This window comes from Ruditapes philippinarum, unplaced genomic scaffold, assembly GCF_026571515.1.
Source record: "Ruditapes philippinarum isolate M1 unplaced genomic scaffold, ASM2657151v2 ctg3551_1_1_1_1, whole genome shotgun sequence".
Taxonomy (NCBI): Eukaryota; Metazoa; Mollusca; class Bivalvia; order Venerida; family Veneridae; genus Ruditapes; species Ruditapes philippinarum.
This window is the reverse complement of record NW_026856213.1, coordinates 1-238,780: the sequence shown is the minus strand read 5'-3', so window position 1 is coordinate 238,780 and position 238,780 is coordinate 1. Positions and strand designations below refer to the sequence as shown.

Below are 238,780 nucleotides of genomic sequence, written 5' to 3'. Positions count from 1 at the left end.
AGCTAAACGTAAAATCGTTTTTAACTGAAATACGTTTATAAGTTAGAATAGTGAGTATTGTTAAATGGGCTAGGCTGCCAACTTCACGAACATGTATTGATAACTGTGAAATTGTGTTAAATATGATTAAATGTTTAACTATAACAGTATCACCCAAAAACTCTTATGTTTATAAAAAATGTTAACTCACGCCTTTGTAAAAATGTTTTTATTTATAGTCAGCTTTGGTATTCTAGATACAGTGACTGAAGTTATATTAATTGTATACAACGTATTGCATTGGTGATTTTAATTAGGACGGGAATGAGATCTGATTAAGACATTCCAAACTTTGACGCTATGTATTTCTTTCACTGGAAGAAGAACAAATCACCATAACGTGTAAAAATATTGACACTCATGTAACTTCTTATGAAAACAAATTGTTCTCAGTGTGTAAAGAGAATAGCCTACGGAACCGAGTGATTGTAATTTGTTTAATTCTAAGTATAGAAGGAATAGACACTTGTAAAGCACAGTTAACTATTTAATAACAGTCTTTATCACACACCCGTGCCGATTTTGCGACTCCGTAAATATGGTATTGCACGGCCGTGCATATATTTTGACGTGACGTCATAAGCGTTCTACAAACAAAGTATAAAGACGCGCTAAATGTTAGCGTTATACTATAGGCGCGTCAATGAAAAATGACTCTTATTTCACTTTAAACGGTCTTTATTTTTGGTATGTGATAAATAGAATATTAAATTCGTGTAAGTTCATTACTGAATTTATTGCCCTCGTTGAATAAAATAATATTATGCTCGCCTGAGGCTCGCATAATATAATTTTATTCAGCTCGTGCAATAAATTTAGTGTTGAACTTACACTCATTCAATATCCTCTATTTGCGAACAATTATTCTTTAAATGACGTTTGTTTTTTGGTCATGAAACCTGCCAATTTCTTTTTAAATTATCTATTATTATTCAAATCATAACTTTTTTAAATCTGAAAAACAACAGAAAACAATATGGAATAAATGACAGACTATTTTTATTTAATTTCTTGAAAACGAAAAGTATATTTATGATAAACCTTTTCATAGGCCTGTGTTTGGCGAAACAAATATTGATAGCTGTATAAATTCTTTTTTGAATAAAATATTAAATGTTTTTATTTCAAGTGCTTTTGGCGAATATTAACTACAACTGGGTCTTTTTAAATTCTACTTGTTAAATGTTTAGAAAACATCCAAGTTAAATGACGACTGTACCAATGGTACACCAGGTTTCCTGAATCAATATAAAACGAGCTTTTAATGTAAAAAAATTAGAAGGTACTTAATTTTTTTAATGTTTGATATATGGTGATTAGTTATTATTGTGTGTAGTTAGTTATTTGTGTAACTTTTATGTAAACTGTATGTCTTGGCCATATTTAGTATGTGTAAATGGTCAAAGGCATTTATAATGCCAATTTGCCAATAAATGAAATGAAACTAATTGATTTTGAAAAATCATTTGATACTGTAATATAAGAGATTCACTGGATTAAATTGATTGAAAACTGTGTCAACTGTAAACTAAATATGTTAAAATCATTTTATTCTCCAGTATTGTCTTTTGTTAAATTTGATTCTTCATCTAATTTCTCTGGTAACTTGGAGGTAGGTTTTGGTCACACGTTGTTCTGTTGAAGGAACTCTAAGATGAAAAGCTAACGGATAACACAATCTTCTCGCATATTTTGATAAAGTTAAAATCGATATTTTAATATTGACTCCAAGATATGATTGGAAAGGTTTGTGTATATAGGTATTTGAATAATATAAAAACTTGGTCAAATTCTAGCAAGGGGCGATCCTTCGAGAGCAAGGAAAAACATAAATAGGGGATGAGAATTGCAGACTCGGTTTGATTCAAATTGCTCATGAGAGATAATATCTTTAATGCCGATGGATAGTCCTTTCTTGGTATCTGTTTGAGTCTTTGATAAAGGCATAGCTAAGAGAACTTCTTTATCTTATCATCATATGAATGCCTTTGGGATCTATATTATCTCGAAAAAGTAGGCTAACCTTCTTTGAAAGAATGAACTTTTCAAATGAAAGTGCACATAGAATGTCACTTTCGGACCCATATTCAGCAATCACAATATTTGTTTTAATATCAATTTTATTGTAACATTAATACCTTATACATAAATAGCGTTCATTTAAACATATACAATTTTTGTAAAAATAAAAATTATCCTATTTTTGTCACATCCAAGCCATTGGTTAGCGCTTCCTTTGACAGTTCGACTTCTATTTGAAAATCAACCTCTGCCCCTCTCGCCCAAGGTGCCAGTTCGCTGTTTCCAAATATACCGTACATTATTGCTGCAAACACGGCGACACCCGAGGCTATATAAAATACTATCCTCCATTCTTCACTAGAACCCTGAAACCAAATAACATGTTCATGATAATTATATTTCTCATTTGACATTTCTCTTGTTAATGCTCATTTAACTGTAAGTTTGTTACTTCATTACAATTTATATTTGTAGAAACATTACCTTTAACTACATACTGATAACGTTTAGGCCTTAGATTTTATGTAAAAAGACTGGAAAAGGGGGAAGCATTCATTAACGTTAATTTCTCATAAATAGACATAAAGAAATGTTCAAATATTAAGTAGTTTACTTACAGATTTAGTAATTTCTCCAACCGCAATAGGTGCGATTATCCCAGGAATTGTTGCAATAGTGTTTGATACAGAGAATATAAGAGACGAATACCTAAAAAAGTATGTAATAGAAATATAAAATAAATTGATTAAAATGTCTGAGAAGTATTTAACAAAACAATTACTTATATCGTCGCCTTAGTGCAGTAACGGCTTAACAACTATTTTGATAGCAGTTAACCCTGTACTGCACGCAACTGATGATATAAAACCAAATTAATATAGAAGAAATAATACAGAAACTAGTTTGACTGTATAATGTGTCGGTTGCATCGGGTAAACACATCAAACAAGACTTGAAACCATTGCAGATTTTTATAAAAAAAAAATTCTCCCGACTTGCCATCTAGAAGTTGTGAAGCAACTAACACACAGTTAAATATCTTGTTTTCTATTGACAAACTGATGTCCTCGTCTTCACAAGTGGTATCAAAACAAAAATTAGAACAAAGCTCAGCAAGGAAATGCGGCCTACACCGAACGCTGACAAGTCATTGTTTTCTAATTCGACCTCCCGGAGTAAATGAAATTTCACAAATTAATGTAAGAATCAATTACCTTGGAGCAATGTCTATTATATTTGGAAGGTGTCCTCCTGATATTCCGATTGCTTCGAAGAACGTGCATAGACAAATGCACGTGATCGCCACATATCTATATTCACATGTCAAATATCCCGGGATAAAAATAAATACCGCAATGCCCATATAACCTGGAAGTATTATTAAAACAGGCAACAGTAGAATTTTTAAAAGGAAGGAACAGGAAAATAAGGTCATATTTTGACCGTTTAAGTATATGATTACATGTAGCTTGCTAAGATAAACATATCGTCTTTGTTTATGTATGATAAAACATGTTTATAAAGTTAAGGTATCCAATTCATCAATATATGTCTGATACCTTCTGCAAATCTCGCCACTTACCGCAAGTTTAATTATTAAATGGTGAGTTATGGAAAGTATCGATTTTACCGAGTGATTACGAATGTTTCGTGGATTTCTAATCTAAATCATATTATCGAAATATACGGCTATTACTTGTAATTTGAAAGACCTTTCTTATTGTAGTAATTGAAGTATTTTTCCACGAGCGGGCGAGATCTGCTCCTACTCCAGCAACCGCTATTCCAATCATGTAACTAAGGTAGGGTAAGCAAGAGAAAAGTCCATTCTGAAACAAAACAGTGAAAAGGGTATATTGAAAAAAGATATAGAGGATATTTGTTTGTTTGTAGGATTAAATTTTATTTCATCGAGTGAACTTTAAATACAGTATTCTCGCGAGTGGCGTGACCACGAGTGAGAATACTGTTTTTAAAGTTCACGAGATGAGATATAAAATTACATCTTACACAACAAAAAAACACTTTTTCTTTTTATTCTATGCTTAAAACAAGTTTAAATGAAATTCAATATTAACTTTAATATTAAAATCTGTTTTCCCAATTGAGAGCCTCGAAAATGTCGAATTGCTCATGAAATATAAGAAGTCTTGAGCTGAAAAATAAGTTCACGATCAACGTTAAATGCAATGATATTTTTTATTTTATTCAAAAAATATGAATGATTGCTTGTTTTAATAATAAAAACAAACAATTCTAATAGAAGAAAAGGTCACAACATCCGACCTTATTTCCGTTACTTACGGTAAATTTATATTAGACCAGACTTTGTGTAATGTAAGCGGTCGCCATTTTTAAAATTGTGCATTTCACGGGAGGAAAACAATTGTGTTTGATTCAGAGGGATATCATTTGGATTTGTCAGTCATACATCGTTTTAAAATAAAGAAGTCTTATATGGGGATTGTTACAGACAATAAGTAATTGTTGACAGATGTGTTAACATTCAAAAAGCGGCTTGGAATTTGGAAAACATGGAATCGTTGAAAGGCTGTCTTACGAACGCTGGGCTGTTTACTTATTCTTCGGGCTGATGACTGTCATTGCTTTTCAAGTTTTCATATTGCATTAGGCAGTTATTGCTCGTAGGATACTTAAATATGCCCTAATGTCATAAAGAACAGTTTTTGCATGTGGAAGGAAGTGTAATTTTCAGACTGTAAAAAATGAAACAAAAAATTTAGAGAGAAAATAGTTGATGACTGGTAATTTGAATGAACTGTAAGTTTTTTTTCTTATTATAACTTTTGAAATTTATATTATTTATCAATTTCAGCTTTGCTTTTCTTCAAACAGCCCTGACAATGTCAGCAAAAATAAAATTGAGGTACCACATGGGGAAAATTTCTAAAAAGTAGTCTCGTCATTGAAAAGTGTGAAATTATATTTTGATAATTTTCTCTGTGAAATTATCATATACAATTTTCACAGATAAATCAGTAATCCACTCAAAAGCATAGAATAAAAAGAGGCAATCGACTTTTACACTTTCTTATTATGATAATAACAAAAACACCAAAAATGCAAGCAAAATTACCAAATTACATGCACGAATTACTTACTTCATTTGAAAGAATGGCACAGGTTTCCAACAAGTAATACTTTGAAGGTATGGTTTCTTTCATAGGAATAATGCTGGTTTTAAAATAGCTCAAAATAAATAGATACGACTCAGCTATTTTGATTTAAAATAGTTACAATACAAGTTGCAAAAACTATGTCCCCTTTGGAATACGCTGTTACAAATGATAAGGAAACGTGTCTTGAACTTTTTTAAAACTGCGAGCAACCTATCTACCAGATGTGTTATGAACTATTCGATTATTTCTTAAAATAATACAATGTGTTTTGATAACACAAATTCTTAAGCCGATCAAGCCCCATAGAGCAAACAATTTTGAAATAATGACAGTACCGAGTAGAAGTAAAACGTCTAAATAGAGTACTTACGCTTTCTATATCAAATTTGAGCACTTCTTTAAGAAACAATGGAAGACACGTGACAAGAAGATAGAAAGTCCATGTATCACACAAGTGACATAAAAACACTATATGCACGGGTAGGTAGCTGCATATATTTTTCCATGGTACTTTGATTTTCTGAAGAAGACAATGTAGAGCATGGATGGAAAAGACTTTTATAATATTTTTTTTTAAATATTTAGACCCGTACTTTTTTAGATGCTATACATGTTTCGTTTATTTTGAAGTTATATTTTTATGTAAAAGTTTAAAAAGGGCAACAGGTATAAGAAAAAAATGATTAAAACCTTTATAACATTAAAATGAGGCTGTTTTCCATTTAAAAATGTTTTCAAATCACCACCTTTTGTTGCTTTACTTAGTTATATTTAAAATAAACTTTCTTTCATTAACTTATGACAATAATTCATTTTGTAATACTAGTGATGAACAAATGCATGCTAGTGCTCATGAGCTAGTGCAGTTTCCCGTTTGTGACATGAGTTCAATTTCTCTCGAAAAGTCTTTCAAAAAGCTCATATTTACACTAAGCATGCTTAAAGCTAACAGAAATATTTCATATCTGTTTTTAAAACTTCATAGATACTTACATTTTTCCTGTTAACAGTGTTTTGGTCTTGTGAAATGTGTTTTAAGATTAGATTTCTTTCTTCAGCCGATATTCTCGGGTGCTCTTTTGGCGTGTTATATATCACATACCACCAACAGCAAACAAATACCAACGTTACAGCACCTGTAAAAGGCATCTACACTTAACAAAAGTTCTAACCAGATAAAGTACTACATGAATTTTAATCTTTTTCTATATTATTTGTTTGTGCCTACTTACATAAGATGTCACTTAAGGTGTCAATAGCATAGTTTTTTTAAATTTTGGCAGAAACATGTGATAAGCTTTAATAGTACTCAGACTATCATATCTGATGCAGCGAAAAAACAAAATATATTATTAGCAAATTAATAATTATATTGAATCAAAGAGTGTTAAGGGTTACCATTACTGCTGAATACCTATAAGTCAAATTTATCAGAGTGTTTGTTTGTTTGTAATTAATTGTTTTACTCAGCATGAAAACAATCATATGGTTAGCTTTTATGGTGAAACTCAGTGCCTCCATTCATATATCAGGCACAAACGGACCTGAGTAGGCCACCGACGTTGCTGCGATAGCTTTCATTGAATGAACAAAGTCCCTTCATCGACAAGTGTGAGTGGGCAAGTTATCTAAAATATTTATTTTAGCCTAAATGTGATACCAGATCAAAAAATATAAAATTATGATTCCCTGTTAAGTTGTATGTTTAAACTCCAAATCCTCTTTAAAAAAAATGCACATGCATAATTATTATATTTCAGGAATTCAAACAACTTTACAACAAACAAAAAATAAGCGACTCCGTGCTAGAATGCTAGTTTTACCTTGTATATAAAATATGGATGCCCATCCGTTGTCAAAGCCGTAAACACAAAGAAGTCCGGAGGTCGAATAACCTATGATAGCTCCAAGGTTCTGTCCTTAATATAGTAAATATTATTTCAAATCTAACACAAATCTATGAAAGTTTATCATGTATCAAAATTTGAAGTTTATAACCAATTTTTATATAAAAAAATATTTATATCAAAAGGAGAAAATTGAGTGCACAGCAGTTTACTATTGACAAAGTTGATACAGTGAAACGGTGCTATATTTGAAAAAGCGTGAAACTGTATACCGGCATGACAGGATGCTAAGACTGATTTTATCATAATACATTTATATGGCAGTATAAAGGAATGATATAATTGTTTAATAATGCAATAAGTAAACCCAGACAAAATAGCTAATCAACGAGCATGCTCTAGTTGTATCCCCGAAAGACAATGCGGTTACTTAAGTGCGGGTAACTAATCATATAAATATCAGCACACTCCAGTTAACGCACTGTTTGGGTATAACACGATTTCCTCTAGCATATTTTAAATACAAAGGTTTCCAAACTATGATACAACAATGAATGTTTAATTGAATACTACTAACTGGTATCATAAAACTGTCAATGATAATATTGGTAATAAGACATTGGCATAATGTTACAATTGCAAGAAATGAGTGTGACAAGGTGATCATATTACGAGCGTTGGAATGAAATAATGGGCTAAAACATGATCGTGTGGTTAAATCGTGATATGCTGCTACATGTAAAAAAACATAGAGGAATAGTTTAACTGGAGCTTGTCCTTTGATATTTTTAAAGTTAGCCTAATATCATATCATTGTAAACAAATTGGTCTTGTGTAGGAAATTACGTTATTATATTTATTATAATATAATATTGAACGCTAAAAATTATGTTTTGGACTTACCAAACCAACACATTCCAAGAAACCGACTTCTTTCTGTTTGAAGAGCCCAGGTTCCAACTAACCCGTAAATACTTGGAGCCACTGATCCCTTTTAAATAATATATATTTCGTATCAAATGATGATGTACAGTTTGTGATGTGTTAGATACTTGTAAGCATCAAGGGTGTGCAACAAAATTACTTTTTATTCATACTTAAACAAAAGTAATTTTTATTTAAGCAGCAACAAGTATATAACTTAAATCATACAAATCAATATTTACAGATATACTGTCATCTAGGTCTGTATGCTAGGCATTGCATCTGTCTATCTTTCAAAGCTGTATGTTACAAGGATGCAATGATATGAACAAAGCATAAGAAAATGTTAAGCTATGCAGGGAGAAGTATGAAGGATGATATCGTTTTCTTTAAAGAAACATCGTCAAATATTTGAAAGACTTGAAAGACATCTTCACCTAAAAGGAAAACTATCACATTATAGAATGTAGATATTTGTAATGAAGTCCACAGTGCTAGACTCATCACAAAATCCTAAAGTGCCTATAAACTTTGAAGACATGTTTGTGAAATAACGTGTTTTAAGCTGTATTTGCCGAGGGCGTGAAGAAAGATATATCATTTTTAAATTTCGTTTTTACATCATAGACATACGATTTTAAGTCGATTGCTTTGATGTAAAACCATGCCTTAAATAATCATTGATACTATAATAGTGTAGAACTGACAGTTCTAGGGCAGCTTGTCACATGCTGTTGACACCGCCTGCAATAGTGACTTGCCTTGTATTGAAAGGAAGAGGGACAGATATCATTCCACAAAAGGCTATTTTTATACTGCTAAAAGTTTGAAAAAAAGCATCTGCTGAATGTTTGTGAGCACCATATAGTTGCGCTTGTCAGAAATCATCTTTGCATTTTTTACCGCGTTTCTTTCAAAAATGACTATGTATGATTTTTATGCATAAGCATATATGTTTGGTATGTATTTTGAATTCCTCCTCGATTAAAGAAATGGTATAAGAAGTTTACAAAGAATATATTACATACCAAACACAATCCAAGCACCGCTCTTGCAGCAACAACCAGATAAACACTGGTTCTTGCAAATGTTGGCATAACTAATGTTATCGCAGACGACAGTATCATAGTGATGCAAACCACGTGCTTCCCGCCAAATCTCGACACAAGCCATCCAGCTGGGATTTGAATCAAGAGATATCCATAATAAAAGCTGGATAAAACCAGAGACTGTGTTTTCTTGCTCCAAGTAAATTCTGCTTGCTACAATAGATATTACAAATATGAAATATTAAAGCGAGCATCATGAGCGTTGCTAATGGGAAACTTAAATTAGGTATGAAAGTATCGAGTTGGTTTAGACAAGTATGCAAGTAAAGTTTTTGAAAAGTAATAGAAACAGCATCGAGCACGATGCTATCTGATTTGTATGATGGGGCATAACATGCTCTCTTTGTATCCCAGACAGACAACGCCGTAATTGGAGTACGGTTAACTAATACCTGCACTCCAGTTGAAGCACTGTGCATGTGTTGGTATAAAATTCAACTCATATTTTCAATAGAAAGGTCTCCAAACTATGATACAAGCACGTTTAGTGAACGTTACATTAAGAAGTTCATAGTTTACAATCTTTACCATGAAGTTTTTAAACGCCCTTCTAATATCAGCTGTTGCCTAGAAGGCTTCTGATATAAGCTAAAGATAAATTTTAGTACAAAACTGCAGTTTTATCTCGCATTTATATAAAATGTGATGAGTTTCATAAATATTTTAAACCTTCTAATACCTACTTACTTCTTGGTATAATGAACTTGACTTTGAAATTTTATCACATGACCCGGCTGATTCTAATGTCAAGGTCAGATTGTTTTCAATAACCTGATATTTAGCTGAAATGTTATGCTTTTGTAATATCTTTTCCGTTGTTTCATTTGGGTTTCTTTTGAAAGAGGACGTTGTGTTACTTGTTATAATGGTGTCTTCGAGTAGTATGACGTCACTGTTTGATTTTACCATGCACACGATCGCAAGATTCATACTTGAGTTCAGCATGAAGGACATTAAACCTAACCATACTCCCATAAAGGCCAGGTCCAGCGCTGAAAGGAAAACAAGTCCAAGAAGGTTGTTTTTGTGGAAGTGTGAAATCTTTCCCGTTTGTAAAAATAATATTGTTTCTGTAATACAAAGAAATATGATAATTTTTGTATACAAAATTTAAATCTTAAATAATTTTCAATAAGAAATTTTCTTAATAAATATTTCATTTGTAGTACTTGTCAACATGATTTGTTTGTTTGTTTTGAGTTTTACGTTTGGGTTCCAGCTTAACTGGTGAAGGAAGACCTCAGGTGTCCTTCCGTGCATTATTTCAGGCACGAACGGGCACCTGAGTAGAACCACCGACGTTCCGTAAGCTAGCTGGATAGCTTCCTCACATGAAAGAATCCAAAGTCCCTGTCGGGATTCGAACCCACAGCGGTGAGGGGCAAGTGATTTGAAGTCAACGACCTTAACCACTCGGCCACGGACGCCCCTTGTCAACATGAATAACTGTTAAAATGTCTTTATTCACTCGTTTATTATCTAAATGATCTATTTTTTCATTGTTTAAATGTCAAAATGTTCTCATGTTCTCATGTGCTTGTGTAACTTTCTATATGTCAACAATATTTCAATTAATTCTTTAAATGTCTAAATTTCAGAACTTGCTCATACATTTTATGTAAAAATGTATGAGATTCAGCCATACGTATGTAAATAACTCACCTTGACCCTTCACGCCATCATTATATCTAATCTCATCTGACAACAAACCAACTTCTATCTTTTCTCTATTCATTCTAGACGTGTCGTCATTGATTTACATTGGACGAAAGATATGTTATAGATACTGAAAACAAAAAGCTTAAAAATTGGTGGTAACAATTAAAATTTAGACATCCAATTTCTTGTTGAATTCAATTTTTATTGTAGAAGTGTAAACAATAAAAACTAATCTGAAATATAGCATATACTCGTATAGAGGATATTCAAGTTTTTTCTATAAATACATGATTTATTTCCATCGAGTGGTATGAAAATAAATATTTCATGAGTGGCGGTAGCCACGAGTGAAATATGGTAATTTTCATGCCACAAGATGAAAATAAATCATGTGTTTTTAGAAAAAACTTGAATTTTCTGTTTATTATATACATTTTTCTCTTTCTGGACATTAAAATTTGAAAGACTTTCCCTTAAATTTTGAGTACTGGCAGAATTTAAAAGAAAGTAGTCCGGCAAGACACCAGTGAAAATACGGAAAATATGTTTCACTGCAGTGAAAAATAAATTTTTACAGTGAAAATACGGAAAATGAAAATACGCATTTTATTTCATCAATATTTCTCAATATTTCATTTAAAAGTATATAATAAATGATTATATGTTGATGTTATATGAATACGGTCCTCAATGAAATAGGCTTCTTGTCGTTGCCATAAACTTCAACATAGATATGTAAAATTATACGTACTGATTTCACTACTTTCTGTAGACTAATTGTGTATAAATTCTCCTAACGTAGTAATTTACATATATAATGTATTCATGTTATGAATTGCTATGCAAATGAAGAAATAAAACATGTATGTGTTATGTGTTCCTTACTGTAAAATGCAAGACAGCTTAATTTAAGAAACATTGTTCTCGAAATATACCGACTTGAATTTGTTAATGGAATGCACATAATTATGATCTATAGATAACAAAAAGATCGCTATGTTACTGGATATTTCTTCACGACTTCAGTGCACTACCTAAATAATACATCTTTCCAGACTTACAAAAACTCAGTAATATATACGAGATATAATTAGCTAAAAAATGTAGCTCGCATAACATTGACGTGGTATTCCTAGCCTGATGACTTACCGCTCTATGAATTACTAAATGAATCAAATAACTTATTTAAACATTTGTAAGCATGTACGCGCATACCATTTTCTTTCCTTAAAATTTAAAACTAAAAACGTTAAACAAAATTTGATCACAAATAGTTTGTTTTTTTTTTTATAAAATCCATGTTATGCCATGCGACTTATAAACATTAAAAAAAATTCTTGTAAAAGATTTAAATACATTTTGTTTTTTTGTTAACAAATATAACAAAGCCTGCTATATATTTTATGATGGTGACACAATATTTGTCGTCAGACAAACAGGATGCGTGTGTGTTTGTGTGCGTGCGTGCGTGTGTGTGTGTGTGTGTGTGTGTGTGCGTGTGTGTGTGTGTGCGTGTGTGTGAATTTTCTAAACAAAATTCATGTAAGTAGGAAATGTCTAAGAAATAAAAATCTACTTACAAATTAAAACGCCATCCTATCTGTAGTTCAGTTATTTATTTATGAATTAAAGTTACTGAATTTTTAGCTTATTGTAGCTTACATGGTTTTACAATTAAACGAGTAAAAAAAGATAAACATTTTGAATAAACATATAGCTAAATGGTAAATATATCACTGTCTTTAAAATCACAGATATGCATACAGTCTATATTAATCTCCATGTTATAATTTATTTTACAAATTTTAAAATAAAGGTAAAGTGCGCTTGTTAAGATAGTGAATTATTATTACTATAGTTGATATCTTGTTAGCGTACAAAAACTCTTACGATAGGATTAAAAATAATAGAGGTAGTTCAACTTAAAATAAATTAATTGTTGAGGCTGAGTAACCTCAGTGATAAAGATGTTAAGTTCGTTCACCATAAAGACCATTGTATTCACAATATGAATACATGAGGGTCAACGAAAACAACAAAACAACTCATAAACTCTGTTGAATTGAACCCAGTGAAAGACGACTGTGACAATTTCTACCTCCCATGCACCGCACCAAAGCCCCTGCGTGCACATAATTCAAAAATTGTAAAATTCAGAGCTCGTAAGCACTTCTTAAAAATCTTCCTACATCAGAAGGTATCTTTTTCAACTTTTACCAAGCGGAATATCTTAAATGGTCTCGTCTGTCCTTTAATTTGGAGAAGATTCTAGACCAATATTTAGGGAAAAGTTCAACATATTTACTGACAGAACAGCGAACAAAGCAAATCATGTTTGGACGGCACTAATTAATGTGCCAGCAGATCTTGGTCTGCGCATGTCGCAAGTGTAAATTCAAGCGCCGCCGTCTTATAAAGTATAAGACGGCGGCCATTGCTACTTCAATACAATATATGATAAAAAAAACTCAAGGCTTAAACGCTAAATATAGCTAAATATAGCTTATATCTTACCGAATAATAATTATTTAAATACTGTAGAAATAATCCATACATAAAATTATATAGTCCTTCAGGATATAAAATAATTTATAAATTTTCTGATGTAAATATAGCCTACATGTCATGTCACGATTGAATAATGAGCTTTTAGATTAAAATAAACGAACCATGATTCAAATCATGTACGACAGAACAGGCAAGAAAAACTAAATATTTTATGACAAAAATGTTTATATTTATTAATTTTGCACGTACGACTGTTCAAGTTTATGTTGTCATCTAAGTGCAATAACGGTCTAACTAGTAGGTGTTAAACCGTTATTGCACACTGTCTACCAGCAAAATAGAAATCATAAAAATTGAGTGAAATAACTCTGTTTATGTTCAATCTAGATCAATAATTGTGAGTGATTCTATGTATTGTATAAATCTTAGTTTGAAGGCACATTATACCTAAAAAAATCCATATTTTCTTTTTATTCTTAAGAAATGCAAAAAATGTATTTGGTCATGTTTTAATAATGGAATAAGAGCATGGTAAATATTCAACAACTAAAAAATGTAACGCTGAACATAAGTGACGTCTCGTTAAGGTAGCAAAATGTAAACAAAGTAGTATATTGACTTCCATACAAAATACTAACCGCTACATATAACATTTGCAAGTAGAGAAAAAAAACAAAAAAGTTTATGTTTATGGCAAATGAGTTTTTTTGTTTGTTTTTTGTTTTTGTTATTTTTTAAACTTTGACAAGATACCAAAGATAGAAAGTTTTTAGAAATAAAAAATATTGCATTTCCAAGACATAATGGGCCTTTAAAAGTGGATTTACATATAACTCTTAAAATGTGTGACATCATGATTAAAAAATGTTACACTTAGTACTATATACATGTACACCTCTATTAATCTGTAATTATCATATGTATGTACATATGACTTATTTGTCTTAATTTGGTTAAAACTGCCCTAAACTGAATTCTTTATCGTTTTAATCAGTAAACATAAAGTCAATAGCAAATACTTAAAAATTCTTTTTAAATAAATAAGTCATTATTGGTAGCTTCTGGTTTAAAATATAATCTCATTTAACCTATTAATAAATAAATTCTATAATAATTATTATCATTTAAATAATAAATCTCATAGTGTTAAATTTATAAAATCTTGTGTTATACTTTCTTAATAAGAGTAAATTAAAGGTAGCGTCCAAACACCACCATCCTAGCCACTGGTTGTCAATTAGATTTAGGGTAAAGTGCCGTTTAAAGATATCTATATGATCATGTGTTGCCCGTATAATAATTTGGTCGTTTATATAAGTCTATTAAGAGCACCACTGAGTGTTGGGCTCACTCAGCTTAAACCACTATTAATAAACCGGCACTATTATTACACTACTAACAAATAGCCATGTATATCTTTAAAACTGTGAAAAAGTCTCATCGAAAACGTACTTGGCCAATTAAAAAAGTGTACTCGGAAGATGTATACTTGGGCAGACTTGTAGATAGTTTTAAGATGTTAGATTGAGTTATTTTCTGACCTCCGAGATTAGCCAGATACATTGTTATTGTCATTTTAATAAATTCAACGTTTTTTTTTTAAATTATTTTGAAAAGAAAATCTGAATGTAATTCACTATTTTGTGTATCGGTTTTCCATGCAGTGTTCGCGTGAAATGCACATCGTTTACGCCGGAGGTCACATTTAAAGCAGCATGCTTCAAGATTCATGCAAAGTTTCATGAAAAAAAAAAGATTTATTTGCAAGTAAAAACCTGTGAATTGAACAAAATATCAATTGCAAACAACACTTACAATCCAATTAAATTACCAAACAATATGTCAAAATAAGCAAAAATAGCCCTTACTGTCTTAGTAACGCAGTAGAAATATGGTGATAAATACTGCAAAACAGCCTTAATCGCACATAACACGTAAATTAATACATTTGTACTTGAATCTTTAATATTTTTACTTTCTTAAAGTCTAGTTTATTTTGCTCTAGTTAAATTTCTTCATCTGTAGGCATGCAGCTTTAAGTTACATGAGTACGTCTGCGAAAAACAATCCATATAAAATATTTTCACTCTTGACTTGAAAACTCGCGACCAAATAAAAAGTAACGGTAATGCAATTTTAATATTCATGATATTATTGTAAGCTTATATTCATACGTCATAAATTCAAATAACACATTTCTAAATCATTCTAAACAGTTGGTTTAAACATATTTATTCCCAGTACATACAAATATACAACAAACAAAATATTTTTTTACAAAATAGAGAAAGACGAGTATTTTAGAATTCTTCTAATTTGGCGAACACTATGGCTTGTACGGAAGCGACCTGGTGCCAATTGAACATGTTCTTTAAAAAAAGATCACTCCTTGTAGAACTTTTTAACTCCTTCGTAGGAGATAACAAAAAGCCGAATTAGTCCTTATTAGTCCTTTTAAACTTCTACGTAGGAAATAAAAAGCTTAATTATTACTCCTACGTAGGACTTAATAACTCCTACGTAGGACTTTAAACTCCTAGGTAGGACTTTATTAGTGCTACGTAGGACTTTCTACGCAGGAGTTATTTAGCCCTACGTAGGAGTTTAAAACTCTTAATAAGTTTTTTTTATCTCCTACGTAGGAGTTATCATTTTTTATAGAACAAGTTAAGTTGGCACCACGACGCTTCCATAGGTTTGTCTTAAATAAATAAATAGTTAGAATATACTAGAAATTATATTCTTAACAGTTGAAAAGGTCATAAATTTTAAAGCTCGAAAGATTTACGTCAGTGAAGCAAAGAAAAACTCTTGTAAATGACATGTAAACAACAAACCTTGAAGTGAAAAATCACGGAAGGTAACGCGCATATTTAATATAATACTGCCGCCACATTTGACTTTATCTTTAAATTAATATGTTTTTGAATATACAAAACATAAACGTTTAAAGTTTAGTATACGGATACATTTAGTTTAAATCAATATCATGCATATTCTTTACCGACCTCGTTTGCGGCATGCACAAAGATATATCGACCCGGCGATTTGCAAATATCTCCTTAGAGTTGTCGTCCGTGTGTTACACAGATATAATTATGTATATAATCAAAGGGCTGCAAGCTCTCTTGTATTTTCTCATTTTTGCAATCTAAATCGTACTGTATATTTTTATATACTATAATTCATCTTACAGGGCACCGAGATGCAGCGACTGTGCTTAGATTTTTTACCATAACAGTTTGAGTTTGATACATTAGGAATTTTGCATGACTAGGTTGCATCAAATAATCATTTATGTCCATTTTTTATGACAGCCACACTTTATCGTGGCTACTTCCTTAAAAAAGACACTTAAAAAAGTTGCCCTAAACGAGCGCGTTAGCCGCTGCACCACGGGGAAGTTATACGAAGAAAACCTGAATAAAATCAAATAATTCTAAATTTGGAATTTCCATTTCGGGTTTGTAATACTTATTAATTTCGAGGAATTTTGTGCACGATAAACTTGTTGTTTAACATTGATTGAAAATCTTCTCGCCAAAACAGTCCGACATGTATATATTCCACTACTCGACAGTTAGATTTATTTGTGTAATACAATCTGAAGTATTCGGTAATCGACATCGCTAAAAATAGCATTTTCATAGAATAAAATGATATTCATCCGCGTAATTTGTGATTGTGCATTTTTGACAATTCTATAAGCCAACGCTACTTTTAAACTTTGAATGCGTTGTAATTTGTTGGATACTTGTAACAAAATAAAAAAAAAATCTTTCTTTACTTCGCTTCGCTAGTTTAAAGCTGTTTTGAGAACTACTTGTTGTTAGGTTTGTCTAGAAATTCTGTGTCAGAGATTAAATGTCAGCATTGTATTTCCTGATCTGCGATCAGAAAATACAAAAATGCACATAGTACCAGCAGTTCTTCTTTAATCACAAATTTACCTTGTATGTATGTAATCTATAATTAATTAGTCTTCATCCGTCTGTTAAAAAGGCATTAAAAGCAGCTTTCGCTGTCGATCACGGACCCGGACATGTCAGCAGGCATGGCCTTAAATAGTATATTTTGAAACACAGAAGTGGAATAATTTACCTCCGTGTAATTACCACAGAATATTAGTCAAAGAAAGGAATTTTGAGCCAGCCGAGAATAGATCACTGTGCAGCGGAAGAAGATTAGTCCTGGGAAGGTTTTTGTGCCAGCAAAAGGCACCGCCATTCAAGCCAACTATTCCTTCCAGAGACTCGTGCACCCTAGCACCCCTCGTCTTAGTCTCTGTCACATGAAATGGCGAGTCCCCACACCTTCAGTCAGGACATCAGCAGCTTACTCATACAGTCGTGCTACTTTAAACGAAACCCTGATATGTATAAAGTAAGCGACACATTGCTGTGGATCTTCAATCATCTATCGATGTCCTTTGCCTTCTCCTTCACGTGCTATTACCCAGGAGAGAAGGCAATTTTACCTCTTTTACTAGCTGCATGCATCCAGATGAGCAAAAATATTTCAAGAAAATCAAACTTGAGAAAAATGTAGTAATAAGATTAAAAAAAGAAAAGTGATTCAAGATTGAAGCAAAATTTACAGGTTATATGCGATTAATGACTGAGTTTCCAGTCCTTATCACAATATTTTCAATGCGTGACTAACACAGTATAGCTATTTTTGCATATTTCATCTATTTTGATAATTTACGTGAATTGTAAGTGGCGTTTGCAATATGTAAATGACTCTCTTAATTCACTTCACAATAATCAGCATTTAAATTCTTTTTAAAACTTTTTCAAAATTTGGAGGTATGCTGTTTTGATATAGTCCTTCGGATGGTGGGGATGGTGTTGGTAGTTTTTAATCAGGATCACGACAGTTTGCCATATTGATTCACCAGAGCACAGTTCATCGCATCGTTCCTGGGCAGGCTGTCAAGCAGTTGACCAGTATTAGTCGCAAGGTACTCAAAAACTTCTGTTAATGCCAGAGCAGAGGTACAGTGCGAATGAGCGTAGAAAGGATTTCATGATCAATCACAACGAAAGTGACCTGCGCCGCCCGGGAATCGAACCCGGGTCGCCCGATTCACTGTCCAACGCTCTACCTATTGAGCTAACCGGACGGCTTAATAGTCATACTGGATCAGCCCAGAGTCATTTAAATAGAAAGACCCTGATTAGCGTGGTTATTTACAATTGTCAATCGCATGATGACAAAAGGAAAGTTATGGTGCAGAAGAAGAGACTGTGATATTCAGCAATAAAAAAAGTATTTTTTACAGCCACGATAGTTGTTTTTTTAATGTTAGATAACTTTATATTAAATCACTTTTGTTTTTGAACAGATAATTTTGATATTTTACCACTAGCAGAGACACGTTTATGTAGTAAAGAGGTTTTTTAGATACTGAGGGGCTTAACCATAGAAATGATAAAAAATGACCGAATTATCGGTTTTCCTAAGTTAAGTTTAGTGTAAATGAAATTTCTATATTAGATAAAAACTAAGAAGGTATTTTTATTAATATATAACACGAGTATTCAGATAATATTAATATGTCATGTGTATGTTAAATGCCACCTGAAAATTCGTCTAGGGCATATGATGTTCATATTCATTTGACAACAACAATGTATCTATGTCTTCAAATCAAGCACTGCCTTTTATTATCACTTAATAATTCTTAAGCAATTAAACTCAATTTTGACATGTCAACCTAATAGTTTGTTTACTTATTGATTATTTTTTTAAAGCTACATGCCTCCAATTAAGCCAAAATATTTTAAGAACATCGTTCTGAACATTTGTAAAATGTAATAAAAGTAAGATATTTTGAACTGAACAAAATATATTAATTTACATACAACGCTTACAAAACCACGTAAATCAAAATATACAAAAGCAGCCATTACTGTGTTAGTTACTCTGTGTTAAATACCACATTCAGTCATTAATCGCAGTGCACATTACATAATTACTTGAATCTTGAATCTTTTTACATTCCTTAAAATCTGAATACATTTTTTTAAGTTTTATCTTAAAATATTTTGATTAATCTGGAAGCATAAAGAAAAGCAAAACTATTAAAAATACAAGAAATAATATTCATGTTAAGGTCTATTTTTTCATATTCTGGCCCATTTTATGGTAGATTTTAAGTGCCGTTTGCAATGTGATAATTACTTTCATTGTTCACATTGACAATATTCTACTTTCTAATTCAATTTGATGTAGCTTTTTCATGAAAATAAGCATGTATCAGGAGGTATGCTGAAATAGATATGTAGATGTACATGTACTATGTATAAATAAGGGAGGTAAATCGGCAGTGTGTAAACACTGTGATGAAATGTGTTGTGGATTTATCTCCCTTAGTGACACTTTTCATACAGAAAAGGAAAAATAAGTGCCGGAAAAAGTAACATATAAATAAAACAAAAAACACAGTACATGAGTTAGCTTATTTAATTATTTTCATACCCCGGTTTCTCTTATGATCATCAGGGAAAATATATATTCATGTTTGATATGGTATTTATGTATATGAATTGATGTGATAATGAATAGGATCTAAACAAATGTCAACAACGGTTTAACAAAATGTTCATTTTTATTGTTTGCGTTGGTTTTACTTACTCAGAAGCTTCATATTGTGTCGACAGGGAAAGTGTTTTTACTTTTGCCTCAGATACGAAATTCAGCCCCTCGTTCAAACACAGTACAAACAGAAAGCCTCGTATTCCGATCTACTCTCTATTACTTATTTAAACCGTCTTTACGGACAAAAGGGTACAAAAAGATACACGTTGTTAACGATAAACAAGAGAAAGTGGCAACGCATACACCTGACATGGAAAGAAAGTAACGCGGCGGTAATCTCCAGTTGCTATTTCCGTTCATGCTTTGTCCTAGATTAAACCAAATGGAAAAACACCAAGTAATAAACAAGCACTTCAAGTTAAAAAATGAAAAACATGATCAACAAGCAAGGGCGGTATTCAAATAACGCATCAGCTCAACACAATCCAGCAACACAAGACCACCGAGAAGGAGCCCAGCAGGACACTTAAAAAACCTGTCGCCATGTTGAACAAATACGCTGTAAAATAAACTTGTCCGAGAAAATCGTCCACTATCCGCTAGAAGTCTTCTTTAACAATATGGCTATTTAACAGTTAAAAGATCCCTACAATAAGATATCGTAATCAAAACGTTGATGCGTTGAAAATCCAGCCGTGAGATATTTAGCCTGACTTAAATGGTTATTGATTTGCAAATCAACGAAGACCTATATCCATTTCCATTGTTTCAAATGGGTTTATTTCATTACATTTCTGTAATTACAGTACCTAAACATTAATTTGATGAATTGATTTTCCTTGGTCGATATGGTTAAAATATAGAACAGCACAGTTTCTTGCCTGTGTGCGTGTTTTGTGCTATCATTATTAAAGTTACTTAAAACCTTTTCATTACTAATACATTCAGTTGATTCCAAAAGCTTTTTCATTGTATACATGTAAAAATGTGTTCCAGACAACTACTTTGTATTTCCGTGTTTTCGGTTATGGGTGCTATCAGTTCGCTAACTACCATGTAAACGTGTTGATTGATCGGTATTCACGAGAACAACTTCGTGAATACAAAAAAAGTCTCGCTTATATCCAGTTTCTAAATCCTTTTAAAATGAAGTGAAGATAATAGTTCTCACTAAAAAATCCTCTTGGATTGCTCTTGATTTGTCCTTTAAACAAAGAAAAAATGTGTTACAGAAAACATTTGCCACGTCTCTGTCCCACAACCTCGCCCCTATTGCTTTTCCTGTAAAACTTACCGAGAAGGTTTACATAAATGTTCATATAAACTGTTGACACGCTCAAAAAGAGTTGGGTTTTTTTGTACAGTCACATATCAAACCTTTCTAAAAATCAGTCAATAAAAAATCCATCACGAATATACATACATGAACAAAGACACATGTACACAATGTTAAATGTTTAAAACAATACACATTCCTGCGAACTAGTATTGAAACGGAACCCCATTTCATTCAACTTCATTTAAAAACAAGGCTATCTCGTCCATCGATCTTTTTTTGTACAGAAATGTCTGTGCCATGTCTGCTTGGAATATACCGAGCACATATTGCATTCCTTGCCTTGTAAAATATCTACAAATAAATCGGTTTATAAACGCTGCTTGTGCTACATTTTTTCTTTACGCAAGTATGAAATAAAATCAAATTATGGCGCACAAACGTACGTTATACAAGATCGGAGAATAAATAAAATCTCAAAGAACGCTGCAATTGTTTTTTTATCATTATTTCCATTTTATGTATATGAGGAATAAAACGATAAACGATAACATATTAGAACAATTTATCAATTCTGAGATTTTTACAAAATGTAAGCGCTATAAAGCAACAAGGAATGAATAAAAACAAATATCAAAAATTATATCTGTCTGTTTGTGTGTATACTTTCAAATCAGTCTCACGAACTCCATCCTTTTGTTGAACTTGTATGTATAGATAATAGACTAACAAATTTTTAATACAATGTTGTTGTATAAATAAGTGAGATTACTTAACTTCTCTTTATGCATGTGTGCTATAAAACATATAATCAAAACAAATATTTCATTAAAATAAGCATGTTCCTAACGAAATTATTATTTTCAAGCATAGGAAGATCGATTTACTATGTTACCATATGTAATAATAGTTTATTTGTAAGCAAAAATGTTTTTCACCTCAGTGGAGTCCTTTTAAAACCTTACATTTGTGAACACATAATAGCGTAGGAATACATTTCACGAGAAACGGCTCATTTGCATATTGTTAGGATCTATGATAAATATGTCTAATGAGTAATCAAATTTACAAAAAATGACAAAAACTGCATGTTAATATAAAAACTTCTGGGATTGCATGAGTGCGGTGACTAACCTTTCAGAAATTCGTGTTGATAATCAAGGTTCATTTAAAAAGATTTAGATTAAATGTTTTAAAATATCTACAAAATAGTCTGATATGGATAAAAATAAATAAAACTTTTAATAGACTTCTTGATATTAATAAAAATTTATGAAAACAAAAATATCTAAAACGTTATGATATAAAATATGATAATGATTCCAATACCTTTATTACAAAACATATGCTATAGTTTAAATATCATTAAACATATTAAAAATTCTGGCGTATATTTTAGAATGTTGATGCATTTTATAGTTTATAGGTGAATGTTGAATGTACAATGTACGTATCATAAGTTATACAAGTTCCTGACGGAAGCTAAAGCCTTGGGCCATAATAATCTCATTCAGGTCATATGAACCGCGTCACAACAAAACCAACATAATGGGTTTGCACCAGCATGGATCCAGACCAGCTGCGCATCCGCGCAGTCTGATGTTCGCTGAAAGACCCTATAACAAGTAAAGAAACTGAAGCGAACAGCATGGATCCTAATCAGTCTGCGCAGATGCGCAGGCTGATCTGGATCCATGCTGGTCGTAAACCCATTATGTTGGTTTTGTCATTATTTCTTATATCCGTCAGAGCATGTATGACGAATTCACAATATCGTTATTCGCTGACGGTCAATACCGAATGATATTAACCTGAAAAAACTGTTCAAAAATTGTTCAGCAACATGATAACAAATTAATTATGGCGTATATTTGACGGCATGTTCATAGGAGACAAAAGTTGGGGGGATTTTCTTATAAACAATTTAAGTCATTATGGATTTGTTATAATGGTTGCTGAACAAGTTTTGAACAACTTCACCAGGTTTGTATCTCTATTTTAACCGTCAGTCGCAACGCAGGGAAATTGGTAGTAATACAAAAATTGAGAACGTTGAATGAAGGATATTGTAATTGTATTGTTAACAGGAAGACATCTTGATATATATTAATTTCTTAATATAAATGCGTGTTTATAATGAATAGTATTGATAGTTTTTTTTATATAAATAGGAAAATGAATTTTGATACAATTTGGTAATCTTTAAGGATTTTTATTGTATTCGGAGAATCTTGATACATTTTGACTCACGCAATGGAATGTATATTGAAGTGATTTAATATAAATTGTGGTCAGTGTTGTCTTAATAAGGTCTTTTCTTATTTTTTTTGCAAGGGACATATTCACTGTTTTAAACCATGTTTTACCAAGGTAAGTTATCGAGATCGACATTTCCTCCGCAGAGTATCACACCGACATTCTCCAGGTCTGAACTCATTTCCCGGAGCCTTGTCGACATAGCAGCAGCAATCGCTGCACCTGATGCACCTTCAATAACAACCTGAAAGTAAAAATAAATGGTAAAAAGCCTTACATTCTTCAAAAATCAAAACTTGGAAACATTTAATTATAAGACAGTAATACAAAAGAAAGAGTTATATTAAATGAGCGGTATTGTCTCCCGGATCCTTTCTTGAGTCACCGGTATGTAGCAAATTAGACGTGGGTTGCCTAGCTGATAAAAGATTTTGGTCCGTTATTAATATAATAGCTTTCAGGAATTTCTCATCCAGTAGCATGTGCCTGATTTATTTAATTTTATCAATATCATGAATTAACTTTGTTAACATTTAGAAGAATAATTGCTTCAGAACTGAAGAAGATTAAGAGTAAATTACAAACTTCCCTGAGTTTGACACCTTTTAATTATTAAAACATCATTTTCAGATTATTAATTTTGGCGCTCTTTAAGCTTTCTTTTTAATTAAACTTTGCAGTTGTCTTAGATGGAAACAAATAAAAAGTGCATTATAAGGAATGATTTATTTAGTTAAAACAGCATACGCAAAAAGAAAACACAAAAGGAATACCTTCATTCTCTCAAAGACAAACTTCATTCCCTTGATTATATCATCATTTGTCTGTAAAAAATAATTATTTATGATTTAAGAACATGATACATTCAAGGAAACAAATTCTTAAGTTATCAGCAATATGTATTTACATGTCAAATTATATTTGATAACAATATATTATGATATTTGTTTCAGATAATTTAAAAAAAATGAAATTAAGCATTACTTCTTTAAATAATAACTTTCTCTCATATTTGAAAGGCAATGTTAGTAATAAGATCATAATTCAAATAACAAATCGATTTTATTTATATTTTTGTTTCATGAAAAAGGCAGATTTAATCTTTCTTCATTTCCATTTGATTTGGGTGTAGGGATTTCTTCTTCATACTAGAAGTATTGAATATACACACGGTGATGTTCTGTGCTAGACAAGATTATTCTGTATACATGGTATAGATACAACAGAATCGCACAGAGACATACGCACAACAGTGTCAAACTAAAGTTTGCACAAAAAATACCTAAGCATAGGTATAACAAAAGTAGAATTATTGACCCTCGCTTTTACGTTGACGTTGATGTCGGTTTTTTTAAAAATGTTATGCTAAATTATACCCATGTTTTAATATATATTCACTATCATAATATGTCACCCTTACGGTGGGGCAGTAAATATCAAATTTCATTTTTTGCAAAGTTTAGCCTTTTTTACTTTGAATTTATTTAATAACCTTTAAAATCAAGATAAACATTTTATAAAGAGAAATATCAAAGGTATTCACAATAAACCTTGAATACTTGTTTAATATAAAATTTGAAATTCATTTTCTAAGGGTCAGATAGTCCTGAAAGACAAGTTTTTGCGGAAGATAATAATGAAGGCCATTTTCCTTATTTCTGTTTAAATAAACAAGTAAAAAAGTTGATTTTTTCATAGCAATTCACTTAAAGGAACATGTATATACTACATCTGCGTTTTTGCAAAATTATGCTCCATTTCCTTTTTTTTTTTTTTTTTGCTTTTAGTAACTTTTCAGCACTGTAGATGGTGCACAGACAGGTGTTTTATTTATTATAAATATTTATATTGCTTTTATTATTATCAACTGTATTTGTTGTGGTTAACTTATTTAGATATTTTCTGGTAAACAAAAATAAGACAAAAGATCACATCTTCATAATCATAAATGTAATATATTGCAAGACTATCAAACCAACACCGGTGTGCTCTAGTGATAAGTTTTCAAAAGGGAAATTAGACATTACATCCTCATCCATACATGATGGCAAGCGAGTTAATCGTACCACTGACCTTCCGTTACACTTACTTCTTTAGCAACTTATTGAATTTATTTCCGTTATTCCAGTGAACGTTTTAACCAATGTTCAGAGGAGTAACCTTCTGTCCCTTTACTGGATACTTTCCTCACATTAGATAATAGTACAAAATACAAATCTTTAAGACAGGTGCTTTAAAAACCACACGCCTTCGGAATAATCATCATGGCTTCAAACTGTTAGAGAATTTACCGCTGTGAAGACCTCTTTCTCGGCAAGACCAAGTATGATCGGCCAGGTCAAGTGTCCAAGTTGTTGTATTTTTATCCCTTCGGCAAGAGTGTTCACAAAACACGGAGGATTGGGCCAGAGCCTCGTACCTAATTGTGAATAAACTTAACTACATTGTATATGGTTAAAATCTTTGCGTAAAAATCACCAAGAAAGACTAACGTTTACGGATCGCACTTCCAATAATATCATGTTTTAAAATATTTAAATCTGTTGGATATTTAAGATTACTGAAAAATGTATTTGGACATCAGAACTATAATTACGCTCATTAGACGTGCAGTGTTAGATAAAGTTTATTTATTTCTGGGTGTATCTAATCTATAGTTTTAAGAAAATGACAATCAAGATAATAACGAAACTTGGCTTAATATAAATATTCAATGGTCTTTCGTTAAAGAGCTTTCAATGCAAGGCACAGAGAAAGATAGTGACGTCGTTGCTTTATGTTATGAAATATTCTTAGTGCATTACCTGCTCTCAAACATTTTTCGAGTTCTTTTCCATCTGGTTCGACAACAAAAACTGTTAAAGAAATTAAACTGACATTAGGCATATAATTGTTTAATTAAATATATATTTATAACAGAAGTGAGAATTTTAAGCCACTATAAACAATGTTTTATTTACCACTACTGTGATCAGTACGTGTACAGATGTTCATTATAAGAAGTTGGATATTTGAAAACCTTCGAAAGAAATGAAAATATCATCAAACAGCTGAGAATAGCAGACAAAATTATAACATTACTGATACGAGGTACGTCAACATCACGATGCCTTTATCACATGACTTTTTATGATGTGGGGTGAGATAGCAGAAAACCAATAGTCAAATTGGTCAAGTATTTATTTTCATAAAATGCCTCTTTAAAACTTCATCATTTATATGGGATTATGTGTAGAGCCAGCTCAATCAAGTGAGTTATTCATAAAATTGTTTACAAGTGAAGCAGTCTGAATATATGATTATCTAAACAAGTTGTTTCACTTTACTGAGTGGAAAAAATACTGTTTTCTGACACAAATAAATAAAAACAAAACATTTTAAAGTGACCTTATGCCCACCAAATTGTAAATAGTAAGACTACAGATAAAAATCAAAATAATTTTACCTTTAGTGATAATTATTTTCAACAAGATATTTTGCTTTACAAAATTTTATCAATAGCACGCTTGATACATGGACATTTTTATAAATATCATTTGTTATGTATAAGTGATTTCAAATGATAAAAAGAGTGGGACAGTCTTTTTACATGTAGGTCATTTTGATACATTTTACATTATCAATTATTGGTCAATCACAATTAAAAAGTCAACCTTTAAAATAGCTAATTCCGCTCAACCAACAACGACAAATGAGCATTATGTCACTTTAAGTATAGGTTATTGACTTGAATGAGCAGGCTTTTCAATTTAACTTATTATAATCAATGCATTTTTAAGAAAGAAATTAAATAAAATCTTAACACGACCGACTTTTTTTATCGGTTTCGGCGCATGCAGATCATAAAATGTCAAGTGGTATAGGCACCGTGAACGTTAACTATTAAAACAGCTGCCATGCTGCACTTGACAAATGCTTTAAAAAGTTTAATTCATCGAAAGAAAATACATGAACTTCTTCATTTCTTAATTTGATAATGATAATAATGACAATCATATATGAAGAACTTATGTTGTCCGATGTGGTTGTTGTTATTTACAATGCTGATAATGGTGATGATTACTTTTAATGCTTGGTTTAATAGCCTTGGCTGCGATCGCGATGCCAGCGGTCATGCCACCTTTACTAGCCGGTATGAGAATAGCATCAAGATTAGGAACGTCTTCTAAAAACTCTAATGCGATACTCCCCTGAAATATAAAGTATCAAAAAGCAGTAAGTTGTTTTTAAATAATAAAAAAGAAATCCCTGGAAGGGGATTTAGTTCAAAATTGTAAAAAGAGATCTTGAATCTTGCATTTGTTGACATATATCATATTATTTTTTAAAAAAAAACTCGTCAAAAATATATTATAAAGCTTACCATGGGATAGCTTTACAATAATTTATTGAACTCGTTTGATAAACAAAATTACATATATCTAATTAATATGGTAACACATGTAATATACATTATATACAGAAAGAAAAGATTTTCAAACGTATTACGCACACAGTAAATTCATGAAATTGAAATCGCGAATTCGTGAAGTTGCAATCGTGAAATCGTGAAGTTGCAATCGAGAATTCACGATGTTAAGATTGTGAACTCACGAAGATGAAATTGGGAATTCATGAAGTTGAAATGTCCCTTAACCGTCAACTCGTAGTTATATCATGATTTCAGACCCGAGATGATGGGTACAAAAAACTAACCGGAAGTACTAAATTATTGACGCTACAAGTAGCTCGAGGTTTTATTAAAAGATAATCACCGGAAATTGTCAAATTATGAAATTTTAACGAGAAATATGTTTGGGAAATGAAATATACAAAATAATAGTATCAATGTCAATGGATTACCAGATGAATAAGATGAATAACCGTTCATGAAACATACCGGTATTCAATTTGATTACTTTTAAGGTACATGTACACAATAATATTATGCTTCCACTGCAGTTTATTCATTCTTTAATTTAAATTAGACATATTCTGTAAGAATTTCACAGATTTTACTATTTTTTGTGATTGAAATATTTTACTCAAGGATGAGCGTAATGAGCATAGTATATCTTTTACTATTCATCACTCACCTGTCCTGCAATGATGTCATAATGATCTGCTGATGGAATGATTTCGTAGTTATTTTCTTCCGCAAAGCGCTTGGACGTTTCTTCCCTGTATTGTACATGGTACATATATTGTCCAAAAATTACACACATTAACGTATTTATCTATATATTAGAAAATACATCAACAGGTTACTTATATAAAATAAAAGTTTTTTTTTCAATAATGTAAATATTATCCTGCTTATCCCCCTTCCTTATCTTTTTTAATATGTTCAGTACAAATACATCTTATGTATGTTTATCTTTAATGCTTTTCCATAACATTTGATAAATATATTGCACCAATAATATTTAGAAAAATATCCCAGGAAACCTCGAAGTTAGCGTCGGTTCGCACAGGATGACATCTGCTCCATAACTTTTAATTGCACGTATTTTGACGACTGGTGTATCCTTTGGTGTAACTATAGTGCATTTCAGTCCCCGCATTTTTGCCACCCAGGCTAATGCTAGGCCATGATTACCACTACTATCCGCAGTCTATAATGATTCAAGATAAAAATTGTTTAACAAAACGGTATATTTTATTATTTACTCATAAAATTGAATGTAAAAATATTGATGGTTAAAAATACATATTTTCATATTCGCATTTTCCCAGTAACAAAATTAATTTTCAATACAGTGAAACATATTTTATGGAATTGTACTGCTATAATTCCGGATTACTTTCTTTTAAACTGATAGATGAATGATGAATATTGTTTTCATGATAAAAAATGATCTTTTATCTATAAACACGGGACTTTTAGTTTTACTGGTGGTGGGAAAATTATCATATTTATTTCCATACCACTCGATGAAAATACATTCCGTATGAATAGAAATGGAAAAAGAAAAATTGAATATCATCTCTATATATTAATATAATTAAAACAATGATGTTACTCTAATGGCAAAAGAAATGTAAAAAAGGTTAGTAATTAAATTAATACTCAGTTTCAGTAAATTGAAAAGACTGGTCAAATTTCGAATATGCTAAGAATATTGGTGTAAATCTATATAACTTTTGCTTAAAACTTTACCTCTTAATATACAATGCAATATGCACTTGACTTACCACGCCTTTAATTTGGTCCTTTGATCCCTCTAACTTAAATATCTAAAAAGCAAATAATATCATACTGAGATCAAACATTGGCGTATTAACCCTGGAGTCAGTCGTTAAAGTATGAAAGCAAAGATCAACAAGGCAGAGCGACGTTCATAGAATACAGATTCCAACAGATTTCGCCATAGAGAGGTATCGCAACGAGCAAAACAATTAGAGGACATACAGCATGGGACATTAAATGGGCGTATCAATAATGATAAGGAAATCCATAGATTCCTGAACGATGTGATTGTTAAAATGGTTGGAAAAGGTAATTAAATAAATTGAGTCGGGCAAGAAAATAAAAAATTTGAAATTGAAAAATACAGAAGGCAGATGAAGGAATGGATATACCATGGACGATAAACTTAATGAAATAGAGAAAAAACAAATGTTTTTTTTACAAAACAGGCCATACTCAATACAATACTGCAGAGACCGCACAAAGACCAACAAAAAATCTCTTTAATTGTTTTTAAAAAAGATGTTGCTCGTCTTCTAGTAAAGATGTTATGAAAATGACATTTTGTTAAGCAAATGATACGGTTAAAACCAACAAAATAATGGACAACTAATCCCATATGACTTCTGAATCAGTAGAGAGAGACAAAATTAATGACCATAAGTCTAAATACCACGTAGAAAAGAGATTGGACCAACAACCAAACAAAAACCTATAAAGACCGCATATAGACCAACAACGATCTTTTAAATTGTTAAATTAAAGGTGCATTGTGTTGTTTATCTTGAAGAAAATTGACCAACTGACTTGTTATAGACTTTCAGTTCTTTGTCATAAAACTAAAGTAGAATCAACACACAGCGAATGTCACTTTCCTTACTTGATCTTCACTTTTATATTCTAAATGTTAGCCGTTTACCATTAATAATGCAATATGCATGTATATCAATAACATTGTTTTGATACTGATATATATAAGTGATTAAAGAATACCGAAGCATTTTCATGTATTAAACTTTACAGATGGTACAACCTATCTTATAAATTTTGATGTATTCAAATCTTGTTTTGTCATAAAGTGTTTAAAATGGATTCATTTAACTATACAAGGTAAAACTGATATTTACTATTGTTGAATAGACATGAATTTTTTACATTAAATGAATAAATAAAATGAAACTTACAGCATTCAGGGCTCCTCTAACTTTGAAACTACCAGTCTTCTGTAGGTTTTCCGCTTTGAAATAAAACTTTTTTCCCGCCCCATATTCTCGGTCAAAAGTCTCAGAAGTCAGTACAGGCGTGCGGTGGATATGTGGACGAATGCGGTTGTGTGCATCTATTATATCCTTTATGGTCACCGGGAAAGTGTCAACTGGCATACTGGCAAATAGATAAACAATCAAATGTGTGCCACTATTACAAACAAACATTTCTTTGATATACTAGACTAAAAAACATATATATTACAAAATTAAAGAGAGAAATGTATCTTAACCGTCAAACAATGGAAATGGTCCTCACAAAGATGGTGTGAGGATACTGCTACCTAATTCTGCTTCTGTTTTGCTTATTGGTTCGCCCAACTATAAATTCTGTATCCTAAAATGACTGAATAACCCTCCTTGTATCAATTTGCTTCGTTTTTTACATTTGAAAATTATCGTCCAAGTCTAAGAAATCTAACTTAAAAAGAGAAAGTATTTCAGAGATATGCGAAGTTACAATAAGTGAATAAAAATGTTGTTGTTCTGTGCAAACTATGGTCAAACTTAACCTAAGTACTTATATATTTTTACAGTGAACTCGCGTAGAAATATCCTATGTCAAACAATGAGCGACTCGCCTAAAATGTGTTATTATCAAAGTAACGGACGACAGGCCGCCGTCTAAAAGGACTTGGTTTGAGCGACTTTTAGTTCTGTTGAAGAATGTGAATGACTCGTAACCATAAAGAGTTTTAGAGGCAACGAGCAACTCGCGCAGAAGAATGTTAGCACAACAGAGTGTAAAACAACAACAACTCCAGTATCGACGTGTAGTTTCATTGTATTCTTCCAACTCGCATAGAAAATTAATATTTGATGCAATAACAACAACACAAAAAGACTGAAAGTTGATAAAAAAAAACTTAAGCACCAAAAATGCCTCAACAACACATATACAGTATACAGCTTCATATCAGCAATCACGACAGTATCAAACTTCATTGAAATCTGAAAATGGTATGTTCATTTAACAAGTTTTTGACTAATACTATAGAGGCAACATGTTTTAAAATGCACCATAAAATCATATAATATATAAGCATTATCTAACATCAAAGAGCATATTATATAATCTTTATCAAACATAAGTAATCAAATAATGATTGTCTAGTATGATAAGTTTCATTTCAACTGTTTTATTACTATTTTTCTATAGTGTACAATAAATTATATTATTGTAGAATTGGTATAAACTATAAAGTTCTCTCAGTACTCTAAGTTATTTTTGCTTGCAAATAACACTAATTTCTATGGAAACCAATGAATATGGCAATTATTAATTCTATCAACTGTATAACTGTCTATAATTCAAATTTTTAAACTTTTGACAACTTTGTTAAGAAACTGTTAATTCTATCAGTCTTTGGTAGCTATGCCTAACAAAATAAAAAATGTCACAATACAGTTTTCATGGAACACAAAAGATACATATGAAAATACTATGCACTACTTGTAAAGTAAAATCAAATACAAAATTTAAAAACATTATTTGTCTATCAACCTCTTTCAAGTCTCTATAACTTTTATAGTATTGTTTTTTTTTTCAAATAGTCTGGTAGATGTCTTTCCATACAGAATTCTGTCACTGAAAGAAAATAGTGTTTCTCTATTTTTGATTTTACCCATCTTCAAAACTTGAATTTAAATTTTTCACTTTGGTAAATAGTGTAACACTCATTTAAAAAGATGAATTATTGTACTTTATTTTAATAAAAAAGTAATACATTGTATTTTATCATATTAAGATTTATTATGCCTTCCACTTGTATTTAAAATGATTTGAGGTATTTTATGACCTCCACTTGTATTTAAAATGATTTGAGGTATTATTATGACCTCCACTAAATTAAATACTTATGAACACAATTATATCAGTCTACTCCTGCACTTCCAGTGGGCACAATCTACTTATTGGACGCGTTATTTCTTTACCATTCATAAGAACGTCTGCAACACGTACACGTCCATCTTGACCGTGATGAACACGAATAATTCGACCCAATGGCCAACGTCCCCTTGGTGTATCTGGTTGAACAACAATAACAACATCATTTGGTTGTAAATCTCTTTGTACACTGAACCATAGTTTACGAGATGATAACGTAGCTAGCCATTCCTTTAGCCGAAGATGCCAGAAATGGCGTACACATTCCTGCAAACGTCTCCAGCGTTTTCGGGGATCAAACTTGGTGTAGTCTACAGATTCAGGAGCAAACTCCCCACATATTTGTCCAAAAAGGAAATGATTTGAAGTCAGTGGTACAATGTCCGATGGGTTAGCGGACTGATACGTAAGCGGTCTTGAGTTAATCAACGACTCTGCTCCAATGAAAGCTGTCATTAGTTCTTCATCACGTATGTCTGCACTATGAAGAATTGAAAAAAATGCTCGTTTAACTGCTTTGATCATGATTTCATGAGCCCCAACACAATATTGTGCACCAGGTGGATTAAAATCCCACTGAATTTCGTTATCAACCGTCCTACGTTTAATTTCAGAATGATCTAACGCACTAACCAACTCTTTTAATTCTTTAATTTCCCCTTCAATGTTAGTACCATTGTCAGATCTCATTGTTACAGGTAGTCCACGACGACTAACATATCGATAAAAAGCATTGAGAAATGAACTTGTATCAAGTTTATAAGCCATTTCAAGGTGAACAGCTCTTGTCGCAAGGCAGGTGAATAAACATAAATAACGTTTTTCTCTAACTTTTCCACGTCCTTGAATTGTTTTGAAAGGTCCATCATAGTCGACTGCTGTATTTGCAAATGCTCTCATTGGCATACCTATTCTAGCTGCTGGTAATGGTGACATAATTTGTTCGGCAGGTTTCGCTTTATTAATCCTACATATTGTACATTTCTTTTCAATTTCTGAAATTACTTCTCTTGCAGCAATTATCCAGTATTGAGTAGACAATAATGAAAGTGCGTAATAAGTTACACTATGTTTACCTTTCGCATGGTAACATTTTACGATTAATTCTGTCACAAAGCTATTTCTCGGTAGTAATATTGGATAACGACAATCATATGACACAAATTCAGCAAACATTAGTCTTCCTTCACATCTCAATATACTTTCAATGTCAATTTTAGGATTCAGTTTGATCAGTTTACTTTTATTTGAAATTGCTTTCTTATTCGATTAACATTTGTAGTCATCTTTGAAAATTGTTTTTTTGACAGTTGATTAGTATCGCAACTTCAGGATCGTGTACTTCAGATACATCCAGTTCACCAGAATTTCTATCAGACTTCATGCGTTTGCAGTTTTCAATAAAACGTTTTACCCAAGCATATACATGAACCAATTTGCTCCAATTTGAATAGTTTTTTGGATGCAGTCTGAAATTTTCATTAACAGTGTCATGAAATTGATGTTTTGTAAGAAAATTTGAAATTCAAGTTTATTCAACTGAGATTTCTTAATTTCAGAGTCATTACTTGTAATCTGTTCAGCATTTACAGTAGGCTATTTTGATTCATCTTCTAGCAGAAATTCTGGTCCATTCCACCACATATCATTATCTTTCAAAGCTTTCACTGAACTTCCACGACTAACGATATCAGCAAGGTTGTCGATACCATTCACATGACGCCACTGAACTGGTTTTGTTTAACCAACCCTATTTGCTGCAAAAGGTTTGAACAATAAGCTCCTATTCTTCTCCTATCCAGTGTTATACATTCATGCTATCTATCCATAATGTACAATTCTCTATGTTTATATTTAGTGCAGTACAAACAGCTACAGTTAATTTCATACACAGTACTGCAGCTAAAAGTTCAAGTCTTGGAATGCTAACAGTTTTCACAGGAGCTACTTTACTTTTGGACGCAACAAATCTCATCAATATGTCCTGATTTTTTTTTCACAACGTGCATATACAACTGCTTCATAGGATTTCTCGGAAGCATCTCCAAAAGCATGTAAAGTCAGATTCTTCACAGATGAGTATGACACAGGACTTATACATCTTGGAACTCTAAAGCACTCTAATTCATCTAGCTCATCATACCAACTTCTTAAAGATAGAGCAATTTCTGTGGGAACAAGTTCATCCCATTCTATTCCAGCTACCCACTTGCATCAAAGTTTTTGCTCTTATTATGTATGGCGCAATGAATCCATGGGGATCAAAAATTGAAGCTATTTTCTTTAATATAATTCTTTTGGTTAATTTCATATCACTTTCATCTGTTTTTTTTTTCAAGTTAAATGTGAAACAGTCTACATTTACTGTTGGTAGTTCATTTTTATGTAATTCAACTTTTGAAGCTCTATTTTCAGCTGGAATATTATTTACCACTTCAGGTGAATTTGACAACCATTTAAAAGCAAACATGTTAGCTTTTGACCATAGTTCAGATAGTTGATGATATAGCTCTATCCCATCTTCAGGTGTAGCAACAGAATCCATGTTGTCATCCATGTATGTTGACTTCAGGATTACTTCTGAAGCTCGAGGAAATTCATTCCTACACAATTCTGCGTTTTTTCGAGCCACTAACTGTGCTAGAAAAGGCGATGTGTTTACGCCGAACACCAGTGAATTAAATTGATAGCAAATTGGCTCGTCTAATTCCGACGAAACCTGTGATAAGGGCGACCTTTTGGGCAAAGTCCCACTCTCATATACATTTCTTCTATGTCACAGATAAAACCGACTTGTTCTTTGCGAAATCTTAACAGTACATTGAACAGTTCATATTGAAGTTTTGGTCCAGGATTTATGGCATCATTTAAACAAATATTGTTATATTTTGCTGCGGTTCTAACTTTTGTAGTTCAAGATCCATTTTTGTCATAGGAAAGTGTGGCAAGTACCAAGCAGAATATTCATTGTTTATTTCATTATTGCTGATTTTGGAAATGTACCCTTTTTCCAAATATTTTTGTATGGTGATTTCATATTCAATTTTTACAGTTTCATTCTTAGCTAACTTCTTTTCCGTATTTTTCAATCATTTCAAGGCAGCTTCATAATTACACACATCATCAAGTTCAGTTTTTCTCCCATTCCTAGGAATGGACACTTGGTATTTTACTGACTCCTCCAATTTTAATGCACTTTCCACAAATTTCATGATTTTATCATCTTCTGAGGTATATGGATTTTCATTTGTAGGGACCTTTTCTAATTCCTAAAATCTCTCAATAGTTTTCTCTAGTTTCATGTTATTTTGAAAATATGTATTGTATGTTGAATCATTCTGACTTTCAATAATTCCGACACAGGTCCAGCCTAGTGGAGTTAATCTGGCGACTGGTTCTCCCGGTTCTCCAACTATTTCATGCAAGGCGCAATGCAGGTTAGCATAATCTATTCCAATTTGACCATTTACACTTTCTAACAAGAAATTTACTGGAGTAGTTTCAATTTGTTCGTGCTGTCCATTCATTACATTTACTGTCATTGTATGTGAATAACTATAACAAGTCTAACCCTAGTTCCGCAGCTACATCAGAGTTTATGTATGTCTTCGAACTCCCATCATCGAGAAGAGCATTTACTGTCAGTTTTTTATCCTTGTGTTTAACAACAACAGGTACTGTTCTAAGCGCAACTTTTACATTTGTTGGCGTATTTTGATGATAATTTCTGTTTGAGTTTTGTGGAAAGGATCTTGGTTGTTCAGCTGTGGAAGTAAATTTTCAATTTTTTCACTATGTAACAATCTATTATGGTTTTTCTTACAGTCATTGATACCACATTGCTTCCTCTTATTACACTTATTTCCAGCATAACTACTTCCTTGGCATCTAAAACACAAGTTTAATTGCTTAGCCTTTTCCCATCTTTGTTCTGGAGACAACTATTTGAATTTAGAACAATGATAGATTTCATGATCTCTGGATGAACACATTTTACATACTGGAGAGTATTTTCCATTTGCTTGATTTGGTCTGTTATCTTGAAAATGCGTATAAATGTTTGATTTTTTCTTATTTGGAGTTGTACTTTTATCTTCCAGACCATTTCTAGTTTCATGAGCAATTGTCATGAATTCAGACTCTTTGTTAATCCATGCACTTAATTCTTTAACTGATTCTTTTTGTCCTTTTTCAAATAAATGACGTTGATACCTGATTATCATACTTTCAGGTAATTTCTTCAATAACTGCTGGTACATATACCCTGATTGCATACATGTATCTTCAATGTCATTTTCTCGTATATTGATGATAGCAATATCCAACAAATCAGCAAATGTTTCGACTAAACTAGAATTTTCACTTCTTATGGTTGGAAATTTCATCAAGGAATTTACTAATTAATCTTTTCTTTCCTCCATATTTTCTGTCCAACCTTTCTTTTCCCTAACATAGGCGATGACAGTGTGTCAAAGCCCCCTTGAATTGCTTCTAAAGCTTCACCTTTTAAATATTGTCTCATTTGCAGAAATTTGTATTCTCCACTAGACTCAGTACTGTCTATACATGCAGTGAGTTTTCAAGTCATTATCCAATTGTTTTTTAGTACCTTTTGTCTTGTCCGATCTTTTTCATCCTCAGATGATTCACTTTCTGAACTTGAAGATTCATCCTTTTTACTAATAACTTTATGATACTGATTGACAATTTCACTGTAAGACTCTTCTATAGTGTCTATTTCTTTCATGGTTAAGGACATTTCTTTTGTTTTCTCTTGATTCTTATACTCATTTAAACTATTTACAACTTCATCCATTTCACTTTCAACAGCATCCAATAACTCTTTTTCCATATCTCTTATCTCTTTTATTGACATGTCTTTGTCTGTAATACAATCCTTTAATTTATTCCTGGTTCTAGTGAATTTAGTTTTATTCCTTGCTTTCCTCATTTTTAATTCCATAATAGTTGATTCTTGAGCATGGGACAATTCACCGTCTGTTCCGTCGTCTTTTTTAGCCATGATTTATGTTTTTCACAATGGATCTAATGTTTACACGTGATAAATGTTCATTTGGTTCTTGGTACGAAAATACAAAATACAGAATACAAAGTCTGATTTTTTCGTTATTACTCGCATTTCAGTAAAGTACATCTATTTCCACCTATATACACTTGTTCTAACCTCGCTCTGCTACCATTTTGTTAACTATAAACTATAATAACGATAAAATAAACGACTACTTGTCTATTTTCTTCTTTATTTTTATTTTACGAATTGTATACATAACGTACAATGTGCGCAGCAGTCCGGATAATACCCAAATCACACAATGAGCGGAAACTACAGAAAAGAATGAACGAAAAGAATTTACCGAAAGAGCATTATATAAACCAGAACGGGCCTTTGTTTTAAGTTAAATTTGAAATACAATTATCTTCAGCTCAACGAAAGAATACATTTCTCTTGTACTCATAAACTTTTTAAACAATTGATGTAATCTCAATTATAAACCATAAGTTTAGAATAGTCTGTTTGATAAATAACCGATGCAATGGTGAATTTATATAATTAACATGAACATTTCTGCATCAGAACTCCTAAATTAGACGTCGCGAATGCAAAATCTATTGGGAATATTCTCTTTTTATTCTCATACTTAAATGCTTTTATAAAGGTGATTTCAAGTTATTGTCAGTCGGAAAGAGTAAGTTTAGTATAATCTAAAGCGTAAAGTACATAAAATGTGATTTAATATTTGATATTTATAACAGATATAAAAGAAAATAAAGCAGAACTAACAATTCAATGATCCAAAAGTGCATACTAAAGTTATCTGCTTAAAATGTCATTAGAGGACTCTTTCAATAAAACATCAGGGTAAGATAAAATTTTATTACCCATGTATTACATATTATTACACAATTGGTTCTATACACTTCCTTTGATTATGTGGATAGGCAAGTTGGTTAGTGTTCAACAGATGAACACATGACCGGTTGTTTTCTTTCAACAAGTTTACAATGTCATTCAACCGTGACGTTTTATAGTATGACGTCATTAATAATCTTAAAATTATGATAACGGTTATTTTAAAACTTTAACATGTACCTATCTTGTCAATATTTGGAATAAGTTCGTGAAGTGAGAAATAGGGAGGCGTGCATTTTCCTACATGTTGAGCATGTGTTACGATAAGCTGGACAAGAGTGTTATTCGCTACCTATCTAGGAAATTTTCTTAACATTTCAAGATTTTGTGAAATTCCTAAAAAAATTAAGTGGCTTTTAAATTTTCTGTTTGGCATCATAATCAAATCGGATAAAGGATTAAATCGGGTGAGGTGAAAACTAATTACATGTTCATAAACATGCAGTATCACATGTTCTGACAATTTGCATCGCTTCTACAGAGTAGTGTCGACGCGTAGAGGGATCACTTCTCCGTCGTCTGTCTGTCTGTCCATCCGTCATAAAACTTGTCCTTGAATACAAAACATGCTTTGCCCCTGTTAATGATATTTTGTGTCTCCTGCTACACTGCAGCTGCCTGATGCAATGGGCTATATTGAGGCGACACATGTCATCACTGATCACTCTTGTTTCTGACTGATAATTTATTTCAATTCAATATGTTGTATCTCTCTTTATTTTTTAAATGAACTATTTCAAGAAGAATTAAGTACACCTCTTTTCTTGTTTATCGATATATTTCCACATCTTTTACATCAGTGATCTCAATATTTTTCAAGGATCGCAAGGAGAATTCCTTAAAAATCATCTTTTCCATATCTCTTTATGACAATCAATTTTTTGCTTTTGTTAAAAGCTAAAAAAAAAGCTATTTTATATAATTTTATGCTTAATTGTCTTCATCTAACTTGAAATAATTTATGAACTTCTACTACATTTCTATGGAGGGCGATGATCTTTTACCCTACACAAATTGCCCATGCGCGAGAAAATACTACATTTGGTCGATTTTCCATAGAAACGAACAGCGTCGTAAATAGGTCTGTATAATTACAAATTAGAAATAATTGCATCAATTATACTTTTTTACTTGCGGTTTCTAAAAAAATAATAATTAGTACATAAAATATGTGGCTTTTAATTATTTGTTTATATATAAAATATTACTAAATTCAAATTGACACGATTTACAATATAGTGACACAAGGCAGTCTGTAGGAGGGCTTTATCTCTTGCTGCAGTACTTTTTTTAACCTTTGACCGATCTTTAAATATGACCGTGACCTTTGTAAATAGAACTAGGTTTTGAGCTATGCGCATCATCTTATAATGGTAAGTAGTTATGCCAAGTTTTTTCATAAACTCCCAGTAAATTAATATTTATGGATCTGAAACAAAGTATGGATTATTTTCTATTTGACATTTTAGTGCGAATTTGACATTGTGACAGCGACCTGATTGTTGCACTCTGTACATCGATTTATAATGGTGATCATTTGCATCAATGTATTTAAAAGACTATTCAGTAGTTGAAACCTTGCGGTGCGGACAACAAAAATTGAAGGGAATTTATATTTGACCTTGACCTTTCGGTGTGTAACCAGGATTTTGCGTTCGATTATGGTGATTATTTGTACCAAGTAATTTTAGAACTTTTCAGCAGTTTAGAAGTTATTGCGCTGTTTTGAATTTAGAACACTCTGATTGAAGTTAAGCGATTTCATTGTCAAAATTTAAAAATGAGTTACCAATAGTATAGAGTCTGGTTTGAACCTGGTATGAGCCTGATAAAAGTTTTCATGCTAGCCTGTCTTTATACTGGTTAAAAAATTAAACAACTGAGATTTGTTTCAAAGTTTAAGAGTTTAAACTATGTTTTATAATACATGTACATTGTATAATCACTCCATTATATGACTAAAGAAAGAAAAGTATTTCAACAAAACCTTTAGATAACATTATATACTATTATGTAAAACCAGCATTTTTTACATAAATGACCCAGTAATAAATGTATTTTATTTCAATTTACGGTGTACCATTTCAAAACGTCAGAGAATGTTATAATTTAATCATTAATGTATGGTGTAAAAAATGAATATATAGTATTTCAGTGTTTTCTATTTGTACTGTCCACGTTTTTAGCTTAATCCTCAATAAAAATTGAATCCACAGGGCATGTCTTACATATGCAACAAAGATTTTAAGGCACTTTTGGTGTTCTGAAAAATAAGATGTTGGGGAAATAAACATTTTCCAGGTGTATTAAAACCACACGGACTCGAATAATTTCATGTGTGCACAAATCTAATTTAAAAATTTTAATTACACAATATACAATATGAGAAACATCTAGAGAGTGGTGTGGTCTTTGCCTTTCAAAGATGACGGACAAAAAGACTGAAAACGTAATATTAAGTTAAATAATGTTATTGTAATAGTTTGGAAAACTGTAAACCATTATTTGTTTTTATGTAATGTAAATATGTTATTTCCGTCATGGTAACTTTGTGATTAACATGTATTTGTATTTGCCAATTAACAAAATAATTTTTTTATTTGACTTGACTAGTAAAACACATTATGATTATAAAATATTAAATTATTCGGTTTACGATCTCATTCCAAACGCTGTATGAGCCAAACCATGACAAAACCAAGTTCGTTTGTGACCAGAATGGATCCAGGACAGCCTGCGCACATGCGCAGTCTGACCATGATCCATGTTGTTCGCTTTAAACACTCTATTACAGGTAAAGAAACTGATAGCGTATAGCATGGATCCTGATCAGACTGCGCAGATGCATGACAAAACCAACATAGTGTTTTGTGACACTGATCCAGACAGCTGACTGCGCATCTGACCAGGATCCATTGTCGTCAGACTCATAAAAATAGAAACTTATGCGACAATGGATCTGATCAGACTGCAGATGCGAGTGTGTCCATGCTGTATAACGCCTATTGTTGTCAGGCATGTCTACTTTACTTCTACAGTTAATCGAGCTAGTTATATGAATGACGGATTGTAATACAGGTCGCTAGTTCGACTCGGATGCCGACATTTCCTGTACTGACCGGGACATCAGTCTTGCAAAATGAATGCTATACAAACCGCATTGTTTAACATTGTTATTGTTTGGTCAGATATGACAAGTGTGATAATTATTTTATCTCTAAATTATACGTTTGAATAAAGAGATTCTGAAAAACGAATTAAAAATAATTTTAACTAGCGATTCCGAGCCATAAGGTTCGACTTCGCTAAATGAAGCATCTGGACATTTCACTCGTGGCTATCAACACTGATATATTTTTTTCCATACCACTCGATACAAATAAATCTTGTATTCATAGAAATAAAAACTTGAATATCCTCTTTATGAATTTTTTGTTCAAGGTTTAATCTTTCCTATTATGATATGACAGATGTCGCAAAATATGAATTATTAATACGTGACACATTTCAATGAAATGTAAAAGGAGTTTGTTTGCAATCTAATTTTCGGCTGCTGCACAAAACATTTTATTCATGAAACACAATTTCTCTGTTATTCAGTTTTTGAGGGAGAGAAAAAATCCCTTTTAATCATAATTATAAAATTTTGAATATTTTGGTTTACGATAAACAGTTCAAATTCCAATTAAATTAATTCATATGTTAGAAACACATTTGCATTTTTATTGCATTTGTATTAAAACACTATAAACTTCCATTTGCCAGCAAGGCTTAATAGGGATTGCATTGAATTTTTTATACATAGGTAGCTGGCCCGATCCTCGGACGAGCCGAATTATCTCCATGACCATCGAGTCGTTTGTGTCTCACCGCTGATTCAGACTTCACCGCTGATTCAGACTTCACTGCTGATTCACACCAGCGCTGATTCAGACACAACCGCTGATTCAGACACCACCGCTGATTCAGACACAACCGCTGATTCAGACACAACCGCTGATTCAGACACAACCGCTGATTCAGACACAACCGCTGATTCAGACACCACCGCTGATTCAGACACCACCGCTGATTCAGACACAGCCACTGATTCAGACACCAACGCTGATTCAAACACAACCACTGATTCAGACACTTCACTGATTCAGACACCACCGCTGATTCAAACACAACCGCTGATTCAGACACTCCACTGATTCAGACACCACCGCTGATTCAGACACCACCGCTGATTCAGACACCACCGCTGATTCAGACACAACCGCTGATTCAGACACCACCGCTGATTCAGGCACCACCGCTGATTCAGGCACCAACGCTGATTCTGACACCACCGCTGATTCAGACACTAACGGTGATTCTTACACCAAATAAAATTAGTAGTGTTTCACTTACGGAGAAATAAATAATGACTGGCTAGTAATTCAGGAAAGCACATTAAGTAGACTGACTAAATAGCTGTTGAAATTGACTTATAAAAATATAAACAAACAAATAAATTTGTAGAAAAGAAACAAGTGTAAAGGTGTTGTTATGTTTCAAAAGTGTCCCTTGATAAAATAACAATGATAGATACATGCATTGAAATTAAAATTTACCTTACCTGAAAACGGAAAAAAATATTCCTAAAGATTTCTTAATAAACCTTTTTGAAATAACAAGGTATTCTCAAATAAATACACTTTTTGTAAAAATATCTAAACGTTTAAATCAAAATTTTACCATAAAACCATAAGTGCAATATGATCCGTCAATTTCCTTTTTTAATACACTTATATATGTAAATATCTATATATATAATCAGCATAACGTTTATGTTGTGAACTATATATCATTTATATAAATTTATATATATATTTATATATATATTCAAGTAAATATAAATCTATAATATATATCTATTATATTGATAATTTCCCTTGTGTGTTTAAAATGATATTACTATTACATAGGAACGTTTGTGACACCACCGCAGTGCATCCTTTAAACACTTTTCAAACAAAATAACTTAGCACCTGCTTACGATAATGATTGTTGTGCCGTGTACAATAAATGTTTATTAATTTACAAAAATATCATAAAAATGATTTGTATTGATAATAAGGAGTATTTTATTGTTAGTGAAATATTGTGTGGAAAGTATCTATAAACTATATAGACTAAGGATAACAGGCCGTTTGAATTGTATAAATTGTAGTACATGTAGTTTGAATTCAGAAACACAAAATATGGATACATTTCAAAGTCTGCCTTAAATCTGAGGTCTGAAGTACCTTAAAGTAATTTATCATTAACTTACAAATAGCCCCATCACAAATGTAACATCTGTAACAATAAGTTGCAGGACACATTTGTAAGTTTAACTTTCCATTCCTCAAGTGTTGTACTATAAATTTGTAAAGTGTGTAGCTCAGACAGATTCTTTGGTTTGCTTGTACCTGTTTCGATCACAAAAAAGTGACACTGATATAATAATGACCCCTTTTTTATTATACTTGCAAAAGTTGTCCCAACCCCTTCTTTATTATATTTACAAAAGTTGTCCCAAAATGTCGTAGACAACATTATTTTCCATTGAACCTGAAGTTATTCCTTTGTAAATTTAACTCTAAAAGGACGTTATTAAGAAAAGCCCTCCCCTTTGCAGACGACATCCCAAAAGTAGCCAATTATTACAAAGAATATATTACATGTTCATCAGCCAGATCGATATAAAATTATCATTTTAATGTAGATATTAAGAAATAGTAACGTTTTAATTACGAAAAAAGCTGAAAAAAGGACGCCCATTTTTTTAACCAAGGAAGGCAAGTCTGTATTGCATATTCGATTGCAGTAGGTTGTTTCCCATATTCAAAGTTTTAAGTAAAGAGGCATCTTACAATAAAGAAAAATAAGTATCAAGAAAATGAAATAGACAACTTTTTTGTTTTTTCTCTATGTCGCTTCTATACTTCATGTATACCTATATTGCTATATATTTTGTTTTAAGATGCCAAAAAAGTACACTGCAAATGACCTGATGAAAGCTATTTCGGCAGTTAAAATGAAGCAACACTATTTTCTGACCACGTCAAAATTCCGAACATTAGAACCAAAAAGGGCCTAGAGAAACAGCTAACAAAAGAAGAGACAGATGAGCTGGTGAATTATGTACTTTACATGTCTGGACAATGTTTTCCTCTCACATGAAAGATGGTGCTGGAAATGAACAGATGCTTATGTTTGTTATTTCAAACTTACAGGCAATAATATATTCCAAAAAAGGAATTGACAAAATATTCCCTCATAATACAGGTCAAAACAATTCTTTCACTTTAAAATTGAACGTTGCAAGTCTCTCTCTCACAGGCACGCACCGCACGCACGCACACACACATGCACGCGCACGCACGCGCACGCACACGCACGCGCACACACACACATACATACATACATACATACATACATACATACATACATACATACATACATACATACGTACCCACAACTTGCATTCTGGAAGCCGGAAAGTCGGGACAGATGCAGAATGTAAAACAAAAAGTTTTAGATGATTTTTGTTATATTTTGAATTGACATCTTAAAAACACAAGTCATTAGCAAGCCATCTTATGTGTGTTGAGAGATGAAAAATGTGTCAAGAGACAGTACAATCGTAAAAGAACATATTTGCAATTTGCGCTATGCTTTAATTCAAAAACTGTAAATGTGAAATATATTTGATCCCTAGTATATTCACATGTGTCACATTTTTTTTTATTTGTCAAAGTTCACGTTATGTATGTTACTGTAAAGTATCAGACGTACGAAAAATAAATCCGACTGACTGATTTTTGAAACTGTTTAAAAATCTAAATTGCAAAATAACTTGTCTTTTATAAGTACTAATGACATAAATGAAGATAAATGTTATGGACAGGTAATAATAAAATTTAAAAAATCTTTTTTTACGTTCCGTTTCTTCAAGCTTAAAGTAACAAATAAAGGTTTTCTAACACGCCCTACACTACAATATATCAAACACATAGGGGCAAGCGCAATATTATATGATAATAGTTTGAAAATTAAAAAAAACATATCTTGTAGATCATATAAATATCTTCGAAACTATGTCATTATGTCATACTAATTATGATTTATATTTGTTAAATTTGAAGGTTTTATGTTCAGTTCAGTTCAGTCCAGTTTATTCAGCAAATCGGCATATTAACATGCCTTTGGCCAGTTTAACATTTTGCAAAGCGAAGAATATGGCCAAGACAACATAAACATATAAACAGTACATAATACAGACGCTTATATTAGCGCATCTTTACGCTTTATTTGTATAACGCAAATCACTCCACGTCAAAACATATTCATGGCCGTGCAATACTATATGTACAGAGTCGCAAAAACAGCACGGTATGTGATAAATAAGAATAAGTAGTAATAGAAAGCATATTTTCCGTATTTTCAGGTATGTCCGTCCGTCTGATAGCAATATAATATTCGCTCTTTTGAACCGATGAAAGGACATTGAAACTGCTTGGCAAAAATGTTACAATAATGGCACGATGTGTAGGTCAAAGTCAAGGTAAGACTTAATCATTATGTATGAACCTCAAAATTTTGCGTCCGCTCTTTTTAACCGAAAGATGGATATAAAAAACTATTCAGCAGAAATGTTACTTACAATGAGATAATGTGCCGAAAACAGGTTTCTACTTCGGCAGATCGAAATTGAACCTGTCATTGGGGAAGGCTGGGGTCATTTGATTAATATATACTAATATGGGTAAACACATTTAAGATGTGAAGCTTTGTGTGCCGTTTTGTACGATATTGGTCACCTTTAAGAGATTATTTACACATGATTTTATACATGAGAAACTACATTGCCCATAGCTTAGATATTTCGCAAGCAACATTGCCTTGTGGACGTTTACAAAATTGATATTAATAATGTCATTGTGTCTATATTGGCCCCTTCTAAGGGTCCCTTAGTTAAAGGCATATATTAAACATTACCTTAAAGTCTAATGTGTGTATCTAAATACCCAAAGGTTGAATATTAAGCATGAAGCATTGCCGTGTGGACATCAACAAAACTATTTTAAATCATGCTCCTTGAGTCGATATTGGCCCCGCCCTAGGGTCACTTAATTAAGTTAAAATTATATACGAAATAACATTCTAAGTCTTATTGTCAGATATTGCAATACCCAGAACTTAGATATTTGGCATAGAGCATTACTCAGTTGACCTCTAGAAAGGTTTCAGGAAAAATTCGCCTAGGGTCAATTGGTATGAATAAATATAAAATCATTTGTGTGTGGGGGATGGGGGGCGTTGTCATGAATTGGTTTCTCCCTTAAACAAAATATCGAAACACATATTTATTCGGACTTACACACGTACACGTATTGCCCTATCTATGCGGTTCCTGTTCATCATTTATTAAGTACGAACATTTACACTTTTTTTGTTGAATGAACGAACGATTAATTTCAATAATATTTACATGGCAGACTAAGTGTCACTGAAACATTTCAAAACATAAATCAAGATAGACCTTGAGATTCGTTCTGAACTCATTGAAGTTGTAATCTTGAATTAATGAAGTTGAAATTGTGAATTTGTGAATTCTGTACACTAAAATTGTGAATTCTTGGGCCCGAGAATTCAAGAACCCTGAATCACAGACAACATGCACTCGTAAATTATTATTTGAAACTTTAATTTTCTGATCAACTCAACATTCAGCTTTCAGAGTTAACTGATATCATAAAATAAGTGGTTTAATTTTATTAATATAACATGTCACAACTTCGGAATGAATTATGAGATATACAAACGTGAATGGTCTTACACTTCAATATACAAAATTAAATGTCATATTTCAAAAGAGTGCACAAACTTTATTCCAAAAGATTTATTACTCCCACGAGTTTGAACCTTAAAATAGTGTACGTCTTTACATAAACCTTTTATCCGTTAATATAAAACTTTTTCTTTGGCGACATGACTACCTCCTTCACGACAGAACTGTCTCGCAGAATAAATATCGAATAAAGTTTTAGTTCTGATTTTGATTTTCATTGCATTGTTGATGTAACATCTACTTCAAACATATTCGTATTTGATCTTGATTGCTATTTAAATGGGAGGGAGAATAAGACAATAGCATTAGTTTTATGACGAAACAGTCTATTTCGACGCTTAATTCGCTAAATGGTTAACGTCACCACCACCACTTCAGCCAAAGAATAAATTCACTAGTTTTACGTTCCCTTGTAGCTTTAATTAAAATTACGGGAAAAAGCATTCTTCTATTTTGATATTCTATGCAGAATTTACAAAAATAAACAAAAAACAACATTCATTAAGACAACAGTTTAACTCTAAAAGAGGTAGCTCTGTTATTGGGTTAATACTTTCAAGTCGTTGTTTAATGGAATAAATTTCAATTATTTGACTGGAGATATAAACAAAGAAATCTCAAAAAAAAAAAAAAAAAAAAATTCTTATTGCAATTTCATTCAACAGATAATTTTTATACCCGATAACACATTTTATAAATAAGGATTTCTCGTTCTTTCACTGAAATCTTACAACAAAAATAAACAATTTCTTAAAATACTTTTAAATGAAATATTGATGAAATAAAATTCATTTTTTCATTTTCCGTATTTTCACTGTAAAATTTATTTTTCACTGCAGTAAAGCATATTTTCCGTATTTTCACTGGTGTCTTGTCGGACTTCTTTCTACATATTTAGCCAATACACAAAATTTAAGGGGAAGCCTTTCAAGTTGTAGAAAATAGAAAAAAAGGTATATTATAAACAGAAAATTCAAGATTTTTCTATAAAAACAGGATTCATTTTCATCTTGTGATTGAAAATTATAATATTTCACTCATAGCTACTGCCACTCATGACCTATATATTTTCGTACCACACGATGAAAATAAATCCTGTATTTATAGAAGAAAACTTGAGTTTCCTCTATTTATTACATATATGTACATATAAATGAAATATTGATGGAATAAAATGTGTTCTTTTTTATTTTCCGTATTTTCACTGTAAAAATTAATTTTCAATGCAGTGAAACATATTTTCGTATTTTCACTGGTGTCTTCTCGGACTAATTTCTTCTAGATTCAGTCAATACACAAAATTTAGGGAAATTCATTAATATTGTAATGTCTAAAATGTGATAAAATGTATATAATTAACAGAAAACTCAAGTATTGTCAATATAAATACAAAATTTATCCTCATCTTGAGGTATGAAATTTAATTTTTCACTCGTGGTTACCGCAACTCATGAACTATTTACTTTCTTACCTCTCGATGAAAATTAATCCTGTATATAAAAAAGAAATGAAACCCAATAGTAGAAAGATTGTTTTGAGCCATTGTTGTAGTTAAATTGAAAGATTAGTTAACAATAAAAACACATTTTTCTTTCAAGTTTTGTTTTAAATTATTATTATATAAATGTAATATTCAATATTCTTACTTTGAAACTTTATCCATAACGTCCTTTTCCTTTATAAGGCACTTATTTTGTCTACTTAAAGGATTGGTAATTTAAATTGAATCTACAATATTGAGTTTCTATTATATAATGGCTTTATATTCAAAGTGATATTATGTTAAGAAACGATCCTATACTACTTCGTAGTATTTTAAACGCATTCACCAAACAAAATGACTTGACAAAACATAAAGTCAATCAATGCATGACGTTTTTAAATATGAAGCATAATAGGCATTATACGAAATATCGTGTTTTATTAATGCAGTTTATTAGAGGGGAGACAACCCTGGTATGTAATAAAGTTTTCATATTTATACTATTCATCTCCCTTTACAAGTCAGGTGTTTTCTGAAAGGTAATAGTTTTTATGTGTTTGGGTCGTCAGACAAAACATTATTTATTTTATTATAAGTTTCCATTTTCCGACTTAATTACAAGTTTTGTTTAAGTATGTTACTGTGATGATGGTCAATCTATTGTTTACAAGTATTTATTATGAAACAAAATGGATGCTTATAATAATAATAATTTTGTTTTCAAATTTATTAATTTGTAACTTTAATATCCCTTTAATGTGTTGTAAATTACTACAATTAAAAATACATATTCTTCATATTAATATAAACTACTTTCTTGTAAATTACTACAATTTATAAAATATGTATTCTTCACATTAATATAAAGCTACTTTGTTGTAAATTACTACAGTTCATGAACTATGTATTCTTCATATTAATATAAACTCCTTTTTTTGTAAATTAGTACAATTTATATAATATGTATTCTTTATATTCATATAAACTACTTTGTTGTAAACTACTACAATTTATAAAATATGTATTCTTCATATTAATATAAACTACTTTTTTGTAAATTACTACAAGTTATAAATTATGTATTCTTCATATTAATATAAAGATTGCCTCCTTCTCACGTAGATATTTATTTGAATCATTACTGATCAAACAAAAAAAAAAGCTTTGAAATTTTAGAATATTCACCTCTTTGAAATTTCTGTGACAGTGAGGCCTTCTTGTCTGGCTCATTTAAGGACTGAATCCGTAAAAGTGCATAAGATTCCTACCTTCAGTCTCTTAATTAATATGAATATATTTTATCAGTGGAAACAATTTAATTGAAGATCAAATTTGTTTGGAGTGTGCATTTGATGGTCCGCCTGCATCATGTTGTATTTGAAAAAAACATGATGAGGTATAAATATTGGGTCTTTGACTTTTTCAGTGTATAAAAGTAATGCAAAATTAGTGACTGTCACATGGTCACTGTTTCACAAAAGTACACATTGATACACTTGGGAGGCAGGGCTGATTTATTCAATTGGAAATGATTTATGGTGGTCTATGCACAAGCTGGAGAAAAACGAAATCTAAAAATTTGAACATTAGATATCTCATTAATTGGTTTGTAAAATGTAAAAATAATAATAAGGAAAATCTAATGAAATAAAATCATAATAAAAATAATAGTCTAGAAATAAATAGTAAATAATTAGAAATAATTAGAATAATTAGAATGAATAAATAAATAAATAAAATTTTTGCATTGCCTAGAATTAACAGCTTTTGTTTTTTTCTCGTCCTTCCTGCCAAATGTTTACTATACATTGTAGAAGAAATTGCATTGTCATAAAAGAATAATATATTTAAGTATTTAAGGTACATGTATATTAAATGATGTCATTGATAAATATAAAACATTATAATAAAAAAATGATAATAGATTAATATTCAGTTGGTCTTATTCCGTAACAAAATTAATAAAGTGTAACATGTGTCTGAGAGCAAAAACATAAATTCAGGAAAAAAATTTATATATTGAATTTTTCAAATTTTCCTTGCATAAAAAATCTGATTTAAAGCAATTAAGGGATACTATCACCATGACAAACCTTTGTAGCGATATCCTTTTCAACTAAATTAGAAAACATTAATAGAAAATTAAACTAAAGAAAGAAAAATAAAACAAGAAAACTGATGATGATTATAATAATAATAAAAAATATTTAATTATAACATATCTCAGAATAGTAAATTAATAATTGTAGAAATAAATAAATGAATGAATAAATAAGGAAAAATAGATAAACAAATAAAAAATAAATAAAAGTTTTTATATATAAATAAATAAAGAAAAATAATTGCAAAGTAATATTTACAAGTTATAAAAATTATAATTAGAAAAAAAAATAAGACAGAAAAAATAAAACATTATCAGCATGAGTCCTTGGCCAGATTTATTTTTGTCTATGGTTTGCATTTGATGTTTTTAACGTGGGATGAATGGTTCCCACTATTTTCCAAGCCTGCGTGCTTTACCGATTTCATACTTTCCTTTATGACGGGACTCTTGTGCCTCTTGATTAACTCGTTTCTTGGCCATTTGTCAGCACGTTGTCTCTTTTTCAAAATATAATTTTAATTGATTATATCTGAATTAACATATTAAGCTTCCAATATCCAGAGCAATTTATGTCACTTCCGACTGTCCGCAGTAAAATCAGCCATATAGGCTTTAGTCATGTAATATTACATTTTATGTACATGTAATTGTCAATCTTATACTACATGTATTTCCAATTGTCTTAAATATTTAATGTTCTAATACAGCCATAGACAGACAAAATACTGCCAAACTTAATTTGCCTCAGTTAAACATTATCAACCAAAGAAAGAGTTGTTTTTTATTGTTCCCTCTGCTAATAATCTGTATTAAATCAATATCACACATTTTCTATTTAAGCATATTTCCTCATTGATTTTCTATATTTCAAGTTTTATACGTATAAATGTTGATTAACTATTAAATTACTATAGTCGCTCTACCAGTGTACATAGGATGGTGAAAAGATAGCAGATTTGCAATATCTCTGCGTGTTCAAAAATATAATCCATCAGTAAATATTACTTTTTATCCAGTAAGTTGATTTACTTATGTACAAACTGGAACTTTACAATTTAAATATGTTGCATGGAAAAGTACACCAAGCATGTGTAGTGTGTACTAAATTCTTTGATGTCTTTCGTCTCGAATCATCCAAATGATTGTTAAGTTTAACTTCCGGTCTGTCTGCTGGCGCGCCGTCCATCGCAATTTGGTCTGTCCTATCGCACAATATTATTCCTTACATAAATGCGTCTCTTCTTTTCTTTTAAATTGCTTAGCATGCATTTCAACGAAAAGAAAAACCCAGCTAAATTTTGAAGTCTGAAACCTTATTCTAGTGTTATAGAGGGTATGATAAAATTACAAGAGTTGCTTAATATGTAATGCAATATTCAGTATATTTTCTTATTTAGCTCGTGATTCTTGTGTTTTAAATCTGTGCTATGCTACATCGTGTGTGTAATATACAGATTAGGAATTTTTTTCGCATTTAAAATTCCATACATGAGTAACTTCATGTATGATATGGCTGGTAAACACTCAGTTGAAAGCGCTCATATACGGGCTTACATATTAACTCGAGCGAAAATAATATCTGCTATAATTGATTAATTGTTTAAATTGATTTTTACAATATTTATTACATCAATGAAGTATCTCATTCAATTGTTTCGAGATGGATGCATACCTGAGTCAATTAAAGATGCCTGTAAGTTAGTTGAAACGCTCCATTCTTATTGATCTATAAAGTCAAGCTTATCATTAACATAGATGCCAGACTTTCACTTACCTGCAAGAATATCAAAAGGGTCAACCCATACGATTCTGAAGAATCACTCAGTTTAGGCAAATATCTCACAGATGGATACCTCATTTGCTGTATTTCTAAATATGACAGACGCCGTATTTCTTATATTGTGACTGGTGATGAAAGATGGTTTTACTATTTTACGTTAGTTCTAAGATTTGAGCCATGAATATATTAGTCGACCATACATTGCCAAGGGATTGACAAGTGTCGAAAAAGATGTGTACGTTATTCTTTTCAATACGAGAATCAGTGAAACTGTTGTGCTAGAGGCTGTAGTGTCACACATAAGTAGTCTAGATATGTTGTGTAATGAAAAATTGAAAAAACATTTAAAACGAATAAAGTTTGTCCTTCGACTGAAATTAATTTTCTGTATTTTTTGCATGACTACGCGCACAAAGGAACTAATATAATTGGACATCCTCCGTATTCTCCAGACTTGGCACCTTGTGACCTGTACCTCTTTCCTCTCATTCCTAGACTAAACAAACATCTTGCATGTCATACTAATGAGCAAAAATGGACTTGGTTTTGACCACTTTGCAGCAATTAAAGGGTAATCCTAAGGAGGTCTATGTTTAAGCATTTAAAAATTAGAATTTAAAAGTCTTAACGTTTGTACTGCAGGAGGAGAGTATTTCAAAAGGTTGAAATAGAAAATTGTAAAATATTTGCTCTGTTGTTAAATTATTGACCATATTGCATTACATATTGACCCAACCTCGCTAAGTTTTGTTTTCCCATATGTGAAGTACAAAATATGTCTTTCAATACAAAAAAGACATTCATTATATGCAGTTATTACATGTTCGTGAAAATAAATATTGTTCAGTTATTTTTATGTTTCGTAGGAATAATTATTGTCAAATGTTAAAATCAAATTATCAACAGGCCGGCTTTGATGACCTGTCTCCTTTTGGACAAAAAAGAAGTAAAATAAATCATTTTTAAGATTTATTGTTAATACATAATCAGTTCGTTGTTTAAACACATACTTATATATAGGTAAATTAGGAACATAATGTTTAAGTTATAACCATGGTAACCAGAAACCTGACCGCTTCTTTGGGTTTGCCCGTTTGTCTCGGGGAGGCAGTGGGCAAGGTACCATTCTTTGACGATAAAATTCAACTCTTTGAAGCATGCTTTCCACTCGTTCTGGAAACTTTTGGCCAAATTATGTCTTTCAACTGGGTCTTTTACTATATCAAATAACCAGACAGGCTTTTCTTTAGTTCCGTTGCTACCTAAAATGATAATTTCAAGCCATTCAAATGTGTAATAATAGCTAACTATCATAATAGAGTTGAATTAATTTTTTTTGTTTACCACCTAATTGCTCATAAAATTTAAATTTGAATACTATAAAGACTGTATGAATAGTAATGGTATTATATGTAAGAAATGGAATGCAAATGTCAATAACATCTGGATTGTGCTTCATTATCTAACAAAGACTCTGTTTTTGGATGTTTGTTTTGATTAATATCTTATCATTCGAGTCAAATGTAGCTTGTCTCTAACATTTATGGGTATACAGTCACTTTCACAAAGGAATGGTTACTGCAAGTAGGACACACAACCAGCAACTTCTACAATTCACCTGATTCTCTGACTTGGAATCGCTTTGTCGTTTTTGTTCGAGTTTTGCTATAGTGACAGTAGGTTATAAGCTCCTGTCTTCAAATGTAAACTATAACGGAGGAGTCACGTGAAGTAATGCTGATCTTCCAAGTTGGTCGTTACTCTCAAATATAAATTGTCAGCGTTACTTCACATCTAATACAATTGGGCTATCAACCTTTACTTATATGAAAATATCCTCAAAAGAAATACCGCTGTGCAAGGTGTCCCGTTTGTGCCATCGTATCTTTGCATCGCTGACCTCTGATAAACCTAAAACGTCGGCGCGACGAAACGATAAGCTGAAGCGACGTGGTCGCCTATTCGGGGGAACGATGGCTCAAACAGAACACAAAAGTTTTGTTATCAAATTTACCTATTTTACTAGTTATAAGTTTCCATCGCCCAATCCTGATTGCTGTTCGTACTGTCGAATTAAATATGTTATCATATTTGTCAACAACTTTCTCTTTATTAATTGGCTTGATGTCAATGAGGATTTCTGAACGGGGTGTTCCCTCCAGTCCACTGATAATTGAAAAGAAGTGTATTTAAGTTTCTCAACTAATACATAAGTACATATAAGCTCAAATAAAGGAGATCAATAGTTAGAAAAACATGTTTTTATATGAAAATCCATGCAAATTCGGGTTCCCCTAATTATGCAATTACACGTTAACTTTTTTTTTAATTTTGATTTTGATTTATTTGCAAACTCGAAGATTTCTTTAAGAAGCAAATGATTTTTTTTAATTTTGTTTTCATTTTATTCCTTAATCATCTGGGAACGAAAGTCATCAGCCTTTGCTACAGTATAGAGCCAAGCCAGCCTGTGTATACAAATAACATAAAGATTATTTCATTTAAGTAGCTGTTTTTCATTTTAGTTTTTAATACAAAATACTCTTTAACTCCAAATGAACTGTTCCAAATTCACAGAAAAACAATCGTTATACACAAATTACACTAAGGCTTAGTTGAGTTATTGATGTACACTAAGTAAATAAAATAAATATTTATTCCCTATTTTTTGTAGCGCTCGTTATGAAGTGTTATTATCACATTGTTGACTTAAAAATAAAAACTCACTTAATTGATTTCCATTGGTCGAATCCATCTAAAGGTTTAGTAACATTTAAATTTCCTCCAGCTAGATTTATAAGTGTTGGAAACCAGTCTGTCACATGCATAAGTTCCTTGGAAACAGAGCCCTTGACCTTGTCATTCAGCAACACACTAGTCACAAAGCCAGCAGCACGTATACCCCCTTCCCACAATGATCCTGTCCCACCTTTCAACGGGTAATTGCTACTCCCTTCATTTAATTGGCCTCCATTATCTAAAATATTACAAATTATCTTTATTAGAAGATATCATTAGTCTAAGATTAATTTGTATTGAACCTGAATAATGATAATTTATATGTTCTTTTAAAACTATATGTTACATCTATTTAGATGAGAGTTTACAGAGCCCAAACAAATCTATTTGCTGTTTCATTGAATATAAACATTAAAACATAAATTTTTATTTAACATAAAATTGTAAACATACAATTTATAGTCAAATCATATTCTGTATCGTGTAAAGTGTTACAAGTTACAATTAGCCGAGAAGTATTGTTAACCAGTATGAACAAATGTTATATGATATATGTAACAGAGTTTGCATAAGAAATACTTATAAATGTAAGAAACAAATGTAACTTAAACAAAGAAGAAAAAAAATATTTGTTAACGTTGCCGAGAAGTATTGTTGACAAATATAAACAAAGGTCACGGCATAATTACATAAAAAATACTTATGCATGTACACAGTAGAACGAGAATTCTACGTGTTCACGTGCCGAGGATTATTGGTGACAAGTATAAACATAAATACACTTAAATATGTAAGAAGCTAAGTAGAAAGATATTTGTTAACGTTATATCATATCGATATCCACAAATCAAACGGCAATAATAATATTTCTAAGATGACATAACCGTTGTATATGTACTAATCATTTATTGTCGTAGTGATCTCCCATTTACTTGTAAATCATAAGAAAAAAGTATGTTATCGGATATTAAAATCTTAAGTTATGTCCTCTCTTTAAATGCGTAATACAGATAACTTGCCAGATTATTAATTGTTTTGATATTTGTGCTTGTCATTAGTGTTTCGAATTTCTGCATTGAAGGCCATCTACAAAAATATGGTTTAAAAAACTTTCTACGTAAATTGTTATATTTCGGGCATATTAATAAGAAATGATATTCTGTCTCTACTAAATTTAATGAACAATTTCGACATTTTCTGTTTTCTCTTGGAATATTATCGTGCCTTCCTTTTTGTATTTCGAGATTATGAGCTGATAGTCTAAATTTGGTTAAAATAATCCTACGGCTATCTTTGTTTATAACGCTTAAATACTTTTCGCACTGAAATTCGTGTTTAAAATGACTGTAAGACGAAAGTCTGTTAGAGTTATTAATACTTGAATACCAATTTTGTTTGTAGATATCTAAAATTCTTTGCTTTATGACACATACATTTATATTTAAATTATCTTGTTGTAGCCAAAAGTAAGACATTCCTATTTGGTTCAATATATTTTTTATTTGATAAGCCCAGTTTTTTTCTCTGTATGATAGCTCATTATCTGCATCTTCTTTTAGCATGTTATACATTTTCTTAAGAATTGAGTTATCAGGTGACTTAAGTATTTTAATCCAGTATTTGAACATTATGATTTTACGGTATATTGCCATTGGATATCTCCCCATTTCTCCACATAATGCATCTAGATTTGTTGATTTACGAACACAAAGGATCTTTCGAATAAATTTACAATGTACAAGTTCTATATTTTTACAATCATAGTATCCAAACACTTCTGCGCTATAATTTAAGACGGATCCAACTAGTGTATCAAACAGTTTACATTTATCTTGAATCTTTAGATCAAGTTGGTTAAATACTGTAAAAAGGTTATGCATAGAAAATGATGAATGTTGAGCAAGATGCTTTTGTGTCCGATTCCAATGTCCATTTTTAAAGAAATAAACGCCTAAATATTTAAAGCTTTTAACAATTTCTAAAGTCTGACCATTGAAAATAAAGTTAAACGTTGAATGTCTACCTTGTTCAAATATCATTATTTTAGTTTTAGATGTGTTAACTTTTAGATTCCATGTTTGGCATTATAAATTCAAATCATTTAACATTGATTGTAATGCATTGGGTGTCTTGGCAAAAAGAGCTGTATCATCAGCAAAAAGTAGCATACATAATTTTAATTCATGAACGGTGAAAATTCCATCAATGTTACTATTAATGTTATGAATTATGTCATTAACGAAGAATAAAAATAAAAGACTTGAACTTGGGTCACCTTGTTTTGCACCTATTTGAGGTGAAGTTTGGTGATATCTCTTTTTTAAACCTTACCGCTGATTTTACCCTGCTGTACATGCTTTCAATTGCTTTTACAAATTTTGAACTAACATTTTCCTGGATTAGATTTTGAAAGATAAACGAACGTTGTAATTTATCAAAGCATTTTTTCAAAGTCTACAAAGGCTACGTATAATTTATTTTTATCAGAAAGAGTTTTTACTATTATTGAGTGAAGTATAAATATGCAATCTGTAGTTGATTTTCCTTTTTGGAATCCGTATTGATTATCTATTATAGTTTTATGTTTTATAGTCCATGATGTTAGGCGATTAAGTAATACCCTTGAATATATTTTAGCAATAATGTTTATCAAAGTTATACCCCTATAATTTTTGGCATCTTCCGGGTCACCTCCCTTATGTATAGGAACAATAATTCCTGATCCCCACTCACTGGGATATTCTCCGGTATGAAATATCCTGTTAAAAAGTCTTAGAATAAAATCAGACGTTTCATTAAAAGAAATTTTATATATTTCCGATATAAGTGTATCTATTCCACTACTTTTATTATTGTTTTGTGAAAATACTGCTTTATGTAATTCTGACATATTAATTTCTTTATCTAAATCTTCATCTATAATATTTTGATTATAAGATGTATTTCCAGTTGTTGTCTCTGTGCTATACAGTGTTTTAAAATGCTCATATAGATCTTGTGTTGTTAAAGTTTCAGCCCTTCTTGTATTTTCAGTGTACTGACTTCTAATCTTATTCCAGAATTTACGTGGTTGAGATTTACTCATTTCATTTAAGTTTTGCCTCTCATTAAAGTTATATTTTTTCTTTTGGGTTCGTTTAATTTTGTTATAATTATTTTTATAGTTTATATATAGATTACGAAGGTTATCATTGTCTTTGTTTTTTACAAAAGCATTTCTTGCTTTTTTGAATTCAGCTCTAGCAGTGTAACAGTCAGCATTGAACCATGGTTTTTTCTTTAATACTTTATTTATAGATACAGTTCGTGTTGTTCGTGTTTGTCCGAAAATATCATTTGAACAATCGCTTAAAATCTTAATAAAAGATTGTGATATAGTATCAATATTTTCGTTTTGGTTAATTTCATTAGTTAGCTCTAATATATCTACTCTTTTTGAGTTTAAGCATTCTATAAATTGTGAAATTTTTGTATTGTCAAATTTCAAAAACGTTTCTTTGTGTATTTCAATCGGCGGTGAAGCGTGATTTTACATGGTAGACTAAAACAGAGTCCGCTATGATCGGAAAACTCGTTAGGTGGGGTAATACAAAAATGTGAAACAAGTTCAAAATCATCAATATGCAACAATAAATATTCAAGCGTTGACGATCCGTTAATCGAATGATAAGTATACTCTCCTATACCTAGATCATTGTGTAATCGAGAATTACCAATAATATATGAGGTAGACAGGCAAAAATCAATCAAGCGTTTACCCATATATATAAAAACCCTTAAGGCAGACAATGCTGTTAGATATAAAATGTATAATACCATACCGGTTGTGAAAATAAGCACAGTGTTATCCCACATTCCACTTTGCTTTAAAGACTCGACAACACTTCCAATACCCTCATCAATACATGATACTTGTCCTTTCAAATAAACAAAAACAAACTCATTTAATGTATAAATTTGTAACACATAAATGATGTTGTTATTTAAAGTAATATTTAAACTAATACACAGATGTTGATGTTATATAAAGTAATATTCAAAGTGATATTACTATTGGTACATTGTGCATGAAATTACGTACTCCTAAAATTCGATTTTGTATAAATTAAAGTTCGTTAGTATTTAGGTGCGGCGCGATGTTTGACTTTTTATAAACATTTGTTTTATTTGACCGATTATCTTAAGTGAATGTGTTGCGATTCATTTTGAAATTATTCAATCCTACTGGACAAACCAATTGAAGAAACAGAATCTCTAAAGAACTAAATGCAAATTACTGCCCATGCCCCCTAGCACCGACTTATGCAAAACTCAACATTTAAATATGAAAATAGTATTTTTTTTTTAATTTAGAAACATCTGCAGATGCGTTTATACGGCGATTATCACGGAACCTTCAATGAGACACTACCGAACCATTCCAGGAATAGCATGCATGTGCCGTAAACGAGAAAAAAAAATGAGCGGAACTGAACAAAAGAATTTTGAAATGGGATTAGAGGTTATAAAGACTGCATAAGACATCAGAAGACAAATATAAAAAGCAGGCAACATGTTGTAAGGGTGATTCATCAATATTCATTTAGGAAAAGATCGAACAGAAGGAACTAAAACACGCACACACAACAATAATGTCTTGCTGAGCGATCCTCAATGATTCAAACACTAATGAGCCTAATGTAGTTTATTTTCATATACAAACAAGTGACAGTATTTGAATTAATTTTTATAGATTAGTTTTGTACATACTGACTCACAGATTTAAAGGAAAAAGAACAACATGTAATATCCATGTTGAAAGGCACGTGCTAAATAAGCCGATTGCATTTCTTCTCAAGGCATTGTAAATGGTGTATTTTGTACGAATGCATTCTTTGTTGATTTCCTTTTACAATTCTGCTTTAGAAGGCACTAGGAGCTGTGAACGGTAGCTAACAATTACCACTACGGTTTATGAACCGTCTCAGTCAAATTGGCCTTCAACAAGTTCAATTTTACCGTGTTGGACTATATCTATTGGACTATATTCTGTTTTTCTCTATTTTAACGCGCCATGGAGAAATATAGAAGTCCTACTTAAGGTATAACTTAAGAGCTGATGTAAAAGTTAAGAGCTGATGTAAGCTTGAAAATTATAACATAAGTTGTCAATCGCACGACACTTGTGTAAGTAATATCTGACTGGAACCAATAAGAGCGCTGTAAAGATGCAATAAATTCAAGTGTAACATTGAAGGTTTCATGATGACTACAATATGAACATATCTGCAGATGTTTTAAAATTTAAAATTTTACCAGTTCATGTTAAATGTTGTGTTCTGTTTAAGTCGGTAATAGGGGACGCGAACGGTAAATATGAAAATAGTAAAATTTCTAATTTAGAAACATCTGCAGATGCGTTTATACGGCGATTATCACGGAACCTTCAATGAGACACTTTGATACCATTCCAGGAAAAGCATGCATGTGCCATAAACGAGAAAACAATGAGCGGAACTGAACAAAAACAGAATTTTTGAAATGGGGTTAGACGTTATGAAGACTGCATAAGACACCAGAAGACAAATATAATCAATGTGCTGCAGCACTGAATGCGACGGACATGCAACCGGAGAGACATTAAGGCTTTTTAAAAAAAAAAAAAAAAAAAAAAACACAAAAGATATAACAGAGAAAATTTGTTCCATACAAGTTCGAGATTTGTAGAGCAATAAATTTTATGTGCCCCGATCTGATATAATTCAGATTTTCTACTTTCAAGCAGAACAAGTCCAAATTTTTAAATACAGAATGAAATTTATGCCGAAAAACTCTGGTCAAACTTGTAAATCAGTGTCCTTATTGATTTATTCCAAGAAATGATATGTAAATAGAAAAAAAACTGTCAACGAAATATTTCTAAAATAAAACCATGCAAATAAACTTCAATCATAATACATAACAGATGTGAGAATGTTAATTAGAATTGCTTTGTGTTATATCATAGTGGGCATATAGACAATAAAATATAAGTCATTTGTATTTTTATTTTTATTTCTCTTGGATATGTCTCATTAAAGATATTTTTGGTTAAAATCATCAGCAATTTATGGTGTATTTTTTTAGATTTTTTTTTCATTTACGTCACTTAAGCACCACAGTGTTTAGTTGTCCCTTTCAATTTCACACTAAATTCCATTTTCAACTTGTTTGCTTCTTACAATTGTTTAGAATTTCTTAAAGTATTGCATGTAAACATAGGAAGTATCCGCTCGTTTATTACATGTATAATGTGTACTCGTCCGAAAGTGCAGAATCTATTTTTAGGATAGTGTTATCTTCTTGCCGAACATATCGATCAGGTTAACTCATATCGTGACCTAGAAAACTATGTAAACAAAACACAAGAATCGGAAGTAGAACTGATATTATAACTTCCTTCAATAAAGATTACCATGAAAGACTACATGGTGGTAAAGTGTTGAAAAATTCCCTTGTTACGTGCAATTTCAAAAACAGATATTTATCATACTAACCATTGTACTGTAGTCAAATTTATTAATAACTGCTGGATATTCAGCTAAACCCGCGGTATGAGTCACGAAAAGAGTTCTTCTTTTATTAATGCGCGAGTTATTCTAAAGTCACGAAAAACTTTTGATCTGTTAATAAAAATGTTTTGTTTAATGGGGAAATATTTATTTCCTGCTCATAATTTCTATGAATTATTAAGCTTACTCCTTAATTATAGCATAATTTGCTGTCCTACTTTTTCGACAGCGGTAAATCGTTTCAGCAGTTATTTGCATAATTGCGCAATAATACTACGGTGCTACAACGTTTTTATTAATTAAATACGTTTATATTTTAACTTGGATAACTTAATTTTAAATTGAAAAGGCTAAATATTGAAGTTTTTAAGATATCCCGACGAAGTATGGGAGTTTCGTAGGATCAAATTCACGTACTATTTCGTGGGCTGTTATTCGGTTGAGGACACATTGCGCGATTGTAGCCGACGAAATCCCATGTGTAGATGACATAGCTCTAAACGCGCCTGAGGGCGCGTCCGTCGCAAAAAGCAGGCAACATATGTTCTAAGGGTGTCCTGCAATAAATTCAAGTACAACTAAGCTTCAATTTTCAGTTTATTTTTCTAAGGTTGATCATGTTAACCTTCTTGCAATGAAATAGAGAAAAACAGAATTCCTTAGGAAAGCCAAAAACGTTAAAATTTAATATGTTTCAGGCTCGGCATGATAAGCTTGTCAATGGACGGTAGTGGAAGTTATAGGATACCGTTCACGTCCCCTAGCACCGACTTAAACAGAACACAACATTTAACATGAAACATCCGCAGATATGTTCATATGGTAGTCATCATGGAACCTTCAATGTTACACTTTAGTGTCATTCAATGAAAAGCGGTTTTCATTCGTTTTGTTCCAGATAAGTGCAAGAGATGACAACTAAAGACAACTAAAACACATGCATTTTATTATCGATATTTAATTCGACAAGTTTTACTAGTAATTAGAAAATTTAGATGTCTGATTTTAACTTTCCTGCATGTTTTCTGCGTTTTAGGCTTGTAGAATTGTCGTACAGGTCAACATATTGATCAGGCACCTGAATTGGTCCGTGAACAGCTTGATACGAGAGATAAACAAATAATGGTTGCAAAGATAGATATATTATGCAATGAGCTATATGTGGTTTTCAGGTACAAAAACCTCTAACCAATAAAACAGTTTATTATTACAGTTTATTCAGAAAAATATCCAAAACCGATCACACTAAAGTGTGTCATTAAATTGTGTATACCTACAAGCTCATACTAGAGTGGGTCTGCAAGTGAACACAGTAGCTACAATAAATACTTTATACAGATAATTTTTACACTAGATATAACATATATTAAAATAAATACTACAAGATATACTACAGATAGATACAGACTGCTTAGTCAAAACAGACTGAAAGAAATACAAAAGGTTACTAAAAAAGATTACAAAAGCCACGACAAATTACTTAATAAAGATTACAGGAAACAATACAGACAACCAATTCAATCGTTGCGACACATAACGCAATACAAAGTATAATAGTTACGACAGATAATATAATAATAAATAGGTCGAGTATGGTTAGAATAATTAACAAAACTTATACATTATACTTCTCTCTTTAGATTTACAAGTTCATTATCTTTATATTCATTTCAACAAAGTAAAGTTTTAGCACGATTTAAAACAAAAATTATCTTAAAATTAAACTTTATAAAAATTTTCTTTTTTTAAACGTAATAATAGTTAAAATAATTTTGGTTTTATTTAATAAATGTAATCCAAAAAAAAATTTTTTATTAAAGAAAATGCAAGTAAGTGCAAAAATCAAACCCACTTATGAGACCCGAGCAGACCCAAGGTCCCAGCCGTCTGATTCATGATCTGTACTGTTCGCTATTCAGTGGATACATATTTCAAAACTTTCCCTAAAAAAGATAAGTAAATTCAGGTAGTCTTACTGTAATGCTTTCCCGTCTAAAATTTATAACATCGGTCAATATCGTTATAAATCGGCCATTTCCGGAACGTCTTCGGTATTCAATATTTTGAACCGTTCATAACCGGAATTTAGTACATAGCGATAAATAAATGATTGTAAATAATGTATTTGCTACTTTATTGGCCGATGTTGGATTTTTTGGTGGGAAAGCATTACAGTGAGACTACCTATAAGGGTTAAATGTGTCTGACTTAACTTTGATTTATCGTGCGTATGAATGATACTTTTCACTCTGTTGGTAAAGAGATTGGTCGAATATACACCAAGATACTTCGAGATATTAGCTGGTTGGTCATTTTCCATCAAATCGTATCCTTTCATGTTTTCGTCAACTGTTTCATGGGTAAAATAATTGGAGTGACCAGATTGGAAACCTGAAAATAATTGTGATTATATCAACTTTATATACAGATATTCAGTGCATTATGCTTTTACCAATTAGACATTAATGTAGTAGAAGATCAAAAGACGAAAACGTAACTCCTGAATACGTACCATTTTGTGTACTGACGGGCAGATAACTTATAATGTGACAGGTAAGTCTTTCTCAAGTGACGTAACTTGTTACAGACGAAGCACGCTTCCTCTTAATAATTTAATATGATAAACACAGATACGATGCTTAATATAATAGTAGCATTTTGGTCAAAGTTGTGCAAATTCAAATTATTATATTATGATAAACAGATAATTAACATAAAAATAATACAAACCAAAGAAAGTTTGGAAACCCCGATTCGTAGGTAAATATTCTTTTTTGTAAAACCCAACATGCCACTTTCCAACAATATGTGTAGCATAACCAGCCTCTTTCAGCTTATCGGCAATCGTGGTGCTATCCAAGTCTAGTCCTAATGGTGTAGATGGCCAAAGTACCCATTGTAAGCCTGTGTATATCTAAAATTATAATATAAATTACTCAGCCAAAAAAAAGTGCAAAATTGTAAACGTTTCCTTCTTTAAAAAGAGAGTTTCTGATTAAGTTTCTGATTATTAGGTATTCATGAGCATAATTGTGCATTAATTATAAAAAGTGTTCATTGTGCTTCATTGTACATAGTACATGAACGTACGTAATTGTACATTAATGTAAATAATTATACATTAACATTGTACATTAAATTGTATATAAAACTGTATATTAAATTGTACATTTATTAATATAAAAGCTACTTAAAGCTGACCTTAATCAGCATTGATATTTGAAACACCCTGTTATCATTAACAAAAATCTACCAATTTACATTCATATGCTATGAAGGTGTTGTTTAAGTAGTATAATGGAGTAACAAAATATCTGGTTCCCAGAGGTTAGAAAAAAGAACTGTGACACAACAACTATATTGAGAAAAATGTCTTCGCAGCATATCAAACGTTACTATATACGTCATAGAACTATTTTACCTGAATTCCATCTCAAATCTCTTGATTTTCATTGGTCAGTGTCAGGTCTGACCAATCAAATTTTAATCGGGACCTTTTCGTATAATAGTTATTTGTTAAAATGATAAACTTATTAAACAATAACCTGATGTCTTCCTGTGAGAAGTTGACCTCTTGTAGGCGTACAAATTGGCTGAACATAATAGTTTTCTAGTCTAACACCAGACAACGCTAGCTTGTCTATATTTGGAGTTTTGACTCGAGATCCATGGTATCCTACGTCATTATATCCTAAGTCGTCTGCAATAATCAGTTTAATGTGCGGCCTTGTTTTATTTCCTGCTGCTCTCAAGTCATTAAATTCTGATCCGAAAAAGGTTGTTTGGAACGTGAAATAATACCTTTGTTTGTGAACCACAAAAATCAAAGTACAAGAGGCAACAGCAAGAATAAAATAGAATCGTATCCTATCCGTTGATGACCTGAAATATGTTAAAAATAAAACACTCTAACTTTAAAAATGTTTACAATTTTATTATAATAAAAATCTTTAAATGGACTACACTGAGGTTTTTTTTTTGGCAAGATGGGACTGAAAATATTTTTCCAGATAAATCTAGATTCTATTATTTGATGTAGGTTTAGACCACTAATCTTTGTGCAAAATTTCAGATCATTCGCGCACTTCGTTTTTTCCAGAATAATTATTCAAATTGTAAAAAAATGACCAAAATGAAAAGCGTTTAAACGATTTTCACTCGAATCGGGCTAAAGAAAGCATAAATATACGATTTTCAATTTATTTCAAAGTATATTTCTTTGCATATATTGCTGTTTAAAGTGCCCCAGCTCATTTATGTAAGAAATTCAAATGTTATGTTTTAGGCTTTGAAACCTCATCGGAGCCCTTTAAATGTCTCTTACTAAACGTGACTATTAATGTGTTTTTTTGTTTAGCATAAACAAATTCAACTCGGTTGTTTACTTTTTATGGATCAGTTTCATTGATTTATTTCCTAAACGTAAACATATTTTTTGTAATGTAGATTAGTTTGTGGTAGAGTATAAGAGTAGTTTCCGTTTATATTTGAAATAACTACATGAGAAAATGCAATGAAATTCATCATCTATATGATATAACATGATATCACAAATAGTACATTTGTTTTGTTTTTCATCTTAATTTTGTTTGGTTGTACTGTAATATGACCATTCAAAAATTATATTGTAAGAGGCTAGCAATATCAACACAAATATCATTATAACTATGAAACCACTAAGTTTTAAATAATCATAGTTGTCTACAAAGTAAGAACATGGCAATTTTCAAAAGAAGCCAAAGCTATTTACACAGTATGAACATAGTATAATTACATGGCATTTTTCATAAACAAAGCTGTTAACACTGTGAAAACCATTATTATAAAGCAGTAAAACAAAAAAGCGGCCAGTTATTCAAGGATACATTAAGCAAACATGTTACGAATTTGGTCGGAACAATGGTACTGATACTAATAGGTGATAAATGTTCCGTCATAAGTCACCCCGGTTCTGTGGCCCCCAGAGAAATGCTGAAGATAGCAGGTAGAAATAGCCGAGTTGTAGCCAATCCTTTTCTCACAGTATTGCCAAGCCAATGCTGTAGTTCTGGGTCTTCGCCTACCACCCAATCTTATGCTTAAACCTCACATTTCATCCATGGTTTCGATTTAAAATTTAATTGGGTTAAGTATACAATGTGTTTGTGCAAATGGTATCAGTTGAACTTTAGTTTGAATCATGCAAACGACCCTATATTAATGTTATTGTATCTAGATATTGATATAGAACAATAAAACATAAGCATAAACATATTTATATGTATGTACAAAGAAATAATATGCAGTTAACTAATACCATACGTGGCTGAATAGCGGAGTGTTACTATAATGGAATGATTTTATCAATTACTAATTAAACGTGGAGGTAATTGATACTACGACTTTAAATAAAACATGATTTTTTTACATTAGTTGTTTATTTTATACTTCACGTGACCTAACCGGTTTAAATTGAAGTATAATATGCATCATTTACGTTGAGCACCAGTGTGTGATATCCATTTTATCGATCGTTGTTTTAAAAGTACAATAGAATTAATAAGAAATAAACCTTATTCGTCTAAATTTTAAAATCACATGTTTGTTTCGATGGACGACGTTTTTCAAAATCAAATGGAATAATACCACTTTTGTTTTTCGTAAGATTATTTTTATGTTCTTGACATTCATTTGAGTCTTCAATCTGATTAAAATCAGCTCTAAATAACGCTCCGCTTTTAGATCTTATCGTGACCATATACGAAATCATTTCTGTTGTGCTTTTATAAAGCCAATCATCGGCGAGGTTTCATAATTTTGAAAGCGATGTTGTTTCTAATTTTAACAATTTTAGTGTCTTTGCTTTATAGTGCAGTATACTAAAAGAGTTCGAGGGTTATTGCCGTTTTACCAGACATTGCTTTCTCGGGGTTGCGCAATGTACTCCATTATATTTTGTTTTGCTTTATTACACTTCAATGTTAATTTACATAATTACTGACAAATCAAAGCTAATGAGGTTTAACTTTGTCGTTTAAATTCTTTCAAATGTACTTTCACAAGTACTAAAATAACAAATAAGTTTTATCTGTGTCGCATAAATTTTTTTCAAATCAACTTAACACTAGAACTTACATAGACAATGAGGTTTGCTCTCCGAACATCTATAATATTAATTTTCACAAGCAGTTACATAGCCAATGAGGTTTAACTTTATCGTCCGAACTTCTTCAATATCAATTTCACTAGCACTTACATAGACAATGAGGTTAAATTTTGCCGTCCGAACTTCTTCAATGTCAATTTAACTAGCACTTACATAGCCAATGAGGTTAAAATTTGCCTTCCGAACTACTTCAATATTAATTTTCACTATCACTTTCATAGTCATGAGGTTAAATTTTGCCGTCCGAACTTTTTTATCATTAATTTTCACTAGCACTTACATAGCCATTGAGTTTAAACTTTGCCGTCCGAACTTCTTAGTTATTAATTTTCACTAGCACTTACATAGCCATTGAGTTTAAACTTTGCCGTCCGAACTTCTTCATTATTAATTTTCACTAGCACTTACATAGCCATGAGGTTAAACTTTGCCGTCCGACTTACATAGCCATTGAGTTTAAACTTTGCCGTCCAAACTTCTTCATTATTAATTTTCACTAGCACTTACATAGCCATTGAGTTTAAACTTTGCCGTCCGAACTTCTTCATTATTAATTTTCACTAGCACTTACATAGCCATGAGGTTAAACTTTGCCGTCCGAACTTCTTCATTATTAATTTTCACTAGCGCTTACATAGCCATGAGTTTAAACTTTGCCGTCCGAACTTCTTAGTTATTAATTTTCACTAGCACTTACATAGCCATTGAGTTTAAACTTTGCCGTCCGAACTTCTTCATTATTAATTTTCACTAGCACTTACATAGCCATGGGGTTAAACTTTGCCGTCCGAACTTCTTCATTATTAATTTTCACTAGCGCTTACATAGCCATGAGGTTAAACTTTGCCGTCCGAACTTCTTCATTATTAATTTTCACTAGCACTTACATAGCAATTGAGTTTAAACTTTGCCGTCCAAACTTCTTCATTATTAATTTTCACTAGCACTTACATAGCCAACGAGATTAAACTTTGCCGTCCGAACTTCTTCATTATTAATTTTCACTAGCACTCATATAGCCAAGTAGCCAATGAGGTTAAACTTTGTCATTCCATGACCTTCGAATAAACATATTCAAAAACTTTTTATTCAATGTAGTTAAACTTTTTTCCACCTGAACTCCCCCGAAAACAACTATTACAAACATACACATAGCTAATGGGGTTAATTTTTGTATTCCAAACTCTTTCAAATAAACTTGCAAAATCACTTACATAGCCAATAAGGTTAAACTTTGCTATTTAGATTTCATCAAATCATCTTTCACAATAACTTACATGGCTAATGAGGTAATCCTTGCTTGCGAGGTTCACACGTTCAATTTAAGAATGCATAAATATACTTAATATACTTTATGTGACCACTTTCTTGTTTGGATTTCAAAACATTAAATTTTGATTATCTGATGAAACAAAGGCTGTACCGACGTTATTGTTTGAGTGGGTATAATGTAAGGCTATTTCAATAAGAAACGCACAAATAGTCGTCTGATTTAGATAATATCAAACTACACAATTTTGGTGATGGTTTTATGATAGGTAGGAGTTTAATCAAAAAGAGATATATATAGAAGCCTTGGAGGGTCACTTTTGAGTTTCGACTTATAGATTTATTTTACTCTTTTCTTATGACTTTTGATTTATGACTTTTGATTTTTGACTTATGGATTTTGTTATTGTCCCACATGCTTGCCTCATAATTTTCAAGGAAAATATGGCAGAATATGACAACGATTAGAACGAGGTAAGTTCATTTACCTAAGTTTCCTGGAGACTAATTAAAAAAAAAACAATATATGTGGGCTCATATGCAAGAACAGAATGTTATTCTTATATAAAATAGATAAATACAGAATCCCTAAAGAAAGCCCAACACGGCAAAATTGAAAATGTTGCAGGCTCGGTTTGATTGAGCCTGTTCATGGACGGTACTGGAAAGTGCAAGTTACCGTCCACGCCCCCTACCACCGGCTTAAGCAGAATTCAACATTTAAACATGAAATAGTAAAATTTTGAATTTAGAAACATCCGCAGATGTGTTCATACGGCGGTTATCATGGAACCTTCAATGTGACACTGCCGTGCCATTCCATGAAAAGCGGCGTATGGTCCCAAAGTAATAAAAAGCGTGTGCCCTAAACGAGAAAACAATGGGCGGAACTAAATAAAATGGAATTTTGAAAGGGGATCAGAGGTTATGAAGCCTGCGTATCACAGATAAGACATCAAAAGACAAATTTAAAAAGCAGGCAACATATCATAAGGGTGATTCAACATTATTCAGGTAGGAATATTGGAACCACCCAACTAGAAAATGCCGAAAAGTTGAAAAGATGAAACTAAAAATACCACAAGCACAACAATAATGTCGTGCTGAACGATCTTTAAGGATCGAAAATATAACATCATTGAATAAATGTACGGGGAGACTTTTTACAGCCGCCACACGGCACAAATAACACGGATGTGATCATAAGCCTTTTTAATTGATTAAGAAAAGAAAATACTTTGATTGCATTGGGTATCCATTTATCATTTTGATTTCCGGAACAGGGATATATAATCTCAAATTGACATACAGCGTATGAATCAAACGGTTTATTTTTTTATATGGGCTCCAGCTTTAAATCCAAATCAGTCTCGCATTGTTGTTTGCTGCAGTTTCAATCGGTTTTTACCCGTAGTTCATTCTTCGTCCATCTTATATTGAATACAGACCAAATTATAGGCCTTACTTTGACAAAAAAAATTGTAGTGAAGAAGTTTCATGAAACATGGTATTTCAAAAACAATAAATCATACAGCTTTGAAACTGCACACACTTGTTTAGAACACGCTCTAGGTTAGAAATCTCTGAATTGCATTGTTATCAAATTATACCTCTTTTTCGACTTTGAATTTGTGGTTTAGAAGTTTCTCAAAAACTATTTTAGCGATTCCTTTGAACACTATGAGTGATATACTCTGAATACTATTGGTTTTATATCACTAAATAGAAACCCAGACTTTCATTTATAAACATGAACTATTACAATGATTTGACAGAGTATTTCTTGCATATCAGACTGTTGTTTCCGTTTATTTTACCCATGCCTGATATTTCATCTGTCATGGGGTGCCAGATGAGTCGCGTGCTATACAATGGCATGCTTAAAAATGACGTTATTTCGCCGTTGTGAAGTTGTAATTTCATACGCTACTGTACGAAAATAGTTACGGGTGTAAAGACATTAATTTCCAATCGGATTGGAATATCCGTCCTTCGGGAACCTGCCGATTGGCGAGTCCCCTGGGGACGGATATTAAGATCTGTACAGCAACATATGACAGCTATAATTAATTTCAAGTAACAGCCTAAACTGTTGACAAAAAATATCTTATCGTTAAGCAACAGTAATTCCTAAACAGGTAGCTTAGTGGGCGGATTACCGAGGTAGAACGTTCGATTCCTAATTTATTAAAACATATTTTAAACAATATCTCTGTTTTTGATTATCATTTAAAAACATCAATACGATAAAGAAAACAACAATGTTAAATTAAAATTATCAGGTTTCGCCATAAAAGCAGAAGACAAACCTTTAACTGATCAAATCACCCATTGCAATTGTTAATTATTCTCTGTATAGCCAAATGTATGGTAGAAGAATAAAACTCAAAATATGTGTACTTCAGACTGCTAAAATTGTGTAAATGCATGTCTGTGGGGGTTAAACCGAATGAACAGGCAAACACGAATGGGCCAAAAACGTGATGTGTAGTATATCTTTATACAGATAAAGAGATATTTGAAATGTACAAGTATAATGCTTGCATGTTTACCATGTTCTGTACGTTCACTGACGATATTATCAGTTTGCAATTGACGTATTAATAAATATATATTATATATTCCTTTTAAATACCATAATACTTGTTTAAAGAACTTGTTAAATGAGATGACACGGATTTTTTTTAGACTTTCAATACATGTGCCTTTTTGATGTATATGTTCTGACTCATCATAATGCCTACAACTCCAAACCCTTACGGTAAATTTTGCCTTAATTTTGCATACAGGTGTCCTTTAGGTATACAACTCAACAATGTTGTCAATTTTACAATCCCTTACAGTGCAAATTAGAGTGGTTATAACTTAAATGATAATTTACAAATATATTGTAATTTGCTCAATATTTACAAACCAATATCTTAAAACAACCATATAATGAAGTGAAATCGTAGGATATCGTCTTTATGATTTTAAAACATCATTTTTTTTAAACTGAACCTAAAGTAACCTAGTATATGACGTTTCAAAGCGTATTTATATTAAATTCATTCTCAAAATAAATCGTTCATCTTGCTACACAGTTGTAGTGCTGAATCAGCGTCCCATGGCATCTGTAGGTCTAGCTTCAGAAGGGGTGCTAATTCTACGAATTCCTCACATTGTCTTTTTGGGCGTGAATACATGTTCTTTGCAAACACGCCTCTCAAGTTAACTGCATTGCAGAAGTCGTGAGTTTCATACAAGCCTGTTTCAGGTTTACCACAAATAACAGAAGAACTGGTTTGTTGCCTTATTTCATGTGCAATCCGGTCTAACTCGGTTTGCATGAGGTTCATTGACCAAAATTTCAAGGTCTCGCATTGTATCGGGTCCAGATCATTAAATACACATGTATCGCGTAAGTCTTTGAAAAAAAATAATCCGCCAATAGATTCCATTTTGTCGTAATGTACACCACCACTTTTCAATGCGTTGGTTAGATGTGCTTTTTCCAACTACAACGCTTCGAGTACCAGCAATCGGATCTTTAGAATCGTGTTCTGAAGTATTGCTGCAATAGTAAAGCAATGCAGTTTTTCCGTACCAATATCACAACGTTTATAGTATTGGGTTGGGGGACTTAATAATGTTCATTAAATGTGTCTTAAAGTATTTTGCAATAAGGTGTGGGTTGTTATTTGAGTCCGAAACCTCTAACCATATTTTTTTCTACAGCACCATGGATACAAAATCATTTTGGTTTTAGTTTGTCTTAATCGTCCATATGTCATATTAAACTAGTCCTTTGGGTAGTATACGCGTCGGCAGAAGCGATGAGCTTTCCGCATCTCAATACCATCTGGACCAAGCGCTCTCATTATTTCCATGACGTCGTCCCCCTTGACGTACATGTTGTAATCCAGCATTAACCTACGCCACATTGTACGGTATCCTATGCATTGTCCACTTGTTTGTATTTCTCTGTTTATAACATCAGACATAGTCTCAAAAGGATTATATATTCCATTATGCCGTTTTAAATTTAAGCGTTTAAAAAATTCTGTTCTCTGTACTAATTGACGTCGTAATGCCATACCGTACCAGAAAGTACTCTATTATCAGCAGAGTTTTGTTTGTTATAGATGCTGAGGGTAGGTATCTTGGCACGGTAGCTTTGATATTGCCAAACAGTTATAATGATGAAGACACAGATCAACATCAAGGTTTTCATCCTCGTTACCTTTGTCCAGTAGTTGTGTCTGAAATAAGAATTTATCTTTTATCTTAATCTTTATACATTCATAGTTTATAAAATGGGTAATCCATTAGCTCCGTTTTTTAAAGATTGATAGGTGCGAAAAAAAAAACATTTAAAATGCTAGTAGGATATTTTGTTCTAACTGTTCCTATATCTATGTTTGTTCTTAAGTGTTCTTTTCTCAATTGTTAAAATATACAACAAAATTAGACATTAAAGGAACTCCACTGAGGTTATTAAGCCTAAAAACATAAAATTTTAATTTTTCGCATATTTCAACACAAGCACTTAAAACAGAAATATAAATAAAATATAACTAAGAAATATACATGAAATACATTGAAAATCGTATGTTTGTGCTATTCTCTGTCCGATTTGAGTGAAAAAAGCGTTTAAACGCTTTTCAATTTTGTGTCATTTTTCACTATTATAATAATTATTATGGAAACACGGAGCGAGTTAATGATCTGAAATGTGGCACATAAGTTATTAGTATAGATCTACATCAAATAGAGTAATAATCTCAAAAAATATATTTCCAGTCCCGTCATGTCAAAAAAAAATCAGTGGAGTCCCTTTAATGCTAAATGCAAATGGTGCTCGATCACAATTATAAGTTAACTTTGTACTTGTGTGTATGAACATAGCACTTGCCGTTCTTTATGAAATTGGTCAACACTATCTAAGTACTTCAGAGAAATACCGATTCTGTGTTAGCTCAATAAAATGCTGAATTGCGATACATGTTTAATACTATGCACCATGCCATTTTAAGACTTAAAACTTGTATTCCCTGTCTACTTGTAAAACAGTTTTTTGTTTGTTACTCATGGACAGATTTTGTGATAAGGACAAACAATGAATAAGCACTAATATAATGAACATATTTATAACAAAGCAGAATGCACAAAACACACAGCCACACTTGTGGAATTAAAGCCTGTGATATATTACCACTATGGGATTATATCAAATAACATTAAATTCCCTCCTTAACACATCCTCTCCTCCATGACAAATCTCAATGAAATTATTTAAAACGTTTAAGAAACATACCTGAAACCAAAGTTGCTGCTTTCAGCTTTTAAAGCACGTGTAAAATGGATTAGCCAAAAGTCATAAGACGTAAGTCACACATCAAAATTCAAAAGTCGAAAGTCAAAAGTGACCCTCCAAGGCTTCCATAGATATATCATGTAAGTTTATATCATGTAAGTTTATATATAAATAATAATGCAAATATTTTTTTCGAATTTTGTTGGGTTGACCCGCGTATAGTGTGAATTAACATCAGTGTTTTCTGAACAAAACTTGTTGAAATAAGTTGTTGCGTTTTGTTCTTTAAATAAAATGTTTCGATTCAGAAAGCGATAATTCACTAATAAAAGTAGTAAACAATTGAAAAGAAAATAACGCTGCAATGATAATTTAATACTTGAAAGTATTTTGTATGCGCTGCATTTGTCGAACCATTGAACGTTTGAAGTAATCTTCTTTAAGAGAATTCTTATTCCGTGCTCTTATTAAAACAGTCGAATGTAGCCGATTTTCGGGCGAGTGTAGGTTTTTTTTTGTGTTTTTTTTTGTTTGTTTTTTTTTTTGCGTTTTTTTTTGTTGTTGTTTTGGTTGATGTTGTTTTTTGTTGTTGTTTTATTTCATAAGGGAGGGTTTTTTTCTATAAAAACAGGATTTATTTTCATTGAGTAGTATGAAAATAAATATTTCATGAGTGGCGGTAGGCACAAGTGAAATATGATAATTTTCATACCACAGGACAATATGAAAAAAAAATCCTGTATTTATAGAAAAATTTTAATGTCTGTTTATAATATACATTTTTCTCTTTTATTGACATTACAATTTGAAAGTCTGAAATTCTTCCTCTTAAATGTTGTGTATAAGAAAGTAGTCCAGCAAGACACCAGTGAAAATACGGAAAATATGTCTTATTGCAGTGGAAAAAAATACAGTGAAATACGGAAAAGGAAAATACGCATTTTATTTCATTAACATTTATCAATATTTCACTTATAAGTATAAAATAAAACTTCACATCTTACACATACATTTATTTATTAAACCATATATCATTCTGATTTCTGAACACAATATACTAAACGGTACACACACGCACGCACGCACACACTCACACACACGCACGCACGCACGCACGCACCAACACACACACACACACACACACTCATACACGATCAATACTAATAAACCAAGAAAAGAGACAATCATTTAAAAAAGTGTTTTATCACTGCGACTCATTTGTTTTCTTTTAATGTAAAAAAAGTAAACAAAGAAATTGAAAATCCGGCCTTGTAGCTCGGCTATAACACAAATATGGTCTGCGGTTGATATGTTTTTTTTTCTTGTCTAATATTTCCACATCTTAACACTTGGTTAGCCCTTCCTTTGACAGTTTGACTTCCATTTCAAGATCACCATTTGCTCCTCTCGCCCATGGTGCCAGTTCGCTGTTTCCAAATATACCGTACATTATAGCAGCAAACACGGCGACACCCGAGGCTATATAAAATACAATCCTCCATTCGTCACTAGTACCCTGAAACCATGTAACATGTTCATGATAATTATATTTCTCATTTGAAATTTTGTTTGTCAGGGGTTTTTTTGTTAAAAATCAGTGCGTTATTGGACGTTCTGTACTTCTTTTTGACATGATAACTGCGTTACCCACTTACTGATTATCACGATAATTGATCTGTTTTATAGATTTGATTAAAACATTTAGATTATATTATTCAATCTTAAACATGCATTTATGTTTTGATTAATTATGACTTCTTCTTTTAATTCATTTTTAGTGATAATTAAGATTTGTAAATAAAATAAATCATTTTTCAGATAGGTTTAATTGCTTCTGTTTATGATCCATATACAAGCAATTCAAATTAAGTGCTTACGTCTCATGAAACAAACGTTTTCATTTCATGTAGTTAACTTACAGATTTTGTAATCTCTCCAACTGCAATAGGTGCGATTATACCAGGAATTGTTGCAATAGTGTTTGATACAGCGAATATAAGAGACGAATACCTGTTTGAAAAATAATCAATATACACATACATATTCATCAGCCAAAATATTAACCTTATTTTTAAAAAGTCAGCACTTAAAAATATACATTCAATAAGAAACCCTTAGTTTCATTTTCACTAAATGCATGTTTCTTTGAATTACATTCGAAACGGGTTCGGCACATTAATTAATAAGGATTTACAATACCCCAACTATTTGTTCAATCGACTTAGTCAATTATAAGAACTGTCAATTTTTAATTAAACTTTTTAAGATTAATAATACTGCAACATAATAGTATATTGTCAGGTGGAGAAAGAGTGAAGGGTGGTCTATTTCAAGCTAAATTTTGCTGGTACAAGAAAGTCTTTTATCAACACCAGCGTTCTAAGAATAAACTACATAGCTATGATGAATAAAGTTATTTTCATTCACTTTTTACATATCCCTCCACTCTTTTCACCACCCTTGTATTCTTTTCTGGTTTTTGGTTCGGTGTCTTCTGGGTGCCCTGATGGTTGACTGGGTTGTGTCGGGGGCTGCGTTCTGTGAACGTCGCCTTTTCTTGTTTATCTTTGTTCTTATTCTTAAATTTAGAAAATGTGATTTACAATTACATTACCTAGGCGCTATATCTACTATATTTGGCAGGTGTCCGCCTGAAATGCCGATTGCTTCAAAAAACGTGCATAAACTGAAGCACGTGATCACCACATATCTATATTCACATGTCAAGTGTCCCGGGATTAAAATAAATATAGCCACACCAGCGAAACCTGGAAATAATTTTTGAAACTTAAATTCAAGCAGGTCTACTAAAGTAATGTATAACCTAATTAGGTTTAAAGAACATAATCGACAAGCAATAAAAGTTATGTTAAACAGTTAAGACACTGATTGAGTCTGTTCCAAGAATTCTTATGTCACTTAGCACCGCCATAAGAATCATTTAGTACCGATTCTAGCAGTTAAAAGTATTTGAATCAATTATCAGACGAAATTAACAACTATAAAACATGGATTTAGTCCGTTCTTACCGAATGTTTGAATTATGAATAAAGTGATATTATCGAAATATACGGCTATTACTTGTTATTTGAAAGACCTTTCTTATTGTAGTTATTGAAGTATTTTTCCACGAGCGGGCAAGATCTGCTCCTACTCCAGCAACCGCTATTCCAATCATGTAACTAAGGTAGGGTAAGCATGAGAAAAGTCCATTCTGAAACGCAAAACAAAATAAATAGTAGCTATTTGAAACAGTATACCTATAAAAAATTAATCTTGTAAAGCCACTCTTGTTTTCGATTTCACAGACACTCATTCAAAGTGTACATATATTGAATCAAATTTTATGATATGCACGGGAAACATCTCGTTGGAAACGAGATAGCTAAGTTGTGGGAACGAGACATTAAGTCATTCCAACAAGATCCCACAAATTAGTAATACCTCGGTCACAAATAAAACGGCCGTCTGCCGATTTAACGATTTTTACAACATCATCGGCTTTGACGATTTCGCGAACGCCGGCCATTATAAATATGATACTTTGCGTGGTCATGCAAAAATCTGTCGCCGGGGGATTATTTTTTCCGAAATGATCAAACAGTTAGCATTCAAAGAACGGGCAGTCGCCGCCCGACATCTTGACGGCGTCTGTACGATTTATCTATGGATCGGACGATCACCGCGTGGGCATTTTATGATATTCTTTTAATAATCAGTCAGTGGTCAATATGCCAGCAAAGAAGGCAGTTGATAGAGGCAAGATGAAATCCAATCAAATAATGCAACATTTGTAGTTTGCCTTTTCTTTAATACTAACACGCGTAGACGTTCTTGCTCGACATTAAGTTCATGTTAAATCCAAAAGAATTCACAGATACGTTTTTAGGCAACTACAAAAATTTTTAGCCGCAATTACAAAAAACTCAGGTCGCACTTACAAACTTGCTTGCATAATTTCAGTCGGCCATATTCCCTAGCCATGAAGGATAACTCTCTGTTTCCCTGTCTAAAATTCCACCAAATTATTCCCCTTTCAAATGAACTCAAAGAAGGGACTTTTTAAAAAGACTTTGTATTTATTTATTCTATTTTTTGTTCAGAAACGGACAATTTTTTCTTTACCTTTGTTTAATTTGCTTTCTATCAATATGTGGTTCCTATGGTAAACATATGAGTTTTGATGGTAAACAAATGAATTTTCTGAACCGAAAGTAATCTAACGCACAGCGTTGCTGTCATCACATGTAAACAATACATTAAATCAGTAAGAATATTGAGATATTTGTTTGACTATCAGTTTTAAATGCAAAATATTAATATGGAAAACAACTATGTGTAGTCTATGTGTATTGTTTTAATGTGTTTGTCTGATATTTTAGTTGTAAAAGCCATGTACACTTAGTGTCGCTTCATAGCAACCGATTTTAAACGTGAGCGGTAACTGAACGAGATATGGCAAAGCGCATGCTCGCGCACTGACTTCCGCTCTATCGAAATATTGCATAGACGTATAGCGAAAGTTCGTGAGTGGGTCGCACAATCGCCGAACGACAATACGATGACCACCCGGTGCCTGTGCATGAATCGTCCGGGTACGGGGCGGCACTCGTTTGCCAACTCGTGTCTACTCGGACGCAGGACGGGACCCGGGTGATGACCGGGCGGAGCCGGGCGATGTCCACCCGGGTGCCTGTAAAAGTGGACGATGTTTTGTATTAAAAACAATCGTCCGATCCGTAAAAACATCACCCGGGCGCCGTCCGTCGATTGGGCGATCTCAACCAGATGACATTTTTAAATCAGTAAAGCTTGGAGATCGCCATATGACATTGCCAATGCCGATGTAACTTCAAACCCAACCATCAACGGTCTAGACAAACTCGTTAATTTAGCAAGGAATTTTATTTTGAAAAAAAAAACATCTTAAAACGGTCCTGAATCTGAGATTTCTCTAAAGATCTCTTTTTATATTCAGATTATTTTATAGTAATATTGAACTTAAAAATAAAGGACCATATAACACAAGAAACTTAATGCCCTTTCCAACACAGGCAGTTGAATTTCAAGCAGTAGTTATAAAGTGACATACTTACACTTTCTATATCAAACTTTAGAATTTCTTTCAGAAACAATGGAAGGCACGTAACAAGTAGGTAGAACGTCCACGTGTCACACACATGACATAAAAACACCATATAAACAGGTAAGTAGCTGAGAATACTTGTCCATGGTACATCAGTTTTCTGAAAAAGGGCGTTAATCACCGTGTCATGTTTGTTTATGTTTAGCTGCATTTCCATTGACGTCAGTGGTAAGTATATACATATAAATTTGAATCGCATATTTCAAAATTAAACACGAACAGGCGAAGACGTGTGATAATCATGGAAGCACACGTTTACGTTAAACATCATAATTGAGACATGTATGAATATGTTTAAAACATCATTTCAGCAAACCCATGTCAACACTATGTACACTGCAAATTACTAGCATTTGCACAAAAAGTTCACTTTGAAATGTCGGATCTATGTTTCTCGGAAACAAATTACAGTATGAAAATTTTAATTTTCGTCAAAGCTACATACTTAACTCTAAATTCCTGGACGAAACTCTGCATAACTAAAAACTAGTATATCTGCTTAAAATGTAAAATCTATTTTTATTTTGTTCTCGAGTTTCAATTTTTCCACGTATTTACCTTTTTCCTTCTATCAGTGTGTGTGTCTTCTGGTACGTGTTTTAAAATCAGATTTCTTTCCGCAGACGATATTCTCGGATGATTATTTGGCGAACTAAAGGCCAGAAACCACCAGCAGCCAACAAATATTAACGTCAAAGTACCTGTCAAACATTTCACATAATTTGTGTCATTTCACGGAATCGCGGAACAATTATCATTGTATAATAACTCACTAGAATTAATGATGAAAACTCAAAAGAATGAACGTATAGCTTTGGAACAACTACATTTATAGTAAAAGGTTGATATAATGTAAATTACATCACCTTCAACCTCCTGCTATTTAAAACGAAAATCTGAGTTTTTTTAAAGCAGCATGTCTACAGAATCATGCTAAATTTCATGAATAAATTGAAAAATGTATTTCAAAGTCAAAAAAAGTATCTTATACATTATAAACGGCACTTTTCAGTCACGTGAATCACCAAAAAGAAAAAAAAATTGCACACAAAATAGCCGTTACTGCACTGGAAACGCAGGATAACAATGGTGATAAATACTGCAAAATCACTCATTTATTGCACAAAACATGTAAATCATTAATTGAATCTTGTATCATTTCACTTTTCTTTAAATCTTAATATTTTCTAGAAATATTTTGGCTCATCTGGATGCGTGCAGCTTTAAGGTTACAAAAGCTGCAGATAAAAATACTATTTATTGTTTTAATACTCTTAAGCTGACAAATGAAATAATTATGTTGTTTACCTTGTATATAAAATATTGATGCCCAACCATTATCAAAGCCATAGACACAAAGAAGTCCTGAAGTCGAGATACCGATAACTGCACCCAGGTGGTTCCCTGACAGAAAATTTTAAAAATATATATTGAAGTAAAATTGTCTGTATAAAACATAAATGAATGGAGTTCTTGCAGGATATCATAATGTTTCTTCATGCTAATTATAGGGTACTGGTATCTTTAGAGCAGTATGGTAAATTTTAAGTGAAAATACAAACTAAACATAACGTGTAATTAAAAGGTACTTTGGTGATATGATAATTACAATGACAATACAATAGTATTTTTATTTATAAGTATATAATAATTAACCATACTAAAATGCGACGATATGATGCTTTGAGCTTAAAGTGGTATCAGGTATTGATGGTATGCGGATATTATGGTATGAGGGTATGATGGTATATGATATGATGGTATAAGATATGATGGTATAAGATATGATGGTATAAGGATATGATCTATGAAATTATGATGGTATAAAGGTATGAGGGTAACATGGTGTAATGATATGATGGGATTAATAAAAAAGTTGTGTGAGGATATGATGGTGTGATGATATGATGGGATAAATAAAAAAAGTTGTGTGAGGATATGATGGTGTGATGATATGATGGGATAAATAAAAAAAGTTGTGTGAGGATATGATGGTGTGATGATATGATGGGATAAATAAAAAAAAGTTGTGTGAGGATATGATGGTGTGATGATATGATAGGATAAATAAAAAATGGTGTTAGGATATGATGGTACATGTATAAGGATGTGATGGTATAAAAATTTGATGGTTAAATGATATAATGGTTTGAAAATATTATGGAATGAGGAAATTAAAGTTCGAAAATATGATGGTTTGAGGATATGATGGTATAAAGAGTTGATGGAAAAATATATAATGGTATGAAATCTGATTGTATGAGGATATGACTAAATTAGGATTTGAAGATATGAAACTACATTTGTGTTAGTATACTATTATTTGAAATAAAACCAGAAATGGTGAGGAAAATGCTATAAAATAGTTTATATGATGCTTTGTTTGACATTACATCAATCAGCTGAGGTTGGCGACTGTGACTGTATAAAGCATTGTTCAATCTTAATCACTTATATATGCTTATTTCTCTTACCAAACCAACATATTCCAAGAAATCGGCTTCTTTCCGTCGGTAAAGCCCAAGTTCCAACAAGCCCATAAATGCTTGAATTTACCGTACCCTGAAATGATAAATAGCTTTAACTTGAATTTACCGTACCCTGAAATGATAAATGGCTTAACTTTTATTTACTATACCCTGAAATGATGAATGGCTTAACTTGGATTAACTGTACCCTGAAATGATATATAGCTTAATTTGAATTTATTGTACCATGAAATGATACATGGCTAATAATTTAAAAATCTGTGCCTGTCGCTATGCTGATTATGTTACATATGTGAACTTTGATAATCTATATGTTGTAAAATATTTATGTTTATATCTTAAATATGAACGGCAATTTCAAATTCATTGAACTCTTTCTTCATCACAGCTTTATTACATCATACTTTATTTTTTTAAAAAGACATTGACTCTAACAGTCTGATCATGGTCTATGCTGTTCGCTATTAAGTCAGTACATATTTTTTAATTAACTTTAAATTGATTTACGTTTTTTTTTGTCCAGATTTAGGTTAGGGTTGAAGATGCAAGTGTTGACACACTCTTGTTTATAGGGAAAATAACTGAATGGCGAGTTTTTGTTTTCAGTTTATCTACATTAAAGCTGCATGCCTCGAGATGAGCAAAAATATTTCAAGAAAATCAAACTGCAGAAAAATGTACTGAGATTTTGTGATAAGAAAAAAAAGATTCAAGATTCTGGTAATAATTTACATGCTATGTGTGATTAATGACTGACTTTGCAGTATTTATCACCATATTTCTTCTGTGTTACTAACGCAGTATGGGCTAATTTTGCTTATTTTGACGTTTTGTTGGTAATGAACGTAGATTGTGATTGCCGATTGCAATGTATAATTTAATTACTTGCTTTGTTCACTTAACAATATTTCACTTTTAAATATAAGTATATTTTCATTTTCTTTTTTTTTTTTGGTAAAAAAATAGCATAAGTCTCGAGGCATGCTGCTTTAACATGGGTGGTGTATTCAAATATATATTCGTTGTATCATTGTATTTTGTGCAATTTTGTCGAGTATATTATACATAAACCCGAACAAGTGGGAAGTACGTGCTAAAACTCCAACAAAAATAGTTAACATTATTCATGATAGGCATGGCATTATTCTGTCTCCTAAACTTAACTCAATCAAACACCTTAGTATCTGATAAATAAATCTAGATCACAGCTACCGATATTTTAATTGAAACGTTATAACAATTACTTTTCAAAAGTCAAGTCTAACACCTTTTTATTTATTAATTATACTTCGAAATAACTGATTCATTACTATCTTGCATGATATGGAAGTGTATATATAACATGGCTAAACAAATGCATACTATACATAATCCGAGAACAGATCTTGCAGCAATTACAACATAGTAACTGTTTCTTGCAAACACTGGCATTAGAATTGTTAAAATAGACGCCGTTAACATGCTGATACAGACGACAAGTTTCCCGCCAAATCTTGACACAAACAATCCACCTGGGATTTGCATGACCATATATCCATAGTAATAGCTCGATAAAATTAATGATTGTGTTTTCTTGTCCCAGGAAAATTCTGCCCGCTGTAAGAAAAGGTAAACTTTCTCCATTTTCTTTTATTTATGCAATATATACTGATATGTATTATGCACTATGTTTAAAGACAAAACTTCGTTCGGACATAATTTTCAACATAACTCTGTCTGTAAGGACTGGAAGCAAAGTTAATACATTTTATAGTTTTTCGTATGCCACATTGAATGAAGGTTACAAAGAAACTGATTTACACCTTTCACATATTAAACGGTAGAAGTGGTTATTTCTAGAACGGAGAAATTCCTTTGTCATCAAAATGTCACATATTTTTCTTAAGTACTATAGACTTGCTTTTAGATAAATTTCTTGTGTATGCAGTTGCCTTTTGATAAATTTCTGATGCATTAACTTGTGTAGAAAATGTTGTACATTGCATTGGCTCCAAATCATTAATTAATTGCAATCTTCTTAAGAAATACTCTATATGTGTTTCTAGGTGTGACTACATGAATGTTAGTGTAGAATGTCTATGTCACAGTGTAAGACATCAAAAATCTAAATTTTGTCAAGAGGCATATCTTTAAGAATTTCGAACTGTTATACTATCATATAAATTGGCAACAATAATTAATAGATAAATCTTATCAATAAATATAGATCTTAAACGATAGAACAGTTAATCTACTAACCTCACGTTTGATTGAATTTGAACTTGAAACTGTATCACACGATCTTGCTGTTTCCAGTGGCAATGTTAAGTTTTCATCATCTTTCGAGTAACTCAATGACATATTATGATTGTTTAAGTATAAATCATTGTCTAATGTTTCATTTTCGCTTCCAATTTTTAAGTACGTATTATGTAGTGTTCTATTTCCGTGATTACCGATGTCATGTTTTGATTTCACCATGCAAACAATCGCAAAATTCATATTTGTGTTCAGCATGAAGGCCATCACACTCAACCACATTGCCATGAAAGCCAGGATCAACCGCTGTGAACAACAATAGCCGGCTGTACGAGTACTGTCAATACTAGCATCATTGCGAGTTTCTATATAAAGGGAAAACATATGAGCCGCGTCATGGCTAAACCAACATAGTGCGTTTGCGACCAGCATGGATCCAGACCAGCCTGCGCATCTGCGCAGTCTGATCAGGATCCATGCTGTTCGCTATCAGTTTCTCTACTTGTAATAGGGTTGGTAAGCGACAGCATGGATCCTGATCAGACTGCGCGGATGCGCACTCAGGTCTGGATACTTGCTGGTTGCAAACCCATTATGTTAGTTTTGTCGTGACGCGGCTCTACAAATTTAGCACATTACCTAGCTACTGCTGCCTAGCAGATGGTTTTCATATGGAGTACCTCCATTGGTCACATGAAAACCTAGGACCAATGAAAATACTTAAAGGGAAACAAATCTGCTGTGCCAATTTACTTTCATTTTGGATTGAGAATTTGACATATAGGAAAAAAGGTGCGTTATAGTTTCATATGATGCTTTGATTGATCAATTATTACAAATAATAATTTAATTTTTTTATATTAGAATACCCAAAACAAAGAAATATTCATTCACTGTGAATTTAGTGTGTTTTACTCGTAAGAGTTTTACCGAAACAGTGCAATCAGATCTCTTCCGAGTTTCATTTGTTGACAGTTTGGGCTTGAATATTTCTTGCTATGTATTATCAGCGAAGGTGCTAGTGTTGGTTTCTTAAAGAGTATTTATTTATCTAAGATTTGACACCAAGATTGTTAAGATTGGTGAACAATTGATGAAAACATGTGCTGATAATTGAGATGCTAGTGATATTTCTATGCAAAATGAAAGTAGAGTAAAATACCTTTATAATCTTTTAGTCATAAAATTATTTTTTTTTCATAAAATTTATTTTTGTCAAATTGAATACTTATGATGTTTGGATGATGTTTTAAGGGTTTTGTGTTGTAGCGGGGGAACGGGGGTATAGTGTAAGTCATGGCCACGCGACGTTCACCTGTGGACCGACTCTGTGACCTTCCTCTTTGAATTATTTATATTTCCTTTAATACCAATGGACAAACCCGATTTTGTTTTCGTAACTTGAACATATATTTTAAAAAATATTACCTCTTTTGATTTTAGATTTTACATCTCACCTTGAAATTTCTCGTCTTCGTTATAACAGATGTCTTCTGACAATAGACTGTCGTCTGCCTTTTCTGCGTTCATTTTTAATAATAGAAATTTTGGTCTGAAAACTGAAAAGAGAAAGCCAATATTTGTGGTAATCAATTACCCCCAAGACACCCCTAGAATACCCAAAGACACCCCTAGAATACCCCCAAGACACCCCTAGAATACCCCCAAGACACCCATAGGGAAGGCCATTGGTATATGGTATCAGCTTTTTTGTAAGCAATGATTTGTTATACGAGTATATGCTTGCATACAGCGCATCTAATCAGAAAATGAAATAAATGTTTTTATCCGACAAATAAATAATTAATACTAATTCAAACTTCTTTTGAAACGATTACAGATTCAAGATAAACATTTTGTATGTGCCACATGTGTGTAGGTCTGTGCACTCATGTTTTCTTCAACATATTTTAACTGTGACAAATTCACCATGGCCTTTGGTTGAAAATACTTAAATCTATGGGTTTGGAGGCGAGTTATAACAATTTTGAGGACAATTCATTACGTCATTTAACACAATTACTAACTGAGTAAAATTTAATGTACATTTTCAATAAACAATAAACTTGAAGTTATAAACCACCTACTTTTTAAACAAGTCATTTATTGAATAAGAATCATTTACTTTAAAACAAACTTCATGTCTACTTTAGTGTTTTACCTCACTTTAATTACAAACCTAATAGCTCCATAAAGGGGATAAGTAATATAAATGTTATAATATCCCATGCAAAGAACGTATATTTTCGTACAATGTTTGCCTAACAAGTTTTTCCAAAGATGCTACGAACTTTAATATCACACTGCCGGTGTATCTGTAAAAATATGTATTTATTTTCAGGTAGTAACATAAGTTACATAACTCGGCATTCTCGTATGTTGATTTAATTAAATGTTTTGCTATTTTACTTTTATCATTCTTTGTCAGTACTTTTTCCACGACCAGCGATGAATGTTTGATACTTTTCTTATTTAACAATTAAATTTAAATTTCCGATGATAACGGCGTATAAGCATCTCGTGTTTTCTAAATTTTAAAATTCACCATTTTATGTTAAAAAGTTAAACTTGACTCACCCGCCAAACCTCTACGCAGGGCTGTAGGGGGGGGGGTTGACTGTAAAATTTACAATTGACAGATGAACAGCTCAACAAACCGCTTCAACATTTGATTTTGTTTTCTAGACTTCTTTAAATTTTATTTTTCCTTAGTTACCAAAAAACATTTGAACGGATAAACAACCGGGTTTATTAAATCATTTGTACAAATGTAAAAATTTTTTTGTACAAATTACATTTACTGCGTTTTTATACACCAATCTGTGCTGTTTTATTGTATTATTTTATCTTCGTTATTCTTAAAGTTTAAATATATGTTTTATACGCATAAAAAATCACACTATCAAATTGCTTAAACGTTTTACAGTGTGTAATTTATATGAGCCAATATTGTGATACATCTCAACATGTAATGAACCTAGTAAAAGTACCTATGAAAAATTCGGCTGGTATTTTCTTTATCAATCAAAAATGATCTTCTCAGAATATTTGATGATTGTTGAAATTATGTAAATCTCTTGATGTCATACACTATTCGTTAGTTTGCTTGTTTTGTGTCCTCATTGGCTTTAAAGCCTTTTAGAATAAAATAAAGGGTCTACTATGAAATGTCTATATATCTTCAAAGGTCAACATAAATTACGTCACAAATAGTTAAACTCTAATGCTTTAAAGTGTTTACAAAAACACGGGTTAAATTTTAATAACAATTGTTGTCAACTATTTATATGGTTTACAGTTATACTTATACATAGGAAAAAATAATCCAATTGCAAAAAATAGACGTACATAAATAACCCCCGGTGACGTGTGTTCCTCATGGTCGGGTTTAAATAGATCATGTAAATGAAGATTTTAAGTCGATTTTCTATCCAACGTACACCATCATTGATTGAATATTCATTTCTACTCTATTTTTCCATCTTGCTAAATTTGCCGATCTTACGTTAACTTTTTGACTAACTTTACTGACATAAAATGAATGAACCTTGAACATAAAATATTACGAAACAAATGGCTTGTTGTATAGAGTGGTTAAACGTACAATATAGAACTTACTAAAGCTTACATAATCCTTTACAATCCGAAAAAGTTTCCTTTAAAACATATGAAAGTATTTTTTTTCACACCACAACTTGTATTTTCTGCATTATACGAGTATTGATCGCTCGCATCAATTTCATTGTATGTTTCACACTGATATTGTTTGCGCAAGGATGACTTTCATACATTTGTATCTCACAGTTGAATCGTTTACCAATTTAACATGCAATTTGCGTTAACTGTCTGTCGGGGATAAACATAAAGCATGCTCGCTGTATGTTTGGCTACATTTTTATGGGGTTTACTCATTATGTCGACAAGGAAATGGATAATAAAACACGCTTCTCTCCTCGAACAAATCAGATACCCTTGTGTTTCGATGCTCTTTCCATTTTTACAATTGTAGAAATTTTTAATTTAAAATACATGTGAATTAGCGAAAATGTTTATCTACAAAATATTAGTTTATTCAAGATTCACGAGGCTTGAATTATATGGCAGTCGTTAATTTACAAACTAACAAAATTAATAGTTTCTAACACTGGATCTAGCACTAAAAGATCTAAATTATAAATTTCGCTTGGAGTCTATATGGACTATTTGATTTTGGAATTATGTGTGAATTTTAGGGATTGAATTATCTAAATATCATTCGGTGAACTTCTTAAGATAGTGAATGGAAATTGCAAAGAAAAATAAAAAGCTGAGAAAATCGAAGTCTTTGCCAGAGAAATGTATTTTTAACACATTCGTATATCAAGCCATGGTTTTAACCCCGGTTTAGAGTCAAAGAGTAAAAATGCCTTTTGTGCCCCCTACAGTTTACCATGGATGTTCCAAAATGCCACTTCTATTAAACCAAGCCAGCATATGCATATGAAATAACTACAGTTTTCAAAGACCACCTATTACATAGAAAGGTCGGTGTTTATATTCAATAATATTATAGGGAAACACAACTTGAAAACAGAATTGACTCAAAACTTGAAATGTTTAATACATACGAAACTACAAAAAAACTTATACAATATTGAGGAGAATATAAATGTGTAAATTAGATACAGAATAATTACCTCAATATAATGTTTTCTCTAAGTCTTTGGTGCGTGGTCAAACCTGAGTTTGACATAAAAATCTGATAATGCAAAATAATTCGCTTGTTATAACTTGTTATGAAACCACTACAAAATAGAAAAAAAAATTAACAAAAAAAACATCAGTAATTGCAACAAGAAATGCAACTGAAAATCAAACAGATGTTCACGGTAACACAGATTTTCTAAACCGCAAAGTCAATAAGATATCTAGCATCCATGTAACAGTGCTGCAAACTATTGTATCCGTCTCTTGTGAAAGTACTCAAAGCAGACCTTCTTGTTACGAACAAAATATACCTGTACACGGTTGACCTGAGATCAACAACATCATAGTAATATCTGACACTGGACATACCTGGTACTTGAACGCTGATGGAAATTGCTGCTTTCGGAAATATACTATAACAGCTCTATTAGGACTATGTAATATGTACTCTCGTGGAACTAACATGGATTAAACTCCAAACTGAATGATAGGATAGTAATTTTTTCAGTCATCATAATTACCAAATTCAAATATGAATGACTTTGAATATGTTAACTGCCTGAGACCAAATAGTTAATCGAAAGCTATACGGAATAGCAGTAATATCGTTTTTAACTGAAATGTGTTTATAAGTTAAAAGTAGTGAGTATTGATAAATGGGCTAGGCTGCCAACTTCACGAGCATGTATTGTTACTATTAAATTATCTTATTGGAGCTGATGAAAATGTGTTATGGATGATATTTTTTTTTCAAATATAACAGTATCACCCGGAGACTCTTATGTTTATAAAACATGTTAACTCACACCTATGTAGATATCATTATTTTAATCAGCTTGGCGATTGCATTCGTAAATATAGTGACAAAAGTTATATATTAATTGTATACGTATTGAATTGATGATTTAAACAAGGACGGAACAGATGACTCTTTAAACTTTGATCGCTATGTATTTCAGAACAAAATACAATAACATGTAAAAATACTAAAGACCAAGACTCCAAAATAATAGAGAAAAACAGTGCCCCAAAAGAACGCCAAAAACGACAAATTTGAAAAATGTTGCAAGCTCGGTTTATTTGATACTGTTCATTAATGGTTCTCGTAAGTGCAAGCTTCCGTCCACGCCATCTTAAGCAGAATTCAACATTTAACATGAAGACATCAAACGATTTTTAATATGAACAATTTAGAAGGAACAAACGTATACAAATCTTATTGTATTTTTTTTTTTTTGAAAAATCATTTGATACTGTAAAATGAGAGGTTCACTGGATAAAATTGATTGTAAATGGTGTCAGCTGTAAAATAGATTACTATGTTAAATCACTATATTCTTCTGTATTATCTTTTGTCAAAATTAATTCTTCATCAAATTTCTCAGATAACTTGGAAGTAAGTTTGGCCACAGGTTGTTTTGTGGGGCCTTTGAAGGAACTCTAAGATCGAATGCTAACGGATTATCAAAGTCTTCTCGCGCATTTTGATAGAAAAAAAGTCGATGTTAAGATAACATAATACTTGAAACATTTGAATAAATGGAAGGTCCAATCTTGTATACGAGTCAGAAATTAAGAGTGCATATAAACCAAAATATATAAATAAACTACATTTGAAAAAAGTTGACAATATTGACTCCAAGATATTATTGGAAAGATTTGTATTTGAATAATATCAAAACTTTGTCAAATTCTGGCAAATGCTTCTTCCTTCGAAAGTAAGGAAAAGGATAAATAGGGGATGAGAATTGCAGACTCATTTTGTTTCAAACTGCTCATCTAAAGCCAATGAAAAGTCGTATTTTGGAATCTGTTTTGTCTTTGATAGAGGTACTGCCAAGAGGACTTCTATATCATATCATCATATGAATGCATTTGGGAGAACAATAGGGCTAACCTTCTTTAAAACAATGTACTATTCAAATAAAATGCACTTAAAATGTCACTTTCAGGTACTCATTATCAATTCAGCTATCAAAATATTTGTTTAAATATTAATTTTATTGTAATATTAATACTTTATAGATAAATAACGTTCAGTAAAACATGTACAAATTTTGTGAAAAAATTTAATTTTGTCCTATTTTTGCACATCCAAGCCATTGGTTAGCGCTTCTTTTGACGGTTCGACTTCTATTTCAATATCATTTTCTGTCCCTCTCGCCCACGGTGCCAATTCGCTGTTTCCAAATATACCGTACATTACAGCTGCAAACACGGCGACACCCGAGGCAATATAAAATATAATCCTCCATTCTTCACTAGTACCCTGAAACAAAATAACATGATCATGATAATTATATTTCTCACTTGACATTTAGTTTGCTAAATCGCATTTAACTGTAAGTTTGTTACTTGATTACAATTTATATGTGTAGAAAGATTACGTTAACTACATACTGATAAAATTCAGTCTTATAGATTTTATGTAAAAAAACTTGAATAGACAAAAAGAAATGTTAAGAAGAAGAAGAAGAAAATTTTATTTAACCTATACATTTACATGTATCTCGTTATACATCAACTAGTAATAGGAATAAAATATTTTGTCGCGGTTGGTATTCAAATAAAAGAGAATAATTAATGTTTCAGTTTATACAATATGGAGAATAAGCTCTAATAAATATGAATTAGATATTGAATAACAACAATTTTTCACTAATAAAGTGTCTAACAATGAATATAATACATTGTAGTCTTAAAGTCTAGGATATGAATTCAATAAATCATTTCTATTCATATTGGCTAAATAAAAAATTTGCTAACATTTAAGTAATTTACTTACAGATTTAGTAATTTCTCCAACCGCAATAGGTGCGATTATACCAGGCATTGTTGCAATTGTGTTTGATACAGAGAATATAAGAGACGAATACCTAAAAAAGTATGTGACAGAAACTTAAAATAGATTGTTTTAAATTACTGTGTCGTACATGTATTAAACAAAATAATAACTTATTTCGTCGCCTTAGTGCAGTTACGGCTTAACCCCTACTGATTTCTAATAACAGTTAACCCGTTACTGCATTAAAATGATTATATTAAACCAAAACATTATAGAAGAAATAATACAGAAACGACTTTGACTTGATTATGTCTCAGTGTGCATCATGTAAACTAACCAAACAAAACTTGAGTCCGTTCCAATTTAGAATATGACTTTCAAAATACTCCCGACTTACCTTCTAACGGGTTGGATAAGATATTTTTTTAATCTCTAATACTGTCAGCATAATTTCTATTATTCTATTGACAGACCGATGACTTTGTTCTTTACAAGTGGTACGGAGATAAAATGAAAACAAAGAGCAATAAAGCAAGGCGACCTGCACAGAACGCTGGCAACTCATTATTTGTGTCAATCGGCTTCCAGGTGTATAAAACATTTGACAAGTTAATGTAAATCATTCGTTACCTTGGCGCTATGTCAATTATATTTGGAAGGTATCCTCCTGATGTTCCGATTGCTTCAAAGAACGTGCATAGACAGATACATGTGATCGCCACATATCTATATTCACATGTCAAAAATCCCGGTATTAAAATAAATACAGCAATGCCCATATAACCTGGAAATATTATAAAAACAAGCAACAGTAGAAATCAAAAAGGGAAGGAGCAAGAAGATAACGTCATATTTTGACCGTTTGAGTAAATGATTACTTGTTGATTTGCTTGCTTTGATAAATATATCGCCTTTGTTTATGTTTGGTATAAAATGTTTATAACGTTCATCAATATCTGCAATTCTCAAAGCTTTATAATTAAGAGGCAAGTTATGGAAAGTGTCGATTTTACCGAGAGATGACGAATGTTTCGTGAATTTCTAATCTAAATCATATTATCGAAATATACGGCTATTACTTGTTATTTGAAAGACCTTTCTGATTGTAGTGATGGAAGTGTTTTTCCACGAGCGGGCGAGGTCTGCTCCTACTCCAGCAACCGCTATTCCAATCATATAACTGATGTAAGGTAAACAAGAGAAAAGTCCATTCTAAAACAAAACAGTGAAAAAGGTATATGAATAAACAATGAAGACGCAATCGACGTTTACACTTTCTTATTATGATTTCAACTTTAAAATAACAAAAACGCCATAAAAGCAAGCAAAATAAACGATATACATGCACGAATTACTTTGATAAAAATTTTCATTTAGAGATGAGATGACGAATTTATAGCTGAACGAAACAAGTTTCCAACAAGTAAGGGTTCTTTCATAGATTTTTTGCATGTTTTAAAATAAACTCAAAATAAACAGATACGTCTCAAATGCTTTGACTAGAAATTAGTTTAACACAAGCTGCAAAAAACTATGTCCCCTTTGGAATCCGCTGTTACAAATGATTAGGAAACATGTCTTGAACTTTTTTTAAACTGCGAGCAACCTATCTAACAGATGTGTTTTGAACTATTCGATTATCTCTAAGATACAAATGAAACAATGTGTCTTGATAAAACAAATTCTTAAGCCGGTCAAGCCCCATACAGCAAACGATTTTGAAATAATGACAGTACCGAGTAGAAGTAAAACGTCTTTATATAGTACTTACGCTTTCTATATCAAATTTGAGCACTTCTTTAAGAAACAATGGAAGACACGTGACAAGAAGATAGAAAGTCCACGTATCACACACGTGACATAAAAACACTATATGCACGGGTAAGTAGCTGCATATATTTTTCCATGGTACTTTATTTTCCTGAAGAAGAAAATGTAATGCAGGGATGGAAAATACTTTTTTAATATTGAGATAAGTACTTTTTTAGATTCTATACATATCTCGTTCATCTCGTGAAAGTTAGACTTTCATATACAAGTTATTATAACTTTAAAATTAGGCTGATTTTCAAAATCATCCGCTTTTGTTGCTGTACATAGTTATTCTTAAATATAAAATTGCTTCATAAAACAACATTTCATTTAGTAATAGCACTGGCTCCTCATGTATATGAGGTAAGTGCAGTTTCCCGACTGTGACTCAAAAGTCTTTCGAAAAGCTCTTATACAAACATTTACACTAGGCATACCGCTGTTGGTTGGAATCAAAAATGGACTTTTGATGTTAGAAAGTTATCCAGCAAGCTTACGAAACATTTGTGGTTCTTCTCAGCTGCCCGTTCGTGCCTGAAATAATGCATGGAGGGGCACCTGAGGTTTTCCTCCACAAGTAAAGCTGAAACGTCGCCATATGACATATAATGTGTCGGTGAAAAGTAAAACCCAATCAAACAAAGAAACATCCATGCTCAAATGCTAACACAATAATTTTGTATTATATAAAAACTTACATTTTTCCTGGTATCAGTATTTTGGTCTTGTGGAATGTGTTTTAAGATTAGATTTCTTTCTTCAACCGATATTCTCGGGTGCTCTTGTGGCGTATCATATATCACATACCACCAACAGCAAATAAATACCAACGTAACAGCACCTGTAAATAACACCTTTATCTTTTGAACATTTTTAATCATGCCTGTAAAAGGTCATCGGATCACTCACAATAGTTTGAAACAGCGAAACTCCAATAGATGAATACGTTGTTGGCGCAATGATAAAATTGAATATATATGTTTATTTAATTGCGTTTTACGTCACATTGACACAGCAAAGGTCATGTGGCGAAGTTCCAGTTTTATTGGTGGAGGAAGACCTCAGGTGCCCTTTAGTGCATTATTTCAGGCACGAACGGGCACCTGAGTAGAACCACTGACATTCTGTAAGCTAGCTGGATAGCTTCCTCATATGAAATAATCCAAAGTCCCTGTCGGGATTCGAACCCAAAGTGGTGAGGGGAGAAAGTTAAAATCTAATAATGATTTAATTTTAGCCTAAATTGATACGCAGATCAAACAAAATATACAAAACTTATGATTCCCTGTTTAAGTTGTTATGTTTAAACTCCAAATCCTCTTAAATATAAATGCACATGTATATTATATTTCAGGAATTCAAACAACTTTACAACAAACAAAAAATATGCAACTCCTGGCTAGAATGCTAGTTTTACCTTGTATATAAAATATGGACGCCCATCCGTTGTCAAAGCCGTAAACACAAAGAAGTCCGGAGGTCGAATAACCTATGATAGCTCCCAGGTTCTGTCCTTAACATAATAAATATTATTTCAAATCTAACACAAATCTTTGAAAGTTTATCATGTATCAAAAGTTGAAGTTTACAACAATTTTTTATATAAAAAATATTCATATCAATAGGAGAACGTTGAGTGCACAGCAGTTTACTATTGACAAAGTTGATACAGTGAAACGGTGCTATATTGGAGGAGCTTGAAACTGTATACCAGCATGACAGGATTCTCAGACTATCTTTATACATTTATATGGCAGAATAAAGGAATGATATAATGGTTTAATAATGCAATGATATTAAAACATGTTGGAGCAATTATATTATGACATGATGATATGATATGAAGTCATGAGAATATTAAGTATGCAGATAAAAAAATTAAACATACTGTAACAATGATAAAATAGAAAATAAATATGATGTTATGGTGGCATAATAATGGTTTTTTGTTCGTTATTCCTTTCCCAGTCTTCACAATAGATAAACCCAGACAAAAAATAGTTTATCAACGAGCATGCTCTAATTTTATCCCCGACATACAATGGGTTACTTAAGTGCGGGTAACTAATCATATAAATATCTGCACTCCAGTCAACGCACTGTTTGGGTATAATACAATTTCCTCTAACATATATTAAATAGAGAGGTTTCCAAACTATGATACAACAATGAATTTTTTAATTGAATCCCTACAAACCTGGTATCAAAAAACTGCCCATGATAATTTTGGGAAATTAAATACATTGATTTTTTTTTTAAAATTGCAAGAAACATGTTTTGAAAAGGGGGGTGATAAATATTATGAGCTTTGTAAGGAAATAAATGGGTTAAAAAAATTGATGGGTCTGGTTAAATCGTAAAAAAATGCTTTACAGTTAAAAACTAAAAGGAATATTTTTTAAACTTGAGCTGGTCCTTTGATTTTCTTTAATGTTATGTGATATTTGATAGCCTAATATCAAAACATTGTAAACAAATTGGCTTCGTGTAGGAAATTACGTTATTATATAATATAATATTGAACGTTGGAAATTTTGTTTTGGACTTACCAAACCAACACATTCCAAGAAACCGACTTCTTTCTGTTTGAAGAGCCCAGGTTCCAACTAACCCGTATATACTGGGAGCCACTGATCCCTTTTGAATAACATATATTTTGTATAAAATGATGATGTACAGTTTGTGCAAGGGTGTGCAAGAAAATTACTTTGTATTCATGTAAATGAACAAAACTAATTTTTATTTAAGCAGCAACAATTATATAACATAAATCATACAAATCACTATTTACAGATATACTTTCATCTTGGTCTGCCACAGTTAGGTTCTTGGTTTCATGCTATCTTTTCAAACCCGTATGCATCTGATATAAACGAAGCATAAGAAAATCTTTCAAAGCCGTATGTTACTTTAAGGAAAGATCGCAATTGAAAGACTTGAAAGACATATAAACGGATGTAGTAACATCCGCAAGAAAAAACCCATAAGCCTATGCAGGGAGAAATAATTTCGGGTTTGAATGAAACCAGAGGGGAAATCGTTTTCAGACATTAAAGAAACTGATCTGTCCTTGCCCGAGGGCATGAAGAAAGATATGTTATTCTTGAATTTGGTTTTTTATTTCACAGACATACGATTTAATGTCAATTGTTTTGATGTATAACCATGCCTTAAATAATCATTGATACTATAACAGTGTAGAACTGACAGTTCAAGGGCAGCTTCCAGCATGTCACATGCTGTTGACACCGTCTGCATAAGTGACTTGCCTTGTATTGGAAGGAAGAGGTACAAATATCATTCCAGAAAAGGCTATTCATATATTTTTCAAAGTTTGCAGAAAAAGCAAGTTTGCAGAAAAAGCATTTGCTGACTGTTTATGATTACCATATAGTTGTGCTTGTCAGAAAACATCTTTGCATTTTCAGCGACTCTTTCAAAAATGACTATGTATGATTTTATGCATATTTTATAAGCATATATGTTTTTGGTTTGTAAAATTTTAAAATTTCCCCCCTTTGTTAAAAAAAGTGGTATAAGAAGTTTTCAAAAAATGTAATTTTTTTCCAAAAAACAATCCAAGTCCCGCTTTTGCGCAAATTTCCGAAAAGACGGGTTCTTGCAAAAAGTAGGCCTAAATTAAAGTTTCGAGACGACCGTATTTAAGTGATGCAAACCACCCTGGGTTTTCCCCCCAAAATTTTTGGAACAAGCCATCCAGCTGGGAAAATTTTAATCCAAAACCCTTCCCTAATAAAAATGGATAAAAAACCCGGAAAACTTTTGGGTTTTTTTGTCCAAAGTAAAATTCTTTTCTCCCTTTTAAAAAAATTAAAAATTTTTATACAAAATAATTTTAAAATTTTAAAAGAAAAGCACCATCGCCTTGGCTTAAAATTTGGGAAAATTAAAATAAGGTTTTGAAAGTTTTCGAGTTTTGGGGTTTTTGACCCAAATAAGGAAAAATTAAAATTTTTTGAAAAAATAATAGAAAACGGGCATCGAACAAAAAATGCTTCTGATTTTTTATTTAGGGGGCAGATAGACAACGGTTTTAATTTGGAGGAGGTTTTAAAACCCCCAATAAAAAAAACTGTACTCCAAAATTTTAAGCACTTTTGGGGTGGGTGTTTCGGGAATATTTAAATTTCAAAAAAATCCTAAAATTTTAATATGAAAGGGTTCCAAATATGAAAAACAAGGCACGTTTTTAAGGTGGGGGGAACCCTTAAGTTAAAGAAGGGGTTTTTAGTTTAAAAATTTTTTAAAACCAAAGCAAATTTTTTAAAACCCCCCCCCGTTCCTTTAATTTTTTTCAAATTTTTGGGGCCCCAGAAAAATTTCTTTAATTATTTGGAAAGGCCTTTTAAAGAAAAAAATTTTTCAAGGGAAAAAAAACTTTGGGAAGTTTTTTATTTTGGGGAATTTTTATATAAAATGTGATTTTTAGTTTTCTTAAAAATTGGTTTTAAACCCCTTTCCCCATATTAAAACCTACTTTAACTTCCTTTTAAAAATTAAATAAAAGCTTTTACCTTTTTTTGAAAAATTTTTTATCCCCAAAGAAAACCCCCGGGTGGGTTCTTTAAAAAAGGGCCCCAAGGTCAGAATTTTTTTTTAATTAAACCCGATTATTTTTGCCCGGAAAATTTTTAATTTTTTGTTTTTAAATTTTTTTTTTCCCGTTTGTTTTTTTATTTGGTTTTTTTTCTTTTTTTTGGGAAAAGGAGGAGGTTGGTGGGTTAAAATTTTTTTTTAAAAAACATGGGTGGTTTTTTCCGAAAAAATAGAAAGAAAAGTCAACTGTTATTTTTTTACCAAAATTTTACACGATCGCAAGATTCATACTTTTAGTTCAAGAAAGGAAAAGGGAAAAATTAAACTAAAACCCTATTTCCCCCTTAAAAAGGGCCCGGGGTTTCCCGCGCTGGGAAAAAGAAAGGGGGGTTTTTGTTGGAAAGTGTAAAAACTTCCCGTTTTTCATTATTGGTTTCCCGCATAAAGAAAATGAAAAATTTTTTTACAAATTTATTTTGATAATTTTAAAACATTTTTGAATAAATGTAGTTTCTTGTCCAAAATGAATAAAATTGTTGTTTTTTATTATATATAAAATGGGAAATTGGGCGTACTTTAAATGTATGTCAAAAAAAGACTTTAAATTTTTAACACTCCCTTTTATTATCTAAAAGATCTTAAATTTTTTTAAATTTTTTATTTTATCAAAATGGGGTTTACATGGGTTTTTGTGTAAAATTTTAATTTTGTCAACAATAACTCAATTTAAATTTTTTAAATTTTTCTCATTTTCCTACTTGCTCCATTACATAAAGTTAAAATGTATTGACATAACACCCATATACGTAATGTAAAAAACTCAAACTATGGACCCTTTTCTGCCATCATTATATCTAATCTCATCGGACAACAAACCAACTTTCTGTTCCTTTCTCCATTCTTTCTAGACGTGTTCGTAATTGATTTTTAACATTGGACGAAAGAAATGTTATCAGAAACTGTAAACAAAAACACTTAAAAAATTGGATGGTAACAAATAAAAAATTTAGAAATCCAATTTCTTTTTTGTTGAATTCTTAATGTTTAATTGTAAAGTGTACAAAAAAACTAACCTGAAATATTAGCATATATGATTTATATTTCGAATGTTAATATGAATACAGTCCTCAAATGAAAAGGGCTTTTCTTTGTCGTTGCCATAAACTTTCAACATAGATATGTAAAATTATTACGTACCTGATTTTTAAAATTTCTTTCTGTACCCGTAAATTTGTTTTTTTAATTCTCCTTAAAGAGGTAATTTAATATAAAAGTTTCATTTTTATGAATTGCTAGCAAATGAAGAAATTAAAAAATGTTGTGTTAAAGTTTTTCCTTAATGGGAAAAATGCAAGACCCCCGGGGTTTAAAAAACATTTTTTAACCCGAGAATTGTTTTAAAGGAAAACCCCATAAAATAGATCCCAATTTTGGAAAAAAAAATATCGCCAAAGTTTTCTGGGTATTTCTTCATATGCTTAATGCAACTTTCCCTTTTAAAAAACATCTTTTCAGACTTAACACATAAAACTAGGTAAATTTTTATTACGAGGTTAATAATGGGTGGGGGAAAATGTAGCCGATAAAACATTTTTGGGTGGTATCCTAAACCTGATATTAAAGCTCTATAAATTATTAAATGAATCAAATAACTTATTTAAACATTTGTTAGCATGTACGCGTATATCATTTTCGTTCCTGAAAATCTAACACTTAAAACGTTAAACAAAATTTGATCACAATATTGTCTTTTATAAAATCCATGTCATGCGACTTATAAACATTAAACACATCATTTTTGTCAAAGATTTTTTAGTTAACTAATATAACAAAGCCTATTATATATATTATGATGGTGACACAGCCTTTGTCGTCTGAAAAACATGATGTGTGTGCGTGCGCGTGCGTGTGAGGGTGCGCGTGTGTGTGCGTGCGTACATGTGTGTGAATTTTCTAAACAAGATTCATGTATGTAGGAAATGTCCAAGAAATAAAAGTCTACTTACAAATTAAAACGCCATCCTATCTGTAGTTCAGTACTTTATTTATGAATTAAAGTTACTGGATTATTAGCTTATTGTAGCTTACATGGTTTTACAATAAACCGAGTAATAAGAAAATAAACTGTTTGAAAAAAAAGTCCTTGATATAAACAAATGGCAAATATATCCCTGTCCTACGTTTAATTTATAATACAAGATTTTGAAACAAAGTTTAAGTGCGCTTGTTAAGATAGTGAATTATTATTACTAAAGTTGATATCTTGTTAGCGTACAAAAACTCTTACGATAGGATTAAGACTAATATAGGTTGTTCAACTTACAACAAAGTTATTGTTGAGGCTAATCAAGAAACCTCAGTGATAAAAATGACACGTTCGTTCAACATAAAGAACATGTATTTACAAAAGGAATAGATGGGGGTCAACGAAAACAACGAAAACAACTTATAAGACCTGTTGAATTGAACCCAGTGAAAGACGACAGTGACAATTTCTACCACCCATTTTCCACACCAAAGCTGAATATCTTAAATGGTCTCGTCTGTCCTTTACTGTGGAGAAGATCCTTGACCAATATTTAGGGAAAAGTGTAACATATTTACTGATAGAATAGCGAACACCGTAGACCACGTTAAGACGGCACTAATTAATATGCCAGTTGATCTTGGTTTGCGCATGTCGCAAGTGTAAGCCGTCTTATCCTTCACCATTGCTACATCAATAAAATATATGATAAAAAAAACTCAAGGCTTAAACGCTAAATATAGCTAAATATAGCTTATATCTTACCGAATAATAATTATTAAAATACTGTAGAAATAATCCATACATAAAAGTATATAGTCCTTCAGGTTATAAACTAATTAATAAATTTTCTGATGTAAATATAGCTTACATTTCTTGTCACGATTGAATATTGAGCTTTTAGATTAAAATAAACATACCATGATTCAAATCATACACGACAGAACAGACAAGAAAAGCTAAATATTTCATGACAATTTTTTTCATATATATTTATTTTGCACGTGCGACTGTTCAAGCTTATGTTGTCATCGGTCTAACCAATAGGTGTTAAACCCTTACTACGCTAAGATGACGATAAACAAATCGGTTAACTTGTTATCTTTCAAATTTCAATGATCTGTAACGAAAATTCGACAAGGGGCTACAAAAATGTGTCAATTCACTTTTTATCCCGATCAGGTTTCAACTGTCTACGATTAAAATAGAAATCATAAAAATTGAGTAAAATAACTCTGTTTATGTTCAATCTAGATCAATAATTGAGAGTGATTCTATGTATAGTATAAGTCGTAGTTTGAGGCACATTATACCTAAAAATCCATATTTTCTTTTAACTCTTAAGAAATGCAAACATGTGTTTGGTATTGATTTAATAATAAAATAAGAACATGTTAGATATTCAACAACTTAAAAATGTAACGCTGAACATAAGTGTCGTGTCATTAAGGTAGCAAAATGTAAACAAAGTAGTATTTTGACTTTCATACAAACTACTAACCAACTAATATACTAAATATAGAAAGTTTTTAGAAATAAGTCATAATGGGCCTTTAAAATAGGATTTACATATAACTCATAAAATGTGTGACATCATGATTCAAAAATGATATACTCACTATCTACATGAAAACCTCAATTAATCTGTAATATCATATGTACGTACATATGTACTACGTAATGACTTATTTGGTTAAGACTGCCCTAAACTGAATTCTATAAAGTTATACCCTGTGCAAAAATGTAAATAGTACAAGTAGATAAAACTAATAGTTTAATAACAATCGAATTTAATCAACCTATAAAAACTGTCGTGTAAATGGTAGTAGATTTTCTATATCTATATATATTAAAACTGTTAAATATAGTTAAAAGGTACCATCGAAAATGTACTTAATCAAAGTAAACAAATATACTTGGTCAATGTAAAAGGTATATTTGGGCAAAAATAAACCTGGTCATATTTTTGCAGATAGTTTTTAATTGTTAGTGTTATTTTCTGATCTACGAGATAAGTCAGGTACATTCTTATTGCCATTCTAATAAATTCAACTTGAAAAGAAAATATAACTGTAATTATATCTTCCTTACTTTACCCTATATTCACTATTCTTATATCGTAGTCCATGAAGTGTTCGCGTGTAATATTAATGCATGAACACGAAGATATCGTTAACGACCAAGGTCACTATTAAAGTTACATGAGTACGACAGCGAACGCAATCAAAGCACAGAAGGCGCTGAATTTGTTTGGGTCTCAGAATGTAAGAAAGGTCCATGTTGTGAGATTATATGTATAGTGCCACCAATGCTTTCCAGCGTTTTAATTGTAGTAAATTGGCTATAAGACTGATTGCAACACTGATATTCAATCCAATGTTTATTTGACTTAAACAATTTGAAAAAAAATGAGTTGCCTTTACTGGGATTTGAACTCTAGACCTCTCGCTTCCTAAGCGAGCGCGAAAACCCTTCAGCCACGGTGAATTTATATGTGAACGGCCTGAAGAAAACCATATTATTCTAAATTAGGGCTTGTAACGACTTTAACTGTTGTTTAACACAGATGTAAATAATCCTGGAGCTTACTATAAGCATGTATATTTATGAAGAATCAAAGGGTTGCAAGTTCTCTGGTATTTTCTGATCTTTGCAATCTAATTAGTACTGTATATCTGTATGTATTTTCCTGTATAAGTTTATTTTTATGTATTATAATTCATTTTGCAAGGCACCAGAGTTTGATACATACGGAATTCTGCATAACTAGAGTTGCATCAAAATATCATTTATGTTCATTTTTTTACGACAGCTACACTTTATCCTTGCATATCACGGCTACTTCCTTAACAAAGACACTTTAAAAAGAATTTAAAAAAAAAAGTTTCCTCGACTGGGATTTGAACTCCAGACCTCTCACTCACTAACCCCTGCACCACAGAGTAATTATAAAAACGTTGTCTGAATAACATCAAGCCATTCTAAATTTAGAACTTCCATTGCATTTCGGGTTTGTAATCCTTATTAATTTCGAGGTATTTTGTTCAGGATAAACTTGTTGTTTAAAATTGAAGTAAATAATTTAGCGAAAATCTTCTCGCCCAAACAGTCCGACATGTAGAATCTATATATTCCACTACTCGGTTTGTGTAGTATTCGGTAATCGACATCGCTAAAAATAGTATTTTCATTGATAAAATCATATTCATCCGCGTAATTTGTGATTGTGCATTTATTGACAATTCTATAAGCCAACGCTTTTTTTAAACTTTGAATGCGTTGTAATTTGTTGGATACTTGTAACAAAATAAAAATATTTCTTTCTTTTAAATCGCTAGTTTTAAGCTGTTTTAAGAACTACTTGTTGTTAGGTTTGTCGTAAACTTCTGTGTCAGAGATTGAATGTCCGCTTTGTATTTACTTATTTTCGATCAGAAAATACAATAAAACAATATTAGAACTCTTCGACCATTTGGGAATTATTTTGTTTGAAAATTAATGTGCCTGTCTTTGACCATCTTTACGCAGTGATCTCCCCTGAATTTTTCGGCGTTAGTGTACATATAAAGGGAAGTAACCGCTTCAAAAAAGTGGACTACTTTCGGCATTTGCAATTAACAGCATTAGACTCTGAAATTTCGCTACCATTATTTGTTTGGTCTGACGACCCAAACAAATAAAAAACGAATAAAAATCCCAATAAAACATTTCGTTATATTAAAATCTCGAGCCCAAATAAAAAGAAGCACTAATGCAATTTCAATATTGATGATATTTTTGTAAACTTATATTCATACGTCACACATTTCTAAATCATTCTTAACAGTTGGTTTAAACATATTTATTTTATGCTTTTCAGTGAATTACTGATTTATTCGTGAAAATTATATTTGATAATTTCACAGTGAAAATTATCAAAATATATTTTCACAATTTTCAATGACAAAACTACTTTTTTTAAGATTTCCCCCATTTGGTACCTCAATTTTATTTTTGCTGACAATTCTGACAATGTCAGGCTGTTTAAAGAAAAAGCAAAGCTGAAATTGATAAATAACTTAAATGTCAAAAGTAATAAAACAAAGAAAAATACTTCTATTCATTCAAATTCCAATCACCAGATTTCGTCTCTTAATTTTTTTGTTTCATTTTTTTTTCAGTCTGAAAAATACATTCCTTCCACATGCAAAACTGCTCTTGATGACATTTGGGCATATTAAAGTATCCTACGAGCAATAACTGTCGTATGCTTTATGATAACTTAAAAAGCAATGACAGCCACCTGCCCGTAGAATAAGTAAACAACCCAGCGGTTCTGAGCCAGCTTCCAAATTTTCCATTTTCATAGCTGCTTTTTTGAATGTTTTCACATCTGTCAACACTTATATTTTGTCTGTTTCAATCCTCAAATAAGTTTTCGTTCTTTTAAAAAGTTGTTTGACTAACAAATCCAAATGATATCCCTCTGAAACAAACACAATTATTTTCCTGCCGTGAAATACACAACTTTAAAAAAAACGGCTGCCGTTTACATTTAATAAAGCCAGGTCTAATATAAATTCGCAGTAAGTAACAGATATATGGATGTATGGTTGGACTATTTCTCCTACAAGAATTGTTTGTTTTTATTATTAAAACAAGCGATCATTCATATTTTTTTTAATAAAATGAATAATATAACCTTCATTTAACGTTGATTGTCGGACTTATTTTTCAGCTCAAGACTTGTTGTTTTTAATGAGAAATTCCGACGAAATGGGGCTCTCAATAGGGAAAACAGATTTTAATATTAACGTTAATTTTATGGAAATTTCATTTTAACTTGTTTTTAAGCATAAAATAAAAAGTAAATTTGTTTCTTTGTTGTGTAAGATGTAATTTTACTTCATCTCGTGAACTTTAAAAACAGTATTCTCACTCGTGGCTACGCCACTCGTGAGAATACTGTTTTTAAAGCCAACTCGATGAAATAAAATTTCATCTTACACACAAACAAACAAATATCCTCTATTTATTTCCAAATGTACATATCATGTACATACACATTAACAACAGTATTTTTACATAATGGAAAACGACGAGTTTTTCAGTATTCTTCTCATTTGACGAACTATATAGTTTGTCTTAAATAGATTAATAGTCAGAATATACTAGATAATTTATTCTTAACATTTGTAAATGTCATAAATTTTAGTATAGTCAGGCAAAATTGATCCTTGAAGACTTTCGTTAATAAAACAACGAAGAAACTCTTGTAAATGACACGTAAACAACATACCTTGAAGGGAAAAATCACGGAAGATACGCACATAATTAGTATAATACTGCCGCAACATGTGACATTATCTATAAGTTAATATGTTTTTGAATATACAAAACATAAACGTTTTAAGTACAGTATACGTAAACATTTTGCGAACACACGAGTTTAAATCAATAGACATGCATAGTCTTTACTGACCTACATCCTCATTTGCGGCATGCACAATGAAATATCGACCTGGCGATTTGCAAGAGTTGTCGTCCGTGTGTTACACAGCTTTTAAAGTGAGATATAAAATATGTGTGTATAAAAATGCTCATAGAACCCGGAATTAGTTAATGCAGCTTTCTTTAATCACAAATTTACCTTGTATGTATGTAATATATTCGTAATGAGTGTTCATCCGTCCGTTAATAAGGCATAAAAAGCAGCTTTCGCTGTCGAGCACGGACCCAGACAAGTCAGCAGGCATGGCCTTAAAAAGTAAATGTTAAAACACAAAAGTGGGAATAATTTACCTCCGTGTAATTACCACAGAATATTAGTCATTAGAAATTAATTTTGAGCCAGCCGAAAATAGATCACTGTACAGCGGAAGGAGGTTAGTCCTGGAAAGGTCTTTGTGCCCGCAAAAGGCACCACCATTCAAGCCAACTATTCTTTCTAGGGACTCGTGCACCCTAGCAGCCCTCCTCTTAGTCTCTGTCTCTGTCACATGTAATAGCGAGTCCCCACACATTCAGTCAGGACATCGGCAACTAACTTCATTCAGTCGTGCTACTTTAAACTAAACCCTGAGATGTAGAAAGTATGCACACATTGCAGTGGATCTTCAATCATCTGTCGGTGTCCTTTGCCTTCTCCACCACGTGCAAGTACAGAGGAGAGAATGCAATTTTACCTCTTTTACTAGCTGCATGCATCCAGATGAGCACAAAAATTTCAAGAAAATCAAAATTTAAAAAAAAAATGTAGTAATAAGATTTTCAAAAAGGAAAATGATTGAAGATTGAAGTAAAATTTACAAGATATATGCGATTAATGACTGAGTTTCCAGTACTTATCACAATATTTTCAATGCATGACTAACACAGTATAGCTTCTTTTTCATATTTTGAACTATTTTTGATAATTTACGTGGATTGTAAGTGCCGTTTGCAATATGTAAATTACTCTATTCACTTCACAATAATTTACATTTAAATCCTTTTTCAAACTTTTCAAACTCCAGAGGCATGATGTTTTGATAAAGACATTCTGGATTAGCCGAGAGTCTTTTAGATAGAAAGAGCCTCTACATCGGAAAACGTTTAAGTAAAGTAGCATTAAATAAGGTTGTGCGTAACATCATCGGTAGTCCTAATAAACAGGGTGTAGTTATTTATTTATACATTTATGTTTCATACAAAAATAATTAGGAGGTTGACTTTTTTTTTAAGATAACTTTATTTCCCTCGTCATAGGTATGTGGGGTCGAGGCCACCCCCTCCATACCTTACAAAGGAGGTTGTCTTAATAATTTATTTTCTTATTGAGTTTTTTGAAAGCTACATTCCTCCAAATAAGCTAAAAATATGTCAATAAAATCGTTCTTCGGAAAAATGTACTAGAATTTTAAAGCAGCTTGCCAGATTCATGCTTATTTTCATGATTATTTTTAAAATGTAATAAAAGTATGATATTTGAAGTGAACAAAATATATCAATGTACACATTACAAACGGCGCTTACAAAGCACGTACATTACCAAAAATAGGTCAAAATATGCAAAAGTAGACATTACTGTATTAGTTACGCATCAGAAAAATATTACGATAAATACCTTAGTAAGTCATTAATCGCAGTGCACATTACATGTAAATAATTACTTGAATCTTGAATCTTTTTTTACTTTCCTTAAAATCTGAATACATTTTTTTTCAAGTTTTATCTTAAATGTTTTTTATTAATCTGGAGGCATCACAGATATTTAGCTCCATGGAGGCATGTTAATGGCTATTTTTTCATATTTTGGCCTATTTTTTGGTAGATTTTAAGTGCCGTTTGCAATGTGTAAATTACGTTCTTTGTTCACTTGACAATATTCTACTTTCTAATGCAATTAAATATAGCTTTTTAATGAAAATTAGCATGTATCTGGAGGTATGCTGCTTTAAGACAGAAAAAGACATGTAGATGTACATGTACTATGTATAAATAAGGGAGGTAAATCGGCAATGTGTAAACACTGCGATGAAATGTGTTGTGGATTTATCTCCCTCAGTGACGCTTTTAATTCAATAAATAATAATAATAGGTATACAGAAAAGGAAAAATAAGTGCCGGAAAACAGTTACATATAAATAAAACAAAAAACACAGTCCATGAGTTAACTTATCTAATTATTTCCCAACCTCGGTTTCTCTTCTGAGCATCAGGGCAAATATAATTTATAACGTGATGTTTGATATGGTATTTATGTATATGAATTGATGTGATAATGAATGGATCCTAAAAAATGTCTACAACGGTTTAACAAAATGTTCATTTTCATTTTTTGCGTTGGTTTTTATTTTTACTCTGAAGCTTCATATTGTGTTTTTATTTTTGCCTCAGATACAAAAACACAATAAAACACTCGGCATTTTGATTCATAACCGCAGGTTACGCCCCTTCGTTCAAACAGTGTACAAACAGAGAGCCTCGTGTTCCGATCTTCTCTTTATTACTAATTTAGACCGTTTTTACACAAAAAGATACACGTTGACAACGATGAACAAAAGAAAGTGGCAACGCATACACCTGACTAGGCGAGAAAGTAACGCGGCAGTAATATCCAGTTGCTATTCCCGTTCATACTTTGTCCCAGATTAAATCAAATGGAAACACACAAGTAATAACCAAGCGCTGCAAGTAAAACATGAAAAACATGATCAACAAGCAAGGGAGGTATTCAAATAACGCATTAGCTCAACACAGGACCACCGAGAAGGAGCCCAACAGGACACTTAAGAAACCTGTCAACATGTCGAACAAATACGCTTTAAAATCAGCTGTTTAATATAAATTTGTCCGAGAAAATCGTCCACTATCCGCTAGCAGTCTTTCTTAACAATATGGCTATGTAACAGTTAAAAGATCCCTACAATAAGATATCGTAATCGTTGAAAATCCAGCCGTGTGATATTTAGCCTTACTTAAACGGTAATTGATTTGCAAATCAACGTAGACCTATATCCAATTTCCATTGTTTCAAATGGGTTTATTTCATTACATTTCTGTAATTACATTACCTAAACATAAATTTGATGAATTGATTTCCCTTGGTCGATATGGTTAAAATATAGAACAGCACAGTTTCTTGCCTGTGTGCGTGTTTAGTGCTATCATTATTAAAGTTACTTAAAAAGTTTTCATTACTAATACATTCAGTTTATTCCAAAAGCTATTTCATTGTAAAACATGTGTTCTAGACAACTACTTTGTATTGCGGTGTTTTCGGTAATGGGTGCTATCAGTTTGCTAACTACCTTGTGAATGTGTTGATAGATCGGTATTCACGAAAACCAAAATACACAAACCAAAAATGTGTTACAGAAAACATTTGCCACGTCAGTGACCCACAACCCCGCCCCTATTGCTTTTCCTGTAAAACTTACCGAGAATGTTACATAAATATTCATATAAACTGTTGACACGCTCAAAAGAGTTGTTCTTTTTTTGTACAGTCACGTATTAAACCTTTCTAAAAATCAGTCACATAAAAAATAAATAAAGAATATACATACATGAACAAAGACAGATGTACACAATGTCTTAAATGTTTAAAACAATACACATTCCTGCGAACTAGAATTGAAACGGAGCCCCTTAAAACGGCAAAGATTAATTGAGCCAATTCATTTAAAAACAATGCTATCTCGTCCATCGACCTTTTTTGTACAGAAATGACTGTGCCATGTCTGCTTGGATATACCGAGCACATATTGCATTCCTTGCCTTGTAAAATATCTACAAAATAAATCGGTTTATAAACGCTGCTTGTGCTACATTTTTTCTTTACGCAAGTATGAAATAAAATCAAATAAGGGCGCACAGACGTACGTTATAAAAGATCGGAGACTAAATAAAATATCAAACAACCCTGCAATTGTTTTTTTTTTTATTATTATTATTTCCATTTTATGTACATGGGGAATAAAACGATAAACGATACTATATAAGAACAATTTATTAACTCTGGGATTTTTACAAAATGTAAACCCTATAATGCAACAAGGAATGAATAAAATAAGTAACAAATAACAAAAATTATATCTGTCTGTTTGTGTATATACTTTCAAATCAGTCTCACGAACTCTGAGATTGTCCATCCTTTTGTTAAACTTGTATGCATAGATAATAGACTATCCAATTTTTAATACAATGTTGTTGTATAAATAAGTGAGATTACTTAACTTCTTAATATGCAACAAATATTTCATCAAAATAAGCATGTTTCTCACGAAATTATTATTTTCAAGCATAGAAAGTTCGTTTTACTATTTTGCAATATGTAATAATAGTTTATTTTGTAAGCAAAAATGATACATTGACGGGAATCCCACTGAGGTGTTCTGACATGAAGGGACTGGAAATATTTTATACTATTAGATGTAAACCTTGACCCGTAATTTGTGATCATTTCTTCAGTCTGCTTTGTTTTACCAGATTTGTTTTTATTGTGCAAACTGACCCAAAAATGAAAAGTATTGCAACGCTTTTTACACATATCAGGTTAAGAATCACGCAAAAATATCGATATTCAAATAATTCTGTGTTTATAATAATTATCATCCTTTGCAAATCTATCAATTTTAAGTGTTTTATTTGAGGTTTGGAAAAATTTCAAGTTTCAGTTGTTTTTTTAAGTTTTTGACATCGGTGGAGTTCCTTTAAAACCTAACATCTGTGAACGCATAATGGCGTAGGAATATATTTCACAACAACCAGCTCATTTGCATATTGTTCAAATTGAAATATATGTTTAATGAGAAACGTGACAAAAACTACATGTTAGTATTAAAACTTCTGGGAGTGCATTAGTACAGTGACTTTTCTTTTAGAAATTCGTGTTGACAATTGAGGTTCATTTGAAAAGAAGGTTTAAATTATATGCTTTTAAATATCGACAAAATAGTATGAAAATTATACAAGTTGCCATCAACTGGTCAAGAACAAATAATGACATTATTATAGTTACAAGAGTCTAAATTTTATACATTTTTAACTAACACCTTTCATATACTATAACTATTACAAATTGTTCAAAAGAAATCAGCAACCTGTATTACGAATTAATAATGGCGTAAATTGTTCTTGACGACATGTTTATAAAAAAAAACACTGCAATTTAGTTTTAAGTATAGTGTCATTTTGGTTTAACTTTTCATTACATTTACAAATAATGACATCTGAATCGAGAAATATTCTCTATAGACAAAAACGCAATAAAAGAAGTACGTGTTTAAAAATTCTTGTTTACACTGAATAATGTTGTATTTGGAGAATCTTGATACATTTTGGCTTACACAATGGAATGTATATTGTAGTTCTCTAATCTAAATTGTGTTCAGTGTTGTCCAGACGGTATCTTTATTGGGTCATATTTTTTCATTTTGCAAGGGACATGTTCACTGTTTTAGGGCATGTTTTACCAAGGTAAGTTATTGAGATCAACATTTCCTCCACAGAGTATCACACCGACATTCTTCAGATCTGAACTCATTTCCCGGAGCCTCGTTGACATAGCAGCAGCAATCGCGGCACCTGATGCGCCTTCAATAACAACCTGAAAGTAAAAAAAATGGCATGAATCCTTTCATACTCACAAACAAAAACTTGGAAACATTTAATCATAACACAGCAATGCAAAACAAAAGATATATTTGAATGAGCATGGGTCACTGGCATGTAGCACATTGGACGTGGTGGCCTTAAGTTCATGCAGAAAATGATATTTGGTCTGAGGCTTCTCAAGTCACGACAAATTGTCCTCGTGTAAAAACGGAACTGATAACTTTTAGAAAGCAAGACTTAAAGTTGATTGATCTTTTAAAAGGTACATTAGGTCTAAGAAATGGTAATATTTTATTTTTTTTCAAAATAATTTTAATTTTGGTGTCATGTAAGTTTTCAAAAAGTTAAACATTAGCGATATAGCTTATACATCATTTTCTTCTTTTGTGTGTTGCCAATAAGTGCATTTTTAGTGATTTAGTACTTCAGAGCGAATAAAACTTGTTGTCGCAAATAAGTAACTTTTAGAATAAAAAGAATACAAAAACTAGAAATGTGTCCATCTGATGACTCAATGAAACGGTTTTTACTAAGTCAAGGGAAATACCTCTACAAAAACTGGATAAATCCACAAGCGAAACCCCAGGTGCAAAACTAAATATGCTGAGCAACCTTCCCATAAGGTTGAATGACTCAACGTCAAATCCTTTTTGAGTAACATGCGACACAAGTTGAAAATTGCAAAATTTTACTTAGTCAAGGGCTATAACTCTCAAAATACTAAAAATATCCAGACGAAAATACCCAGGTGCACAACTACACATGGTGATCAACATTTCTGTAAAGTTTCATTACTCTATGTCAAATCACTTTTGAGTTACAGGCCACACAAGTTGAAAATTGCAAAATTTTTACTAAGTCAAGGGCAATTACTCTAAAAATACTAAAAACATCCAGACGAAAATACCCAGGTGCACAACCACACATGCTGATCAACATTCCTGTAAAGTTTCATGACACTAGGTCAAATACTTTTTGAGTAACGTGCGACACAAAAGAGAACGGACGGACGGAAGGAAGGACGAAAGGACGGACGGACGGAAGGACGGACGGACGGACAAGGGTAAATCTAAATGCCCGCCACTAAAGTGGGGGCACAAAAACAGTCAGTTGTTTTTATTTTCGTTAGGTCCGTTATTAATATAATAGCTTTCAGAAATTCCTTTTCCGGTAGCAGGTGCCTGGTTATTAAATCTCGGCGTTCTTTAAGCTTTCTACGTACGTTATATTTTGCTTTGTATTAATATTTTGTAGTTGGTTGTTTCTGATCGAACACATGATAGAAAATAATTTAATGAGTAAAAACATTATAAAGAAAAAAAGGAAAACACAAAATATACAAACTTTCATTCTTTCAAAGGCAAACTTCATTCCTTTGATTATATCATCATTTGTCTGTGAATGAAAATAACGATTTATGATTTAAGAACATAAAACACCTTAGGAAACGTTCTAAGGTTACGTGAAATATGAAATTAATGTCAAATTGCATTTTATTGTGAAAATTGTTTCAAATGATTTAAAAATGAAACAAAGCAACACAACTTTCAAATTAAACCTTTTGTTCATTTGAAAGGAAATGTTATTAATTAGATTGTTATATTAAAGTAACCAATCGGTTTTATTTTTAAGTTTAATTCATGAAAAGGGTTGATTTAATCTTTCTTTCTCTCAATTCGATTTGGATGTAGGGATTTCTTTTACTTATTAGTAGTATTGTATATACACAAAAGGTTGTTGGCATTTTATAAATAAATATATAAGATATTCACAATAGACTTGAAAAACTTGTTCAGTATCAAATTTAATATTCATATTTTAACGGACAAATAATTCTGAAAACCATGTTTTGGGCTAGATAATCCCAACGACGTTTTTCCTTATTATTTCCTGTTAAACTAGTTGCCTCTTTTCTTAAAAATTCAGTTTAAGGTGCATGGATTCACTTAAAGCATTTTTGCAGAATTATGGTCCTTTTTCTATGTTTCTTTTCTTTACCATCCTCAATGAAAATGGTGGGGCGCACTGTTCGCCGAATTCATTACCGTTATTTCAGTGAAACATTTAAACTATTCTAGTAACCTTCCGTGAGGTTACTGGATACTTTTCTCTACATTGGAATAAAATACAAACTTTAAGACGATTTTAACACACGTCGACCCTTCGAAATAAGTAATGATTGGCTTCAAAGTTAGAAAATTTCAGGAACCTACAGTATTCGGCAGTCAAGTGTCGTTGTGTATTTTTATCCCTTCGGCAAGAGTATCCACAAAACATGGAGGATTGGACCAGAGCCTCATACCTATTTTGAATAAACTGAACGTTGTGGTAAAGATCACCAAGAAATATTAACATTTACGGGTCGCAACTCCAATAATATTATGTTTTAAAATAAGTCAATTTGTTGGACATTTAAGTTTACTGAAAAATGTATTCGGACACCTGTACAATAATTACGGTCATTGCACGTGCAGTGTAAGATACAATATATTTTTATTCCTAGGTGAATCTGATCTATAGTTTTAAGATAATGACAAGGCCATCAAGAAACCTGGCTTAAGACAAATATTCAATGGTCTTTCATTTTATTAGGAACTTTTGATTAAAAAAAAATAGATAAATACAGAATCCCTAAAGAATGCCCAACACGGCAAAATTGAAAATGTTGCAGGCTCGGTTTGATTGAGCCTGTTCAAGTCACAGAGAAAGAAAGTGACGTCTTTGCTATATGTTATGAAATATTCTTAGTGTATCACCTGCTCTCAAACATTTTTCGAGTTCTTTCCCATCTGGTTCGACAACGAAAACTGTTAAAGAAATTTAATTGACATTAGGCATGAAATAGTTTATTACGGGGATAAGAATTATAAGCTTCTAAATACAATATTTCAGTATACTACTGCTGTGATCGGTACGTGTAAAGGTGTTTATTATAAGAAGTTAGTTTTTAAAACCCTAGAAAGAAATAAAAATAACATCTAAGAATTCAAAATTGCAAACATAAATATAACATTACAGAGATGAGGTAAGACAACATCACGGTGCCTGTACCACGTGACACTTTGTGATGTGGGGTGAGGTAGCAGAAAACCAATAGTCAAATCGGTCAAGTATTTATTTTCTTATAATGTTATTTTTTTTAAAGTTCATCATTTTTGAGGTATAAAGTGTAGAGGCCGCTTATTCAAGTGAGTAATTCATAAATGATATAGATTTTGGTGAGCGTGAACTTCTGATTGTCCAAACACGTAGTCTCACTTCGTGGAAAAAATATTGTTTTTTTACCCCCCCCCCCCCCAAAAAAAAAAAAAAAAAAAACATTTAAAAGTGACATTATGCCCAGCAGATTGTAAATAGTAAGAACACAGATCACAGATAAAAATAAAAGTTATTTTGCATGTTGCCATAATTATGTTCAATAAGATATTTTGCTTCACAAAAGTTATCAATAGTAAGCTTGACACATTGACATTTCTATTTGTTTTGTATCAGTTAATTTCAAATGATAAAAGATTGGGGCAGTCTTTTTACACATAAGCCATCATTTTTATATATTTTTCAATATCAATTATTGGTCAATCACCATTGAAAAAGTCAACCTTTTTATTTACATCGCTAATTCCGCTCAACGAACAACCAAAAATGAGCATAATGTCACTTTAAGTATAGCTTATTGACTTGAATGAGCAGGCTGTTCAATTTATCCCATTATTTCAATGCAATTTTAAGAAAGCAATTGATTCAATGTAATTTAAAGCAAGTCTATAATTATCTACTCCACAAAGTTTTCAACCTCAAACGAATACGAATATAATGGGATAACTCCTTGATGAAGAGGGGGTTTAACACATCAAAACGTGGGAGGTTGAAAACTGTGTTGAGTAGATTATTTCAGATTAATTGTTTTCAGGATGATTATCAAGAAAATCTTAATAAGACCGACTTTTTTTATCGAATTATGCAAATCTGGTATAGGCACCGTGAATGTTAAATAGTGAAATAGCTGTCATACTGCATTTGATACAGGCATTAAAAGTTTAATTCATCGAAATAAAATACTTCTTCACTGCTAATTTGATATTGATAAAAATGAAGATCGTTTTTGTAGAAATTATGTTGCCTGGTGTGGTTGTTGTTACTGGTGATGATGACGATAATGATGATGATTACTTTTAATGTTTGGTTTAATAGCCTTAGCTGCAATCGTGATGCCAGCTGTCATGCCACCTTTACTAGCCGGTATGAGAATAGCATCAAGGTTAGGAACGTCTTCTAAAAACTCTAATGCGATACTCCCCTGAAATATAAAAGCTTTCTTTGTAAAAAGATTTAGTTCCAAATAATAAAATAAAAACCTGTTTCTCTATAAGAAGATTTAGTTCCAAATTATAAAATAAAAACCTGTTTCTTTATAAAAAGATTTAGTTCAAAATAATAAAATAAAAACCAGTTTCTTTGTAAGAAGGTTTACTTCCAAATTTAAAAAAAAAACTGAAGGATCAGGATCTGGTGATAAAAAGAATATTGCATTCATTGTAATATAATGTTAACTTTAAAAACTCGTCCAAGATATACATTATAAGGCATATAAGAAGATAGAGTAAGGAAAGATTTTCAAAACGTATTAAGCACACAGTTACAACGGTAACACGTTAGTGACATTTTATTACTATATTTCGTAGCCACGTCATAGTTAGGTCGTCTGAACTAAAATATATCTCTTGGGAACGAAATGATTATGTCGAGGAAACGACATACTATCTCGTGGTCACGAAATTAATGAGGGAGTCCACGTGTCACTTCTGTGTCACCGTAGGTAACGTGCGGTTCTTCAGTAAATAAAATGAAAACAGTATGTTTAGTTAAGAAGGATGTCACTGATTTACACATTGGACTTTTGTGTAAAAAAAAATGAGAGTAATTAGATGGAGACCTTTCGACTTCATTGTGAATTAACGTTTTAAACATACAAATACATTAAAGGGATACTCAGGTAAAAAAATGACAAAAATATCAAAATGATTTAAGGTACTCAAATCATGCTAAAATGACATTTTCTAAAATACCAGCATGAAATTCTGGTTAAATTCTATTTATTTAGGGTTTGAAGCGTAAATATACCTAGATGTATTAAACGAAATTTAGACGCCGACAGAATCACTGAATAGCTTTAAAACAAGCCATGTGATTTGAACAAAATCTGAAAGTTACAATAACAGATTTTGTGGATATTGAAAGATTGAAACAAGTCTAAGTCACTCATTTGATATGTTCTTTAACGTTTCCATAGTTCATTGATATCTTAACGCTCTAACCTGACCTACGCAGGTCAAGTTAGAAAACCAGCGTTTTATTCTTTATAAGGAGAACAGTTTTGTTCCTATGACTGCCTAGTTTATTTATTTTGAGGACATTGACAATTAATGAATGAAAAAAATCAAAACGAAGAAATGGAAATTGTGCCTGTGTCTCCCTTTAATTCACGATTTCAACTTCATGAAATCACGATTTCAAGAATTCACGATTTCAACTTCACAAGTTAAACTCCGTGAACTCATGTTTTAGTCGTCATTAATTCATGTGTTGAAGTTCATAATTTCAACTTCATAACGAAGTTAAAATCTTGAAGTTCAAAACTTAAATTCATGAAGTTGTCGTGAATTCTTGAAGATGTAATCGTGAAATCGCTAAGTTGCAATCGAGAATTCACGGTGTAAAGATTGTGAATTCACGAAAATGAAATCGGGAATTCATGAAATTGAAAGGTCCCCATTTGTCTTTCGCAAATAACCGTTCTTATGTATTTCATATTCAATTTTGTTGAATGATCTTTGAGGTACCCTATAATACAAAATATGCTATGCTCAAATTTTATATTGGAAAATATTGATAACTGCTACACAGTCTCTTTGTAAATAAAACAACCTGTTTTTTCTACTTCATACAAAGTAAATATGCTATGTTTTAAATTCTACACACTATAGTCGGTCACAATGTGAATATGTCATTAAAAAGCTAGCCTTTTTTTAAGGAAAACGACCGACTTTACTTGACCTGATACAGGGAATGCAGCTTCCCAGATATAGTTTATTCATTCTTTTATTGAATTAGACATATTCAGTAAAAATTTCATAGATTTTAATTATTTTGTTTCGCGATTGAAATATTTTACTAAAGGATGAGCATCTTATATCTTTTTAACTAAAGGATGAGCATCTTATATCTTTAACTATTCATCACTCACCTGTCCTGCAATGATGTCATAATGGTCTGCTGATGGAATGATTTCGTAGTTATTCTCTTCCGCAAAGCGCTTGGAAGTTTCTTCCCTGTATTATACATGGTACATAAATTGTCCAAAAATTACATACATTAACGTATTTATATATATATTAGAAAAATACATCAACAGGTTACTTATATAAAATAAAAGTTTTTTTTCAATAATGTAAATATTATCATGCTTATTCACCTGTCTTATCTTTTTTTTAAATATTTTCAGAACAAATGCATCTTATATATGTTTATCTTTAATGTCTTTTTATAACATTTGATAAATATAATGCACCAATAATATTAAGAAAAATATCCCAGGAAACCTCGAAGTTAGCGTCGGTTCGCACAGGATGACATCTGCTCCGTAACTTTTAATCGCACGTATTTTTACGACTGGTGTATCCTTTGGTGTAACTATAGTGCACTTTAGTCCCCGCATTTTTGCCACCCATGCTAATGCTAGGCCATGATTACCACTACTATCCGTAGTCTATAATGATTAAAGGTAAAAAATTGCTTAACAAAACGGTATATTTTATTATATTCTCATATCATAAAATTCAATGTAAAATATTGATGGATTTTATATTCCGTATTTTCCCAGTAACAAAATTAATTTTCGCTGCAGTGAAACATATTTTATGGAATTTTACTGGTATAATACCGGATTACTTTCTTTTAAACTGATAGATGAATGATGAGAGTTGTTTAGCATGATATAAAGTGATCTTTTATCTATAAACATGGGACTTTTATCTTAACTGGTGGTGGGAAAATTATCATATTTATTTCCATACCACTCGATGAAAATAAATTCCGTATGAATAGAAATAGAAAAAGAAAAATTGAATATCATCTCTATAATTATATTAATATGAATAAAACAATGATGTTACTCTCATGGCAAAAGAAATGTAAATAAAAAGGTTTACTTAGTAATTAAATTAATACATAGTTTCAGTTAATTGTTGAAATGACAGGTCAAATTTCGAATTTACTAAGAAAATTGGCGTAACTCTATTTACCTTTACCTAAAAACATACAACGCAATATGCACTTGACTTACCACGCCCTTAATATGGTCCTTTGATCCCTCTAACTTAAATATCTAAAAAGCAAATAATATCATACTGAGATCGAACATTGACAAATTAACCCTGAAGTCAGTCGTTATAATATGAAAGCAAAGATCAAAAAAGGCAGAGCGACGTTCATAGAACACAGATTTCAACAAATTCAGCCGCACAGAGGCATCGCAACGAGCAAAAAAAGAGGAAAAGGACATAAAGGGTGGGACATTGAACTGGCCTGTCAATCAATGATTATGATCAGGAAATCCATTAATTCCTGAACGACGTGATTAAAATGGTTTGAAAAGGTAATACAAGAACTTGGGTTGGACAAGGAATTTAAAAAATGGGGATTGTGATATAAAAAGGAAGAAGATGGAATGGACATAACCATAGACGATAAACTACATAGCATAGTGAACAAAATGTTAAATCACAAAACCGGTCGTACTAGATACTGCAGAGACCGCAAAAAAAAACAATACAAACCTCATGAATTGTTTAAAAATTGTTTTGTGTTGGTTATCTTATAGTTAAGATGTTATAAAAAAAATAATATTTTGTTTAGCAAATAATACAGCTAAAAGCAACAAATTGACGGACTGCTAATTCCACATGAACTCTGGATCAGCTAGGAGGGACAAAATTGATTACCATACATGTAATTCTTAATGTCAATAAGAAAAAAGATCGGACCAAAGACCAATAAACCCTCTAAAGACCGCACATAGACAAACAACGACCTCTTAAATTGTTAAAAAATGTGCATTGTATTGATTGTCTTCAAATGAAGATGTTGTTAAGAAAATGGAACCTGGACTTTGTCATACAACTCTGAACGCTTTAAAAGTGGAATCATCACACAACCTTTTACTCTTGGTCAAAACGTTGTATCGACTCACAAAACTGTAATGTATCGTCTCACGGCTCTGTGAGCTTGAAACGTAGAAACATCGCTTGAAATCATTCTATTTTTTGTGGTAGCTGGTTTCCGCGGACGTCGCTTTCCTTAGTTGATCTTCACTTTTATATTCTAAATGTTAGCCGTTTACAATAAAGAATACATAAATTACATTGTTTTGATACTGATATACATGTGATAAAAGAGTACCGAAGTTTATTATGCAATAAACTATACAGAAGTACAATTTTGAATTTCTATTTAAATCTCGTTTTGTCATATGGAGTTTAAAATGGATTCATCCAACTATACAGTTATAATATAAGGACTAACCGACTCAGTAAAACTGACATTTACTGTTGTTGGATTGTCTTGAAATTTATACATAAAATGAATAAATAAAATGAAACGTACAGCATTCAGGGCTCCTCTAACTTTAAAACTACCAGTCTTCTGTAGGTTTTCCGCTTTGAAATAAAACTTTCTTCCCGCCCCATATTCTCGGTCAAAAGTCTCTGAAGTTAGTACAGGCGTGCGGTGGATATGTGGACGAATGCGGTTGTGAGCATCTATAATATCATTTATGGTCACTGGGAAAATGTCAACTGGCATACTGGCAAATAGATAAACAATCAAACGTGTCCCATTATTACAAACATTTCTTTGATATACTAGACTAAAAAACATATATATTACAAAATTAAGGAGAGAAATGTATCTTAATCGTCAAACAATGGAAATGGCCCTAACAAAGATGGTGTGAGGATTTTGCTCCCTAATACTGCTTCATTTCTGCGTGATGGTTCGCCCTTCTGTAAATTTTCAAAATATATATCATTTATTGAAATCAATAGCAAAATACAACTGAGCTGCCAACAGTACAGACTCTGTACAAACTGGTTGGATTTGTAAATTGGCCTGACTTGATAATGGTGCCGAATGCTTATCAATTTCGGCCCCAGCAGTGTATGGGCAAGTATGTTGAGATATCTTTTGCTGCTAGATTTGGAACATTTCCTTATTTTGTAATACCTTGAGACAGAGATTTGAAAATTTTAAAGTGTTAATGTTTCGCTTCAGCGGAATCGACATAACAAATCAATTAAATTGCCATACACTCGTAATTAAACAATTTGACCTTAATGCCGTCCCTTTTTGTCTCTTTCGTTAAAACGATATACCAAAACGTGTAGATTTAGTTTTTTGCTTTGTCGCATTTACCAATGTCCTTATTTAGCTACTATACTAATTAGCAAGGTTTAGTTTAATGTTAAAGAGAATAATAAACACCTTTTTAAATGCTTATCTTTTGCATGTCGTAGTCTCTAGATTTTATATATGTATGCTTTAAAGAAAATTGGAATCATTTTAGGTATTTTATTATGATAATATTAGAAATTATTTTTGCATCAATGATATTATAGAAAAGACAGCAAACCATATTTGATGCTTTACATTTCTTTTCTCTAAAATAGATCAAAAATATTCTTCAAAATCTAAAAGAATATTTTGAACACAATTATATCCCTTTTACAGCTCTCGGTTTTTTATACTGTACAATTTTACTGCAAAAAGTATACTAAAATGACTTAATTAACCTTCTCACATCACTTTGCTACGTTTTCTACATTTACAAAATATCATACAAGTCGAAAAAATTTAACTTAAAAAGAGAAAGTATTTTAGATATATGCGTTACCATAAATAAGATGTTGTTCTTTGCAAACTATGGTCGAAGGTAACCTATTATAATTATTTTATCAAAATAACCACTGATTTCTATTATAGAAACTTGCCTAGAAATATGCTTTTCAAACAATGAGCGACTCGCCTGAAATGAGTTAGTTAAAGCTATAAGCGACAAGCCAAGAAGATATATATCAAAGCAACGGACGACTCGTCGCCCTTCAAAGAAATTAGCTAAAGAGACTTTAAGTTCTGTTGTTGAAGAATGTAAATGACTCGTAACCGTGAAGAGTTTTAGAGGCAAGTAACAACTCGCACAGAATATGTTAGCTAAAACAATGATCAAAATCGCACAACAGATTGTTAAGGAAGATTTGATTTAAGCAATTAATAACTCGCAGATCACTCAATAACTTTTCGAATGTACCAGAATTCGATAATTTTAGCCTTTAAACTAGAACCAAGTTATGTATTTTTGATTTTATTGTTGCATCTATATTAAATTTTATTTAAATGTATTTATTTTGTGACACTGTGCATTCTTTACACATTTTAATGAATAAATTTATCTATGTATCAACAATACGGTTTTGAAGTTTGGGGTATAGGTAGATGAAATAACACATCCGGTTTTTTGTATGTCTATATTAAACTTGGTTGAGTGCCTGTAATGAAAGAGCTGTAAAATATTGGTTAAAAATAACAAAAAATAATGACTTGCCTACTAGTGATCTATGTTGCAATATTAATACTGCTTGTTGAGTCAGGATAACAAATTACATTTTAGATCATTCTGGTTTTCCAAACATTACCAAGAATAAAATTAAAATACATGTATATATAATTACAAATCATAAATTATGGCAACAATTATACTTTTTTATTTACTGTTTCCAAAAACATTGTAATTATAATAATATATGCGGCTTTTAATATTTGTTGATATATTAAACATTACTTAATTTAAATCGGCACGATATACAATATCAAGGGTGTCTATAGGACGGCTATAACCAATGCCGCAGTACTTTTTTTAACCTTTGACCGATCTTTAAATATGACCGTGACCTTTGGAAGAAGCAATCAGGTTTTGAGCTTTGTGCATCATCTTAATATTATAAGCATTTATGCCAAGTTATTTCATAAACTTCCAGTAAGTAAATATGAATGGATCGGAAACAACGGCTGGATTTTTTTCTATTTGACCTTTAAGTGCGAATTTGACCTTGAGATAGTTACCTGTAAATCGAAATATAATGGTGATTATTTGCACCGATGTATTTTAAAGATTGTCTAGTAGCTAAAACATTATGGGGCGGACAAAAAATGAAGAGAGTTTCTATAAATTATATTTGACCATTATGGTTGACCTTGACCTTCATGTGTGTAACCTGGATGTTGCGTCTCATTATGGTGATCATTTTGTGCCAAGCAATTTCAGCAGTTTCAAAGTTTAAAAGCGCTGCTTTGAATTCGGAACAGACTTATTGAAATTTAGCGATTCATTATCAAAAATTAAAAAAGAAAAGAGTAACCCACAATATAGAGCCTGGTATAAACCTGGTATGTGCATGCTGGCCTGGCTCTATACTGGTCACAAACACGAAAAATCTGAGATTTTTTTTTCAAAGTTTTAGAGTTTAAACTATGTTTTGTATCTACATAGATTATTCACTCTTTTCGTGACTTTAGAAAGAAAACTATTTCATCAAAACCTTTAGATAACATCATATAATTTCATATAAAGTCAGCATATTGTTAAAAGTTCTTTCAATATTTATAACAATTTTACATAAACGACCTAGTAATAAATGTATTTTTATTTCATTTTACGGTGTACCATTTAGAAACGTCAGGGAGATTTTTTTTATAGTTTAATCATTAATTTCCGGTGTAATAAAAAGTTATATGCTAATGGTTGACTCAACATTATAATTATATCATATTATATTTTTTCACACAAATGATCAGTACAAAAGAAATAAAAAAACAAAACAAAAAAAGCATCAGTGGTCAAAGATGACCAGAAAAATTACCAAAAAAAGGTTAACACTACAAAGATCTGTTTACGATGTAAAAAAATTTTTTTAATTTATTTTTATAATAGTGTACAAACTACAATGCTTGTTTTTAGTGTTTTCCATTTGTATTGTTTACGTTTTTAGGTTAGTCCTCATTAAAAAACATAGACGACTTACATACTACGGAAATTTTTAGGCACTTATGGTGTTCTGAAGAAATAAACATTTTCTAGGTTGTATCATAACCACACGGCCTCGAATAATTTCATGTGTACAAAAAATCTAATTAAAAAAATTGAATTACGCAATATTCAATATGAGTAAAGTCCAGAGAGTGGTGTGGTCTTTACCTTGCAAAGATGACGGACAAAAAGACTGAAAGCTTATTAATTGTTATTGTAGTAGATTCGTAAACTGTGTACCATAATTTTCTTTTATAATGTAAAATATATTATATCAGCCACGGTAACTTAGCGATGAACATGTATTTGTTTTTGCCAATTGACCAATTAAATATTATTGGGTTTACGATCTCTTTTCAATTACTATATACTTCTACATGTTCTATCCGCCCGCTAAACTTAATATGAAATGCGCAGCGATCTCGGTGAAGTGCATTTATAAAGGGAAGTTACCGCTGCGAGGAGATTTGTAATACAGGGGTCGCTAGTTTCATGCTTTTTAAGTGATTTTAAGTATTTTTTACTGATTTTGCCGCATAACGTCGCGCATTCTCCTTTGTGACGTCATCACAACATGACGTCACATCATCAATTTTGAAAATATAGTTCTGTTAAATTTCTCTAATTTTGTTACATTTTTAACATGATGTATGGTGACATCGACTTTCTTTTCCTAAATAAGCAAAATTTACGTATGACGGCATTTATTTCTGCCTGTTATTCCATTTAGTTATGATTTTCTTTTCATCCGCATTCAGATATAGTCCGGCTATAGTGAAAATTATATTTTATAAATTTCACTAGTGATTTATCAGAATATAATCATCTGATATATTACAATAAAACACTGGAAAGCATGAAATAAACAAATCACATTGTTTATTGTTGTTATTGTTTTGTCAGATGTGAGAAGTTCGAAAATGATTATATCTGTGAATTATACCTTTGAGTAAAGAGATTCTGCAAAAAAGAATTTAAAAAAAAAATAACTAGCGATTTCGAAATATAAGGATCGACATCGCTATATATGCAGCACCTTGACACAAGGTATACATGTTCCTACTTTTAATAATCTATATTTATTACAAAATTACTATTTATGATAAACTTATAAATAAAATATTGTAGAATATTGATAATTGATAAAATCAAATGCGTATTTTCAGTTATTTTTTACAGCAGTGAAACATATTTTCCGTATTTTCACTGGTGTGTTGCTGGACTACTTTATTCTAAATTCAGCAAATACTCAAACTTTAACGGGAATCTTTCAAATTGCAATTTAAAAGAAACAACATTAGAAAATGCATTTAATAAACAGAAACTTAAAGTTCTTGTATTAATACAGGATTATATTCATTTTGTGGTATGAAAAAAAATCACATTTCACTCGTGGTTACCGCCACTCATGTAATATTGATTTTCATACCACTTGATGAAAATATATAACTTGAATATACGCTATGACTAAAAACTTATGAATAAAATATGAAGAAATTATTTTGACAAATTAAAAATGCATATTTTCATATTTTTCTTTTTTTTCGTATTTTCACTGTAAAAAAAGTATTTTTTCACTACAGTGAAACATATTTTCTGTATTTTCACTGGTGATGTGCAGGACTATTTTTTTACTTAATTCAGCAAGTAAGATAAGTCTTTCTTACCGTAAGGCGAAAATAGAGGAAAAGTATATAATAAACAGAAAATCAAAGTTTTTTTCTATAATAACGGAATTTATTTTTCTCTTGTAGTATGAAAATTAACATTTCACTCATGGCTATTAACACTGATGATAAATTTTCATACCACTCGATACAAATAAATCTCGCATTCATAGATAAAAAAAATTGAATATCCTCTTAATTAACTTTTTTGTTCAAGTTCAACGTTTCTTATTATTATTTGACAGATGTCGCATAAAATATGAATAATCAACATGTGACACATTGCAATGAATTTTTTTTTTAAAGTTTGTTTGGAATATAGTTTGCGGCTGCTGTACATAAATATTTTATTCATCAAACATTCTTTTTCTGCTTTTCACTTTTTCAGAGAGAGGAAAAAATCCCTTTAAATTATGATTATAAAATATTGAATATTTTGGTTTACGATAAACAGTTGAAATTCCAATGAAGTAAATCAAAACAATTAGAAAGACATTAGCATTATTATTATATCTCTTTTTGCAAACGCTATATACTTCTATCCGTCCCCTAAGAGAAATTTTACCTTACCTGCAGACGGAAAAGATATTCCTTGTGATTTCTTATTTCTTAATAAATCTGATTTGAAAAAAAAATATTCTTAAATGAACACTTTTGTAAAAATATCTAAACGTATAAATTTCAAAGTTGCTTGTCATGAAACTTCATCAATGCAATATGATCCGTCCATTTCCTTTTTTTAACACTTATATATGTAAATATCTATGTATATCTTCAGCATAAAGTTTGTGTACTGAACTATATATCATTTTAAGTAAATATAAATCTATAATATATATTTGTCATATTAATAATTCCCCTTGTTTGTTAAAAATAATAATACTATTACATGGGAGCCTTTGTTATACCGCCACAGTGCTTAAAACACTTTAACCAAACAAATGACGTAGCACCTGCTTACGATAATGATATTTGTGAAATGTACAATAATTTTTATCATAAAAATGATTTGTATTGATTAATAAGGAGTACTTTATGTTAAGTGAAATATTGTAGGGAAAGTATCTATAAACTACATATACTAAGGATAACTGTACAAATTGTAGTACATGTAGTTTAAATTCAGAAACACAAAATATGGTTACATTTCAAAGTCTACTTTAGATCTCATTTATGCAGTACCTTTAATTGATATACAAATTACAAAAAAAAACCCATCACAAATGAAACATATGTAACAAAAACTTGCATGACGCATTTGTAAGTTTAACTTTCCATTCCTCAATTACATGTTCATCAGCCAGATCGATATAAAGTTATCATTTTCATTTTTCATGCCAATTTTTTAACCAAGGAAGGCAACTGCATATTCGATTGCTGTAGGTTGTTTCCCATATTCAAAGTTTTACGTAAAGAGGCATCTGACAATAAAAAAACAAATATCAAGAAAATGAAATAGACAACTTTATTGTTCTTTCTCTATGTCGCTTCTATACTTCATGTTTACCTATATTGCTATATATTTTGTTTTAAGATGCCAAAAAAGTACACTGAAGATGACCTGATGAAAGCTATTTCCGCACTTAAAATTAAGCAATAAACACTATCAAATGCTGCAAGGAAGTTTAATATAAATTCTCCAGAACAACCATTCCTGAATGACATCAGAACCAAAAAGGGCTTAAGCTAACAAAAGAGGAGAAAGATGGGCTGGTAATTTATGTGCTTTACTTGGCTGGACAATGTTTTCCACTCACACGAAAGACACGAAAGATAGTGCTAATTATAAGACGTTCAGGTATGTTATTTCAAACTTTCCGGCATTAATATATTCAAAAATAAGAACTGACAAAATATTTCCTCATAATACATGTCAAAACAACTCTTTCACTTTAATATTGGCAGTCTCTCTCTGTCTCACGCACGCGCGAGCGCACGCACGCACGCTTGCACGCTAGCGACAACACGGCGCACAAAAGTGTTCCAAATCAGCCACCATAGCAGTGTGATGGACATCTCCCAGTTCAACAAAGCATGCAATGTTTATTGCTTCATACTATTTATGCACCATTTAAACTGCAGGCATAGAAAAGTGCAAAGTTTGGAAAATGTGTCAGGGTTAAATCGTATACATATACATGCACAGTACGTGAACTGGAGTGCATGTCTTCGTTACCTGCACTCCAGAGCATACCCATTGATTGGCTCATTTTTTCTGGTGTTTACTTATTGTAAAGGCAGAGAAAGGGAAAGCGAACGAAATACTAGTATCATATTCAGATGCTCGTTCATTGGTTACTTTTCTGGGGTTGATATTTTGACAATAGTGAAGGTGTTATTATTTTTGACTATGATACAAAAGAAAAAGAACATCAAAACACTCGGCAATCTGATAAATACTCGGGGGCTACGCCCCTCCCCTCGTACAAATCAGCTTCGAATTTTGATGCTCTTTCTATTACTTATGTCTGCCTGCCTGTATAACAATGAGTAAAGAAATTGGAATCTTCTTTAAAAAGCTCTTATAGTTTGTTTTTTTTGATAACACCCTATTTTTACAAATCTTTTTTTTAAATCTACTGAATCAATTATTCAGATTACATTTTTACGAACAAATCCTCTAGATTTTTATTCAACTGCATTGACATTCTTTTATAATAAAAACTGTGCCAGTACTTCATTTGTGTCGATACTGTCTGGTCTGGAAAAGAGTGTTCCAGATAAGGTACTAGTAAAAAATAGGTCCAAAGTCTGGTCATGTATATCAGCAAAACGTTAAGACCAACGACCACGTGACAGCTCATTTATGCGTATCTGCTGATGGGAGTTTCATCCCGACAATGATCATCTAGAAGGGTTGCAGGCCGCCCCGCAATGCAGATTACTAAGATGGTTTTCTAGATAAAATATATATTAATTTTACATCTACCAATAAATGTTGATTTTCAGATTGTTATACGAGTATATACAAAAGTAATTTACATGTTTATCGACTTTGTTCTCAGGCCATGTTTTGTATTCTATGGTCTTATATTTCTATTTAATATCCGTGTATTAGTGACCCTTTCTACATTCATGACTTTTTAGCGCCTCTGACAGCGGGTGTATGCACACAAGCATATTTCTGTAATAGATTGTCAAAGCCTTTTTTGCCTGATTATCGGAAAGACAGGCTAGTGGTCTTACTTATGGACAATCATGAATCACATGTACCCTTTCCACTAGTAGAAATTGGCAGGAAGGAAAATATGATACTTGTTGGGCTACCATCCCTTACTACGCACTGTTTACAGCTCTAGGAATGTAAAGATAATAGGGTCATCATAAGATAAGGTGACATACTTGCATCAAGTGTTGGTTTTGCCCGACCTGGCCGCAGTATAGATAAGTCTCGGTTACCGATTTTATTAAGCTATGCCACCGATCAAACTGCGCTGAGCTCTCTGAAGGAGGCATTTAGATGGGCTGGTATAATGCCAGTCAATCCTGAAGTAATTGACGCTGGTACCACCAACCTTCACTGTTGAAAAACGTGGAACAAATAAGCCCACAAGAACACGAGACATGCTGTCAGTTCACCGGAGAAAATCTACTGATGAAAGAGGTATGGTTCCGGCATGGCTGACAGAGGTTTTTAATCTCACCACCAGCAAAACCTCTATCCCAAAGGAAAAGACATAGCAAGGCAGTCACTAGCGGTATTGTGTTGTCGGGAGATGAAATATTCCAAGAACTAAAGGTAAATCAAATAAAACACTGATGCTCCTGTCAACGCACTGTGCATGTACGCTCGTATACGCATACGGTTTAACTCAACAGAAGTTTTCAACAGAAAGTCGCTCAAGAGAGGCTTGGATTCAGTGTCAGAGCTGTAAATACGTGTCATACAAGAAATGTACGAATATGCCAACAATGTCTACATTTGCCACAATTGTAAATCCGATGAAGAGGTATCAAATACTTATTACTCATAACTTATTAGCTTTGTTTAAAGATCCTGTATGTTTTGTGATTGATATTGTTACTGCGTGTATACCACACTTGCAAAAAATTATATCAGTATATAATTATGCAAATAAAACAATTTTCAAACATCGAAGAATATGTAAAATGTGTACTGTAAATATTTGTGCACATTATATTTAATCAATATATTACATGCATTCATTTCTTTTTGGAAAATTTGACTTTGAATTTATAGAAAATAAATTTCTAATTACCCCCTTTATTTACATGAAATGATAAATTGGGTAATATCGTTATAAACAATGCTTATTTGAACTTACAATATTGACAAATCTTAAAATGAGCATCATATTTATGAAATAAAACCATAAAAAAATTGTGTTACAGGATCTTTATACACACACCTACATATTCATTCTATAAATATTTAGTGCATTAATGCAAGGTCTGACATAATGACAAAACTGGATATTTGTAAACATCATTTTATGATGTACAATGCAAAATACATGATATTACAAAAGTCAATTTGTAGAATATTTTAAATGATATAAAAGAAATATGTTTGTTCTTTTTTATTTTGAAGAAGGATTTCAAATTCGAAACACACTCTTAAATATTTAATACATTTAAATGCAAGTGTTTCATCGTAAAATTGAAATGTCATTTTGCACTTATTCAACCAATAGATATATCTGAAACAAAATATGTAGACTGATATGATTAAATTCGTACTTTTTTACCAAAAAAAAAGTAGTTTTACGCATTAAAATAAGGATTTCAAATTCGAAACACAATCTTAAATCTTTAATAAATTTTAATGCAAGTTTTTCATCGTAAAATTGAAATGTCATTTTAGTTTTGCACTTATTTAACCAATAGATATATTTGAAAGCATAAATATAAACAAAAATGTAGACTGATATACTGATTAAATTCGTGTTTCTTTTTACAACAAAATAAGTGTAGTTTTACGCGTTATTAAGCATTATTACTGAAATGTGGAAACAAATTTTATTCTTTAAATACGAGTATATGTTTCAAAATTTGATTCAGTATTTATTTTCTTTGGGCATTAAAGTGACATTATGCCCATCCAAGGGTATAAATGAGTGAACAAGTGAATGTCAAAATAAGTTTTCCTTTTGCCATAATTCCTTTAAATATAAAAATTTATTTCACATTAACAACAACCAACGCATTGATTCAAACGAAATTTTCATAAATATACATTAGAAGTTACCTGTAACGTTCATTTCATAAAAAGAGTGGGGCAGTCTTTTTATATTTTAGGCAGATTTATAATTTTATTTTTAACATTTTCCAATATCAACTGTTGGCCAATCGCCATTTTAACAGTCAATCTTAAAATAATAAAGTCAGTTCAGCTCAACTTGACAATGAAAATATGAGCATAATGTCACTTTAATTGCAAAAGCCTTGCCCCGAGTCCCAAATCAACTTGACCCGTCACTGAGGCTTGTTGATGCGATGCACTCAAATCTTTTATCTAGCGAGTAGAAATAATGCATCAAACTAAAGAAACCTTGTGACTTGTATTATGTACAGTAGATGGTGATCTTAACATACATACATGACGTATCTAAAAATCTGGAAACAAAGTGATCCCTCGGAAGCATTAATCACAAAAAATTACAAGAGAATTACAGACTCGGTTTGATTGAGTCTGTACATGAGGGATAATGAATACGTGCAACATCCCTCACGTCCACTAGCACCGGCTTGAGCGGTACTCAAATCTCAACACTTAATGGTGCTGGCATCAATTATCCCGAAGGACCAGAAAAATATAACAACACTGAAGTGAAGTACGGGGCAACGTTTTACAGCTGCCACACAGCACTTGACACCTGCTGATGTGAAGCATAAATATCTGGAAACAAAGTGATCCCTCGGAAGCATTAATCAGTACAAAATTACAAGCGAATTGCAGACTCGGTTTGATTGAGTCTGTACATGAGGGATAATGAATACATGCAAAGTCCCTAACGCCCCCTTAGAAAAGTCAGTAAGAAAATAAAAAACAATATAATCCAAAATTTTAAAAACGCATGAACTATCCCCAGTCTAACTTAATGAGCTCATTGGATCGAGGCTAGTCTGTGTCAAGAGACAGTGACATTTTTCAATATCGTAAAAGAATACATTTGCAATTTGCGCTATTCTTTTAATTTAAAAAACTGTAAATGTGAAATACATTTCAACCCTAGTATATTCAAATGTGTCACATTTTTTTAATTTATCAAAGTTCACGCTATGTATGTTACTGTAAAGTATCAGACTTACGAAGCACAAATCCGTACGGAAACGTATAGCGACCATCCATATATGATATATAATAAATTACCTTTTTTACAGTTTTATAGTATGTTTGTTATATGCAAATATGATTTGAGGAAAAAAATACATACATGTATTTAAAAAGATGTAATTGTTTTATGTTTTATTTTTTTCATTTTGTCAAAAAGTTAAAAGTAGTTTATCTTGCATTATAAGATAAAAACGTACGATAGACTACAAACAAATACGTATTATATATGATTTACAATATTACATGATTTAATTGCTTCCTTTACCAAATACAAATGTATTGACTTTTCTCGTGTCACACATCATATAAGACGAAATATCGCTTTAGCTTTGGGGTCTATGTTCCTATAATAACATCAAATGGTCGAATATTCCTTTTTATATAATATTTATCATGTACCATCCTCTGTACATACATTTAAAATGGTTAATTTGTCGGAAGTTATCGTTTTAAGCTCTATAAGCTCTATACATTATATATCTTACAAAAATATAATGGTTTCTATGTTAAGTAATTTACATCAGGTACTACTTCACTAGCTTATTTTATGCTAATTAACAACTAACGGAGTATGTCTTTTTTATATATTCTTTATCTTGTAACACTATCTGAAGCACAATTTTTTAAACATTCCTTAATCTTTGGAAGGCAAAAAGCCTCAATCAAATGTTTCATATATAATCTTTAAAAAAAAGCTTTCTATTGTGCGAGATTTTTCTGTCCTCATTATCAAATATAAATTGTAAAATATGTTATATCATATTTTATAATGATACAGGTATGCGAATTAAAAATCTCAATATATATAACTAATACATATAAATGAACAGAAAAATGTCACATAAATTTGAATCCAGCAATATTAACAGCATCTTGAGTAAATGATATATATTCAAGATCAAATAACAATGTAAATATTGGTCAAATATTTATCGTGTGTTAAATAAATTGTCTTAAATTCTGTTTTTAACCAACATGCACGGGCTATAGATATTACTAGATAAATATTTCAGATCAAGTAAGTTTATAAAAATTGGTAAGGTATATAGTATGTATTAAATAAATTGTCAAAAATTCTGTTTTAACTAACATATAGGGGTGGTCGCTATACGTTTCCGTAAATCCGACTGACTGATTTTTGAACTGTTTTAAAAATCTAAATTGCAAAATACCTAGTCTTTTATAAATGCTTATGACATAAATGATTGTTCATGAGGTAATAATGAAATTTAATAAAAATCGTTTTTACGGTCTGCTTCTTCAAGCTTTAATTAAAATATTAAAGGTTTTCTAACACGCTTAACAATATATCAACCATGTAGGGCAAATGCATTACATGTATTATACGATAATAATTTAAACATAAAAAACCATATCTTGTAGATTAAATAAATATCTTCATAACTCTCTCATTACGTTATATGTATATTTGTTAAATTTTTGTCAATGAAAACTGTATGAATTATATTTAATATCTAAAGGGAGCGTTTGTCAAAACAATCAAATTACATAGATCAGAACAGAACAGAACATATTCTTTATTAGAGAGGCACAGATAACAAAAAAATTACATGTCAATATTATGTAAGTTGAAGGACCAAATCTTAATAGACACAATGTAAATAGTTGTTATTGTTGTTTTATGTGTGTGATATTATATGTTGTGTGGAAGGCCACAATTAAAATAAAGATATGTTATTTTTTGGGGGGTTTCACGATGGTATATCTTCATGTGTTACCTTCTTTAAATAAAGATATGGAGGATATTAAATGAGTCTACATTCAATGCTAAATTTATTCAACGATAAGTAATGAATCTACCTATATATGAGTGTTCATCCGAGCTGTTCTACAGAAATTAAAACCTTCAACCGGAGCGACAGAGACTGGAGAATGTTTTTAAGTATAGGTTTGTGTTTGAAATTATTTTTGTCCAATAGGATTGCAGTATTTCAAATGAATCCTAACACATTCATTCGGGCGTACACACGTACACGTATTTTCCCACCTATGCGGTTCCTGTAATATCTATTTATCATTTTAGTACGAAAATTTATACTTTTTTGTTAAATGAACGAACGCTTAATTTAAATAATATTTACATGCCAGACTAAGTGACACTTTCACACTTCAATACATAGGCCCGGATAGACCTTAAAATTCGGTCTGAACTCAATGAAGTTGAAATCTCGAATTCATGAAGTTGAAATTGTGAATTCGTGAATTCTGTACACTGAAATTGTGAATTCGTGAACCCGAGAATTCAAGAAGTTGAACTGTCACTACCAGTCTTTCGTAGTTCTATCATAGAATTATGGCTTTTGTCTCGTATTTTTATTTAAACAGCAATCCGGATTGAAAACGAATTCGTTTTAAGTAGTTGGCATGTGTAGAATTCAATTAAAATCTAAATCAGAATGAAAAATTACTTTTAAAATGAAAGTTCGATATTTATTCATCGAGGCTGCTTTATCGTGAATTAGGTAGAAAGAGATTTATTTGTAAGATATTTCTTTATGTCCCTATTACCTTTCATTATCATAGAAGAAGGACAACAATAATGGAAAATAAACGCGAATCAGACCTTGCAATCCAGGTAAAATACCAAAATTTCAAACATATAATAAGACAACACTTTAACTCTGAAAGAGGTAGCTCTTGTATACCTTAATATTTTCAATTCGGAAGATACTGTTTGTTTAATGGAATAAATTTCAATTATTTCGACTGGAGATATAAACAAAGAAATCTCAAAATTAGAAAAAAATCTTACCTTTATTAATTCAACAGATAATTATTTATGCCCGATATAACACATTTTATAAGTAAGGATTTTTCTTTCTTTAACTGAAATCTTACAACTAAAAGAAACAATTTCATAAAATACTTTTATATGAAATATTGAGAAATATTGATGAAATAAAATGCATATTTTCATTTTCAGTATTTTCATGTAAGAATTTATTTTTCACTGCAGTGAAGCATATTTTCCGTATTTTCACGGGTGTCTTGTCGGACTACTTTCTTCTAATTCAGTCAATACACAAAATAAAAGGGGAAGCCTTTCAGGTGGTAGAAAATAGAAAAAAAAGTACATAATGAAAAGAAAATTTAAGATTTTTCTATAAATAGATGAATTATTTTCATGTTGTGGTATGAAAATTATCATAATTTACTCATAGCTACTGCCATTCATGAACTATAATATATAATAAACAGAAAATTCAAGTATTGTTTCTGTAATGTTTGTTATATGAAAATTAATATTTCACTCGTGGTTACCGCCACTCATGAAATATTTATTTTCATGCCTCTCGATGAAAATAAATCCTGTATTTATATAAAAAAGAAGAAAAGAAAGAAATGAAACCCATTAATGAAAAAATTGATTTGAGCCATTGTTTTTGTTATATTGAAAAATTAGTAAATAATAAAAATACATTTTTCTTTCAAGTTTTGTTTTAAATTATTATTATAAAAATATAATATTCAATATTCTTACTTTGAAACTTTATCCATAACGTAGCCACCGTCCATTTCCTTTATAAGACACTTATTTGTCTATTTATCTTTTTTCTTAAGTGTACGTTTTAAAGGAGTATCAACTTATATCGAATCTACGATATTGAGTTTCTATTATATAATTTCTTTATATTCAAAGTGATATTTCTTTTAGAAACGAACTTATACTACTTCGTAGTACAAATGTTCTTAAAACGCATTCACCAAACAAAATGACTTTGCAAACATCAAGTCAATCAATGCATGACGAGCATAGATATCAATTCTCAATAAATAAACGATTATATGATTTTTTTTAACTAAAATAAAATATATAGATGAAATTTCTATACATTGCGTATGCGTGTGTAAATACAAAAGCACAATAGGCCGTTCGATTTGTATAAGTTGTAGCAGAATGTAACAAGCGAAGTTTAATCATGCTTTCCGCCAAAAAATATTCTAACATCGGTATATATCGTTATAAATCAGTCATTTCCAGAACGTTATTTTTCATAATCTTCGGTATTCAATAATTTTTGACTGTTTATAACCGGAATTTAGTACATAGGGATACTGGTAGAGTGATTGTAAAATAATCTTATACCCAAGACTATGAAAAAAATGAAGTTCCGGAAATAACTGAATTGGTACGCTATTGGCCGATGTTAGAATTTTTGGCGGGGAGGCATTACAGTATAACTACCTTAACGCAAGCTTAAAGTGATTGCAAAGTGATAGTGTTGCTACCTCACAGTGGTTAACTATACGGTCAAGTTTGCGTTCCTTTGCTTCCATACGAGTACTCCTATCGGAGTATCAACATATTCAAGCTAAAATCTTAATGGAGGAGCAGAAAATTCTCACAGATTTGTAAGTTATTAAAAGCTTTGTTTCACGGAACATTATAATCAATCATTTATAATATTGTCATTTGTTCTGTTGATATAAGTTTGCATTAAATCGACAAAAATGAAAAGAAAATGGATAGTGTGATTCCTCAGTGAATGAAATCTGTTGTTTCTATTATATAGTAATGGTAAAGTTTGCCGTAACTACAACACAACATAATCAAATCAGAAAGCTGTACAGTCCATAACTTATATTCGGAGATAATAAAACATTGTATTTCCTTTTGACGAAAATGTACATAAAATGTTTTGCAAAAAAGCAAGAAATGAAATGGCTCCCGAAGTGTTCAGCTAATGTATGTGATCTTTTATATATTGTATATTTATTGAAAAGTAATCATTTCGCAGTAAAGCACCTTATTAAAAATCACAGCCAAATAAGAAACACACAATTCGAAACACGAAATTCGGGCATATTTCTCAGTCGATGTGTAGTCTTGTCTGAAGTAACCCCCAACTTGTGTACAAATAGTAAAAAAAATAAACATCACGTGGGAAACATCTGTAACAGTAATTTGCACGATGTCTCTATAAACTCAAGTTTTCATTCTTCACATGTTGTAAATTGTATAGTGTCTTTGGTCTGCTAACAAGGTAAAGTGAATCGCATTGAAGAATGATACTTTATTTTATAGAAAATTGACCACTTTTCTATAAAATGCGATCCCTTCCTCGGAAATCAGTCCAATACTATCCCAATTTAATTAATCACTAACTGTTAACTTGTTAACTAGTAAAAATGTTGTAACTGAAATAGAAGAGGTACTTATAAGGTACTAGTAAAGTTTGAAATTACAATGAAATAATATTAAATTCTCACCAAATAATAACAAAAAAAGGGTTAATTCTACTGACAGAAAGCGCCATGTTTACTTTGCTTTTAAATTATGCCAACTGATCGACCAATTGGACAAAAAGTTGAAACAATTGCGACTAGTGAGACCCTTAATTATTATCTAAGAACGTAATTTATTTAATCAAGTTAGAACGTAAGTTACAACACCAAAAAATTACAAAGTACAACAATATCTTAATATTTTAAAAATATTTAACTTCCCTAAAATAAAAAGATGTGCGTTTTCCTCAGTTTATTTTGCAATTATTTTTACAAACTATGCCTCTTTAGAGAATAACATCTAAAACAATAATAGAACAATCAATTTTAGTGTACATCACGTGACCCTTAATTTCGTTAGTTACTTTTTAACCAATCAAATTTAATTTCGTGTGATGAAATTTGGAATAATCCAATGAACAATGTCTTCTTCTTACTTAAAGTATTTACTGAAACTCTGTTAATTCTTGACAGCTTATAGTTACTGATAGTGTATTCGTGGTATTGAAATGTCTAAAATTGATAGATTCCTACTCCGACCTTTTATTTGAATAACAAAGGTTTCAAAATTTATTGGCTATCGACATGTAAAATAATAATAGATAAATGAATAACAATAGATTTAACCACAAACATTGACATGTGCTCTTTTGTTGGTGCAATTCTTATTGTACCCACTAATCTGACAATTAGGATAAGACAGGTCAGGTTCAGTTTATCCATAGGTATTTATATAATAATGTCTCTATGCTATATGTAGTTTAATGTGAAATAAAATATTGTACATTGTATTTTATTATAATTGTATACATAAATAATCTTGTTAAAGCGTTTACGGTAGATTGGTTGACTTAGATATTCCAATGTGTATTTGTACTTATGCTTTCTGTTATGCAGCCGCGCGACCAATTTAATTTTGTAAATACGTACTTATAAATTTTAACCGGCTTAGTGTTTTAAATCATTTTTGCAAACGGTCGATTTACTAGACTGGTTAACAGTTTGCCGATTTACCAAAGCAAGTGTGTGACGATTTATTTGAAATACTGCAATCCTATTGGACAACAAATAATTTCAAACGCTAAAACATGTTACTGATGTTAATCAATCAAAGCACTGAATGTACTGATGGGGAGGCTATGAGAGAATGTTTCAGACTTATAGTTTCTTTTCTTTTTGCTTAAAATATGCTACCAAAATAAAAAGATATGCACATTGCGCTATTTATCCTTACTGTTGTGTTCAACCATTCATATATATGGTTAATGTGGTTGACTATTCATTTTGTTAATATTCCAGAACATTTCATTGAGGTCTACATTCGGACTGTTAATCATGCAAATTTTGAAAAACCTAAACTGTCAATAATAAATGACATACCAGCAAGTATGACGACTGTTCATTATCAGATAACAATAACATTTTACAACTGACGGTTCCTTATCAAAATATTCTAGGACTGTTCATCATAAATACTTTATGTCATTTTAATATTATTGAATGATAATAACAACTGCAAGTGATGCAACATTTTTATTGAACATAAAAATTATACACATTTAGATGTACCATAATTGAGATCAATAAGATACTGTCTTGTGATGAGTCCTAATATTCATGCTCTACGGACAGAAGGTTGTCTTCTCCAGAAGCAAATCTCGAATAAAATCACGTTTCAGAAAATTATTCCCATTTCATTACTGACGGCGTCGGATAATATTAAAGCTAAATATTTCTTGAAAAAATACATATCTGCAAAGCTTATTCAAAACTGAATCAACCTAAGTGAAAATTGATCAGGAAGTTATATCTTCTTTTCTTACCGCCAACACTCAACCAACTTATGGTAGTTAATCAATAGATTCTACGTGTATTTTTAAACCTCACTAGCTTGAAATATATACTGAGGAAAATCTGTTGTTAACAGGGTGTGCGGTTATTACGGAGGGTTTTCCCTGTCGACCATTTCCCTTCTCACATCCCCTCGGAGCGTGCACGTCGCTGAGAAGGCACAGGGCATCGGCAGATGATGGAAGTTCGAGTTATAATCGTTTAAGGCGGCTGCTTCGTTAAGTTAGCTGCCGGTGTCCTGACTAATGCCGAGGGGAGTGGCCCTACAAAGTAGGCTGAGACGACAAGGATGGTGTACTAGGGTGCGTGAGCCCCTAGTACAGATAGACGGCTTGTAAGGCAGGCCTATAGCTGGCACCAACAGCCCTTTTCAGGGCTAAACACCTTTCCTATTGTCACAGGTTACTGTACATTTAGGTTCTCATTGACCGCCGTAGAGTGACCTACTTTTGGCTCAAAATTCATATCTTTGGCTAATACTCCGTGGAAATTGCATGGAGGTAAATTATCACCATTTTGTGCTTCAAAATTAACTCTTTAAGGACATGACTGGTGACATGTCCGGGGTCCGTACTCAACAGCGCAAGCTGCATTTTGTGCCCGAAAGGGCGGATGGACCCTCATTAAGCATAAACTAGAAGAAGAAGAAGTCGACCATTTCCCGCAAATAGATGAGAACATCGAAGCCGTCAGTGCTATGAATGGTGTTATAAATGGCGTGTTTTGGAAGTTTTTGTTGAAACTTCTCCAAATCCCTCCAGAGGCGTGCACGTCGCGGAGAAGGCACACGGAAGGTCATAGTCAAGTCATCATAAGTACCAGAGGTGATTGGTTGACCTGTCGTGACTTACTCTGTTAGGTTTGGCGCTAATAGATGCCGTTTTTGTTGTCGTCAGTCAGAAAGTTGATGCCTTGACGGTATTGTCGCCTCCTTTACCACCAAAGAACGAAGAATGGGCTTCCAGGAGGAATCTTCTGGAAAAAGACGTCCCAGATGCTATAATCTCGGACATATGGTTATTCCGGCGCCGAGTATAAATAAACTTAAAACACACACACTTTTGTTGAAAACAAAACAAAAAAACAACAACACATTTTCTGTAGTAATTTTTCAAGTGTTGTAAAATGAATAAGAAATTCCTCTTATGCCGCCGATTATTTTTAGAACACAAACATATAAGTTCTTTTTTTTTTTTTTTTTCAAATAAACATTAATCACTTCAGCGCGCGCAAATATCGTTTTCAAATTAAAGTTTCGTAAGATATGTTAATGACTTCCCGATGCTCGACTGTAAGTAATTTGTATATGTATGCAGTTTTTTTGTTTTTTTTTTTTTTTTTGTTTTTTAATTAAAGCTTCTTATTCTTTAATATTTTTTATGTATCTCATAATCTGTATTGAAAATTTGAATTTTATTACACATGGACTATCAAATTATGATGCGTTGCCCTAGAATTGAATAAACTTTCTAATTACACAATACGGGGTCATACTGATCTTTGCGTCTTTCTCTGAAATAATTATTTCCTTGTTAAAACATATTTGACCACATATTTCTGTCAATTAACTGTTCACTTTACTTCCGATTTTTGTTGTACGGAAACACATGTTTCTATTTGTGTTTTCTAATCAATTCGAATCTATAATCAGTTTAATGGGATCACCACCGGGTAAACGACTACTAGCTAGGTACTTTGGTCATGTTTTTTACCCCAAATATTTGAATGTTTCTATTGGGATTAAAATGAGCATAGTTAACTAAACAACTGGTTGTATAAATCCCTGACCTGCCTAATTCTAATTATGAGATTAGTGAATATATAAGACTTTCACTACAAAATATTCCTAAACAAAAGAGCACATGTTTAAATTTATTCCTATACAAATAAAAGATCAGAGTAGGGATCTGTCCATTGCCAGACATATTTTTAAAAGATACTTTTATGTTAAAAGTTTGATTAATGAATTATGTAAGATGAAAATATAAGTATTGCTTTTTTTATTTTGCTAATGTAAAATGTAATATTGTGCTGGAATTTTGTCGGAGGGTCCTTAGGGGTTTTGTAGTTAAATAGTTTTTTTTTCGGCGATAATGGTTCAAGAATATAATGTTTTCAAACTATATGTTCATCACCATCAGTGAATTTTTAGTTAAATGTATGCAAAATATTTACTAACAGCTATATGATATAGCGGTTTATGAGCGTTTTCCGCGTACAGCCTCCTGGGGTGTACTAATAAGTTAGTTTTCCTTAGTTATCACGCAAGCATGATCCATGTCTCTGATGTAAGCGACAGTTTACAATTATTTGTCTTTAAAAAATATTAAGGACTATTAATGGTTTATAACAACAAAAGAACATGCATGATATTGAGAATACGGTGTTGCAACGTTCTAGTTAATGACCCGTCATAAACAGTTGGTCGCTGCGTAGTAATTGAAAAAAAATTGTTATCAAAAATAATAAAGAATATGTGCCACTAAATTAAAGCATTTACTTATAAATTTTCATTTATGCTTTTTGTTAAAAAAATATTGATAAAAGTTATTATTTTGAAGGGTTTTCATACCAGAACTATTTATTACAGACGTACGTATGCCTAAACCTGATTACCGCGGCAGTATGACGTCACGGAGTAGTGATTTAAACAAAAATCAAGATTTTTTCAGAGAATTATTATCTTTACAAATTGCAGATATGAAATTAAAGAATGAAAATATTTTCATATTGTAAATGTCTGTGATGAGTGATGAGTCAGCTTAGAAAAAAATCAAGGTACTATTTTTTGACCTGATTACCGCGGCAGTAAGATTTGACGGACGGTTATTAACATTGGGTCGGCATAGCCTCCCCAAAAATAAAAAGAATAATAAAAACAAAAGTAAATCAAAGCACAGAAGGTGCTGAATTTGTTTGGGTCTCAAAATGTCAGAAAGGTGAAGGTTGTGAGATTATAAACCAATTTGTTTGTAAAGTGTCACCAAATTCTGTGTTATAACTATATTAAATTGGCCATAAGACTAATTGCAACACTGATATTCAATTCAATGTTTATTTGGCCTGATCAATTAAAAGAAAACAAACAAACAAGAAAAAACATGAGTTGCCTGAACTGGGATTTGAACACCGGACCTCTCGCTTCTAAAGCGAACGTGTAACCCCTCGACAACGAGGAGTTTTAAGATAACAGCCTGAAGAATACCATATTATTCTTAATTAGAGTTTGTAACCCTTATTAATTTCGATATATTTTGTTCACGGCAAACCTGTTGTTTTACACTGAAGACAGTAATCATGGAGCTGAATATAAGCATGTATATCTATAAAAATAACACAATATTAGAAATCTTCGACCAATCGGGAACTTTTTTTCTCGTTACGAAAATTAATGCGCCTGTCATTTGACAATCTTTACGCAGTCACAGGGGGGAATCACGTGACTTTGTATAGTAATACCCACGAGAAAATAGTGACTGCTGAGCCCCGGTAAGTACCTTATTATGTTAAATTAAGGTGACAAACATTTGTTAAATCAAAACAAAACCTAGTGTATCATATGCGCGGTAATTTTCTTCAAATGACAATACAAAGTGCATTATCCTACGTTTTGTAGTTTTTGAGAACATTGTTTGAATTGTGTGAAAATTGCACATTCAGCGATAGTAATTCACACGAACCGATATAATTTGGTACCAAAATAAATGAAAATAAGCTTACTTTCTGCACTTAAGTCACAAGATCAATCATTTTATTGACATCTGTTATCGTAGAAGTTCATGTAAAATATATTTTTGAAGGTCTGTAGCCTACAAATGTTCTTTGCAAGTGTATAGTAAGTAAAACGAACAATTTCTGGATAGTAAGTTGCACGAAAACAAAATAGTAAGTTTCACGCACAGTTTCCATTAGCATACATATACATAATAAGAAAGTTAAAGTTCATGTGTAAAGATATAGAAAATGCTTATTTCAATTATTCAAGATCAAATATTTCACTTTTTGTCTACAGAACGAATGCTTAATTGGTTATTTTTATAATATATCAAATGAACTTTTGATGGGATTTGATATTACATGGATCAGTGTTATTTTTCTATTGCGATAGTAGTTCTTTGACCTCTGCAGTTTCAGGTGTGTCTTGGCCCTCATTTTACTGTAATTAGAAAAAAGATGAACAAACATAACTGCTTGTTATTTGGTATGGCGATGTTTATTAACTGAATGCTGATGTTTTTATATGTCGGTATTTGTTACCTTTAGTCACTATGTTACTTAATATATGAAAATATATTGAAGAATTCGCAAGAACAAAATAACTTCTTACAAAAAAAAAACAATACAAAAAAAAACAAAAACAACAAAAATCAAAAACAAAAGCAACAACAACAAAACAACAAAAAACAATGACACTGTGATTCAAGTTATGGTTAAAGGCACATTGTGCCTCAGAAATCCATATTGCTTTAATTCTTCAGAAATGTCAAACATGTGTTTGATAATGTTTAAATAATGGATAAAACGCATGATAGTATTTTATTACAACTGAAAAAGGTAGCGCTGCACATTAAGTGATGTGTCGTAAAAGTAGCAAAATGTAAAGAAAGTAGTATTTGACTTCCATACAAAATACTTATTCACTAAAGGTATACCAAATTACCAACAGAACCAAAGATGCAAAAGATAGTTTGAGAATCTAGCAAATGAGTATGTTTTCGGAAACTGTAACAAGATGCCAAAATTAAACAGTTTTTTTTTAATAAAAATGATAGCATTTCAGAGGCATAATGGACCTTTAAAGAAAAACGAATATTTTAAATCAAACGGTCAAAGATATTTACACTTTTTAAAGTGAATGCAAGTTGAGTAAAAAAAATACATTAAACAATCTTAGATGCTGGGTTTCAAATCATACCGTCAATGTCAAGACACCTGAGTTAAAGCACTGGCGTTTTGTTAGCTAGTTTGATGAAAGAATTCAAGGACGCTGGTGGGCAGTGAGAATCATGTGTATAAAAATCAGGGACTTTAACCACTCGGCCATACACACCCTGAATATCTTATTTACTTACTCTATCACAAACAAAAAGTAAGAGTATACGAGGCAACACATTTGCACATGGTAAAAAAATAAGCGAATAGTAATACATAACGTTTTAACAAAACTTCTTGGGTTTATTTATAAAATCTGCCAGTGTATAAAGAATAAATTTAATAAAAAGAACTTTGTATACCAGTTCTATGATGGCATTAAATATCAATGTGATATGGCAAATGTCTTCTCCTTTGTGTTTTTGGTCCAAATTGCAGATACTGAAAAGTAATTGTGGCGTTGTAATATTTCCTTCTGCACAGTATATATCTTTATATATCTTGTTCTACAGATAACGGATGTGGGTCCAGTCTCACGTGAAAAAGGGCCAGGTGTAACGTACATTGTTGAGTATCAATGTCAATGTCTCATTTTTTTTTTAATTAAATGAGTAATCTTTTATGAAATAATATGAATATATGAATACATGTATTATAAAATAATATGAATAATTATCAAAATACTTTCTCGATATTTGTTTCTCTGTCACCGTAGACGGAACACACACCAAAAGAATTATAAGATAGTTTCGTCACATTTTAGTAAGCTGTTGGAAACTGTGCGTGAAACTTACTATTTTGTTTTCTAGCAACTTACTATACAGAAATTGTTCGTTTTACTTACTATACACTTGCAAAGAACATTTGTAGGCTACAGACCTTCGAACAAAATTTTATATGGAATTCTACAAGAACAGATTTCAATAAAATGATTGATTTGGTGTCTTAAGATGTGAAGATTCTGTATTTATCTATTTTAAGTGCAAAAAGAAGGCTTATTTTCATTTATTTTGGTACCAAGTTATATCGCTTCGTGCGAATTACTATCGCTGGCTGTGCAATTTTCACACAATTCAAACAATGTTCTCAAAAACTACAAAACGTAGGATAATGCACATTGTATTGTCATTTGAAGAAAATTACCGCGCATATGATACCCTAGGTTTTGTTTTGATTAAAGAAACGTTTGTCACCTTAATTAAACATTATAAGGAACTTACCGGGACTCAGCAGTCGCCATTTTCTCGTGGGTATTACAAACAAAGTCACATGATCCCCCCCCCGTGGCAGTGATCTCCCCTTAATGTTTCGGCGTTAATGTACATATGAAGGGAAGTAGCCGCTTCGAGGAGTTTGGACTACTTTCGGCATTTGCAAATAAGAAGATTAGGGTCTGAAATTTCGCTACCATTATTTGTTTGGTCTGACGACCCAAAAATGATAATGCAAATGCACAAGAAAACAACTTACTTAAAGAAAAAAATAGGGCTGATGGATAGACTTGCATCAGAATTTCAGAAACTGCATGACAATTATGAAGAACTGAAACGTACACATATTTTAAAAAGCTGATAAAATACAATGATATAAAGAACGATCACATAGATGACCTTCAAAATGAAGACCACAGCTTGAGAAACATTGCCCAGCTCAAAGACAAATCGAAATAGATGTATTTCTGTCGAAGAAGAGTAACTAAAATGGGAACCAATGTCACGATCCGAAGCCGGGTTACTTATGAATTGAGAGAGGAGAATGAGAGAGGGGGCCAATTTCATCATGAAATACAGCAAGGACGTCATTGAAACTGTGTCTAGTTAACAATAAAACAGGTGATTGAGATATACGAGTATGATTAAGTGAATAGTGCTTGTGCTTTTCAGCAAAATCGGTGATTTTTATTCCTGGCCTTATTGCTACAATCATTTAAACAGTGTAATCTGATGTCAACATTTTTTGCACAACTGAAAATGTATTCTTGAAGTGAACACATCCGTTGTATACTATAACATCTTTGCCTTGTTAATAAAAGTATGTTGCTTATGTGTGTCATTAAGAAAAGATAAGATAGAGAAAATAGATTTCTGAAATGTATGTAAAAATGTGTTTCTTTACAAAATTCCGCATTCACATGATTGAGTCTGTACATAAGGGATAATTAATAAGTGCAACATCCCTCACGCACCGTAGCACCAGCTTGAGCGATACTCAATTTTTAACAGTGCTGGCATGATCTCGGAGGACCAGAAAAATACAACAACACTGAACAACAAAGTCATCGAATTATTAGATTTCAAATGATGAAAATAAAAAAGCACACAAAAAAAGGAAGAAAACTTCACCAAAATAAGTCATAATACGACACATGCTACTTGCATTTTTGTCATTTTTCCAGCAGCTCAACCAAAACTTTTGTAGAGGGGACATTTCTCTTGGCAATTAACGACAAGAGGGTCGAAATTCTTCGCGAATGTCTTATTTTTCTACAATCGACTAGAACTTAATTTTGTATCAATGATGTCCAGTCACACAAGCAAGACTACTGGACAGGCGTCTGGTAGGACAACAAACAGAAACTGGACACAAAGACACGGGGGGGGGGCACGGGGGGGGGGGGCGGAAAACAAATCAATAATACATATATACGATGGCTGCCCCACAAAGTCATGGAAAATGGCTGCTGAACAAAAATATCCCGCCCGAACTTAAAATAATTTTGCACAAGTTAATCTCCATCAATTTGAAATAAAATAAGTAAAATAAGAGAAACTAATTCAAGAAAGTAGACATACAGAAAATATGACATATGTAGAAAAAGGTAGATAGAAACCAAGGAGATTAAACTAATGGAGAAACTATATATCATTTGACTAACTTAACCATTGCCATAATAAATCAAATGTTACATGAAATTATTGAAATACAACATGGACGATTTGTATATCAATTAAAACGGTAGATACTGTAATAAGCTTTTGCGGACATCATATTAAGTACTAGTATACCCTGACATATTTCAAACGTTTCATATGTATATTTACATCATTAGTTGCATGTTGCTGTTGGTACTCTACACAAGTTCTACAAATTTACAACTACTAAATCTATTATAATAATTTTTCTTTATATAGACATACATGAGACATACATAAGACAAGTCCTTTATTATCTGTTTAGTTGTGATTTGTCAATATACTCATTAGTATAATTGCAAATATTATCCGTACTATTCTGACTTCCACACTTCCAGCGAACCCGAATAATGCTTTTTACTCTATCCCATATCTTGATTTGCCAAATGGGACATTATCCCATATTGGTCCTTTATAATTTCTTTTGTGATTCATACTTTGCGTTTTCTTGTCCGAAAACAATTGGTTACCTGTATAACTTTTGCCTAGATCTTTGTCTATCTCCACGTGGTATTTATTGGTCTTCTTCATATTGTTGTTTAAGTTGTCCCTGCTTAGAAATATATAAGTACGCATGTCATCTGTTTCGCTTCCCGATTTAGTTTTATCTTTTGGAATCTTACTATTATTATTTCTTGGTAAACCTTTATCTGTATTACGTTGATACCATTCGTCTTTCCTGTTCTGGTCTACACATGGTCTACTTCCTTGAGTTTTGCTCCCACAATTTGTAGATACATCAGTGTTACTTATAACACTACTATTACTATCATGGTCATTTCTATTATTGTCTTCCGTCATACAATGTTCGAAATTGGTCATCGTAACATTACATTGAGAAACCTCATTTTGACTTTGAAATGAGCCATTTTCTCCGCTGCCTGTAGTCATTAAATATTCTTCCTGAAGTCCATTTTCCTCTGTTTGGTAGGTGCCATTTGATACTTTTCCTTTTTGTGAATCATATTCTTTGGTATTTTTAGATAGTTCATTCTTATCGCTCAGAAGCGCGGATGTGTTTTCGTTTTCATTTGTTGATTTATCTATAGTTTTAGACAGGTTTTTTATGTCGTATAACTGTTTATTCTTGCTTTCACTGGCTTTGGACGATTCAAGATAATTAATATTTTTCGGTATTTTATTTCTGCTATCAGTGACATCTGTTACGCTATCCATGTCTGAAGATCTAGTATATGTATTAAATGATTTCTCATTTCTGTTTCTATTACCTTGTAATATTTCACCCTTGTTTGATGAATCATTTTTGTTGTAAAATGAGTCTTGTGAATTAAAGTTTCTGTTCGATTGATTAGAAGCTTTGGATTGCATTTCATTGTTTCTGCCCATTTGCCGATCAGTTAATTCTTTAACTGTAATCTTTGTAATTTTTTGCAGATTTTCTTGACTATTTCCTCTTGTAAAATTCTTGCCTTTCGGTAAGTCAGTTGGGACTGGAATATCTTCATGTTTAATGTACTGAGATTTGCAGTTTTTATTTTTGCAGTTTTTTCTTCCACTTTGTAAAATGTCTGTTTTATTCTGTGTAAGATAATCTCTTTCTATGACCATGTTCTGTATAATATCAGACACTTGGTCTGTGAGTTTGGGCATATTGTTGCTTTCGTTCAGCACTTCATTATTTTCTACTGTCGTTATTGCAGCAACCTCTGAAATATTTTTGTACTCCTGCATAACGTTTTCGTCGATGGTCGTTTGATAGTTGTCTATTATGAACATTAGTTGCCTGATTATCGTTCTTTTCTTGTCTTCTTCAGTATTTTGAGAATAATCTACAGCTGCGTCTTGAATAATGGAATTGCCACGTTTGCTCAAATCTTCTAATTCTTTGCTCAAATCTTCATTGTCCACGTTAATTACACTAACATGCTCAATTCTTTTGCTATCAGTTCGATTTTCGGCATATGTCAGTTGCTCAGCATTGATATACCGCGCTGACGCACAGCTTGTGATCATCAACAAAAGCACAGTAATGTCTGGAAAAAAATGAAGAAAATAACAAAAAATACACATCTTTTCGATCTTTTATAGAGATTAATAAATTTATAGATTACCCAGTAGGCTACGTTAAAGGGACTCCACTGAGGTTTATAAGCCTAAAAACATAATTATTCTGGAGAAACGGAGTGAGCTAATGACCTGAAAATTTGCACACAAGATATTAGTATAGATCTACCTCAAATGGAGTAATAATCTCAAAAAAAAATATTTCCAGTCCCGTCATGTCAAAAAACCTCAGTGGAGTCCCTTTAAAATTGTAAATGCTGCCTTTAATTAGAGTGTTCGTTTGCGATGTTCATGTACTAGGAGTCCCTAATGCAATTCGCTTCATCTCTCATTTAAAAGGAGTCAATATTTAAAGGTTTTTTTAAAGATAATATTCGAAAGCAAAGCACAAAAATAGTGTATTTAAATCACTCAGATATCGTATCTTAAATGGCAAGCAAAACATAAATATAACCAATCTCATTATGAATAAACGGATCTTTCATAAATTACTTCATACAGTACATAATCGAAATGAAATGAGAGTAGGAAAAGAACCATACCTTTCAAAAATTAAATTAAAAATCATTTGTTTGGGTACTTTAATGATGATCACTATTAAACAGACTGTTTTGTCATTCATCTAAAATAAGTGGATCAGAATGCTACTGCAGTAAGCAGTCAGAGTATTTTTTTTTCAACAGTAAAAAATGTATTGAATATTATGAAGAAATGAAAAGGTTTACAAATCAAAGCACAGAAGGCGCTGAATTTGTTTGGGTCTCAGAATGTCAGAAAGGTGAAGGTTTTAATATTATAAACCAATTTGTTTTTGTATAGTGCTACCAATGCTTTCCAGCGTTTTAATTGTAGTAAATTGGCTTTAACACTAATTGCAAAACTGATATTCTATTCAATATTTATTTGACTTAAACAATTTGAAAAAAAAAATGAGTTGCCTTAACTGGGATTTGAACTCCAGTCCTTCCTAAGCGACCGCGCAAACCCCTCGGCCACGGTGAAGTGCTATGTTAATGTCCTGAAGTTTATAACGACACTAACTTTGTTTAACACAGATGTAAATAATCATGGAGCTTACTATAAGCATGTATATCTATAAAGAATAAAACAATATTATAAATATTCGACCATTCGAAAACCTTTTTGCTTGAAAATTAATCCGCCTGTCATTTGACCATTTACGCAGCGATCTCCCCTGAATTTTTCTGACGACCCAAACAAATTAAAAACACATATTTTCCAAAATAAACAAACACAACGCGAATTCTCTTATGTGACCAACAAACACTTCCATAACGTAATCGTTTTATTTATGATTTAATATGTATGTATGTTAGATGAAATATAAGACATATACCGCTAACGTAATCCTATTTGTTTGTAATATCCGTGCATAAAAAATAGTTACGAATTGGCGTAGTGAAATAATCCAGCGTTTTCTGAACAATAAAATTTTTAAATAATGTACACATAACACTTACTTAATATGATCTTCATCGCAAAACAATTCTGTCGTTACAGCAACTCCTACTATTACTAAATACCATTTGTTAGTTGTTATTCATCATTGATAACTTATTCTTAACTGAAGTTTCACGGAAATTTCCGAGTGAGTGCTATTGCATGAAGACGCGTAATTTAACAACTTATAAGTGTTAATTCATTCTTGGAAATACCATGACATTTATAACTGTATCATAAAAGAAACCTAATAATGCCAAGAAAGCACGTTTGTTCTTTAATATGAGAGTGCTAATTACATTGATATTTCGATATTTCCTTACATAATCATTTCAATGAAACAATAAAAGGAATAAAAATGTTTCGGTAGCGTTCATATGTACATAGATAATATCACTCCATATTGTATATTGTTAACAATAATTCTTAAGACCATGTTACAAAATATCATAAAACAGCTAAATACAAAAAGAAATCAATGGGTTAAGACTTTTGAAAAAGTACCTGTAGGCCGAAAAACTGCAAAGAATAAAGGCACTTATAACAATCAGAATACATGTATTGAATTAAATGAAATTAAGAAATACTTGTCAGTAAATAAACAGTTTCTTATCTTTCTTTGATTAATATGTCTGTCTGATGTCAGCTTTAAGTGTTAAAATTTAAATATAAGAAGGGTCAAACTAATTTTATTTTCGACTATTGTTCATAATTGCAGATGCTGTAACTGTAAACAACGGATGCATTGGCTAGAGGATTTGCTGATCTGATTGCCACAGTATGTCTTAAATGCATGTATATGTCTTCAGGCCACGGCTTAGATGGTTAAAATGCAAATAACTGTTTACTTCAGAGCGATAGCTTAGCTCTTAATTTACTGTTTCTTCTTTTTTGTCCCGGCATATGATTTGGTTTGACTGGGTAATCGATAACCAAGGTTTTGCTTCCCCATAAGAAAAAATTGATAATAAAAGTTTGCAATGTTTTCCTACTTCTCTCTTCTTTTCTTCCTGTATACATTCGACCCGCATTCAAAAACATGATTTTACAGGGATTTTTTTATGAATTAGTCCGCTTTGGTCACTGCGTGAACTTATACCGTGCTACATTCTTAGACACATCGCTCTAAACTACTGAGTTTGTTGCAACAAGAATGTTTACGGATGGACTTAAGACGAAACAAAGTGCACATAAAACACCATTAACTAACGGTCCTAATAAAGTGGATTTGTACTTGCATTATACTGGCTAAATGATGATCAAAGCTTAACTGACTTAATTAGAAACGGAACGTTTACACTACAGAAATATTCACCATACAAAAATCTAAATCTAATATGGCACTGGCAGATGTCATCATTGACCTATTTTTTTTAATTTATTTAGACGCTTCCATTCAAGACTTTCTTCACTTCAAACAGTCTCTGGAATCCCGCACCGTATATCTTAAATTCACTGATTACTACAGGTAGGTTATAGACTGGGTTGGTATATTTATATCATTTATATATTACGCAAATAAGGACAATTTGATTTTTGATTGCTAAAGACTTACTGTTCATTGACTCGTTTCCACATTTCCTTAAATGTTTTAAAAGGGTTAAAAATGTCAGCTTTGTTAACTTTTTTTACAATATAGCCTAATGTGACGTCACATGGTGCTATTTAGATCTATCATCCTGAAAATAAATATAACCCGGCCAATATTTTTTGTTGCAATATTCCCAAGGGGCGAGTAATCTATATAGACTTAAGAAAACGTAATGTTCTAGTTGTCTCCCTTGATAAAATACTAGTGAAAATCACATAATAAAATTCCTGCCTCGGTTTAGTTTCGTTCGCGGGTTGCTAATATTTACAATTACCTTGTTGTTTTAATAATGGTCACACTTTATTTACACAACACAATTAAAAGAACGAAATTTATGTTGTTTTGCTAAAATATGATGTTTTAAAAACCTAATTCATTGAATAGATCTAGTATAAGATCTAGATCTATATGGATTGAATTAAAAGATCAACTTTCATTTGTTGTTTTACTAAAAATAATGTAGCCCTAGATGATGATCTATATGTAATTCCGTCATTTATATTTTAGTCTTTTTTTTCTTTGTTGTCGCACTTTTTAGATATAATTCTTTCTCCTTGTCATTTGTAAAATACTCAGCGGTAAATTCGAGACACATATACATTGTAGAAAAGGACCATGATGAATATGAGCATAGGTTTTAAATGTTTAGATCTCATTGGTAGCTAAACTAGCTTATTGCAGAAGCTGAGATTTATAGCCTAATGTAGATCTAACTTTTTAGTGTATCTTTCTGTCCCAGGCAGAAGTGAAATTTCATTGTCAGTTCACATTTAGGAAGTTTTAAAGGGTCCAAATTCTTTTTGCAATAACGATTTTCCTCAATATCCGAACTTTTCGATTGTCCTGATAGGCCTAATGCTATTAGTGCTAACTTTTTCACTGATGTTTTTGCACGTGCCGCGGTTGAAACGTTGAAAACAGGAAGTTTTAACTTATGCGTTTTGTTTAAACAAAATTAAATTAAATAAAAAAGAAGAATCCGGAAAACACAATATCCTGGATAAGACTCATCCGCTCTAGATAATATAGACTCTATAGATCTAGAACAAAAATTACAAAACTAGATCTAGTTGATTATTAAATTCGTGCATGGTTAGATCTACTCTTGCGAAAGGGACTAATTAATGCATTATATAGATCTAGCTCTAGAAAGATAGATTATAGTGTAGAAAATATTTATAATTAGAGTGAACTGTTTCATCAAGTGAAACAATATCACTGTGACTAGATTAATGACAAAATACGGATATGAAACCGGACTTTGAATTACGCGGAACGCTTGAACCGGAAGTTACGCCCTCTCGTGGATTGTGCCACCTATGTAAACAAGAAAAGAGAAAGTTTCAACAACATTGATTTTCGCTGTTGCGAATGAATACGCTGTGTTTCCAAGGAAGCTGGTCATAAACAAGTAAGATAACTAAGAATAAGATGCGCGCCATGTTTAAACAAGTTTTTCTATGTAAATATTCAGTTATTAATGTAAGTTCCGTTTGACGTGTAAATACGAGGTGTAGTGTATTCGGATGTGACATTACTGTGGATACTACATGTATTACAAGATACAAGAAACTTTATATTAAGTCGGTTTACATATTACAGGAAACATTACCTTATAAGTTAGCTTATAAGTTATTTACCGACAATTACAAAGACATAAAACATATTTACTAACATATAACATCTGAAAGTAAAAAAAACATTTAAAACTACTTTAGGCATGAAATAAAAGTAGCAAGATTAAGAAGAACTATACAATAAGATGACAAATTAAAGCAAAGTATGATGACATGCACAGTACATATTGTATTAAAGGTACTATAACAGTTTAAAAAATAATGAGTGACTGTAGTATACTATTCACGAATTCGAAAACCTAGCTAAACGCCGTTTTCCGGTACTTTCTGTACATAGCTCTGGGGAATTCACCTAATAGAGTGTAATAGCGAACTCGATGTTTTCGGCCTTTTTTAAAATTAAATTGAAATAAAACAGTTATTTCTTTATAAGAAAATAATTAAATATCATTGTATGAATAATTCCATACAAAAAATAAAGTAAATACACAAGTTTACGCCGAAAATAACCTTATTTATTATGGAAGATTCCACTACGTCGGTTTAAATTTTATTGATTTTCATTTTAAACAACTTATTTTTTTGAAAAATTTGCAATAGATATTAAAGGAATATTGATAATTTTCAATAACATCAATTCTTTTCACCTTAAACGGTAAAATAATGAAAGAAAAATAGAAATATCATGTAACTGTGTTATGTTCTTCATTTGGTGTAATTCCCCAGAGCTAAATCGGTAACGTACCGGAAAACGGTGTTTAGCTAGGTTTTCGAAAAGGTCAATAGAATGAGTTGACAATTTAAGTATGATACATGTAGCAATTTGAAATAAATAAAAATAATTATAATAAAAATTAATTAAATTAGCAATAGTTTACATCTAGAATTTATACATGTACATACTTAAAGATTTACTAAAAAAAAAAAAATAAATTGACTTACTTACAATAAAAATGTACATAAAAATTTATGATAGAACTAAAACAGCATAAAAAAAGAAAAAGATAAAGCACATACAGGGTAACAAACAAAGTTATCTAAAATTAAGTTGCATGCACAGCCTAATGGAAGGGAAAATAAGGAGTTTTAATTAGAAACATACAAATCAGACAGCTTAGACAGAGCTCCAGATAGCATGCGTATAAGCGTAAAATACGCATAGAAAATCTAAAATACGCATCACTTTCAAAATTTGTGCACAACAAAATGAAAATACGCTTGTATGTCAAAATTTAAGCGTAATAGAATAGAACTGTAAACATTTGATATTCAGGTAGAGGATGTTTTGAGCATTAAAATACAATATATTTCCATTTTATTGCATTGAAAACTAAAAGTTCTGTTGTCAACAATGCATGTTAAAAACGAAAGTAGCAGGGAGTACAGAAGGGAGGTAACTCCCGTAGATCAACCTGTGAAATTATTGATATAAATTTTTGCCAGATAATTATCGTAGGAGTTAACATAGTATTAAGTTTGTTTAGGCATCTATTGACATGCTTATGTATTAACAAAAATATGTTTTAATTTCTTTCACTTTTGTTGTTGGAACAAAATAACATGTTTTTCACCTGCAGTTTTGTACTCAATATTTTCGCACCCAGTCTACAGTTACTGACAATTTTCTCTCAGACCAATACTTTTTTTAAGGAAAGATAAAAAATCTTGTTTAGTTTTCTTTAATTCTAATTTCAACTATAATTGTTTAGACTGGAGCACATGATAAGGTACATGCCAACAGAAATAAAGAAAGAAAAATATTGACTCCTAGAAAATATTTTAATTTCAGGGCTTCCACTAGTGGAAGTTTGGGAGTCATTTACTCCTTCATTTTGGCATGTGACTTCCAAAAATCTAATACATTTCCTTCTTTATGTGACTTCCAATATCAGAGATTTTTAAGTCTTTGACTTCCAAATTTTGAAAATGGAAGCCCTGATAATTTTGATGTGTATCCTAAACTTGAGTTCCAGTATACTCTGGAAGTCTGACTTTACAGGGCACGTTTTGTATTGCTTCACATTGAATCAGTATTTTATTTTTTAAAGGTTTTTCTAAAAAAAAAGAAAATAAACAAACAAACAAACAAAAACAATAAGTTTAATTTGTTTATAAAAAATGAAAAATGCTTTTTTCCCTTAAGTTTTTCAGATTTTACATTTTACCCCTCACTCTAAATTTTGAGGGGTAAAAACCCCTTGGCCAAAAAAATTATCTGGAGCTGAGACTGCTTAGATACAACTAGCATAGCATACAGCATATAATCAAAGCATCATTGCAAACTAAAAAGGGATGCACAAAAACAAAGCAAACAAACAATCATGCAGTCTAAGCATTTTACATAAATAAAAACTAAGCAAATTAACAAATACATTGCAAATTTACAGACACATAGCACATTTACAACTTGGGCCACTTAGTATTATTGTATTACCGAAATATTAGTCAACAGTTAGCATTAATTTATTTTGTCATGATAATGTTAAACGAAAGATTTTCTTATCCTGCAGGATTGTACAGCGTTATCATGATATAAAATCAAAACAAATAACAAATGCATCCATGGTTGTTTTGGCTATCCATTAAATTAGAGTACAATCAGGAATATCTCTAGAAAGCTTATTCTGTACTTGTTAATATGAAAAAGGCAAAGCCTCAAAGCGAGCTCGATTTTCTTTTACCATAAGATAGTTAAAACAATCGTTCATTTTTAGCTCGACTATTCGAAGAATATGAGAGCTATTGTAGTCGCGTCGGCGTCGGTGTCGGCGTCAGCGTCCGCGTCGGCGTCTGCGTTGGTTAAAGTTTTTTGTAAATTCAAATATCTCAATTATTGCTTGAGATATTCAATTGAAACTTACAATACTTATTTATAGTAACAATGTACATCAGATTGACAAGTTGGATAACTCTGCCTACAATATTGACAGAATTATGCCCCTTTTTAACTTAGAAATTTTGGTTAAAGTTTTTTGTAAAGTCAAATATCTCAATTATTTCTTGAGATTTTCAATTGAAACTTACAATAGTTATTTACAGTAACAATGTACATCAGATCGACAAGTTGGATAACTCTGCCTATAATATTTACAGAATTATGCCCCTTTATAACTAAGAAATTTTGGTTAAAGTTTTTTTGTAAAGTCAAATATCTCAATTATTGCTTGAGATATTCCATTGAAATTTAAAATTCTTTTTTATAGTAACAATGTACATCAGTTTGCAAAATTGCATAACTCTGCCTGCAATATTTGTAGAATTATTTGCCCCTTTGAAACTTAGAAATTTTGGTTAAAAGTTAAAGGTCTTCAAAGATATTTACTTGAAACTTTACACATGTACTTAGGGTCATAATTGGAGAGTCATAATTGTATGTCACTGACCAAGTTCCATAACTCTACTCGCATTTAGGCTGATTCATCTCCCCTTTTCTACTTAGTCTCTTGGTTAATGTTTACATGCAAGTTTTACATATCTCAATAACTATTAAAGATATTTATTTAAAACTTCCCTTATGCATTTAGAATCATAATTGTAGGTCATTGACCAAGATCCATAATTCTATCTTGCATTTAGGCTGATTTTTTTCCCCTTTTTCAACTTAGAAATTCATGGTAAAGTTTTGCTTGTAAGCTGTTATCTCCATAACTACTGAAGAGTTTATGCCTTTTTTTTGGACATTTTTATGCATTCGTAATAATAAAGCAGTGATTTACTTGATAAAACATCTTAATAACAAGCCTTTGTACCTTTTCGGTCAATTTTATGTATTCATAGGTAAATAGCATTATTATTCTCAATAAAACACCCTTGTGACAATTTTTGAATAGTCGAGCCAATACTGTCCTCCGACAGTTCTTGTTATTTTACATTTTCCGTTTTAAAATTGTCATTTGGTATTTTATACACTGCTTCCGTTTATTCTGGTTCCCCCTTTCTATTATGGTTCCTATATAAGTGCCAAGGACACCAGTCTACGCTTCCGTTTTCAATCAGAGTACAGCGGCTTTTATCGTTATCTTGTAATTCGAAAAGTTGCGATGTGTCCAATTCGGTACTTCGGACGAAAGTTTTCAAAACCATCACTTAGCATGTATTAGTGTTACCGTAAAGCTCGCTTTGTGAGAGAGCCCTTCGGGCCAGCTCGTCGAGCTCGCTCTTATTATATATAACTGTCTAAAATAATATGAATTAGGTGCAACCAAAATGGATATTTAAAAAGTAATCATCATTACTTTTGTTCATGTCAATTATAACAATAGTATTTTTAGCTCGACTATTTGCAGAATAATAGAGCTAATGCAGTCACCCATTTGTCGGCGTCGGGTGTTGGCGTCGGCATCCCTGTGGTTAAGTTTTTGCGTGTAAGCTGGTATCTCCATAACTACTGAAGGGAATGGATTGAGACCTTACACTTGTTCTCTGTGATTACGTTACATGATTGACACAGGTCCCATAACTCTGATTGCTTTTTTGGCATAATTATGCCCCTTTTTCGACTTTTTGGTTAAGTTTTTGCGTGCAAGCTGGTATCTCCATAACTACCAGGGCTCGAATTTAACTTTTTTGGCCACTAGCAATTTTTTGCTAGTGGACAAATTTTTAACTAGCAAAAACTGAATTCAACTAGCACTTTTTACGACAATGATTTTTTAATTCCAAAATTGTTTAAACTTTTGTGTACATTCATTAATTGTTTAAATTATCATGTACCATAATAAGTTACAATTATGTTTCATAATAATGAATTTTATTTAAAAATTTTTTATTAACTACATTAACAAAATTAAAATTGTAATTTATTTGGACGAGTTCGAACTGCCCAGGGTACGAATCAGCAACGTAACTTTCTACTTAAAAACTTGATTTAGGGGACAGGGATCTTATCAAATGTCAATCTACATGTAAAAAATATAATAATGCAATATTGTCGCCATACCGACGATGTCTGGTCTTGATTATGCGCACAACAATCAGCGCAAAATATTTTGGCAACATTTCCATCGTCATCGAGCTTGTACGAAAGACTGACGTGCAGTTCTTTCTCCCATTTTTTAACCGTTTTAACTAAAGATCTGCCTTTCTTTTGATAGACTTGAATCATCTTCTGTACTCAGAGTATTGTTATCGGCAGTCACATTTGCTTCGGTAAGTGGGAAGAAGTTCGTTATTTTTCATATAGACATTTGATTCCGATCATGCTTGATTTACACGGACAAAATGACATTTGGACTGGTTTAAATTTGTGTACTTATTTAAGCGAGGTAAAGGTATAGAAAATGTAAACCAGACAGCAAGTGCGCGCATAGTTTATAACTCGGCTACCTGCAAATATTACGCCCCATTTATATTTCGGATTTTCCTGACGAGCGTATTCCGTTTTTACTTCAACTCGCAAAAAAATGCGAGTAGTCATAAATCTAACTCGCAAAATCATTTTTCAACTAGCATTTTGCGAGTTTGCGAGTGTTAAATTCGAGCCCTGAACTACTGAAGGGAATGGATTGAAACTTCACACACTTGTTCTCTGTGATTATCTAACATGATTGGCACAAGTCCCATAACTCTGATTTGTTTGTTTCTTTTCATAATTATGCACCTTTTTTCGGCTTAGAAATTCTAGGTAAAGTTTTTGCTTGTAAGCTGGTATCTCCATAACTACTGAAGGGTTTGTGCCTTTTTTTGGAACAATTTTATGCATTCATAATAGTAAAGCAGTGATTCATTTGATAAAACATCTTAATAATAAGCCTTTGTACCTTTTTGGACAATTTCATGTATTCATATATGTAAGCATTATTATACACACTTGTGACAACTTTATGAATAGTCGAGCGTTACTGTCCTCCGACAGTTCTTGTTTTATCTGAAATACCAGTATAACTAAATATAATATCAATCTTGCCTTATCTTGGTATGTTTTCAAAATTATATTTTTCTTGCATTCATAGACAGTAATACCCCGATCTTATCATCTCTTTGTATCCTGTATTTATTTTCCGACCATTCTTCAGAAATTCCTCACAAAACTGCACCACAGTCTGATCTGCCGGTCAAATTAAGTTATCATTTTTCCCTGAAGAAAGACCAAACTAATAGTAATGATATTTCGTCTTCATGATGGACCGGAATTAATCGCATTTTGGTAGAAATTGGCCACATTTTCATCATAAAAGTTACATTGAGGGTAAATAATTTTATCGCAAGAGGTCCAGTCAACATTGTTTGTCATTGATTCTGATTAATTATGTTCAGAATGTCAGATATTTCTTGGAATACCATACTGAGACTCAATTGTAATATTGTACGGTTTCACATTATGGAAATGAAGTAATTTTAAGGTATTTCCTGCTAAGATTTCATTTTGCTATATTGTTTGTTGGCTGCAGAAAGTAATGATGTCTGCAAAAAATACAACCTTGAAATGTATTATCCATAGTTTTATTATTATGATGAGTAGTTGAACTGAAAAACAGTAAATATTTAAGTTTTTCTATTTGATATATATCTTTAAATGCATTATATTACATGTGTATTTTGAAGTTTAAAATTTATAATAAATTTTTTTGTAGTAAAACATTGTAGCTGTTAGACTACTTGTGAATTTTCAATGGTTACCACTTTTCAACATTAATTTTTTATGAGATTTGCTTGAATATAAAGTGAATATACATGTATATATATATGAGCCGTGTCATTACAAAACCAACATAGTGCGTTTGCAACCAGCATGGATCCAGTCCAGCCTGCGCATCCGTGCAGTCTGATCAAGATCCATGGCTCATATATATTTCTATATGAAATAGAGTCAACCAGGGTTTGTTTTCTATTTTGTGCATGAAATGTGAAGCTGTGCACATGATTTAATTAGTGCTATGGATAAGTTCATGTAAGCTGTTTTACAGTCTGTAGTTGGTTAGGAAATAAAGAGGTCTTTGTGTTATTTTAATCTGTTTTGTTCTAAGAAATTATCAGTGTGTTAGCAGAGGTAGATATAGGATTTCTTATATTTTCTTTATTGAGGTGTTTCCTAACTGTTTATAATTAACGGTCATGAACCTGGCATTTACCAATTAATTTGTTGGTGCATTACCTATTTTATTGGAATATATAATTGTTATATGGATATTAGAATATTGCAATAACTCTTGTTTTGATTTTGGAATATTTCGTAAGTAATAAGGGATTTGATTATAAATAATATTGATAAAATTGAGTCTGCATGTTATATGTTAAAGTAAATTTATGTCTGAGCATTATTCTTATAGCATAAAAGGCACATTATGCCTCAGAAATGATTAAATTTTTACTTCTTTAGAAAGGGAAAAACATGAGTAACAACCGTTTATACAAATTGAGCCGTGTCACGACAAAACAAACATAATGGGTTTGCGACCAGCATGGATCCGGACCAGCCTGCGCATCTGCGCAGTCTGATCAGGATCCATGCTGTTCGCTGTCAGTTCCTCTACTTGTAATAGAGTTGGTTAGCGAACAGCATGGATCCTGATCAGACTGCATGGATGCGCAGGCTGGTCTGGATCCATGCTGGTTGCAAACGCACTATGTTGGTTTTGTCGTGACATGGCTCTAATGTATATGTATTAGAAGCATTTCAGTTGCTTGTTTGTTGATACCTGAGGAAATTAGCTCTAATTATAAAATTATTTGTCATAAAACTAGCAAAATGTAAACAGCTATAGTAGTATTTTGACTTCCATACAAAATAATCTCTATAATTTTACTAATTGCCAAAAAGCAACAGAAGAAACAGGTTGTTCAGGTATATTGGCCGATGAGCAACTTTTTTAAAACTGTGTAAGTACACCAAAAATTAAAAGCATTTGAGAATTAAAAATAAAAGCATTCTGAAGCATTATATGATCCTTTAAATTACTATCTGATTTCTTTGGTACATGTATATTCAAATGGCTGAGAAATTTAAGAAGGTTTAAAGAGACCCAGGGGATTTATATTGACAGTCGCTAATTGTCAGAAACAGCTATTCTCTTTGTAGATACATATTTTAAATGAGAACTTAAAAAAGAACTTGGAAAAAAAAACAACAACAATTTATGAGCATAGTTTACAATTTTTGAGAAAGTTTATGATTGCTGGAGTGCAAAAATCAGGAAGTCTAAGGAATAACATTTGTTGTTCAATAAATTTGGTAAAATGTTTCTCTAAAGGTAAGTCTATTGTTATAATAAAACAGGGAAATATTTAGCTATACTGGTCCTTTATGACAGGTTCTCTTTCTGCAGGTCCTTTATGGTCCTTTATGACAGGATCTCTTTTGCCTTTCCTTTATGACAGGTTCTCTTTCCAATGGTCCTTTATGACAGGTTTTCTAAATTCTTTCTGCTGGTCCTTTATGACAGGTTTTCTTTCTATAATGATTATGTGATAGTGAAAAACTTTCCTTTTGGGAAAAGAATTATGGCTGTTGTAAAGAGGTAATTGCTTTACAGAGGGCCACTCTGCAGATGCTAAGTAAACTGTGTTTGAATTTATATTTCCTATTTATATGTATCATGATGGCAGAACAAGCATTATTAGTTGAAACTTAAAATGTGTACTATAAATTATGAAACACATAATGTACATGTATTTATGGACTATAACAATCACTTATATAATAAAGGTCTCAGAAGGTAGTCGCTTCTACAACTTGATATTCCATTGAATCTTAACAAAAGTTATTGCCCTTTCTTTTCATGAGAGGCAATTTCTATTCCTAAATTTGAACATGGTCTGGGCGTGAGCTTCAATAAAAAACAATGGTTTGGATATGAATCACATTTAATGGTACAAATGTAATTTCTTTTAGTTTTAGTTGGAATAAAGTGGATGTTGAACTTTCAGAAAATCATATTTTATCTCATACTGGCAGTCATATGATCACATTCATGATTTAGTACAATAATTTCACATTATTCTTTAATAAGACAGAAGATTCTACTAGCAATATGTTATAACACTGTGCTGTCATTTAAGGATATGAATTATTGTCTTTTACAATATATATTTTATAGATGCTGTGAAGTTTTTACAGAATATATCTCATAATATCTTAAAGCTACCCTCTCATAACATTGCTTCTAATCAGAAAATTTTCTTGTGGTTAATACACTCTGAATTTATACCGGTATGTCCAACCCACACTCCCCACCCCATTATCCCCATTACCTGATTTGATATATTATAGGACTTCAGACTTCATATTGGATGGTTGCCCTGTAAAAGACTGGCTTGTTGCTTTTCGGCTTAAAAGGTCAAGGTCACTATGATCTTAAAATAAAACTTATATATTCATAGATAATATGGCAACACAAATAGAAGTCTATATGGATAAATTGCGGTAGGTCATATGATTGCAACCTACACAATCAGATGTATAGTGACAGTACAGCTTTAGAATCTTGCATGTCATAATTCAGGATATTTGGCTGGAAAATTTAACACAACTTCACCTAAGTCGGCATTCTGCAGAGCTCCAGATAATTTTTTGGGCCAAGGGGTTTTTACCCCTCAAAATTTAGAGTGAGGGGTAAAATGCAAATTCTGAAAAACTTAAGGGGTAAAATCTGTCAAAAAAAAGCATTTTGCATTTTTTATAAACAAATTAAACTTATTGTTGTGTTTGTTTGTTTGTTTGTTTGTTTGTTTATTTTCTTTTTTTAGAAAAACCTTTACAAATTAAATACTGATTTAATGTGAAACAATACAAAACATGCCATGTAAAGTCAGATTTCCAGAGTATACTGGAACTCAAGTTTAGGATAAACAGCAAAATTATCAAGGCTTCCATTTTCAAAATTTGGAAGTCAAAGACTTCAAAATCTCTGATATTTGAAGTCACATTATATAGGTAAAGAAGGAAAAGTATTGATTTTCGGAAGTCACAGGCCAAATGAAGGAGTAAATGACTCCCAAACTTCCACTAGTGGAAGCCCTGAAATTATTTTATTTTCTAGGAGTCAATATTTTTATTTTTTTATTTTTGTTGGCATGTACCTTATCATGTACTCCAGTTTGAACAATTATAGTTGAAATTAGAATTAAAGAAACATAAAAAAGATTTTTTTATCTTTCCTTAAAAAAAGGATTGGTCTGAGAGAAAATTGTCCGTAACTGTAGACTGGGTACGAAAATATTGAGTACAAAACTGCAAGTGAAAAACATGTTATTTTGTTCCAACAACAAAAGTTAAAGAAATTAAAATATATTTTTGTTTATATTGAGGCATTAGCATGTCAATAGATGCCTAAACAAACTTAATACTGTGTTAACTCCTACAACGATTATCTGGTACAAATTTCATCAATAATTTCACAGGTTGATCTACGGGAGTTACCTCCCTTCTGTATTTCCTGCTACTTTCGTTTTTAACATGCGTTGTTGACAGTTTTCAATGCAATAAAATGGAAATATATTGTATTTTTATGCTCAAAACATTTTCTTTCTACATATCAAATGTTTACACTTCTATTTTTTCACGCATAAATTTTGAAACACGAGCGTATTTTCATTTTGTTGTGCGTAACTGTGACGCACGAATTTTGAAAGTGATGCGTATTTTAGATTTTCTATGCGTATTTTACGCTTATACGCACGCTATCTGGAGCTCTGATTCTGAAATGCTGCGGAATTGTCTGCCCTTTATATTTCACACCCTTTACTTTAAAAACATTTATTTTAGCTTGATTGCATAACATTAGTTCTGGCAATGTTTTCTGGACATAACAAGTATTATTGCCATATGAGGAAACATGGTTGTGACCTGGTTATGGCTTGAACCCGTTATCCCTGGGCTGAGTGGCAGACACCTTAACCACTCCCCTACCACTCCCCTTTGTCTGCAGCCTTTATCATATACTCCCAGCGAAAGTTAGGTTCATTAAACATGCCAGCATATGTTTTAGCTTCTTCTTTGAGCAGTTAGCTTTAAATATTGACTTCAAGGAGCTGTCATTAAAAGTACTTGTGTAATAGATTTACATTATTTTACTGAGAGGATTTCTTAATTTTTAGACAATAAATTATTTTGAAAGTGATTAGAGACTAAGATTTATTCTTGATAAACACTTTCAGTACTCTAGGCTTTTTTATAACACTGTTGTTCTTAAATGAATTTTGTGAAAAAATATCATAACAAAAACACAAATGTTTGTGTTAATTTTGTTTAAGTATAGAGTAACCATAATCTTCCTGGAACAGAAAACAACTGTCCTTTGCCTCCAGTAAAGAGCCAGTCATAAGTAGCATGCATTTTTGTGCAATCTGACACTAAGGCACTATGATTTACTGTTGGGCTCCAGTATATACCATGACCGAAGGAAAAGTTCAGCTTTAAAAAGGCTCATTACTATAAATTAGGTGCATGCAATAAGTTAAACATAATGGCTGAGGTGTATTTTGTTCTTGTATGATAATTAATCGAGGTTAATTGAGGAATACATTGTATAAGCCATTAGAGAAGCTCTTATCAAATAATTCAGCAAGAAAAACATCTGCTCTAATACTTATATAGATACTGCTGATAATTCTTCCCTTAGCAAAAAAACAACCAACAATAAAAAAACAGTGTCATTGTATATGTATTGGAAAATAAACACTGAATAATTCTCTGTGAGTATTGAAAAGTGATACAATGTATCATATTGTCACAGTTTTATTTGAAATATAACATTAAAGCCCAGGAAAAAAGATTCTTACCATTGGTTTAATGTGACTGCTATTCGCTTTGCTCATTATTGAGGAATGATGTTGATCTGATCATAATATACTGTTCAGGAATATGTTACTTTAATGTCATTGACTTTTATGGATAGTGATATATCATAATCATGTGTTTTTAAAGGTTGAAAAGTGGCAAAAAACGAGAGCGGTTGACATTATATAGTGTTGAATTTAGTCTAAATTTAGACACATTTAAACACGGGAAGTAACAGGTAATTTGTAATATCAGATCATTTTAATTTCATGATTTTGTTTATTATTACAATTCTTAAATTGAATGAAAGGTATTTTGACTACTTGCCCCTGACCGCCAGACAAGGACTTTAGATTCTTTCATGTTAGGGAGCTATCCAGCTAGCTTACGGAATGTTGATGTGCCTAAAAATAATGCTCGGATCTTAGGGCACATGAGGTCTTCCTTCACCAGTAAAGCTGGAACATTGCCATATGACCTATACTGTATTGGTGTGACGTAAAACCCAAATAACCAACAATCAAACAATATGATCCTCAAGAGACATTGCTTTGAATAAGTGTATCGATGTCACACTCAAATATTAGACAGTAGTGGATTGGTAGTCCAGTGGTAGAGTGCTGTGTTTCGTTGCTCTACATTAGGCATGTAAAAGAACCACAGGGTGGCCCATGGAATTTGGCAGCTGCTGTAATTCCTTGCACTACTTTGAATACTTAAACAACTATTTGTTCAAGAGGTGTCACAGTTTGGGGCATCCAAACTGAAAAAGAAACAATGAAAAACATAAAACATTAGACAAAATAGATAATCATGGTACTGTTTATCAAAATAGATAATCATGGTACTGTTTATATGCATAGAAAATTTTTACAGTATTATAAGATTATATATGTACATGTATTATACTAACTATGTAATTATAAGTTGTCACACCTTTTGGTCTCCAGGTTCAACACTTGTGTTTTTTATAATTTTTGCACCAGGCTGACTAAAGTCAATCGTAGATCAATATAAAACAGAGTGACAGCTGGAATGCTAAAAAAAACTATCTAAGAAATAAAATAATTAGATGATAAATTTTACAGACTGTTATATTATACATGCAAAATAAGAAATAATTTGTATTAAATCTGATAGTGGCACATTATAATTGTCTCATTAGTCGGTTATTCTTAACTCTCTAAGTAAATTATCATCATTTTCTCAAAAGCAAAGATTTTCTTTGATATTGTATATTGTTGAAAACAGGATACAGTTGAAAACATTGTAGTTTTCCCCAACAAAAAGATAATAATATTTATATAATGTTTCTTTATTATTTTGCTTGCTCATTGCTTTGTTCTAATTGTTAGTTTTATCTGAAGAAGATATCTCCATCATATATGCAGATGTTTCCAATTTCATATGCGCAACAACAATATCCATGCAAAGGGGTTAAATATAGTTTGATGCTAAAGAAAGAAAAACTGTCAAAAGTATATTAATTATAATGTTAAAAATTTCTTGAATGCTGTTTCATAGAAATACTAAAAAAACAAAATATTTAATTTGTTTCAAGTGCGTATAGAAATCCTTTGTCTCTTGATAATATATAACATGCTACAGCAGTTAACTCCCTTGATCACTATGTCAAGAGGTTGATATGGGCCTTTACCCCCTAAAAATGGTTGCTTGGCTGCATAAGTGCCAAAAATATTAATGAATTAATGATGCTTAGCTGCTTTAGTGCCAAAAATATTAATGAATTTTTTTTTTCCTTATTCAAAAATCGCTATTTCAAGTTTTTTTATTATTATTGTATATTCAAAGTGAGGATGATGGAGCAATATGAGAATGGTAAAAAATCTATTAGTACTAATGTTCATTTGGTGCAAGAGCATTATATTTTAATTGCCAGTTCATTAAGAGAGCAATTTGGGTTAATTTAACTTAATAATAATACTGTGAATGTAGATATATGTACAGTGTAACTAAGTTAAGGGAGTAGTTATTAATTAATGATTGATGGAGTATTAAGTTAATTTAAAGAAAGCATACATGTAGATGATTTAAGTGAGCATTAAATTAATTTATCATTTTAAAGGTAGTAAATGACAAGTTAGTTAAAATTAATATTAGATTTTGATTCATTTACAAATTCAGTGTTACTGAATGGCCAGTTTAAGTTAGCATTATCAGATTTTGATTTATTTACTAATTTAGTAATTCAGTGTTTAATTTTATACCGTGTGAGTATTTAATTAATGCTGTAAATACAGTATAGTAAAATGTATGGTGCTTTGTAGCAATACATCATATGACATTGTATATGTGAAAAGAATGATAATGAAATTTAATGAAATTCAATTTAAAAGAACATTGTTTCATTAATGATAACAGACCACGACTTATTATAATAATATTTGTTAATGTATTTTTAGTATTGTGCTAAACATAGACATTTGACATTTACATCTAAAAATCATAAAATGTGGTTGTTTTAGGGTAAATTGTCTAGGTGGTTTAATATGATGAACTTTTGTAAATAAAAACATTTTAATGTTATGTTTTTTTTTATAATGTACATCATTAATTTTATCTTGCAGGTTGATGAAAGATAATTGGAGTCAAACTGTGAGGAGTCTTGTTTATAAAGAGGATTTAAAATAAGAAGTTTGATCCCAGGTAAGAAAAAAATTTTCAAACTGAATTACTTTACAATTTATTTAGTTACTATCTCCTTTAGTAGGCAAATTTTATATCACTTATAAGGGAGAGTGGTTTTAATGTTGTCTGATGAAAGTGACAGCCAGGAAACATGGTGGTCTGTATCTTGTTCTAGGTCAGCTAGGATAAGTCAGGACAGGAAAGGACAGGACAGGACAGGATGAAACCTGTCATACATAGAAATAACTGTTCTAGAGCAGAGGATAAAATAGTCCTATAAATGTGATGTTGCTTTGAGTTATAATTTTTGCTTCTTGGCCAAGCGCTACCGTCGGGCTTGACCGACATAAACTATAACAAGCCCGTAACGTCTGATACATTGGACTAGGGATAAAAAACTCTGTATATGATTTAGGAAGAAAACTGGGGCATCGCATATAATATGCATGGTTGTAAAGACATGTCTTATATGGTGGTTGGTAGAAAGGAGAAAAGTGTTTGATTGCTGGCATGTGAACTGATTTATCTTCCGTCTCGGCACAAGTGCTGTTGGAAGGATTGATTAGTGAATATTGTTCGCACCTCTCAACGTCATTAGACATTCTTAGGTGTCTGAATGTCGACATAAAGTAGAATATGGAAGAATATGTAATGAGAAAAATCTATCCTGTCTCAGAACTGTTGTTATTTTTTCTGATATTTTTCATTGAAAGGCAATGGCTGGATTGATTTAGTTTTAGCTCAACTGAGCACAGAGTGCTCAATACATGCAGAGGTGAATTTTAATGATAGAATATGATTTCTATCATCAATTTTATTCCACAGTTTCTTCAAACACCATGTACTTAGCCACTATGTAAATTTTGACCAGACTTCACAGGAATGACCCTAAGGTGACCCTTTTAGTTTTTTCAAGTGATTCCAGTCTGCATGCAGGAATCAAGGTCAAAGGAGATAACTAAAAGATTTAAAAAAATGAAATCTGTAAAAAATATCCTGAGAAGTTACAATTCTTTTATTTAATTAAGATATTTGGGATGTAGTAACTACATTAAAGCTTATAAAAATTCATGTTTATAGGGTTAAAAATGGCCCTGATCAGGGTCCCATACTTCAGTGTCATGGGCTTTAACTAGATTTAAAAAATCTTATAAACTATGATGTCCAGAGCTTTGTTAAAGGCATGATTTAATCAATATCTTGGGGTTCTCTTCAGAAGTTATCTAAATTTTGCCATAGAAATTGACACTCATGGGGTCAGTCAATGATTTTACATACACTTTTATATAGGAAAACTCATTTAAGTCTTTCATGTTAACTTTTAAATAAACAATATGGCAGTAGTGCTAAGATATTTGTTGAAAAAGTATATAAATCATGGTCATCAGGCCCTGGGGTAAAAAATTGCCTATCCCCATTGTGATCCAATGACTTATTTCTTCTTTTAATAGTTTGTTGAATATGAAATCACCTGACAAATTAAAGCATTTGTCTATTTTTTTGTAAAACCTTAATGGCCAAATTTAAGTAATTATCAGAATATAGGCATAATCTTACATTACATTTCACATATTTTTGTTTGTTTTTATACAGTATCTACCTATATGGATTATGTTCTACTTTCAAGCTTTATTACGGTCTCCCCCTACACCTTTGTCAAACTTAAATCTGTGTTTTATTATTATTTTCCTCATACTGTACTTATGTACCTGAGAGAATAAAGAGTATGTTCTGCTCTGTTCTGTTCTGTTCTGTTATGACTTTCTAGTAATTGATCTCAGGTGAGCTATCTAGGGCCATCATATAGGCTTGCAATTGGTATGGAAAAAAGCTTCAATATTTTGATTGCCCTCAAGTCCACTTTCTTAATAGGGCTAGACAGTGACTGATCCTATTCAGGTGTCTGAAACTTTAATGGTATTCAAGTACCATAATATGTCATCACCTTAGTGCAGTGATTTGTTAACTCCCTATATAATTTAAAAGGAGTTAACTCATTACTGCACTAAGGTGACATTATATATATAATATGGTTGGCTGATATCTTACAGGGTTTTAACTTGTTTGCAATGTTTTGCCATTAATTCCCTGCTGGTGATCTATGCCATCATTCTGATCAAGGTCTGCACTGTTGGATATAATTCACTCAGTATAATTTATTTTTCATTTTTCCTTAAAATGATGAATAGTTTTGCCCAGATTTGAAGATGGAAAAATCCATCTAAAATTATTTAGCATGAAAAGAAATGCTGTGAATGTGGAAAAATTGCATTTTTTGTCCCTGTTTTGTTACATGTATATATTCATATATATATATTCATGAGAATATAAAATATTCATGACTATATAAAAGGACTGTCATAATTATTTGGGGAAAAAAAAATAAAAAGGAAAACCCACCAAAATTGAATGTAATGTTTTTAAAGGATTGTGATGATTTGTATATCAGCAATCACTTATAGTGAAAGGCCTCGTGTGTTGTGTGTAACACTGGAAACAAAGTGTCTGCTTTGATGTTGTCTAAGACAATAGAAGATTTCTCAATAAATGAGCAGTGTCATTGTAGTCGAAGCCATGTTTTGTTAATATTGAGTGTTTTCTTTTAAAATGTGATCAAGAGATGATAAATATTAAAATGATTGATTGGTTTTCTATTTGTTGATTTTAAAATTCAGATAGAAAACATTTCTTCAAATGAGATATTATATATGAAAGTTTTAATTGTTGAATAATAAATAATATGTTGCCTTACAAAAATAATTTGTTTTGTAATTGATAAATAATTTAGCGACACTCAACTATTTTGAACTAGTTTGCTGCTTCCCTGTAATATCTTGAAGTTGTTCATTTATAAATGTACATTTTTTTCTTCCCCTTTTAACAAAAACAAACACAAAAAAACACACACACAAAAAACAACAACATCAAAAACAACAAAAAACTCAACACAAATTAAGGGAATGAAGTGCCCCCTCCCTGCCTGTGGATTCCCCCACCCCCACTTTCCCCAAAGCATTGTATAGATTTTGGCTTCTCAGTTTTAGTATTTTATCACAATTACTGCATTTATTCCAGATTCAAATCTGCTTTAAGCTATTATTAAATAGTGCTTAAATATGTGTATTATTCATGTTATGTGTAGGAAGCTATAAGCTATAATTCATGTTCTTTTGCTGAAGGAAACATGACTTTAAGGTCCTTATGGGGTTTGAACTGGACCAACATATTTAGATATAATGTTTATAAAATGTTTAACAGCACTATAATAACTGCTTTATAGTTTGGCATTACAGTTTCAAGTTTTATTGTGTGAAATTGATATGTTAAAATCATCTCTGTCTAAGTTGTGTGATTTTTACTTTAAATCAACTGCATGGAAAACATTAAAGTTGACACTTTATGTGATTATGTCACTGAGGGGGCCATTTGTTATTTAATGCAATGTATAATTTGATTTTTTGATATTTATGGCTTGAATATGATAGATTATAGAAATAAACATTTTTTATAACACTTGTCTGTCATGATACACCCAGCCCGTATGTCAATATTGTTTGGTTGTCACTGAAATTTGCTACAGTTTTAAAGGAGAGCTGCATTGAGAGCAGTGAAAACAAACATTATAAATAATGTGAAAATTAAATGATTGTAGACCATAGGTTTTAATTGAATCTGCATGCTAATGAGTTTGTTTTGTTTGTTTGTTTGTTTCATTTTACGCCTTTAAACAATTTCCCAACAGTATTTCAGTCATATAGGCGGGTAGTTTCCTAACCATCGTTCCTGGAGAGTAACACCAGTACTAGACTACCTTCCTCCGTGCTAAACTACCAAAGCATCTCCCGGGGAGCGAACCCACGCCAGAGAGGTAACAGGATTGAAGTCATCGACTCTAACCCCTCGACACATGCTTATGAGAGACATTGGTCTGTTTGGATGTTAGAGGTAATGGGTAATTGAAGTCTGTTCATGAGAAGCAATAGATGATCTAGGTATGTTTATGAGTGGCAATGGATAATTAAAGTCTGTTCATGAAAGGCAATGGATGATTGAAGACTGTTCATGAGAGACATCTTCATGTGAGGCAATGGATGATCTAGGCATGTTTATGAGTGGCAATGGATGATTAAAGTCTATTCATATGACACAATAGTTGACTCTCAAAGTATGTTTATTAGAGGTAATTGACGATTGAAGTCCATTTATGAGACAGCCGTTGATATGTTGGGTTAATGGATGATTAAAGGCTGTTCATGAGAGGCAGTAGATCATCTAGGTATGTTGATGAGAGGTAATGGATGATCGAAGTCTGTTTATGAGAGGCATGTTTATGTGAATCATTGGATTATCTAGGTATGTTTATGAGTGGCAATGGAATCGATTAAAGTTTGTTCATGAGAGACAGTGGATGATTGAAGTCTGTTCATGAATGAGAGGCAATGGATATGTTTGAAGGCATTATTGAAAGTCCAACATCTTGTGTATGCACCCTTTAATAGCACTTGCTTGAGCAATATTTTATCTTCTGATCTCTTGAAAGGAGTATTATATTATATGTGAATGATAATGAGGAACCTTATTCAATCTTCATGGAATCGATATCAATTTAAAAACCTTGGAACTATAACTACAAAAAATATAACTAATTTACAGCACCTTGAGATGAATGAGTTCAAGGCATTTTTTTTTACATCTTCACACCTGCTATAATGAATAAGTAAGTTCAGAAAAAGGGGGAGATAGTTATACCTTGAGATCAATACAGAGAGTTAAGAGAGTGATAGTGAGAAGAAATATTATAAGACTAAAGATATCATTTAACAGCCACACCAGTCTAGTAGTCAATTAGTGTTCTTTATATAATTTTTATATCATATACAAAAAGACAAAATTTACTGAACTGTTACATTAGTTAAGACAAGAACTCAGCTAACAATTAAGTGTCTTTTTACCAGACTGCATGTTCTTAAATTATTAAAATAGAAACAAAAAATCATGACTTTAATTTAGCATTTGTCACAGCTACGCCCTAATTAGTGTCATAAAAATATTGAAAGTTTTTAGGTAAATTAAAAGTAAAAAGTTTTGAATTGAGGCACAAATATTGATATCAGTTAATATAATTAACTCTTAATATTGAAAAAATGTTCCCTCCAAAGCACTTTTGTCTGATAGTCATACATTAATATATTTCTAAAAGCATTTTCCAGTTACGTTTATTGTTGCAGCGGTGAAATGATCATGTCTACGCCAAGTTTTGTGAATTGTTTTCTCATTCCTCATGATATACGACTTCCCCTTATAATACATTTCACTGTAAGATATTGAATATTTGTGTGACAAGATCAAATAATGATTTGCATATTTATTGTGCGGCGGATATTCTCCGGGGCACGCTTTCACTGGAATCAGCAAACAACCTTCCATCATGCATTCAATTCCGAATTCTTTGTAGTTATATGTAATATGATTGCAATGTAGATGAAAATTGTGATGGTGATAAAAAGGAGCAAACATTTGTACGTTCATATTGTAGTGTTATATTCACTTATTGCGCATATGATCTAGATTTTATTTATAAATTCTCTATTGATTCAGCATGTGTATTAAATAATAAACAATCAGTCCATGCTGCACCTTTGTATCTGAAAAATTTTATGTGTTAGATTATAATCATTTAATTATATATGTACAAATACTGTAATTTCGAAAATATAGTTGAAAATATAGTTGATAAACAGCACTTTTTTATCAAAGCTTGCTCAATATACGTAAATGTGAAAGCAGAAGGTTTTTTAATTTCCTTAATGATTTGTATATCCTGATGCTGATGGGCAAACATTAACTAAATATAAAAAGCTAATCTGTATTAAGACTTACAATTCAAAACAACAGAACTTGAACTTAAATTCACTTTTAATTAAGTTTCTTAAAATTTATTTCCCCAAAGTTCACGCCATATTCTTTGAAAATCAGTCAGCATATACCACGATGATAAACGAGCATGAGCCTGCAATTTGAAATAAGATCAATTAAAGGTTTCCATATTACATTTATAATACTTGACGCTTACAATTTAGCAAGATTGGTTCTTTACAAAGAAACATTTTGCCTTGAAATCATACTCTTTTTAGTAACTGCTTCTTTCAGTACAAGAGTGACAGATTTAATTCAGTCAATTCAGGTTTAAGCTTTTAACTTTAATAGATTAAGCAACCCGATAGTTGCTGGAGCGAAAATGTTTCAAACGTTAGTTGCTGAAGCGAAATGTTTGGAATGTTTTGTTCAATACTCTTTGATTTGACAATTGGAAACATAGAACTATCTATTGTTAAACATAGAAATGTTAGATTATTATTTAAGAAGATGTAAATTTTCTTTTGGAAAACATATAATCATTTGTTGTTAAACATAGAAATTTTAGATTATTTTTAGCTCGACTATTCAATAAGAATGAGAAAAGCGATCCTAGTTACCCAAGCGTAGGCGGCGGTCCGTAACCACTTAAGTTAAAGTTTTTGTAACACCTCAAATATTTTCAAAGTCCATTGATATATGGCTTTGAAACTTTGCACACTTGTTCACCATCATGACCCCAATCTGTAGACAAGAGGAGGTAACTCTTAGTAAGCATTTTGTCAGAATTATGCCCCTTTTTTGACTTATAATTGGAATTGACATTAAAGTTTGTGTACCATCTCAAATATTTTGAAAATCCATTGGCATATGGCTTTGAAACTTTGCACACTTATTCACCATCATGACACCAACCTGTAGACAGGAGGAGGTCATTCTATCAAGCATTTTGACAGAATTGTGCCCCTTTTTTTCGACTAAGAATCTACATTTAATGTTGCATACCACCTTAGAATTTATTTTCATATTTCATTGACGTGGTGCTTTGAAACAAGTTGAAATTTTATACACTTCGTTGTGAGCATAATAGGACTCTCTCCAAGGCCTATAACTGTAACATGGATTTGAAAAAAAAATGGCCCTTTTGTGAAAATTTTACATTATCAAGGCTTTTTTACTATCAAGCACTTAGAATAGTCGAGCATGCTGTCCTACCGACAGCTCTTGTTTTAAGAAGATGTAAATTTCTTTTAGAACATATTGAATAACATGTATTTGTTGTTAAACATAGAAATGTTAGATTTTTAAAGAAGATGTAAATTTTCTTTTGGAACATAAAATTATTTGTTGTTAAACATAGAAATGTTAGATTATATTTTTTTTAAAAGATGTATATTTTCTATTTTCTTTACAAAAACTTTCTGATAACCATGGCTGATTGGTACACTTGGGTACTGAAGGTTAATTTGTTGTTATATAAAGTTGGTCAAATTATTATACACACACTTATTCAGGTAAGTGATTGGTAAAGTTGAAAGTCTATGCTTTTGTTTCAGAGTTAGTTTATTGCTGAATCTGAGAGTCACGGTTACTATGGTAATATTATTTAGCAATATTGAAAACTCCCAGTTTTCCAGTTATGACCTCCTACGGACATATTAAAAATTAAGGAAGGAAAAGCACTGCAATATAGACAGTTTAATGTGTACTCAATATAACTTAATTGTTTCAGTATAAAAAAGTAGCCTATAAAAATTGATTTCTGTCGGTAACAAAGTCTATCTTCATTTAATATTTATGATCTATCAAAAGGTCAATTATGCCAGGATGGAACAGTGTGCTCCCAAGATCCATGTTATCTTATCTGAATGCACACGTAATATTTGCACTTGAATTACATTGTTTATATTGTATAATTTTATATATTAAATAATACATTATTGTATCCTGTTAACACAGAAATTAACCCTACTGAAAAATTGACTGGGAATCCCACTGGGATGAGGATGGGATCCCAGTGGAATTTTAATTGGGATCCCAGTGTGACCCACTGGGAAAATTGGTCGGAATCCCATTGAGATTCCACCCTTATCCCTGTGGGATCCTGACCAAATTTCCCATTGGGAGCCAACCCTCATCCCAGTGGGATCCCAGCATTATCCCAGTGGGATCCCAGCACTATCCCAGCAGGATCCCAACAATATTTGACCAAATTTCCCAGTGGGATCCCATTCTCATCCCAGTGGGATCCCAACACTATCCCAGTGGAATACATGTCCAAGTAAAGCAAAATCAGCAAATCTAAAGGTAAACAAAATCAATTTCCGGATAATCAAAATTTCAGACATTATCAACTATGACAGAGATTCTTGGACCAACATTGTACATATTTTAGGACCAGAATAATCAAATGGTTTCCTTTAACCTTATAGGAGGGACAATTCATGACCCCTGTGTGATTCTTAAGAAGCTTATCAATTTTCTGGTGTTAATCTAATTGATAAGGATGGGATCCCACTGGGAAATCTAAGTGGGATTGATATGCCATTTCACGAGGATCCCAGTCAGCGGGATCCCTGTACCATTATCCCACCGGGATTAATTTACATCCCGCTAAAATGATGATATTCCTCTGGGATTTGATTGTCTCACCAGGATCCCAGTGGGATCCCAGTTTGATTTTCTGTAGGGTGCTAAAGGCATATTTGTTAGACTTTCGTTAAATCACGAAGAGGCCTTAAAATAATCATTGTTGAACCTCGATTTAAATACAAAATATATGCATGAAATAGTAAATTGTAATTCAACATGTAACTGACTTTCATTATGATGAAAATAGATAGTATTAGATACAATATATGGAGAATAAGCATCTAACTAATCCCCACTGTCCTCCCCCCCCCCCACACACACACACATACACACACATACATCTTACCCATTTACAGTATACTTACTGATTATTAAAAGCAGTGAAGATTTTTATGAACAATGGACAAATTGAAGCAACAAAATACACATGTTTACTCTGTGTTTGAAAGTCAGGTTTTATGTTAATTAATATTAATGCTTCCCTTCTAATTTTTTCCCCAAATCTTTAGTGGCAATTTATATATATATACCTTATATAATAATGACAGTTCTATCTAACCAAAACTGTAATAGTACAATGTTTGAAGCCCGTGATTTAGTATATCCAGACTGAAATCCCTTTAATCATTATTTTGAAACTAAATCTGTTAAGGCCAGTCCATCACACAAATTTAGTATGGCATTGGGTGAAGAAAGAAAAATACAACAGTGACCTATTTTAAGCTGCCATTATTATTTCAACATACTTGGACACAGAGTTATCTTATTTTATACTATTAAAATTTGCAAAGTTGATAAAAAAAATTGTACAAATCTTAAACTTAAGGATGTTAAAGGTTTATTGGCCATCTTATTTGACATATATGATAATGTCCTGATTAAGGAGTGGTTTGTATATGAGAAGGTCTTATCTTCTGATAAACCAACTTATCTTTCATGAAACATTTAACAAAACTTAAAGCTCAGTTTACAAAATGTTATACATTTGACTGTTGGTCAAGTATAAATCAGTTCTGATTCTAAATTGGTTCTGTATTCACCTCCAAGCTTTGGGCCTCTGTGGCTAAGTGGTAAAGGTGCATTACTATCAATCACTTGCCCTTAATTCAACACTGTGGGTCTGAATCACCAGACTTCTTGGTACTTTTAATAAAATTTGGCAAAGATTATGTCTCATAAAGGAAAAAGTATGTTGCATCATAGTCAATAGAATCAATGACCCTTATGAAAAATTAGCAGGATACCTTCCTCTTATGTATGAATCCACAGTCCTTGTTGGAATTGAAACGAATCATGGAAGAGGGAGATAATTTTTGAAAAACATATGTTATTGCTCCAAAGTAAATTTAATGAGTCAAAGACATTATAAAGCCACATACCATTTAGTCTCAATATTTTGACTGCAAGACCGACCGATTTTATAATCTGATTTTTCATAGATAGGGCGATCATCGTCTATATAAATTAAAAAGCCCTAAAGCGCACAATTTGTTGGGCTACATACCATTGAGCTGGCTTTTACTGCCACCTAGATAAAGCCTATTATGTATGATGATTCAAGATGTTCTGTGTGATATTGAGCCTGAGTTGCAGCAATATGTATACCGTTATTAATAATTTTTCATTTTTTCAGACCATGATATATTATCAATGCATACATGTATATTATAAATATTATCATATTAAGCAGCATTAATTTGCACAATTATAGTAATTTTATTTATTTAACTGTGCTTGATGTAATAGATACACATCAGTTTTACGTCATTTCAGTTCAATGTAGTCGACAGCTGTATTAAATATATTTTAGTGTAACCATATATTCCCAAATAAATGTCCCTGCCATTGTCATGGCCATGTACATTAGTATGATTTAAATCAAATCAGAATGGGACATTTATGTAAGAACGATGATATTGCAGACGTTGATGTGGAAGCCAATATTGCAACATCTTGGCTTGTTTGTTTTTGTGCCTTCAGTTATTCAGCTTTTTGTTGTCTAATATTACATTCAGTCAGGTGATTTATTTTTAAGATTATTCCTTGAATCAAAATTCAGTCTCAGTGAAGAAAACATAATTATATATTATGATAAGTGCCTCATGCACCTTTGTGCCAGATGTATATTTTCACAAATTATAAACAATTGAAGCTGCAAGAGATATTTTGATGGTTTTAAACATTGAAAAATAGCATAATGAAATGATGGCTATTTCAATTGATTGTGTCTATATGTCCATTGTCAAAAAATCACAAATACATAAATTGTTCACAGAATTTAGGTATCTGAGATTATAAGACTCTTCAAATTATTATTTCTGTTTGTCCTTTCTTTTAAAGTTTAAACCTCACCCTCAGAGCTTTTGTGATGTCAGTCTGTCCATCGTTCATTGTTACACAGTTTCTTCGAACAACATGAAAATGACTATTTAATTTTACTGTGATGTAATAACTGGTTTTTGCATTTGTTGTAAAGTTGGATTCCACTTACAACAGCTTACATAATCCTTACATAATGTTGTATAATATTACTCAAGAAGTAAATCATATATAACCTTCATACATATTTTTCAAGAAATATTAAGGGTTTAAACTTTAACTTAGGTTTAAGTTTAATCATATTGAATATGTATTGTTTTATAGACATTTCATTCTTATCATTCATTATAGTTTAATGTTAATTATAATTTGTAGAACTTATTGATACACTCTTTAACAGTAACTAAGCATGGCCTAAGACTCTTTATATACAACATATAGAGAATGGTTCTACTTTTACTTATACTGGCCTTTAAACTTAGTGGGATACAAGTTACTGATTTAGCATTTATATATGTTGGTAAATATGTTTAGTTGACATTAGTTAATAGTTTTATTGTTAGTACAAATATTTTTGTAAACTTTATGTTTTTATAATCATGGTCAATGATGCTGCTGCAAAATTTTCCAAGAATCATAATCTATTTTTAGAATAGTTATGTAAATACTGATAAGCCTAGAGTATTTTGTTAAGTAAATTCTGATTGGCTGTAATTTGACCAATCAGATAAGTTGTTACATTCAGTGCCACCTGTAGGTAGATGCTAGCTCCCTCTGGGATTCAGAAATACATTTATACAAGCATCTCAGGCAATTTTGACATTCTGCTGCTAATTTTTGGAAAAGTAAGACCTCTAAAAGCTCTCTAAGGTTAATTAATTAATTATTTAATTTATTTTAGGCACTTTGGCATTTAAATGAACCTTAGAGATTATCTAAATTCACTGAAACATTTTTGATAAATTTGTAAGTAATTTAAGTAATTATTTTTTACAGAATTAATTAAGATTAACTAATATTTTTTCTTTGTTTAAGTGGCAGCCATCTTGAATTATTAGATCTTTATTTTTGTTGACATAGATTTAAAACAAGGCTTGCTACTATTTAGGTTTATTAGTTTAACAGCACAGAATCATTAAGGTTACTTTTCATATTTTCATTTATAACTGTTTAAACAACTTTCAACTGGTTTTAATCTTTTATACTCTAGTTTATTTTGATTATCATATTTTTGGTTTAAATATTAACAGTTTATATTACAGTACTTATTTTCAACTTGTTTAGTTTTAAGTAACTTACAGTTTAATGTAAATAAAAACTTAGTTCATTAAAAATTTGGTTGATTTAAATTTATTCAACATTTGTGTTTTATTTCCCTTTGCATTCAAAGGGTGGTGTCATCCTGACGATTAAATTTATTCCATTAAAGAGTACTCCTGAGCAAACTAAGAACATTAGGTAATAAGTAACTAAATTCTATTAATAGAAATCAAAAAGGTTTTAATTTTCAACACCACAACAATGGTGCCAAGTGGGATAGAGGCCTGCTTCTATTTTTAGAAACCACTTATTAACATATTTTTTCATCACCACAACAATGGTGTCAGAAGTGGGATAGTTTTGAAAATAAGTAAATTTTCTCAACTCAGGAGTACATTATTTTTAATATTTTTCTATAAGTAAATTTTTGTATTGATAGTTTTGAAAATAAGTAAATTTTCTCAACTCAGGTGTACAGTATTTTTAATAAGTAAATTTTTGTATTTTTGAAAATAAAGATTTTTGTCAAAGTAAATTTTTGAATACAAAGTCAATTAATAGCAATAGAGTGAAGTCAATTACCAGTAAAAACTCTTGACCTATCTTTCCTTCCTTCAACTTTTACTGGGTGATCTGTTCTATTTCAACTGATAAGGGCGGCCTGAAGGTTGAAGCTTGTCACAAGCCTGAACAGCTAACTTAGTTTCAGTTATTTTCATATAAGGTAGGACGGTAAATACATTGACATCCTTCCGGCTATACAGTTAAGGCAGTGCGGCATGCTGGATGTTATATGGGTTAATCGTTCTATTAGTAATACAATAATAGGTGATTATATATTTCTGGCTATACTGTTCTGGCAGCTGGAAGCACAAGCGTGTCATATATGATCCTAGAGTTGTAAAATTCTTTTCTATCTTCCAGCCAGGCCTATTTTACCTCTTTAATTTCATATAAAGGCCAATTCCCAAAGAGTCCCTTTCCCAGAAATACAAATCACAAGTACAGAGATCAATAGCAACCAAAGTTATTGATTTATGATAGTCATTTCCAACCAATTACAACTTTATTTTCAGCATCCGACAGTGCCTATTTCGTAAACACACATTTTAGGCAATATAGTGTGTATAATCAGAAAGCTTTCGGTCTATATTTTTAATATAAATTCTAAATTTTTATTTTAAAAGGCACTATACTTGGCAAACCATTATTTGTCCGTACATTGGTTCCGAAATAAAAGAATATCAAAATTAGTCTGCATATATTGCTCCGAAATAAAAGAATATCAAAATTTGTCTGCATATTGGCTCCGAAATAATAAGAAAGAAGATTCCTTCGTATTGTCAAACCTTCTGAAATTGTCACAGAAGATTCAGCCTTAGACATGGCCAGCAGCTAAACACGCAAACATTACACCGAGATGGAACCGCTATCCAGAACCCTGCAAACCAATGTCGGTATCAACACATTAGAAGAAGATGTCTACTTCTATGGTTATTCTCCTTCACAAGCTTCACTACAATACGCAACTTCATACCAGAGAGACAACAACTATCATGATAACCATTATCCAACCACATCCTCCAGACAACCAGCATGGCGTGCTTCACTTTATGAAGAAATCCTGTATCTCAGAGAACAAGTTACACTCTTCGAAAAACGACTTCAAGAACTCCAGCTATCACAAAGAAGAACCACAGAAAATGATCAACTATGCTATACTTCACCAGTCAACACATCCACAATAAACAGATTGACTCCATGTCAAATGCCAGTAACACATCTGCAGTACCGCAGTCGTGACGTATCTTCTATAAACTTCCAACAAGAACCCAGGGACGACTTCATAGATCCAGAACCTTATAGACGTAAACAATCAACCTGCTACCTTGAACCTCTCACTCGCAAAAGAAGATCCTCTCAATCCAGTATAACATGCCACCTAAGAAACACAACTCTTATTATTCCAGACAGCTACAAAGAAGACTCTCAAGATGAATTTCCTCCTTTGTTTCATGGCAGAAACCCAAACAAACTGGTAACCGAAGAACAGTTTCTACAATTTGCAAAAGAATTTGAGCAATCCCTGATAAACGATTTTAACCATTGCAATGACGATACCATCAATGACGAAAAAGACAAAACTCCACCAAAGAAACATTTAAACTTCAAAGGACTGATTCTGCAGGCCAAGAGTCAGTCCACCCAGTAACTGAAAACTTCAAGAAAATGGCCAAAGAAAAACCAGATGACGAACTACAGTTGGCATCAGCTACTACAAAGTCATTAACAGTAGAAGACTTCATTCCTACTCCGGGTTACAACTTAACGCCCTACCCAGAACTGATGCCAAAGAAAGCCAAACGACGACCCTTCAATGCCAATTACATACCACCTGAAGATATCACCGACACAAACAGCAGACCAAAAGATGCAATCTTTGATTGGACAGTCTGCATGGCTACTGTTTACGATAACCTATCAGTAGTCATATACAATAAAATACCAATAGGCGATGACGAAGATGCCAATACCAATACCAGACCTAACAAAGATGACAAACCAATACCCGGCGAAGACCATATACCACGAGAAGATGCCAAATACCAATCAGATGACCAATACCACAGACCAGATGCTTGCGTTTATCCGAGACAAGAGAAGAAGATCGGTAACTATTCAAATCGCGATTGCGTAAAACTGAGCAAACCCGAGTTTGTTCATAGACAGACAAATATTATTCAAAACAAGTATAAAAACATTTAGGGTGATAGAAAAGATGCCACCTTTTATTACGTTTCTCTTTTCCAATTTATTTCAAATTAATAAGAAGTAATTTAAGTTAAGTTACACTGTCATACCATACCATGTTGTTTTTTGTAATGTTGAGAAAAAGACTTTTGTATACATATAAGATATTGATATGTTGAGTTAGATTTTTGTTACAATAATTGATATTGTATGATTATTTGTTAACTTTTTTGTTAAGTACAAATTTTTCTGTTTGAACTTATGTAAGGCTGCTTTAGATTGTGCTTAGTGAGTTTTTGTGTTTTTAGATAGAAGTTAAATCTCTATGGGTTTGAGGTACCATGATATAGGATTTAAGTTTCTATGAGATTTTTGTATTTTTGGTAGATAGAAATTAGTTTTCTATGGACTGAGGTGCCATTATATAGATTCTAATTTTCTATAAGTTTTTATGCCATGATATAGAATTTAAGTTGCTATGGGCTTTTGATGTATGCCATTATATAGAATTTAAATTGCTATGGGCTTGTTGTTTTTAGAAGACCAAGTGTTTGTGTCTTATTATTTTCTATAGGATTTAAGATCTATAGGCGTCTGGTGATATGTTTCACAGACATTTTTTGTTCACTTAAGTAATGATCCTAAAGTAAGCGTTTGTTTACCAAAGATGTGCATAGCTCCATCGCAGCTAGGTCTAACACATATGCTTTTTGTGATTTTTTCATAGTGGTGTGAAACTTTGATTTATTTAAGAAGTTAATATGTATTTTTACATGTCATTAGACTAACAGGATTTAAGTTGGATATCATATGTTTTTTGTGATACAAGATAGACCTGTTTTACTCATGGTATAATTGTTAACCATTTTGAGGCTACTTAATTAATGATACAGTATTGTTAATCATCTGTCAAAGCTATATTTCTTATGATTGTATTTTAACATGGTGGTGTAACTGATTCTTTATTGAAACTTTAGGCATTATACAAATTTAAAGTAAAATTCAGTATCGATTCTATTAAAAGGTGATATTCTTTTCTAGAAAGTGTTTTGTGTAGAAAGTGATAACGAAAATTCATATAAAGTGTTATATGAAAAGTGATATAGTGTTATATGAATAGTGATGAAGAATAGTGTAATATATAGTGTTGATATAAGTAAAAAGAATAACGCGCAATGTTAAATAAATTCATAGATCGCGCATCTGAGCATAATTCAATCACGCATCTGAGCATAATTCAATCACGCATCTGAGAAACAAATTACCAAATCGTACATCTGAGAGACAAATTAATGATATCGCGCAAAATTTAAATAATCATAGTGCAAAGACATTGGGTGCAATGAACACTTAAGGTGGTTGTGCCATCAAGCACTTATTTTAAACATAACAGTTATCGCGCTTAAATATCATATCCTACAATTGTGACAAAATATAGTGCAAAGACATTGGGCACAGTATGAACATTTAAGGTGGCTGTGTCAGCACACTAGTAAACCCCGAACATGACAAAAAAAAAAGAAGACCCGAACATGACAAAAAAGAAGACCCGATGTTGACAGAAAGAAGAAATAACATTTTAAATTGTTATCATGTTATATATATTATAATAACACTTCTTTCATTCCAGGAAAAGACATTTGTATTATAAAAATTATTATATTGTCATTTTTGTATTTACATGATGCATAGATTTAATCTTAAGATTTTCCTATTTCCATGTTATCTGACAATCATAATAACTCACATTGACTGCATGCTTGTATATTTTTGTAAATATGTTCTTTATTCATTCTTTAAGTAGATTTGTTAGTTTATTGTTTTATACTTTATAGTTTCATCCATATATCATATTGACATGAACATTTTTGATAAGATAATATGCTATTTCTTTGAAGTATGTTTAATACACTTTAAGTTCAAGTTTTATCTTGGAAAAAATTTATTGCTTTTTGCAATAATTTTTTTCTTTTTCCAAAACCGGTGTATTGCTGTAAAGTTGGATTCCACTTACAACAGCTTACATAATCCTTACATAATGTTGTATAATATTACTCAAGAAGTAAATCATATATAACCTTCATACATATTTTTCAAGAAATATTAAGGGTTTAAACTTTAACTTAGGTTTAAGTTTAATCATATTGAATATGTATTGTTTTATAGACATTTCATTCTTATCATTCATTATAGTTTAATGTTAATTATAATTTGTAGAACTTATTGATACACTCTTTAACAGTAACTAAGCATGGCCTAAGACTCTTTATATACAACATATAGAGAATGGTTCTACTTTTACTTATACTGGCCTTTAAACTTAGTGGGATACAAGTTACTGATTTAGCATTTATATATGTTGGTAAATATGTTTAGTTGACATTAGTTAATAGTTTTATTGTTAGTACAAATATTTTTGTAAACTTTATGTTTTTATAATCATGGTCAATGATGCTGCTGCAAAATTTTCCAAGAATCATAATCTATTTTTAGAATAGTTATGTAAAATACTGATAAGCCTAGAGTATTTTGTTAAGTAAATTCTGATTGGCTGTAATTTGACCAATCAGATAAGTTGTTACATTCAGTGCCACCTGTAGGTAGATGCTAGCTCCCTCTGGGATTCAGAAATACATTTATACAAGCATCTCAGGCAATTTTGACATTCTGCTGCTAATTTTTGGAAAAGTAAGACCTCTAAAAGCTCTCTAAGGTTAATTAATTAATTATTTAATTTATTTTAGGCACTTTGGCATTTAAATGAACCTTAGAGATTATCTAAATTCACTGAAACATTTTTGATAAATTTGTAAGTAATTTAAGTAATTATTTTTTACAGAATTAATTAAGATTAACTAATATTTTTTCTTTGTTTAAGTGGCAGCCATCTTGAATTATTAGATCTTTATTTTTGTTGCTATAGATTAAAACAGGGCTTGCTACTATTTAGGTTTATTAGTTTAACAGCACAGAATCATTAAGGTTATTTTTCATATTTTTAGTGATTACAGTTTAAACAACTTTTAACTGGTTTAAATCTTTTATTCAATTAGTTTATTATGATTATCATATTTTTGGTTTAAATATTAACAGTTTATATTACAGTACTTATTGTCAACTTGTTTAGTTTTAAGTAACTTTTATTTTAGTGTAAATAAAAACTTAGTTCATTAAAAATTTGGTTGATTTAAATTTATTCAACATTTGTGTTTTATTTCCCTTTGCATTCAAAGGGTGGTGTCATCCTGACGATTAAATTTTTCCCTATTAAAGAGTACTCCTGAGCAAACTAAGAACATTAGGTAATAAGTAACTTAATTCTATTAATAGAAATCAAAAAGGTTTTAATTTTCAACACCACAACAATGGTGCCAAGTGGGATAGAGGCCTGCTTCTATTTTTAGAAACCACTTATTAACCATATTTTTTTCATCACCACAACACATTGAAAAGCTAGAATTCAGATTTCTGACCTTTTCGAGCATAATGTAACTCAGATGAGCATTCTAGGGCCATCATGGCACTCTTGTTGTATCAGGTTTTTGCTACTTGAATTTTCCAAAAACAAAAGAAAAAGAGCCTCATAAGATCAACATGTGAAAGAAAAATGCAACCTGAGATGGTGTTAAATCAGTTTAACTCTCATGATTTAGGATACTATAGCTTATATATACCAAAGAGAATTACTAATTTGATATGTGAGCCCGACTGTCAGGTCAAAAATCCTGAAAAACTTAAAATTTGAAATTCTTACATACATGTAGATCAAGCTATAGAATTAAAATGGAAAAATCTGCCCTAAAAAAAGTAATAAAAGAAATTACTCACAAGTAAAATTGAAAATTTATTTTTTTGCACAATTTTTAGTCCAGTTTGGGTGCAACGCTTTTAAATTTTTGGTCATAAATTAATTTGCACAGTCAATGTAAATAATTTTTCAGGGAAAACAGATTGAGGGAATGATATAAAATTTTACACAAAAGATATTAGTACAGACCTTCATCAAGTGAAATCTTGAACAAACATTTCTAGTCCATTGATGTTAATTTAAATTATATAATGAGTGAATGCTTGAAGTCCAAAGTAATGATCAGTGACTAAATTTAACTTTAGTACAGTAATGCTGAAAGCCTTACTTGTTCACTATATATTTCAATGTTAGTTACATGTAAGTTTGTTCACTATATTTCAATGTTAGTTACATGTAAGTTTGTTCACTATATTTCAATGTTAGTTACATGTAAGTTAAACCATTTAATATTTATGACTTATTAAATGGTTTAACTTACATGCAGCTAAGATAATCAAATTGTCAAAAATTGGGTGTGAAAACATTTCAAAACAATGATGATGATATTATAGATTGCTTAAGGGGAGCTTACTCCATGTAGTAAAATATTATTGCTGAAGGGGCATTACTTGACCGTAAATGGAAATAGCTGACTATGTGACCAGTATAGGCCAAGTGAGTCTCAGTTTCACATAGTTTTAAGTATGCTGTACATCATGCGTGTTAGACAAAGAAAAATTTAAATTATTTCTTAAATAACATTTGCTCAAGTTTCGGTTTCTGTTCACTCTGTTAGTACCTTAAAGTTGTATGCAGTAACCTCACTTAGCAAGAAACCTTTGGCAGGTAGCTTGAGGCAATTATTAAAATGAAAACATCATATATTTCAAAATTGGCCATAAAATTGTAATATGTATTATGCACAAAGCTGATTGATACGGTGCATATTTAAAGTTTAAATGTTTTATGTTCTTTGTGTCTAAATTTAGAACTAATTAACATTTCAAAAATTACGTTAATTTATGGTCGTTCATTATCTATGCAGGCATGTGTTTAATATGTCAGCCACTGAATATCATATGATTATGATGATATACATTGATGCTCTTCATTAAAGCTGTTTTCCCCCAGATAAGTTGTGAAATTTTCAAAATATCAAGCTTCAACTCTTAGCCCACTATGATTAAACGGCCAACATTATCATATAAGTTTTGTCCTGATTGAAAGATGGATGAAATTCCATCAAAGATATTTTGCAGGGTAAGGGTTAAGAAAATATATTTTAAGTATATCATTGTGACAAAAAATAATGTAAAATTATTTACAATCCAATTAACCCACTGCTCTTTGCATATTTTATTGATATAATGGTGCAGAGTATGAAATCGCCAAATTTTCTTTAAATTATTTGTTATATTACTTGTTTGGGCTTAAAGGCCCATTATGTCTCAGAAAGTTTTTTTTTCTCAAAAAAGTTCTTGGTGTCCTGTTCTAGTTACATTTCCAAAAATTTACTTTTTTAACAATTTATTAAGGATGTTTTTGGGAGTTTTCATATCAGACATATAGGCAAAATTTAAAAACTGTTCAATACAATTTCTTTATATTAAAACTTGGCATGTTGTTAGAATATGATAAAAGAAATATTTTAAGCAGAAAATAATGGGGTCAGTCTGTCACATCCTTAACTGAACCAATATTCTGTTGCCTCTGGTTATCATGGTTATAGTGATTTTGTATTTTGAATACTTTGTTTTTATTTTATTTAAACATTACAAATAAATTTTGACATTAGCACCACTTTCTTCAGTGAATAAACCTCGATCTACATGCTCGTAAAGTACTATTTAAACACAATAAACTCACGTTAAGGAAAAATTTTATTCGTTTCTGAGGCATTATAAATGTGCCTTTAAGTTCTGGATATTTTTGATATGTTATATAGGTATTTATTTTGGATTAGTAAGGATTATAAGAAGATCCCTTTGAGTCACTTTGTTTGTACATTGTGACAACAACATTTTCATCAATTAGAGTTACTTTTAAATGTTCATAAAAATCTGGAGGCGTGGAGCTTTAAGACCAGGGAATATTTGTAGTGTTGTTAATAGCAGCTGAGTGTCAATCCATATATTATTAAAGTTAGTGCGGTTTGTGAGAAAATTAATATACCTTGTTACATATAGAACTACGGTATTTTATTTTTTTCTTCACTTTTCCTTTCGCTACCAGACAGTTATTGTATGACTATCCTTCGATGATCCACCTAGGACATGAAACACACATTAAATTACTTGACCTAATTAAATAATGATTTTTATCTGTTTGTTTTTCAGGCATGCACTGTATGAAAATTACTATATGATCAAGATCTTCATATTGTACGATGATGACAACAGACAACGTGTAGTTCAGCTTAAAGCAAAAATGCCCCTCAGGTGACCCATTTTATTTGTGAGATAATGTTATCTTGAACTAATCTTTCACTCTTCTCAAGTGCCTTTATGACGTGTAAGTGTATTTCCCTATAGTTTTAATCTAAAATATTAATTCATAACGGATACTTAAAATTATTAAACTCTCGCGTTTTTGCTCATTTTAATATAATGTGATTAAGATTTAATATAGTTACGATTAAGTATTTATAGCTTTACAAGTTTTGGATTTACATTGATGCAACGTCATTAATGGTAAGTACTACCAGTCCCTGATATAGAGATGTCAAAGTTTGCCATTTGGCTGAATAGTGTAATTATTGTATGTATATTATTAAATAGTCTGTATTTTAAACATACATTATAAAGACATTTTATTTGATATAATAGATCTATATCAATTTGTATAATTATAGAATGTTATTGCAAAATTTCAGTGCAGCTATAACTAGTTATATTGAATTTTAAACATATTCGTATCCTTCAGATGGGTATAAATATCAGTAGCTTGAAATAGAAAAGTTGGGAAATTACACATAATATAAGTTAACTTGGATTAAGGTTTGTTTCAATGAATATACAGTTCCCCATGAGTGTTACAAGAACGGTACAATCTGTGTTTAAAATCTAAATATTCATGCTCAATTTAAGGATATGTTTCATTGATATATTTTAAAGCTGCATGCCTCCAGATGAGCCGAAAATATTTCAAGAAAATCAAACTTGGAAGATTTTAAGAAAAGTGAAATGATTCATTTAGAGATTCATTGGTAATAATTTACATGTTTTGTATGATTAATGAAGTTGCATCCCTTGTTCATATAAAATATATGTACCGGTAATTTAATACGACACATTGTATATTTTCAAACATGAAGGGGCTTCCGTGGCTGAGTGGTTAAGTTTGTTGCCTTTCAACCACTTGCCCCTCACCGCTGTGGGTCGAATCCCAACAGGGACTTTGGATTCTTTCATGTGAGGAAGCTATCCAGCTAGCTTACGGAACGTTGGTGGTTCTACTCAGGTGCCCGTTCGTGCCTGAAATAGTGCATGGAAGGGCACCTGAGGTCTTCCTCCACCAGTAAAGCTGGAACGTCGCCGAATGACCTATACTGTGTCGGTGTGACTTAAAATCCAAACAAACAAACAAAGCAAACAAACATTAAAATAATTTTTTACCAAACATCATTCATGTCTTTTTTTTTAAATCAGATGAGTATTTATCTGTTTATTCTTTAATTTAACATAACTTTTTAGGCCAATTGTAGGCCTAGTCAAAATATATTAACATGCCAAAGCTAGATTCTGAGATACTTTGGTTCTGGGTCAAAATAGCACAATATCCTGTCACTCAGTACAATTAGTTGGACTATTGTAAAATACTAAGAATCCTTTTTTGATGACCAAAAGGTGGTCCAGAGATTATATACTAGATAATACAATTCTCGAAACTTTAAAAATATTGTTGATGTCTTGATGAGCATGCCCATACCTGACCATTTTCACTTTTACGTCACACTCACACATGTTCTTTAGTGTTTATTTACTATAAATAATCTTGAATAAAGTGCACTTCAAATATGGTTTATAAAAATTAATTTTAATGAGTCATGTTTAATAAATAATAGCGACTACTAGATTTAATGCTCATGAAATAATGTCACGTTTCACTGCAAATGTTGTACTGTCACTGTGACTTCTAACTCTGTCAAAAACAAAAAGGAAAAAAACAACAACAAAAAACAAGAATTCTAGGGATCAAGTTTTGAAATAAAAAAAACAAAACATTACATATTAAACTATTAGACCAACATTGTTGGGGTTCGTTTTTTTTAGCAGCTATACAATAACACTAATGAAATGTCATTTTAGCCCTAAAGGAAGAAATGTGATAAATTATTGTCTGCACTAGCTAACGTGTTGAAAATATGCATATTAATTACGATAAGTTACGATATTTTGTTATTATTACGACAAATTTGAAAATGTACACGTGCAAACTGAAAACACATACACTGAAAACCAGTCTTGATCTTAAATTTGAAAGAGCTCAAGCCCTCCTGACAAAACTGACAAACTGTCTTCTTAATCTGGAGTCGTGATCTATATTTAGTCAAGCTGTTAATTAAAGAGATGATTCCAAGAGAAATGCAATATTTTAGCATAGGCATAAGAGGCAAATATAAACTTTTGCATGATAAAAGAAACTTTATCATTATTGAAATAAATTTATGAGTATGTTTTGGCATTTATTGGTACTAAATACAGTACCTCAATAAGCAATGTTTTGATTCTGACGCGGCCTAGCATAAACCGTTATCTTTTTCTTCATTTAGTGCTGAATGACCGTGACCTATGATCATGTTTAAAAAGTTAGAACTAAAATGTTCAGCATTGATGAACAAGTGTCATAAGAACATATGTTTGTTTGTTTGTTTTGGGTTTTACCTCACATCCACACAGTATAGGTCATATCGCGCCGTTCCAGCTTTACTGGTGGAGGAAGACCTCAGGTGCCCTTCCGTGCATTATTGAGTAGAACTACCGACGTTCCATAAGAACATAACTAACAGGTGACCAACATGGGCTGTTCATAATCATACCATGATCATCATCAATGTACATTGGCTAATTAAGTTGAAAACATGATTATTAAGGCAGACATCAAACAGTGCAATATCTTGAAAATTTTGGACTGTAAAAATTGACTGTGAAGACTTGATATCAAAAGTGTATTCTAAGCTAGGCTACACAGATGATAACTTTGAAAAATCAAAACAAAAAAAAACAACAAAAAACTAATGAACCATTGACGTTATGTAGAATAACATAATTGTGACGTTGGAGTGTGGGCTGCATTACCTTACCAGGTTACATCTTATAATTTGTTTTCAATGTTATCAAATAAATTGATGTTGTGCTGATATTTTACATGTTTATACAAAGCCTGTATTTTGTAAAACACTATTATCCATGACTTATTAGGAATAAGGAAAAAAAGCCCGGACTGCTGTTAAGAGTTACATGTCCTGTTTTGTTAGCTAATTATATAGATAGTGTTCAAAAGTTTGTTCTGGTTCCAGTTATAATATTTGTCACATTCTTGGTTAATTTTTTTTTCTCTGTGGGAGTACATCTTATTCTGCAATGATCTATATATTGTGCTGAAAGGAAGACAAATTTTTCATCTATATGTCAACACGACTTTGGCGTAACAGTTGGTGTCCCGATGCTTTTCCTTGTGTATTGACCCGTGGGGGATAGTTTATTATTTCCTACCATTGTTGATGTATATATCATTTCCTACTGTGTACTTGGCATACGAACAGATTAGATGCGAAAATGTCCAATTACTTCATTATTTGTCTCGTTGGAGCACCTGCTGTTTCCAGCTATTGTTCCTTTGGGAACAATGAAATAATCGACGATGCCATCGCTCAATCAATTCAATTATTTTCATCGATAATACATTTACGTGTGTTACCTGCTAAGCATTTCGTGTCACATTTTTTATAATTGATCATATTTCTCAAAGCAGATTGATATTGTTTTCTATTATTGCCTGTATACCCAGTCGTATTGGAGGGATTTCCATGATATATTTGATATGGAATTTTCAATTTCAATAACAATATTTCATCCGTCACAATCGTACAGAGAAGTATGAGAATTTTATTGCTTGTCTGTTTTGGATCGTAGATTGTTATATTGATAATTAAGTTCCTTCGCTGCGATTTTACGGCTTTCAGCTGTCGGCAAAAGCCCAATAAAACAACAAGTATTGTTCCTTTTATGAATGTAGAAATGAACAAATTCATAATCTCGTGAACCTAATAACTATAATTACTCTAGTTTTATTATAGAAATAATAAAATACTTTGATTTGTTCGGAGATGTTTTTTATTTCTCGTTTTGTTATCAAATAGAAATGAGCACAAGAAAACAAGCGTATTGGTAGAATGAAAGAGATTACTGTATTGAATTAAAGAAATGGGCATGCAGTGATTCTAGAGGTTTGTGCAAAAGTATTAAGTTATTGTTCTGGATGGATGTACATTAAATGTCTCTTGAAGGTTTGTGAGTTACATAAGCGTTTATTAATATTTATTTATTATAGTAAATATAAAATGTTTCTTAATCATATATGGAAAATGTTAATCATATAATGGAAGATGTCAATCATTTAATGGAAAATGTCTAAAATAGAAAAGAAATTTGTTAGGACTTAATTATGGTTTTTCACTGCAGTAACATTAGGCAACAAGGCTCTGTCCTTAAATTCATTAAAGATAAATTAAAGTCAAAGGAACAATCTTTAAAATGATAACCACAGTTTCTAAAGTTAAGTTTGACATGTCGGAATGTTTTTAAATTTTTAGGAGCCAAACATCTAACTTTAACTTTGTTTTGATACAAATTCTACATTGTTTGTACAATTAAGTTAATTTATCTTCATCTCATGTAGTCTTGTTTTGTAAAAGAAACTCTCTAAATTTACCTAGGAATCTTATTATTTCTGAGTTTGAGCTCCTGGCGTAGCATTAATACCAGTACTATTTTATAATGATTTCTTTAAAGTCTAGTTGTTTAGACATGTATTATTAAACCCCTACAAACAAAGTTTAGGGGGTAATATATAGGAGTCGGCTTGTCAAACTTGGTATATAGCAAACTTATGTAAAAACCTCTGTTGAGATTGCTTTTGAACCCCCTAAAGTAAAGGTCACTGTTTCTAAAAATAGAAAAATGGTTTCCAGACAGTAACAAGAGTTGGGAATGACATATTGTAATCAAACTTAGTATATAGCAAACTTATATGAAGATCCAGGTTGGGATTGCTTTTGAACCCCCTGGGGTCAAGGTCATTGTTACTAAAAGTAGAAAAAAGGTTTCCAGACAAGAACTAGAGTTTAAGGAATGACATATTGTATCAAACTTAATTGGTATAAAGCATCCTTATATGAAGACCCAGGTTAAGATTGCTTTTGAACCTCCTGGCGTCAAGGTCACTGTTACTAAAAGTAGAAAAATGGTTTCCGGACAAGAACTATACAGTTTAAGGCATGACATGTTATATCAAACTTGGTATAAAGTGACCTTATTTGAAGACCCTGGTTAGGATTACTTTTGGATCCCTGTGGTCAAGGTCACTGTTTCTAACATTAGAAAATTGTTTTCAGACAAAAACTTGAGAGTTTATAGCAAGCTTATGTAAAGACCTTGCTTGGGATTACTTTTTGACTCCTTAGGGTCAAGCCAGGTCACTTACTAAAACTAGAAAAATGGTTTAAAATATGATATTATAATGAAACTTAGTATAAAGCAATCTTGCTGAAGATTGCTTCTTTTAAATCTTAAAGGGTTGAGGTCAAGATCAATGTTACTAAAAAAAAAAATTCTGGATGATATGTAGAGCAAGGAATGAGATAGGAATGAGGTATTGTAATCAAACTGTATAGTTTAGGATTGCTTTTGGTCCCCCTAGGGTTGAGGTCAAGGTCACTGTTACTAAAATTATAAATCGTGAATCAGATATTGTCAGCACAAACTTGGCATATATATAAATAAATTATATATTTTTCAAAAATTTAAGGTGGTGGATGGGGTTTTGAATCACATTTAGTGATAGCTCTATATATATAACTTTGTTTGATTTTGACATATCAGAGCTAATTTCAAAATGATTTATATAGTTTCCTTAGACCTTTTAATTTTATTCAAACTATCATTAACTTAAAGCTGTAGATGTTTTTAAAACTTAAATAGAGAAATTCATAACAAGGTCGAAATGAAAGGAAATGGTGTATCACGATGTATGAATTTCATTTTCATTAGTGAAAATATCTTTGAAATTCATGATGGTTTATAAAGTTAACACCCATTGATTGAATCAATCCCTGATATTATACTATACACTTTGCACTTTGATGTTATGTAATACACTTTGCACTGTGATATTTACTTTTAATACAGTGATGACCTTTTCCACTAAATGATTCCAGAGAAATTGTTTGGCCTTTCACACTAGATGAGAGCATGTTGTGTTTATTTTTGGGTGATATTAAGATGTCATAAACAATGATACTTTGATTCACATGTAAATTTATTTAAATGAAAGAAAGAGGTTTTTACCTCTCCATTAAGCATGCGATCATGTTTTGTAGCAATATATAGTGGCTTAAAGGTGCTGAACCGGAGATGATAAAACACGTAAAAAAAATATGTTTAAAAAAAAAAGAAACTTTTGAACCTTTAAAAAAAATGAATAAAAAAGTATACAATTTTGGATTTTACATGCTGTATGAAAAATATGACTGTATGAATTTACTATTCTAATCATCACATTACCATACCCTGCAGTTACTAACAGAGTACAGGTAATTAAAAATAAGGGCCATTTCTAGGAGATTTTGACCCGCTAGGAAATTTATTATTTTGAATTATAGTTGCCATAATGTAAACTAAAATTATTTTCTCTGTTTTAATTCTTGTTAGTATTTCTAAAGTTTCAATCAAATATGAATATGAATCTCATAATTGGTGTGCTACTTTAAATTTTACAACTACTGTATATTCCCTAATAAACTTCCCAGGGGTGGGGTTACATTTTCTGTGATAGGGACGTTATAAAATAACAGTATATTAGTACATAAAATGTTAAATATTCCAAAAACAAGAGAGAATGTTTACTATTTTTGTGTTATTTTTGGTTGAATTATAAATATTTACTGGAAGCAGCTGTATTAAAATATAAATACTTGTGCTAATTTTCTTTCATTTATTATAAACTGTTTTGTTTTGTTTTGGTTATTAACTCAAATTTTCAGAAATTATACGGTAATTTAAATTGTTTTCATTATTTACTTGATAATACGGTAATAAATATTTCTTAATCTTCATCAAAATATGTACGAATCTATAGGTGTGCTGCTTTAAAATTTACAGTTTTAAATGCATGGTAATTTAGACAACACTGAAATGTTTGTACTGTTGGAAATGACTCTCTAGACATTTTCTTTTATGATGAAATGTGAGAGAATAAAATGGGAGAGACAAATATTTTGGTGTTTTTTTATGCGAGCTAGTTTTTGTAATTGTTTCTACTTTCATTTTATTGATTTAAAAGCTTCAGGATACTGCACGTTAAGTGGTTGAAATCAGGAAGTTGACATTTCTTTTTATAGAGGAATCCTGGATGATACACGTTGGTATACTTGGATATATCGTTTAGGAAACAGTTAGATTATGTTTATATTATTTATTGATTGAGGTTTTATTATATAAATAATACAAGGGTTTGTGCATGGGTAACAGTAAAAATATCATCTCAAAGATTATAGAGGGATGATATTTTACTGTTACTCACAAAACCTTGTGTTATTTATTTTATTACCCTGAACAATTACTATGTTGACTTTTTATGATGATTTTATTTTATTTTGTTTAGAAAATAGACCATGTGACCAGATTTGTTTACTGTTACCCAGTGTAACACTACAAATTTCTTAGTCACATGGTACACTGGCATTGGCTAATCCTTTCATTATCTGTTTTACATCAATATTGACAGAATTATAGGGGTGTCCATAATTCTTATATAAAACATATACTATTTATCGCCAAAATCTTTTACAACATTAACCATAACTCATTTATACCCATTACATATTACAGTGTTAGAATATAGCGCAGCGGTAGAGAGCTGAGACACTTTGTAACTGTAAAGATCCTGGTTGGAATCCTGGAAAAGACAAAATGTAATACTTAAGGTATGTCAGATAATGAAACGTTGGGAGTTCAACTCGTACTTTTATGTTTAAGAGTCTTCACTTTCAGGTCTAATCGCCTTAAAACATCAATGTAAAATTCTTACAAAAATCAACAAAATTTACCAAAGATATAATTATATAATAAAGAAATTCACTCACAACTAAATTACAAATATATTTTTTTTGTGCAGTCTTAGTCAGATTTGATTTTTTAAGATTATTTGAGAAACAAATGAAATGAGCGGATAATCAGAAAGTTTTAACAAAAGTTATTGGTCTAGACCTTACAAATTTTTCGAAAAAAATATGTCCTCATGTCAAAAAACTTTAGTTGAGTTCCTATATATGGTCCAGATTAAATTTTAGAGATTTTCAATTTTATATAGACCCAGTGGGTTTATGTGGTTTAGAGATATTTGATAAATATGAGTTATTTTCAAACATTATGTTCAAAGTTTATTTTGATTTAAGAATTTTAGTTGTTCAGATACTTAGAATAGAGAATAAATTGGGATTTAAAGTTAAGTTAAGCAAATTTTCATGATTATAATGAACAAGGATCTTTTCCAGACAGAGGGCTAAGATTTTTTTTTTTTTTAAACTTTATATATAAGCATGGCAAGGAACGTCTGTGGTTAATTCTACTCTGAGGTGCCCGTTCCTGCCGGAAATAATACACGGAAGAGCACCTGAGGTCTTCCACCACCAGTAATGCTGAAATGTAAAGTGCCATATGTCCTATACTGTGTCGGTGTGACTTAAAACCCAAACAAACAAACAATATAAGCTTTGCCGTTTTTTTCTTAATAACTTAATGACTTTAATTAAGTGTTTGTGGTCAAATTTTAATCAAGGAGCTGTAAACTTAGGAGGATATCAATTATATAGATATTGTATGCTTTATTGTATATTGTCCTATGATAGAGGTACCATTCTTTAGCAGATGCTCTACATTTGCTTTTGATTCTGTTTTATTGTCTTGTCAATGATAAATTAAGGAACAGTATATAGTTTACATATTAATAACTGTATCTCCAACACTATGATAATACACTGAGGAAATGTAAATGTTTGTTACTCCTAGAATGAAGTAATATGGCCTTTTATGATAGATTTTATAATAATTTTATATTGCTAATTTAGAGATTGATCTTTTGACTGTTTTAAACCATCAGACCTGGCAGATTTTTTAGCGACTTTTTCAAGAATATTACCGGAAGTCAGTGGTTTTTTGAGGATTTCACAGAAGGTCAGTCAGGTTTTGTTACTGAGTTCCACAGGAGGTCAGGTGTTCTGTGCTGGTTCCATTGAAAGTCAATGATTCAGTATGGGATGCCATAGGAAGTCAAGTGGTTCTGTGAGAGGTTCTGTGCCAGTGCCACAGGAAGTAAGGGGTTCTGTTTGGGTGTCAGAGAAAGTCATTGGTTCTGTGTGAGTTCCACAGAAAGTCTGTTGTTCTGTGCGGGTGTCACAAAAAGTCAGTGGTTCTGTGGGGGTGTCAAAGAAAGTCAGTGGTTCTGTGGGGGTGTCACAGAAAGTCTGTGGTTCTGTGGCGGTGTCACAGAAAGTCTGTTGTTCTGTGCGGGTGTCACAGAAATCAGTGGTTCTGTGGGGGTGTCACAAAAAGTCAGTGGTTCTGTGGGGGTGTCACAGAAAGTCAGTGGTTCTGTGGGGTGTCACAAAAAGTCAGTGGTTCTGTGGGGGTGTCACAGAAAGTCAGTGGTTTCTGTGCGGGTGTCACAAAAAGTCAGTGGTTCTGTGGGGGTGTCACAGAAAGTCTGTGTTCTGTGGGGGTGTCACAGAAAGTCTGTTGTTCTGTGTGGGTGTCACAGAAATCAGTGTTTCTGTGTGGGTGTCACAGAAAGTCAGTGGTTCTGTGGGGTGTCACAGAAAGTCTGTGTTCTGTGGGGGTGTCACAGAAAGTCTGTGGTTCTGTGGGGGTGTCACAGAAAGTCAGTGGTTCTGTGGGGGTGTCACAGAAAGTCTGTGTTCTGTGGGGGTGTCACAGAAAGTCTGTTGTTCTGTGTGGGTGTCACAGAAATCAGTGTTTCTGTGTGGGTGTCACAAAAAGTCAGTGGTTCTGTTAAGGTGTCAAAGAAAATCAGTGGTTCTGTGTGGGTGTCACAGAAAGTCAGTTGTTCTGTGTGAGTGCCACAGAAAGTCTGTGTTTCTGTGTGGGTGTCACAAAATGTCAGTGGTTCTGTGGGGGTGTCACAAAAAGTCAGTGGTTCTGTGTGGGTGTCACAAAAAGTCAGTGGTTCTGTGTGGGTGTCACAAAAAGTCAGTGGTTCTGTGTGGGTGTCACAAAAAGTCAGTGGTTCTGTGGGGTGTCACAGAAAGTCTGTTGTTCTGTGTGGGTGTCACAGAATTCAGTGGTTCTGCATGGGTGTCACAAAAAGTCAGTGGTTCTGTTAAGGTGTCAAGAAAATCAGTGGTTCTGTGTGGGTGTCACAGAAAGTCAGTTGTTCTGTGTGAGTGCCACAGAAAGTCAGTGGTTCTGAGTGGGTGTCACAGAAAGTCTGTGTTTCTGTGTGGGTGTCACAAAAAGTCAGTGGTTCTGTGGGGGTGTCACAAAAAGTCAGTGGTTCTGTTTAGGGTATCAAAGAAATCAGTGGTTCTGTGTGGGTGTCACAAAAAGTCAGTGGTTCTGTGGGGGTGTCACAAAAAGTCAGTGGTTCTGCGTGAGTGCCACAGAAAGTCAGTGGTTCTGTGCGGGTGTCACAGAAAGTCAGTGGTTCTGTGTGGGTGTCACAGAAAGTCTGTGTTCTGTGGGGGTGTCACAGAAAGTCTGTGGTTCTGTTGGGGTGTCACAGAAAGTCAGTGGTTCTGTGTGAGTGCCACAGAAAGTCTGTTGTTCTGTGTGGGTGTCACATAAAGTCAGTGGTTCTGTTAAGGTGTCACAGAAAGTCTGTGGTTCTGTGGGGGTGTTACAGAAAGTCTGTGGTTCTGTGGGGGTGTCACAAAAAGTCAGTGGTTCTGTGGGTGTGTCACAGAAAGTCTGTGGTTCTGTGGGGGTGTCACAAAAAGTCAGTGGTTCTTTGTGAGTGCCACAGAAAGTCTGTGTTCTTTGTGGGTGTCAAAGAAATCAGTGGTTCTGTGTGGGTGTCACAGAAAGTCCGTGGTTCTGTGAGAGATTCTGTGAGGGTGCCTGTCTGATATACTGTATGATAAATTAAAAATTTTAGCACCCAGCGATCACCTCAGTGACACCATATGATATGTTATTATATAAACAATTTACATGTATGAAAATGTTCTTGTCAATTTTCTTCCATTATATGAACATGTCCCTGGATCTTAAATTTTTTCTTTGTGAAAATTTAACACATAAAATTAAAACTAAGATACATTTTTTTGTAAAATTTATTAATGTACAGATTGTGTTTTAAGAGGAACAAAAGAAGTTTTAATGTTGTAAATCTCCTTTCATTATAGTGTGCAGACTTTATTAATAAAAAAAATCCTATAAATTTGTCGTAAAATGATTATGTTTTATAGCTTTATGAAAAGTCTTATTTTATTTCTGTTATAACATTAACAAGGCACATGGAGAAAGAAGATTACATGTTATTAAAGGCTGTAGTGTTGTCTTATTTTTTCACTTAATTCACTTTTATCTAATTAAGGTGGTAAGATTTACCCAGTTTCAAGACGAAGCTGTGTTTAGGTGAAAATCCATATATCTCAGTTTACATGTATTTAGCAATTGTATATAAAAATTTTCTTATTTTAAATGGGAAGGGTGGAGCATGGGGTTGGTGGTGGAGAAGAAAAAGAATATTTGAAAGGGAAGAAGGCAAGGGGCAGAAGAAAAAGAATGTTTTGAAGGGTAAGAGGGATATTGAGATCAATATCTCAGCATGTGTTCACCTAGCTGTGTTATCAATCAAACTAGTTTCAATATTTTTGTGGTTTGAGAAATATGGGAGGGGAGGGTGGGGCTGAGGGTAAAGATTGGTTTAATGCTGGTAGTTAAGGCTAAAGTTACTTCACTGCCCCTGCGAGAATTCCATGAATAATTCATGAACTGTTCATGAACATATTCATGGACAAGTTCATGAATGTGCATGAACAACAAATGAGACTTTTTTTAGTTCACGGACAATTCATGAATCAAGATATTCATGAACATGTTCATGAATATATGTTCGTGAACATTCATGAATATATCGATTCATGAATTGTCCATGAAAGAAAAAAAGTCTCATTTGTTGTTCATGCACATTCATGAACTTGTTCAAATGCACATTCATGAAATTGTTCATGAATATGTTCACGAACAATTCAAAAACTTCTCCCAGGGGTCATAATAATGTGACATCACAATCAATTTTCATTTAATTCAAAGACTGCTGATTTGTACCAGCCATAAAATGCACAATAGACAGTGTTTTAGTACAAATACAAAACACAAAAGCCCATTACACAGGTAATGAAACTTGTTAAACACTGTGCTCATTGATTCCCTATGTACAAATTGAATTGTCATTAGAATTCACGACTTGCCAGTTTTGCTCTTCAATTTATTTCTTTGACACAATTTTCCATAAGATTTTATATAGTCCATTATGTAAATACATCACTTTTTCTTCATTTTGCTAAGTCATTGTTATTTATTCCATTTTTAAGTAAGTTTGCACCGAAAGTTTGTTAAAACACATGTAGAGCTTTGTTTCTGGCGGCCATGTTGACTTTTGCATTATGGGTGTTACCAAGGTCAGCCAACTCTTGTTGATGATCAGTGAGTTCATGAACTCACGAGAGTTCATGAACTGAAATTTTTCAGTCCATGAGTTCATGAACTGAATTTTTTTCTAACACTAAAAAGTATTCACATGGGTTAAAATTGTAAAGACAAATTTGTTTTTAAAGTTCATGATTATTGTCAGCTTGTTCATGAACATACCAAAATGTTCATGAACAGAGCAAGAATGATGCCAAAATGTTCATGAACACATCAACATGATCGTGAACAGACATACATATTCATGAACTTGAATGTTCATGAATATTTGTTCATGAACATTTCTGCCAAGATGATGAACAATTGAAAGATGTTCATGAATATTCATGAACTGTTCATGAAAATTCATGAATTGATGAACATGCTTTCGCAGGGGTGTTATTTAAAGGAAGAAGGGAAATAGTGAAACGTTTTAAATTTCTTTGAAGGATGCAAGATTATTTTGATATCGCCAGTTTGCTTTGTACTACTGTCATATGATGTAATCGTAAGCTTGATTTTATGCATATCGATATTGATAAACTCACGACACCATAGCTTTCCTGTAACAAAGGTTTAACTAGGAAAAGATGGATGACTCTAGTGTGTCCCCTAGAGGATGAAAGATGGCGCCCAATATAATAGCCTCATCTCCTTATTGAATCAAAATACTCGAACAATTTCAGTCCGTAAGAAAAAATCAATTTGTTAATCTGTGATCATGTTACTTCTGCAGCGTTAATTGTACTTTTGTAGCGATGTGTCTCAAACTTCTTTGCTATTAAATCTTGCAACTGCACGCTGGTTAAAATGTTTATGACTTTCTTGCACCATGTACATTGTCGTTTTAGAAATATCTTTGTGGTTAAGTCTTTACATTTGCAATGTGTCGATTTTCACTGAAGTGTTGAGACTGTTTTATTATTTAATATGCTGCTGCTTATTTGTTATTAAACTTTTATTAGCTTGACAATTTTTTGAAGAAAAAAAATATAGGTATAATGTTACAGTCATGTTGGCATAATAGCCATTGCCGTCCACAAACTGTAACCTTGATTATAACTTTTTTTGTTCTTGGTGTATTGTCTTCATACTTGGCCACAACAACCCTAATGGGACATAAGACCTTCGAGTAGTAGACTAAACTTGTCCTTCCTTCATAAATGACCTTGACCTTCAAGGTCAGATGACTAAATTTTGATTGATTTTTGCTGATTGTTGTTAAAAGTGCCAGTGAGTATAACTTTGTTATCTTTGAATGGATTGTCTTCAAACTTGATCACAACTATCCTTTAGAATAGACCTTCAGGTTAACCAGAGAGACTCTGACCTTCACTCATAAATGACCTTGACTTTGAAGGTCAAATTATTGAAATTTTCTGTTTTTTTTCCTATAACTGGCTATAACTTTGATATTGTTGTATTGATTGACTTCATAATTTATTAGGGCACAACATTCTTTAGGATAAGACCTTAATGTATATGTATATCAAACAAAAATTGACCTTGGCTTATTTATGACCTTGAAGGTTAAATTATTGGATTTTCACTGATTTTTGCTATTATTTGACTGTAACTTGGTAATTAATAAATGGATCACCTTCATACTTGGATGGACAAAAATCGACCTTGCTATCTCCCTGATAAGAGGTTATAACTCTGCCAAGAGTTCTGCTGCTTTGTCTGTTTATAATTTCTGTTACAGTAATACAAAAATAAAGCTTACAGAAGGGGGTCTTAAATTTTGCACCAAAGTGCAGGCTTAGGCTGCTCTGAAAGACATAAAAGATAACAAAGGTCTAAATGAATGCAGCAGTATTTATACTGCCGAAGAAATAGAGGATATTTGTTTGTTTTGCATGTAAGATTAAAATATAATTTCACTGAGTGAACACCAGATGCAATATTTTCACGAGTGGCGTAGCCACGAGTGAAAATATAATAGCTGGTGTTCACGAATGAAATATATTTCAATCTTATATGTAAAACAAATAAATTTTCTTTTTATTTCATGTTTTTTAAGTGATTTGAAGTATTTTTTATTGATTTTGCCGCGTAACGTCGCGCATTCTCCTTTGTGACGTCATCACATCATGACGTCACATGATCGATTTTGAAATATAGTTCTGTTAAAGTTCTCTAACTTTGTTACATTTTTAACATGATTTATAGTGACATCGACTTTCTCTTCCTAAAGAAGCAAAATTTACGTATGACGGCATTTTTTTCTGCCTGTTATTCCATTTAGTTATGATATTCTTTTCATTCGCATTCAGATATAGTCCGGCTACAGTGAAAATTATATTTTATAAATTTCACTAGTGGTTTATCAGAATATAATCATCTGATATATTACAATAAAACACTGGAAAGCATGAAATAAGAAGAAGTATTTCCTTAAAGATAAGAATTGGGTTACATTTATTATAACACACATTTGATAACTTAAATATTACTTCATGTAGCCACAGTGGCACCTTTATGAATTAAGAAATCTTTTTTTGAAACCCTATTTATTTAAGAACACATGAAACATGTTCTGCTTTTATTGTTAATTTAAATATTTCATTTAAATGAACTGTAATATTGTGCAATAAAATTTGCAAGTAAATGCATCATAATTGATGTAACTGTCATTGATTGACAGAATTAAAGCATGACAGGCTGTCAATTAAAATTCCTTAATTTGTGCAGTTGCATCAACAGCTATTTAATGCTGTAAAATCCATCTCATTTGCATTGTTTACAATATTGTATTGTCAGTCATTTTATAGTCATTTGATTAGTTGATTTATGCCAGTCAATCTTTATAGAAACATTATAGTTTGGTTGCTTGTTATTTGGTAATTAGCATTAATTAATGATAAATTAATAAGTTTTATCAATTTTATTGATTGATTGATTGACTGATTTATTGATTGAGGGGCGTCTTTTGATAGATGACTAAACTAGGCCACTGCAGTGAAATCAATTTAGCCTGTAATTTATTAAGGACTTAAGATATCTTTCATGTGTGTTTATTATTCAGCTAGCTTACTGAATGTCTTTGGTTCTACATGAGGTTACAATGTAATGGTAATACATAGGAAAACATTGGTAAAGCAAAGAGTCATTGGAAATGTGAAAAATATACATAATATTTTTCGCATGATAAAGAATTTAAAGCAAGGCATAGACTAAGAAAATTCATGTTACATGAATGGAAAATTTCCTGGTGCTGTAAATTAATGAGAGCATGTACTGCACTGCAAACGTCCTGATTCGTTAAATGTTTTTGGCTTAATTAATTATACATAAGATAATAATTTGGCAAGAGTGTTTTTTTGTATGCTTTATAATAGGACAATAACTGTATTTGTTACATGTTGGTTTTTCTTTCAGACATTTTCAAGTTGTGCCTTTGGGGTAATGTTTTGATTTAAGCTCATTATAAATTATATATTATGTTTCAAGTTCCTCTCATTAGGAAGTGTCTTTTTTTCCTGTAGGCTTCAGAAATCAGTTGTTGATTTATTTAGAATTCAATTACTATTATCTTTATTTTTATTCTGATTTTTTATAGCTTTAATAAGCTAATCTCTGATGAGGAGAATTGTTTTTTAAAGAAAAGATGAACTTAATATAAAGGAAATACATAATTTGGAGTGATGGAAATGTAAAAATACTCCAAATAATCCATTTGAGGCATTTAATCCTAGTGACTAGAGGCTTCAATTTGTAGGGCTATTGTTTTTACTATATAATTACTGAATTTACTATGTTAAAATTATCATGGCCTGCACATTTCTTCATTTATCAATTATCGTAAATCGAATGATTAAAAGAACATTTTTTACATACTTAGTCTTGGACATATTTTCTGTGAATTCCATTGATTTTAAGTGCCTTAAAGATCGGCATCATCTACAGAGCTGACATTGTTAAGCTTTAAATTTGAGGATATATTAAACTATTTAAAAAAAAGTTTCTTTGTTGTTTTTTTCCAATTCAATAAAAATCAGCATGGAGGCATGGTGCTTTATGTTTCTTAGCACTAACCACTCTTAATATGTTAATAGCTGTCATGTTGTAGTTCTGATATGAAATATCAGTTGTAAGGGTATCGGCCCAGATTTTCAAATTTTAAATCAGGCCTTATATAAACAGTGGATGTAATGTTCGTACATTGTTCAAATGAAGCAAAGCCGAGTAAATGTTGAGATGTTAACATTATTTGAGAGGGGAAAAAAAATTATTCCACACAAGTGATGTTTGCTATCTGGTTCATTTCAACATCATTAACGATATATTTTTTGGTCCCCTGCTTTGATACAGAAAAAAAGCTTGAGGACATCAATGTCGCCGCGCGAGAAAATCAATCAGTTACTCCTCACAGTATGATTGAAACTAATCCATCGTATGAAGGGAATTACTGCAAAAGTCATGTAATTATTTTGTTTCCAGTTTTCTGCTGCATTGAGGGATTTTGGGTGATTTGAGTTATCAACGTGTTTTAATCAAACGTTCAAAACAAGACAGTTTGCAGACACAAGCGAGACTGTCAGTAATAATTAAAACTTAAAATCAGTTGAGCTCTTGTAACTGTATAACTATTCAGCCATCCCTTTTCTTTGTTTTCAGATAGTAATTAGCAGATTTTCTTTGTACAATTGTGATGTAAAAAGTCTGTAAAACATGGCACAGTAATTTCTATTTTTAGAGCGAAGGGTGTTGTTTTAGATTTCTAAAAGTAAGTCACTGCCAGACGTTATCAGGGTTTATAAAGTGAATTTGACACCCTCTTTGTTATTATGGTCCGAGTTATTTTGCCGTTTCTTAGAAGTGTTAAAAGAAGAATCAATTCAATTTTTTAACAGTAGGTCAATGGTCAAATGGTTATTAGTTGTACTTAGATGATGAATTCAATGGTTAAAAAATTGATTGTATTTAATAATTAAACATTTGACTGTATTTAATGATTAAAAATTGACTGTATTCAATGATTTAAAAAAGGTGCGGATTTAAAAAAAATATGTATTGAAAAATAGCCATACAGACTTTTAAATGATTAAAATTTCGTATCTTTTTGTTTTCTAAAAGTGTTATCTGTAATTAAGGTAAGGTAGGTCATACCAGGGCCAAGACGGTTGAAAAAAAAAATAGGTTAAATTATTTGCCAGTAGATAAAGTTATTTTAAAATATGGAACTGGAATTTACATAATGGTTGTCATGTCCTAAATGTTCAATTTTCATATTTGATATATAGCATTTAAACTTCTTTTATTCTGGTGAAACTACTGTATATTAGAGGAATTTTTAACAAATATATCATGACAAAATTGTATTGAAATATAGTGTCATTCCATGGAACTCAGAGTACCCTCTCTACCATTGACATCTGCTCTGTACTCCAGAAGACCTTCTTACCCTGTATTCCATTGACCTCTGCCCTGTATTCTTTGGATCGCTACCTTGTATTCCATGGACTGCTATCAGTGACAGTGTATTTCATTGACCTCTGCACTATTCCATATCAGACAGACCACTACTTTGGACCTCCATGCTGTATTCCATGGGCCTCTTTTTCTGTATTCCAAAAAAACACCTTCAATCCAGTGTATTCCATGGACCTTTACCCTTTATTCAATGGGCCTCTAATATTTATTACATGGACCTTTGCACTGTATTCTATGGATCTCTACCTTGTATTACATGGACCAATATACTGTACTCAATTGACCTCTGCCATGAATTCTAGTGGATTCTTTCATGGACTTTCACCCTGTTTTCCATGGGCCTTCACCCAGTGTTTTCCATAGACCAGCTCTTCCTGCTAAATTTTTGCTAAAGGACATTACCACTTAAGCAATACTGGCAACATAGATTATCACACCAATGTATTACATTGTTTAGGTCAAGGCCATTAAGATGCAAAGTAGATTGCCCTACTAATTTCTTCATATTTAAATGGCAATGTTTTATTCTTTGTTGGAGACATTCATCAGTGTGATTTTCTTCTTTTATTCTGTTTAAAAAAAAAAAGTAGGTAATTTCTGAAGTTGCATGCCGCAAATGAATAGCTTAGATAAGGCAAGAAATATGTTAGGTTCTGGCGTATAAACCATCCTCTTGGGAGCCAGATAAACTGAGTTTATACTTAAAATGCATATGAAATTATGCGTTCTAATAGAAATGTAGAATCGACTTTGGGATTTTGGCAGATTTGAAGAAGTTTTCGTCAGCCATCTGTCTAAGTTATAATTTGAAATATTCAGTGTTGAAAGCAGAATATGTGAATTGAAAAAAGTTTTAATACTTTGATGGTAAATTTTAGCTCTCTATAATTTAATCTCGGCCTTTAAAGGGACTGTTACAGATATATTTTGGACAAAAGGCATCATGCTTAACTTCTTCTGTTTACTTCATGTCGCAAACAGTCAGGTTATGAAAAATTATGGCGATTATTCTTTTTAAGACTTTTGTGTATCCAGCTTTATATTTAAGAATCACATGATTAGGAAAATAGTTGATTAACCAATTTTTGACTGTTACAAAAAAAATGTTCATGGTTTTTGTTGTTGTTTTTAGGGGTTTTTTAAAGGGTGTGCAAGTGCTGGAGGTGGGGGAGGGGTTCATGTAATAATATTTTTTAAACATCAAAATTAATGGCATGTTTTAAATCCTTTTCTCATGGTTGCGATATTATTTGAGAGAATTGCATGAAGTTGAGTTGTGACCGTGAAAATTCAGTGACTCAATTACAGGCAAGATGTGATTATGTTTTAAGAAGATTAAATTGGTAAAAGATCTTAACGGATATTTTGTGACAATTTCAATCATTTCTGTAAAATATCTCCACTTTCCTGCGGGAAACTGATGAAAATGTTGTTTTTATGGTTTCCAAGTGATAAAGAATAATGACACAAAATTGACCATAATCACATTTTGAATTTAGGTTATAGGTTTTCTGTGAATTATTGACACGAGTCGTCACGGACAATGTCCCGTGCTGCTGATATTGTCACATGGTACTGATTGCCGATATCCTTGAAGTAAAGTACTGTAATTTAGTTACAAGTTACTGTTAGGAAACATCTAGCTTGGCTATCTAAAGATGGTATCAAGCGCTATAGGGAGATATTGAACTGTTTCATCTTGTACTCTGAGAGGCTTTGAAAGTAACAAATAATATTTTATAGAATCGTAAAACATGGATTGTGGGAATGCGGGAATTGTGTGGAAATTGATACAGTGTGCTTAGTTAATAGCCAGGTTGGCTATTGGAGAATTGGTGATATTAATTAACGTGTGGGAAATCTATATTATTATTTTCAAGGAGAAAATCAATTTCAGTATTCCAGGATGTTACCTGTAAATTCAAACCATATATAGTTTGAATAGAAACTTATACCACAAAATTGGAAGATAATGTGTGATAGCATACTGAATTTGGAATAAGCCATTTTATCATATTTAAGTTTTCGGTAAGGATCATCTGTGTTTATAAATTATTTATTGTTCTTCACATAACATTATAATGAACTTTTCTATGACAGGAAACATTTTATTAGTTCAAAAATATAAATTTGAAAGATAAAGGAAAAAACATTACATGAAAAAATTAAGATTTTTCGAACAAATGACAAAAAAAAGATATTTACCAAATAAAATTTGAAAGTTGAAAAAGTAAAAAAAATAATCTATTTTAACTAAGAAAATTTAATATTACAAAATATGTATTGCAGTATGTATCTAAAAAAAAAGGAATTAATGATGCATTGTACATTTTTATCCAATATCTATAAGGGCTATACCTCACTTTTAAATGTCGTATTTAAGGCATATAAAGTGTCAGGAAGGATTGTATTCTTTGATGTTTTAAATATCATTTTAATTATTACAATATTTACAATGCTTTTGAAACCAAATTATTATTACAAGTACAAAATTTTTATCAAATTATCACATTTACTTTAAAACCTTTATACCAATTATTACATTATTTAACCAAATTATTATCTTACAAAAAATATTAATAGATTCCAAATTAGTACACATTACAATTACTTTGATAACAAATGATTACATATCATAAATCTTAAAATTACATGCCTTCAGGTGAGTAATAAAATCAAACTTGAGAAAAATGTACTTAAATGTAAGGAAAAGTAAAAAAAAAAACCATTTAATTTGGTTTTATTTTGATGTTTTTTCGTTTGTTTTTGTTTTTGCCTCATTTAGGGATTAATTTCTTTTACATATTCAAAAATATATTGTGGCTGCTGTTGAATATGCTGACGTGAGAGGCCAATCAGTATAAATTGCCTTCTTTATAGTGCTAAAATATGACAAACAAGATCAACAAGGAAAGGCGGCGTTCAATGAACGCAACCCCCATATGACCCAGCAACATTGTTTTGTAGAAATTTTAACTTAATATTAGATATAATAATGTGAAACAAGTGACAACCAAAGTTAAGTAAGTTTATAAAATTTTAATCATCTTACTTAAAATGTAGAAGCCTATTGTGAATGGGTTTGGTTTGTATGCATGTATCTATATATGTCTGTCTGAACATATGCATGTCATTTCTTCCTTGTCTTATCCATAAGAAATATGCTATGGTTTAGGGATGTTGCCCATGGCATACCTCTGTAGATTCTAAGGTCAATAGGTCATAATGTCATCTCCTCCTTGTCTGACCCATAAGGAATAAGCCATGGTTAATGCAACTTTAGGTAGAGATATTGCTCATGGCTGTATTTACATGTTATCCCTATGGACTTTCAGGTCAATAGGTGAAGGTCATCATCTCTTCTTTGTCTGATCAATAAGGAATAAGCAATGGTCTATGTAACTAATGGTAGGGACATTGCCCATGGCAGTATATAACCGCTATGGATTCTGAGATCAATAGGTCAAGGTCTCTGGACTTGCATGACCACTCAAAGCTTTATAATTGTCTGATGAATAACAAAAGATTTTGAGGTCAGTGGGTCAAAAGTCAAGGTCACTGTGTCTGTATTACTAAAAGCTTGTCAGACCAATAACTAGAGAATACTTTGGCCTTTAATACTAATGACATGTTTCTCGAAAGTCTAATACGTTTTCACATAACTGCAAGTGAATGTGAATACCTTATTGGCAAAGTGCTGTGCTGGGGCATTGATCTATGCCAGTTCTTTTTTATGTAACATTATTTTATTTCATAAAGCTAAATTTTAAATCAGATAGACTTGTATTGAAGTTACTGATAGGTGACACCTATTAATAAGGTTCAGTGCTGGAAGGAGGACCTTGGGTGCAAAATTAGAAGCACACAGTCATGAAGGAGGGCCAACAGATGCATGACTCCTTCAATTGCACTTTCAAAGAGCATGGTCTTATTTTACTCTCTGATATTTTTGTAAGAAAAGGACCTCAGGCTGATAATAGTACCACTTTAAGACTGCACAATCATGAATAAAGTCCTATGGTATCGCTTCAACATAACTATTATTTAGCAGCTCTGCTGGTTCCTTTTTCTGCTTCTCTGGCATAAAGGAAGAGCTCAGGCCAAAAAAGAAAGTTTTAGAGTTCAAATATATATTTATATACATAAAATATTAGTCATAATCTTGCCTGTACTTAAGAGAAATGATAAAATCTTTTTAATATGTAGTCCTCTTTGATGCAATTTTGTCTATAAGGATTTAAATTATCATTTAAATGCGTTTTTGGGTAGCATTATTTATATTTTATCTTAAATAACTTGAAGCTTTATCTCAAACTGCCTATTATTATGTATAAAATTCAGAGCTAATTGATTCTAGAAAGTGCTTTTTGTCACACAAAAATTGTAAAACATTAGGCGGTGGAATTTCTGTATTGATTCTTGTAGAGGCGTAAGTTGTGGTTAAAAGTTAACTTTTTGTCTTATAGTACTTAAATTAAAGCATTCAATAATTGTATTGGTGGTTCAGACTTGATGGCAGGACCACCAAACTTATGGCTGAGCAAATCACATAAATGCCTCTCATGAATGTGGGTTTGAACCCTACATGGGATTGATTTTTTAGCATGACTATTTAGTTTAAACAATATTTTATTAATAATCCACACATTTACATAATAAATTACATAAAATAAAATTTACGGATTGAGTAGGAAGCTTGTAAAGCTTTTTTGAAACCTCTCTCCGTAAGCATGACTATTTGATAGATAGGGAGAGATGTTGGAATTTTAACTCCGCCCATTTCATGTAAGACACTGATAATTTACTACATTGTTATTATATAAATCCAACACTGAATCAAATCAAATAAGTAAAAAATGAATGGATACTTTGTAATTAAAAAACAACAATATGAAAAGACTTTGAAATAATTCCTTTTGAAAATATATTAATTACTGCAACATCATCTGAAATTGTAATATTCTCTCGAAACTTTCAAATAATGATATTTTGATTCAAAGTTAATGAGATTGTAGATTTTAAGCAGTGATAGAAATATTAGAAATATTACAGTTCTCAAATTTCAGGGATTTTTTTAGAAATTGATGATTTATGATTCTAATGATATACAGCATATAAAAAGAAAATGAGTGAGAGAAAAGTAATTATTAATATTGTTATATGATAATGCTGTTGAGTTTAAAATGTTATGCTTTTTAAAAGTTATATATATATAATTATATTCTCTTTTTTTTTTTTTTTTTTTTTTTTCACAGGAAAAAGTCCATTTCTTTGTTAAACAGCTGGTATATTGATATAATTTTTTAAGTGTAAAGCCGTTATATATTACTTTAATTTTATTTTTCTGAAAAGTACTTTAATACAAATAATGGGCTATATAATGGCAACCAACAAGTGAGATTTTTTTTTTGCTGAAGAAATTTTTCACCACACAATATTTTTATGGTTTTGCTTTTTAAATGATGCCATTATTATACAGTCTAACTTGCCCATGCGACCACGTGTATAAAGCGACTTTTGTCTTAAACGACCACTTTAAATTCCCCCCGATCATTTTCTCTCTATATCTTTAATGTATTAAGCGACTTTTGCTCAACGCGACCAGCGACCGCTAATTAGTCACCTTATTGACATCAATCTTTTCATTAAACGACCACTTTTACCTGTCAAGTAATTGTGTTTTTAGAGAACGCCACCTCGTTATGTCACAAGTGTCAGCAATCAAAACACAACAATAAACGTGTGAAAAACTCTATTTCCCATACCGTTTTAGCGTATGCAAATGAAGTTAAGTATACGCGTGACGTGTATTATCCAATAATATCGGATAAACAATGCAACGCTCCGCCCATACTGAGATGTGTATACGCTTCGCTTGTTACATTTAGACTGCATTGAATTGACCTTGAACTTGATCAGCCATTAATATTAATCGTAACAAATAGATGTAGTAATTTGTTTATTTCAAATGAAAAATGCCACAACAGAAAACATCTTCACTAATAGGGTTTTCGTGTTGGAGACAAGGAAAAACAACGGAGAAGTTAAAAAATTCTGGAAAAAATGTCAAACATGTACGTAATGGATCAAAACTGTTTTGTCAATAAATATCAGAACGTTATTTTTACATTTGCATCCGTTTAGATTATCGAAGTGTACTTATTATTCAACATTTATATAAAAATGAAGTTGAAAAACAATCCCATCGAATAAAAAAGATATCATTTATTAATTTTGACTTTTATATCATGCTGACTGTCTTAAGAGACCGTTTCATTAAGCGACTGTTTTTGGTGTTTCCCTTGCCCGGTCGCTTAATACACGTTTGACTGTAGTTATAACTTAACACATACGCTTTGGTGATGCCTTTTAGGTAGAGCTGTCATTGATTCAGTGCAAAGCATATCAACGATATATCGATATCAAGTAACTAAAATCAACGATACACCGATATATCAATAATATCCTATACTCACTTGTCTGTCATTCACTTTCATACCTGTTTCAATGATTTCAGTCAAAAACATGTTCTGTACAGTGTCTTGTCCACTGCATAATTTTTTCCAGACAATATTTTTTATCACCATTGCTATGAAATAATTCCACTATATAACAAAAGCATAACATTAGATATAAATAATTGTTTCTGCATATATTTTGGGTGAATTGTATAATTTCTAGACATTTAATTTATAAGTCAAAAGTATCGATTTTTTATGCCCCCACAATGTGGGAGCATATAGCGTTGCACTTGTCCGTCCGTCCGTCCGTCCGTCAGTCCGTCCGTCAGTCCGTCCGTCAGTCCGTCCGTCCGTACGTCCCGAAATCTTGTGAACGCAACTCCTCTTAAACCGGATGGCAGATTTTGCTTAAACTTACAGGGATGAACAACCTTAATGTGTAGATGGTAGTAAAGGAAGGAATTTTCGCTGCGACTAAATTTAACAGAATTATGGCCCTTTGTTGATTTTTTCACTAGATACTATGTAGAAATTTTGTGAACGCAACTCCTCTTAAACTGGATGGCAGATTTTGCTTAAACTTACAGAGATGAACAACCTTAATGTGTAGATGGTAGTAATGGAAAGAATTTTTGCTGCGACCAAATTTAACAGAATTATGGCCCTTTGTTGATTTTTTCACTATATACTATGTAGAAATTTTGTGAACGCAACTCCTCTTAAACCGGATGGCAGATTTTGCTTAAACTTACAGGGATGAACAACCTACAGGTGTAGATGGTAGTAAAGGAAGGAATTTTTGCTGCGACCAAATTTTACAGAATTATGGTCCTTTGTTGATTTTTTCACTATATACTATGTAGAAATTTTGTGAATGCAACTCCTCTTAAACCGGATGGCAGATTTTGCTTAGACTTCCAGGGATGAACAACCTTAATGTGTAGATGGTGGTAAAGAAAGGAATTTTTGCTGCAACCAAATTTAACAGAATTATGGCCCTTTGTTGATTTTTTCATTATATACTATGTAGAAATTTTGTGAACGCAACTCCTCTTAAACCGGATGGCAGATTTTGCTTAAACTTCCAGGGATTAACAACCTTAATGTGTAGATGGTAGTTAAGGAAGGAATTTTTGCTTTGACCAAATTTAACAGAATTATGGCCCTTTGTCGATTTTTAGTTTTCAACTTGTGGCACATGTAGTCCAAAAAATATTTGACCTAGAGTCATAAGATTGACAGAACAGTGGCGTGTGGGGGCATCCGTGTCCTATGGACACATTTCTAGTTTAAATGTGTATCGATTATTGATCGACAAAAAAATATCAACGATACATCGATATTGTCGATATCGATGACAGCTCTACTTTTAGGGCATCTGTGGCCGAGTGGCTTCAAACCACTTGCCTAGCACTGCTATGGGTTCGAATCCCGACAGGGACTCAATGGATTCTTTCATGCTTGGAAACTTAGTCCAGCTTGCTAATTACAATGTTGGTGGTTCTTTAGAATATCAGAGCCAGTTAAAATGTGCCTGAATTAAGGCATGGAAAGGGCACCTAAGGTCTTTCATCACTAGTAAGGCTGGAAGGTCACTAATGACCTTTACAATGTTGGTAAAAAGTAATTTCCATCCCCCCCCCCAAAAAAAAAGTACTGATGCCATTGATTGAAGCTTATATGTGCTTCTATTAAATTGCCATCAAATATACAATGTAATATAGGCACATTTTAAGTATGATAATGATCTATTAGCTTGAAGTTGTTTGGTGCCTGGCATATATTTATAGAACAAGAAATTAATTCTATATATCCCTACTGAAAAATTGACTGGGAATCCCACTGGGATGAGGGTGGGATCCCAGTGGAATTTCATTTGGGATCTCAGTGGGACCCACTGGGAAAATTGGTCGGGATCCCTTCCTTATCCCAGTGGGATTCCGACCAAATTTTCCAGTGGGATCCAATCCTCATCCCAGTGGGATCCCAGCACTCCCAGTGGGATTCCAACACTATCCCAGTGGGATCCCATCCAAATTTCCCAGTGGGATCCCACCCTCATCCCAGTGGGATCTCAACACTATCCCAGTGGGATAAATGTCCAATTAAAGCACAGATACACAGACTAAATTCTGTTTAAAGACTAAACTGAAAAACTGATTTGGGTTTCTACCTATTTATGTAAGATTGTTGAGAAAGCTTTTGTCAGCTTACATTAATTTACTCTTGATGATTGTTTGACCAGTATCACCTGTCATATATATTATTTAACAGTTAAAGTGATTGTCAAAGCCCAGCCAAATTTCAAAGCTGACTGCTCGAATCTGAAAAAAAAAGATTGGCCACCTAGTTGATTTGCATGAAGAAGTTCCATGTGTCTTTATTTATATCTTTCTTGAAAAAACATGTCAGCCGCAATTTATTTATCCTGTAAGAAGTAAGACACCACTGCCTAAATTACTAAGGGTCAAATTGGGTTTGAATGGTCAAAATTAAATTTTGTCATTTAAATTTCATGCTTTTTTATAATATGGCCGAAGTTGGTTTGATGTGTAAATTTTTTTTTTATACTTTCTAATATAATTATAGTATAAAAAAATTTGGGTTGATATATACCATTTAACAATAAGCCCTGAGTAAGAGCAATGATGTTTATTTCAGTAAACATAGTAATTTAACACACCACATTTTATTCACAAGTTAAGTGTTAAAAATTAGAATACAACAGCATCAAATCTGACACCTGCAGTCATGTTTCTGTCATAAATGATAGTACAACCAATTTAAAATACTCATAATGTAATTATTTACATGTACATACATATGCATACATACTCTGAACCGTATTAAGACAATCCGGTTTTTGATAACACAGATTTAAGACACGTGAGCTGGACATGATAAAATGTAGTAATGAATAAAGTAATTAATTATTGATGAATGCATGTTCGAATTGGTTTAATAAATATAATAATGCAGCAAAAGATATAAATTTTGTTAAGATAATTAGCACTGTAATTCTGTAAATGGATTTTACTTTGCAGTTTGTATAATAACTCCAGTAACAGTGATGAAGCCAAATTTGAAATTTCTTTGGCATCAGCAAATTCGAAAACAAACCCTTTGAGAATTTCGTGTTACAATTTTTGATTTGCACTAATGATGAAAAACAATTGCCTTAGATTGCCATAAAAGATATGATAATTATCATCAATGCACTTGCGCTTTTAAATGCTGTCTCAAAATGACTTCATTTAACTTAGTTTATCTTTTTCAGTGAATTATTTAGTACAATTATAATTATGATAAAAACACAGTGAGATACAGATCTTAGATCTTAGAGATCTTAAACTAAATACAATCATCCTATCATGAAAAAATAACCAGATTTGTGTAATTTGTTGAATAAGTATAGAAATCACTGTTCCACACCCCACCCCCTCCCGGCATGAAAGTTGTTGATATTTTGACATGTCTGAGATAGGGAGAAATTGAGTTGTCTTTCAGCATGCAGCGGTCATGAAAAAGATTATGCACAGGGCTTGTCAGTTATGACATATTTGACATATTAGATATTTCAAGGCAAAAATAGTTACTGGAATATCAAGGCATGATTGTGCACTTGCAATTTGCTAATTTTACTTCTCACATGTTTCATTTTCATTTATATGAAATTTTGAGGAATTTTTGGAGATGTTCTGTTTATTCTCCTTATAAACCATTTGAGATTCTAATATAACTTCTTCCCTTGAGTTATTTGATGATATCATCGCAAATTGAAATGACAAGAAAACTTTATTAATTTGTGAAAATTGGGGAAAGCTTTGCTCCCTGAAGAATTTGTGTACTGTTGAACTTATTATATTTTAACATGTGTATAATTCACAGTTGTCAGTTATGGCCTCCATGCTTGTCATACAGAGTCTAGTATATTTGTTGAATGTGTTTCATCAAAATTGTCTGCTAACTTAAAAGGCCTTCTTTAGATTTTTGATCATTTTTCTGTATAACTCGGTTAATATTTTGTTATGTAGATATAACAGTACATTATATGTAATTTGGCTTAAATGTTTGTAGAGCAGCCAGTCAAAGAAGCCGACATTGAATAACTAAATGTCCCTTTGACTTAATATTACAATGAGTTTGTATCCTCACAGGGGCGTTAAATTCTTTCTTTGATTGCAGCATTATTAACATGTTCAACATGCAATTTAAGGATTGCTCGGGCTGAGTGGGTTTAAACCCTGTGAAAGGCAAGCTTTTGTTCCCTTGATTCATTGCTTAGTACTACTTTGTTCCAGGAGAGAATACGTGAGTGTTTCAGTAAGCTGTAATGGCTTCCAACACAAACAAAAATAAATTTGCATGAACCATACTAAATTCCTTCATGTATTGCTACAATTACCACAAGCTGCTGGTTCTTTTTAGGTGCATGGCCTGAAATAATTCACAGATGTGCACTTGAGGTTGTCGTTAGAGAGTCAAAGCATGAAAACCACAGTATGATCTCCGTTGGAGAGTTTGACTGTATAGAAGTTGGAAACCCATGAGTTTGGCAACAGTCAAACCTTAGTTGTTTCAATAACCACTAAGTATATATAACATAACTTGAAGCTTAAGTATTTGCTGACAGAGGTGTTCCTTCAACACACAAATTTCATTTTGATATCTTAAACAATGAGGATTAGAAGAAATCGATTCTAACAATAGCAGTAATATTATTAAATCCTTTGATTGACTAACACAATTTTTACCAGATTATTATCAAAGGCAACAATGGCGTGCTTTATGGCTTAAAAACCCCTTCAACAATGATGACATGCAATCAAACAAACAAAAATGTAAAGACATTTTAATGGTGATCATTTTACAGAGAAATGATCAAAGTGGTATTTGAATTATTGTCAATGTGACAATGTGTCAACACGCATTAAATGTCAGATATTTATGTGACACAGATTCTGGTTATTAGTGACACTGACTCTGTTATAAGTGACACAGATTATATGGCATTATTGATTAATTGCATGGTATTTAAGATTAAATTAAAATGGTTTGTGATTCATTATAAAAGAGGAACTTAAGAGATCACAAAATAGAAAATTTCATGAGAAGAAACATCAACAAATTCCTTTTCTTTTTTTTCCCAATAAAGACAGGAATTTTTCAAGTTTTTTATTTCAATTTCATGATAGCAATGATTTTTTCCCCCAAGCAATTCTCACATCTAATTTGATAAATGTCACACATTTGCGACACGGATGTCATCAATTTTGCATGCAGTGTCTCAAGTAATTGTTAAACTAGTAATTAAATTGGTCACAGACAAATTAAGATTTTTATTACAAGATCATAACACATTTGAAAAACACAATAAAAAAGATTTTGTATCAGATTGTCAGATTGTTGTCAAACTTTTGTCACATAAAATATAAGTTATTTTTTATGTAATCTTCACACATGTTACATTATGGAACAAATGGCATTCAATTTATATTGACTATGTTTTGTCTCACAATTTGTAACAAGAATTATCTTTATAAATACAATGTATGTCCTATGACTCGAATTGCTGTTGTCACAAGTTTTCTTTTTTGAACAGTTTAAACCATTTTTAGCCCCACTTCTCGCAGCAATAGCAGAGGTATTTAAGTTAACCTTTTTGGTAATTTATTTTTCCAGTCTCCACCAGTAAAGCTGGAACATTGCCATATGACATGTACTATGTTGTTGTGACGAAAAACCCAATGAAACAAACAAACAAACCTGAGTAAAAGGTAATTTTTCAGGTAAAAAAGATAAAAATGTATTTGTGATAACAAAACATGAAATTTGTCATTAAATAATAGTGCAGATTTACTGTCCAGAACTGAGCTGCTCCTAGGACAGCTCTTGTTAAAATCATGAATGATATAATTTATTCAGTCATCAGTAGTTTTAAATGTGCTGTCTCTCCAATCCAGCTTTTTCAAAGTAAGGTAGGATTTTATTACAAGGCTCTTCATCATGAAGAGGCCGAGGCAATAAGAAATAACATTTTGTCAGTGCTGAGTTTGTAATCACATCATGTCATCTCAATATATGTCTGCAAGGAATTAAACGAAAATTTCCTGTAATTGTTTTTAAGTATTCTACACTGAAATTGTAGATTTATTGAATCATGATCGTCAGGGCCGTAAACAAATAAAATCAGTAACAAATAAATTGACATTGGCATATACAGTTGTTATACTAGCAATGAGATGATATTATTTTGCGTTGATATTTCTATATGTTTTGAATAATTTATACGTTTTCTCGTATCTCTTGACATTTCATAAATTGTTTTAGACCGTTATACCCCTCGTAAGACACAACTAGAAATAATCAAATTTTGGCGCACGTTCATTGTACAATTGTCGAAGTGTGTCTGTGGTATCACTTTATGGCTTTTTTCCCTATCTCTCAGCCAATGCACCATGGGGGAAAATTTGCATGTGAATTATTGATGGGTATTTTCCTGTATTCAATTGCAATCATTAATTGCCGGATGAGGCTGTTTCCTTTGATTTTTTTTTCCATAACCTTGTTTGATTGGAGTCAGAAAGGGACACCTCTGTAGAGAAGTAGATTTTGATAGTTCCTGATGAGAGCAATATATGGAGGTGTGTGTTGTGTTGTAATGGTCATTTAAGGACATGATTGGCAGCTTGTCCGAATGAGAGCAATAAGTGGTATTGTGTTGCAATGGTCATTTAAGGACATGATAAGTGGCATGTCCAAATGAGAGTAATAAGTGGTGTTGTGTTGTATGGTCATTTAAGGACATGATTGGTGGCATGTCCAAATGAGAGTAATAAGTGGTGTTGTGTTGTAATGGTCATTTAAGGACATGATTGGCGGCATGTCCAAATGAGAGTAATAAGTGGTGTTGTGTTGTATGGTCATTTAAGGACATGATTGGCGGCATGTCCAAATGAGAGTAATAAGTGGTGTTGTGTTGTAATGGTCATTTAAGGACATGATTGGTGGCATGTCCAAATGAGAGCAAACCATTTATAATTGATTATTAATAAGATTATAATGGAAGACAAACATTTTCAGGTTCTATAAACAAACGTTTAAATATGGTTTTATACAAAATTACTGTTGTGAATTTAAATTCAGTAAGCAATTTCAAAAATGTATTGGAACATTACATAGAAAAAATCACTGAAAATCGTCATTATTATTTGAAAGAAGCCACATATTAGATGAAAGCATTTACAATAATTACTGTCATTTTATTTATCGGCCTCAGTCTGGATTTTTATAGCTATTTTTAGAACACAATTCTGGTTTAGAATTGAATGACATTGACATATGGTATCCACTTTTAGCTTGACTATACCAAAAAAATAGTGTGACTTTCCTACTGGCTTTGGTGCAGTTCAGAGCTTATTAAATTATTTTGTAACATTTTTTCCAGGCAGCTTCGTTTCTCATTCACCACTGAAAGTATATACATATACTTGAAACTTCACACAATCATGTCCTTGAAATCATAAAATGGTATATAGGCAGGGGCATCCATGGCTAATTGATTATTAAGATTGTTGACTTCAAGCAACTTGCCCCTTACCGCTGTAGGTTTGAATCCCGCCAGGGACTTTGGATTCTTTCATGTGGGGAAGGTATCTCAGCTGGCTAATACGGTATGTTTGTGATTCTCGATCCTGCAATAAAAAGATTAGCTTCTTGAACAGCAAGATTTACATTTTGTTTTTTAAATGCAATAAAAAGTTCAGCTTCTTCAGCAAGATTTACAATTTGTTTTTCCAATGCAATAACAAGTTTAGCTTCTTTTGCAAGATTTATAAGGTCGATATAAAGATATTTATCTCTTTTGGTATTTGAAGCAGATAACAAAGTTACATTATTTTCAAGGCCTCTATGGGATATTTAAGTTTGGCTTTGAGTTATATTATTTTGTCTTTGATGCAGTCAGTATTTCATATTAGTTAAAACTCACTTAAAAGTGAAGGTCTGACAATTCAGTTTTACGATTTTTGTAATAAAATTAAAAATGTCTGATCTTTGTTTTATTTGTAACTGAAATGATATATACTAAGTTAGGCTATGAGCACAATAAGGTATGTAGTACATGCAGTTAAATAATGATGGACTAGCACAATAAGGTATGTAGTACATGCAGTTAAATAATGATGGACTATTTACATGGGAACAGATTTGAACGTAAACTTTTAGATGTTAATAGCTTTATGAAAAGCCAAATGTAAATGAGTTGGTTCATGGGGCCATTATGTTCCACATGTAAAGATTAATGTACTGTTTGAGTTACATTTTAGGCTGTTCAATTTGTTACAACACACTTTACCATCATGTACATATCCCCAATCTACAACTACATGATCTTGTTACTATATGCCATTACTTATCCTCATTCAAATGGACTGCTCTATGACTTGAATGTTTGAATATTGAATGTTTTCGTACTAAAGCCATGTTATCCTTGAATGTTTGAATGTTGAATGTTTTCATACTAAAGCCATGTAATCCCTCCCCCATTATATCTAAAGTATTAATTAAGATGCTGTAAATTATTTTTTATGGTTATTTGTCATTGTTAATATAAGCCATATCTCCACGTTGTTTAGCCAAATTTCCACATTATTTAGTCATTATATCTATAAGATAATTATAGTATTGGATAAATGAGTTTCATTTTAAGGGGATTCATTATTATACAGCCTTATATTTCCCCAATCTTAAAAACTGAATCGACTGAGTTTGATTTTGTGGGGATTTTTTCACTCCTTGACTCCTGATTATAAGCCAGTCATTATCCCAAATCTAAACATAGATGGACTGAAGAAGTTGGATTTTAGGGTTATTTGCTACATTAAACAGCCATATATCCCATTTAGTTTAAACAGCCATATATCCCCATGTAGTTTAAACAGCTATATTATCCCCATTTAGTTTAAACAACCATATATCTCATCTAGTTTAGGGGTAAAATGGTATGAATTGAGTGATTTGTCACAACAGCCATATATCCCCAATCTATTGATGCTTCTAGGAATTCTATCAGACAGTGAAAAGAAGAGAATGATTCATTTAGCCTATATTTACATAGTAGATTTATTACGTTTTTGCATGCATCTCAGCCATTGATCACTATTTATTGTCGGCAAGCAGCCATTAAAAAAACCCAACAAAACAAACAAAAACAACAAGCTGGGCATATGCAGCTAATCATTGTATTAGAATAGGGAAGAAAAATTGAAAAACTCTAATGTAAAAAGAATGTTTTTTATTCATTTTTTTTGTATTTTTATCTGTTTATAATTGAATTTACTGTTAAGGATGGAGATTAATTTATACAGATGGTTCAATATCATATTGATCAACTAATATTGCCTCAATATAAATGTCCCCGGCTGTCATTGGTAGGTTATTATATTTCATGCCAAAACAGCTGTCACCTTAAGAACTTGAACAAAGTAATTGCATCAATTTTCAGATTTTGAAATTTATCACATGAGCAGATACTGGATATTAGGTTCATTAATTAGTTATTTCATGATAATAAACAGATGAATCACCTGGATGGAACAAATTATTGCATCATACTTAATGTATGTAGATTTTAGTTTAAAATTGCAATGCTTTAAAACATCATGCAATAATTTTCCCTGTTATTGCATTGATTTTGATGATTATTAATGAAATATCTGAATGCAAATATTATTTTAATGTATCAATTTTAATTAAATTTTAATGTCAGAAAATCTACTTCATGCAAAGAAATTATTGTGTCAGTTTGAATAATTCTGTTATGCAATATGTGTTAAATTAACATAATTTCAATTTGATTATGCAGTACATGTATTACAGTTATTGCATCAATTTTGTCATCGAAATACAGTATAATATTGTATCAATTTAAATATTAGAAAATTGTCCACATGTATTATGCTATTAATTATTGTATTACTTTTGTCTCAATATCTGTAATGCAGTTGTGTAAATAACATATCAGTTTGGTCGACAATCCATGAGAGTTGGATTCTATCACTTTGAATATTTGTCACCTGAATACAATAAAATAATATAATATTGTATCAATTTGAATGTTAGGAACTTGTCCACTTGCATTATACAATAAATAATAAATTATTGTATTAATTTGTCTCAATATCTGTGATGCCAGTATGTGTTAATATCAGTTCCATCAGAGTTTGATGCCGTCAATTTGAATATTTGTCATCCAAATACAGTATAATAATATTTAGATGTTAGGAAATTTTACTGTTGAAACTTTGAAAATAAAACATGTTGACTTAAGTGCACTGTGAAGCTATAGCGGCAAAAGTTTGTTGGTACAGGGGGATTGAGCTTGGAAAAACCAATATTTGCAGAGTTCCGGATAACAACTATTAAATTAATAGAAATTGAAATATTTGGAACAAGTTAATGTCTTCATTACTTAATAAACAATATGTGTGTCCTCAGTAAACATTATGCATACAAATGCATAATATCATATTTCAGTTTAAAGTACCTGTTATATTACAATAACTTAAATATTAGCCATAACTGGTATGTTATAAGATTGCAACAATTTTAGCATGAATTTTTTTTTCTCAATAAATTTTTATATCAATTGAAGCACTTATTTCAGTATGCAATATTTTTACAGTTTTTGCTTGTCTGCAATACACAGATATTTTATTGCAGCAGTTTAAACAATTTAGAAAATGTTTTTATCAGTTTGCTGTTATTAGTTTTTATGTCAATTTGAATAAGGAACTGTATAATCTATATACGGTTATATATTGCTTGAATGAAATATTGAATTTTGTCAACACTTTGCTGTAATAATATTGCTACAAATTAAATTCTAATTCGAAGGACTACTTTTCATTATTAATTTGTTTAAAAGATCCTACCGTTTTCATTGCCTAGACCTGGTTTTCTGTTACAGACATATATATATATTCAATTGTAACAAAGCACCATGTGTGGTTAGTAAATTTTAAATTCAGCATTTTATGCAGATATTCTGTCCCACGATACATTTTGATCGTGGTCTTAGTCTCAATATCATTGGTATATAAGAATATTTCATTAATTCTTTACTCCTAGTTTGCATGCCAATGTGTTTACGATAGACATAATTCTGCGGAACTTATTTTCGTTAAGCGGCTGTTTAAGCATCAGCCGGTTCCCTGGAGGTAGCCTCTTGACAAATCTCCAGCAAATTGTTGTCTTATCTTGGTATTTGGGGTGAAATTAGAAATAAACATTTATGACGTTAAGCCCCCCATGAGGTCCGTCGTCCATCTATACTCAGTAAATTTCTGAGGCATCTTCAGTATTTGAATTGAGACCAATTGGGGATTTTTTCCGTAAAAGATCGGAATTGACAGCAGGGCATCATCAAACAAAACAGGAGTACTTTATATGGCTTATAAAATATAGCATTAGCTAGAGGGGAATCAGCAAGTGTATTTGTCTTTCTCTCTCTCTCCAATTTCTCAACAATTGATGATAAAATCTCACTAAGTTGCTGAGTAGCTTAATAACATATCCGGTAGAATATCTCGTAGACAACTTTGGCGTGTTTTTTTCCAGAGGAAATAAGAGGGAATTAATTGTGCAATGTGAAAATATTGTCAATGCATCTTTAATGTGTATAGGTTGTATTGAAGTCTTTTATTGCTTGAATATATGACAAATACACCCAGCTTCTTATTTGATGTTTATAAATTTACATCAGAAAATAAAATTCAATGTAAAAGCATTTTATGTATTAATAATAATTTTAGCAAATGTGCTGTGCCATTTTATTCCTAAATCAAAACTGTATAGTGCTAGTGGGAAGTTGAAAGGAGTTTAGGACTTTTTGCAAGAATGGCTTATAGAGCTAATAAGACTATATCACCAGTTTAAAGTCAGGTATAGACTCTGGTCAGACTCTTTACTGTTGACTGCTCAAGTTCATCACTTGGATTTTAATTAAAACTGCTTTATTTGTGTAATGGATTTACCCAGCTATCATTGGAGCAATCCATCCAAAGCTGTAAGGTATTTCAATGTCAAAACATAAAAATTGAGCTACCAACAATATATAGATCTTGGTTACGATGCATTGATATGAAGGCTGGCCTAGCGCACGGATACAGTTGGCAATGGCTGATAACTTTTGGTTCCAGCAGGTTAAGGGTTAAAATAAGAGTGAACAGGAGTTCCAAATTCAATGCATTCTGATGTCTGGACAGCATTTTTGTATTCCTCACATAAACAGTTTCAGAGTTGAAAAAAAAATTGGTATTCTTTCACATTATATATAATAATGTATTCTTCATGACTTATTATCTGTCAAATAACAATTTTTTTCCCTTCATATTTTTCAGACTCAATACCAAGTAGAACCATGTTGACTTCGACCAGGCTTCAGATTTTGCTGACACTGTGACAGAGCCAAACAGGAGGGGAACCAGTCTACAGCATTCCTTCTGTGATAAAATTATTAATTCCCTTATTTGTGATATTTTTAGAAGAATTACTTCCCTTTAGTTGAAGAATATTGTATAGGAATTGTTACTTTAATTAACACATTCTACAAAATGGCTAGTTTCTTCAGGAGAAAGCGAAGTCTTATATTTAAGCTCATACTAGGAATTCCCACATTGTGGTTTTTAATTGTGATATTTTTAAGTTTTCAAAGTACTGATAATGACAGCTCAGATGGCGATAAAGGTCCTGACAAAATTAAACGTGATATAAAGAACAACAATGGAGGAGGAGGAGGAGTTTTTGACGGATTTCAAAATCCAATTAATAAAATTAATAAAATAGTGCAACCTTTTAATCCATTTGTTAATAAGGAAGTGACTAAATATGGAAATAGGGTAGATTCTAATAGAGGCAATGGTGATGTCGTAGGAAATCCAGATGATAGAATTGTACACAAAGATTACGATGTGTCAGGAAAATTTAGGAATTCAGACAGTGGACCAGGTAGGAACTTTTTGTTGTTGCTTTTTCAACTGTTAGTTATTGGTTATAGCAGAGACATGTCTCTGGTTATAGTCTGTAAAGTTGCTAATTAGTGATCTTGCTAAGTGTCTTTGTAAGAGACATTTTCTGATTCCCATTTTCTTTTTCATGTGACCTCAAAGTATTTTTTCTTTCGCTTTTGGTATAAAGAGGATATTTAATTTGAGACGCAATAATTTTTTTAATTTCATATATACATTTGTATCCTGAGTGTGGTCACCAAGCATTAGAACTTTGTTTTTTGTTATATTGCATTTCTTTTTGCATTCTTGACTGAAGTAACTCAAGGACAAAGCAGGATTTACCATGATTTTTATTGTAAGCTACTTACAACCACAAATGATCAATTACCACAATATAACTGACTTGTCACAGAAATGATCTGAAAGTGGACTTCTTACACATCCCATGAAATAGAGTTGCAATATTCAGCAGGCAGGGTAATATGGGTTAGATGTAATTCTTCCAAGCTGATAGTAATTCATTTCCGTTGGGGTAATAAATGCAATAAAGCAATGACCTTAATTCTTCTTTGTGTTATTTCTGGTCATAAATATGAAGTGAAGCTGACTTCAACCACAAATGGCCCCAAAAAGTAATTGTTCTGTGACTGTTGTCTTATACCACCACAAAAAATAGGGTAAGAAGATTTTACAAAAAGATTTTATAGAAGAGGAAAAGCAAATTGAGTGAGACACATTGAGTATAATGGCAGTAAAAAAAGATGAATGTAGAAAGATCCGGAATAGATTAAGTGTAGTGTTAGGAGCACTTATAAAAAAGTTGATGGTGATCTTGTGTAAGATCACATACTTAACAGGATCTCATGACACAGATGCTTCCATCTCCACAGAAGGAAACTTTGGGTTTTCATTCACAAGTAAATCTTGAATATTGCCATGCTTGACCCCAACATCTGTGTCAATGACTGGCTTAAATCCCAGACTGAAAATCCAACAAAACTGAAATTCCATTGGCTAATGTTTCCCATGTATTAAATATGAAAACATTTCAACAGCCCAAGAAATGAAGTTGGAACTATCGGCAGAGTTATTCCTACACATTATTTCCCTGAACTTTAGGCAGCCTAAGAGTGTTTCTGTGATTTTTCTTGAAACTGTCTGTATAGAGTATTCTGCCATTTTTCTCCCGAGGAAGACTGATACTGAAACATATTGAAGTGCTGATAATGTAAATGACATGTTCGGCAAGATTGTCATCGTACAATTTTATGCTTCCTTAATGATTTCCTTCATTGTACCACTTGTTTAACGTTGTCATTAATCAGTCATATTCATCATACAAGATAAAGCAATTATGCTGATGGGGAGATTCTGTTTTGCAATTAACCCTAAACTTACTGGCTTTCTTAAATGCAACTTTTGGAACTATTTTCAATTTGATGTTAATTTAAAAATTTGTCAGCCAACAGTTTAGGGCCTGGTCAGACTACAGTGTTGTGAGGCTGACCTGGCTCTATTCGTGGCAATTTAATGCTTGTCTCCTTCAGTTCCAGCAGCTTGTTTTATACAGAACTTAATATTTTAGTTTGATTATATAGGAAGCTTAAAGCTTATAGTCTGTTCCTGGAACCAACCAGTACTGAGCGATGAGTGTAGTTTCTTGCTCAAGGAAACAACTACTTGCCTCTGACGGGTTTTGAACCCATGCAGCTTACGATCATTAGATTACTAGTCTGACGCGTGAACCACTTGGCCACGCCGCATTTAGGGTGAAAGATTCAAAATATTTCTAAATTAAAGTATATAAAGCTCAGAATTCTGTGCAATCTGATGTTGGTACAATGTAGAATATTAATTTTGTTTGTTTTTAGATAAAATCATACCTTTAAATAACCAAACTTAAAAGAACAATGCCTTGAAATTTCAGGGTGGCTCATGAGCAAATCGTAATGATAATTGTACTTAAAACTGCAGTTGAAAGTTTGTTTTTGGAATGTTTAATTCCATGCATTATTTTCTGTCTATTACATAACAGATCACATTTTGTCTAACACTGACTATTTTAATAAATATTGCAAAAAAGTGGATTATAAGATTATTTTTTTTGAAAGTATAATTATCACCCGTATAGTTTTATGCACTTTAACCTTTAGCCTAGGGCAGAAAAACTTATTATTTCCATGTGACCAAGCATAACAAGTCTGCACTGTGTCGATCAGTACTTATTTGGAAAATTTTCATGAATTAATATAATTATACCCCCACCACAAAATGTGGGGGGGGCTATAATGGATTCGCTTTGTCGCGTCGGTCGGTCGGTCCGTCCGTCCGTCGGTCCGTCTCCATTTTCGTGTCCGCTCTGTAAGTCCTACACTACTTGAAAGATTTTCTTCAAACTTGGCTCAAATGTTCACCTCAACAAGGGATGTGCAGAAGCCATATTGCCCATGTGTCAGTTCAAGGTCAAGGTCACAATTGAAGGTCAAATATTCAAACACTATCAAATATTACACAGTATGTCGTGTCCGCTCTGTAAGTCCTACACTACTTGAAAGATTTTCTTCAAACTTGGCTCAAATGTTCACCTCAACCAGGAGATGTGCAGAACCCATGTCGCCCATGTGTCAGCTCAAGGTCAAGGTCACAATTGAAGGTCAAATATCAAACAATCAAATATTACACAGTATGTCGTGTCCGCTCTGTAAGTCCTACACTACTTGAAAGATTTTCTTCAAACTTGGCTCAAATCTTCACCTCAACAAGGGGATGTGCAGAACCCATTGTTGCCCATGTGCCAGCTCAAGGTCAAGGTCACAATGAAGGTCAAATATTCAAACAATCAAATATTACACAGTATGTTGTGTCCGCTCTGTAAGTCCTACAACCAATTGAAAGTTTTTCTTTCAATCTTGGCTCTAATGTTCATCTCAACAGGGGCATGTGCAAGAACTTATGTCACTCTTTTGCTGGCTAAGGTCAAGGTCACACTTTAAGGTCAAAAATTGACTTAGATAATATTCTTAAATTTTAACATTTTTTTGAATATTTCTAAATCTAGAAAAGGTATTTGCTTGAAACTTAAAAATATTTTTGAAGGGTCACAATTCCGATATGCTGTTCGTTCAAGTTTCATAACTCTGTATTGCATTTTACCAAAGTTATGCCCCTTTTTAAGTCTTTCAAATTACATGCAATCAAATATTTGCCAACATGTTGTGTCCGCTCTATAAATCCTATACTAATGGAAGAATTTTTCTTCAAACTTTACTCAAATTTTCAACTCAACAAGGTTATGTGCAGAATCCATTGTCACCTTTGTGCGGGTAAAGGTAAAGGTCACACTTGAAAGTCAAAAATTGACTTAGAAAATGTTCTTAAATTTTAACATGTACTTGAATAATTCTGAAACTAGCGCAGGCATTTGCTTGAAACTTAAAAGATATATAAGGTGTGGCAAATAAGATATGCAGGTCAAGTTTCATTACTCTGTATTGCATTTTGAAAAGTTATGCCCCTTTTTAAGTCTTCAAATTTACATACAACCAATACTAGACAATATATTGTGTCTACTTAATAAATTCTATACTAATGAAAGGATTTTCTTCAAACTTTACTCAAATGTTCAACCAAACTGGGTGATGATGCAAAACCCATCTTACCTTGTGCCAGATTAAGGTCAAGGCCACACTTGAAGGTCAAAAATTGACTTATAAATAAAATGTTTAATACATTGGGAAAATGAAAGGTTATTTGTAACTGTTTCGAACATGATTTGATAATATAAATTTATACTATTACCTGTACAATTAGTCTTTTTTTCACCAGAGATAATTTCTTTTTATGTATTTGTGCCACATTTTATTCCCTTAACCACCTTTCCAAGTGGTCTTCTGTCAAGGACATTGGTGGGGGTATGAATCGCATTCAGCGATAGTTCTAGTTTTGTCCAGATTTAAAGAAGAACAAGTCCAAATTTAAGATATTGAGGGTGATTAGGGTTAAAACCATCCCCTGGGTGATTTAAAATCATGTCCAGGAAATAATTCATGATAGATGCATGAATAAGACTTCAATATTTAACTTTCCACATTTTACAAAGTTTATTATCCCCCGCCGAAAAATTTCGGCGGAGGATATAGAAATAGTCTCCGTCCGTCCGACCTTCCATCCTTCCGTCCGTCCGTCCGTCCTTCCGTCCGACATTTTTGTCCGCAGCATATCTCTAAAAGTATTTGAGTTATCAACTTGAAACTTCATAGGTGGATAGACCTCATTTGGGAGGAGTGCAGTGCACAAGAATGATAACTCTACCTTGCATGATTTTTGAGTTATTGCCCTTTGTTATTTTTCAAAATTGATTTTTGTCCAGAGCATAACTCCAAAAGCCTATGAGATATTAACATGAAACTTCATAGGTGCATAGATCTCACTCAGGAGGTGTGCAGTGCACAAGAATGATAACTCTACCTTTTCATATTTTTGAGTTATTGCCCTTTGTTTATTTTTCATACCTAATTTTTCACCTGAGTGGGAGCATAATTCAAAAAGTGTTTGAGATATCAAATGAAATGTCATAGGTGGATAGATCTTATTGAGGAGGAATGTTGTGCGCAAGAATGATAACTCTTCCCTATACAATTTTTGAGTTATTGCCCTTTGTTTTTTTTTATGCTATTTTGTCCAGAGCTTATCTCAAAAAGTATTTGAGGTATCAACTTGAAACTTCAAAGGTGGATGGATCTCATTGAGGAGGAGTGCAGTGCTTAAGAATGATAACTCTACCTGCATTATTTTTGAGTTATTGCCCTTTGTTATTTTTCAAAATTAATTTTTGTCCAGAGCATAACTCAAAAAGCCTTTGAGATATCAAAATGAAACTTCATAGGTGCATAGATCTCACTCAGGAGGTGTGCAGTGCACAAGAATGATAACTCTACCTTTTATAATTTTTGAGTTATTGCCCTTTGTTCTTTTTCATACTTAATTTTTCAATTCAATTTTTTTCTCAAAAAGTATTTGAGGTATCAACTTGAAACTTCATAGGTGGATAGATTTTACTGAGGAGGGATGCAGCACACAAGAATGATAACCTACCCTGCATTATTTTTCAGTAATTGCCCTTTGTTATTTTCAGCCATCAGTATTCACATAGGTTTCATATCTGTAATCACTATAGCCATCAGTTTTCATTACCAAAAGACCTCTTAAAATGGAATTATTCCGCTCTACTACATATACATTCTTCCAATGAGCAAACACATTCGGCGGGGGATGGCCATGTTGACATGGCTCTTGTTAATCCATGTTTTGACAAATGATGAAATGTTTTACAAAGGTATTTGTTATTTCATGAAAGTTGGTTATTTAAGACAAGTTTAACTGCATTTATATAAAGTTGATAATTTTCCGGTTGGCAGATTTATGACCCTGAGGAACTTTAAATATCAATTTATTGTCAGGCCACTATGCATATTTCTGCAGTTTGAGTATATACTGTTGGCCAGTCAGTTTTTGTGAACCCTAAAACCCATTTTGGACTGTTCCAATACATGATATAAATTCAGAAGGGAAATTGTTTAATAATTTGTTAACTGCAATTTGAGAAGATATATATCTGATCTATATCCGTGACAATCTATTAAGCAACAATATTTGCCGACTGGCAGGCACTGTCAATTTCCTGTCTAGCGTTTACAAAATTATAACCCTGATCGGAAATTGAGATGTTTACATGGAACAAAATCGATGAGTTTAAATAATGATAGCATGTGGGTTTTTGTTTTTTTTACTTGTAGACATATTTAGGCCATGTAAAATATTGTTACAATTTTATATGAATTGTAGCGCTATTTTCAAAATGTTTTTAGTCCCCTACCGGTTTACCGGAGGGGACTTTAGGTTTACCCTCCGTCCGTCTGTCCGTCCGTCTGTCCGTCCGTCCGTCTGTCAGTCCGTCAGTCCGTCCGTCCACAAAACTGGATCCCGCGATAACTTGAAAAGTACTGAAAATAGTTTTATGAAACTTGGTATATGGATAGATGACAGTATGGAGATTATGCACGTCTTTTTCTTTTCTTCCTATGTTGAAAATTCTGGTTGCTATGGCAACAAATAGGCTAAAAATATTGCAAATTTTACACTTAAACTGGATCCAGTGATAACGCAAAAAGTACTGGAAATATTTTTATGAAACTTGACATATGGGTAGATGGCAGTCTTGGAATTATGCACGTCTTTTTCTTTTCTTTCTATGTTGAAAATTCTGGTTGCTATGGCAACAAATAGGCTAAAAATATGGCAAATTTTACACATAAACTGGATCCAGTGATAATGCAAAAAGTACTGGAAATATTTTTATGAAACTTGACATATGGGTAGATTGCAGTCTTGGAATTATGCATGTCTTTTTCTTTTCTTCCTATGTTGAAAATTCTGGTTGCTATGGCAACAAATAGGCTGAAAATAAGGGAAATTTTACACATAAACTGGATCCAGTGATAAAGCAAAAAGTACTGGAAATATTTTTATGAAACTTGACATATGGGTAGATGGCAGTCTTGAGATTATGCATGTCTTTTTATGTTCTTCCTATGTTGAAAATTCTGGTTGCTATGGCAACACATATACTGAAAATATGGCAAATTTTTACACATAAACTGAATCCAGTGATAACTCAAAAAGTACTGGAAATATTTTTATGAAACTTGACATATGGGTAGATAGCAGTCTTGATATTATGCATGTCTTATCTGTTCTTCCTTTTTTGAAAAAATATCAGTTGCCTTGGCAACAAATAGGCTTAAAACATGGGAAATATAACAATATTTGTGATAAGTCAAAAAGGGCTGAAAATTTTATGAAATTGCATCTTTAAGTCAAGAGTTATCTCCTATTTAAGAATTTTGCTTTTAAAATGTTATATTTTGGTAACAGGGATGTTTCAAATATTAACTTTAGAGTGTCCTTCAGTCCGTCTGTCTGTCTGTTCATAAAAACTGTTTCCTGTGATCACTTTTAAAGAACTTTTCCAACAAGTTTACTTAAAATAGAGAAAAATTGAAACATAAGTGAATGGCCAATGCCCTTCAGAATGTTGATGGGGTTCTAACCGGTAGGGGACTTATGGATTGCTTGCAATACTATGATAATTGCTTGTTCCTCAAGTTTTTCATCTCCCCAAGGGTGTTTTAAATGAGATGTAATTGATGACAGTGCTATAAGCTGTAATTGTTTATGACCAAATACGGTAGCTGTTTTAAAGACTGAATATATATTAATTAAAACTGAATTTGTATTAATAAAAGACAAATAATAGAGTAATAGTAATCTATTTATTTTCAAACTCGTTCCGCAACTCTACCAAATGAGCTATCTGGCCACTAATATGTATATATATATAGTAAACAGTTTAAAACATAGTGGAAATTATTAAACATAACTATATCAGTAAGTAGTCAGTTCAAGAGATAAAATAGGGGATTAATGGTACCCTTATCCTAATAATAACCGGAAACCATTTTTTTATGCAACCAAAAATCAGTAGATAGGGGTGATTATTTTATATGATATCATGTCTTGATCAGACTGTGAAATTGGATGTATTAAGTGAAGATTCAAAGTACCCCTATTATTTCATTTATGCTTCAGTAATATTTTTTAAAAGTTTTTGGTTTAATGCCCTTAAAACACTAAAAATATTAAAGGCCCATTATGCCTCAGACCCTAATTCCTTTGTTTTGACATTGATATGAACCGATATATCTAAAGATAATATATTTGACGATTAGGAGAGCTTAAGGCTGCTTTAAGAAAGAGCAAACATTAGTTTTATAATGTGTAAATAATGGTTTTTGAGCATGTTAGATGATTATCAAATAAAGAAAGTAGTTCTGAATGTGAAATTATTTGTCATAAAAGTAGCAAAAGCTAAACAAACAGTATATTGACTTCCATACAAAATACTAAGTCCTAAGTAATTTTACTAATTGCTAAAAGGCAAAAAGAATGATTATTCAGATTATTGGCCTGAGTGAGTAATCTTTCGGAAGCTATTACTATAATAGGACACTAAAATTAAAATGCTTCCAAGAAAAAAAAATTAAAATAATTCTTGGGCGTAATGGGCCTTTGAATATTTTTTTAACTTGTCCATCTTTCAATCTGAATAAAACAAAATTTCAAAATAACTTACGTCTGGAACGACTTAGTACATGCAGAACATGTTCAAAAGGCAGGGATGAACTGTCTCATGGTCAGCACTGGTCACAATTAGGTAGATGCAAGGTCTTACAGTTTTAGCGGATTATATCGATTTAGAACACAGCCTAAGTAATGAGTTGGTAAATACATTGATGTATTTTCTTCTGGTGTCTACAGAAATGACATAGATAGATAGTCACAGCTTTGGAACTGGTAAAAAAAGTTGACATTACTATTTTTAACTGTCAGCTGACTGATAACAACGACAAAATTTGATTGAATTTTTCAGCTTGTAAATGAATTAATATAATTGTCAACAGTTGCTCAGGTTCTTGGCTGATGACAGGAAAGACAATGGTTGTAACAAACTGCTTTGAGCTAGTAATGGTTGTAACAAACAGCTTTGAGCTGGTTTTAAAAAGTAATTTTTTATGTTCTTGACCTTAGTAGCTTATGAGTAGAAGAAATCATCAACTGGAAGATTAAGTTTGTATATTAATTGTCAATTCAGTTAGCAAGTTCCAGGCTGTTTATGGGAAGGTAAAATATAGGTACAAGTTTGACAGTACAATTACCACCTTTAAAGTTGGTAAAAGATTTATATATTTATCCTGGTACAGTCATTATCTGATGGAGTTGATGTATTGTCCATTCTGCTACTTGAATCTGGCTTTTTACAGGTTTGGCTATAAAAGGTATACCATACTAGTCCTTAAGCTAGTAAATAAAGTTGATACATTATTGTCAGCTGGCTGGTTCCTGGCTGATTGCAGGAAAGACAAATATAGATACAGCCTTAAGGAGATGTATTGCAATTGGCTGTCAGTGAACAGTCTATAATCAGACTACAGGAAGATTTTCTGTCATTGTAATTATTTACTGCTCTCATTTCTTAGCTTTGGTGTTCCATGTTAATTAACAGTGTAGAATGGCAACAAAAGATTGTCTCGAAATATTAATGAAGTCTGGCTTAGTTCTGTCTTAGTACTCTTTTTTTACCCCTTTTTTTTAAAAAAAAAAAAATACATGGTCATGTACTTAGTACTTTTTTTCGCCCCTTTTTTGCTTTTGAAAATAAATGGTCATGACTATTTGTTGCAGTCTAAAAATTGGTCCACTGCTCTTTCATACTTAAGTTTATAGAGTAAATTTACCATTTCTTTAAATGGTACCACCCCTGTGAAATGAATGCTTACAGTTCATGAATAATTCATGAAGTATTCATTCTAGTTCATGACCTCGATTCATGAATAGTTCATGGATGTACATGAAGACAAAATGGCACAAATTCTTGAAAAGTTCAGAGGACACCTAGTTCTTGAACTGTCCCATGTTCTTGATCAGTTCATGACTCAATAAAACATGAACATTTCATGAACTGTTCTTGAACAAAATGCAATGAAATGCTCATGAACTGTTCACTTACAGTAAATTATGAACTGTTCATGAATTTTACCTCTACATGAACTTTTCTGGCACTTTTTCCAGTGCAAATTCATTGTGCCATTTTTATCTTCACGAAAAGTACAAGAACAGTTCAAGAACTACAGTTCATGAACAGTTCCTAAACTACATTTACATTATTTCACATTCATGAAAAATGCAAGAACAGAGCAGACAGATGATACCAATCAATTTGCGGACTAACAAGTCTAAACAATATGTACTCAACATAAGCTCTAAGTTATATTGTTCAAAAGTAAACCACAAACATGTAAAACTGCTTGTAAAATTTAAAAACTACACATCTTTGTTTTAACAAGAACTAAGAAATAGTTTCTTCAATACAGCTTGCTGATTTTCAAAAGTGCAAAATCAAGAACTTGAAATTAGAACAGTTTCCAATGTTTCACTTATTTTGTGATTTATTTCCTTCTGATGACCTTTTGCAAAGTCTCTAGTTTTTTATTAAATACTTCTTGATACACCGGTTTTCCTCCTCACTAGTCTTTCAAGATTGCTGAGTTTCGAGGGTTCAAGTGGTGGTCTCGGGGAATCCTTACACTTATTGGTCATCTTTCCAGTCCTAGAGTGGGTTCTAAGTTCCTCACAGTGAAGATAGTCTTTGTTATTGTAACCAAGACTTCTTGAGTATCACTAAGATGTTCCACAGCTTATAATTCGGGGTCCTCCACTTTTGTATTCTGACTCTCTAAAGCAGTAATTGGCTCCTCCATGCGTCGAATCTTTCTACGCAGGCTTCTGCACTCATCCTCCCATCTAGTTTGGAAATAACAACAAAAAAAAAAACAATATAACGTCTTGTGTTTGAAATGACAGTTTTAAACATCACACAAATGTTACGAAAAAATGCGTTTTCATAGTACCCTTCAAACCTATTTTTATACCTCGATATCAGGGTATATAAGTTTTTCATTAATATTTAAGTAGAAAATACTAATTATGCGAATTTTAATACTAGTGAAATTAGACTGAATTAAAATTCTAGGAATTTTGCCATGCAAAAATATCTGGTTCTAATGTAGACAATTGTAAAATTGGGTCCTTGTAACCTCAACTATATTGCTTACCCGTCAGATCTAGCCTCAACCACACAACCCCCAGCAGTTCCTGCATTTTTGATTCACTTTCACATTTGACACTGTCAGCAGGACCTATAATATTATATATATATAGAGAGATTAAATCCAACACATCCAAAAACAACAACAACAACAACAAAAAAAAAAAACAACAACAGAAAATGTGATTTCTGTTCCAATAAAAATTTTGGATGTATCTTATTTGCTTTAAAAATACAGTCAGTCATGTGTTATTTTCCTTGTTGATCATATTCCATTATAAAACTACATAAATAATGGTGATATAAAAATATTGTCTCTTTATGAAAAACTTTTTTCTGATATAAAGGAAAATTGGCTCAGGTAGTCAACTGTCAGCATACCAGGGTGTTGAACTGTCTGGGATAAAAAAGACTTGCTGCCATGCATTTTTTCAAAAAACTATTTTAAACTAGATTCTATATTTTAGAAGGCATTAGCAAATAAGTTCCTGCAGGGAAGCAGAACCATGTTCAATCTTCAACGATGCTTTGTTTTTTTATTCATTTTATATTGATCCTGTTCAACAATAAAGAAATAAATAAAAACGGGTCGCGAAAATATGTGACAAATGTCCGTTTACGCAATATTTCCAGTAAGGTTGAAGTATCTAAACTGTAACTAAGAATGAGCTGGAAATACAATTATTATTTCTATTGTTAAAGTCGGCAAATTGTTACAAAATAATGCTTTAAGAAGTGAAGAAAGTTCATTAAAATAATTATAGACTCTTCATTTTTTTCTTGGAGGAGTCATGACATAAACACGCCGGCTCTGTTTGAAAAAAAATCAACGGGTGCATTTATGATAATACTCACAGTGAATTTCACCGATTGCAGCTTTGAAGGTCTTCTTCGGATAATTTGCTTGAGCAATTTCACTTTTCTTGTTGTATGTCTTTATTGGGGAGATGATATTAGATATGAGACGAAGTTTTTGCCGTCTTTGAATATTGAATATTGCGCGCTTAATAGACCTGTGTACTACGTAATAAATCTGTGTACTACGCAATAAACCAGTGTACTACGTCAGCAACATGTGCTCGATTCTCATAATTTTGTGTAATTCCGTTGTTTTTGCCGTCAATACAATGACCATACATGCCATAATTTTTAGACTCATTTCCGAGACACTTTTCATTTGAAGGTGGGGCATTGATCAGCAAACGTATTTTTTTTTCAATTTACATAGTGGCATACAGCCTATAGGCCCTATAACCGGTAATTACAACTTGCAAATTTAATGACACCATAAACAAAGTCAGAATGTCAATAATTATTAACAGTTTTTCTATCTTTTAAAGTACTTAGGCATCGCTTAATTCAATCAGACACAGAATAGAATGAAGATATGTTAAGTAATGACAATGAGCCATGTCCTTTACCTGAAACATTCACTGAATCTTGTAGATTTTATCATCTCATATTTAGCGCGTATTTTTCACGGTGTTTGACCACTAATAAATTTAATTTATAATGGCCAGTTGGCCAGTGTATGACACCTTCACTGGGGTAATTAATCTTTATTTGATCAAAATTATTGCCGATAATTGTTATTTGGAAGGGCATGTTAATATACCAATCAAAGGATAAGTGATCACCATTGCAAAGCTGTTAGGCCACTTAGGGGGATAATTGTTCCTTATTAGCGTTCTAGATAAGTTTACAAAAACTTGACAATAAAATTATATAAAAAAGTAAAATTTCTTGCTTCAATGTAGATTATTTTAGATTTTTTACCGGGACATAAATCATCTCTGGGACAGACACCTTATTTCCGGGATTGTCCCCGGACACGGGACGTTATGGCATGTATGACAATGACTGAATAATTTTCAATTAAAACATTGAGGCCTACAAATTTATTTCACAAACCTAATATGAAATTAGGCAAAGCCTATGAACGGGGAAGTCGTTAAAAATTCCTTTCATTCTTTCCGTTTTAAAAGGTGTCATTCGGTATTACATGCACCGCTTCCGTTTTCACTCGGAATACTCGACGATTATCTTTTA

General features: G+C 31.8%; 7 protein-coding genes and 1 long non-coding RNA gene across 12 annotated transcripts; 1 reads left to right on the top strand and 7 right to left on the bottom strand.

The window, feature by feature from the left end:
• Positions 1-2,141: 2,141 nt before the first annotated feature.
• Positions 2,142-10,070, bottom strand: LOC132745817 (uncharacterized transporter slc-17.2-like). 2 transcript variants are annotated; one of them, XM_060734802.1, is made up of 10 exons: positions 9,769-10,070; positions 9,001-9,234; positions 7,952-8,039; positions 7,025-7,120; positions 6,195-6,337; positions 5,572-5,721; positions 3,758-3,890; positions 3,276-3,429; positions 2,679-2,769; positions 2,142-2,426 (listed from the first exon to the last, which is right to left on the bottom strand). In XM_060734802.1, the coding sequence occupies exons 1-10, from the start codon at positions 10,054-10,056 to the stop codon at positions 2,232-2,234; spliced, it is 1,572 nt and encodes a 523-aa protein (XP_060590785.1). In that variant the 5' UTR covers positions 10,057-10,070; the 3' UTR covers positions 2,142-2,231. The 2 variants fall into 2 exon arrangements, with proteins under 2 accessions (XP_060590785.1, XP_060590786.1); XM_060734803.1 differs by lacking the exon at positions 7,952-8,039 and having other exon boundaries at positions 7,025-7,115.
• Positions 10,071-20,390: 10,320 nt separating this feature from the next.
• Positions 20,391-49,253, bottom strand: LOC132745816 (probable serine racemase). 3 transcript variants are annotated; one of them, XM_060734798.1, is made up of 10 exons: positions 49,087-49,253; positions 30,677-30,875; positions 29,498-29,539; positions 28,751-28,917; positions 28,399-28,483; positions 27,387-27,513; positions 26,128-26,178; positions 25,615-25,742; positions 24,097-24,147; positions 20,880-23,567 (listed from the first exon to the last, which is right to left on the bottom strand). In XM_060734798.1, the coding sequence occupies exons 1-10, from the start codon at positions 49,101-49,103 to the stop codon at positions 23,430-23,432; spliced, it is 1,005 nt and encodes a 334-aa protein (XP_060590781.1). In that variant the 5' UTR covers positions 49,104-49,253; the 3' UTR covers positions 20,880-23,429. The 3 variants fall into 3 exon arrangements, with proteins under 3 accessions (XP_060590783.1, XP_060590781.1, XP_060590782.1); XM_060734799.1 differs by lacking the exon at positions 49,087-49,253 and adding an exon at positions 43,181-43,310; XM_060734800.1 differs by lacking the exon at positions 29,498-29,539 and having other exon boundaries at positions 20,391-23,567.
• Positions 49,254-53,773: 4,520 nt separating this feature from the next.
• Positions 53,774-68,705, bottom strand: LOC132745818 (arylsulfatase B-like). The gene is made up of 8 exons (XM_060734804.1): positions 68,665-68,705; positions 65,622-65,958; positions 64,807-64,990; positions 64,209-64,467; positions 59,368-59,564; positions 55,535-55,784; positions 54,822-54,973; positions 53,774-54,069 (listed from the first exon to the last, which is right to left on the bottom strand). The coding sequence occupies exons 1-8, from the start codon at positions 68,703-68,705 to the stop codon at positions 53,783-53,785; spliced, it is 1,707 nt and encodes a 568-aa protein (XP_060590787.1). The 3' UTR covers positions 53,774-53,782.
• Positions 68,706-75,717: 7,012 nt separating this feature from the next.
• On the bottom strand, positions 75,718-86,735 carry LOC132745814 (uncharacterized transporter slc-17.2-like). Of its 2 annotated transcripts, none has more exons than XM_060734796.1 (11): positions 86,117-86,735; positions 84,660-85,024; positions 83,784-84,017; positions 82,407-82,494; positions 81,241-81,336; positions 80,491-80,633; positions 79,883-80,032; positions 77,868-78,000; positions 77,401-77,554; positions 76,706-76,796; positions 75,718-76,302 (listed from the first exon to the last, which is right to left on the bottom strand). In XM_060734796.1, exons 1-11 carry the CDS (start codon positions 86,187-86,189, stop codon positions 76,129-76,131), a joined length of 1,701 nt encoding a protein of 566 aa, XP_060590779.1. In that variant the 5' UTR covers positions 86,190-86,735; the 3' UTR covers positions 75,718-76,128. The 2 variants fall into 2 exon arrangements, with proteins under 2 accessions (XP_060590779.1, XP_060590780.1); XM_060734797.1 differs by having other exon boundaries at positions 86,088-86,218.
• Positions 86,736-91,327: 4,592 nt separating this feature from the next.
• LOC132745813 (sialin-like) lies at positions 91,328-96,664 on the bottom strand. Its single transcript, XM_060734795.1, has 8 exons — positions 96,492-96,664; positions 95,360-95,455; positions 94,641-94,783; positions 93,902-94,051; positions 93,210-93,342; positions 92,761-92,914; positions 92,131-92,221; positions 91,328-91,614 (listed from the first exon to the last, which is right to left on the bottom strand). Exons 1-8 carry the CDS (start codon positions 96,502-96,504, stop codon positions 91,426-91,428), a joined length of 969 nt encoding a protein of 322 aa, XP_060590778.1. The 5' UTR covers positions 96,505-96,664; the 3' UTR covers positions 91,328-91,425.
• A 17,165-nt stretch (positions 96,665-113,829) lies between these two features.
• Positions 113,830-135,419, bottom strand: LOC132745811 (probable serine racemase). The gene is made up of 8 exons (XM_060734794.1): positions 135,208-135,419; positions 120,266-120,464; positions 118,947-118,988; positions 118,204-118,370; positions 117,849-117,933; positions 115,775-115,901; positions 114,361-114,411; positions 113,830-113,906 (listed from the first exon to the last, which is right to left on the bottom strand). The coding sequence occupies exons 1-8, from the start codon at positions 135,240-135,242 to the stop codon at positions 113,830-113,832; spliced, it is 783 nt and encodes a 260-aa protein (XP_060590777.1). The 5' UTR covers positions 135,243-135,419.
• An 11,380-nt stretch (positions 135,420-146,799) lies between these two features.
• On the bottom strand, positions 146,800-150,384 carry LOC132745810 (probable serine/threonine-protein kinase clkA). The gene is made up of 2 exons (XM_060734793.1): positions 150,094-150,384; positions 146,800-148,581 (listed from the first exon to the last, which is right to left on the bottom strand). The coding sequence occupies exons 1-2, from the start codon at positions 150,107-150,109 to the stop codon at positions 146,945-146,947; spliced, it is 1,653 nt and encodes a 550-aa protein (XP_060590776.1). The 5' UTR covers positions 150,110-150,384; the 3' UTR covers positions 146,800-146,944.
• A 2,239-nt stretch (positions 150,385-152,623) lies between these two features.
• Positions 152,624-226,001, top strand: LOC132745812 (uncharacterized). The gene is made up of 4 exons (XR_009627906.1): positions 152,624-153,075; positions 167,546-167,624; positions 188,511-188,612; positions 225,400-226,001. It is a non-coding gene; the product is annotated as an uncharacterized LOC132745812 (long non-coding RNA).
• The last annotated feature ends 12,779 nt before the right edge of the window (positions 226,002-238,780 follow it).

What these genes read in the sequence shown, in the direction of transcription:
- LOC132745813 (XM_060734795.1), bottom strand. An exon ending in GTCCATATTTTATATACAAG is followed by an intron (nt 94,784 to 95,359) that starts GTAAAACTAGCA and finishes TGTTATTTACAG; the next exon opens with GTGCTGTTACGTTGGTATTT. An exon ending in AAAGGTCTTTCAAATAACAA is followed by an intron (nt 92,915 to 93,209) that starts GTAATAGCCGTA and finishes TAATATTTCCAG; the next exon opens with GTTATATGGGCATTGCTGTA.
- LOC132745814 (XM_060734796.1), bottom strand. Translation starts at nt 86,189, where the DNA reads ATGAACGCAGAAAAGGCAGACGACAGTCTATTGTCAGAAGACATCTGT. An exon ending in CGAAGACGAGAAATTTCAAG is followed by an intron (nt 85,025 to 86,116) that starts GTGAGATGTAAA and finishes CCCTTTATATAG; the next exon opens with AAACTCGCAATGATGCTAGT. An exon ending in ATAGTAGATATAGCGCCTAG is followed by an intron (nt 76,797 to 77,400) that starts GTAATGTAATTG and finishes TTTTTCAAACAG; the next exon opens with GTATTCGTCTCTTATATTCG.
- LOC132745817 (XM_060734802.1), bottom strand. Translation starts at nt 10,056, where the DNA reads ATGGGAGTATGGTTAGGTTTAATGTCCTTCATGCTGAACTCAAGTATG. An exon ending in CGGTGCTTGGATTGTGTTTG is followed by an intron (nt 8,040 to 9,000) that starts GTATGTAATATA and finishes ATTATTTAAAAG; the next exon opens with GGATCAGTGGCTCCAAGTAT. An exon ending in AAAGGTCTTTCAAATTACAA is followed by an intron (nt 3,430 to 3,757) that starts GTAATAGCCGTA and finishes TAATACTTCCAG; the next exon opens with GTTATATGGGCATTGCGGTA.
- LOC132745818 (XM_060734804.1), bottom strand. Translation starts at nt 68,705, where the DNA reads ATGAAGAAGTTTGGACGGCAAAGTTTAAACTCAATGGCTAT. An exon ending in AGTTTAAACTCAATGGCTAT is followed by an intron (nt 65,959 to 68,664) that starts GTAAGTCGGACG and finishes AACATATTTCAG; the next exon opens with GTCATCAACGGATAGGATAC. An exon ending in ATCCAACATCGGCCAATAAA is followed by an intron (nt 59,565 to 64,208) that starts GTAGCAAATACA and finishes CTTTATATAACA; the next exon opens with TCAACATCTGTGTATTAGTT.
- LOC132745811 (XM_060734794.1), bottom strand. Translation starts at nt 135,242, where the DNA reads ATGGACGGTGGCTACGTTATGGATAAAGTTTCAAA. An exon ending in GAACCGACGCTAACTTCGAG is followed by an intron (nt 117,934 to 118,203) that starts GTTTCCTGGGAT and finishes TGTATAATACAG; the next exon opens with GGAAGAAACTTCCAAGCGCT. An exon ending in ATGACATCATTGCAGGACAG is followed by an intron (nt 115,902 to 117,848) that starts GTGAGTGATGAA and finishes TTTATATTTCAG; the next exon opens with GGGAGTATCGCATTAGAGTT.
- LOC132745816 (XM_060734798.1), bottom strand. An exon ending in TTAGAGGAGCCCTGAATGCT is followed by an intron (nt 29,540 to 30,676) that starts GTAAGTTTCATT and finishes TTTGCTTTTTAG; the next exon opens with ATATTTAAGTTAGAGGGATC. An exon ending in GAACCGACGCTAACTTCGAG is followed by an intron (nt 28,484 to 28,750) that starts GTTTCCTGGGAT and finishes TGTACAATACAG; the next exon opens with GGAAGAAACGTCCAAGCGCT.